Source organism: Clupea harengus, chromosome 7 (assembly GCF_900700415.2).
Source record: "Clupea harengus chromosome 7, Ch_v2.0.2, whole genome shotgun sequence".
In the NCBI taxonomy this organism is placed as follows: Eukaryota; Metazoa; Chordata; class Actinopteri; order Clupeiformes; family Clupeidae; genus Clupea; species Clupea harengus.
The window spans coordinates 10,085,053-10,373,410 of NC_045158.1; the positions used below are offsets into that span (position 1 = coordinate 10,085,053).

A 288,358-nucleotide genomic window follows, 5' to 3' on the forward strand; every position below is an offset into this window, starting at 1 on the left:
CCCCACACTGGGACTGCCCAGCAGCAGACGCAGCGGCTGCAGCAGCAGAAGAAGAAAACGCAAGCTGGACCTTTGGTTGACATGGAACACGCACTCAATCCATGGGGTCGTGTATCCATCTTCCATCTCCCACTACACTCTATGTTGGCCCAAAGCTGACTGAAGACTGCTTTTAATTTGCCCTGACCCCTGTTGCCTTTCCCTCGGCGAGAGAGATGTGGTTAGTGCAATCCTGTCAGAGGCACAGTGCTGCTCTCCTATGACCAGTTTCATCACACATCACTGCATTCTTTTTGATGAGACCCTGGGAAAACAAATTTGATAAAAAGCAACTGCAAAAGAATCAGCTTTTTAAATTATTATTTAATTATTATTTTTTCTTATTGGCTTATATGTCTTGTCTTTACTGTTTGAACTGATATTGCAGTGTTTACAGTATATCAAACCTTCAAACAGTGAATTTTCAAAAAGAAGACAGAAAATCTGGAATTCAGTTTGATGCAAAGCAGTCAAACATACAAGCACTTTATGTTTTGCTTTCCTCAAGAGAGTCTTTACTGTATGACTGTGTTAAAATTGAATGGCTCACTGGACTCACTCTATTAGCAAAACATAGATAGATAGATACACAGATAGATAAATAGATAGATAGATACACAGATATATATATATATATATATATATAGATAGATAGATAGATAGATAGATAGATAGATAGATAGATACACAGATAGATAGATAGATCAACAGGTTGGGATGCAGTGCTTCCTCTATCAATGTGCACATTATTACATACTGTTTATTAACAGTGCCTACAAAGGTTAAAAAAAATGGTCAAAAACAGTCAAATAAAAATGACATAGTAGACACCACACATTTTAGTATGCATGTGTTATGAAAATGTACAGACATCAAAGGAAATGTTTTGATCAAATGTTATACCTTTGAGACCATGGTGTAATACATTATTGTGTTTGAGTATGAATCTAACAGGTCCCAACACCATGTCCCACAGAGTAAATGTTTAAGTAATCATATATGTAGTACCATGCATAAGAACATGAGGCATTACATTATTTAAACCGTGCATTCAGTGCTTATAGTGATTTAAACCAAGAACTTTATTGTAGTTAGTGTACACAGAACTGTGAGGTGTATCATGTTTGTTTGACTACCAACACTTTTGAGCAAGATTTCATCTTGACTTCCAGTTTCATTCAACCTGTTTACATAACTCTGTAGAAACAGTTCAAACCTACCTTGATAATTCCTTAATCATTGATAATTTCTAACGTATTTTATGGTAATTTATTTATTTATTCAAACCCTTAGAAAAACACAAATAAAAAAACCCATATATATATTATAATATATATACATTACCTTACCTGAGTTACTTTTTTTTTGGAAACTCATTATTGTTACAAATCACACTCCCTAAATCAGAAAGCTTTAACTAATTGTTATAGATTAATTAATACAATTAACTGTTACAGACAGGACACCGTAACATCAGCACAAAAAAATCCAATATATTAATGTGAGATGTTGACATATCTGGTAATAATTGTATTAAATACTGAAAGTGCATATTTCAGCATTCCTATGTCAAGATGAATACAACTACAAGTCAGTCAGTCTCCACAAAGCAAAACACCTGTGAGGGATGTAAAAGATTGAAGATGTGTGATTAGCAGTACAATTTTGTATCCCCTCGCTGACCACATTCACAGCTAATCCTCTAAAATTCACTTGCAGAAAGCCAAACAAAACATCCGGGATTGATTGGAGGGGATGGGATGTGTTGAAATCCCTCTGTAAATCATTAATTATAACCATTGAGTACATTTTCCTTCTCTGCCTCTCAAATTTCCTCAAGTTTAATCAACTACTCATCACAGATAACAGATACTTTAGAGCGGTAACCTCACACTGGAGGTTCAACATGAGCTCTTGATAAGAACGTATGGAATGACCACAAAAGGAAATTTGATAAACCTGATATGTGGCAAAACTTACAGCCTTTGTTATGTCTATGAAAAAATACATCTGATTTGCATTGTATTGACCCACACTGCAGGATATGAGGATACAAATACAGGCCCTTAATAACTGTGGAAGAACGAAAAAGAAAGTCATATTTCCATTTAATTCCACTAAAAGTTGTGAATTAAACTAATTTCCCAGATTGTTTGCTGCTGACTTGCAAGGTTGCCTCTTCCTCTCCCTGTGCTCCATGATGTTTTTGGATGTGGAGTGAGCTCTCCCCTGTCCCAGTATCACGGGGCTGCTGACATTGGCTCAGAGTTAAAGGATAGAAAGTGACAGGACTTTCTCATGTAACCCGCTCACCCGGCATGTTCTGTCAGGGTAACTGTGTTATGCTGACATGCAGTTCCGCGCTTGAATGACTGATCATTTTCATTAGTGCAAATGTACACCACAGAGTCAAATTCAAAAGCCATACATTCCCCTCTCACCGCAAGACCAGTTAAAAAAGCAAATTGATGATAGGTGAAGACAGAAATATTTTCAGATTTTATTGTTTTATACATGCCTAAATTTTATGATAAGGTATTTGTAAATCAGACTGGTGATTCATTGTGAACTCAAATACGGAGCTAGAGGAAAAGCACCTAGTGTAAAAGGTAATAGTGTAAAAGTTATTTAAATATATATTCACTGAGAGTTTTCAGATTGAAACTGTATTAGGAATCTTGGTTGAAATCAAACAAATATCTGCTGAATATCACAAACACTTGAGCCTTGGACAAAAAATATATTTGGCTCCCAGATATTGAACAGCACCACACACAACGAATCTGACCCTTAGTCAAACTCATCACAAACACTCTGTCCATCACACATTTCCTATAGTCGGGTGTCTTCAGATTTCAGCGTTAATTATAGAACAGGTCAAAGTTCAGCATCCAGAGGGTACGGCCTTGTCATTTTTGAACAAAGAATTACACATGGCCGATGCTATCCTCTTCAATGCCATGTTTATAAAAGGGATGACACGTGTTATAAATCATCTCAATTGCACATCCCTGTTTATTGCACAGCTAGAGCACTGAAGGAGCAGAGTGCACATAGGGATTAATCCCGGCATAGTCCATCTCTGCCAAGCATTTTCTATACATATACATACATAGGCCAGGAATGTAAACAGATGTGGCTGCGAGAGGCTGCTGAGACGGGAGTCTCCTGGACCACAGACACGTTCAAAGGGGTAGAGATGGGTTCTCCATAAATGTTAGAAAAATCCCTGTCTGCCAACAGCACTTGAAGTCACAGAATGACATGGACAAATATGGAGGAGCAGACATCTAGAGGAATGCTGAGTGATTATGCAGTTCTCATTTTATGTTGACCAAATTGAGTATGTGCTAATTTTATGTTGGTGTATTTTACCGGCAAAGGGCCTGCACAGAATAGATTGTCTTTTAAAATAACTGTATTTAAACAAACTGCATTAAAGGTAAAATACCAGACTTCCTACAATGACCTAAAGCTTCTCATATCTGTGCTAGGTTCTGGACTCCCCCTGGATTTTTATCTCTCAATATCTATGTCTATGATACGTATATATGTAGATATAAATAGACAAATACTCTCACACTCCATATGGCTTTTGCCACCTCCCCAAGGAAGAGTTGTATTGCGCTGTCCTACGCTTAGGAAACCTTGCCCTGTTTCTTTCAGAGTTATGGTTGATTACCACACTTTTAACTCTTTGAACAGTCGTTGAACTGTTACCAGTTACCAGCTCTAAAAGTTGGCATTTTTCACAGTATGCAGGTCAGTCCTTTACACACGTGATGTACCGATGTTTTAGGGTTTTGTTAAATGCACTTAAGAGATGAAGCTGTGTGGATAAAACTGTCTAACTTAAACATTAATAATTCATTTGTCTAATTTCTTCTTTTAAATGGCTGACTTTCTTTTCCAATAGAACATCATCAAATATTTGCAATGTGCATGCCAGCCCACTTGGTGGCGCCCTGCAATAGGGCGAGATGGTTCTTGAGGGATCGATTCAGTAACCTGGGGTCAGAAATTCCCTGAATCACACCAAGTTGGTACCTGGGTGGGTAATATTATTGCTACTTATGTACTTAAAAACACATTGTAAGTGTGATGCTCTTCTTCTTAGAGAGACTCTAGGTCTCACACAAGTCGCGAGATCAAACAACCGTGAAATAGCAATGTTCACAAAACACACAATATGCATTGTGATGTATGTATTTATTACAGTTAACAAAATGCACAACGTGGATTTTTACACTCCATTCAAGTAAGCGTAGAACATGGTCATTCAGTTGACAAGTACCCTCAGAAAACAGAGGGGACTGCTTTGGTAGCACCATTAAGAGAGGACACGCTTTCAAGAACACAACAAGACTCCCTGACTTATCAATAAATACCAAAAAAAAATAAAAATGTTTAAGGCAAAATGCTGAAACGATGTTGAAATGTTCATGATGAAATGAGGTGTGTCGTGCAAAGCTACACCACCTTGTGCAAGACCATTAAGACCATTATGACAGGGAGATGTCAAGCCTTGTACGTATATTTAATGTACCTTTAATAGTGATGGATATACTATGATCTGACAGAATTTGAGCTGTCTGATACAGAACAATAGGTCACAGTCACTATGTCAGCATAATTAATATATCCAGATGAAGTTTGATAATACAAATCTCTATGAAATAGTATAAAATCTGTGGATGGATAAGCAAAGAAATGTACCTATATTTCATGTTCAACCCTAAGTGTAGCTATGGCATAAAAATACCATTGTGTTCCAAGTATCTTTGAGAATATCTAAAATGGAAGACTTTACTGCTTAAATGTTTTAATAATCTTTACCAGTGTTTAAATAAATTTGATATATTCATATGAAATGTAAAACAATTTAGATATCTTATTTGCTTTCCCACCTTGAATTTCCCCATTTGAGCTTAACGTACTGCTATTGAACTGAAGCATATTGTAATGGAGCAAAATAGACTCAAACAACATCTAGAGATCTGGTCACAAGTAACAGACAGACCTACAACCGTTTTGTATGAACACAGAGTCCTGATACTATAGGTATGAAGTGATGATGTGTGGATGTGGCCATACTGTCATTTTGACAGGAAAGTAGTAACCATAGTAACCATAATGTCAAGAAATACCTGGTAGCTTTTCAACCTGGGCAAGAAGGAACACTTTTGCCAGTGAAGGCTCGCCATATCTTTCTGTCTCTAGATCTACAACTTCCAACCTCAGTGTTCATACCATGACCAACTGAATGTGAGGTTATATGCAACAGAACTCCATCTCAAATGTGCCCTGTGTAGTGGCTCAACAGTGCAAATCTCAGCAGCAGTGCTGACTGTTCTGGTCTGCTCTCATGGAGTTGCAGAATACTGGCTTCAGAGTGTAAATGGCATTTGTAAAGGCACTGTCGGATAGCGATTTTGCATTTCTACTGGCAGGTAACAATACTTGATCAATATTATAGATATGATGAGCAGTAATAAGACTATTATATTTCCCAACTCACAAAATGACCTGAACCACATGTTCCTTTTAAGTAAACAAAGTGCATCTGAATTCCCTTTCATGTTTGAAGTGAGTGTGCTTCAGAGAAAATCACAGTACATCTCATCTTACAACTATAATTCTAATGATGTATAGTCTTGGCCGCCTTCAACACAGACATGAGAATACCTCTTAATATTGTGTATTCTCCGACACCGAACTGATTGGAGGAAGTTCTTGGTAAGAAATCCCCCCCCCCCCCCCCCCCCCCCCCCCCGTCCAGGGCATGATGTGTGATGAGAAAGCCTATAGCAGCTTATGGATACCGTACCATGAAGTGGATGCTAGTATGAGATGCACGTGTCTCTGAGGAGTTCAGGGTCTGCTCACAAGGAAACACGAGGGCTGTAGTGGTTAGGGGCATTTGGTAGTCTCACAGCTGTGGTGGGTTCCTATTTGCTCCCTCTGTCCTCTCTGATCTCTTCTTTTACCTGTGGGTCACCTGGTTGTTCAGGAGCCCAGGGAAAGTCTCTTCCACCTCGGCACTCATTGAACCACCTTTTGGTTGGTGAGAAAAATAACAATACATTTTCACTCATTCCTGTTAATGATCAATTCTTATTTAATACACATCAATAAATATAAAATAAGATACAAATAAATAAATATATGAATAGGGTTTGATGTAGTTTAGATCAGAGAGAAATTTTCGGCCATTTTCGACCAGGTCAGCTGTAGTGTGGCTGCCTTACCTATGTGACAGCTGTACATCCATATGCGGTGGCCGTCATAGCGGCATCGGCATTTCACCAGATTGTTGGAGAAGTCTGATTCTGGAACGTCAAAGTTGGGGTTGAGAACAACCTAAAGTGAAAGGAAAATATATGAGTGTGATAACAGTTTGGTGTCGCTGGGGGACCATTCATATTTTGGCAGAGAAGCAGTCAGCCCACAATTTTTAAATAAATGTCCACACATTTTTTTTAGCAGATATCATGCAATGTGTTTTGATGATTTTTTTTACAAGCTACGGAATTCAGAGCTGACCATAGTGATTTAAAGTTTGAGAGAGACAAAGTTTGAGAATAATACACATTTGGGATTTGAGGACTGTGCTTTCTCTTAATACCAAAAGAACACACAAGAGGTCTCTCTTTCCTCATAAATTATAGCCAGAGGCAACAAGTTTTGACAGATAGTGGAGAAATTGACTCAAATGGGGAATGTAAACTGAAGTAGCAGTTTTGCAGTCTTTCCACAGAGTCTCTATGTCGGTAACTCTGGGTTCCATGTGAACTATACAGCCAACCCTAAATGTCTATATGTGTAGCTATGTCATCAAAAGAGCTGTACCTTTGTGAATATCTAAAATGGTAGACAGAACTGTTTTAATAAACTTTACCAGTGTTTGAATTAATCGTACAGTGCAGTACATTTGGATGTTTTATAATGGCCTGTGATGTCTATGGTACTTATATTCATTTCACCTTTTGGTGAACAAAGTAATGTAAATTGGAGCTGTAGCTGTAAGGTTAGAACATGCTGAGCTATGGTCTCAGTCAAGGCACTGCAGTCAAGGTTACAGCAAAGAATATGTATTACCTGGAATATATAATCTCCTGGTTTGATATCTGTAATGTCAATCCACTGGCAGTCAATATCATGTCTGTAGGTATCCCAGCAACCCACTGTGATACCCTGGTCACCAAAGTTTGCACACTCATATCTCTTCTCAATGCCTATAAAACAATGTAATCAATGTTATCATGTGCAATTAATATTCTATTCACATCATTACATCCCACCAGTTCTGTACCTTTCAGAGTTGTATTGTATTAATGCATTAATGTTAGTGCATACATTTAATCAAGCAAACATTAAGGCACTTCTTTACAGAAAACGGGCGCCTATATTTGCTGCATATAAAGCATCAACTCATGAAGCCATGTCTTCCATTGCCTTGCTGTCTCTTCATTTGTACCTGTAACCTCTCACAGAAACCTAGAATCTGATCCAGTAAAGTTCCGGAGGGTTCCCTCACCCTCATCGCACTCAGTGTCCTCCAGGCAGAAGCTGGCCTTGTGGCCCTCCGCCACTTTGGTGCCATTAAGGCTCAGAAGGTCGTAGTGAGTAAATACTTCCATGCTGTGGTAATGCCTATGAAAAAAAGGTCACACATACATTTATATGCAGACTTAAAAAACTAGAAAATAAATTGATGTAGACTGTTTCATCTAGCTGGCCAGTTAACACAACATATGATTTCTCCTTTGTAAATGCCAAGTGAATTCTAGAATATCTTAAAATGAATGGTGAACCCCAAATTATCTACTTTTAGCTTTGCTGTATATTATAATCTGCTGTGACCCATGGAAATGTTTGCAGCAGCAACCATAAAGAAGACTACGTCTGTATTGGACTACGTACAGCTGTTGTGCAACAACCACATCTAGAGCTTTTCAATTACAGAGCAAGAAAACAGGAAAAAATGGCATCAGATTAAAGTTATCCTGGACATATATTGTCCCCTTTCTGTTCAAGCCAAACTCTTAATAGATGTTTAGCTTTCATGCATGCCTTTATGCTACTATATGCCTTTCATAACAATATAGTGACAGTTTCACAGACACTCGCCAACAGAACATGCAGCTGTAGTACATATCCACACACACAGTTCTTATAGTATTACTTGAGCTAGCATGCCCTGGTCTTGTCTTGAACTTGCCTGTGGCAGTCGTGCCAGACCCAGGACTCTCGGTTGAGCTTGGGCCGGAAGTCGGACTGGCCGTTGTTGTGGATCTGTGAGGAGAAGCGCAGCAGGCGGCGGAAGGAGTTGGCCGGGGTGGAGCTGGCCGAGGTGGCCAGGCAGTTCTCCTCATAGGCACACTGGAGCATGATCATGGGCCGGTCCTCCAGGTACGTAGTCTCCTCCACCACCTGGGGATTCAGGACCAGGTCTGGGGCCGCTGAGGGGGGTGGGTGGGGGGGGGGGGTCATCTTAACTTGTCTTAACAGAAAATGTCTAAATGGTAAGTGTTTGCATGCATCATACTGAAATAATTATTATATAATAATAATAATATTTTAAAGTGGCATTATGTAGGAATTGTACTTCAGTGTTAGGGTTAGGATTAGGACTAGCAGTTTTACCTTAAAATAACAGCTTGAAAAAAATTGGGGCGCTACAATGACGTTTAATATGGAGGATCGCCTCCGTGCCATTGCCATACCAGGGTCCGTAGGCATATTACTGGGTTTTGTAGGTTTGCCTGAAGCCGCCCGGTTACTACTGTCTGCCGAACTAGTAAGTAGCTTATTTGCCGTCTTGCTTTGTCTTGTGTTGCACTTGCTTGATGTTTGACTGTGTTAGGAAAGTTGTTGACTCAAAGTAAGCAAATTTCAAGAGGTTTCGCTAGGTTTAGCCGCTAGCATCTCGTTAGCGATTAGCAATTCCTACATAATGCCACTTTAATATATAACAGTTCAAATTAAGCTAAGCTGATTTTATCGGGGGCTGCCATAAATTAGTATCTAGTGGCTACATTAAAACTAATAATCAATTAAATTAGGTGGGAAATAATGGCCCCGAAGAGTGCCTTAACAAGTCAACAGCTACTAGAGATGATGTGAAAGACAAGTGGATTGTCCCGCCATAATTTTCTATAACATAGTAGTGTCTGTCACCATTCACAGGTGTATGGTTTTTATGCAGTTTTATAACATAGAACTCACTCTCAGAACAGGAGACACCGGCGGCGAAGCGTCCTCCTCCTCGCGGACAGTGGAGGTACTCTCCGTGATGGAGGCAGTGCGACAGAGACATCTCCGTACCCGAACATCTCACGCCGCTCATCACCACCGCATCAGCACTCACGTGCCCCGGCCAGTACCACGACTCCTGACATCCAAAAAAACAAAGAGGAAGCCTTGAATTAGTCCGATGTAGAACATACAAACCATTCATTTAAGGTGCTTTCTTCTTCTTCTTCTTCTAATTCTTAATTTCAGAGGACCTTTGTCTCAAAGAGGCAAGACGTCAAAAGAGAGGATCAACTTTTGATTTTAACGTGTTTGACCAGAAGAGGGAGCTCTGCTGGTATTTTTCAAAGCAGGCAACACAGCTTGTTTTTTTTTTTTGTTCTGAGAGTATAGCTTTAGTCATAGAGATGGTCCACAGCCCACATCATAAACAGGAAATCGTCAGTATAAAACATTTACTCTAGACTAAAATTGCTAATTGTTTTTGACAAAAACACTAAGTCAATCAACACACCAGCTGTTTTCCACAGAAGCTACAAGTAATGTATTTACAGTCTGAGTGAAGACATGTTTGCAAGCAAGTAAGAAACCAACTGTAATATTGACAACTTCAACCACAATTCACATTCACTGACTCCAACACTAGTAATTACACATCAGTTGTAGCATATCCATCATTAAGTCTAACCGAGGTTGTGTAGCCAACAATCCCCCTGATAATTTCCACTCAGAAAACTCATTTATTTATCCACATCCTCATGTATAGAAATATCCACCCTCTCAGGCTGACAGTCACTGCTATTACAGTTATCCGGCCATCCATTAAACTCCCTATTTGACATAGCATGTAATTATGCCTTTGAATACGAGCACTGTTACCTATAAATACTAAGAAGGTAGAGACATGATGTTTGCAGACCAAAAGGGAGTATTTTGTCACCCCTAGCAACCCCAAGCACACACAAACACACACACACACACACACACACACACACACACACACATACACACACACACACACACACACACACGCACGCACACACATTACCGCTGGAGCTCTAAACGAGGTTGAACCCCTCTGACCTCTGGGAAACAGGCTGTTAACAGCATTGCCCTGAAATATCTTTAAACTGTGTACACTGTGAATGTTTGAAATATGTGAACAGAACTTTGTAAGCCGACAGTCCAGAAAGGTTAACTTTGGATATTTGTGTCTGTTACAACAAAATTCATACCAATCGAATCCACAGAGCGATGTCAAGGCAGCAGTCATATTTTTTTTACTCTCAACACCTGGAAAAATATCCAGTCTTCCTCCCTACACCTCTGATTAGAAAAACAGACTTCCCTCGAGGTGAACCCTGCCCCGGGCATCCACAGTCATGTGTCGATTACACCCAAAATAGCCAGAAGAGTTTGAATGTCCTTTAATCAACAACAGAGGAATCTTTATATAGACGGTAATCAAAGAGGGAAATGATCTGACTTCATGCTGGCACTTGAGGCAACAGTCTGTGAGTTTGTGAGTTTTCCACCGCACAAAGCAGCCAGTTCAACCACCCCCACGACCTTCATCTGTTGGAAAACCACAGCTCATCTGGTAAATTACATCACTGGTAATTTTAGAGAGGTTCAGTGAGCAGCCTCATAACTTTCCTCCACCAAGGAACAGCCTCCCGTTTTTCTTGCAGTAGTCAAATACTAATACGATTAGCGAATCAGAGAGTATGAGTGTTCTAAAGGTTCCAGACGTTTATGCCTCTTTTTATTAACCTTGGTTATTCTACATTTGAATGTAAGACCAATCTCAACAATTTGGCAAAGATAAAGAAAGATAGATTTAAAGATGCATTAAAAGCAGTGAGAGGGGAAAGGGTACAAAATCACCACCCAGTAGAAATGTTTTTCTAGCCACACAGGCAAAGGATTCAAGTCATGGGAGTCTTCACATCGGAACTCAGGGCTGCTCACCTGGAAGGAGCTGCTAGCGAAGCCCAAGCCCAGCTGTCGACACACCACCATGGCCTCCATGGTGCCCCAGCTCTCGCTGCACACCGTGCCCCACACCAAAGTCCCGTTCTTCTCCACCAGGACCTCCACGCGGCCCTCAAACGGGCTCCTTCCACCACCGAGGCGAAGCTATGCAGGGGGCACAGTAAGAGGGTGGTGACCAACTACTTTACTGGGAGCGTCTACAATTTAAAAAATTTCAATTGTAGATTGTAGTTATTTTGACTGTACTTATTCAACTGGAAAACAAGGCTAATGACGTTTAGCATTATTTCAATTTCACTGATATACTCACGATGGTTATTTTGGACGAAAGTGTCTTCTAAGTACGCTATAGTGTCTGCTGCATGGCTTACCCTTTGTTGAAAGCCCATGGCTGGGATATTGCACCGTACACCTGCATCCTCTTCGTGACTGCAGCCGAGCGACTCGTTGTCCATGCTGAAGGAACACTCCGTGATGGACTTCTCAAAGCCTGTGCAGTCCACCTCATTCAAGTGGACAGGGCCCATTCCTGGAGAAGAGCACATTTTAGAAACTAAAAAAGGCATATTATGAATGCACTAGCACAAAAGCCATTTCCACCAGCTGCATTATTTTCTCTTGTGACGAAATGTGACATGGCATAGTATAGCACAAGGGTCGCTGGGACTGAGAGGAGTCATAATTAAATAACAACACACATTCTAACAAATACATTTCAATTATGTGTATGAGCCAAATTCGGATGCAGAAATAACTTTGATAGGTGTCTACTGACACCCATTAATGTTCAGGACCGCATCCAAGAGACATTCATCATCCGAAATAAATCCATAATATCTCAGTCCTTGTCTCCCACATGATATTTCAGTCCTGGTCTCCTTTAGGTCCCAAAAGCCTTTGAGAAAATTATAATTGACAGGTAAGCTCACGATAACAGATGCTGTTGTCATAGCAAGACTGATGCACAGAATATTATTTCATGGCTCCAGCTGACAGCTGTACCACCCTTTTTTACAACAGTGTGAAAGTAAACCAGAGGAAACAATAATCGCCTTTCCCCGAGGACGCATCAGTCTTTCCATATTTTCACCTTCTGTTTGTAAGTGTAGAATTACAGTGGAATTTAAGACCTCTTCAAAAAAAAGGTTTGTCAGCATAACTGCCAATTCTGACAGCATCATCTCACAGTATGCCACTGACCCATATTTCAGTGCTGAGGTGGTGTATTTGTTCACTTTCTATGATAACTGCTAAAAGCTGTGAGGTGGTTCAAGACCCCTGAGGTGATGGACTGACACTTCGTAGAAAATATACTGGAATGCCCACAGCAATGAAGACAGGACCTACACTGGGCACATAGTGTGTGTCTCAGGTTATCTGAGTTTTATTATTTCATAATTAACATACAGCTAATGAATGTGGTTATTTAGATGAAAACAAATAACATATATTATATCATCAACATATCAATGTATGACCATTATTTCAGGCAAAAGTCTTTTTAAAAGCGTTTTCATGTGTGTGCTTGCCTAAGACTTGTAATATGGACTGAGCCACTGGAGCTGGGAACCCTGAGGCTTGGACCACTGTTCTTGTTACAGAATCAACAACAAAGATCTCACAGATGTTTCTTGCTCAGGCTGGCTCTGGTATCTGGCCTGGAATGTGGCCGTTAATAAATCCAGCACAGACTTCTTATCAGATAGACTCACCCTGTCCAAGCCGTCCACCAGATAGGGCTTCTTTGGCACTGCCGAAGCCCAGCTCTCGGCACACCACCGTGGCCGCCATGAGGTTCCAGTTGTCGTCGCAGATGGTGCCCCACTCTCCGTTCTTCAGCACTTCCACACGGCCCTCTCCCACCACTCCACCACCTCTCAGACGCACCAGAGATTGCTATGAGAGAACACATAGGCGACCATCCGGGAAAAAGGTGCATAACAGCCTAATTATTAAGACATTCATAATTATTTGCAGTGTGTAGTTTTACAAAGTTTAAGTCAATGGAAAGGTTACTTTTACATTTTTTACAAGGTTACATTAATTTTATTTATTGGAGTTAAAGAGAGGCTTTGCACTTTCAGTTTCAAGTTCCAGAGATCTAGTGAGCTGAATTTGATGTGCAAATAATGTGCTTCTCATTTGGAAAGAGTAGACAGGTCGTGGCTGCATGTTCCTGACCATGTTCTGCATCCCCTAATAAACTTGACAGCGAGGCAGGCCACGTCATAAACATTTAGTCTCATGGAAAAACCAAGAAAGGTGTTCTCCCTCTCCTCCAGGCAATTACAGGGACCAAGAATGTAACAACACGTAACTGGTGCCGCCAAGGACAAACACTGACATCAGTGTGTAATCACTCGCACCTAAGAGAAAATGTGATGGCTATAAAATGTTTTTAGTTCAGCCTAACTTTCTGCATCGAACAAGTTTTAACCATGGCTTCAGTTCAGCAGCAATGATAAATAAGCAGAGCTGGAGGCACCCGAACCGAATGAGTCAATATGAGAGGAGGCGCCGAGGACGTTTGTCCGCTATTATCAGTTAGCTGGCGTGAAATGGCCATCAGGCTTTCAGCACTGGAACGCATGATTTACACAGGAGAGAGTGAGCTCACCACAAGGGGAAAAACGCTGTCAGTGAGAAGACCCACACACACACAAAAATGTTCTGAGCTATAAACATCTTCATCCCAGCTATCTTGCACAATTTACTCTAAAAGTTCCACAGCTGGGTCCGCAGCTTTGGAGAAAATAGGCATTAATAGGGAAATATGAAACTCATATGCCTTTGTTTGCTGAAACATGACTTCTCTGTTTCTGTATATCTTTGATTCTTCGTTTCTGTATATCTTGATATCTTTGATGAAGTGCTGACGGTTCTAACACATAACTTTATGAGGTTAAAAGTGTACCTTCTGTGTCTGTGTGTAAGCAAGGACTGAGTAGTGAGTTTCTGCCTTGCTGATGCATTATGTTGCAAAAAGCATAGTAAGATTACCTTGGACGTCAGAGACCCACCACGTGGTTATCCCTGCTGACAGAGTCTTTTAGGGTCAGAGAGCGCTAACTTCATTCGATATAAACCTTGTGTGATGTGTTTTATTTTGCTTCTCTCTCATCTGCTGCAGTCAGGGGGTGAGCCCGGGCTCTCTCTTTCTGAGAGTGGGCCCGTACTCTCTCTGGCCTGTCAGGACGTGGGTGAGCCCGACAAGCTTGTTTTTGTTGAATAAATATACTTATATGCAACTCCTGAGGTAACTTGAGTGAATTTTCACCTAACAGGCATGGTGCTTTAAGAAGACATCTAAGGAATGCTGGCATGCCTTTTTGCAAGCCTGGCTAGCCTCTCTGTGCTCAGAAGAGGAGAGCAGAGAGCTGCAGAAGCGGAAAGTGTAATGATATAATTTATTTGTCGTCTCGCCCCCAGGGGGTGGGGGGGGAGGGGGGGAGAGAGAAAGCAGACTAGTTGGAGTAATGAAGTGGCATCGTGCGTGGGATTCCTACCTCGTGCCTGAAGGCTTTCCTGTAGCCCGTCAGGGGAGTCGGGGCGAAGGAGCGGCCAGGGACGCAGCTCACCACCACGGGAAGGCCCTGTCCGCACGTCTTGTTGCCCTTGGTGGTGAGGACCTGGCCCAGTGTGCAGCCTGAGAGGTGGGCCTCGTTTCCAGTGCAGTTGACAGAGTAATCCCAATAAGAGGGCCTCCTTCTGCGGGCAAACATCCTGGGAAAGGACAAGGAAACCCACAGGAAAAACAATATCAGATGAAGCAGTTTCACTCAATTACAACTATGCCGTTTCCGTCAGATTGGTCACATTCATTTATTTTTAATTGTCTCCCTAGGATACAATTTCATCTAAAGAGCACACGACAGACTACTGTGTAATAGAATTGTCAATGTAGCCAATGTTGAGCTGTTCCTGTTCATGTGACCGTGATTTGTGCAGGAAGTTGCCTCGCTCAAATGAGGTACAAGATTTATTTTGATTACGAGGCAGAGTGCCAGTAAGGTTGAGTGCGGTCTTCTGAGACCTCCAGGCGAGATTTTACAGGCAACGTGAGCAGTACAGTGTGTGCTGCAAACAGTCCCGCGTCTGAGGTATAGGGGGAAACGCAGAGTAAAAAGGAAGCCCGCAACATTTGTTTTCAATTTGGAAATTTGGGAGTGAGCTTACGTCTCGTGCTGGCAATCAACCAACCCAACACCCATGTCAAAAACAAACTGCTGAGGGACACAAGCAGGTTCAGAAACATGGCAGGAACAAAGAGTACATTCAAAAACTCTTTCCCCAGTCTTTCCCGATCGCTTGATTTCAGTAACAGATGTTTAACACAGTTTGACCCCAAGCATTCCTAATCTCCAAGAGTATTTCTTCATCACATACCTCGAATAAGGAAAACATATCTTTCAGTGAAAGTAATTGTATTTCCCTGCGATGGAGCAAGTAATATTAAAATCTTTGCCATTCTGAGCATCAATGCTTCCTAAGTTAGTTTCTTAGCATAAACCTGGACCACGACTGCAGGAGGACACTCTTTTGCAATGGTCCAGTTTTTTTGTGCTGCATAAAACAACTGCAGAATCTGGCAGCGAGTCCCGCCTTCACTGAAAGCCAGTTTACAAAACCAGACAGTACACGTTTCATGGGCATAAACGTGTGCGTGGAGGCACGTAGCAGGGGCCTGGCTAAGACTTTAATGACAATCTCACACTCCCTGGCTGCCTCTGGTTGGTTTCAGCCCAGATTTTAATACTTCACACCTTATGACCACCTCCCCGCAGAAAATTCTGCACAGATTTTTTTCATGTACGAGGTAAGACGTTAACTGAAATTTAAGCCGCTTACACACAAGTTATCTACATGTAGCTCTGGAAACAAATTTAACATTCAGAGGTTTTCTTCCCCTGCATAGAACTTCACCTACTGAAAAGGAACACAAATAACACAAAGGAGCAACAACACTTCAAGCTGAGTGACGTGAAACAGCAGGTCTCTTTCCAATGTGGAGGGAATGAATATCGAGCACCTAGTGAGTTAAGCTATGAGGGATGAGTGCCTCCAGATCGGTCTTAGCAGAGTTCGCTCTACAACTTTACCCACTGCTGACTCTGGGGCTTGAGGAGATTTGCTATCCCCGCTTTGCTGCCCGGCTATAGAAGAGTCCTTCAAAAGAGATTTGAAGACCAAGCCAGATGGAGGACTGGATGCAGCACTGAGTATTGGTAGGCTGTGCTCTGGTGAAAACAGGAAGACAGTATTGCTAGGATAAAGCTGATAAAACATTGTTTTAACATTGATAAAACAAAAGCCTCTATCCCCCTGTATTGACAATCAGCTGCCTAAATATGCTCCTTAAACCAGGAGGTAAAGCTAACTGATTAGCGTCTTTCAGGGGATTCTTTGGTGCCGCAAATACATGGCAAGGCTTCCCATCTCTGGGCCTGAACCATGACTTTCTCACCACTTTGGTCTCCAGTCCAGCACTCACTTGTAAACTCTGGTGTTGTATTTCTTCTCCCCGGGGAAGCCGAACATGCCACAGATGACATGGCTGTTCGTCTGTGTCCACTCTTCATCACAGATCTGCCTCCAGCGGCCACCATCTTTAATCTCCACATAGCCCTCCGTCACCGGTGTGCGCTTGCGAAACGAAGAGAGAATTGCACGGATGCGGACGTCCTCCACATGGATGTTTAAACTCTGCGGTCAGAGCAACAAAAATAAACTGCTATGAGTCATTCATGTCAATCTATCCAATGGTTTAAGTAAGAGCATTAAGGACACAATAAGAATCATTAAGCAAATATACACATGCTTTCCTAGGAACATGAATAAATGTGTGTGGATACATGTATGTATGTTTATATATACCTGTACTGGAGTGCTGCAGTATTTTAGACATCTGATTTGATATCACATATAACGTAAAAAGTGAGAATTTCCCTTAACGTGAAAACTGGGCACAGTTTTTGGTCAAATCATAAAAGCAATTGTGATGGGCATATATGCAGAGATGACAAATTTACCAGTTCATCCTAAGGTAAGGAATATGTATGTGGTGCATGAATCCAGGTTTTGACATATTTTGCACATTAAAACCACATGTGTGAGTAGAGCACCATCCAAAAGTATGCAAGCCACAAAAACACATTAGAACAAAGAACTAAACTCTTTGGCTGCTTCTGTGGCAAAAATGACAAGCTAATTTGGAATGTCACCCTCCTCTGCACACTTCAACTGGCCTCCTTAGGCGCAGCCTCGCAAAGACTCTTTGGATTCTGACCGGCCCGAGAGAGCTCAGTGAATAAGGACTTCCCTCTGCGGAGTCTCTGGGTTTACATGAACGACTCCCCCACCCCCAACACAAAAAAGACCCAAAACCGCATTCCTGTGCTACGTGACAGAGTAAGCCATGCTGGAGCAAAGGTCCGTCTCATTGCGATTCGCTAAGCTCAGCAGAAAAATAAACTGGGCCCATAACCATCTCCTCTCGACTCCAGGTCTCCCTGTAACTAAAGAAAGAAAGTCTGTGCCGCTATGTAATTAAATGGATGGTTTTCCTGATGATGGCATTAGCCCAGAGGAATGTGCAGATGCTACCTCGGCAGAGCAGTAACCGATGAGTCCTGCCCTGGCTGCTCCTGACCACACAGACCCAGAGGAGGTCCTGCAGACTGGTGTTTAATAAATGGCATGCAGCGTGTTATAAAAGCAGAAGGACCTCATCCATTTCAAGAAGAACATGGGGTGGGGTGGCAACAGAAGGGAAGAGTCTGGCTGTAGATTCCCTCAGACACAGAGTTACATGTATAGCAATGAACTAGAGTGCCCCCGTTTTAAATTATACATAAATGACCCAAAGTGACTTTAATTCAATCTAAAATGATGGCCAATAGTATGGTTAACATACAACAAACAATTACCAACATTGGCAGATTTGGCTTGTTCATGACTCTGGCAGACATTCTGTCCAACTAAGGACAGAGCACTGGAGTGGACATGCCAGACGAGTAATGTTCAAAAATGCTAAATCTGACTTTGTGGTTGTGTACTGAAAACAAAAATCAACATTTATGGGATGGCCTGTTCTCAGAAGAGGCCTCCTGGAACTGAGAAGAACCTGTGCTGTTTTGTTTATCCAGACGATGTCTAAGTATGGCGCGGACACAGAAACCAGGGAAATCATAGATTTGGAAAAACAGAGGCCTCACAGGTTGTGTATGTCTTGATTATGGGTCGCAGCTTCCTTCACACGTGTCTGGACAGAACAACAGAAGCATGGCAATCGCATCTAAAATATGACTTGCTTCTCCATCAAGGAAAAAGCTTTTTGGCAAGTGGTGGATAATGGGGGGGAGGGGGGTTATAGCAGCTGGAGTATCAATTTGTTAGGGGGAACACTTTTTTTGGGGAAGCAGCGTCACACTGGAAACTTGCAGGAACTCTTGCTAAACAGGGCCCTCCTACAACTTACAAAACACAAGGAGCCATAGGCACAAGTGGAGAATCGACAGACAGCCCATGTCAAAGCTTCACGTGCACTTTTCATCAACATTTACATGCATTTATCATTGTCTATCAACTTTTTGGAATCGTTCAACTTTTTGGAACTGTTAATGGCCTTCATGTTCAAGATGGAGGAGGCCTTCCCATTACTATCCCAAATCCCCTTGCATAATTAGAACAGGGATTTGAGTGTCACAAGAAAATTGGACTTCAGAGGCCACATAAATCACATTATTGCGTATCATAAATTCTTGAAACGTCTTTTACTGACAATTATTTGTCTGTGGGTAGAGGCCTGAATAGTGTAACTGAGGTCCCATATAGGTTATACTAACATAGACCCTCCTCCTTTTCCTCATCTGGCAAGAATGAAAACTTCACAAAGAACACGTCTAATGAATATCCAAGCCAGTGAAAACAATGGTGCATGGATCCAGCAACATATGGTATTGATGAACACACTGACCCTCATAAAATCCCTGAAAAGTGCCCATATTTTCACTTACTTAGACAGTGGACTGGAACTATGTACAGTCCTGAAGATCAATGTACACATTTCAGACTACAGCTACATCATAAACCAATAACAACCAAATGCTAAATGTCTCAAATGTTCCGTAATCTTAACAGTACATGTATTCTCTACTGGTTGCCTGTGCAATCCCTGTGTGCTTATTGTGTACACATGTCTGCTCCTCAGTGTTCAGTGTCAGCGATCTGACTGTGAGTGAAGGCATGAGTATTCAGGCACCACACCCTCGTCTGGTGCCACAGCATGAGTTGGACAAGGCCCAGACCCATGTTGTTGTTCGGTCACCCACAACACAAATGGAGGATTATCTCTTTCCTGAAATAGTCATCTTAATGAAAATAGACCACTCTGAGCAGACTTCTGTTCTCACGCAAATTAAATTAAGAGCAAGGCCTGCGACACAAACAACATTTTCCAAGTTGGGCTCAGGAGAGAAACATCTGAGAGGGACTGTAGAGATTAAGGTGCAGAGACTGTTAGAAGGACATGCCAATTTCATGTAAGTCTGTGTCTGTGGGGTGACAGTGGCACCACATGACAGTTTTGTGAGACATACAACTGCAGAGAAAACTAAGGCCAATCTCAAAAGCACTCAAAAGCAACTTTCCTCTAAAGTCATAATTTTAAAAAGCCTCCTGCTGTTTTATGTGCAATATTATGTCTTGGAAAGATCATGCGTCTTCATTGGTTTCATCAAGACCAGCTGATAGAACTGTGAAGTCATAGAATGCAACAGCACATGCTCCCCTGAACCTGTCACAGCTGGTGTGGCTATGCCCATCAAACTCGCTCCTTGACAGCTGTTTGACATGGTAATTTATGGCACAGCGCTGACCCCTAACACATCAGGACTAACCTTTGACACCATGGCAGAAAGTAATATGGCTTCTTTCATATACACTGAATAACAAGTGTGTCACAAAAAAGAAAACTTCATAAAATTCTCAATTGTTTGTGCAGAATAGAAGGATGGGTCTTCCAAAGTGATGGCAGCTTTTTAAGGGCAGTGAGTTAATCTTTTGTATAGCTTCACCGCTCCTCGATTAACAAGGCATGTCCAAGATCTGTTCTTAGCTACTGACTTTTTTAATCAGGTCAAACTGTTTTAACAGCTCTCTGATGTCTTAACAATGTTTTCTCTCTGTTTATTCTCTTATATGAGTAATGTATTACTGGAGGAAGAAAAAAAGCTGTGGCGTTCCAAGACAAATTGAATGGACTGAACATTATCACAACTCTTGCCATTTAAAAATAAATGCAATCTCCAAAATAGCTTTTTTATAAATGAATCAGACCATTGAATATCTTAAATATGACGGGTTAGCATCCTGGGAGCTGAACACGGCCAACAATTCCCTTCACAAACATGCAGAAAGGGACTAAGACCTGTTTGTTGCTGAGTATTGAGTCTGGTAGAAAAAAGTTATATATTCCCTTGATCACAGGCCAGTCCTTGAAATGCATGTATTGCCACTAAAGCCTTCCGCCCTGGTTCAGAATATACAGTCCATGGGCTACAGTGAGGGCTGTGTGTGGGCTCATCACCATGAGATATACTACAACAAGGCCAGGATTGAAACAAATTAAAGTCATGTTAAGGTAAAAAAAAAAGGGAAAAGATAGAAAGAGCGTACAGTGAAACAGCAATGCAAGTATTGGGATATAAACAAGAGAAACAAAAGCCTTGTTGCGCCTGGTATTGCACTATGTAACTTTGGGGGAAAGGGCACATAACCTCTCGTGACAACTATGTAATTCTTCATGGCACCACTTCACGCAACAACAACTAAATCCATCTGCTAGCTATAAGAGGAAGCTTTTACTTTGACTTTTACTTATTGGCAAGAGCTAAAAGTTACAAAAGGATGCAAGTCAGATGCTGAGCTGGCCTTTTTTCTGTTGGACTAGTCAGTAATAACTTATTAGCTGTCTTGCTATGTCTTGTGTTGCGCTTGCTTGTGTAAGGTGAAAATTCACTCAAGTTACCTCAGGACTCCGGAGTTGCATATAAGTATACTTATTCAACAACAACAAGCTTGTCGGGCTCACCCACGTCCTGGCAAACCAGAGAGAGGCACGGGCCCACTCTCAGAGAGAGAGAGAGCCCGGGCTCACTCCCAGACTGCAGCAGACGAGAGAAAAGCAAAATAAAACACATCACACAAGGTTTATATAGAAAGAAGTTAGCGTTCTGTGTTGCCAAAACACTTTGTCAGCAGGGAGAACCACGTGGTGGGTCTCTGAAGCCTGAGGTAATCTTACAATGCTTTCAGTCATGCAAGGATGTCAGTTTTACACAAGGTCGAAAGAAGCAAAGTTCGACCCTTCTTATCGCCTCTGACCCTAACATGGACAAAAATGTTCTGAAGATCTAGGCTGAGATTTTGTCTTGGGGCGATTCTAGAATTATGGCCAAAGACAGAGAGAAATGGAAAGAAAGAATTCTGGCATTATGTGCCTAAAGGCATGAAAAGAAGAGTGGTTAAAGGCAATCAGATATAGATTTAACAAACACATGCACAATAAGCATATAGGCCAAACCAAGAGGATATAAGATAAAGCTCAATGATTCCTTGCCCAGATGGTCACTCTTTTGAAGGAGAACATTTCTGAAGTATGTCTATACACTTTATGAAGAGTGACTAGAGCAGCAACAACGCACGTTGCTCAGTGACACACACATGGTAGCTTGAACTTCCAGTCTCTTCTGACAGCACTCCCAGCTGACCAACTGAAAAACCACGGAGTTAATCAGAGTGCTGAGGGTAGAAAAGCCTTTCTCTACTCGTCTCTACTTGCTTATCATGTACCTTTAAACACCCACGCAGGCCCATTGTCATTCCCATTCCCCTCCTGTTGCGAGTTACCTCATGAACATTCCCAGATGATGTTCCAGCATTGCTAAGGAGTTTGCTGCATTTTTAGTGCGTATACATGGAGCCCATGTGGGCTAGCGGTGAATGGAAAACCTGAGTCTGGCTTTCTCAGCGGATAGCACAGCTGGAGACAGTACAACAGGAGCTGAGTTGAGACGTCTAGACGCTTTTGGGCCTGCAGCCTTGACTCGTATAATACCAAAACTACTGTTTTTTTTGTCCAAGATCAAGAAGAGCCCATTGAAGAATCAACCATCTTTTTAGTGCTTGGTTTGAGATTATCTCCTTACAAACCGCTATTCTTCTTGCATTCATTTGCAACCTCTCCCAATACATTTGGTGTGAATTCAAGTCCACAAACCTCAACACAGTTTCACTTATCTTTTCTGATTCTGTTCATATGCTTAACTATTCTTTTTCTGATTCTCATTGCCTCGTGTACTGTCAAATCGCTGTGTGACAACCATTATATCTCCTTTGAGAATCCCTCTGCAGGGATTTTTAATAAAGGCCAAAATGACAAATATCCCTGTTTGCTTATGATGGACCCTGTTGTCATGACTGTTTGTTTTATGGTCATTAAGAGAGGGCAGATAAGAACCATGCACAGCCCCAGCTCTCTGACTCCCACTCCCTTTACCCTCCCCAGAGGCAGACACAGTCACTGCTCATAAGAACCAGCTGCGATCTGAACAAAACTGTTTTGAGTTACCAGAACACTTCAGAATATTCAGGCGATAAAACGCCGGAGCAGAACTGCATTCTGCAAGGACTTGGATCAGTATGCATTTCAAAGTGTATTCTTCAATGAACCACGTGTAGGTTAAGTTCTTATTTTGAGCTGCAAATTAGCAATAGCTTTAATGGTAACAGCACACTGTCACAAGAGACCGTGACATCTCTGTCAGATATATGGTGGAATACAGCATTTATGTGCTTTTGGAAAAGATAAAACAACTTTGCTGTTGGTCAGCTAATGTGTGACTCAACAAGAAACAGATGTTGCAGAGTCACAGCTATGCCAAACCATCCCTCAAATGAAACAAATGCTTCCAATGAGAAAAAGGCACCAAGGTATGTCTTACACAAAGAGAAGCAGTAAAAGTCTTACGTCTATATTGTTGGTCATAGTGTTGATAAACTTGAAACCTGGGATCCTCCTGTCACTGCACACGACACCCACGTCCTCAGAGTGCTTGCAATCTGACACCCCGATTCCATTTGAGGGACAAAGAGCCAGGGTCCTCTCCTTCCCAGTGCAGTGGACATTATCAAACCAGATGCGACCTGGAAAACAGACATCATATCAACATACATACAACATATACATGTGTAACTGGACTGGATATAATCAACAGCCCAACAAGGGACTGGCAAAGGATCAAGGGAATAAGTCAACACACTTTTAAGGTTAATCTTTGAAAAGTAGCATACTCAATAATTAAATCAGATCGACACCTTCTAGCTTAAAAAAAACATTTAGTTTCGCATTAAACATATTGATAAACATATCAATTGTAATCACTCCAACACTGAGAGATGGTGTATGTCTACTTACAGAATGGTATGCTCATTTTTTAGCCTATTGTCCAAGATGGCTGCCACAAAATATGTTTGACACAAACTATGACTGTCACAGTTCCATTTGAAGTGGAGCAAAAATGAAAACATCACTATCTAGTGAAACATCTTTATGTGGATTAAGAAAAATAACTTCTTCCACAGAAAGGCTTGTTTTACGATACCCTTCACCTTTCACTTTTGAGCTTCTTTTGCACTACGCAAGTATTTGTCATAGACATTTCTCATTCATTTGGGATATCATCTTCCTGCTGGAACAACTATTGTTATATATCTGTTTTATTATATGATAATAAGAACCTTACCTTCTCCCTTCCCATACTTGGATGATGGGGACCAGGACACAGCTTCCACATAGCCTAGCTCCTTGCACACCACATGTGCATTATGGATGGTGAAGTCATCATCACACACAGTCCCCCACTCGCCTTCATAGTACGCCTCCACACGGCCCTCGTTGTGCTTGCGTTTATCCCCCGCCAGACGTAGCTGTATCCTGGGTGTATCGGCTGGGAGCTCTGGGGCTGTGTACTGCTCAATGGTGGGATCGGGGAAACCCGGTGGGTAGCCCAGGTGCTCGTACTGGGTCTGGCAGAGACTCCATAAACACATGAACTTGGCCAAAAAACAGGGTAGTGACCAGGTAGCCGGCATGGTGGTAGCAACTCAGCAACCTGATGGCTCCTTCTAACTGAAATAGGGTAAGACATGTGCCCTAGGGTTAATAGAGATTACAGGCATCTTCTTACATCCATTTCTTACATCCATCTATGTCTGTCAAAGGGACTCAAGGTAACATTGTCTGGTTTGGCTTAAAAAGACTTATTGTGACAGCTCTCTAACAGCTGTAAATTAACTGAAAAAGGTGCATGTATACTTCAAGCGTAAAAGCAGTCTTTTTCAGTCTAGGGATGAAGTATAGGCCTCAGGAGGGCATTACTCAAAGTTTCCAGTCCTTTCCTAGTACTTAGAAAAGAGTCATGAACTATCTACATCTTCAAAGAACTACCTGGAGCGCTCTGGATAAAGAGTAAATCAGAAATGCAAGAATGCTCTTTTAAGTGTTCTTCAGTCAAATAATGTCTGGGCATGGAAATATGATGGCAACAAAATATATGTAGCCACATATATTGGCTACATCCATGGACATTTTTCATTTTGTAACAGCAGGCCTTTATTTTGCACCATGATGTGGCAGTTGTTACACAAGTTATAAAATGACCATGTTATAAAATGAATCTCTCCAATTGCATGGAGCTCTGAGGCTCCTGTTTCCCCACCCACATTACCAATCAGGATCTTCCTACAGTTGGATTTATCCTTTCTCAATATTTTCCATATTGATGTATATGAACACGGCATGCATATAATACTGAATATATATATCTGTGTGTCCCACTGTTAACGACCACATATAGACCTACTTAAACCTTAGCTGTCTACATTTACTTGAATACTGAGACAGTCCTTCTATTACCTTTGACAATATTAAATTAACCCTAATGTAGCTTGTGAAAAGGCAATCACAGGTCCTGAGAGACTTACAAGCTGTAGCAAACCCACTGGAATTAACACTTCTCGAAAATGTTTTGTTTGTAGCTAAGGCTCATCACAGGTCCAAGGTATACTATGGCCTTCAGAGCGGAAACTTCTTTCTCTCAAATGGTCGCCTACCCTGACCACTTCTAAAGAAAAGACCACTGTCCCTCCACTGGGAATCAGCCTGTTTGTTCCTGCCACATAGTTTCCACTGGCCACCATGAAAGGGGAATCTGGCAGGGCATCAGAGGTCATGTCGTCAGACACGAAGATAATTGCAAATGAGTTATGGTGACCCACAGCAACTTGGACAATTTAGAGGACATGTGTCCTGGTGACACCCACAATGAAAGGAGTTCTCTTCGACAACTAAAAACTTGTATTTTCCTCTAGAGTGCCTGTATTTTTCTGGATTCTAGAATGACTAAAACATAAGATGGTTCTGTCCTCATTTAAATATCTTAATGACAAAGCTGGAGCTGACATAGCATACATTAGGCTTACTTTTTGTATTTTCTACTGTTAACAATTTTTGGGGAAACTGGGTTAACTGGTTCTTTATTAATCCATCATCAAGTCTATTTTGCAATCTATCTGGACCCCTCCCCCTTTATAGCACCCTTCACAACCCTAAGGAAATGAACTCCAGTCATTTGTAAGTGGCTATTATTACTCGGGCTAGTAAAGATGACCAGTGCATCAAACGCCTATAGACAAGTCCACTGTACCAAAACGTTATCTTGCGAAGTTTTGCAAAATTGTAATTGTATCTGAGTAAAATAGCTTATTTTCCTTCCATTTGGGGTGTTTTAAGAATTAAATTGGTATTAACGACGTGCATATAAAAACGGTTGGTACTTACTGTGATTTTCCAGAGAGTTATTCTTACTGGAAAAGAGCTGCGGCGTGGATAACTGTTGGCTATTGTAATCCTTTTCCAACTTTCTCTATACCTCCAGCAATTTGAGAGAAGCCCTAGACAAAGTCACGCCTTGCAGAACTACCCCGTTACGCCCACAATTGAAATGACCTCACTGTTATAGCCTGCATTTCGATTAAAAATAGCTTAAATTCGTTATTTCCAGTTGTCCTGCGAAGACCTGATATTAATCTTGTCGAATTAAAAAGTTCACGCAACTGTTTAGAACACCTTTTCTGTTAATTGAACACAGTTGTGAGTATGACAATTAATGTTTTGCTCCTTTGGGGAGGATTTGGGACTTCACGTTGTTTGAGTGGCCGAATTTTAAACATGTTGATGCAGTTCAGCAGCAAATAGGTGCCGAGGTGGCCTATGATGTGGCATAGGATACCGGCAGGCAACACAAAACAAAAAAGTATCGGTGCATTTTCCGGCAGATACCCTACAAATGAGGAAAACGCTGCCACCCCGTGGAAGCTGGCTGCAGTTAAATTGAAGGTTGTTCAATAACAAGTCGTCAAGCATAGTGCTATTTTAATGAGAGCCAGTCAGTTACAAAATGCATTAACACGAAATGTAAAATTCAAGACATATTAGAAAGGATATGAACTTTAACTTCATTGAGTCATGAACATGTATTGGTTTATGTAAGACCCTTGGTGTTTGCGAAACTGGAGATGTTTTTGACTTTCCTCAAGTCAACTTTTTCGCCTCTTCTTGCCTGTTCTTCATCCTGACTTTTACAGTCCCGTTCTAATTGTTCTGACCATTCAAACAACTCGTATGTCATGTCCAAGTCAAATGACCTTTGACATTGTTGTCTGGTTTTAGTGGAGATTCCACTTAAAATGATGTTGCAGCATGCATCAATTTGTGGTTTTACAGGCAGTAGATGCTCATGAGTTGTATCCCTTTGTGCTTTAGTAATATATTTCAGATAGTGAATTTAGTTGATGAGCTGATGTGTTTCTTTCTTTAATCACAGCAGTTGATTACATATCCCACTGAGTTATCCCATCATTATAAGATGCATGTATGTTCTCACATCAGTGTAAATTGGGACTCCATGGGACCATACAGTATGTCTCTGTAATGAGTATCACTAGAGTTATTAAAACTTTTGTTTTATTTCGTAGTTACATTTTAACCATTCCTATTATAAATTAGGTTCGATACTCATAATAAGAGAGAGACTGGTCACATGAAGCACATTTATTGCAACATTTTATAGAAGAATACAGTTAATCACCAAAAACTGGATCAGAAAAAAACTAGATCCAAGGAGGAAACAAGAAACGCAAAACATTTTCACTGTGCATTTAAAATAAATCTGTTTGTAATTGTCCAAATCAGGTTAACCTGACCTCACAAACCCTCTGTAATATATCAAAACAACATTTCAGTTGCCATCATATGGTGTTAGTTGGTGCTTGAAAACAGCACACCATGATTGGTCTATCCACTGACCAATGAAGGCAAGTGTTTGCATGCATCCAACAGTTACCTAATCAGCTTTCTGACTTCAACAAAGCTAATGTTACCTTGATTCCAATCTATGTTCAAATCCACACGAAGAGGCATTATCTCATGTCTCACCATCAATGTAACTGATGGCTTGAAAGGTTGTAAAAATGATATACTACAGAATGGAGGGTAAATGACAATGTAAAGCTTAGCTTGAAATGTTAGCAAGCTATTTTAAACCTCTTAAGACAATAATGCCTTGAGAAGTCTAAACACTATGGACATTTCCATTCTATAGACAACAGAAAATGGGTAGATTCAAAAGGTGACAGTCATGACAATGCATTCACATGCTGACCTTTTAATAAAGAAAAAATAATTTGCCAAATTCAATTTGTTTCCAGTCAGAGACATTAGAACTATTACTTAAGTGATAAATACACTAGCTACTGTACATAACAATAATAACGGATAAAGGCCTATTCACAATAGCAATGAAATGCCATTTCATAACAGTCCAGTGGTAATGTTTTACTGCTGCATAAATCCCATAAATAACTGTACAAAAATAGAAACCCATGCGTCAACGCACCAGACATGATATAACTCCTGATACAACTCTTTACTTCACTTCTTCTTTACTGGTGCTTTCTTTGCCTTTTCTGCTTTCGGCTTGACTGCTTTGGCCTTCTTAGGACTCTAAGTAACTTTCTTCACTTCAACTTTCTTGGCTTTTTGGGGACTTTTCACTGTTTTTTTGGCAGGTGCTGGCTTCTTGACTTTCTTGGAAGACTTCTTCAGAGCGGGTTTCTTCGCCGCCTTTTTCGGTTTAGGTGCCTTTGAGACAGCTTTCTTAGCACTTGGCTTCTTGACTTTAGCTGTGACTTTTTTTTAGGGCTTTTTGGTTTCTGCCTTTTTGTTCAGTTTGAATGACCCAGACGCGCCAGTGCCTTTGGTCTGCACGAGCGCCCCTTTTTTCACCAAGGACTTCAACGCGAGTTTCACTCTTGAATTGTTCTTTTCAACATCATAGCCTCCTGCAGCCAACGATGTCTTCAAGGCAGCGAGGGAAACTCCTTTGCGCTCATTTGATGTTGCAACCGATTGCAAAATTAGATCCGACACGCTCGGGCCGGACTTTTTAGGTTTTGCTGTGGACTTCCTCTTTGGAGCTTTGGCAGGTACAGCAGGTGGGACAGGTGCAGCTTCTGCCATTCCGTATCAATAAATATAAACAATGCAACGTAAGCCCCTCCTTCGCGTTCCCAAAGTCAATGTTTACGCAACTGCCGGAAAGGCGGAACTTAAATATATGTTGAGGACCATATAGACTCAACCTTTATTCGGTCTCCCAATTCATTGCAGAAAGAGCTTCAGTTGTGTTTTCTCTTGACAAAAAAAAACTCATCTAATTTACATCAACAAAGTAAGTAATACACCTGTAGACCCGCACAGAACGTAGGTGTCTTTCAGCGCCACAAATAGCAAACCTTATACCGGGGTCTATTTTACATAGAAACGCAAAAACTCCAGGTGCCTTCACTTGGCAGTCTTGCCCGTCAGTTTATATGCTAACGTTAATTATTGGTGTAAGGCATACCTAGCTTGGGATGCTATATAGTCACGTCAGTAAACGTTTTTTGGCATCAACATAATTCGTCACATTGTGTAGGCCTACATACCCAATGACTCATCTTTTTTATTCTTCATTTTCTGAGGAATACTTGCTTCTTGCTAAAAGGTTGAACCGTTAAAGAAAACATCACGACAAGCAAGACTTCTTCTTTCGTAACTTTTAAGAAGAAAGCAACAAGATGAAATAAATCATATGTATAAAGGACAAATAAAAATACATACAAATAAGCTACTACTCAAAACCTTAAGAGTTTTGGGAGGGTTGTAGTGTTATCACAATTGCAATTTATTTTAGTGATATTGTTGAATAGTTACTTAGAAGACTGTGAAGGGGTCAATGCGCGAGAGGGTCCACCTGCAATAGTGAAGCAGCAGAAAATCGCCTTCCTACATGGGCCCATGACAGCCGCTGCACTGTGTGCACCGTCGATAGTTATGCCACTGGTCGAGATGGAAGGGGCAAACACCTAATCGAAAAAAAAATTCTAATCGAGAAGAGAAGTCAAATTAGTCAAGTGAGTAGGTCTAACAAGGTCATAACCATAAAAATATACAGCCTCAAATATTCAGTCATAAAATATACAGTAGCTCCAACAGAGCGTTTCAGACACTGGATGAATAGAGACGTACAGTATAAGAAAAATATTCTACTAGACCCCAGAAATAAAATTATGATGTAATTCTGTATGTTCTGTGAATACTCCTTACCTATAAATTGCGCTCTCCACCTATATAGTGGTCCAGGATATAACATTAAATGACAATGAAAAAATGATTCACTTGTTCCCACAGATTATTAACTTGTTCCCACAAGTTATAATTATCTCGTGAGCACCAGATAATAACTTGTCCCACAAGATAAAAATATCACCTTAAAAGACTTTAGGGTCTCTGCTACATCTTGCAGGCTTTGGTCAACAGGCCGGCACTCATTGGTTAATCTAGCCGTTGCAGTTTTAACTCTTCGAAGTAGCCTACTGTATAGGGTTATTCAAGAAGGTCCTGAAGCTAATATGTGTTTTTTTTTTGCCTTTTGGTAGGAGTCCTTGATCCTGGTTAAATGTTGATACTTAATCAAATACATCCCTTCCTTCCTGGGACAACGTTGGTGATTGGCTGGTTACAGGCTACTGGAGTGAATTTTCACCTAACAAATGTACTAATTTATTAGTCATGGCCCTTTGTATGCCAACGTCCTCAGAACATAATCCTGTAGGCTAGTTCTAGAACATTTTGCCTCACATTTGAAGCTTTCAAGACATAAGCCATCAACCACACACTTTTCACCCTGTTGTTTATACAAATAGCCTATTCAGTATGCTGTCATGCAAAGACTACTGGTTGGCTGTTGGATTTTATACTGCTACAAATTTGGTCCCAAGGTAGGCCTACTGCCGATGTATGGCTGTGACGATGTGATCGTCACTACAGATGAGTATGTGCTCTGAATGCCATGCCATCGAGCCTGGCTCTTTGGCGTTGCAGTCAGAGAGCATGTTTGGCACCCTGTAGACCCAGGTTTGAGTCCGGGTGGGGTGACCACGCTCTCCCTTCGCTACAAATGGTGTCAGAAGTGGGATGGCTCGCTGTGAGGTCATCGGAGGCGTGCCCGTAAAACTGTGTGAGGGACCCCCAGGTAAGTTGACCCCTGTGTGAGGGACCCCATAGATGGGTGAAGCACTTGTGTGTGGGGCACTCTGGATGGGAGAAGTACAGTTGGTGGATGCGCGAGGAATGCCTGTGTGCGTGAGGCGCAAGGGTGCGCTCCCCGAAGGTGAGGGCAGTGTGACGATGTGATCGTCACTACAGATGAGTATGGGTTCGAGTCCGGATGGGGTGACCACACTCTCCCTTCGCTACAATGTCCATGTTTAATTTGATGCTCCTAAAATGTCTAAATCGCCTCTTGACAGGCTTGTATTCATCGAGTGAAATGTCGAGATTTACAACAGCAGTAAAAACATGTTTATTCGTTAATCAAATTGCTTTTAATTACAAAAAACGACAACACAAAAGGTATAGATTCTAAATATGTATTCGGAATTTCAGCATTGTGTCTGCAAAAATGAAATAAATTACTTAATATAAAAGTATTGCATACATACACTTGTAGGCCAACATACTGTATACATTCTATCATCTCAGGTGAAGATCTTTGTTGTCTGTTTCCGTTCCTGTGGCAATTGGCCATCAACTTTCTTCATGTTGCAATGGCTGGAGAGATCAAGTTAGGTAAGACAATTGTCAGTGTTTTTCATAGCATAATCATGTTTTAATATATTTTCATATCATGAAAAACCATTATGAAAATGTAACACTGTCAACACCATATTGCACTAAATGACTTGATATCTGTAAGCCTTACCCTATAACCTTCTCCATCATGGTTTGGCTCTGGTCGTTGCCACCCTTGGTTGGAGAGGATGTACAACACAACTAATCCAAACACCACAATAAGGACTCCAAGAGAATTAGCGAAGAGGGCCTCTGATGGAAGCTTGGCATAAGGCTGCGTTCCATTAACATTTCCTTTTCTAGATTTAATTGAAAGTACAATACTTTTAGGAAATACAGACAAATATTCAGGTACAGTAAATACACAGATTGATACATAGACACATGATTGGATATGTGCCATTGTCCTCTCAAAGGAAGATAATTTCTTCTGTATGTGAAGCTGACTACAGTCTGGCATACAAAACAAATAGCATGTACCAACTAACACTGATACTTACAGAGAAAAAAACAACTTCTCATTGATCCCAGATATGCAGGAAATGATGCTCAGAACCAGAATGATGGCTCCCATCCAGACATGAGTAGGTTTGATCAGTTTGCGAAGCTCCACTGGGGACCAGGGAAGTAAGAAGGCAGCAAAACCAACCACCCACTGATAATAAAACCACAGGACATGAAAGAGAGATACAATCAGCTTCCCCTCTTTTTGAAGAAGGTACAACTCAAAGCTCAATTGTTCATTTTGAGCTTATGCATTAACAGAAAAAGGAAGAGAGTTATACACATATAGTGTCCTCTTGTACAGTAATCATTGTTATGCAGTGTAAACACACATTAAAAAATCTCATGTGATTCATATGGTACAGTTATGGTAAATAGGAAACATTGTTCCTGTTGGTTTGTTTTAACCAACCTTTGTGTTTCCACACAGTACCTGAGAGGTGAAGAGAGCCACGGTGCAAATGCCGATCCAGCTATGCAGTGAATATACGTTGGGGGTATTTTGGGCGTTGTGAAAATCAAACACAGCACAAAGTCCCAAAACAGACAGAATCAAAGCCAGGAGCAGTGTCCCAGCATGCACCAGTTTCCATGGTGTCTTATTCTGTCCCCAAGTTAGCGGCACGCGATACAACACAGCCGCTAGAGTTTAGAAAGAGGTAGAGGAAAGGAGAAATATTTTATCATGCATTGTCTAGACAGTAAAGCACATCCACAATAAAATAAGGAAGTATTGGAAGTAACAAAGATGAATTGTCGTCAGGCAAGTGGCTGAAGAAAGCATGTGATATGCAAAGAGAGAGGAGGGAGGAAGTGAGAGACAACCCAAGGGAAATGTAAGACCATGTACATTTATTTCAACTTTATTTTACTCACCATTACCATACAGCACCACCAACCCAGTAACCATAAAAACTGGGTGCCAGTTGAACTGTTTGCCCGTGCCATCCCATGCAAAGCCACCACGCCATTGAGCATTCCAGAAAGAGACAAACACCACACATAGAACTCCCAGGCAAAGACACAGTAAATAAGAGGGATAAAAGGACATAGTGGATCTAATCCTGGTATGACCTGTGCAGAAGATATACAGAGGGTTCCGTCAGACACAGATATCAAGTTATAATCAGATTATTTGAACATGATATTTATGAATAATTAAACTATGTATTGAAATAAAATTTGAGAATGAAATTCCATGAATTCAGACACCAGTAGTAATCATGGCACCCTGTGTATGGTTTATCATATAGGCTATTGTTTAGTGTTCAGTCAGAGATAAATGCTTTTACAAATCCACATGGTGATAAGACCTGGAAATCACAATATTAGCCTATTACAATAAAGTCCTTACAACAATTAATAGTAAACAGTTCATTATAACTGGAATATATTGTAGGTTGTGCTAGTGTGAATTCTAGCAAATGCAGAATATGAAAAATAATCTAGCTCACCTGAGGTATACAGGCTGTGTTCCCTCTCACTTCTCAATCGGAGCAGCTGAAGTTATAAACCCTGACCAAAAGTCAAACTTCTTGTGAAAGTCCAGTTTCATAGTGCCACCCCCTAATGATAGGCATACGTTTACAATAACAGAACTTTTGAAATATCATTTACTTTCAGTTCCCCTTTCCTAGATGGATGTTCCACTTCAGAGTTTTGTTCTTATCCAGGTGCCTCTTTGAATTGCGTCTAGTCATCCTCTTGAAACCTCCTGTTGAAAGAGTGGAAGCTGTAAGTATAAATACATTATGAACCAGTGAATTAAGCTACAGTGTGCGACCGTAACATGGTGGTGATATTATCAGACTGGGAAAACACGGGGAAAGAAAAAGTTCACCTGATAATTTAAGATTTGTGCGCTGACCAGTATATCAGGAAGTGACAGACTTGTACAAAATCTGAAGTCATGTGAGTAATTGGGTTCAAACAAGGTCGAGCAGGTTTGGTAACTTTACCTTTTCTGCGGCGCTGTCCTTGAATCAATCTTGAACTGTGTAAAACCGGTCAATTATTACGTGTGCATAAAGTGCAAGAACTTTTAGCACATAGCTCTCCTCATATGAAGGGTACAGTCGCTAAATTACGCAATTGAGACACAGTAAAATACAGGCTTCTTGGCGTACCCGTAGACTATTTCCTTGTTTATGGCGAAGTGGGCGATGGGAAATGTCGTTTTCTATCGACACCACCAATATAGTTTTCGAGACAAAAGTGGAAAGCAGAGATCAAAGTTCTGCCAGATCTTTCACTAAGCCATTAAGATGTTTTGAGGATTCAGTTGAGTAGTCACTGTGTAGCAATCATTTTCTGAATTAGCTATACACTTTCTGAAAGTGTTTACTTCACAGCGCAAATTCTGCAAAAAGAATGCCTTGTGCTGACATCATGTGGACATTGAAGGGATCCCCCCCCAGTAAAATAGATCTGCCGTCTGTCGGTCGGTCTGTATTTATTTATGTATTTCACTATGGCATGCTATGTGTAACCCTAACAATAATCGAAGACTGAAATTCAAAACGGATTACATCAAATGTGGATGAGCGCATGAAACCTTTTTCCCCGACATAAAGAGAGAAGGGTTTTGCCCTTAAGCTTTGCACATTACAGATGTCCAAGCTTAGAGATGATTGTAAGATTGTTGCCTTTTGCTACTTTATACAATATCACTGTGAGAAAGTCAGAAAAAAAACAGATCTCTCTGACAACCCAGTGGTAAATACAATACAAAATACAATATGGTAAAACATTGTCAACATTGTTCTCTGGATTGAAAGAACATTGTTTTACCCGCCCCCACAATTTCTCAGAATTATTTCAATCCACACTTGCATCTTGTGCCTGTGATTCACATCTTGAACCATCTCGGACCCCCCTCTGTTCAACTCCAGCATGACGGAATCTTCTGTGGAGATGGTACTGCAATGTGGCTACATGTATTGAAACTTCACACAGACCTGTGAAATTCCACTAGAACAGACTACCCTTAAGTGAAAAGATGCAGACTACACGGTAAAAAGTAAAGGCCAAGAGCAAAACCCTACATTCAACTCAACTGACAAGTTTAATGTTCCTTGTGTCCTAGCTGCACGCCAGAGGAGATTGTTGCAGTGGTCTTAAATGGGGGAACATCAGTGACACAGTGCAGGTTAATTGCCTAGAAAATCAGCACCCTGTGATGCACTCTACATGTGGGTTGTCCATACATGATTCCTTTTGAGAAAGCCCTATGGGCCCACCTTTGTAGTAACCCTCTGAGCAGCACACAGTGGGCCCAATAGGCCATGACATATGGCTAGAATCAGATACATTTAGCCTATGCCTTTGTGCTTTGCATGTTCACTTAATCAGAATACCCTCAACAGGGATCACTAAACAGCTAGTAGGCTCTTATCCACTTAGGCTACATACATTTCCAGAGACAAGTAAACCAGTTTTCTCACTGATCACCATTTGAACTGAATTCCAGAGGAAATACTGACATATAGAAATAAATAAGTTCAGATAAAATAACATACAACTGCTCATTCTAAGTTATGTTATCATGCACATTCCCTTACTGTTGACTACAAAGGACTACCGGGTACCCTAAGTGTAAATGTATCATAATGCATGTGATCCAAGTGGTACTACTGGCACAGTAAAACCTCAATTCTCATTTGATCATAAATCATTGAATTCATTTTTATTGCATTTATAGAGAAACACCCCCCCCCCCATATCACAGGGAAATGTATATAATTTAATCTCAGTGTGACAACTTCAGAGGATAAGTAAGTACAAAACACGCCAACAGCAAATACAAAACAAACCATAACACCACAAATAACTGATACAAAAACAGACCTCTTTGTTGCCCTTTTCTTACAACAGAAAGTACAGTGACAGGAAATCATGATCTTGATCACTCATTGTTGACATTCAAAGATCTCCTTAATTATTTAACAGTTGGTTTTTTAGAAGCCCTGAAAATGTATCTGATCACTTGGTCACATTACATGCTTGGAATAGTCTAGAATAGTCTAAGTATTGTTCAGCACTGACTGTTGTAATTATGAGATATGCCAGTTCAATTAATAGTTAATTAATTATTACCAGTGCTTCAGTACAACACATTCAGAATTTCTTTCAGTACCATGGGAACTACACAAGCGTACTGTAATGTACATCTGAAACTAATACTGGATCCCCATCTTCATTGGATCACCATGACAACAATAACACATGCCTCAGGATAAAAAGAAAAAAAACCACTAGATTTCAAACCTCACAAAAGGCAACATGTATTATCAAATAAAATGTTCTTAACTAATATGCACATTCATTTAAAGTTGCATCACATTTAGCTGTGACCACAGAAGACCATCTGTAAACACTGATCTGTGTTTAGTTGTTTCATGCTGGTGTTCTTCCATCTTGTATGAGCAAGCTACATACCTACACTGCCTTTCATTGGGTCGTTTTAGGGAGCTGAGGTTTGACTTATTTCAATCTGACTGAGATGTCCATACAATTATCATAACAGTACTGATTGCTCTAAAAGGGCCTATATCAAGCCAGCTTTAGGAGCAGGAGACAACCTGTAGCAATCTTTTGCCATGAAGAATGAACAGAAGGTCAAAGCTACAGTGCCATTTAATTCTGTGGAAAATATGAAAACTAAAATTAAATTGTAATATTAAATATTGATGACTTTCCCAATTAACTTGTTTACTAAATACTCTGATACTATTTCTCCAGAATTTTCTAAAATAAATAAGACACATTGTACAGAACCTTGTGTATGAGCTCTATTTGTACATTAAACTAATTCAAGCCTGACTTCATGCTCCATTTGATGGACCTTAACTAAACACACACAGATGCCAGTGCAACTGAAAAAAATAAAGACAAAACTTAAAAAATATATACCAGTTCATTTTCAAACAAATATACAAATGGCAGGTCAAGTCAGTCATCAATCAGAGTCTCCTCACACGTATATAAGCCACTTTCTACTGCCTGTGCAATAATGTTTTCAGCTGACAACCTCTGGTCCAGGTAAAGCAAAGCATCTATGAGGTCGTTAAGACAGGCTTTCATTCCTTTCCTCTCCATCCACATTCGGAGGAGGGCGTACATCTTATCATCCGAGCAAGAATGCTCAACGCTTCTTATGTCGTTATCACTGAGTCCTATGTGCCGGAAGAATCTCTTGTGAAACAGAACATCAACTTCCTCAAAAAGGTCAAAACTTTTCTTCAGTGATTCCTCTCCTAAAAAAAAGACAAAATAAACTTAAATGTATGCAATTCCAGATGAAAAAAGTCTTTTGAAACATGAAAATGAACAGAACATTCAGGTTTAATTTATTCTGGATTCTCCCGTTTCATGACTTGATGATTGAACCAAATATGACAAATCATTATTTAATGTCTATGTTAATGTTTTCTTACCATTTACAGGAACGAGTCTTCGAGTGCCTGGGGCATGGTCTATCACCTAAACAGAAAAACAACAATGTTGTTAACACTGAATTAGGTACTGGGATGCGGTAACAGTTAGTTAGCAACAGCAAATTATCTGATGCAATGTCTATATAAAAATCACTGAAGGACTCAATGATATCAATTTCATGATTCCCAATGTCAGAAACTTCTCAATCCCAACGAGTTGTGATGAATTGAATTCTTTCACACAAGAAATATGCACCAAACAATACTCGCCAAATGTTAAAGAAACAAAGCATCAGGGCAGCTGGCAGATGACACGTATGTGGTCTCTGGCCCTGGCACCAATGCAAGGAAAAAGGGCAGCAAGATTCAATCAGAACTGGCTGGGCTATCTTGTCAGCAAAGGCACAGTGTGGCTGCACTTCTTCAATCCAACTGAAGCAGCAGCACACCCATTTCATCAACTGATCTCAATCTCCACACAACTGACCAGCTGCGTGATGCATACACCTGCAATTGTTTGCCCTGGAAACCTCCTCCAGCCACACCAAGCCTTTGTGGACAAGACTGCCTGCCTGTCTGCCTGCCTGCCTGGCCCTTCGGACGACGTGGACAGAAAGCAGAAGCATGCTCAGTGAGAACAATCTCACCCTAATGAGAGGCAGAGTCAGCGGGTTGGGGGGCGCGGAGCTGCTGTTGCCGCTGCTGCTGCAGGAGAGGGGGGTGTGGGAGGAAGGTGTCAGTGCAGACAAACTGGCTTGCGAGGAGCTGGCTGTGTTAGGGAGGCTGTCCCCCAGGCCCGTGTCCTCGTCTTCAGCGGCCCTGGAACCCACCAGCTGCTTCAGGGCGCGGTGCGTCGCCTCCTTCATCACTGGCCTGTCCTCAGTCACCCTGACGTTCTCCTCCTTAGGGCACATTTGAAAAGAATTAAGAATGTCAACACTCGAGTGTGAAACAATGAGTAATGGGAAAAACAACAAAGGATATGCTATATTCTTCAATGAATGTTAGTCCTGTGAGTGGGTTTAAATGAGTGATGAGAAGCCGTCACCATTAATTGTATTTTGAGAATCACATTTGCAAAGGCAATACAGGGAATTCAGTGGGAATCCTGAAAACACTTGAGTTTCAAGGATGTGATAATTGCATGTTGTGGTTAGGAAACTGGTTATGACTGTCAACAGACATAATATTTACCACATTTCTCCGGTGTGGATTATTTCGTCTCATTGCAGCTGTAAGAAAGAAGACATACAAGACATAATTGTTTTCTCTTTAGGAGCAAGATAGCTGCTAGAACACAAATGAAAATATAGGCAAGGTAAGGCAGGTTTTTTTATATAGCTCAATTCATACACATTTAAGAAGGTAAAGTGCATTTAAACAGTTGAAAGAACAGAAAAAAAGTGCATTAGATCAGCTAAAAGAACATAGGGGGAAAAAGTGCATTCGACCAGTTAACAAAAAGCATCTGAGAACAGTTGGGTTTGAAGTTGATTTAGTTTTACAAGGTTTTGTCCTGACAGTAGCTATTACCAACAGATTTCCCTCCAGTGATCTGAGAGGTCTAGCAGGTGTGTACAGCTGAAACATATCTGAGAAGTATTTTGGTCCTGCTCCATTTAGTGATTTTCAGACAATCAGCACTGCTTTGAAGTCAATTCTGTGAATTACCAGAAGCCAGTGTAAGGACTTAAGTATCTGAGAAATGTGGTCATTTAATTATTTTTTTGTTGTAAGAACTCTAGCAGCTGCATTTTGTACAAGCTGAAGTTTGTAGTTCTGACATAAGGTCTATAAGTTTTGCTATGTTTTTGAGAGTAAAAGGCTGACTTAGTCACATGGTTGTTAAAACAGAGAATGCAAACAATTAAACATGAAGGTTTTTAACAGTCCTTTGCTTGAAGTCATTTTGTGTAAAAATGAGTAGCACTCCTAAATCCTCCTCATTTCTATCAGATAAGATTATTTCAGTTTTTGAGGCATCCAGCTGTTAATTTGGTCAATGTATTGACAAAGATTCTAGGGGACCAAAGTCATTAGGTGGGCGGGCTGAGTACGTTTGGGTGCCATCAACTTCGCTATGATAAGAAATCATGTTGTCTTTAATAATTTGTCCAAGCAGGAGCATATAAAAGTTGAATAATAAAGGCCCCGAGATCAACACCACAGGTCAAGGACATTGACATTTCCAATGGCAACAAAGAAGCTCTTGTCTTGTAAGTATGATCTGAGCCACTTGATATCCGTACCTGAAAATCGAAACCCAATGTTCCAGTCTGTATTAGTCCGAAGTTATAATCACTGGCTGCGCTAACAGGACTAACTAGTCCAATAACACTAGGACTGATGCTTTGCTCGTATCGGTATTAAGGTGTGTCATTTAAATCCTAAACCTTCAATGATTCTGCCAACAAATGGTAGATTGGATATGGGCTGGCAATTGTTAAGTATGGAAGCATTTAGATAATTATTTTTGAGCGGAGTTGCCTTAGCTCATCAAGAAAAACTATAGCCAAGTGTTACTAACAAAATATGAGCAGAACACTTAATGAGAGCACATAGTTATTCAAATGATACACAGCCACCAAGAGAAGACTGTTTGCACTGGAGAGATTCTCTGAATAGTGTGGCTATTCCCCCTCCTATTTGGTCTGTTCTGGCAGCACCCATAAAAATGACGTTTGGGGGGGCTGATTCAGTGCGGGTAGTAGCACTGCATGCTTGATCTAACCATGTATCAGCTAAAAGTAGCAAATCAAGTTACTTTTAAAATATTTTAAAAGATATCTGATTTTCAGAAAAAAACGGATTCATGTTGCTATGTAACATATTTTACATTAGAATAGTTAACAACTTTCTCTGAAGAATGCATATTGGTTCTCTTTCTGACTAGGACAGGTATAGCTGAGTATGTGAGCAGACAGTGCCCTGACTTGAACCGAGAGTTTTTATAAATAAGCGCCTCCATATCACGATAGCCTGTCCTCAGCCTTGGGAGGTGAGAATGTCAGCTGCTGCACTCCAATGTTGTCTGTTTCCATGTGCTCACAATCTCCATCTCACCATGAGATCCCAGAGAGTTTGGAGCTACTTGTACAATGTCCTGGTCACAATCTTCACACGCTTCATTCCAGTGGAGGTGGCTGAGCACACCACCTCTGTTTCAGGTTGTGGGGGGGCAGATGTTTTGGCGCCACAGAGTTCTTGTTATGTTCTCCTTGTTCACTCTGTACAGCTCCCGAGTGCGTATCAGGCCCCAAGGACGTTGGGCGATTGAGTGAGAATAGATAGTTGTCTCTTAAAACTTTGGTCCCTATCCAACCGAGTTCGATGCTATTTGGTCTGAAATGTTCTCCGCAATTCCAGAATAGGTTGAAATTGTCTAAGAAGTTCATCTCAGTTGAAAAACTATTTTTTTTGCGAGCCAGGTGTTTAGGCTAAGCAGCATGGTTAAAACAAAACCTCCCTGTGTTGGGAATGAACTACTGATAACAGTTTGCATTCTCAGCTGTTTAGGCCAGAAAATCTTCTTGGAGGTAACACTGTTTCTCTATGAACGTTAACATGCACCAAAATGCACAATAATGTGTTAGTTTTATGTTTTCACAATATTTCTGAAAGTCTGTATTTTGTGTCAGAGATGACTGCTTTTGGAAAGCAGCATGTAATCATCCCTTCATCCCTCCCCTCCATCCACATGTCTGACAACAGATTCACCAAGAATTAGGTTTGTGGGTTGAACTGGTGAACTGGTGCTTATGCCTACCTTTCTGGTTAGCTGACACAACACTACAAATAGAATAAAATAGCTTAAATGAGTCAAAGATGTGGTATGATGATTTGGTTTATGTCCTTACCATTCAATTTATGTGGCCAAGTCTTCCGGAAATAAAAGGCTATGCCTCCAATTAGTAGTGCTGGCAGCACAACGCAGACAAGAACTATAACCACTGCAGAGGAAAGAAAGATAAGCATTAAACATGGATATCTGAAGTGTAAACTTGCAACTTTCATGTAGACCCAACAGAAGCACTCCTGATACAGTAAACTCTCACGAGAAGCCGTGTGTTCCTGTTCACAACATAAAAAAAAATGAATGATAGCATGTGTCCATTAGCATGACTATGGAGCAGCACCTGTGGTATTCGTTGCAGTTTTCTTCTCACAGATGGTGTTGGAGATGGGGGTGCATCGCTTATTTTCGAACTCATCCTCTTTACATCTGGTAATTAAAAAAAATAAAACATCGGAACATTAAATACTGGGACTACACTGGGAACCAAACTGCTCAAAGCCCATTGCCTCATCTTGTGCTTCACTGCAGCCCAACCATTTTACTGCACAACATCTGGTGGCATGCTATATTAAATGGGCATATTCAATCAGCATTTCAAGTCCAAATTCTATTTGATCTATACCACAGCACAGTATGCCATGCAGGAATAAATTCCTTTTGATTTCCTCTTGGTATACTCCTCTTAAGGAATTCTGGTTTTCTCTGATTAATAATACAAGTCCCTACTGTAAAAGTGGGAAACAGCCGCATACTTGGAGCATTTCTTGCACACTTCGCATGCATGGTGAGGAAGACAGAAGTAGCCCTCTTTGCACTGACACTCTGTGTTGCTGGTGCGGGTGCACGTTTTTGAAGGCACCTGATCTGCAAAGAGGACACACACTTCAAGTTAAAACGAAAGACAAGTCTTTGCTCTGGAATCACTTGACCACCAGTTCATTTTGTATATTTCAACAAGCCTTCATTTGCCAACTTTATGAGAATTACAGAGGATGTTGAGGCAAAATGTGGGGTCACAGGGTTAAAAGTAACAGGGACAGCCAGACAGCTTCCAAGATAACTCAACCTGGGGCTTAAATTACGCCATCGAATTACTAATGCTTGAGTTGAGACTCATTCATCTTTGCCACTGGTAAGTCCACCCTAACAATGGCATATTAGTATTTGTTTGGACTACAATGTTTGTATTGGTTATTGACCACCAACAAGCAAAACGAACAAAGAAATGTAACTAAGCGCTGAACGACTGCCAGGGCTAGCCATAGCCAATCATGGAACAAAGCCACTTGGCAGAGGAAGCAAAGCAATTGCCAGGTAAGGTAGCCTCTCTCTGGGCTCACCAAGCTGACACACACACACACACATATATACATCCAAACATTCACACTTTCCAATAAAACAACTCTATGGCATTCAGTACTGTCTCTTTCGTGGAACTTAGGCCTATATCTGTTCATCAGAAATAATGGCTAAAACTATTTATCTCTATGGCAGGTGATTTGCAGTCATCTTTCAAGAACCTGCTGTGTTCATTCCAACCTGTTACTCAGTCCTTTCCAGCTGAACTAGCCCACTTGCAATTCTCATCTATTTTTATTGCCATTAAAATGATGTCAATTTCAGGGTTTATTCACTCTCTGAACCTCCATTTTTAAACACTATTTTCATAACACTTTCTACCAGTGCAACAGTGGTTTCACCAGCACAGTGGAACATCTGCACAGTGCTTCTGAAGCCTATTAAACTGTCTGTCTGTTTGAGCTGGGGCCATCAGGCAGTCTGATGTCTGTTTTAGTGGCAGCCTATTTGCACCAGCTGAAAGAACAATCGTACAGTGACACTGATGCCTGAGCCACAATGACCGTTTACACCATATCTCAGCCAAAAATCTAGCCATTCTGATGCTGTACAGAGTATTTACAGAGACGGTACATTTGAACCAGCTTTATAAACCTTATAAAGTGCAGTGTCGCAATAGTTTAAACTTGCCTCTGCTTACATTCCCCTTTCTTTCAGGTTGTACATTCACCTTATGTTCTTAGGTAGATAATTCCGTAGCTTGTTGATGGACAACTGTAGGACACTCTGATGATAGTTTGTTTGCACTCACAGTAAAGCTGTACAGGAACACTGACGTGTTTTACTACAAATAGTTTATCTATAGAACATTATTATTAGGATTCCTCCGTCAGGAGTTATTGTAGGTTTTCTTATTATTATGTTTGTACCATGGGAGTCAATGGCAGCCCCTAGAACCGTATGGTAACTTTTTCTGAAATTTGGCACACTCATTAAGGACAGTCCCTTCTTTACTCACACCAAGTTTCATGTCTCCCACTAGACCACGCTAGCGCCACCAACGGGTCAAAGTTGGACTTTTGTTAACACACACAACTTTTGAACCGTTTGACCGATTTTCAAAAATGAGGTACCATTGGATTCCTTGGATCAAGACGAATTCGACGTTCAATGGCGCCAATTTTTGGTTGTATAGATTTTCCGCTATTACCGGTTTTATCAAACTGCTTTGAAAGCCTACTCTTCCTACAATTTTTCTCAAATCCCATATGGTAACTTTTTCTGAAATTTGGCACACTCATTAAGGACAGTCCCTTCTTCACTCACACCAAGTTTCATGTCTCCCACTAGACCACACTAGCGCCACCAACGGGTCAAAGTTGGACTTTTGTTAACACTGTAACTTTTGAACCGTTTGACCGATTTTCAAAAATGAGGTACCATTGGATTCCTTGGATCAAGACGAATTCGACGTTCAATGGCGCCAATTTTCGGTTGTACAGATTTTCTGTTATTCCCGGTTTTATCAAAAAACATTTGAAAGCCTACTCCTCCTACAATTTTGGTCAAATCTTCTTCAAAATCACCAGAGATGATCTGCAGACCAAGCTTCACAAAAAACAAAGAATAGAATTTTGATCCTCACAACCGTTTGTCCGGTATAGCCACTCAAATTCAGCAGAAAAGCCGCCAACAAGGAAGTGAAGTAATATGTAAGCAAAACTTTGAGATATAAACCTGGGTTACATTGGTACAGGGGTAGAGAAGTCGTTTAGTACTCAGAAGGTTGTTAGTTCAATTCCCTGTCAAAGCGTCCTTTAGCAAGACACTTCTTTCTTCACTCTTCTTTCCTCTATTCTTTCCTTCTTCCCTTCTTTTACTCTCCTTTCCAAAATTGTAAAGAATATACATTTTCCCCTGGTTTCGCAATCTTAGGAGGAATCCGCATCGCTGCTTGCAGCTATATTTATTATTATTATTATCAAATGTGCTAATTTGCCTAGTATTACTTTTGTCTGACTAGTTCCTCTCTTACCATATCCCTATCTATACAGCGCCATAACGAAGGGCATTTGCTAAACGGCATTCGTTGCAGTTCCTCTACATTTTAACAACAAATGGTTTCAATACAGCCATTCGCTGGGGATTGAATGGACGGAAATATGCATAAACATGTTGCCACTGAACTCATCCATTGGTCATTCCAACAAAGCAATCAATACAACTTGGGAGGTCGACATCAAAACATGGTTTGTTTAGCAGGCTACTGTGATATTCTTGAGGTAAAACACTGAATGTGATGCAACTATGGCTCATGTTGAGACTGAGGCCCCACCATGTCAGTCAATATGTTTGGTGTGTAAGTGTAACCCCGTAGAGTGAAAAAGCAGAATTGTAAATAAGAGCCTACACAAACATAGAATCACACTGGTCTAGGTAATATTTCACTAGCAGTTTGTAATTCCGTGAGAGGACTACAAGTCTAATGTTGATTAATGTATGCATAATGAGTCTTACCTGGAGGACACTTAGTGCATGATAAACACTGATTTAGTCCATTCTCATGTTCAGTGTAAGTATCATAATCACATGCCTCACAGGTCCCATCCTGTAATGTTTCAGTGCAATGTTCCTTGACATAAGTGCCTGATGAGACAAATGGAACACATGAGATGTTACACTTCAGAGAACCAATAAAACAAAAGTAAATACATTTTTGACAGAATAATTTTGGTGCGTAAATGAAAATGATACTGTACAAGCTTTTGGTTGCTTTTCAGAGAGGCAGAACTTAAGTCGTCCTTATGTACTCACCTGCTGGGCATTTTAAACAGCAGATGCCTTCATGTGGATATGCCTCTGCTTTGCAAGAAACCTCTCGTACCGTCCTATTCCTTCTAACACTTAGTTCCCAAAGTCTAGATGTACTAGTAGCGGCCAGGTGAATGAGCCATATCACGAGTATAATCTGTAACAGACCAGAGCAAAATTGACATTTGTATACCACCTCATGTATATGATCAGAAATGGAATCTAAACATTAATAGATAAGATATGTACAATTCCTCATCGTTTAGTAAACTAAATTTAATCCAAGTTCATAATGGTACCGCGCCAGACAGCACTTACTGCTCAAACTTAAAACCAATGACGTGCTTGTCTGATGTCAGTTAACCTGTTGCTGTATTTTACTGGGATATGTCTACTTTAACCTATCACACTTCCGATAAGAACATTAATAGTTTTAAATAGGCCCAGTGACTGATACCAACATATAACGTGAAGTTTTCGTGAAGTCGAGCCTTGAAAGCTCTGATTTCGGTAGCCTACCTGGCCGCTAACTCGCTTCATACTTAATTTCGATGTCGTCCTCTTATTGTCATTGTAGAACGAAAATAATTACTTCTTGACAAGCCTCTAAATGTTTGCAACGATTTTGGACGAATGGACAGTACGTTCCAGCCGGTTCCAGCTCTGGCGCATAGCTTACTGACAATCATAAACTTCCGGAGAAGCTCTGGGACAAGTCAGTGTATCCGCCCCACAAACTTATCAGTACGTCACAGTAGGTGAGGCCAGTTGGAGAGGGAAAATTAAGAAAAAGGAGGATGAGAGGACACTCACATATGCACATAAGCACACTTTAACATATATTAAGTAATTTGTGGGAAGTATATGGAAATAACCTAGTCAGAAGGTTAGCCTTCTGATTAGCAAATTATTACCCAATAAACTATGATTAAGAGTTTAGTATGAACACCTGGATGAAAACAGTGGTGAAGGTTAAATGACCAGAGCTCTTATTTGCAAGATTTTTTTGTTTTCAGTCGTTTTTTTTGTGAGTTTTTTTATAGTTTTTTTTTTTACTTGGCTTGTATTGGTAATCAGCTATTAACACCTTTAACGCTGCAGGCCTAGGGCTACACGCACGAACGTTTGGTTGACATTATCTCAAGAGTAGCAGCCTGGACTGCTGTGATACTCCGCTGACAAGCCACCATCAGCGTTGTTCGCAGGGAAGGAAACGGCTCCACTGGGGAAACATTCACCAAGTCAAAGGGGAATTTCATACCCATGTGAAAGAATGCTAGAAAAAGTGACACTTCATCATTTTGTTTGTTCTGACCACTTTGATGAGGGTAGCGCTAACTCACTCCAACAGTTTACAGACATTTCTGTAGTCATTCACCTTATAAGTTATTTCATTAATTAACATGCTTATATGTGTAGACACCCTTTGTAAACTGTGTGAACTGTGAGCTGTCAGATGGCGTTGACACCTCACAACTGGAATGTGACTCTAACATTGTATATCAGCAAGCACCTAAATCCATTTCACCATTACAAAAAGAATGTTTGAAAAATCTAAATATGATATTTCCTACTGACACACTATGCAGAAGATAGGAAATAACTGCATTGAGAAAAAATTCTGCAAAGTTCTGTGTATGTGTGTGTGTGTGTGTGTGTGTATATATATATAGGCTACCACAAGCAAACACTTTGCCCACATTCTCCAGGTGTGTTTATGTGTTAAAATTTATTTTAAGAGTTGTTTTTCATGCTTACACTTTCTCTACTCTTGCTTCGTTGATTTAAATAAAAAACACATCATGTGCCTCAGACACTGCTACTGGTGTGACAGCAGAGTAAGTCATGACTCACATGATTTTTTTCTTTTTTCTTATCCCTAGCTTAAACTTAATGAAAAATGAATTTAAAAAGAGTTGTGCCATGCTTTTCTTATTTATTTATTTTACTCGTGACCCTTTTTGACAAGATAACAGACGGAGGAGGGGTTTCCCCTACCCCTGCTCATTTAGAGATAACAAGAGGCGAAATAAAATGAAGTCATGTTGTCTGCCTCTGACAAATCCAATGCAAGTTAAACAGTTACCCATGGAAGATTAGACCTCCTCAACAGTTTCCTCCCTTCCTCAACAACTGGATTTATCTTTTCTGTTTTGTTAGTATGTGTTGGCAATGATATCCCCATTTTCCAGTCAATAAAGGTGTCTTGAGACTTCAGTCTTGTCTTCATTCTGTCAAACTATTTTTGGAATAGCAGTTTTAAATCACACAAAATGTGTCTGGTCCCTGGGGTAGATAAACCCTAGTCCTTTTAAACATGTTGAAATGGTGGAGGTTTATAGCATAGGTTGTGTCAGTGTGGAAGCATTTATTGATTTCACTCGCAGAGGTTATTTTCTCGCATACAGTAGCCTGTCTTTTTTTCCCTATGGCCTTTAAACTTTTATATTAACCCAAAGCATTGAGTTCTCCGCTGAAGCCTTGGTACATCTCAAATCCTTGAGGAAATGCCCTGGTGGGATAAATGCCTTATCAAGCTCTTAGCCCAATGTATCTCAGCTGTTAAGCAGACATAGGGGTCATGGAATCTCTTTGGTCATTAAGGTGAGTGTCAGCACTGTCCACCATTCCCACATGATAGGACTTAATTTACGAGTGAGTACAAAGGGTGCAGAAGGAAGCCTGTTAAAGTACTAGGCTGATACTAGCTCTCCTTTTTTTTTACTACCCGAGGATTTACAAGATACCCCGTGCTGTGTGAAGGAAGAGTCTGTGATAAGAAAGGAGGTCTTTGCGATGCTGGATGTAGCAGCTAGACTATTTAAGGGCTTATCTGTGAGGCGAGGCATTTTAAATTCAATATTCAGTAAGCTAAAGTTGTAATAGAAAAGTATGTTCAAATGGCTCAGAGCAAGCAGGAATATGGGCGGATTCCTGAGTTTGTACTTCTAAACAGTATAAGCTCAGAGTGATAGACTAATCTCATTGCATCATACAGAATTACAGTATTCCTGATGTCAGCAGTGTTCCACTGTTTAAATCAAGTAATAGACATATTTCATATACTGATATAAGATGAGTATGTCATCTTCCTGAGAAAACTTTTTTGAAATTATATGATCCTTCTGTGAGACCATGTATGGCAGCAAAAAAAACGTCTGTCTGGTACAACAATGCAGAAAATATACAAGAGTAGCGCAGGAGGATAAAGCCACTAGATGGCGTTGTAGCATAATGCTAATTAGTGAAATGCCACGTGCAGCCTATTGATTGTTCCATGATCAAACCACTATTTTTTTTCAGTGGAAGTGAATCTCAGAGTACATGAAAAATTGTGCCCTTCTCCTCTGAGAAACAATAGAATGATTCAGCCTTGATCAAAAAAGGTGGAATACTGCTTTTCAGCTGTGTCCTTTCCATAAACAAGTTCAACATCCACTTACATGACAAACAAGCTCAATTTCAACTGTACATTTATTTCCAAAAGGCTGCATATACATCTGCAAATTCTACTGTACAGAAAACATCCAAAATGTTCATAATTATAGATACATTATACCACAAGCTGCCCCGGCAATACCAAACATGGATGTTTTGCACTAGAAAAAAAGCTCTTGCTGCCTACCCAATAGTATACTCATATATACCTTTTGATGCAATGAACTATGGTTTTGTTTTTCAGCCCCGCCTGTACTTAACAACATTCACCATTTACAGTAGATAAACAAGGCACAAGAATAGTGGTAATGAAGCTGAAGGCCATGCGTGATATGGACAGAGAGAGAGAGAACTGCCATCCTAAATAAGTGTGGTGACAAGAACCAACCAGAAATTTCCATTCAGTGTCCAAACATATCTGCAAATAAAAATAAAAAGACAAGCTGTCTTTGAAGTGAATCACACATACACGGATATTCATTCACATCTCAGACATACAGACATGAAAACATGATATGTACACACACTAAGCTGAGCTTGGAGAAGCAGATGCTATATGTGGGTTGAGGAGAGAGCAGAGCAACTGAACACGTGCATGTGAGAGAGCAGTTGGACTAGATGTAGGTGGGCTGGAACGCTTGAACCAACAGAGACGTCAGTGAACAGATTTGACCTAGAACATCCAAATGGACCAAATCGATGAAAATGGCCGAGAAATAAGGAAGTACAAAAATAGTTTCTGAATTAGATAAAATAGGAAATTGGAACACCGACCAGTCAGAAAGGTCCCTAAGTGTGTTCCTTTTAAAAAAATCTATTCCAAATCCAGCAAAAGAAGAATGTGAAATTGATCAATACGAACATTTTGATGGAGCGCAACAGACTGGGAAAAGGCAGGCAGATGCCAAATTACTTGCCCGTATCAGACAATTATACTATTAGGTATTAGTGTTTGAAAGTGCATGATGAAATGGCTGTATGACCCCGAAAAAAACAAAAGTATGTTCTTATAATCAGGAATCTCACATTTGCATCCTTTTGTGAAGATGTGATGATGCTTCCAGAGAATGAGATGGCAAGAGCAACTGCAAGGACCACCACATTTCATGCACAGGCCTACTGCAGCAATGACAGCAACACATTTCCAATGAAAAGACAGTGCTTGTTACATTTCTCTCTGTTTCTCTGACAATACTGAATGGAAGTGAAAACCATGTTTAAGCAAGACACAGAAAAAGATTTCACACATTCAACAACAAATGACAAAACAAAAAAACTTAAGAATTAACTAAACTTTGTATCACATAATACAAAACTTTGTATCTGATGAAAAGCAATACTGTATTATTTAAAAAAAAAACTTAGGAGAATTGCAAGATAGAAGCTTGTGGTACTACATGTGTAATATATGACCATTAAAATGCCATTACAAAGCTTGCATTTACAAAATAAATGAAATCAAATGAAACACTAAAATAAGAACCACAAATTAGCCTCAAAGCAAAACATACCTCACCATACTTTAGCCTTTATATACTTTTGTTTTTTATGCAATAGACAACATTTTGCAGACCTCCAATATTTGAATAAATGGATGATAGAATATTTGCAAGACTTAACTTGTTGGCAGAGTGGAAAAAGACTTGTCAGTGGGACATCAAATGGTTTGTTGGTAGAATATGACAGTCACAGTTCAGCAACTGCAGCCATTTTTCCCACAACCTTTTAAATTGTGCCATGCCGTGATAACATCCAGACTCGAAGGGCATGGCTCCGGTTTTATCTCCATTATGGTGATGGCACAGGAGAAAGCTCTGATTACTCTGATGACATGTCTCAGGCTCAAACTGCCCATGTCTAAAGGAACCTTTTTAAATCCCTTTCTCACCACAGTGGTCCTTCACTTCCGCCAGTTAGGACACTGTTTTGGGTGACAGACCCTCTCAATACTTTCATCTGAATGTTGCATATGTTCATCCCCAATTAATATTATTCTTCCAATGAATACCTCTATACAGCTGGCCTTCCACTTTGCCAGGATGTCCATGGTAATAGCTCCTTTGTTGTCTTCCTCCTCACTAACAGTGGAAAACCTGTTTGTTGTATAGTGATTTCACCAAGGCTTTTCTAAATAAGACACCCTCTCTACTCAGTTCCTCCTGCACCCTGCTTGATGTCATGCTTCACCTACTAGTCAGGAACTCTGGGTTGGAACCCCACATGGCCGAGGCGGGGACTGGCTGGCACTTTGATCCTGCTCTGAAGCAGTGCCGAGATTCATGGCATAGCAAAGATCAGCTCGACTGCCAAAGCATATGGTAAGACAACCTAGGCTCGGCGTGGCACAGGACAGAGTCGCATGGCTTGTTCAAGCAAGCTAGGAGGGAAAAACACCATTACAACAAGCCCCTAATCTTTAGTTTTTGTAATAGCAGTCCTCAATCCATGGTCAACATGTTGTTGCAATGTCTCAACAGTATATACAAAGACAGAGCAAATGCTGTTGGGAGCAGTAGACACATAACATTTGAATAAAATGATTTTTTTTTTATAATAGGTGTTTTTTTTTCAGCAAGAGTGGAATATAATGTTGTTATGAGGTTAACGGCAGGCCTATCCTCTGTGACACAGAAAAACATTTGCAGCACACTGTTTGTGGATGTAGTGGTATGTCCAGCAGATGTGCATATTTCTGTAGACCTGCTAACCTTGCATAATGTCTGAACCTGAGCAACATATGTACGTTTAGGTCATAGAAATGTTGAATAAACTAAATCCAACTAACCAAGTTCAAATTAAAGGTAAGTGAAAATATTTGTTGAAAACATTAAATATATCTTCCTAATTTGAGGATTTGTGATATTTGTGATTCAGCAAAAAATAAACATGACCAGTAATTTCTAGTAAATAGTAGATATGCCTTATGAGATACACTTGTGAGAGGAAAAAAGCTGAGCTTCCAGATAGAGTCCCTTCCAAGGGTCTTCTGCTGGTGTGATTATGTGGTGTGATGTACTGATATTTCTGGAGACCTGATATAAGTAAAGGGTGAGCTGATTTTAGTAGGTTCCTTTGCAGCAAGAAACAAAGGACTGTTCTAACGTCAAAACCAGCACTCAGTATATTCCCATCCAATCACAGTTTTGTGTAGATACACTATCCACAGCCCCCTTTTCCTTCACCGTAGTGGTATGTATCTGGATGGAAGGGGGGGGGGGAGAAATCAACACCGTCCCTAGTGTAGCATTTTAAATTCTCCTCTGCTATTTGGTACAAATGTGAAAATGTAAGAGTCAATATATATGCAAATAAGATCAAACACCATAGACCAAAGCTCGGAGAGGAAAGGATTATTACAAACACAGAAATTGTAGTTATCATGGTCAGAGAAAAATGCTACTTTGTGAGTTTGGTACTGTGAGAAAGTGTTTAGTAGGTATAGAGTGAACTGGGAGCTTCTATGTAAGTTCACAGGTTCTTAGGTGTAAACAAAACACAGATAACAACAAAAGAAACAAAAAAACAGACACATCAAATGCAATGCAGTCCTTTTTGAAGGCAGACTTGAATGAAAGGAGTACAAGCAGAGACATAATGCAAAGGTAGATATACACGCATGTGTAGGAGACAGAGATCACGCTTAACAACACATATTGAGAATAAAGCCTCCATACAAAATATGACATGAAGGAGATGACTTGAAAGAAGAAGTTAAACTTTCTTTTGGCTGCAGTAGACTGGTACCAAGTTCCTTTATTCATTCTATGGTAAAAAAGATTACCACCACGCGCACACCCACACATATAGAATACAGTGCCTTTGATCTACAAGCAAGATCTGACAGATGATATTTTGCTCGTACAAAGCACTTGAACAGTTTGCTTTTTAGGGTAATTGACACGTTGCCGCGGACTCACTTTGACCCTACCTCCCCTGTGACTAACCCAGGAGATGCAGGGATTGAGTTTGCATTCTCCGACCACATGGCGATTGCCAAGCATGATTATAATTGACAATTTTTTGTTTGTTTAATTGTGTTTTTTTTGTTGTTGTTATTTCCCCCCCCCCCCTTTACACAGGTTGTTACTTTGCTCCTCATTGGTTACAGTCTTGGGGGTCCTCCGGGCTCTTGAGCTGGTGCTTCGAGTTGATCTTGCCTATCTCCTCCAAGGCGCTGGCTAGTGAGTCAAGGTCACCATTGTCCTGGTTCTGAGCTTCCCACAGGCTCAGGATAACGGCGGAGGGACTCCTCTGCTTCGCAAAATAGGACAGGTTCCTGGCGGCAGAAGGGGGGGGGGGTGTCAATGTATCGCTTGACTATCAAAACGAGTGTGCTTGCATTTAAAACATGGGGCGAAATATTCATCTTGAAAGAGAGTGGGTGCTGGATTAGGAGCATACTGCAAGGCAGGATTTTCCCCCTATCTCCAGCATGTTCATATCAGACCAGAGATCTAACTGCCTAACTGAAGTGTTGCATATGCACAGATCAGCCATACCACATTGCATCTCAGGGAGTAATTTCACAGTATTTTCCATCTTAAAAAAAAACAGGCCTTTTGTAATAGACCCACAATTTTCTGTATTTTTCTAAACTTAAGCTATACTCTCAGGTAAATGAAAATCCACTAGGGGGCAGTGTGTCAACACAGTGACTTATGAACCATTTTGGGCTTCTCACAGCCTTTACATATAGGGGCAGGTGCTCCCCTTTGTACATAAATAGACGATTAAGCTTCAACACCATCTTCAGAAACACTCCCTTTAGCAGATATCATCTAGCCAATCATCTAAATTATCACCAGTGTGAGGGCAAGCTACCCTGGCTACATGAGCCACAGGAAAAAAAAAAACCAGATAAGCGTGGATGACCACAGCTAGGTTTTCAATTAACTCTCTAGCCTTGGATACAGCCAGAGGTGCTTTATCTCCATATGTGCACCACAGACCCTTACCTCTCTATGTGGAGCTTCTGTGCTAAGAGCTGCCAGTCCTTGCCTTTAGCGTTGGCAGTGTCGAAAGTGGCGCAGATCCTCTGTCGGATCGACAGCGGAATTTTGAAGGCTTTGGCCCCTGTGTGCGAGGTGACTGTGCAGTCTGCCTGCATAAAATATGGAACCGTCTGTTTTTCACTCTGAGGAGAAGACAAGCAGAACAGGGGGAAGCACAGAGGAGTCACAACAGTGTCTGACATTTTGGAATGCCTGAAGGACGTGCACTTGAGCCACTTCAGTTGACTGCAACCCCCCAAAGACCTTCCCAGACTATGCTCATCACACAGCATTGCGTAAGCATTCCACTACAGTGTTTATCTATTGATGGTACGGGATGGCTAAAGGCAAGAGTAATGAGGAGCTGGCGGGATTTGTATTGATGCGGTTCTGTACTGACCTCGGCGACAGAAGTGTAGACCTGCAGAATCTGCTCATGGCCCTTGACCTGTCGTACGCTGATCTTGCAGGACAGCTGAGTGGTGGCCGAGCTATATCTCTCCAGTAGGAAGGCACAGTGCAAGGGTTGCTGGTTGCTGCACCACACTTGGGAGAAGGAGAATTCCTGAGGGAAGAGAGAGAGAGAGAGAGAGAGAGAGAGAGAGAGAAAGAAAGAGAGAGAGAGAGAGGTTAAGGGGGAAGGAGGAGAAGGGAAGACTGGGAGGAATGCCTAGACGAGGCCCTCCTGTCTGAAAAGTGTCCTGTTCTCCCTGATAAGATGAGTCAGCCTCTGCCCTTGCAAAGGACCGAGCACGTAGCAAAATAACACATCAACATGAAACGCGCCGGCGGGTCTTTGAAGTGTTCATCAGAGAGAGATAGAGTGTGTGTGTGTGTGTGTGTGTGTGTGTGTGTGTGTGTGTGTGTGTGTGAGAGAGAGAGATAGAGAGAGAGAGAGAGAGAAAGAGAGTGGAGAAAATGTATATAAGATGTATTTGTGAGATGGAGGAATTATCTTAAAGCGGCACACTGAAAAGGCCACCTTTTGAAAAAGATACCTTGGTGGAGTTCCTTCAGTGGCAAGCACAAAAAGAAGTCTGCTTCAATCATAATTCTATTAACGGAACTCCCAACCTGAGAATTGGAAGTGCTGGATGGGGTAGCGGTGGTGGGGGGCTTGGGGGGCAGGTGAAAGTGATGTGGACTTTGATGCATAATTAATTTGCCTGAATGGCACATCTGTGGGCAGCGTCCTTGACCTCCCCTGTGCTCCCCCACCTCTCTTGCTGCATATTAAGATGACCTGCAACCCATTCATTCACGACACCGGGCACAGGGAGAGGAGGCATGAATAAAAGCACAGGGCCCTGGCTTGTCCTCGGAGGACTTAACCCCCCACCCCCCACCCCCCCCCCCAACACACACACACACACACACACACACACACACACACCACACACACACCACAGACACACACACACACACACACACACACACACACACACTCCTTCCACCCCCCCTTGGCTTTGATCCTCCCCAGTGCAGGACACTGCGTGTAATGAAACTATGGGGGGAGAGTTATGGAGCTGGCTGGCCAGATTCTCCTTAGCGGTAAAAGCTGGCTTGATGTATGGAGAGGGCTGGAGCCATTACTCCACACCTGCTCTGTGAGATGGAGAGGTTAAGACAGGCTGTCTCCTCTCACTGCGGCTTATAAATAAAGGTAGAGGGAACAGGAACAGGCCCGGGCCAGGACTCGGGTGTCCAAACCTTTTTTGTCCCCGCCTGCATACACTGACAACACTGGTATGGATATTCTTGAAGAGATGGACATGCACAGAGGATTTGTCATGTAGATTAAACTGAGACACTAGACTGGAAAGGAAATGTTGCTACCCGGCTGCCACATTCTTTTGCAAAACCAGAGATGACACTAAACCCATGTAGAGCAAATTTAGCATTCTGCAGCCATCTAATTATTCTGTAATTAAGCACTCACATTAAATTGCTTTTATGCTCTCCAGTGTGTTGTACAGAGGAACAAGGTGAGCTGACCTGATACTCTTTAGGTGAACTACACAAGGGGCTTCATCAGCCAAAGGTTGAACAAACTGAACGCAAGTTATCATGGCATTTGCATCCTCACAAATTCTATTAGAGGCCAATGATAATTACCTGCTTCGTGACGGCCTAATTTCATTACAGCTTGCCACTAATTGCATCACTGTTGCACAGTCCTGACACAACTCTGGACATTTACCTCAGAAACAGATGAGATGAATATAATACAATGCCATACAGAATCACAGGGAAAAAAACAGTCTGCTTATACCTGACAGGTAGTGAAGGGTTTGATGTTCCATAAAAACTGGGGGAGGTCCTGGATGGACACCTGCAGACTGAGAGTGTTTCCTTTAAAGAGTAAAATCTTGGGCTCCTCCAGAAGCTGTCCACCTTTGCTCGTCTCCGTGGTAACCACACCCTTTGTCATCAAAGACAAAGGGAGACGAAAGGGAGATAAGAGCAGAATGAAGAGAGAGAATGGGAAGGAGATAACACGAAAGATGCAGAGGAGAGAGTAAAAGAGAGAGGGGGAGAGAGAAAGAGGGGAAGATGAAGATAGAGAGAGTGAGAGGAAGAGAGTGGGAGTGAGAAATAAAAGAAGGGTATTTAGTACAGGCTCATGTGTAACAGAAATATGAAACATGCAGCATTCCCTTGAAAGAGAGAGAAAGACAGACATACCGTGTGAGAGAGAGAAAGACAGACAGACAGTGAAAGAGAGAGAAAGACAGACAGACAGTGAAAGAGAGAGAAAGACAGACAGTGGAAGAGAGAGAAAGACAGACAGACAGTGAAAGAGAGAGAAAGACAGACAGTGGAAGAGAGAGAAAGACAGACAGACAGTGAAAGAGAGAGAAAGACAGACAGACAGTGAAAGAGAGAGAACATTCAGAGCAAGAGCATTACAGGGGGAGAAAGAGAGAGAGAGAGAGAGAGAGAGAGGAAAGAGAAAGAGAGAGAGAAAGAGAGAGAGTGCAACCTGAGACGGGGGAAAGAAAATATTAAAGCACATTATTTACACACCTTGCATCTCCATGCAGTGGAATGAAAGACTCAGTCGGACGCATAACTCACACGGCGTGACAAGACAATAGATTGAGACTTTCACAACTCAATAGACCCTGGCACTGCCCCTCTGTTTGAGATGATATATTGACCGAGGCATCAGCCCTTCCACAACCATTCATCAGAAGTCATTTCCATGTACAAAAAAGAAGCCTTCTGATTTCTGACACCATTGCTTTGGTCTATGCCGGCACATTTAAATCAGGAAAAAATCTGCTAGAAACGAATTAAGCAAACAGAAATGGACGCCCAAAAGAGTGACAGTAGATGCTACAGTGACAACTGATTTCTTGCATAATGTTTAGTGTCATCACTGAAGTGAGATTATGGTAGAATCTTGTACTCCTCCCATCACTGCTACTCTCGCAAGGAACAGAGGGTGCTTTTGAAAAATCAAATCACCTGTCAGTCTGTCACCCAAACAAATAAATAAATAAATAAACAGATCACATCAACCGACAAGACAACCATAAAATACAATTACACTGACGACTAAGGCAAGTCTACCTGGCTTAGGCCCTGCGTTTCATCTATGGAACATCTTCTGTTAAAATTCCTCTAACACCATGAAATCGCTTATTTTCTTACCTGAAAGGCATACGGTGTGTCATCCACACAATACACCCGGAGGCTGTAGTCCATGGTGTTTGGCTCGATGCTGCCGAAGATGGCTAGCTTCATCCTCTTCACGGCCTCCTCAGTGAGCGCTTCGCCCACAAGGGCGTATGAGCCAGGCTGGTCCAACAGCACATGACAGCAGTTGGCCTCCATTAGACAGTAACAGGATGTTGACTCATCCTCCACTGACATCACTTCCTGCAACCCGACATTTGGAGGTTATTTAGTGGGTGCATCTATCCAAAACTATTTATGGATTATGTAAGCATACCCCGAAGCAGTATTTGTGATCTTTGGAAATTGAATATTGTTGACATTGATGTTGCTCAGACCTATAGTAGGCATACCATACAAGCTATACATACGATTTTTGTCTTGCCTGGAAAGTATGCATCTCAAGGTGACTGATTAAACAGACACTAGCTGAGTTCAGTAAATGATTCCTGGGGCTAGAGTTCATACACAGAAAATGGGCCTCCTTTTTAATACATATGTATCTATTCATTCAAGTTGTGCAAATGAGATTCACTCATAAATCACTGGAAACATCCTCTGGATCCAGAGAGAGAGAGAGAGAGAGAGAGAGAGAGAGAGAAAGAAAGAGAGCGAGGGAGGTTGAAAAAGAGAGAGCATGTAAAAAAGGCCATTGAGTGGAAAAGACAGGAGTAATTTACTAGAAATTTTCCTGCAATTTGAGTCTACTTAACCAGATAAAAAGATTTTAAAATGATGTAAAGTGTGAAGATGCATGGAGCAAGTTGCGCTAGGAGACAATCTTTATTCCCATTAACTGCACTGGCGAGATAAAACATCTCCTGGGACTGTGCAGCCATTTAATGAAGTTTTATAATTTAAGAAAGTAATACACTTCACAATATACTGAAAATTGAATTTAAATTTCCCATGTGATTAAAAAAAAACATATTTATTGCACTGTGTTCATTTATAGGCTTTCAAACCCAGAATGACGATACAGACATGTTACGGTTGAGCTTAATGAACTGTTTATCATCTAATGAAAGCACATAGCAGGTAAATAAAAGGCTACAGGCTAAGCAATCATATCCCAATGGCATCCTAAACTGGAATCAGACCTCATGAACGAGCTCAGAGAGAGAGAGAGAGGAGAGAGAGAGAGAGAGAGAGAGAGAGAGAGAGACAGAGAGAGAGAGAAAGACAGAGAGAGAGACAGAGAGAGAGAGAGAGATACTAAATCCTCTCCTATTCACATGATCACTGTAGAGCACGTTGCATTAGCTTTGTATAGAATACTCAGTTTGGCAGGCTAGACCATCCAATTCTGCAATCACTTGTTCATGGTGGCAGGACACACATAATCCAAAAACACAAACTCGGCAGATTCCAAAGAAAGAGTGCAAATTACTGCTAATCACAGGGAGAAACTATTCACACAGAATACAATAACTGTGGCCCTGGAAATCCTTTAACAGACGTTCTCGAGTGAAATGTGTATAGAATAGTCAGTCAATAATTTGCAGTGTTGATGTGAGTGAAAACTTTTCATATACCTGGTGGCCAGCAGAACGATCTGCAGTTTCATAGCATGTGCAATTTCATAGCATTATTTGAGGCTTAATGGGTTCTTTGTCCGCCAACTCTTTTCAGCGCATGCATTGACATTTTGTTCAGATTGCATTTCCTTTCAAAAAATCTTTTCCCCTCTCTGCTTGATCATCAGGTAATTTGGCTTTTGAAGAGGGCACCAGCAGGTCTATTACAAATCTAAGCAAATAGCAGACAAGTGCAGACACATTAGCACAAAAACAGATACCCTCATTCCCATCGGGGCTGACCACGTCTTCCAGTCTTCAAAGAGAAGTAAATCTCCCCCAATGACCTCTTTGGCAATGGCAGGACTTGTATGCCGATATGTCCCAGAGTGTGTGTGTAAGATATGGGGGGGGGGGAAAGTGGGAAGAGAAAGTGGAGGGGTGGAGGTGGAAGGAGGAAGAGCAGTGGATTTATTGATAGTAAGGTCAGGGAGTGGCTTTTTAACCAGATAGATTTGTGTCTTTCATTTCTTTCCTGCCCCGGGTTCAGGCCGTGAAACATCCACACAACACAGCACTTTAAAAAATTGCCTTTCTAAGGCCTCCATTACAGCTCAATTTCTTATAACAATGGCATTTAAGACACAGGGTCTGTGGCGGAGCAAACTCAATTATTTTTTTCCCAGTAAGCACTCTTCACAATGGCCCCTAATAATAGCTTTGGGTCCAAATACAATGTACTGACACCCATTTAGTTTAGCCTGGCTTGTGCTATTACATTTTTCCTCTGCAATTATACTGTCTTTCATGACAACAGCATTGCTTAGGTACTCCATTTAAAACACTTTGACGAGTGATGGTGATGATGTTATAAACAAGGGCTCACTGAACAGGCATTACGAATGTTTTTTTTTTTCCCCCTTTGCAGACCTTTTGCCAATTATAAGTATACGCCTACAATTATAAAGCCCTTAAAGGTTTAGTCAGAATTTGTCAGAAGTTAGGTGTTGTCAAACTCAACAGCCTGACAAAAACACCACTTCTCTCCAGTGGCCCTTCCCATGCCCTCACCCACCCCCACACACACCTAACTAAGGAATGCAGGAGAGCACTCATGGTATTCTGGTGTTCAATTCTGACAAACTGGAAATCAAGGAAAAACGTGCAACATATTTCTCTACCAGCCACCAGTTTCAAAAGATTAACCATACACAAGACTTTATACTCATAACCAATAACATAATAATCATACCAGTTATTTGGTGGTGGAAAGAAGTAGTGTCTTGGGGGATCAAAATGTGGAAATTATATCTGCAAATATATATTGCGGCATATAAGTTCGGCAACCCTGGTATAAGTAGGATATAGGACTTCACGGCATTAATAATGATCCTTCAAGGAGGTAATAAGGCCATGACACGAAGCGGATACACCGAAAGTACATTATTTTCTGCTCCCCGAATGCCGTATCGTCCATTATCCCTCACTTATTATTATTATCATACTACTATTATTGTTTTCTTTTTTTCTTCTTGATTTATTATTGGTTTTCATATGCATGTCAACAAGTTTATGTCCTACCTCTATGGGACAACCCCATTGATTAACGAACTACTGTATGTATTACCACTAACAAGGTTATTTAGTCCTCCAAATTAGTCCTTTTAATTAGTCCTCCAAATTAGTCCTAGTAAAACACATGGATGTCAGCTTCTGTCTCTAAGACACATGACTGCATCACAGGTAGAGACGACTCCTTTTACTGATTGGTTGGATCATCTTTCCCCCCCCTCCACTACATTGCCTGCATGCTTTATTGATAGCTGCTGGGCTGTGAGGAGAATTTCACCCAACATTAATAGAAATGGAGTTCTGAACTAAATTCACCGACCCTACCTTGAAGAAATCCTGCCCTCAACATTACCCTCTGTCACTGAAAATTAGCATTTTCATCCGGTCTCAATTTCATGCTGTGTACACACGTGTCCTTAGGAGGAGTAAAAAAAAAAAATAACTGTCCGGAACAGAGAACGACCATTTTCTTTTTTTCTAAAGCACTATCTGCCCTGCTTAAGAAGCCTCCGGAGAGGATCTCCCTGTGAATCTAGCTGCCTGCTCGTTTCACATTCATTGCAAGGCCAGGTCAGCGGTGGGGTCATTTCCCGACACTTCCCCTGATTGCTTAAAGTCGACACCCATTCCGCCACGTCCATCCACCGCAGCCGATCAATACCCCAACACCCCACCCCTCCCCACCCCCTGCCGGCCATCCAGGCGCTGGTTCTGGCGTCCCGACGTTACAACCCCTGTAACTGACAAACGCCATGTCTCTCCCGCGCTGTTACACGCAGTAATTGTTTTCTCCTCTGGCATTTTTATTTTTTATTTTCCGGGAGGGCGTGCTTCCCCCTCTGAGTGTCTGATGTCCTCACTAAAGCTCCCCGCCACGCGACTCTGATCAATCACTAACGCCCCCCCACCCCCCCATCTCACATGTCGATGCCCTTGATCCTTCAGATGTCGCATGCAGGAGTCTTACAGTATTCATGCACTCCATCAAATATTCATAATGAGCTTCAACTAAAAAAAAAAAAAAAGAAAAAAAAAGGGATCGCTGATCAAACCGAACAAATCCATCATGTGTAATGGAAGCAAACGCAAACTGCATGCTGCATTTATCTGCAGTAGAGTCAGACAGTGGAACTTACCTCCCACTTGTTGTCCTTTGCTTGTCTCTTGAGCTGAATGTTCCAGTTTGCGGCGTTGACCTCGGCACAGTGGGCAATTGTCATTGCGACAGGGAAGGAGAGGTCGAGCCCCGGGGGACCGTATGTCACCTCTGGCGCCAGGAGAATTTCATAGCCCTCCGCTGCCTTCACACTAACACAGGAGGAGGAGGAGAGGCACAATAATCCGAGTTTAATGAATAGGGAAGCGTGATCACAACAACAACAACAACATCAACAACAAAAGACCACAGACATTCTAACGTGCTGTGGAACAGATTTGGTATTAAAACAAACGTTTCACGGCGATATGTATGATCAGCAAGACAATGTTCATGAAGACAAAAAAAACGGAGAAACAAATGATTCAATCACTTAACGATGCAGTCCGCAATTCAGACTTGTTTTCACAAAAGGTTGTTGATATTTGAGCTCAACAGACAATGAAATTACACAACTCCTTTCCATACTCCTGAAGCACCACGTTGATTAGCTGGGATTGTTTATGGCTTTGTCCGAGCCTCTATGTTTGTAAATTTTAGAGTTTCTTTAGCACAAAGACTGAACGGACAGCTAGAGGACTGTGAGGAAGCAATTGGCTGAATTTGACAAAACATGTATGGGATTAAAATCGCGGACTACGCCTTTAAAACATGAAACACACATTTTGAAGAAAGGCCTTCGAAATCCCATACATGTCTAATTTTACTCCAAGAAGATACTGCAATAAGATACTTAATGCTTGATTCTCCACACCTCAAGAGAGAATCTCCTACGGCTAAGTTGCTGATTCTCTTCAGTCTGGAAACGGTGTGTCTGCTGTCATTGGCAGCTCTTGCATATTCATCAGCCGCCGCATATAATCTTGAGGCCATTATCTTTTCTTTCAATCGTTGCTTGTGGCCGTGCGGCATGAAATAAAAGCAATTAATGAGGAAAAGCTAATGAAGAGGGACTATGCTGTCATGCAAATTCAAAAACAGCCAAACAGCAGCCTGCAGGTGTTTGCTTCCCACAATCACTGCAGAGTCATAAAGTCAGGATAAAGATTTAAAGGCAAATTGGATTTGGGATCATTAAAAAAAAACAAGGTTGACAATACATAGCATTGCCAGAGGGACGCAACTATGGAGATGTTGGGGGGGGGGGGGGGGGTTGGGCGGGGGGTTGATCAGAAACATGCTATCACTCAGTTCTTTCAACTCTGGAATCGACATTCATCAAGAGACTGAGAGATGCAGCAAAGAGTGGTAGCTGTGGTGCAGCTTTTTTTGGTACCTGGAATATAATGGCTCTAAATATGAGAGCTATTTAGAAATCATTTTCAAACCACTCCACGACGAGAGCAACAGCGACAAAAGATCTCTTTACACTGAGTGTGCCTACTTCATGTTGCCTCTCAGTAACTGCATATTTTACTGATACATTTTTTTTAACCACTAAACTCAATTCCTGAGTGATTAAAGGGATTGTTGAAATCTCAGCGGTCCATGTCCTCCAGGCAGTGTGCGATCTATGCTTTTAGAAAAAACTGCTTTCAAACTGTTGAGAGAGACTCTGTGACAGTGTGATATGTATAGCATTCTTCTTTATGCAGTAAAGTGTGGCTTGCTTACTGTGAAAATTAGTAGCAACAGTAGCAACATCACTGGCTATTTTGGACTAAACTATGGGAGAAATGTACCATAAACATGCTATGTGCTGCATAATGATCTGCATAATGATCTCTGCAGTACAAAGCAGCGCGTTGCCAAAGTAACAGAACAGAGCGACAACTGAAGCAACTGGTTTGAACAACAAACCCTGGCACTGTGCTTCAGAAGCTGAAATCAAATACAACAACATCTAAGGGGACTTTATCTGATAAGTATATCTCTTGATGGACACGTTGCTTATTTAATGACAGGAAGCGATGAGCCAATTTGCCCAGGTTTTTAACTAGCATAACACTACAGAACATGGGCAAGCTCCTTGAGTGCTTCTGCCTCTCAGCGCCTCAACCCACTCCCTCTCTCTCTCTGCCTCAACTCCTCATCATCGCCAAGGGTCCTATCCAGCCGGCTCTCTGCCCTTTAACGAGGTGCATTATTCAAAGTGAATTATGACTCACCCGCATGAGGCTGAGGAATGGGCCGGCGAGGCACGCTAGCGCCACGGTGAGTGGCGAGGCAAACTTAATAAATGCACACATTACCGTGCTCCATTGGCCTTGACTTCCATTTGCTTGTAAGCCTGTTTTCCTCCGCGCAGCTGCTCTGACAGGGGGGGTTGTAGGTGGTTTTATTTCTTTATTATTTATTTATTCGTACATCATGATGCCATGCTGGTCTGTAGCAGCGAGCGCGGGGTGCATGGGTGCTGTCACTGCGAGCCAGCCTGACCCAGGGGTGATGTTTGTTGCGCTGCCACCTCGACAAGTGTTGCAAAAAAACAAGGACCCTGAGGCAACGCTGAACATACGCCGGCCATATGGCCTGCAGCACCTACGCTTTACTCTAATCAAATCTGCACCTTTCTAACTGCAATTGTGGATTAATGCAGCGAGTGCCTGTGGTTGTGATGCAAATAAAAGCTAGTGATTGTAACCTTTTGGGAAATGTCCCCTTTCCTACGTCTCCTCCTTCTCCTCCTCCTGCTTCTCTCTCTCTCTCTCTCTCTCTCTCTCTCTCTCCTTTTCCCCCTTCTTTCAGCAACCTCTCTACTGTGACTCAAAAGCACTTTGTTGAAATTGCAGCCCGAGGCAGGACTTTCCCTCCAGAAAAAAGCTTTCCTGACTCACAAGACTGAATATTACATAGGTACTGCCCTGTGCTTCTTGTGTTTGAAAAAAAGGCTCAGTCTGTGATGTGCACTGATGCTTTCCCAGGGCTAAGAAGCAGCCAGGGCAGCTGCTCTGCCATCAGGCCAGACTCCGGGAGAGGGTGCAAGGGAAAGGGGAACTTTTCCAGCCCCACCTGCTAGCAGATTCAGGTGTGACATCTGACACAAGAACATGGCAATGCACATTTCAGATTCCCAACAGCCAATCTGGGTAATTCATGCTACACGCTGCGTTAGTTATCGAGCCTCTGAAACACAAGAGTTGGCTAGTTTTAAGATGCCATGCGAGAAGAGTTAAACTGCATTCAAGCTTCTCTCCCAGCTAGGGGAGGTGTAGCTCAGGGTCACTGCATTTCCTGAATGTTCAAAACCCCTAATACAAATTCAAGACCCCTCCCCCCCCCAACACCATATGCTTAAATGAAAACCACAACTAATGGATTTTAAATATCTAGGTGATTATTTTTTTTCCAAGGTGCATCCAAGCACCTTCAGGTTGACGGATTGATCGACTTGCGTTTTTGAGACGTAATAGATTTCCATTATAGTGTGGAGAGGAGATTTCAATGTGGTTTGTTTGGCTGAGCGAGAAGAAAGGATTCAATTCTCTGCAGACCCTCTGGCTGCAGAGAATAGACAGTGACTGACAGTTCTCAGGATGACAGCGCAGGAATCCCTTGGGCCAGAGCTTGGCAGTAAACATATTTACTTGCACAGGGGGTGGAGAAGCAGTTCAAAAAAGAAATGGTAAAAAAAAATAGAGGCGTCCCACAAATTGTTTATACCCCAACGATTTCCTGACTCATTTAGCTACACATTTCTTTTGATCTCCCCCATACAAAAGAGAATGTCAGTCAGATTTGCTAATAAATCATAAAGGAACAAAATGTGTAATTCTCCATTGTATGCTATTTATACGACACTGGCATCCGTCCCACATCATAATGCCACGGGGTAACTAATTGGAGATGGTCTGTAATGACTGCTGGAATATTTAATGCTGTGTTCCTTAATCATGAGGTTGAGAATCTGAGGAGCCCGTTTTATGCAGAGTGAGGAAGTCACATCACCCTCAGAGATTGGTCTGGCCAATCTAGGGGTCAATGGGGTCATCGCTGGACATGCATACATAATATATGGTGTCAACATAAAAGACCTTGAAAGATTTACAGACAAATAATAAAGTTTCATGGGGGATTGGAGGAGACATGACCTATTTGCCACAGTATCACTCCTAAAATGATCAGGAAAATGAGAGGCTGACGGAAAACTGAGGGAAACCTTTTAGCTCTGTTTCAAAGGAAATGGGGAACTTTCAGACCAGCTAAGCCAATTAAGTGAAACAGCGAACAGTGACAGTCAGACCTGTCAAAAAAAGAAAGAGCAGAGACATAGAGGAAGAGAGAGAGAGAGACAGGGAGAGGGAGAGAGAAAGAAGAAACGGACCCCTCCTTTTCCCCCTTCCTTGACGCAAAGTAATTTCAGTCAATTAAAGACACCTTGGAAATGAGGTTCTTACGGTTGCTTCGTTAGGACTTATCCTATCGCCTGCACCTGAGAGATCAAGCGTGTAATACCACCCGCCAGGCAGCAGGACGAATGATCACCCCCCTATTTCTGACACTTAAAGGATCCCCACCGAGAGGCAGGATGGGCTGGGGATCTTGCTGGGCCCCATCTGTCTGAGTCGCCGTTAGACCGGGAGTCATTCCATGGCAGTGGGTGGGATGGATACTAGCGCACCGTATGTGTTAATCCAGTGTTTCGAGGGCAGCCAAGGACGTATGACATACGCGCCCGCAACCCGCGCCCGCCATCCACCAGTTTCCCCAGCCGGCATAATCTGTTACTGTGATATTATTCATTTATAACGGGGACGTGTCGCAGAATAAATGAGGAAATAGAGGTTGTAAAAAAAGGGAAAGATAGTGGGTCACATTCTTGTTCTGGTTACGGAACAGTGTTGGCTGAAAAAAAAAGGATGAAAAAGGTGGTTCAAAAAAATAAAGAGCTTTTATCCTAATGTCAAGCTAATAGTTAGCTGTGATGGTAAGACTGCAGTGTTATCAGTCTATAAAATGTTAATCCACTGAATTGTATGGATCCCGTATATATACTTTCAATCTCCTTAAAGTCTGTCCTAATGTTTCCAACATGAGAATGATGTGGGCCAATGCCTCTTGGCTAAAAATCTGCTGCTCTAACACAATTTTAAAACAAATATGCAATCATGAACTCAATCACATAGAAGAGCCTTTACCATGACAATGTAATAACTCCCATGGCTGTACCCGTTTTGAGTAATGCAGTTCAGTAACAAGCGCCGACGCAAATATAGAACAGCATGCACTAATATGTCTTCACTGTATCCATGGAGATGATGATCTCCCACTGCACTTCCCCCGCGTGTGCTCTCTGACTTAATCGCTCCCTTTTCGATGCCAACGGCTGTACTGAGGGCAAGCACCTGGGACAGCACACGCTAAAGTGCCAGTTCAGCACCTGCACAGCATGCTCCTGCGGCCGCATTCGAGCTAAGCTAAGCTAAGCTGCCTGAAAATTGAGCAGGCTCTGGTCTTGCCCACGGCAGAGATGGCAAAAGTACATTTCAAAAGGGCAAAAACAGTTTCAAAAGGGTTTGTAAGTAGAGTAAAAAAAATGGAAGGTGGCAATGGCTAAAATGCGAAGCTAGGTAGGTGTGTCAAGGACATGTAATGAGACCAACAGAGATGTGATAATTAAAGATGACAGAGGTATCTTAAGATTAAATGAAATGGCTGGGAGGTGGATAAGAATGGACTGCTGCACTATCACAGAGATGCAGCCTCAGCCTACCTGGATTCCTTCTGATTTATCACCATATACATTTCCCAAGAGGTGTCCTCAGCTATGGCCCCATGGGATACGAGCAAGCTCACCCCTGCAAAACAGCACACACACACACACACACACACACACACACGCACGAAAACAGGCCTTTTGAAGTCTGCTATGCAGCAACGTGATGAACAAGTTAATCAAAAGCCACAGACAAAAACGTAACACTTTGACCTTGAAAACGTGCATCAGAGGAATTCTGTGATAAACGCTTGCTGTCCTCTACTCCAGCGTTTCAGTCAATTTGTCAGTCAACCCATTGAAGTTCATTTAATAAACACCGACCATTTTGCCTCCATTGAGAGTGAAGCACCACTTAGAACATCAAGAGCTAACAGTCACCCATAGACTCATTATGTTCTGTACCCTAATGCAACACTATGATGAACTCCTTTCAAAACATTTTCATGTATGTGGGTAGTTAGGTGCGCCTACCTATGTATGTGAAGGTAAATGAGAGAGAGAGAGAGAGAGAGAGAGCGAGGGAGGGTTGTGTGTGTGTGTGTGAGCTTATAGATGGTTGAGTATGAGAGAAAGAGAGAGAGGGAGAAAGACAGAGAGGGAGAAAGAGCGAACAAAAGACCCTGGCCTCTGCTTTTATATACTCGACAGAAGAGGCGCCATTTGTGTGCTAACAACTAGTAGCCTTGAACATTCATATTTCAAAATGTTCCACTTGACCACTGAGCTCCTCCACTCCTAACCTCCACCAGCCTGAAGGAGGCTGATTTTCCCAGCATTCTTTGAGAGCCACTTAGTGTCTTTCACACATAAGGGCTCTGGACAGCCATGACAGACTATCAGCTCTGACAAATGTTTGCCCCACACGAGTGCAGTGGTCAACACAGTGCACAGTCTTAATGGTGGCACACACACACACACACACCAAAATAGAAAACTTGGAATGCGTGAGGTGTGAAGTGATTCTGGAGAACATCTTGTGTAAGTGTTAGCAGCAGCTCTGTTTTCATGACTTAACACTGGCCAATATGATGCCAGGGTGCTGCAGAGGAGGAACGCTCTCTCATTAACACCCGCAGCTCAGCCAAGCGTGACAAAGTACTGTGGCAAACAGAACTGTAAAGTGAGATAGCACGGCACATCTTCCCCCCTTGCCCCTACCTCCCTCTCCCTTTCCCTCTCACTCTCTCTCTCTCTCTCTGCCAAAACAGCTCTACTCACACTGTTCCTCTCCATGCTGTTACATTTAATCTCTCAAATCATGTTGTCGCAAAAAAAAAAAAAAAAAAAAAATCCAACTCACCGGTGTTTGGCACGACCAGACGGCCGCCCAGATGCCCAAAGACACCTGTGGTTCTCGGCTGTGATTTGCTGGCCGTGACTGCGCCGGGACGTGAGAGCAGGGTCAGGTTTCTTTTCCGGCCGTCCATGGTGTGGCAGTCTCGGTCCAGGCCGCGGGGAAAGGTCTCGGGGTGGGCTTTGACGTGGTACTCTGCCCGGTCGGCCACACCTAGTGAAACCATAAAGGAGCTCTGAACTTTGACCTTGATGTCGGGCAGCGGGTCAAAGAGCTCTTTGTCTATGGAGTCTTGAAAGCAGATGGGGCTGCTGTAGGTCTGGCCCACTGTTATATCGGGCTGCATTGAGGAATTCAGTAGGAGAGGGTTGCCTACGGAGATAAAAAGACAGGCGACAGTGTAAACATCTACTAATTGGGGCCTATTTACGCTGGCTTTGAGGGAGAGGGAGGGAGAGAAGAGTGAACAGGTTTGAATGGGGGCAAAATGCTTTTGCTTTAGTGTGCTATAAAAATAAGGACACAAAAATAATAGCTTCATGGATCGGGTGAATGATGACATAAAGTAGAGAGAAAAATCACTGGCAGCTGCTTTATAATCGCTGGCTCCAAGAACTGTAGAGAAGGCATACAGTGAGAATAAAAGGATGTGAAAGGGATGTTTGATTCAAAATAAAATTAAAATAAAATCTTCAAAACCCTCCTGCGATGGTCAGACATTTAATTACTCAAGGCGAGCAGCATGATTTCACCACTTCTTCCATCAGAATCAAGTCATTTTCATCCCAGTGCCCTTAAGCCTGATTGAAGGCAGACACAAGAAAAAGTAGCACCCCAGAAAAAATCACTCTTTGGACACCCATTGCAATTCTCAGACTTCTCTCTCTCTCTCTCTCTCTCTCACACACACACACACACACACACACACACACACACACACACACACACACACACACAAACACACACACACACACACACACACTGAGGCTCTTTTGCTGTTTCACTAATCTATCAAATGCACACTCAAACACACACACACACACAAACACACTCACAAACCTCCCTCTCTCTAATCTATCAAACACTCTCTCACACACACACACACACACACACACACACACACACACACACACACACACACACACACACACACACACACACACACACACACACACACACACACACTCTTCCTGACTCTTTCTGTGGGTGGAAACACTTCAGCTGAAGCAGTTTGGGTGACCTTCCTGTAAATGAGGGCCTGGAGTCCTTCAGCTCCCTCTCAACCCCCCCCCCCCCCCCCCCCCCCTCCCTCCCTTCCCCTCCAACCCCCCAGAGCGGACTCAAGGAAAGCCAAGGGCTGAGGGGATCCTCGGCTGCAGCCATCAGGCTCCCAGAGCTGCCAAGTAGGGAGAGAGAAATCCATGCAGTGGCTGGTAGCCTGCCGCTTCCAGACACCCAAGCCCCACGCCGCCGCATGCCAAGGCTGGAGTCGTCGAGTCCTTGCTGCCCAGCTGCCATCCCAGCGTGGGGTGGAAGGTGGGAGGCTAATGTTGTTTTATTTTTAGGGGGGTGGGGTAAACTGTTAATTACCACACAGACCGATCAGCGGCAGATGCTAAGGATCTTCTTGTATACCCTCCTTTTATGTTTTTTCACCCCGCTTCAGAATGTTCTTTGATGAATGTGATTATTTCATCCGACACCATTTACAGATTATGAGATTATGTTTACGCTCATGTTCCTAACCATTCCTAAAGTACGAGGCGGAAATGCACCACATCTGCAGTCATTTGTTGTCTATCAGCTGCCAGGAAAACTTACTTCGGTAGGAAGAATTTTAAAAGCGCTCCTGGACTACAACTTCTTGCAAGTGAACTTTCACTCAGCGGCCCTGCAATTACATTTCCGCCGACATCAGTTTGAGCACTCGCACTGACGCCCAATAAGCTGCCAGACTTTTTATTTCCTCTGCTCCTTCGCAGGGAGAAAATCTGATCACCGTTGGAGTAGAATGTATCTTTGAAATGTTGGAACGCAAAAAAATGGTAATGCCGAAGTGGCACGAACAAAGTTAATAAAATGGACCTCCACCCGCATACCTTGAGGGAAAGCTTGGAATTAAGCTTCTGATTAAAAATCACTCTGAGGCTCAGATTTCACTAGCAGGAGTGCTAATGCAGAGAGACAGGGCAGAGGTCTAAAACCTCTTTAGTGATCTTGGCTTATACCATTATCTGCTGCAGCGAGAGCTTGCTGAAGCATTTAAGGGTTTTCAAATTAATTACATGGAGCGAAGCTGCTACTGATCTTCTATTAGGGAGAACACCGGAAAATCCACACGCTTCCAAGTAAAGCTGGTGATCGTTTGAAACAGGTGAGAAGTTCATCTAAATTAGGGGATAAATATGAGATGCCATTACTTAAGATGATAATTTGGTTTCTGCCAAGGCCATTTCCTCAAATTATGCATACATGCACACACTGTTGTGATTCCCCCACTCCCAATTTACTAAAGCTGAGGAAATAATATAAAAAAGAAATCTAAAGTCAAATAAAAAAAAAAGTCAAATTAAATGAACAAAAAAGTTAGTTGATAAATCGTTGAAAACAAATAATGGTCAACTTAGCAGGGCATCAAAGTTCAACAATGCATGTTATATGAATGTAAACTGACCCCCCTGATCTGAACCCCTGCCTTGTACATCTTCTCTATTTCTTCTATGCACATGATCTGGGCATGTTCGTTTTTTGGACCGGTCTGTGTCAGTGGAACAATTGAAGGGTATGCTAGCTGGAAGATATGGTTGTTGTGTAGTGTTCCTGCTTCAGCTGATTTGCAGACATGTTTGTTATTTTTTTTTTACTTGACTTTTTCTACGTTTTAATCTTTTTATTGTTGCAGTTATTATATAACGTAAACATCCTTTTTCCCAGACATGTTTGTTTTCATTAGTTTTCAATGTACTTTTTTGTCATTTGTCAATTGTTGTTATTGTGGTTGCTACAGCCATCTTTTTCTCAATGTACACCCGTCTGAATGTGAAGTCAGGGCATTGCTGTAAAACATCTGAACGCTCAGAAGATCTTCCAAGAATAAGCAAGGGTTGTTGATGATGAAACATAAAAACACAAGGACAGAGTTACATCACATTTCTGAAGGCTACTGCAGCTCTTTCACAGCAAAGGGGCGACAACCCTATTTTGATGAATCCTTTCAAAAGCAGAGATCGTGATTATCATCAGAGTTGCATAATCTCCTTGAATCAACCTTTTTAGAAGGTTCTTGAGCAACTTCAGTCTTCAAGTATACAGATACAGAAAAACAACAAGGATAAGGATGCTGCACACATTATTCTCTCTCCTGTTCAAAATTCTGTTTTGTCGGTATCAGTCTTTTATCCTCCCACGAATGGCCTGTGGTCAAAACACCAATCATATGCGCAGACACACTCACAAACCAAGACAAAGAATAAAGATACACTCCTAAGACACGATAATATTGCGGTTAGTAATGTATGAACACTGTGATGTATTAAACATCTCCTGTTTGCGACATGTTTGTACATTCTCTTTGATGTGACAACAAGTTTCGCTGAACTGACTTTGTGTAAGCTATGATATGTTTGGCTGTCAAACATTGAATGCCTTCTTCGTGATACAATTATTTGTAGTACAAGGCGTATTTAAATAGCTCCTGTTTGAACAAAACACATTTTTCAGTCACAAACAAAGAGGTTCTCTCCTCACGTGGGTCTGGGCCCCATCTCTCTGTAGGCGGCAAGAAACAAAATCCGCTGTTCCGGCGTCTTATCGGAACCTTCATCTGATCTTCAGAGAAAGGGAGGAATAACCTTTCGCCGCACAAGTGGAGCTCGGAAATGTCATCCGCAAGCAGGAGCGAGGAGGAACCACGTCTGTTTCTCACAGATTCCGCAACACTGATCCACCCCCCTCACCCACCCCCCGTGGCGCTGCCTAACCCTTCCGATGCTAACGGGATGACCCGGGAGATACAGAAACCCAGCACCACTTCCTACTGCACCTGACCTCCCCGACCAGACGGGGTGACTTTGATACACCAAAGTGTCTCCCCTGGAGCTGCACAGATGTCACCCAGCGGGCTGCGCAAGCCCTGGAAGGCACCAGCATCCAATCACTGAAAGCAACCGAGATGCAGCAGCCAGGAGGGGGGTTGGGGTGTGGTGAGCTGGGTGGTTGGGAGGGTGCTTGCTGTAGATTCGCTGACTCACTCGCTCTACTTTGGGAGGCATAAATGTGCTAACAGTTGTACCTTCCGGGGTAACACGTATTGTGTGATATGACCTGTTAGTTGTTGTTTTGTTGTTTTGTTGTTTTTATTTATTTTTTCTTGCATGGGAGAGCTGCAGCTGTCCTAGCCTTATACGATGATTCAACAGTGCTTGACTGTTCAGTCACTGAGGGGGTACTCTTTTTTTGGTCACTTTACCATATTTCGACATGGCTCAAAATGACAACAATTCTCATGCTCATTCTCTATCTTGGTTTTCCTACTTTTCAGTTATGAACCTTTGTCCAATAAAAAAAGGAAAAGCAACAATGAGGAAAGGCGGACGCAGAAGAGATTATAATGGGACGGGACGGAATGGGACAGGATGGAATAATTGCAGGCCAGGGAGGGACTAGCAGGCAGCCCTGAAAAGCTGGCCTATTTATATGAGAATTGATGACCTGACTGGAGCAGCCTGGCTAAGTCCCCTCAAATGCCCCCTCCCACCCGCAAGCACATCGAGTGGGAGGAATGAGTGACTCCCCAGGCCTTGGGAGCCATAAATGGGGGGGATCGGGAGCGGAGGGTGTGTGTGTGTGTGTGTGTGTGTGTGTGTGTGTGTGTGTGTGTGTATGTGCGGTGGGGGGGTGAGTGGGGTTGGGGTAGAGCGAGGCTCCAGCAAAAGCCTTTCACTTTGCTGTCGTGGCCAGCCAGAATGGATCACCCTGGGCCACGATGGCTATCACTTGTGCTGACCCAGAAGTGTCACTGTTAGTAATATGGATAGCTTGTAGCTAGTCTGTCTGGGACACACAATTTTTCGGACAAGTCACCGCTGTGCATAACACCAACAGAACAAGAAGAAACAGACACACATGTGTTGCACATACCTGCACAGTAGTTGAGTATGTTTAGAAGTGCCAAAAAAAGCAACAGTGCTCACACAGCCAAGCGTAGTAGACAAAGCGAGAGAGTTAAAAGCTTGGACTGAATATTGATTACTGCAGCAATATTGGATGTCCTAGCTGGTCAAAACAACAAATTGATCATGCTATTGGGTGGCCAAGCTCAGATGGGTTCCCTCGGTGAGTTAGGAATCTGTAAATGACACATACTGTAGGTCGGGAGTGTGTTTTGCCTCCCGAGTGAAATCAAATAGTTTGTCAAAGAGATGAAATAAGGGCCGTTTGTCAGCGAGAGAGACATCTCTTCGTCCCGGCCTTGTGTGGCTGTATGTCTCCACACACAGAGCCCAGACACTCACCTTGTCTGGTGGTCTTAAAGTTGAAGGATTGAAAGCCTCCGGTGAGCGCCGACGAATCGATGACATCAACTCCATACTCGCTCTGGCTCTTCCTGTATAGCGTGACAGCCACAACAAGGACGGCAACCGCAATGACCCCAGCTGCCAGCCCCGAGTAAAGGGCCACATCATTAGTGCCTTCCATGCCTGGGACACAAAGGCAGAGAGAGAGAGAGAGAGAGAGCAAGAGGGCAGTGAGTTGAGTGCTACAAAAAAAACACAATGACACACAATTCACACACAAGTCATAGTCACAGTACAGGAGAATGAGGGAATGGTCATGTGACATGTGCCCATGGAAACGACGCAGGGTGACTAACAGGCCCGTGACAAATCTGACCTATTACACTCTCTGTTCCAAGCAACAATTAGTTGACGAGAGGAAAATCTCTAAACAGGGTGATGCCAAGGGTGGCAATAAACCCTCATTTTTTATTTTTTTTTTATCTTCCTACAAAGCGTAAACAGTGGTCTATCATAAACGATAATTAATAACTGCTCTCCAAGCCCATCGCAGGTCTCATACTGAGAGCAAAATTCTCTAAAAATGTGGATAAATAAAACACATGCAAGTAATGTACATCTCTGGCCGTGTATTAAGACACGCCCGGCGGTCGGGACCCATCTGGGGAGGCGCTCGGTCCAAAACCCTCACAACTTTAATCACCGGAGCCACGGCATGCCAGCGAAACCACGCCAAGGAACATCTGTTCATCTGGCACCCCGATTCGTTACTCCATTCACCTCTATGATGAGAGAGCGCAGCCGTAGGATGCCTCTGCCAGCTCGCAGAGGACACCAAAGGGCACTTTCCAGAGCAAATTCAAACGGCGTGGGGTCACTACGATGACCCACTTCCCGAAGTGCCGAGGCCTCAACGAACACAAAACATTCTCCCCTGGAAAAAAAAAAAAAAAACGGCCTCTAACCAAAAGTAGCCAGCTCACGCCGTGCACACCGGTTGAGAAAGTTGGCAGGCCAACTTTATGGAGTGTCTTAGCTAGCAAGGTGTGACCACTGAGGTAAGGGCTTAGATTCGATTTGGATCACTTTAAATGTAATCAGCGGTAGCAGCAGCAGCAGCAGCAACAGCAGCAGAGAGCCACTCGCCGCTATGAGGCACATCAGCAGAAAGTGCTAGGCTAATAAAGTCCCAGCAAATGAGCGCTGTGCTAGGGGCTGCTAGCACCTGACTGTCATTTAAAAGTGTCACACCGCCACATCTGAGAGATCCCCGAAATATACTGGGAGGGGAGAAAATAGCAGGACACACATCGCAACTACTTAAATGGGCTAATATGCAATAATTACAACCCATTAATTCAACAAAATGCAGCACATGTTCAGTTGCCACATCCAATCAGTCACCCCACTTAATCTGAGGAGAGACAATCTGCCATGACTGGCATTTCCAGCGAAAGCGGAAAAATCGGGAGTAATTTCTGGGGGAAATATTGGTACCTCCACATCCCATGGAGGGAAGATGAAATGGAATCTGATCCCAAACTGACAGATATTTTAATGACAAATTAAGAAAAGCCTGATACGCTCCAGAGGAAAATGAGCTTGGATCTGTTTGCGACAGGTCTCTCACTCTCTCGTTCTCTCTGCCTCTCTCTGTCTGTCTTTCCTGCATATAATATGATGTAAAGACGGGCCGTCATACAGCGGAACGGGATGCAATCTTCTGAGGGATGGATATGGTGACATTAATATTGCACCATGGAACACAATGCATCAAGAAACACACTCACTTTGAGGTTTTACATCATGCAGCAGCTTTCGATCTGCAGAAACAGAGAGACAGAACAAGACAGAGAGCGATAGAGACAGAGGGACAGAGAGAGCGAGAGAGAGACAGACAGAGATAGAGAAAGAGAGAGAGAGAGAGAGAGAGACAGATGTGATTAAAGTCCATCCCTGTGTCAATTAACCATGGTGTTTTTCTATCCAGATCACACAGTATGGAGATGTCCAGCTGCTGTTTTTGCCAACACAAGCCATGCATAACAGATGTGGCAGGGGGATTGAAGGAGACATCTGAAAGCGATTCCAGGACTAAGGGAGGGGAAAAGGTGACAATGCACAAGGCTTGGATATACAAATAAAAAAAAGGAAATTTCAAAATAAAATAAAACAAAATAACCTGTTTTAGTGCATTTCAATAATTTACCAAAATTTAACTACCAATTGCTACCTCTATCCAACATAGGCAAAAATGTGATCTTGTGCATTCGAATCTGTGCCACTGGGTGTTCAAAACAGGTCAATTGACATCAAGGATAATGATGAAAATGACGAGAGTGAAGCTGACCACAGCAGAGATGGTAAAGACAATGATGATAATGATGATGATGATGATGATGATGGTGGTGGTGATGGCGGAAACGGCGTACAGAGAAGGAGACGCAGACCACGGCAGGAGAAATAAAAAACCCACTCCACTCCACTCACTCTCGGTGCACATGCCTCCCGTGCAGTTCTCCGTGGCCTGGCTCTCGTCCTCGCACATCTTGCCACGGTGGCGGGGCGCGGGCGCCGTGCACTCCCTCGCCCGCTGCCTCTCGCACTGGGCGCTGCACGGGCTCCACTCCCCCCACTCGTCCCAGCCGCCGTCAACTGTGAAGCAGAAACACTGGACCGTTACAGCCTTACTCATCCCCCCATGACCCTCAGACAGCACTCATTCACAGCAACACCCCCCCCCCAACCCCCCCTAAAACAGGACTTTTGGAGGATATGATAAAGACCCTGGTGTGACAATGTGCAATGTAATAACTGAGTTAATGTCATGTATGCGGTTTTATCATGGGAAGAAACTCATCATGCTTCATTTAGTAAAGCTGTCTATGCCACATGGTGTGGGGTAATTTCTTGGCCTATTTTCTGCTGATGTTTGCCAAGACAACATCACATCTAGTATATGTGAGCCCTGGAAGACACAATTTCTTGCTTATTGTTTGATAAATTAAAGGTTCACGCACAGCTAATTTAAATGCAAATTATGGGTTTGGGATATTCGATGTAATAGTGCTTTTGGGTTGATTTTTGTCAGCGTGCGCGCACGCGTGTGTGTGTGTGTGTGTGTGGGGGGGGTATCTTTCTCTTCATTCTTTTTTTCTCACTTCAAATGCAGTCCAAGGTTACTCCCTTTAGAGGTGAAGCTACACATTTCCTGTTTGGGTATGTGTGTATGTGTGTGTGTGTGTGTGTGTGTGTGTGTGTGTGTGTGTGTGTGTGTGTGTGTGTGTGTGTGTGTGTGTGTGTGTGTGTGTGTGTGTGTGTGTGTGTGTGTGGTGTCTTTGTGTGAGTTTGCAATGTCACTGTGAGGCTTTGCAGACAGTTAATTACAGCCACAACATTTGGGGAAAATTGCAGTGAGCATCTAAACAAAATAACAAAACTCCCCCATCATTTGTATCTGTCGTTCAGCGAGGACAGGTCAACGGAAGGCATCTCCACTGCAGGCAGCCAAGGTCAATCAACAAGCATAAGAAAGTGATTCAACGTTCCCCTGCGCCTAGATGCAGTTAGCAGTAAGCGTTTCAAAGAAACCCTGCAGCTGGCTAGACAAAAGCGGACTGGACAGGGGTCACAAAAGTTCCCTAATTAATGCCGGCATAAACAATCAAGCTCAAACTGTTGTCAGAGCTACTCAGAGAAGAACAATAGGAATAACTGTCAGGGAGTGAAGCTGCATTACCCGGTTACCTGCGTATAATGAAGTTAAGAGTGCTATTAATGTGTATGTGCTTCAATGATTCAGAGTCAAAAGGCAATGAAGTAGAGAGTCTTCAGAGTATAATTTGCCTTGAGATGAGTCTTCTTTTGAATTCTGACAGTAAAAAAAAAAAAAAGATTGCCTTGGGATTAATATCCCTTAAAAAAAAATCATACTTATTGTTTACTATATGGTGGCATGAACAATTTGCTTGGGAATAGAATGCATTTCAAGACAGCCAATTAGACAGCATTTTGTTTTTCCTTTACATTCATTTCCTCCTTGATAAATTACATGTTGTATGTGTACGGATGAGAAACACAGTTACAAAACTTCACAAAAAAGCAGCTGACAAATCTGTCATAATTTTTCCTGGTTTGGTTCACTTTTATCATTGATGCACATAGCTAACGTTTGATTTTGTCAAGGCAATCTATTCTTGTTCTTCAGAATAAAACAGAAAATTAGGTGTTCAACCATGTGACAAATAGTATGCAATTAACATGGCAAATGCATTAACGGAATTTACCCATAGGTGAACAGTTCCTATGTTCTAATCCACAATTTAAAATGGTCCATATCCTGATCTGATATGTTCCTGTCCTGAAGGCGGTTGGTCTTACCAGGGCAGAGAGCATTGCAGGTGATCTTTTGTACAGACATGCCCTCGCAAAAAGCACCTCCATTCAGGGGAGCAGGATTGGTGCAGGTGCGGGTGCGCTTCTGAATGCCTCGACCACAATTCACATTACAGGCTGACCACTCAGTCCACAAAGACCATCCACCATTTACTGCAGGGAAGAGGGGAGAGAGAGATAGAGAGAGGGAGAGAGAGAAAGAGAGAGAGAGAGAGAGAGAGAGAGAGAGAGAGAGAGAAAGATTGGGCAAAAAGAAGAACATTTCATACAATGAACAAAATAACTCAGAAGCTTTTATTCAAGCTGTTTTCTATTCAGTTGTAGCCGTATGCTGTGATATGTTGTTCAGTATTCAAAGGTCATCTTGAACAGAAGCTATAACCAAATAATATAACTTGACTACAAACTTCACCTGATCTTTGCTCTGGTTCGAGGGCGTACAGAACGCCCACTTGTTTGGACAGTTCCCATCATCTTTAAAAAACTGTAATTAAATCTTAGTCCAGTAAGTGGTCTTGTAATGTTTCATTTTTTTCATTTTCTTTTCTCTCTCATTGTTTTTATAACATAGTGCATAGAGGGCCATGTAGAAAACTGGTGCAACATGCATCTGAATGTAATAAAGACTTGTATTGTAAGGTTTATTGCTTGAAGGCTTCCCAGCAATGAATTATTAATGGCAAACGCTGTTTTAAATGAGATTAAGACACAGAGGCTTATTCCCTTCTATAAAACACAGGCTGACTTTTAATGAGCGACTCTAATTGAGTCACCATAATGCAACAGGAAGACGAAGAGCTCTTCACGAGAGGAACGGGACAAACATCACAACGCCAGAAAGAATGTTTTGAGTCACAGACGCTGCACGGAGCACTTTGGTAGCTCTTGCACTCAGTGACTCAGAAGGAGATTAAAATGAAACAGAACAACAACAAAAAAAAGAACACTCACAAAACAAAAAAAGGAGAGCGGGACAATGCTTACCAAACACCACAACGGTTGCCGTGGCGCTGCGTCTCTTAGCCACGATGTTGCTAGCCAGGCATGTGTAGTTGGCCGAGTCGGACAGACGGGCCTCGTTGATGATAAGGTTGTGGTCGGCACGTGTGTCGATGTTGTCGTCAGTGATTGAGCTCAACAGCTCCTCATTTTTCAGCCACTCCACCTGTCAACGCCAACAGGAGGGGAAGGGGAAGAAGCAAAGAGCTTAGCACAGGTCACAAATGCAGACATTAGCCTGGGTTGTTCCCAATTACCAGCCATTGAGACAGAGGGAAACTCATTATGAATTGCAAACTTAGTGATGCTTAAGTGCCCCGACTGCCGTTCAAAGAGCTGCATCACTGGCTTTGTAAATTGCAATTCTGCAATCCCTGTTATGGGAAAATGCGTTATGATTTGGACTGAGACTTAGGGGAGAGTGGAATTCCTTTTCGTTGTTTTTTTTATTCTCTCTCTCTCTCCCCCTCTCTCTCTCTCTTCCGTTATCTTTCCCCTCCCCCATCTCTCTCTCTCTCTTTCTGTCTCTCATATACTCACCCACGTCTGTGGACACATAATTGAGACAGTGTATGGATTTTATTTGTCATCCCGCAACCACTTTGCAATGATCACACGAGATGAAAAATGCTTGCATTTTTCTACATTTGCTCTTTTTCCCCATGACAGGCCAATTTCAATCATGTGCTCTTTAATCTCAATCGCCTCACTGTTCTGCATCACATCTCTTTGAGAGACCGTCAATGTTTCATGCCCATCGATCTTGCATCTTGCATGCTTTCATAACAGACCCACACACACACACACACACACACACACACACACACACACACACACACACACACACACACACACACACACACACACACACACACACACACACACAGGGTGCATCAACTGCCTTTGTTCATGTTCGTGACTGCGTGAGAGGTCACTGTGACCATTGCATTGACATGCCGTGGATCATAGTGCTATTTCCCCTTAATACAGCAGAAGATAATCCTGGCATCCAGCAGGAGGCTGTCAGAACTCTCGCATACTGTTTCACACAGGCTTTTAATAAAGTTTCAAAGACAAAAAAGTGGGTTACCCCCCCACACACTCATACAAACACACACACACACATACACATCAACACACAACAACTATCTGACGAGCTACATGATCCAGTGGGGCTAAGTAGTTGGAGCACGAGTGTTTTCCTCTCTTTGTGCATGGCTGTGATTTCATTAGGGAAATTTGATAGTTAAAAAGAAGGCAATTAACGAGCGCGTACAATCAGGCCTCCACGCCGAGCCGCTCAGAACTGCTCTGCATTCCGTGCCCGTCACGGCTCTTCACTGCCATGGCGCGATGATAAAAAGATTCAACGAGTAGAAAAAGGGAAAGAAACAAAGTAAAGAACAAAAGACTAAGGAAGAAGAAGGAGAGGAAGAGAAGAGGAGGGTGAGAAGAGAAGAAAAAAAGACTGGGGACAAATATAAATGAGGCCGGTAAGTGTGTGGCAGCGGATGTGAGGAATGAATTGCCTAATTGGCACATTTGTTTCAATTAGAGTGCGGCCATCAGTGTCAGGCTCGGCGGAGGGCGGCCGGTCCCACGTGAGGATCCTGTGATTTCATTACAGCAACAATGTATGTCATAAAGGCTGCTTCCCAGAGCTGCGTCAGCTGCCAACTGGCACTGCCACAGATCAGTCACACGTGGAGCAGAGCAGAGCAGACCTCCGTTCTGCATCTGAGGGAGATCTACCTGAATGGATGGATGGGGAGGGGGGGGGAGCTTGAGATGCACTTTTCACCTCTTCTCCCAGGTATAAATATGTAATCACAAATTCATCTGGAGCATGAAGAGAGTGAAGATTTTAAACACCTCCCAGAAAGTTTTTCCTTCGTACCCAGACACTCAGTACTGTTTTTCTTTTGCTTCTGGCTCAGGGAAGAGAGAGAGACAGATTTTCAAAATGAAAACTGAAGAAGTGAAAACTCTTTCAGTAACATACTGCTCACTTTCCTCATCACGCACTATGCTTTCGTACACCTCAGTGGTGCTTGCTGGGATCTCAGCTCATAATTATGCCTTCAGCTGTAAGTCCAATTAAGTGCTCTTGGAGTGACCACACTTAGGTGCAGTGAGCAACGGGCTGGAGGTGCAGAGGTGCAGTGAGCAACGGGCTGGAGGGCTGCATATCTTATCGGGGCAATAACAGGGATTAACCAGCGCTGACAGACAGCCTTCAGGGACTTCAGGGAAATGCTGCAGAGACACTTCCCCCAACACACACACATACACACACACACACATTCCCCACCCTGTGCTCTGTGTCCTGACCTGCTCACAAAAAAGATCCACCCGGAGGTTTCTGAGCACTCACACTTTCTGAGTGCTGTTCGCATGTATAGACACACACATACCCTTACACATACACACACACACACACACACACACACACACAACCTCATACTGCCTTATACACACACACACAATCACAGCATCCAAGTGAACCCCATTCTCCTTTGTAATCCGAGGGAGGTCCGTGCCGGCGACCGGCTCCACCGCTGCGGTGTTATCCACTCAGGAGGTTAATACAAACAGATAGCATGACACAAAGCGGCTTGTGTTCCCCACCCGCCTTCCTGTCGCTTGCCTAATGCCCCCTGTCTCCTCCCCTGAGCAAAGTGCCAGCGTATTACTATTCCAACCAGATCTGTCTTATCTTTGAGAAATAAATAGAGAGAGAGAATGCTCCTTCTTTGCTGGCCCGGGCTGGTGGGGAGACTGTAATTGCTTAGCTTGATAATGAAGCTCATCATTTGCTCTCTTGGAAGCTCACTCTGACCTGCGGCGGAGGGGATTGAGGGAGGGGTGGGAAAAAATAGACCACAGGCAGGGATATTGGAAATAAACAGGGTTGAAGCAGATTATGCCACACTTTTTAAGGCCACCTGGCAATGTGGAAATGAAATTGCGGCGTATGCAGTAAGATATGCCGTGAATATTTATGCGCAGGCAAAGAGATAGGCGCGTGCCAATAAAATTCAGTGAGAATTCAAAGCAGACGCACTTTGCATTGACTGTCATATCAGGGGAGTAGAAACAATAACAAAAATAGATTATATTGCGAGATGTAAACACCTTTTTTGCATTAAAATGCTAAATCATGGCATGCATTTCCCTTATACGATGCTTCCTTTGTGAATAAATTGAGGTGGTGCTGTGGCACAGCCAGCAATTTAAGTGTCTCTCCTTTCAAGAAGGTGCAATATATGCAGTTGTAATTGCTGTCCTGTAAGAGGAGATCAGAGGTGTAATTCAATAATTGTGATACTGAAGCAGTGAGAAATTAAGGCCCTGCTATTTATTATGCTGCTCTGAAGCACTGCTATTTATTATGCTGCGCTAAAGCACTGCTATTTATTGCGCCACACCACATATTACATCTTCTTCCAGCAGATTTAAATTGATAGAATATTCACTTCATCAATTCTGAAGTAAGTCTCAACTTTCCATAAAAGCCCTATTCACATAAAGTATGTCAGATTTTATTGGCTGGAGGATGTCTGAGGGGTGTCAAAGCCACCGACTCACTCTGCATTAGACGGACGCCAATGCATCCATCCAGCTGTCAGCAGGAAATGGTGCCCCCAACCTTCACATCGCCACACTTACAGCTGGCATTGCAATATTTTATGCAGAAGGTAAGCTCCGAGCGGACACGGCACTTACAGCGGCGGTGGTGGTGGTGGTGGTGGTGGTGGTGGCGATCTGCCGCTACCGCCACCCAGCCTGCATTATTCAATCCCATCTCTTTTGCCTGAGCTCATTTATGTTGACAAAGAACTTGAGGCAAGATTCTTGTCTTGAGACTTTTTCCTCGGGAATCTCCACTTTCCTTCATGCCCACTGAGCATTCAAGGAGACTGGTATGACACCGCTCTTCCATTTCAACTCTGAATCATTTATAACCGACAGGCTTCCCACAGCCAAATGGCCCTGAAAACCCAGAAGGAAAAAAAATAAAATAAAAAAAACCTGAGCGACTAACGGCACTGTATGGGCCGATGAGTAATAAGACATGGCGAGCCCACGTGCCAAGTTTGGCAAAGCGCCCTGATTTTTTCCTCAGCATTGTTATCTCAATAACTACACCTCAACAGCATGCATCAGTAATGTCCCCACTGTGTCCTCCTGTGTGTGTGTGTGTGTGTGTGTGTGTGTGTGTGTAGGTGGAAACAGATTGACCGACCTCTCAATGTGGTCAGGATTTTTTTCTTTTCGGCCAATTCTGCCGCACAGATTGAGACAGAGAGAGAGAGAGAGAGAGAGAGAGAGAGAGACAGAGAGAGAGAGAGAGAGAGAGCACGCACTGATCTTACCTCAGCCATGGGCACTCCCTCTGGGGGCCGGCAGTGAAGCACGATCATGCCTTTGATTGGCACCTCCTTCCCCTGAGGGTCCTGCTCAAAGTTCTTCCGCAGGTCTGTTCGGGGAGATAAGAGCAGTGTCCAGTCAGAACAGTGAGAGGTGGGGCACGACAGCCTGGGCTGGGGTGGGCTAGGCTAAGCTAAGCTAAGCTAAGGTAGGGAGGCAGGCAGGCAGGCGGGTGGATGAGCGCATGCTAGTCTGTGTGTGGAGTCCTGCTCAGTCCCTATCTATCCATCGCTCATGCCGCTCGCCACTCTCGTTGCCCTTGGCTTTGATTGAGCAACCTTGTGAGTGGAGAGAGAGAGAGGCCACACAGGAGGAACTGTGGGACGGAGGGGGGGGGCTATGGTGCCGGGCACCATCTGCTTTGCTTACACGTGTCAGTGCTTGACGGGTACACATCAGCTTCAATATATTAATTTGTTGACTTTCCCCACAGATATGTGGTTCACGGATGCTGCACATGAGACTGACTCAGAGCGCAGTGACAGATATGCACTCGTGAAGCGGAGTGGGACTCCCCACCCGGGCGTGTGTGCAGCTGACTGATATACTCAGCATGAAGTGGGCCTGAGCTGCGCCGTGCCGGTGGACATTGGCCACTGGTGCACCCTGGTCCACACACAAACAGGTCGTATTACATGGGTCTGTAGTGCGCTCCAATCCAACTGGTTGGTTGAGACATTTGACGGTCAGATATCTCTGAAAACCTCTAATCTGTAGAACTGACTGCTGCCCCGGGGCGATGTGTATTTTCTACATTATGTAACTCCACTGGACACATGGGGAGGCTAGGAGAGTAGAGTACACATGGGGAGGCTAGAACAGTAAGTTACATTCCATATCAAACAAATAATGTCAAATGAATGCCTTTGAAAGAAAGACTGATCTATGACTCATTTCAAACTGTTTTATTCGTTGAGACAGTTAGCAATGAAAGTGAAATTGTAGTAACAGTAAAAAAACAAGCAGAAAAGAGAGCTTACAGGCGATGCGAACGGTGGCTTTGCGGCTCTTGGAGGTACCCAGGTGGCTCCAGGCCACACAGAGACACCAGTAGTCCTCGGGGCCGTGAAAGTCCTCCACCTGCTGTCGTGTCACATTTATCATCACCTCGCGGACCCTCTGGCCTGGAACAAACAGTGACACATATGAATAACCAGCAGGCCCATGGCTAGCACTGTCAATCATTCACACAGTGACATTCAACAAATTGATGTGGTTTCGAGATATGACAAACAGTACTCTGACTCTTGACGCTGCGTTCCACACGAAACATTCCAACATGGCGGAGTTTATTTTTGAAATGGCAAAAAAAAAAAAACGATGACTCTCTCGGCCCTCAAAGCTTCTCAGAGAGTCAGTGTGAAAATTATCTGAGTTTTTAAAATTGGTTACTGCTTGCAATTTTAATCTCAGTTATCAGCTTAGTGCCCGTTACGGGCATTTTCACCCTCCCTTTTTTTTTTGGTTGGGGGGTGGCAGAGGCCCACAGGCCCCATGCTCTCTGGATTAAAGAGATGATGCATGGGACTTGGAACAATAATGAAAGACCAAATAGAGATGCTTTCATCACTTTCCACTCAAGAGTTCTTTGGGTTTTCACAGGCAGTGCGCAGTAATCCGACATGCCACTGAGGTACAAACTGGGAGGCATAAAAAAGGCGGTTAAGACTTGGGAGTAAATACAAAAAAATTAGGCCTATCTTCAAGCGCAGCGGGACCCTGGTCATGGATTAATGTTATTGCTTATAAGAAAATATGGGGGGAAAATAGAGGCACATGAAACCGTGTCCACATTACTTGGTATAAGGAACCATACACATATGAAGACACACACACACACACACACACACACTCACACACACACACACACACACACACATAAAGACACACAAACACACAGACACATATGGAGCTAATTCCAATGAAAACTTAATTAGGACTGGCAGTCATACATGTGAAAAATCAGCCACACTGGATGCTCTATGAATCATTCTGAATCTTTCGGGCGTGCACTTTTAAGTTGACCTTATTTTTCCTTGAATGTGAAAAGTACTGGGGAAATGGGAAAATGCATTTTAATGGAAATAACTTGTTTGCAACAGTCCGTAATCATAATAACATGATTCTGCATGTATTGTTATTGCAGGAACGTTAACAGCAATGATTGATTGTCAGATAAAATAGTTAAATCCTATCATTACTATGCACGGCGGTACTTATTAAGTTAAGATAAAGAGGAGAAATCATTCATGCATAGTAATCACCAATTTTCCATGACTAAATGACACTCAGTGACATTCAGTGGCAAAACTCCTTGATTAGATTCACCCTTTGCTTAAATTGGCAAAAATAAAAGTCAAAACGATAATTAACACAAAGAGCCACAGTTTGCATCAAATTAGACCACACATGCCCTTCCTTAACAAAACACAATAAAATGTTAAATTACAATCATTACTGAGACCTTTCCAGTTGCTCTTCACGTGTACTACACATTAACAAGTGTTTCTTGAAAGCTGAAATGGCACCTTGAGTTAAAAAAAATAATCCAACATATCCATGCCAGTAATGATATTAAAACATGGCATCTCACAGCAACACGAACGTTCTGACTTTGTTTACCAATTATGCCCTCATTACACACTTTGTGACTGACCACGCACGACGGTAGCCTCAGCCACTGAATTGACAGGGTATCTGGCAGCATCATTCAAGGATACGCAAACAAGCTCCGCAGCCACCGCATCACGGCCGCGCTGAGAGACAGAGACATAACTCATAATTCCCCCCACAGATACGTGGCATTGACGCCGAGTACAGGGAAGAGGCAGGGAGCGAAATCATGACTAATGACTGCACATAATCCTCCCAAAATGGAAATATGAGCCATATGTTAACGAGAGATGGTCTTTCTATCTCTGTTTTTTTTTTTTAAGGCCGGGAATACATCCTTGAGGACTAACAGTCTACGACAGGTGGTGTGGCACACAGACAGGCCGGAGCTGTGCCACTTTGTCATCTGTCACCCTTATTTGTTTAGAGGCAGAGCGCCGCTGACGGTGCTTATTATTCAGAATCTTCATGATTCCTTCTTACCACTCCTCTCTCTCTCTCTCTCTCTCTTTCTCTCTCTCTCTCTCTCTCTCTCTTTCTCTCTTTGCACAGGCCTCCGTGTTGCTCGAAATCAGAAAGGCCAAACGACATAGAAGATTTACGGAGAGAATCACCCAATTAAGAAGCGTCTACACACGGACTTAAAAACGCTAAAACCGGAGGCCAAGTTCCTCGGAGCTTGGCTAGGGGGACAATGCATGGCTAATCTGGTCTCCCCCCCATCCCCCCACACCACCCCACCCCCCAACCTCCCAGCTTTGGTCTGTTGCTGTGCCATGACATGGCTTATTAAGCTGGACAGAAATAAGAGCATGTGGGAAGGCTGGAGATACAGGAGCTTTGATCTGCTGAGCAACGGATGTTCCTGCCACACTTCAAGCCAAGGATTATCGGAAATGCAAGTCTGGAAGGACCACTCTAATCCCTGGAGTGCTTATCATCAGCTTGTGCTTTTATTTGTGCTTTTGATTTTTTTTTTGTAAATATATGTATGGCTTTTTCCAGATGGGACAAAACAGCCCTCACGCATAAGAACGGCGCACTGATCAAGACAAATGTCTCCGAGGGGCATGTTCTCGTATGTAGATTATTTCTTTCTGGTAAATGTCTGCATACTAATGTACCATTTAGATCCACCTTGATCCACGTGGATCAGCTTTTCAGTCGATAAAAAGATGCTGACAGAAGGACCCGCAACTCCCGCAAACCTTGACGTATACAACCCTCGGCACTCGTGTCTCCACGGATTTCAAATTGGTAACTGTACCTCACGTTTGAAAGCTTAGGCTACTGAAATGGGTTCCAGGCGTGCTCTTCTCGCTCACAGACACTCACACAAGGGAGGAGTGACATGATCTAAGAGCTGGTCATGGAGAGGAGATCGGGAGAGGAAAGGGGGTGTTGTCGCGGAAGCTGTGAAGTACGTTTTAACGAGGAGGCTCAAGGCGCTAAGCTCTCTCTGAAGACAGGCAGTGGGAAATCAGCAACTCCGCTGGGACTGATACCCACTTCCCCCTCTCCTCCTGCTCAGCACAGCATGCGTTTGTGCCAGGGACATGCTCTTTGTGGCGTGGAAGTTCCTGCAGGTGTGCCTTCTCACAGTGGGATAAAAAAGCAACTGCTAGACCGGCTCTCGAAACCCAACTCTTTTAAAACAGATTCTTGACACTATTTTGTAAGACTCGTCAGAGCCATCTACAGGAGCGTCACACCACGCTGTTCAGACACGAAACGGCAGGCCCCAGACATTTCCCCAGGAAATGCTCATTGTCTTCCGTGTCTGTCTGAGTACCGCAAAGAACAAACATTTCAAGTGGATGTTTTGTTTAGACAACTGTGCATATTATTCCACAGAGTAGGGATGCCAACTATTGACTCAGTTTTCACATTCATGAGTCACAACTAAATAATTTGTCTTCAGACTGCACAGTGTCATCAAGTAATATCAACTGGGCCTAAATGAAGAGAGAAAACATGTCTTGGCCTGATGTACCGCTACCACTATGTGCTACGGATCAGATACGTTTTACTACATTAATGTCAACACTGCCGATATTTCCATCAAAATATGTTGCACTGACTGGTTAACGTTATTTGTGCACTTTCCTCAAAAATTCCCCCTCCATGTTTCAGCAAGGCTTGGCAGACAAGTGCAGCAAGGTGGAAAAGAAACAAAAAACCAATTATATCATACTGCTGGCACACAGTACTCAGCAAAGATCTATACATATACAGAATGGTGAAGTTTTAAAACAAAATTACCCAGTGAGAAAAAATGTTTGTGTGTTTATTAATATCCTTCCTAACCATTAGATGTCAAAGACAAATCTCTTGCCACTTACATTTTTTTGGCTTCAACGCAATTTCCGTGCAAACACACTTTTGATGCCTTCAGTCCACCCCGTGACACACGTCAGCCGTGGCCTCAGAGGAGAGCTGGGGGGAATGCTTTTATGGGATGACTGCAAGGTACAAAATGTCAACTCCATGTGACAAGTTCCCACCGACAGATGTCAAAAACGTCCTTGTTTTGACCAGCTGGGTCTTTTTGATAGAAGAATGGATTGAGTCATCTGACCACAGACTGGCCTCAGACTAATGGACAGCGGGAGTGAGAGAGCAGAACCACAGAGGCCAGCTGAAAAGCCACCAGGCACAAAGAGAAAACACATTTATTTCCGCCAGTCTTCATTTCCTTCTCCTTTCTTGTTCTTGCCTCCTATCCCGCAAGCTGGCCTCCATTAAGTATGCTTTAGGTGGTTTTGTTATATTTATGCAGAGTATTTAATTGGTATTAATAGCACTAATAACATCAGCTCAGGAGCATAATTTGTTGACATTCATTTATGGTGTGTCACGGATGTCAAAATCATATTGTTTTATAATGTATTTAATCCAAATGGCACTTTATTTGATCTTTTGTTTCACCATGTTCAAACAAAAAACTAGCTTGCTAACTGCTCTCCGCGAAGATTACACAGAGACTTCAGCCATACCTTTTCCATTTGCGAGGCACTATGCCACCTTGGGTATGGTGCGTGGCAGCAAACTACTTGGGCTGCAAGAGAATGTCCTGTCCTATCACAGCTCGTTTGTCCCACGTTCAAGTTTGCCCGTCTGGGCGGGGGGGGTGTTGGGTGACGGGGGACCTCCCTGGGCCTCCTGACAGGTGAGCGTGTGAAAACGGTGTTTATCTGCCACGGTCAGGATTTCGGCTCCCCCACAGCTCCGCGGCTCACCGGAACCTGCCACTCTCCATTTGCTTCTAATCTATATGAAGAAGGAGAGGCGCAGGCTTTGTCTGCATGCTGCTCATCCACGATAACATTCAGCGCCGCTCCGACTCTAATGATCAAGGATTTCTGCTCCACTCAGTGGGCATTAGGTTTTAATGAAGTGCACAGAAACTCTGCGGGCTTATTTTTGAGCAGCCACAAAAAGAAGAAGAAGAAGAAGAAAAAGGAGGAGGAAGAGGAGGAAGGAGGATGGGGGGTGAAAGAAGAAGAACAGAAACTTCAGCCCTTAATTTATCAGCGGCAGACAATTAGAGAAATAAAAAGCACATAAGTCAATGTGAGCCCACAGGAGAAAAGGGGCCTGCGGCACATTCCTCCAGGAGAAAGCCATTTCCTCCTATTATGCCGCGGTTCTTTTCGTGAAACCAAACCATGATAAATGGTTTCTTCTTCATACCTGCCTCTCCACAGTAATGTAATGAATTTCTTCTTCGATATTCAGAAAAAGTGTCCTTGCGAGCCCCCCATTCCAGGGTGTGATGGTTCATGAGTCTGAGACATATGGGTGGGTGTGTAAAACAGGGCAGAGACTGCAGCCATCCCTCGGAGAGCACCTGCTGTGAATTTCCAGTTTGTTGAAGCATACGTTGAAAAGGAAATTAGATTAGTATGGTTGTTCCGTATTGGAATGGAAAGCATAAATGCTAAGGGTTAATGTAATACAGTATAGTAAATCAGTATAATCTATCTTAAATGACATCCAATACCCTGCGAAGCCGATCTGTGAACTTGGTGGATGGCAATATGGCCTGCTAATTGGGAGAAGGCAGGATCCTCATGCTGCATAATTGATCATCCATCTTTTCACAGAGCTTGAAAAAATATTACCACTTCTACAATATGAGGAAGGATAAAGTATTTTCACCATTTTCTTTAGCACCATAGGAAACCAGCCAGCATGCTCTATAAAGTTGTTGACAGTGAACACCAGGGAGTTGTCCCAGGGTGTGAACTAGCATTTTCCACCTAAAAAGCTGTGTCACCATATATTGCAATTGCCCAAGCCAGATGCTCTTCCTGTTGAAAATACAACATCTAATCTGAAGAACTTCAGAAGATTTTTACAAAAACAAATAACGGATATCACACACTGACTTTCAGTGCTTTCTCTATTGTACTTGGGTGACCAATCCAACACACGAGGCCCTGAATTATCACTTAACATAGTTACCATAGATCACTTGTGTGCATAGATTTTGGTGGATATTCTTCAGAGTAAATTCATAGGCATATTCATATGATGCCATAAATGACCTTGAGATATACATGCTCTCCCGTGTCATGCTTGCCCTTGTTTTAGCGCCTGCAGTGGTTTCAGTACCCTACTGTTGCAACTTGGCAGTCAGTAAGGCTAGTTCTTCAGTTGCCACAGTGCTTGCAAATGGCTGGCTGCAGAGCAAAGCAAAGGGGTGTAGCTTTGGTTAGGTTCAGAGATGATACAAAGAAAAAATGTTTGATAGGAATGACAGTAGCATTAGGATTCGGTCAGACATCTGGACAGTTGCCAAAAGAATTGCAGAGCCCAGGCCTGCACAATTGTCTGTCGATTATTTAATGGACACTTAATCCCTGGTCTGTTTAATCATAATTCCTTCATAGGGTCATTGTACTTAAGGAGGCTTTAGCCATGTGCAATAATCATAGTATACATGAGCTAATTGATGTTTTCATAATGCATCTTTTGAAGTTTGTAAAAATGAGTACAAAGTATACACAGTGTATAACATTTCTACTGCGTGTGGCATACAGTATATATGCTTATATTACATAATTACACATTTCTTCCTGCTCTGAAGCAGTGCCTGCTTTAAGTGCACTTCACATTCATCCTATTTCTACCAGGGGCATCTCTACATTAGGGGCCGGTGGAGCCTAGCCCCACCATCAGATGGAGCTGTGGAGCAGCGCACTACATACTCAATAATTACATTTCCTGTCTAACGACAAGTAATATATATATTTTTCCTTCGTAACTATTATAACATATGACTACTTCTCCAGTCTTAGAGCACTCTTCCTATGGGGACCATGGGGCCGGCCCCTCAGCCTTTGTTAAACCAAGTCAGCAGGTGAAAACATTGTGCACATGTTCAATAATGAGCTGTGGGGCACGATGATGTAGGGCAATGTTAGTCATCACAGTTATGCTAGCTTCTACTTATACTACCAAGGGAATGTAATGAATCAAGTCGACAATAAAAGTTTAGTAACTTGTTATTAGAGCTAAAATTAGAGATTAAACGTTTGGGACCACACAACCCAGAGGATTTCAACATCATTCAGTCTGGAAAGGACTAAAAACGCTTCTTCAATCTTGAGTGGTTCAAAAGAAAGACATGGCACTGCTAGAGTCACTGTAAAAAACCATAATCACTACACCAATACTGCTCGCTGCTGAGTCAGAGAGCAGCTTCTCAATGCTGTCAAGGACTAATACATTTACACACAATACCATGGAGCAACAGAGATTAAATGCATTTGCTATCCTATCAATTGGAAATTAATTCTTTCCTGGATTGGTGGAATTTAACAGAAAAGATATTGACAAGTTTGCCCAGATGAAAGATGAATGTGCATCTTTTCTTTTCAAGCAATGAATTTCACTGGTGAGTCTATTGCATTATAACATGTTATTCTGCCTGTAGTTTAAGGCCTGGAAAGCAATGTCGTTTTGGATGTGATTGTATACTCTTTCACAACTCCTGCACAGCGTGAAGTTAATGTGTGCATTTGTGATTTCATTGATGACGTGCGTTTGTGCTTGAACACACTGAGTAGGTTTGTGTGTAGTTTCACTGACGAGTCGGATGCTGCCAACACAGAGCTTATAATGGCCAACCAGGATTTCTGTGCCAGAGACACCACTGCTTTCACACCTTTTGATCCTATGTGACCCCTCTCTAAAGTTACCTTTCAATCATTCAGATCACTGAATGACAAGAATTTCTCTCTGATACAGAGTAGCAAAATATCCTCACTGCCTGCTGCTAAAAGGTATAAGGCTTCTACAATCGGATACTTGGCTCAAAGTTTAGAAGTGTCTGACCTCAAAAGGGTTTAGTTCGCTGGTCGTAAAAAAAAACAAGATTCTGTATCAATGCCAGGGGCAAGGCTACTTAATTCATATGCCTTTTAACTTTATGTGATCTAGGCCGTTGAAGGCTAAGACTTGCAGAGTGAAAAATGTTATTATGGCGAGAGGGCAAATTGCTACAACCTAAGTGCTGCTAGTCGATGCACGCGCCCCAAATTGAGATGACATGCTAGTTTTGTTGTGATATGGGTACACAACATGCCTTCCCACAGTCACTTACATCTAATGCCACACCTCCGTTTAATATAATGCCTAACACCTCAAAGATGACATGTCTCATTGTTGTGTTTTGATGTCTTAAGTTTTGTGTCTTACACTTTTTTTCAATTAGTCCTTGCACTTTAGTTTCACACAGATTGTGTTCTTGTTCTTAGCAGATGCTGAAAGCCCTTCTTAACACTGAGATGTTATCGCAGATAAGGGACCCCGAGTTCATTTTAATTGAATCCCTCCATAATGTGGCAAATTGTCTTTAACAGAGAACCAGTTGGGAGAACTGATTACAGCTGAGATTACAACTCACTGTTTGTACAGAATTCACAGCCAACAGTATCTTGGGAAATGTATACTGTATCTTTGTATAAGCAGGGGGATGTTTTCCTACCAGATACAGAACAGAAATAAAATATTTTTATTTTTTTTATTTCGGATATGTTAATCAGCATAATTCACATCCCCTTACTGTTCCAAATGTACATTTACAGATTTAATCTGACATGGCAGGTGCTAGGTTGATCACTCTTGACTTAAAATCTTAACCACAATGTTCCTGAATTACAGAGGAACAACTTTTAGAATTTGTGTACCAGTGTTACTGTGTAGGCAGCAGGCAACTGTTCCCACTGTTGTTGCGTGAAAAGAAAAATCTATTTCAAATACAGCCACTGATATACTTGGGGTGAAAGGTGAACACGAGAGTACGCCTTGCAAGTGGAAGATGCTTTCAATACCCCAGACTGCCATCACGATTACTTCAGAATTGAAAACGAATTACCAGTCCTCCAGAACAATGGTGATACTGTCGGCTAAAATTAGACCTCCCCTCTTACGGTCACTGGTCCTAATTGATTGTAAATCTCTTGTTCAATTATGGATGAATCTATTGACGTATCCTTAAATTAACATTATTGACAGACATGTGATTAAGGCTTATCCCTGAGCTATCTGCTAATCTCCCGGTTATTACCATCGATGGTACCTCTCAGATTTTCAGTCACCAGTGGACCTGAATGTCCAGTGGGAGACAAGATCCCAGATCAAAGCAACATGAATTTCTATGGCTGTGTCAACATTGATTTATTTCGACTAGTGTCAAACACTGGAGCATACTAGCGAATCTAAAACAGCATAGTCCAAAAACATGTGTAAACAAAGACAGAAAAAAAGATGACGCGTGCACAAAAGTCTACCTGTTAATGAACGATCAAACTAATCAAGTAGACCAATGATTAGCAAAACATGACCCTAGCCTAAAAAGAAACAACAACAACAAAAACAAAGCAAGACTGGTGGTCACTGTTGAAGGCCTTTGAATAGACTCCTATCCTCTGTTGACAAATTCAAGGGCATTGCAAAGCTTATCTGTGGATTGTGATTCATCTGCCAGGCCGGTAAATAAGAGATGCTATCAGGTGCTCAGCATGGCATTGAGGGCCAATGTCCTAATCAATAAAATCCAATTCTTCATAGATCCCTGCGCCCGATTAGCCGCCCCTAATCCAATATACAATTCGGCTGTCCATTACTGGCCAACGACAGAGCATAGATTTATCTGTGGTTATGAGTTTGATGCCGATATAAAAACGGTTATACAGCTGGCAAGGTGAGAACACTCTCACAGGCTCTTTTAATTATGCTCGAGGCCTCCAGGTCTTTTCATCGCCTTGGCAACACAACAGGGAGAAAAGGTCCAGCAATCATGAAAGAATATAGTGATGCAAGCCTGATGAGAGACCGAGCCACTGACCAGAACTCCGACGGATGTAAACTAAACGGGCTGTATTTTGAGAGCTGAGGCTGCTGGTGGTAACGGCAGGAGCAATCAGCGAAAACGCCAATTAGAGACACCAAGGTGTGAACAGCATGTGTGGTGCTTAAGAAACTAAGGGTCAGATATACTACCAGTCACTGCCACTACTTCCTGTATTTTGCTGTTGTAAAATACTGACAGGGTGGAGAGACAAGTGAAAACAACTAATCACCACTGGCAGAAGGAAAGGGTGCTTTGCAGCTTACCACTTGTCTAAACTGAGCAACATAGATATCCTGCAACAGTTCCTGCTGCTTGGACAAGTGTCAGATATAGCAGTGAAGGAGGTAGAAAGATCATGCTTAATATGACTGAAATGTGAATTGGGACTTTAAAATGCTACAGTGCTATGATCTATTTTATTTCCCATGTCTAATGAAAACATGCTCCAAACGTTTGAAGTACGACAGCATTTAATTACCACGCCAAACCCTCAAAGTGACTGTTGAATTTACTGAAATTACTATGGCTCTGCTATTTCTAGTTGAAACTTTCATCTCATCTCTCTTGTTCTAATCCACCCAAACCTTGCATCACTGCCTATTTTCTTCCTGTTGTTTGCGATTTGTGATGAGGGATCCATTTTGTTCTGTCCATGGCACTAATTAAGAGACGTTCAACTCACCCATGCTGTTAACATGGTGAGAGAAAAGCAGAGAAACTGGGAGAGTCATTTTTGATACATTCAGTGTGGAGCCAAATAAGGTTATTTTTGCTCCTCCGTGACACTGGCTCACAGCAGGTCATGTGTCTAATGAGATTGGCTGTGAACATGCACTTTAGAGCTAGGCAAGGTCTGCTTTTAAAAATATATTTTTGATGAGATTACAGGTCATTGCTGGTAATCATCAGAAAAACATCTACGCAGTTAGTCACTGGTTGTAATAGAGTTAAAAATAACCAGCAAAAAAAAAATTGGAACTAGTGGGGACAAACAGAACGAAGGCTTCCTCTCTCACACAGTTCTCCCGCACAGTGCCGAAATAATCAAAGTTGTGACTTTTCATTTCCACATTATCAGTCAGAAAACAATTTCACAGCACAGCAATCACAAAATAATGAACTTCCCGAAGCAATTAAGCACCCTTTCCTACCGAGGAGTCTTCCTGAATGCAAGACAGAGCTGCTTTCCTGTGCCGCCTAATCAGAGCACATTTTAGACGAGGTGTTGGATTAGCCTTGTGTGTTTTTTTTCTATTTTTTTTTTCTTCTTCTTCCTGGAAATCCCTACAGGAAATAGGACCCAAATCTTCTAATCAGTGCAGCACTCTCCATGCTTTGACATTCCCTCAACAGGGCTGAATTTGATTAGGCAGGACCACCTTTTGTTCAGGGCTCAGAGAGATAACAATTCATCTGAGACTGTCAATATGGTTTTAATGCACACAAAATCAGCTCAACACACATTGAATTTCTCTGAATTTGCGCGGATCATGCTCAGAATTCAATCCCCAGGTCAGTTGAATCTCGAGCAGGCTGTGTGGTCTATAAAATGTTTGGAAGGGGGGATTTTGGTGGTGTTGCTATGAGCTGAATGAAAATGTTGCTCCTTTTTAAATTCACATCTGCTTGTTCCATGGTATGACCTGAAAGCATCATCAGTTGAGTGTAATACAAAAAGACACAGACACACATTGTCTCTCTCTATGCTAAAGTGCTGCTGGTGTGTGTGTGTGTGTGTGTGTGTGTGTGTGTGTTTGTGTGTGTGTGTGTGTGTGTGTGTGTGTGCATGCACCTGCATGTGATTTTATGCAGCCTCCTACTAACTCTGCATGACAATCCCTCACCTGTGCTCTCGTCCATGTACTCCTGGGATGAGTGCTGGTTCTGATGCACCCACTCCCCATTGCACTTGAAGAAGATCTGCAGGGCGGGCACTGCTCGGCACTTCAGCTTCACCGGGTTGCTCTTGATGATGTAGGCATCCTCGGGCTCTAACAGGAAGTGGGGCAGCGTGCTCTGGGCGTCAGGGCTGGCGTCACCCGAGACCGCTGTAACACAGAAAGCCAGTCAGAACCATCGCACGGCTTGTGAACTTTCAAATGAGATGTTACTGCAATCAACGTTTTGGTAAAGCACCCAGAAGGATCTCAATTACAGTTGTTAGGAGTGAATAGGTAAAGTCATTTCATCATCTGCTGTTGAGAAACGTGGCATAATTTGGAGGCTGCCTATTTTCGCTTATGTGGTTTTCAAACAACATGACACTTTTCTGGAAAATCTTCAGAGAATGAAGAATGAGCCTGGAAGATTACAGTGTTTGTTGTGCACATGGATCAAAATAAATCGGAGTGAACTGCAGATGAATGAAATATGTTAGCTTGAAGTGCCGGTGTCGTGGTGTCTGACTGCACCAACTGAGGCTTTGAATGCATCTCATCTCAGCCGCAATTTAATCCTTTACTCACATCTCGGGGTTGTCAGCACCTTAGGTGCAGACTTTCTCAGCCTAAGTGCAAAAATGAACAGGATTTTTTTTCCCCCACAGTAGTCCTTTACACAGCTGCCAACAACTATGTTGCCTCATTTAGAAAGTAATACCTAGGACATCAGTTGAGGATATATCATTGCTCCTGCTAAATCCATGGGGAAACCACTACGCTCCTCACAGGGTTTCTGATAAATACAGCGGGTGAAGGAGACTACTCCCTTAATTCTGGGGATTCATGCGAGAATAACACCCAGGCCCATAAAGCTTTCTGTAAAGTGTTTGATATGGCTAAGCCACGCAGATCTGCAGAGAAAACCCATGAAAGTCATTATAGCTAACCATCAAATCCAATTTTGTCCACTGCAAATCGAATTGACCAGCTCCTCTCTTCTGCCTCCCACATTTGTGTCATGTTAAATGGGTATAATAATTGGACGAACACGCACGGCGCAGGGGGACACACGCAAAAAAACATGTGGACAACGCATTTTGTTACCTTCGAGGAGATAAGGGACCGGCATTCACACTTGCACTGTGCTTTTAAAAACACATTTACTGAAAACCCGCAACAAAATCTTGAAAATGAAAAAGAAGTCTTCATTTCTCTATAATAAATTGAAATAAGCTGTGCTGTGCAGAGTCACTTTTTAACACAATTAAAAATAATGAAGACTCTAAATTCCTTTGAAACCGAATGACAATATGGTGTTAAATGGCTTTGATTAAATTCACCAATGAATTTGAAGAGAAAACAGGTCTTTTTTTCCGTCTCTTTTTCCACGAATGGCACTATAAAACCAAAGGCCACAAACATTACTCAAAACAAAAACAAAAAAAACCTCAATGGAGCCCTCTTCATAGTGTTTGTCTCCAAGAAGGCCTTGAAGTTCAGTGCATTAGAATGGCACTTCTCACGTGCTAGCAAGCACACTGCAGCATTTAGAAAACCTCACAAGCCTGGCGCACTCCTGCCTAGTCATCCACAATCCGGAAATGAGCCAATGAAACAGTGCCCTTTTTGAGCTGTCAACTCACAATAAATCTGTCAACGTGTCATCCGCCGTAACATTTCATTAAAGAGGGAAGAGCGAGCAGAAATCAGTGGAAAAAAATTAACTGAGAGAAGTGGAGAAGAGACAAAGTTGCGCCGGATAAAGGTGAAAAGGCTTTGCGCGCCAAATATTATTTTCGATACGCACAGGAGATGAAACATCAAAGGTCTGCAACCTGTGGAAATTATTTCAGTTGAAAATTAAGTCAGTTGAAAATTAGGGGGTCATTTTAGCTGCCATATGTCATTGAATTCAGGCACAGGAACACCGTGATCGGTTTAAATATCCTTTTAAGATAGTGTGAACTCCTTGGTAACCACAATGCTGAACTGCGTGAATAAAATGGATCTAACAAAATTTGTATTTCATTGACTTAAGTTTTTCCTGGTGTATGACTGACATTTTTAAGAACACAAAAGCACACACACACACACACACAAAAACAAACACAAAACAAACCTTTGGTACACAAAAGCACAACAGCGCTGAAGCTAACTGCAGTATCCTAACCAATGGCATAATCCAGAGAATGGGTGGTCTTCCACTAATAGACCTGGAGATACTTTTTTGATGAACTGGAGTTCACGTTCTCAAACCGTCACCAACGAGCTCATTAAGGACTATTTCGTAATGCTGATACACTTGATGCAGTCAAAGGTAATGGATAATTGAAACAAGGTGACAATCCACGCTCCATAAACCCTCTCTACACCCCCACCTCTTCTCGGCGCCTCTCATGATAGATGCTCATAAATATGGGTCTTAATGAATCCAATGAACGCACTGCCAATAAGTCACTTAAATTCTCATTACGCCGCCTAATTTTACAAAGCATGTTAATGGTTCTCGCGGCCACGTGTCAAGCCTGTGTGTTGTCCCCCTTAAAAAAGCACTGGGTGAGCAAAGGGTAAAAGATCACAAGAACCTCTGCCCTGCACTTAAGTGGGAGAGTGAGGCCCCCAGGGCAGAGCTCGAATCATCAATCATCTCTTCTTATCTTTTCTGCAGCACAGAACGTGGCACAGTATATCTATATCTGGGGCAAGGAAGGGATATCTGAAATGGCTTTGAACAGCTATTGAAAGAGAGGCTGTGTAGAGCTCGTAGCAAATTGAGTTGTGTAAACATTCAGAAATTCATTGAAATTCTTTTTTTTTGTAGGGAAAGTGTTTTCAGAGGGATGAGCGAGTATTGGGAAAGTTGTCACTTTGGTGCACAGAGGTGTATTTCACGAATCCCTTCATGTGGTGTAGTGACAGATCCTCCGACTGTGATATGCTTTTCTTTTTTGTGAGGGTGCACCACCACCATCTACAGAAGGAGACTGTAGAGGGTTCGCAGACAAGTTTTCAGAGGTTTTACAGTCTGCCTCTTTTGACAGAGTGCCACGGCAACCCTAACTGTCAGCAATACCGTTTTATCAGTTTACCCCAATCAAAGGTAATGGACAGCAACGTAAATGGGCTACTGGGAGAAGATGACACTTAGCTCCTTATCCACAGGCAGCCACTGTCCTTTTTCGGTTACTCGGCACTATTTCACCACGGCTCAAAACACAAAGTCCTTTAAACCGCCTGCTTTATTTTCACACCCATCATATCCCGGGGGCTTTACTTTATTTATATATATTTATTTTTTTCCCTGCTCTTCCTTCCCAAGCTCAGCTTCTGCTCTGAGACAGATGGAGGAGAGGAGAGCGTACAGTGCATGGTGAGAGGGAGAGCGGGGGGCTTTACATGGCGAGCGCCCGTTTGGATTTCATCAGGCCCGGGCTCCGTTTGAAAGCTGCGATGTCAGGAAATGTCAGGCTAATCCCGCCGCTGAGGTGAGAGGACTAGCTGGGAGCCGGGGTGTGCGCTTGAGTTAGTCTGCGCTCTCCATTTCTCTTCAAGACCTCTGCATGAACTCCTCGGGGCAAGACAGCGAGGAGCACTCGCAAGCGTGCAGACTTTTTTTTTCGCATATATACACATACACACACACACACACACACACACATTCACATAACATACATAGACACTCATTCATGCCCACATACACAAAATGCACACAAACCAGGAGGCAGCGACAATATTGTGTCCACATTCATCAAATACAAATGTTGAAGTACGCACACATACACATCAAAGATACTGCAGAAGAATATTGTGCTGTGACTTCTTGACTGATTTGCACCTAACATACATAACTCCACTGGCTGGTAGACACTGGAAGAGGCGTTTCGTGGGTTGTGGAAACCCTGGAACATTTTTCAGAGCAAATGAAATGTGCTATTATTTGCCTCTGAATAATAATCCAGTCCACATCCGCTGTGGGGTGATATTTTCTTAACCACTAAAGCGATAATAGTTTCAAAGCCTACAGGCGCAGCTAGAGGCATTCTCAGTTAATACCAGGCACCAGCAGCTGTCTGGCTTTAAATAAAACAGAAATATGAGGTCATTATTTTCCAAACAAAGGACTGATTGAAAAAAAATCTATCGCTGAGAGTGTTTTATTATTTGACAGCTCTGCCATTTTAACAATAGATGCAAGAAAATATTATTTGGTTTCCTTTAACAATAGAAATATTTCAAAAACAAATCGCCGTTTAGGCATTTTGTGTCGAGATATATATATATACGTATATACTATATCTAGGTACAATTTCTCTAGTGTGCACACACGTAGCTTTCAATCTACCACATGTATTTAAACTAAAAACAAGAGGAGGCAGAGTTCAGAGGCTGCAGGCTGCACCGAACGTTAAGTCGTACCGCACACTTTTTATGATCACATACAGTAGCTGTGGTGGCTCCAAAGCACATCATCCACAGAGCAAAACTATCCCCCCAATTATCCACACACTTTGATTTATTAATAATGTGAGTAAACACCACAAAGGCAGTAAGCCTCATGGCGCCGTTTATGGATACCACAGATTATGTGCCTCTCATTATCGCCATTACAGGCCTTTGGATTGCTACTGTAACATGTGATGTCTCCAGACTCGTCCCCCAATAACACCCAAAAGTCATTGTGTGAGTTTGAAGGGAACGGGCGAAAAGCTGTGCAAGCTTCTTCTTCTGTTCAGATTAGGGCCAAGCTCGCTCTAACCGGTCACACAGTTTTAGAGAGATTTCATTTTCCACACTTCAACCTCTATTGAGTTACACGGTATTGTTGCTGGAAATCAATACAGCAGACGTAGTCCTGCTTTCAGAAAGAAAAGAAAAAAGCGTCCCATCCAAAACCGAATCTACAGATATGGCCAGACCTTGGCGAACACAAAAAAAACATACTTTAGACATGCTGCATTCAATTTAGAGATGCTGCCACCTGAAGTGGTGTAAGAACCACAATCCCCTTCCTCCACCAAGCCTCTTCACACAGAGGTTTATCTCCACGGAGCCACCCAATTACATGGCAGATGGATCCAAGCTCGGCAAACCTGTAAAACTCCTAGTCGGAGACCAGGTTTTCAGAATAATTACAGCCTATAGATCAGGTGCCTTGTCAGTTACGCGGGCGTGCTGTCGAGTCTGCACTTTACTCAAGAGGCCATAAGCAGCTACAGTGCCGGCTGATTGACACAGACAGGCTTTGTCGGTTATTGACATACTACCTCTGTGCTCTTCCCGGAGGGGATTGAAATTCTTCCATTAGACTCCGGCCAGGAAGCTGCCAGCACTGAGTGATCTACTCCCGTTCCCCGTGTAGGTTCTTTTCTAAAGCCATCTTAAGCCTCCCATTGTCCTTGCCCCAAAAGTCCTAGAAGCTTTTTTTGGGTTGTGTTGGGTGGAGTAGTGGTGGTGGTGGGGGTGGTTGGGGTGGAGGACTGAGAGTGAGAGAGGAAGGGTTTCAACAATCGAAGCCGACATGCAGCGGTAAGCTCTGGAGAGAGGAGGGCTTCGGCTACACTTCCAGCCAGCTCAGCACCTGGAACCAGCCAGTTCCTCAGCTCTGATGTCTCCACACTCTCTCTCTCTGTCTCACACACACACACAATCATGCCCACACACACTCTCTCACACATACACTCTCAAACTCTCTCACGCACCCACTCTCACACACATACTTGCACACGTACTCACACACACACGCACACACACTCACGCACACAAGGCATGCCCCTGGAAGCTTGGCTTTCATTATGGGTGTCTTTTCCTCTTATCAGCAGCATTAGTCCTCAGACTCCTGTGACAGCTGGAGGGGGACTTCATTTTTTTTTTTTTCTGTCTCTCTCTCTCCCTCCTCCCTGATTTATCCTAGATGGCTCATGCAACTATCTTGACAGTCCTTTCGGAATGGCTACAGACAGCAATCAGTCAGCGGAGTGCCACTGATACGGCCTAACGACCGAGGGATTGGCCAACTTCGCAGTGTCATCAGAAACAGCCCATTGTTTATTCTGTTTTTATTAAATACATCAAGGCATAGCCCACACGTCACTGCATAGCTGTGAAACTTAACACCCGGCCCTCTCATTCAGACCACTGCAAACTAATGATCATTTCAGTATTTCTCAGCATATGGTACCAGCAATTACACAAACAGATGGATACATATATTCACTGTGGGACACAGTGCATAGATCTCTTAACACCCAAGCTACAATGCATCTAATAAACTGACAGGGCTTGCATCTCAATGGATTGAGCTTGTGATTACAGTCAAGCTATACCACAAAACAATATACTGAGGGACATCTGTCTTGTTGTCTTTGCTATCTAAACAGAAGACCAAAGCAAAACCCAAAAGCTATGTTCCACAAAAAGCTATTTTAACAGTGAGTAATGTGAAATGTGTTACTGTAAAATAGCACTGCTGAGGATTAAAGTAAAGCAGCCATGACTGACAGAAGTCGTTTCTGATGCAAATTTCTGTAATGAGACTGAATCCTCGCTGAACCTCATTACACAATTCATTTCTTTCTCCTACGAGAACGTCTCTGTCTCCTGTGAGATCATTTAACTTTTCCCCGCCGCACCACAGTTGCACACTCACAAGACGGTTGAAACAATCAGACCTTTCTGCACTTCCCTCATCAGATGTGTTATACATCTGATGGAATAGCATGCTGTTTTTTCCTATTGATCGCCCCTCCCTTTCGGATGAGTGGAGGTTCAGCATGTCTCGGGCTTTGTCTTTGTCATGTGATGTGCTCTTCTACTCCCAGCAGCATAGAGCTGCTGAGGAAAGAAACAGGAATACAGTTGTTAAGAGATAGGCTGCAAAATACCACACAGACGGCACCCAATGTCCTTTTTCTATGAGCCTCATGTTCATTTCAATGCCGTTTCTTTTGCAAACAGCCTACAAGGACACAGCACTCTGACTCACACTACCTTTTGAATTGATATCTATTTTATGTGTTCAAAAGGAATCTTTACAGTTCAACACCACATGAAAGCAATTTTGTCCTTAAGGCTGACATGCTGGCCAGGGGCATTGCTGCATCACTCCTATCCCCCCCCCCCAACTCCCTTTCCAACACACTACTCCAGCCCAGAGGAAGTCATTTCCAACTCCTTGGCACCACCCTGTTCGGGTAGCGGTGGCCAGTAGGTTCAGCTGCAGTCCATGTAGCAAGAACAGGGGGCAGCGGTGTCCAATGGGAAATGTCACTTTATTATTTACCGACCACAGTCTTCATATTACAGCCTGTATTAAATGGGGGGAACTTTGAGCACTGAGCTATGGTGGCTTTTTTTGGCAATGGCACTGGCACAAGCATTATTATTGTTGTAGCTGATGTTTTTTTTATTTCCTGACTTAAAAACTGGCAGATTTGCCCCTAGGTTAGGCTTTGGTTGATCTAGTGAAAGTAAATAAGATTTTTTTTTTTTCCCACTCATTTGTATTCCTTCGTTCGTGATACACATGCCTTGGGGCTGCGTTTCCAAATGGCAGCGTACAAGGCATTACTGGTTGGCTGCAGCAGGTTGACACAGCAACGATGGCACTGAGAAGTGCATACATATCCAGTGGCTCCACTATGTATTCATCGCCACAAAGAGGAAATCAGTCTTAGTGAGGGAAACTAAGCCCTTTCCCAAACAATACGGATTATTCAGGTTTTCTGTACATAAAAACACAGGAAAGACAAACTGGGCCTTGGCAGCCTAACTCAACCAGCAGCTTCATCCACTCGCATCTCAATCACACACACAAACACACACACACACACACACACACACACTTCCGTGCCATTGGAACGCCCACTCACTCCAATGGGGGCAAAAAAAAAAAACACAGCACAAACTTAAATGCCCCCCACTCTTCACTATGTTTATGACTCTTATATATACTGCATGCCAGCCGTTTACTAGTGAGAAAAAGGGGGAAATAGTCCACCCTGGGCCAGTGATTGCAGGGTAAATAAAGTCTATAAAGACAAAGAGCCTTGTCACTGAAGCTGGTATATTTACAAGTGGGGAGAGGAGGGATATGGAAGGGGCAGGGTGATATTCCAGGCAAATGACCCATCAACTCGGGGCATACATGGATAAATCTAGTTTAATGGCCAACTGCAAGGTATCTAGCCTGCTAGAGTGTATGTGAGTTCAAATAGTTGTTGAAGTAGCAAGAATTACCAGTTTTTTTGTGGGGGGTTGGGAACTCTTAAAATATTAGTTATGGGCCCCCACAGTAATATGAAAATAAAGACTAAAAATCTAATATTTTATTCCGTAACCCAATTACAGTGTTTTAATGCTTTCCTCAAAGGAAATCTAGAGCAGCAAAGTGCAGAGTTTTCCTCACATATTAAATGCCATTATATGGCAAAAGGAACCTTGTGTTGACTCTGACTGTGAGTGGAATACAAAGAAGCTTTGCCATTTATTTCCCCTTTCTTTTCTTTCCGTAATGAAAAGGAAACAGGAAACAGGAGGATTTTTGCGGCACAGGCACTCTCGTAGCCCTCGCTGCTGTAAATCCACTAAAGCGTGACAAAATCAAACACGCTGGCTCGGGCCCGTGAAAAGGGTTAGCGCTGAATTAATTCACATCTGGCCACCCAAAGTTGAGGTGTTTTTGTATGTCAATTAAAATCTTATTCCAAACATTGCTTTAGAGCTGTTAAGTTCAATAACCGATTTAATCAATAACAGTGGAAATGTTTGTGTTAAATAATGTTAAAGTATTACAGTGCTAAACGTGACTAGCAGGGAACCTGTTAACATTTCAGTAAAGTGTAAGGTTCCATTCCCCTTCACAGCCATCCAATCATCTGCTGCCATTTTGGCTCTCGGTCGTCCCGACCTCCCCCCAAAGAGGCAATGTTAACATGTAATTTGGGTCTTAGCTGTGATACTTTGAGAGAGAAGGGGAAGGCAAGAGAACGGCTGCTCCCCTGTGATCTCATTAAACGCTCCACGACAACAGTGTTCTCCTCAGGCAGGGCCTGTGTGAGATGGACACACAAAACAAACAGAGACCACCAGACAGCAGCAAAAAAAAGACATATTTTTAGAACATGTAATGCTACACCTTTGGGTCAAACGGGCGTAAGACAATTATTTTCCCCATAAAGCATGAAAACATCGAAAACCACAACCAGAGAACCTTTGGCTGCAAGTTCCATTAGGGACACTGCCTTAAAACACCAGCAGTGTTAAGCGAAAAATATAAATATATAAATATAGGGTTAAGCGAAGCACACTAGTTTTTTATCTGAAATCATAGGCGTAACTTTGTATAATTGTACAATGACATATTCTGCAACACATCTGAAGACACCCGACTTTGTGAAAATCCTCTTGGACAAGCTGCTGTCTAGTTCTGTGCACTGATGACCGCAGATGAAGAGGCACCCCCCATATGTACTAATTTGCAAAATGGTGGCGCAAATAAAGATGAAAGTGATGGAAATGATAATCCTAAACACGCGGGACTGGAAACTCGGCATCTGCTATCTGCTGAGCAAAAAAAGCTGACACCAATCCCAATTCAGTGCTGAATTTCCGAAATCCTTAATTATCCAAGAGTCCTTTGTAAGTTTATTAGATTCTGTGGACGCCGCCCGAGAAGTATCTCACAGTGGTGAACGAGTAGAGAGTGTGGCACAAGCAAAGGTCAGTGTCTTAATACAGGAAGAGCAAGGCAAGTGATACCAAATACCAACACCATCAATCCCCTGCAGAAAAGTGAGCATCTCTTCCATGGCTATGTTGGATGCAAAGCATGTTTTTGAAACAAAGAGATGAACCCAATCACTACATGGTTCAGCTGCATCGTGAGTCTAGTCCAGTCATCCATTATAACAGCTTGTAATGTGAGGAGGCAAAAACGCCTATGATTAACGAGAGGGTCTGGGTGTAAAAGAGTGAGGTATTGAAACACAGCAACACATCTGAAAATGGCACCAAACAACTGTTTGTTCAATTAATTATGCAATTCATTAGTTTGAATATTAAACACAGTAAATAATGTATATGGAACATTTTTATATACACTGACATGCTTTCAGTCAAGATGTTTCCATTCCACCTCAAGAGAAAGAGCTAACCACTGTTGTTTATGTTTTGCCACTATGAAAACAGCCTCTAGCTTCCATCACGTCTTACTATCTTTATTGAGTTATTCACAAGCATTGAAGTTCACACTCACCTGAGCAATCAGGTCCTCCATATTTGAGGGAGTCACATATCACAGTGCCCCAGAGCACAAGAGGGTTGCTTTATGAAATATTACCGTGTGGTGACAGTTCGGAATACATTAAAACTGACAGACAGATTTTCTTTTGTGGTGATAGTGTGCAGTCATTACAGTGTTTTGAGGCAAAATGACATCTGCAACATTTAACAGATGGGGAATGTGAGACTAGTGACTGTGGGGGAGGATTTTTGCTGCTGTTTTGAGAAGAACTGTGGGCAGTCTTGAGTGTGCAGCTCGAGTGTGTGTTTTGGTGGGGGCGATTTTTAAAGGGATAACAAATGTTCTCTGCGATCGATCGTCGACACGGGTTTGTTTCATCTCTCATATTCTTCAGAAAGCACATACGGCTACGGCGGAGCAGAGGTGGGAGCAGGAAAAGGTAACAATCGAACAGATACCATCTGCTCGGTTAGATCATGATGTACTGGGTGCACAGTCCAAGAGCACAGAGCCCAGAGTGCATCTCAGATGCTGGGCTGCAAGAGTTGCATCTTTACATACTGTGCTCCTATCGATTCAAACCGAAATCTAGATGGATGTCAGTAAGACATTCGATTAAATGGATTAGAACACCCAACCAAGCATCCAGAGTCAATTATGGCACCACTCTTGAATGATGAACTCATTTTCTTATTTTAAATTTTTTTCTTGCAAAACTGAGACCCAAGGAGCAGGCTGTATGCAGGTGGTAGAAGGAAGGAAACTAGGCTCTTTCTGTACAGGCTGATGTCCATAGGTGGCTATGAGAGAAGGGGCAGAAACTGAATGAGTACTAATGATAATAATTGAAATAACTAAGCTGTTGGTGCTCATTCAGGGAACTATTCAATGAGATGATGAATAGTCAAACCTCATGACACATTTCCCCTCTGCAACACTTGCCAGCTAGCAATGAGCAATTTAGTAACGTCAACACATGCTACTAATGTGTATGTCTTACCGAGATAAACAGGAAACAGCATGAACAAACTTTTGTCATGAAGAATGGCTCAAGGCAGGCATTCAAGTCTTGTGTTTGCACCAATCTATTCATGTGTGTAGTCAATGCTCATGCCCCCCCCCCCCTCTCCTCAAAGCCACCACTCTAATTAGTCACATTCACTCCCACCCCACCTCTTTTTTACAACCAAATTACAAGCTGAGTGGAGCGCCCAACCATTATTTCTTCATTCTTTTTGTAGCACTTGCACACCCACATACATGCACACAGTGCACCTGCAATGCACAACAATTCTCAAACTATACCATATGTTCCTGCATTTTTCACAATACCTTCATTGCTTTTGAAATTTCTCGAATAAATAATGTTTGTGAAATGGTACATGTTCCATAATTGTGAAGGAAGACGGCTCAACACATATTGTGAGATGACATACAAATAGCTGTGAAACCTTTAGGTTGACATGGTCTACATGGTTTACGTCTATATAACCTCATGACCTACATAATGGTAATTAGACATTTGACATATGTGCTATTTGTGACTTACACCTTGAATGTTTTCTGCTATGACAACACTACTGTCAAGTGGAAATAACCAACTAATCAAAAATGAAAATGAGCAATGACTTGTGATCTACACCCTGCCATATTGTGGACTGTTTCAATTAATTAATACATTAATAAATGTGTTATTTTAGTATTAGTCCTGAAATATAAATTCCAATCTAAACGCTTGGTGCATTATATGGTAAAGCTTTAGAACCTTGCACTTAAGAGTATATGTACACTGTTTCAACAACTATAGACATTTTGCAGACTGTCATCATATCACAGATTATGGCACTGAATTGTCTTGAACCCTATCACCTTCCCTGCAGCTAATGGCAAATAATCATTGATAATTGGCAGCCAGCAGCCTTTTACAAAACGAGAAGTGATTAATGCTAATTAGGACCGGATGGAAAGTGTGCGCATTCATGCGATTGACCTTCCCTTGTCTTCTAACCTCCCTCTCCCACCCCATCTAAACCCGACCTCCTCCCTGCCCCCACATCCACCAATGCCCAGAGCAACGTGAGACACACACGCATGCGGAAGTGCTCCCTCCCCACAGCTTTGCCCCTGGCCCCGGCTTTACAGATGCAATCGAATATGCTCTTTCAAAAAGAGAGCTGGCTGGCTGGCTGGCTGGCTGACTGGCTAGCTGCTGCCACCCGAAAAGACGCACACTCGGTGAGTTTGGAAAGAAAAAGAGAAAGAAGAGAGCAAGAGAGAAAGAGACGAAAAAGCTGACGAGAGGTGCTAGCCACAAAGCCTCTTTCTCACAAGGCTCATGATCTCTTCACATTTATATCTCGCCACTCCTCCCTCTCTCTCTGTTCTGTGGAGGGAAGTGTGGAGTCAGCACCCCCCTAAGGGTGGGAGAGAGAGATGGGCACCGCGGTGGTAAGACATGCCAAGACCATTTCAAGGCTGGACAACGGACTGCTTATTAAGCAGTTATTGTTTTATAATGATGTTCAAAATCCATGATAAATAACTCACACTGTAGAAAGTTTAGTTTATATTCGGAGTTTAGTGAAGTAGCTAAAACGCACGTTGTGATAATTTCATAAGTTCGCCTGCTCATTGAGCTGGACATAGTTACACTTAAAAGGAAAAGAGCCTTCTATTCATCAAAAAAATATAGAACTCTGAAATAAAAGCTACAGTCCACAAGCAGCACAGATTCTTAGGGTGAACAGTTTCGGGAAACGACATCTATTCAAGTCAGCACAGGGGTTCAAGCTGGCCTTGAGATAAAGAAAGGAAACAAAAAGAGACAAAAAAAAAGAGATCTGTCTCCTTATCAGTAAAAAAAATTCAGCGTAAACCTTCTGATTGTCAGACACCGAGATGCATCCAACTCGTCCTTGACCTTCATGCTTTTCACTGAATTTGTGATGACTGCTTTTCAAAGCAACAGCTTTTCAGACATGGCATCGTAAAATCTTGTATCTCTCTTTATCCGAAGTATCTTACATACTAGCCCACCAACCACAGCTCTGACAGATCGGAACATCACAGCAGTTTAGCCTGATGTAACACTGGTCAACTCAGCCACACAGTAGCCCTAGCTCACCCTCAAAAAAGAGACAGCCCTGGGTCTGCTAACTCCTCCAATTACAACATCTGAATTTCCTCATCTATCACCAACTTCTATTTGCACACCAAAAACAAAAGCAACTTGTTTTGTCAATTCGTCTGTAATGTGGAAAAGTAAAGGGTAAAGCACAGGAAGGTAGACTGTTAATTTACACTTTAAGGGGGACCCTTAGACGAAAACTAATGATTTTCAATGGCAGTCTCATCAGGCTACCCACAAGAAAGGCTTGAGCCCAGCATGTTTGGCTCACTCACTCTCTATATATCACAGCGGCCTTCTTTGTCTGATGGGAATTAATTACACACTCTCTCTCTCTCATAGCAAAACACAATGAAATAAGCACAAGCAAACTCCAGTCAGCATCTACACAAATGAATAAAACAATATGCTGTTATCTCCTTTTTGTCTGAGATGTTCCACTTTATGGCGAATATGCTGACTCCTTCAAATATGTGGGTTCAAGACTGGTGAAAAGGCGTTCACTTTCGTCGGCAGTCAAAGTCCCACAACAATATTCTGGAAATTCATGAAGATGAATTTCCCGTAATGCATCCTGACAACTACTAATGAATAAAAAAAACGCACGCGCACACACACACACACACACACAAGAGTGAGTCGGCAAGAGTGAGATTTTTTCATCTCACAAAAATATCACAGCAATGCACGAGTATATTATTCTGAACCACGAGCCATTATTTGGTGCAGTGCTTGAATGAATCAATCCATGGTGTTATCAATTTTTCAAAAATCCATTCATGTCTTCCAGCGGGTAGTGGTAATTATGATGAAATGCACACACTATTGCCCGCTTTGTAATGTGGGTCAGTCTCACCTTGTGCTCTTTGTCCAAGGACAGTGCTAGGACATACACGTCAGAGAAAGCCTTCTTTGGGACACAGATCTTGCCCATGCTGCACTTTAGAGCACAAATCAATGCTGATTGGAAGGGACAGACTGCTTGACGCTGTCAATAGTTGTCTCAGGGTGCAGCGTTTCGCCACATCTCCCCTCTCTGCCGGAGACACGCGTCTGCAGGGGGACAGATTGGCAGCCGAGGGGCACTCTTCACAAACAACCAGGCCGGCATCTCGACAAGAGGATTGAGGAGTCAGGGCATATTAGTGCTCGGGGAACATCCCTGCAAAACCAACAACACGGAGAAGAAAAAGCCCTACACACAGTGAGAAGAAAAAGGCCTACACACAGTGAGGCACTGTCTTCGCCACGCCAGTTTCTTTCTGTTTTCGACCTAAACCAAACTACGTTTCCTGTTGCTGATTTCGCTGTCAAATTTACATATGACAGAGACGAAATTCCATTATTGCACTGCAGTCGTCTGCGTAGCCAGCAGTTGAAGTGACACAGTGAAGATCACGGTCAAAAACGGAGGTTTGACATAGCAGGCCCTTTTGAAGCCAAAACAGCGTAACAACGTAACGGCGTAACGGCGTAACGGCGTTGAAAAAAACCCAGGCATCTGGTTAGCGAGAAGTGGTGAGGACCTGCGGAGCAGAGTACATTATTAAATGTAATGAATGTCAGCGCATTCTGTCACCTGATACATCTGGTGCCAATTATATTGACAGACCGAGACTCTCCCAGTACTCAATGCACTGAGGAGAGCTTCCTTCAGCCCTCCTGACATCTGCCTCATTATCCGCCAGAAAAAGGAGACACAAAAAAAGAGAGTGAGAGAGAGAGAGAAAAAAAAACGTGAAAAGCAGGTTAGCAGACGTGTACATGCCCTGGGCCTTTCGCCTTTTCCAGAGGTTTCCAGGGAAGAGCTGGGACAGCGCTCATTTCTGCAAATCTCTGCTCACCTCTCTCACCCTTAAGCTATTATTGATGATGTGGAGGCCGAGCAGAATGTAAATATCAGGTCCAAGGGAATGGACATTTAAAAGTCATATTTAATTACACGTTATACAATTGGTATGCAACAGGCATCTCTCGTCAGCCTTTTTTCTTTGTCCTTCGTTGCAATTTCGTACATGGCAAATGCCTTGAGAGAAATATTTATCTTAAATGAATAGGACTGATTTTAAGAGCCGTTCGTGAAGAATGTTCACATATCGCTGCTAAAAAAGACCCAAATCATTTAAATAGTTAATGAAGCCGGAGGCCACTGTGAGGGGAAAAGATTTGGACAATAATGAATACTATATTGAATAATGTAAAAAGTGAAGAGAGTGGAGAAAAATATTTCATCTTTTTTTTTTTTTGTTCTGCGCCTATAAGGTCTCATAATGATGGACAGAATTGCCATGCATAATTTAACTAATTTTAAAGGGCAGACATCCCTTTGACAATTTGTGGACTGTACCGGGTGTCATCAGTGCCCTATCTTTGAAGATCACTAAAGCAGTGCAGCTTTCCAGGTTCTTAAGCCCTGATACCGTACTTAAGGGCGATAGCATCTCATAGTCATTGATTTAATGTCATTTAAGCACAAGGCTGATTTATGTATAGGTTAAGAGAATTTCAGTGGAATTGGGAGCATAGATGAGGCTATCTCATCCAAGACTTTTAAAATGACCCCGCCTGACTGCAGTGAAACAATGATGGTGATTCAAAAAACGCAGCTGCCTGGGTTTCGTTATAATTTCTGTTAGTGCCTATGTAGTGTTAGTGCCTATGTAGTGTTAGTGCATTCAGCATATCTGGGGCATCTAACATTCACCTGACACAGAGCTTAGTTGAATTCACAAGCTTGCAAGTTTATTGAGCACTTCAATTTAGAGCTAACCCAACCAGCTGCACATCACAACCTAGTCACTAGTTCCCTCCAAAGTATCTACCTCACCAAAGGTCGATCTCTCTTCTTCTCTGCGTCATTTCAATCTGTTTAAAAATAAAAGTCCCTTCACACTTCATGTGCTACACATATAACAAATATGCTTTTCAAGCTGACAGTCAGTTTCGATAGAATTGATGGTTTTATTGGAAATCTGTAGTTCATAGGAGTGAATCTGTGTTAAAAATTTTAAAGATGCTATTAAACAATAGTATTTTAATTTAAATATACTCCCTTTCTGCTGATTCTACCTTCATTCTGTGATTTTACATTTAACTATCCATTATTGCAAGTCAGAAACAGAACAGGAAAAAAAGCGTTTAATCAAATTGTGCCATAACTTAGTTAACTTTTCATAATTGATTGATAGCACTACACATTTCTTACAATTATACACTGGAGGCTTTCAATTCAGGACGCTTTCAATTCAGGGCCATACATTTAGAATTCAATTTTCTAATGATTAATTTAACAATGCCCATTTAACAACTGGAATCATATTCACAGGAAAAGTGTGAATCATGCATTTTCTCACACTATTCAACAGTGAGATATCAATATCAGTACAAGGAAAACAAACTATGAGGATGCAGTGGTGCTATTGATATTATACCACTGCTGTTTTTCCAGCAGAATGGTAATATTACATTTATAGTATCTGGCCTGTGGCAATGCTCAAAATTGTTGAGAAAACTGCAGTCGGATCACAACCTGCCATTTGAATCTAAGCATACAGCACATTGGGGGAATATCCTCATTCAACAATCTTACAGATTGCCATTGGCAAACATCATCTTGTAAGAAAATCAGGTAAAATCTGTTCCAGAAATAGCAAGATGCCTTCTCTGGTTTGGATGCTACCACAACATCAGTGAGGGATGACATGCTTAAATGATTATTGGCAATGTTACATTATTATTATTATTATAATGTAGAAAAGTGTTTATAAGGTAACCAAAGTTACCTGCTCTTTTACTCCATGGTAGCTTTCAAATACCCCACTGTCTAGGGATACAAGGCCAGTCCATCTTCTACATTACCACAGGAGCCTCCCCATTGCTGCTACCCCACAGTCATGTGTTGCCAACCAACCAAGGCTAGATGGACAACTGAGTTGACTGAGCCTGAGAGTTATGTGAAGTAGTAGCATGCCCTGGTTATTGTTGACCAGTCGCTGGTGACACATATGGCCTTTTCATACAGATTTGGCAGCAGAATGTGAACATGTACACATTCAATGAAGACAATGCTAATATGTCTGTCTGTGTGTGTGTGTGTGTGTGTGTGTGTGTGTGTGTGTGTGTGTGTGTGTGTGTGTGTGTGTGTGTGTGTGTGTGTGTGTGTGTGTGTGTGTGTGTGTGTGTGTGCTTGTGTGTGTAAACATTATTATGAATACAAATGTAATACTCACCTACAAAATGAAACATGTCCATGTCAATGAAAGAAAGAAAAAGGAACCGTTAGTGGAGTATAACGTAGAGTCAGTACATGCACATTCATACAATTGTGAACATGGAAGCACTAACAAGGCTAGAGTATAAACAGGATCAAAACAGCTCTGTTGTACTTATATGCACAATTCTGTGATACCAGCAGTACCACTATTTTAAACTTCTCAGATAATCAATCAATGTCAGCACTGGAGAGCATTGTCAAAGCTTGACAGCCCAGTCCCTGGATGCTGAGATCCCAGCTGACTTTGAATCCAGATTTCAGGGCATTGTGCACAGTGGGTGGACAGATATATTGTGACAAGATTGCATCACAAACTGTTGCAGTGCATTACAGTATACGGAATGGCCGTGGAGACTAACCGAGAATGCCACTACAAGGTGAAATGATGAGGAGGGAGTTCTGGTTCGGGGGCTTCATTATGGCAGCAGGACCCCCAGTGTCTCCAACAAGGTTCTGCCAGCCTCATCATCTGCCATGAAGGGATGTTGTTCCTGTTGGTTGTCCCCTGTCCAGGTACAACAAGATGCTCTTTGGCACCACTGTGGCGACTGGTGTAAGATGGGGGGGGGGGCGCCTCTGTGGCTGCTTCTGCCTTTGCTGCAGGAGCATCCCAATTAAGCGGTTTCACCTGCTCCCCAGGGGAAGGAGGCAGACTCCCATCTGTCAGAGTTACGGTCTGCCTGTCAAGTCAGCTGCCACAGATGACATGTGGGAAGACCTCTTAGAGCCTCCTAAAAGGCTTGTGTTTCAATAAACATTACAATTTTCAAATACACACGTTCCACTGACAGCATTTAGATGAAAAAAGAAAAGGAAAAATGAGGGGGGGGGGGGGTGACAGAAAGACAGGAAGGGGAAGGACTGTCCTGTTCTGTCAACATCAGATGGAAAAAACTAAATGTGTCTGTAGGATCTCTTTTCATTACTGTACCAGTGATGGTGATGGTGAAACTCTGTGCCATTCAGTCAAAGCATGGTGGCACTTGAAACAGAATTGTATGGGAGCAATTTAGATGGAACACCATTTAACAATGCCTTATTGTTCTGGAAAGAAAGACAAATGGGATGTTTTTTTTGTGCTTTTTTTCGACGAAAAAATCAAAAAGCACACCCTTCAAATTCTGAGTAAATCTTGCTGGAAAACAAACCCCTTTCCCAAAGCACTAATGCTACATTGTGTTCATGTGACACAAGACAATTATATTTAAAGACAATGTCAAAAGAAAAGTTTCAATACAAATAAGAAACTAAATAACACAAACACAGCAGACATTATTGTTTTGTACAGCAGTTCCCAATGCCAGGCCATGTATGTTGTTACTACACATCAACTGTGTATAAAAATGAGTGAAACAAATCTGTGTCCAGGTTCATGGGTTTTTAAAATAGTTCTCAGGTAGGGCTGGAGACATGACATTACTGGCATGAGGCCGGTCCCAAGGGGTTGTCCAACAAATCTGTTCGGTGGCACAATGATGTATGAGTTCCCATTTTGCTCCCTTTCCTTGCAGCGCTTAGGAGCAGGTGTGCTGATCAGTGCCACTTGATCTGTCAGTTAGATGGGTAAAAATAGCCCCAAAGATTGAGAGGAGAGAGCAGGGCTCCCAAGACTGGGCTTCTGAAATTAAACTGACATTGAAAGCAGCCTTAATGGATTTTGACCTCAGTAATTAGCTTCTTCAAGCTTCACTTCTTCAAGGTCAACAGAACACAGGTAGACCTTCAGCCCTCCAACAATTCTAGAACGTCTGACTGAAAATGGAAGGCACTCACTCAGGCGAGAACCACCTCAGACATCGAAGAAGGACACTTACTTGGATAATCCACTTATTTCTTCGCATTTAGAGTATCCTTAGACTTTATTTGCTACTTCATACATGTTAGGACCTACAACTTTCACCTGCATTTGATGTTGATCTTCCATTTCAACTTCCAGTACACGCAGGGAGAGTCTACTTTTATTGCCAGAGCAGAATGAGATACTAAAGTGAGACATATGTTTTATTAGGTAAATGGTAATGTTGGTCCCTTGGCTACAATTTCCAACATCTGAGGTGTTACTATTTATTATTCATTCCCATGGCCCATCATTGTAAGCGCCGCTGCAGAAACAATGGCCCACAATGGTCCTCTTCAAGGAAAACACCTGGGGATGCGACAAATGTGGCCCTGGAGATACGTGAAGTCTCGGGTAGAGGCAGCGAGAGATGAAGAGTGGAGTCACAGAGACCACACCGCTGACTTCTTCCTCCCCAGCCAAGCGGGTCACACAAAGGGCTTCATATCAGCACTCCGGACGGATGCTCCGGTCCACTGGGCAATTACAACTCAACCAAGTCTCATCCTGATACCTATTCACCACTGTTTTCTTCATAGCTATAAGTGATGAAGGGTAGAGTGAGATCTGCCCATGGACAAAAAAATATATGCTGTACAGGTAAAGAGAGGGAGAGGAGAAATTGTGTGAAGTAAAGGTGGCAAAAGCACCTCACATAGCTGGTCTTTTCCCCCCTCATCACGCATGCAATACAGGGAAAACATTGCTATTGTTATTGGAAGCTCATGATACTTAAGTGTGAATGAAATTTCACAGTCATATTCCATACCTTGCATACCTTTTTCATTTTAAAAAGACTTACGAACGGGGGCTTATGGTGGAGAGTCAACGAGTTGTGTTGATCGGGTTTGTCAAAATAATGATGCCCCTTGTTACCACACTGTAGAGGACAAGGGCCCCATAACCCTTCAGTCCTATCACTGAGCCTTGTCTCTTGGCAACAAGTCACGAGACTGTGACAAACAATGCCCAGCTCCTCACCTCATCTTGACAGAGCTAAAAAACAATGTTGCCCACACACAAAAGTCAGCATGCTAGTCCTGCTGGCCTGGCACCATTTTATGGAATATTTTACACACGTCACCAGAATGGGAGAGTTGGCTTGTGAAGTCTCAGCAGGAAATGAGTAAACCGGCCCTGGGCATATAATTGGTCCCCCTACCCCTGCATGGCTCAGGCCCTGCTACAGATCTGTAAGGAGAGTGGAGGGGAACTGAGAAAAGCCCTGCTGGAGTCTTTGATTTGGCTCGAATGGACAGACATGGACAACACGGACAAGACTGTGTAATAGTGACTGAGTTGCAGTTACATATCTACTGCAAAACACTGTGGCTCTTCGCTTTCTCAAAGACAAGAGACCTGTCAAATATCCCTTACACATCAGATTTAGAGTTTGAGTTACCACAACAATGTGTCGCCTGTACAAACTTTCTGTGCAGATGGAAAGTCCCAGAATTATCTTCTTTGTGTATCCCCATGATGTATGTTCGATTCTAGTCCTGAATGGGATAACTGCCATTGGTGAGGGAAAGAATCTGACATTACCACAGCTAATGAGATTAAACCTAAAGTGTACTTAATATAGTCAAAGGTTAATTAAGAGAACCCTGGGTGTTTCTCATTCCTCCTTTTTCATTAGCTGCTCCTCTGTTTGGTATGCAACTCAACATCCAATATCTCACTATTAATCATCTAATACATTTTCATCCTCCTTTCTTCTAAATACAATGGAGACAAGATAATAAACAAATGTCTCTCTCTCTCTCTCTTGAGATGCTGTGTTCAACAGCAAAGCTCAGAATCAACACAATGGTTTAAAGATATGTTAACAGAACAGATGAGGCTGTGTGTATTCCTACGCGGTGATACAAATTTTTCATCGGCTGAATAATAAATGAAGGGGATTGTTCGGTAACTGAATAATAAAAGAAGGAAGTAAATCTGTTGAGTAACGTTGATATACACGGCAAATCTAGGAAGGTTATTTGAACAGCAATATATAAATACAAATGAAAAGCACTGTTGAAAATACGAAAAATACCATTTTAAATCCTCCCCACTGGGTCAGTTCAATGTAAATGTGACTCACCAAATGCCTTGGTGCTAAATGTGTCATCAGATGTCATTACAATCACAAGGACTAATTGGCGTGGCCATGTGTTATTGTCAACAACTCAATGGTTGAGATTAGAGGGAAAAACTGCCTGTTTTTTAGCTGGACAGAGACTTTCGTTCAGCCCTAATGATAGCCATTCAGTGCATTTCAGATAACTGCCAGTACGATGCTGGTCTGGATGAGTACATGAGGTATAAGGCATTACAGGTGGTTTCTGGGTTGCATTGTGTTGGACTGCAATATGAGTAACCCCCTCAAGCCCGAAGCCGATTTTTACTTTTAAAAGATGTTTGCAGCAGAGGTGGTGATCACTATTTTTAAAAGTAACACATTCATTACCATTGACAGATGAAACGTAATCATGACTCATCATGTTGTTGTGTTCAAAAACGTTGGGATACAGAGCAATAACTGAAAATGGATTGCAGATTATAAGTGTTGAGGATGGGTAATATTCAATTTAAGATGCTATTTGAAGAAAAACTAAAAATCTGACATCAGTCAATAGTGGAAAATTAAATGCAAAAACGTTTCCTTTGAGTGTATGGTTGAGTGTAGACCCTTACTTCAAACAGCCGTTTGACACCATAACACGTTTACTTGTCATGCATTCATTCAAACCCTGTTGGACATGCCACGCTCACCAATCACCACTAATTAATCTAAATCCTACATGCCCAACTCGTTCGTTATTAGATCTACAGGGCAGGTTTTTATTGAATAGATCATATGCGACAGCGTATGTCTGTCTGGAGCGATGATATGTCCATTTTGCTTTCCATCGTAGTAGCAAGCATGCAGAGCAGCTATCATGGGATATGCATTACTAGTAGTGCTCCTTGCTATACATCAAGTGTGTACTGTAGTACAACCAGCATATTGTTAAAAAAGCATGTCACTGTAAGCCATAAATAAATGAAGTCTTTTCATACAGTGAGCACTAAATCTGTTTATCTTAATGGTGGTGCTTAATTGTACTAGCAGCCGTTGTCAGGCAATCTAATGTGTGGACAATGTCAACACATTCTGGTGCATAATTGATTGGCAAACGCCCACCCCCAAACACACCCAGTTTTAACAGTGCTTATAAATGTGCAAAAGCAAGATGTGGGGAGCGTGGCACAGATGCAAGTACTATAGCTCGACGTCTCAGTTAAAAAAAAAAAAAAAACAAGGAAGAAGAAAAAACACTTCACTTCCAGAGGGCAAAACAATCCTCTGAGTATAATTTCAACCCGCAGTCCCAAAACGAGTTAGCAAGAGACCAGGCCACACACTGCACATCAAGGATGAGCAGCAGACACCAGGAAGACACAACCAGAAAAGACGAATGCAAGAAAGCATCCAGCAACTCTGAATGGAGATGAGCCAATACAGACAAGAACAGTTGGACAACAGAGAAGAGGAACCCACAAAAAATGTATTGGGGTACTAAAACCCACTTTAAGTGGGAATAGGTTCTGGGATATTACATTAAACCCAGCAGAGAGGAGACGGTTCCTAAAAGGTGCATAGTTGCGTGCCAGAACAGCATATGATAGAAGCATTAAGGATGTGTTTGTTGGTGCGTATTGGTATTGGGTGTTTTTCCCACTGGCTGCTGTAAGTGGTGGTGTAAGTGGTTAAGAGACCGTCTTAAAAGTGAAGGCAGGCGATACAAGCAGAAGTAAGCCGTTTTGAAAACCAGCAGCAGAAAACAAATACATCCTCTCCATTCGGTGCTCTCCCCAAGGCCCCCCCCTCCCCCCCTCCCTGCTCACGCACTGCAGCGCTGTCTTGGCTTAGACACATGACTGACAGCCAGATCATTGTCCTTACTGGCTTAGTCTTAGGAGGCTTTCTGTGTTTGTGTATATGTTTTATTGTTTTGTATATCCCCACTATGATCCCTGAGGACAGAGTATGGGGCAGTCACAAAGAGTGAGGGCAATTTTCGCTAAATATCACAGAAAACATGTTCTAAATTAGCACCGCTGACTCTACCTTTAAAACATGCTAAAATCAGCAGGGTGCAAAAATGGCCTTGCAGGATTTTGTAGCACATAGAACCTGAATAGAGATAAAAAATAATGGATACTATACCCTACATAATTTTAAAGAAGCAAGGTTTCACACTCTCTGGCTCACTGAAATGGCACATCAGCTGAAAAGTCTATCTGGTGCAGTGATGTCAAGTGATTCACGCCTCTTGAAACATTACAGTGGCTAAATTTCAAGGTTATAGTCTAAATGCTCTGCAATGTGTCAGAACATGTTATGTCCAGAGGCCTGAGAAAGTGAGTTGGACAAAGACAAGCGCACCATTTTCAGTCAGTGTTTTCTTCCAACCCAGTGCGTGATAAGTATTAGACATCTATTATGTAATATCTTGATTGTAAATATTTCTCCAGTCACCAAACATCAACATCACCATCCAGATGTGAATCCTCCCCTTGGCCAACATGACAAAGGACAATATCTCAGATCGTACTGAAATATAAAAAAAACACAACCTTAAGCACACAGTGAATAGACCTTGAAGCTACCCCATCCCTTGAGTCTTCCATAATAGAAAAGCCTAAAGTTATTGTGACAGAACACATTTAGGATTTGTAGAGTCACATTTGCATAAGCAACTTCTCTGTGATTTGAAGAGACCATGGCATAACATGCACGGCCCCCTTTTGCTTTTCTGCCCACACGAACAACCCAAGCATATACTCTTAGATTTCCTCCTGATCCGGACCAACAAAGACTGGAGCGCTCAGGAGAGGAGAGAGTGTTACACACTTTAACTGCTGCCAACTGACAGTGGGCATCCCCACAGAGTAGCGGGAGGGAGAAACAAAACAGCCCTGGCTGTCTAACACCTGAGAAAATGAAGCAAATAGCCGAAACTGCAAGTTACACAGCAGGGATTTGCACCCAGATTCCTCTGAACCATGGTGAAGGCTAACAATGCCTCTTGGTGATTAACCACAGGGAGCTTATGGCTCCCCTATTTACTGCCAGCTCAGAGGAAAACTGAGAAAATGAAAAAAAAAAAGTATGCTATGGCGTATGCGCTATATTTCGCCCATATAAATTACATCATGCTTGATGGGTTTGCAATGTGGTCATTCTATGAAATTGATTTAATGAAGAAAGACAAGATCGAGGAGGAAGTGAAGAAGGCAACTAGCCACAAAAATGTTGTTGGAATTTGAGATGGAATTTGGCAAAAGCTGACTGACCGTCATTCAAGCCGTACTATTCTTTCTCTGACAAGCAGGGAAACAGTGGGCCAGAAACAGTGAATGTGAAATATAACCAATATTTCCAAGGACACAACCCACACACACCCAGAGTTAGACCACTGAAGAACATTTTAACAGAACATTAAAAAAAAAAAAAAAAACATTAATCCAAAAGAAAAGTAACAGGGTAAAAAAAGTTTGAAATAAGCTCTGGCGAGGTGAGAAGTGACTGGTGAGAATGGCTCGCGAGAGTGAAACTTTAATTATGTTGACGCATCCCTTCTCCTGACGGTTCCTCCTGCACGCCAAGCTCTCCTACCCCCAGGGGGAGTGCCGCAGGCAGGGGCAGGTTAATAGGGGTGTGCGTGTGTGTGTCATTGCATGGCACCTCCACCAGGCTACCCCCTCAATGTACCCCACTAACATTGGCAAGATTAGGAATGAGAGACAGGTATGTTATTCATTTCTTTTTTTGGCGAAGCAAAATCTAAACATAGATTCCTGACATTTCAGACATAATTGCGTATAGATTATGATAGCATATCCAGCTGTCACGCAATTTGACAAATGCCAGAGAGAGCAATGGAACCGGGGATATTGGAAAAGCCATATAGTGGAAATTATGTGAGTTTAATTATCGAAGGTAAAATATGCCCATAAAGCGAACCAACATGGACACCGGGTGCAGAGATGTAAACACAATAAGCACTATATTACTGGGGGAATAAAGCAGGCACAGCTGAGAATGTCCAATAAAATATATGTACTGTGACTGTGACTCATTTGTTACGCAACATATTGAGTCCTGGGGTTTTACTAATGACTTGCATTACATGGAACAACTTCAGTTGTCTAAGCACCGTCATTAAGGTTATGAATATGCTTTGCAGTCTCTCAATCACGGTGCTTACTGCTGGAGGCATTGTTAATTCAGTCTTATCACTCGGCATGCTTTATCACAGAAGACATGCCAAACAAAAGCACGCTCAAAGCTAATTAAGGTCGCCGAGAAATAGTCAGTAATCCGAGAGACTGGAAACACAACGAGTTGAGACAATTACCTGAAACACAGATGAAAGACGTATCGTCTGTGATTCACTTGAGAGGAACACAACACACAGATAATGAACGGTGCATCCATAACAACTTTGGTAAAGGCGAAGTTTGAAGATGATTGTCATGTTAAGGGCGGGAGTTAATATGCTATAGCGGCCAGGGTACAAAACGTTTCTTTTTTTCTGACTGCTTTGATCATTTCATTACAACAGTGTTCATTGTTGGCTCGTAGGCCATAATATAACTCTGGCAGTTTTCCAGCCACACTTTTTTCCTTGATTTATGAAGACCGAAAAAAAGACCAGGTGCACAGCTTCAATCATCGATACAATTTGCAAGCAAAAAAAGCAGAGCTAATATTTGCAGAATTAAATGAATAGGTGACGAGAGTTAATTGCATTTTAAATGAACAATACCGAACAAAACTTTACACAAAAACCTAATGAGACTTGGATGTATGATATAATTGCCGAGATCCAATTACAGTGTCAAAAATTTTAGATGTGGCCCAGGCGGTAAAAAGCCTACTAATTGGCCAATAAGAGTCACTTTGGAGAATGACAGGAGTTAAAACACTTGGGCCAGTTAGCCATGTTCCTTTCAAAAGGCTGTCAGAGATTTATAGTGGTGAACTTTTTTGCCCTCTCCCTTTGGGGCATGTCACCATCAAGCCAATATCAATAATTCATTCAGCTGCTCTCCATCCTACAACTTTTATTTGTACTGCACTCAATGCCACGAGTGAGAGAAAAGCACTCATCTCAGTTGCGTGTGCGTGTGCAAAGTGCTTTAGAGAGGATAGAGTTTGGGGGGGTGGAGGAGCGAATGTTAGCTCATCATCAACCCCAAGGGAGAGGACATCTGACAGGTTTTCTTCAACATCCGCTGGGAAACCTTCCACTCTTACTGTATGTCACTAGCATATTCTCCATATGCTCATGCTTTGTATCTGCATACCCAATCTCCTCAATATTCAAACAGGCTCCAGCTGTCAGTGTTACGGGGGAGACAGTTCAGGGCAGAGAACCAGAACGACTTGTGCAGAGTGATGGTCTGATGAATGCTGGGAGATTTCTTCTCCCCAGACTACTCAGACTGAAGAAAATCCTCTGTGGACATTTCATGTCAGTCCCTGGGATCGTACACATACTTTATTTTTCATCAGATGGTAGGATTTCACAGGTCAAAGTCATTTCCCCACTTGAAATAGGTAAGTACTGGCTGTCTATTCTCCACATTGCCATTTCGAATACACAGGAGATGTTAAAACCACCACATTCTAACATGTAGGGGCTAAACATGAAAATGCAGCTCATCTATCCTGAACAAAGCAAACCAGCTATACCATATGGGCCTCAGTGATGACTAAAGCTATGGCAAACCCCAGTGGGCCGGCTGTAATATGGGCCTTAGTGATGACTAAAGCTATGGCTCACCCCAGTGGAACAGTATGGCTAACCCCAGTGGAACAGTTGTTAGACGGTCAGATTCATGATCTATCATTGCCGCTACTCGACTGTTTCAATGAGCCTCCCTGATTGTGATAATTGAGAATTACTGTATATTTAGTACAAATAATGTAGTATTATCACAGAGAAATATAGCATGAAATGTACTTAAGGCGTTAACTTGATAAAAATCCAAAGATATCATTTTGTATGCCTTTCAAAGACTGAGAAGGCATACACATACAGATAAGAGTAATTATCAAGCTGCAATTACCAGCCCCTATCTCAATAATTAAAAACAAAATCATAATAGCTGAACTTGTGAGTAATTTGTGGTAAAGAAAGTTGCACAATGGCAATCGGATGGGGGGACGGCGGGTTTGATAACCTTGAAAAGGAGTTAAATCCTAAAGTTAACAGTTTCTAATATTAGCTTGTCAATTAAGTCTATGGGAGCAATACTTACAAAGGCAATCATTTGGAGGGCTAACTGCCCATAACTAATTATGACTTGGTAAAAAAAAAAAACAACAAACAAATTACAGTTTCAGTTTCTCTCTATTTCCCTCCTTTGGGATTGTTTATAAATTACTTTAATAATACAAGATCACAAAGAATTTTTACAAACTACTAAAATGCAAAAAAATAATACACACATAATACACGAAACACATACAATAATAGTTTTTGCCACTGTTATATTGACAATACATGGATATTGGTAACACTTTACTTGAACTTACAGACCCATATCATACACGTCAATGTCCGGTGTCATGTTTCAATTACTGCTAACTGTCATGGCAGCCCTCACAGTATTTTCTGAGAACTAGCATGACAATTGCTGATAATGGGAGGGTGTCACAAGCACACTATTGAACTTCAGCTGTCATGATGACTAATGACAGAACGTGTTTATAACATGGTTATGTCAACCTTATAACAGAAGCTTCAAGTGAAGTGTTAATATCCAAATGCAGCAAAGGTCTAAAACACATGCAGAATCCAAATGAATCGTTCTGAAAATAACAATTGAAGTATATTGATTTTGGAATGCCTTGATTGATCACAAGATGATTTTACAACATTTTTTAACACAAAACTCTACTCTCATTTAACACTACCTCCCATACATGTTATAAAGCAGCACAGTCTACTGCAATGCTTTTATTTAGGGGCTAGACACGAGAGCATGCGTGTTATTATGAGTATTATTTCAACTTATTGTAAAAAAAGAAAGTGTCCAAAAATGGAATAGGAATAATGATGGATTATTGTCATTGACATTAACGACATCATATCGCCGAGACTATATGTTAAATGTGTAGCACATGATCATTTTGTGGAAAATGTCACTATACTAGAATGCTAATCACGTTCTGTTTCCAGGCCAGATCAATGGGACTCATTAGAAACAGTGGGAGGCAACCATGCTCTTTACTGAACCCTACCTGGGGGGGGGGGGGCTCAGTTTAGTGCCTATTGGAGACCTTCCATATTGGGTCACTCCTGGATCGTTGTTGCAGTAAATGCTGCTGAGATCACAAATAAATGGCTGCCTCTGTTGGGGATTTGCAACTGGCAAACCATGGAGCACAACTGCAATATGCTCACGAGGCTCTTTTCAGGGGTGGCAGACTAAGTCATGACACGGCAAGAACCACACACAATTTTCAGACAGCAAAAAAAACCATGATTGCTCTGTGGCGTTGGTGTCTCTGATCAAGTTGTTATTCAAGATGTGCCAGATTGCAGAACGCTATTTCAATCCGCACGAGGCTTCACGGAATGCTGGTTTGAGTTGTTCGTCTGTTGGACCCTGTTGAAGTGGCTCATTTTCATTTGTCTGCTTAATGCTGTTTGTCCACATAAGTAGGCACCGACTGGAACATGCATGCATCCATATTCTATTTCCCTAATTTACTTGTTCATTAGCCATGGGGTACTTAGTTATGGGCAATCGGCTCAGGAGGTAAGGCAGAGGTAAAAAGCGGAATGTTCATCAGGTAATTTGTGCTGGTCCATTAGTATGAGTTGGTTGTTTTTTTTTTCTTTTCTTTTTTCTGTGTGTTGTTGGCTTCCAGTACAATGCAGTCTACGCTCCCTATCAAACAGTGACTTAAGTTGCCCCAGCGGCCATAGAGCATTCCTCAGTCAATCATGACTAATCATGTTCATAGTCAATGGAACATCCTGAGTCAAACAGGTTTGTGCTCTCTCACTCGAAATGAAATGTCCTCTGAAATTAAGGCAAACTTTTAGTCAAAGCCAGAAGTATCCAAATTCTCTCTTGTAACCAGATAACAGTGAAGGAAATAAGTACTAAAAAGTAATAATGATTCTTTCTGTGGAAAGTGACCAAAGCGCTGAATTCTTTTTTTTTCTAACTCTGTTCAGTATTGGTTGCAACGCTGTTTAAACCAACACATTTGACAATAGATGTTAAGAATGATAAATTAGGCTGGCAGTGTGCAATCTAAAGAAAAAAATGGCAAACAACAAAATGTGCCAGCGTTCATAGAAAAAGACATTATTATTTCTCATTTAGTCCCAGACACCCCCCCATCTGCAGTGGACCTTTGGCAGGCTTCATTTTGACTCATCAGTGAGAGAGAATTTCCAACAAGTTCCAAGAAACTGAAGGCTAAGACATTCATCACCTTCAGCTGTTGAAAAGCTGACATCAAAAGTAACCTTTCAGATTGATCGCTCCTATCATATAATTAATTTTTCCACCGTGAGACTAACATGCTTGCCCAATAGGAGGACTGTCAGTCAGGCTCCGAAAGTAAAGTTCTCTGTACTCTGCCAGTGCATGTCCCATCCAATAGGCAGCTCCACTCACATGGACTCTAGCTAAACGCATACAGAAATAAATGGACTTCAGGTAAACTTAAACAGAAAATCCCACAAGTATAGGAGCTGTGTAAAGCCGCTCAATATCCTCCCACTTACGTGGGCTCCAAAAGGTTTCTCTTGAGGCCATGAGCCTGCACCTGGCTATATCAATACAATACTGTACAGGGTACTGTTCTGTAATGTACTTGGCTAAGCACACGTAGGACCAACATTCACACTACTAGAGAATAAGGTAATTTCTTAGTAAATACAATATTTATGAGATTAAAATGTTATACTGTCATACCTTTGAATACGGTTTGAATTGTCCCCATCTTCCGATAATCTACCATCCTGATAGGGTATACTTGGTGTATTTAAATATCTTAGATTTGCATATCTAATTGCAACAGGTCTTTACATGATTTACTCACCAGATGTTAAATAGAAAATACAGCAATTTGCAGGCAAATTTAATTTAACACAGTATTAAGGTGTATATTGTACAGTCAATACAGTTTTACAGCAGTGGATAATGTGCCATTTCATGAATCATTTTAGATATTTACTTAATCCATTGTGAATTAATGTATTCACTTTAAGAAGGTGACCTCTGGATTTGTATATACACTAAAGTGACTTATATCTTCACTTTGAAATTTTAAGTAGCCTAATTTTAAGAATTAAAAATGCCCAAAAATAAGTGCTGCACCATGCAAAAGAGAAAGTCCAAGCTCAACATAAAGCTAACCATCACGCATGCTATATGCATATATGCACTACCACCACACGGCTCATCCAACAGGTAGTAGCTTTTCATTCAACCAGACATTTTAATTTTCAAAAGTATTGGCTGAGACTGCATTCTGTTCACATCTTGTCAAGAGACAAGATTTACTGCTCTAAGACTGCATAAAACAGGGGTGTCCAAAGTCTGGCCCGGGGGCAGCTCTTAAACGGCCTGTGGCCTCTCCCAAAATATACTGCGAGTGGCCAGGCACAGTGCCAGCCCTACAGCACCACCTTATGCTATGTGGTGAAGATGTGCAGGGTGATATTCAAAAGCCTTTAGAATGCAGAAAGTAAAATTAAAAACAAAGAGTTGGCCCTCAGGTATTTTTACCAGATCTAATCTGGCCCCCGTTGAAAAAGGTTTTGACTCTCCAGGTATAAAAGAAAACACGGAACTTGCATTAAGTGTAAATATTACTGTTCACACATTACCCATCAGCCCCTCTTTATACACCAGCACCACACAGCTGGTTTTGGAATAACACAGGGCTGATGCCATAATACTGCTCTGGGAACCACAGCAACCAGATCTACCACTTCAAACTAAAATGTACAGAGTCACGCATGAGAGCAATCTTTCTTCTCTCTTTTTTTTCTCACCAGCACTTTCCTGAGGGAGCCTTTTTAGATGGGACTCTGACAAGGTTCCTCAAGGAATTGCGACTGGGCTGTAGATGGAGATCAATCAACTAGCCGAGGCACAGAGGAGAGAAAGAGAGAGAGAGGGAGGCAGCTCGGCCAGCGCAGGTCGTATGGCCTGTGGCGGCGCGAGTCAGGTCTGAGATATAGAGCCACGTCATCGCTGCTCACTCATCGAAAAACTGTGCCTGACCCCATTGATTGCTCGCAGCTAAATGGAGGGGGCAGGACAGATGGCACTTGTAGCCGTGTCCCCCATCCGTCAGCGTGGCCAGGACTGACCTTGATGTGGCAGCGCAGGGGTCTGTCTCTCCAACCTTGAGATGAATGGGTGCTCGTTCGGCAAACCCCTTCAAAAATTCGGGAGCTTCTTGGCACGCTGACATGCTCTGCCTTATCACGCACCTCTACTGTCAATGTGTCGAGACGAAAGCGTATCAGACAGCCGCTTGACACTACCATCCATCAAAACTTTTCATCATGAGATACAAGAAACGAAGAGGTTGGGTCTCCAAAGGCAAACTCTTGTGTAGTTCACTTTAATAGTTTACTTTTGATCCTGACTTGCTTACTGTACATCTTAGTTGACCATGTCAGCTTGCTGGGGAGATAGAAGCCTATGAACCATATCTTTCTGGTTTACACTGTCAGACAAAATACTAACCAAAAGCCTTATAATGCACTCTGGCCATGATGGAGACACCTCACCCAACATATAACGTCCAACCATTTCAATTGGTCCATTGTTTTTAATGAGGCTGCACACATCGCCTGCACCAAGCTATGCCTTTCAGCACCACTGCACTGAGCACTATTAATCACATTTCCAACCGCTGCTTATACTAAACAAAGAAGAGTCCACAAAAATTGCGTACTTTGAATTTACACCGTGAACAGTAAACATACAAGGCCAACAGTTTCTAAAAATAACCTTAGTCATACTTCCTGAGCGCTCTGTGCCACCACTTTGTCTTAGCTGTTACCTGACACAGCACGATGCTTCTCTTCTCTTCTTGTGGACGGAAGCCATGAGAGGCACCTCACGTCACCATCAGACTGCCAAAAGTGAAATTCCAAACACCTGTTTTATCTGATTAGCTGAGTAAGGCTTGTGTGGGTGGTCAGATTTTGACTTCAATCCAATTCAATTTCTCTCCTACTGACCTTGGTTACTGTGCAACTGTTGACCCACTGTAGTCACTTAACATTTGGCCATACCTAATGGCCAGGCTTTTAAAGTGGGTCACACAGTGTGGAGGGACGGAAACATGGATGAAAAGTGTCAGGTCCTAAACACACCTGCCCTTGCTGAAGGAAATACAACTAACAGCTCTTGAGTGCAAAAATATTAGCAATATAACATCGAAAAAAGCAATCACTAGAGCCTCTATTTGTCTACCACAGCCTTCAGCGCAAACAATCTGTTTTTGCCAGTCTCTGGATTCTATTAAATAAATAAATGTTCAGATACATGATAAATGTCTGTGATTTTCCCATCCTTCATTTGCTGTGGGCTGTCTAAGTGTATTGTACCCTGACCTACCCCCATTACAAATTCGCAAATCTGATGTGCCAGTTCTTGGATGCACGGTGACCCTGTGGTTAAGTGCTGTGGCACATCATATGGATACAAGTCAAGTAGTGTGGAGCCATAATGATACATCACCGTATAACTTCTCCCATGGTGTTCCATGGGGGTCTCTTTTCAGGCTGCATTAGAGGACTGGGGATGTCTCAGAGCTCACAAAAAAAGCTTTGATGTTTCATGTGAGAGGACTAAGAGTGTAGGGGACACCCCTGTGGAGAAAATTATGTTAATCTGAACAATGTTAATTAAGCCCAGAGGGTTAATTTCGAGTTCCTTTATCAGCGTCTTACTTTAATCTGTCGCTGGCATTGAAAATGTAGGACTTGTATGCCAAGCAATGGCGCTTAGGCTTAGGGGAAAAAACAACATTTTACTTGGGAAAATTAAACGTCTGCTTCAGTAATTAAAAGATGTATTAATCCTCTCACTTCTGGAAAGCAATTGTTTCAAAGTACATCAAGCCAAGGAGAGAAAAACTAAAGAATAAGTCACAGACTGGAAAAAGAGAGCAAAAAGTTCATCAAAAATGAGACATGAAAGCAAAAAGTTCAATGAAAGTGAAACTCACAATGTTGCGTGCACCATCCATCAATGAGTGCTTCGAGTGAAGGGCATTTCAAAAAGGCACACAATACACACTGACATGCGCTCACCTTTTACTCTCACTTCCGTTGCCAGGGGAAGGCAGGGTACACTCAAGGTTTTGCACATGGTAACGGCAAAAGCTTTGTAGTAGTCACTCTACTTTGATTGTCAAGTGAATGTATAGGAAGAGCAAGGCACTTGACCCCACTCTGCCAGATGCACCACTTGTGTGTCCAAGCCATTTCTTCCTTCTTCCTATTTGTAAATACTAAGCGGCCTACTTCCTTGAGGATCGGAATAAATCTAACAATAGTGACCCATATGATTCACCACTACTGTGGTTAGCTACATTCAATCCACTCATAAAGTAAAGGTAATACTCTTGAGTATATTTTGCTAGCAGTTTACATAAATTCTAAATGTATACATTATATGTAATAGATTCACACATCAATAAATTCATATAGATGTTCCAAATGTTGTTCCTTATTCCTTTTATAATTACTAGATTATTATTATTATATTATTTTTATGAATGTGGATGTCTTCTCCAATAAATGACATTCCTCTGTGATAGAAACTTACTGAAAAAAACAGACTTATCAGTGACTACTAGGGCTTCACCTAGCTTTTCAAGGAAAGCAGTGTGCCATCTGTGCCATCTGCAACACAAGGCGAACGTAAGGGCTTTTTAGAGAGGGGAACTGTGAACATTGTCATGGCAGAGAGCGTGAGGTGTGGACACAAACTCACACAGCCTTATATCAATGCATATAATCACGATATTTTTTTCACACATCACTGTTAGCAGATAATCTTTCCAACACATGAAGTGTTGACACGTATGAATCGGCTTGTTAACAGTACTCAACCATCAAACCTTTCCTGATAATTTGCAAAATATGTCCCTATCAAAGCATCTGTGTCCCCCTCCCCTCTGAGTCCATTAGTCACATGACAAAGTGATAATGGACAGTAAAAGTAAATAAAAAGTAAAGTGATGAGAGTGTAATAACTCTGTGGGAATGCCAGATAAAATGAACACCAAAATGAACAACATCATCAAAATGGACTGCGAAGAAATATGATGAACGGTGCCTGAGAACGGGAGTAGCCTGTTAATTAGGTTTTGAGTGGTTTTGATGATTTAGAAAAGGTGTATTGGTTTCCTTTCATCAGAGAGGCTTTCTTAAACATGCTCCTGGGGTGTCAAACTGTAAAAGTGGTGTGGCCTATTATTTGCTACATTTGATGATGTCTCTATTGCCAGCCTATACATCTTTACCATCATCTCACCAATTTAGTATCTTTTAGGTAGTCAGAGACACACTTCATTTCATTGGTATCTATTATTTTTCAAAGTAATAAAAGCACATAAAACTTGTGAGTGTTATTATTTCCTTCTTCCGCTTCTGCTGCCAGTGCTTTTGAGATGTCGACACCGCTCCATTTTTGCAATGCCCCCAGTCGTTCTTTTGTTTTTCTCGATTTTCTTCTCCTTTTCATCTGCTATAATTTGGAAATAGATACCACTATATCAATAAGTATAGTATATATAAAATAAGATACCACCTCCAATGCGGATCAATTAATCGTGGATTATTTACAGCCTACATTCCAGCTGATGTTTTGCTTGTGTAAATTCATAGTGAAAGGTAATGTTTACGATAACAAACCACTCGTTAAGTAGCTAGCATAGCTAGTAGGCATGGCAACGTTAGTTTGTGTCCACATATCTGCTCATTCATTACCTATTTCACACTATAGCACAGGTCAGTTATGAAATGTCTGCAGCTGTAATAATCAGACAAAGATGACCAAGGATTAATTAAGTAGAGGTTTCAGCTGATGTTTCGCTTGTGTTAACATAAAGTAAGGTAGGCTAACATTATTTTGACAAGCTCTGCCACCCTTACTCATAGCTTCATGTTATTCGCAGACAGCTCATTCTACCCATATTTAGCATAATCGATGACAGCAAGCAAGCTATGATTTAATTTCTCTTTGGTTTGTAATCAGTCGCATATGACACCATTTTAAAAAATCAGTTTATTCAAGCAAACTATGCGTTGTGTTTTGTGTCTACACTGAGCTGTAGCCAAACAAAACTTTCCATTGCTATGCTAGCTCTCTACTTTGTGTGTTACTAACACATGCCATTTAGCTTGCTAGGAGTGAGAAACAAATTCAGAATATTGTCATTTGTTTTTACTGTTGTTACCTCCCAGCTGCAAGCTTAAAAATGGCACTTGATTACACACAAACAGCCATTCATATAACACTAGTACGGGTGGTTCATATGAAATTAGTCACGGATGAGGGAGACAAAATATAACTGAACTCCAACTCCAGTGACAACAAACTCAATTGACAACAACCATAGGTAGGCTTATTGGAACCTATGTAGCCCCAAATACAACAGATACGTAGTCTACTGCAGTGTAAGTGTATAGAGGTAAAATTATGAACTTCAAGGGAGCAAAGGGAGATGGTTTTAAGCCAAAATCAGTTTTGAACTTGCTATGCTGTTCATTAATGTTAGTCAGCTCACATCTCAATTCTATTCAACTGACAGACTCACCGTGTTTACATGGATTCGAATTACTGGCTTATTTGGACTGAAATAGAATTATCCCTTTCTTGTAAACACCTTTGTTCGAATAATTGCGGTTCGACTACGATCCAATCGACACCCCGAGATAACTCGGTCCGAGTCGGTTGATACTTCGGACATCGCATGCTTGTAAAGGGTGAATTGGGCTATGACCTGGACTCTGCGTCTTTGCACATGCTTGAGATCCCGCCCCCCTTCCCCTCCCTCCCTCCCAGGTCGTGACCCGGAAGTCGAAAGAGACGATAAGTTGTCGCTGCCGGGAGCCGGTGTCGCTACACAATGGTAGTCCTTTGGGGGATCGTAGTCCCTCACATTGCGCATGCTCAGTCACAAACGGTTTACGGCATAAGGCTCAACATCAACATATCTGGCTTGTCTTAACGCATAATGTAGGTTTATTTAACATAATATTTAATAATGTTGTAAACGGTTTAAACGTCAACATATGGGGCTTGTCTTAACGCATAATGTGGGTATATTTAATGTTATATTTAATTATGTTGTAAACGGCTAACAGCATAAGGCTCTACGTCAACATATGAAACGAAACTGGGGAGAGACTTTTTGATCCTCCACCTCATCTATTTTGTCCACTGTGACATCTTCTTTGTTTTTAAATAAATGGTCATGTTTTCAAAAAACTGGCTTTCGTCGCTTTTCTCCATGATTGAAAACGGATCTGTCGTTGTGACGCATGCGCGCGCGGCTTCGCTGTCGACAGCAGTCGACAGTGTCGCAAAATAAGGCATGCGCAATGTGAGGGACTACGATCCCCCAAAGGACTACCATCGTGTAGCGACAGCCGGCCCGGCAGAAACAAACAACCAATAGCGCCGTTTGCATTCGCAGTACTCCTATTGTCATCATGCACGAAATGTAGAGGGACGTAGCTTCACCTTGCTCTCCATTCGCCATCTTTCTCGAAATGTTGATGTTGTTGTTGTTGGTAGTGGTGAAGAGGTCAAGCGGAAATGGCTGTATCACCACTACTTATAATGAAAACAGTGCCACGTATCGTACTGGGATATGACATGCTTTCGGCCAATGATTCGCTTTATTCACTGCCATATATATTAGGATAATAGCAGTTGCCCCCAAAAATAGCATTGTCCGAATAAAGCTAGATTCGAATTGATACCATCATGTAAACTTACTGACTGTTGCCCTGTAATATTGCGGTCATTTTCATCTATCTACAGAATACACACATGCATACACAAAGTCACCGAGAATACTCCAACAGATATCCCTCAGCCCCCAATAAAATATATGTACTATTTAACTAATATCAGCTGTGCTCGAGACACAAAGGATGGTAATGGTTATCGTATTTAGCAGGCACTTTTGTCCAAAGTGACCTACAAAATCTATAATAAAAAAACAATATCAACAACAACCAAAGCACTGCACAATACAGCAATATGCTTATAACAATTTTGTGTCATAGTGACATTAACAATAATAATAACTACAATAACTAATTCAATCAATCGATTCAATTGATCGCACAATTTGGTGCGATTAATCACAATTAATCTATTTTTGAAAACTGAAACTTGTAATGATGGATATATTTAGAATTAATACAAACTAAAAGTATTTTTAACGCTTTCGTGACAGGGTATTTTCAGACACTCTGATGATTTTGACATGCTCTGCTATTTTTTTTTTTTTTAAGTCCCAAAGTATGTATTAATGTATATACTTTATAGAAAACAAACTGTTTTGGTTGCTTGAGGTGATTCTCTATGGTCTTGGCCTTGGGCATGCTATAAGCATAACAGGTCCACTCTATTCATATGAACAAATAAATGGCTTTCTAACATGTATGACATTCCATCAAAAGGTGTCAATGGCCTTGAATCCTGTATATGCAGAGGGGTGCTGTTAACACCCCTCCCCATCACACATCAACACAAAACCATGACAACAGACAAAGCCAAGGGAATGTCTTTAGGAGAGAAGACTACCATTTTACAGAAATCTCCATAAACTTATCCATATACACTATATACCTAGACTTTTAACTTATTTTAGGTCCTTTTAAAGAGATCACTTTATTTATCAGTGAATTAACCAGAAGGGAAAGGCTTTGAGGTTTATGTCAATACTATTATCACATCTGTCAACCCCAGGGGGGTTCAATTCAAATAATATTGTTTAATAGCATCTTTTTATCTTTGATTACAGATTTTCTCCTATGAACTACAGATTTCCAATGAAACAACCAAGGCCATCAAATTGACTGTCAACTTGAAAGGCATATTTGTTATATGTGCGTAAAGTGTGAAGGGATTTCTTAGTTTGAAATTGGGATTGAGATTAATACGTGGATAAAGAGGGAAGAAGAGTTAAAGCGTTAAATATTTCAAATAAATCGTTAAAACACATTCATTTTGACAGCCCGAATCGTAATATAAAATTAGAATGACAGATCAGCTGAGTCTTTAAACGCTGTGTGATACTCTTTGAATGTACCATAGCTGTCACTTGATCAAATAGCACTAGGTAGGGCATTCCACCACCGAGCTGCCACTAATGAAAATAGTCTTGATTGCCATCTCTTACTGTGGAGAAGACAAGAGACATTCTACGGAGGAAAATGTGTTCTTCCTAGATCTCAATAAGGTGCATTGCACACAATGAATGGAGACCACCTCCTCATTTTGAACATTGACTGATTAATATTTTAATAGCACAGTGTATGTTGTCTGCGTATGTGTGCCAGAATGTCAGTGTGTCATTGGTGTTACAGAATCACTGCCTTGTTAGATGATAATTACTGCTCATCCAACAGGGGATAGGAGCGTCAAAACTAGAGCAAAGTGTTAGCATCTAATTGCATAGGTGACAGTATGCAATCGCCGACTGCTGCTGTGCTGCAATCACACTCACATTGTACCCAGCAAACTTGAGGAAATGCATCTCTAGGGTATGTTTGGTGCTTTACTAACTCATGGTTATGTTATGTGCCTCACTAACTCATGGTTATGGTCATATTGTAACATTTATTTGAGTACAGGGTGGCACTATTTGCATGTTTTTCAAACTCTAATCACATCATTGCCATTCTGTATGAGGAAAAAGCCATAATGGTTACATTGAAGGAGAAAAACATTCCCTTCATGTCCTCCTTCCGAGATGGCAATTCAAGAATAATGTCTTATTACAAAAAGAAAGAAACTCATCTTAACATCATGGTCAGTAATTGCTGTGTGGATTTTTTTGTTTCAGAAAACATTTTTGGGGCTGTAGGGGACTTGACATGAAGTATTCCTTGATTAGTTAATTGATTAAAGTCTAATTTCTTGCTACAGTACTTTTATTGATTAGCAAATCAAATTGAGATGCTTCATTCAGCTGGATAATTCATAAAGACAACAGTGAAAGGTCGACTTCAATAGAATCAGCCACGGGTGTATGTGAAATTATATGCTGAGAAAGAGTAAAGCTAATGAATATGTTCCGAAAACATGTCCGTCAAATAACTGTGCCAGCATTACGAGAACAACAGCAGTGCTGTTCCCCACATGCTATCAGTTTCATGCTGTACACTTAATAACTGGTTTTTCGGTTTAAACAAACAGGCCCTACAAAAGAGCTGCCACACACATTGGCGCCCACTTAAAGCCACTTTATGAGAAACTTAATTACACAGAGTGGGAGAGGTCTGTTGACAGCCTGAGGACTGGGCCTTTTTTTCCCAGCTTTTTGGATGCCTCTCTACCTCCCTCTGGACTAGCTATGTAAACCACCCTCGCTAACCCAATGACCCCCCCACACACACACACACACACATACACACACAAACACACATCTACCACATTTGATCAATACTTACTGTATGTTTTTATTTTTACTTGAGAGGGAACATGTTACTCTTTGTAATGAGAATTGATGAACAGGTTCTCCCACACGTCCATGTAACCTTTATGCAAACCACACGTAGACTTATTACTGACATCAATCACTTGCTTCCTACATAGGGAGGTAAGCTTTAATGAATTCTGTGATATGCTTTATAATCAATGACAGCTAATGATGGCGGATGGAAATCACCTTTATTAAACTGGTTACATTTCTAACGTCGAACACTTTTATTGAATTTATTTTCAACCGTTTTAATGATCATAATTTATTATTCTCTCCTGTAACTGACAGTTGCTCAAAACTGCGGTATCCCTACATGTGCATAACGTTTTGTTCATCAGCTTCCTGTTTCTAAATTATTAGGAAAAGTTCAGATACATTTTGTTCCTTGTTCAACCTCATGACCTCTGCTTTCCCATTTAAATAACACTTTTAGCGATTAAAGTAATTATGTGATCAGTAAAGGCTACATTGTTTGATTGACTACAGGCATAATGCAAGCTAACAGCTGGCTCTTGGACCACTGAGATGTCCTGTATTCACAGCACTGATTTCCAGGCTAATTGTTCCCCCACTGATGTCAGATTTCTACAATGTATCATCATTTGTTCAAGAACTATCAGGAACTGAGTTCTCTTGGCACAGAACTGTAAATGGTTCTTATCATTATGATTAACAGGGAGGCATTTAAGCAGTTATTTATTTTATTCTGTTCAATGGGATGAAAAGCAATGTTATGACATGTCTCCATATATGTATTTATATTTAGGTCAATATTCATCTCTAAATTTGTACCCGAATGAAACCTTAGTTCTATTTGTATCAAAGTATATGGATGATTGCCACCAGTATATCTCCATCGCTTTTACCCCATTTTGTTAACGTGAAAGAGCACATAGTGGTCTGGATTTGTCATAACAGTTCTGTACAGGTGCCATTTTCTCTTTCTTCCTGCCTTTTTTCTCTTGTTATTCTACCATCAAGTCAGAGGAAAAATATAATCTCCAAAGGCCACGTAACCCCCACCCCCCCCCCCCCCCCCCCCCCCACACACACACACACACACACACCACCACCACTTTTTTTGGCTGTTTAGTGTAAGCAAGCGTCTCTGGATGTATTCTCCCCTCTCCGTGCTGTAATCACAAAGTCCCATGTTTTGCTTCTTTCTAGGACATTTGCAATCCCTTTGTGCGAGGGACCTCCGTCTCTGCTCTAAAGCTGCAACAATTTCCGTGCGAAAGTATTGAAATTGGCAGGTGCCACGACTTTCCTTTTGTTCGGCTACATCAGCCTCTCGGCGAGATTAAGGTGTACCTCCAACACCAAGAGGTCGTAATCACCCGGCATGATGGATACGGCGTGTTGTAAACTGTGCTGTGTTTCTCTAGAGAGTGATGACAGCCAAGATGCATATTCCCCCCTGCCCTCTTCACGAGCCTACAGCAGATCCACGAGGCTCACAGGCTCAATTTCAGAATGTTATATTGCATTTCTGGGAGAGAAAGAGAGAGACCAGCCAACCCTGAAGTACATGGCCCTGACTTTTAGCTTCCATATACAGTATACTAAACAAACAACCGAGAAAGAAAGAGGGAAGGAAATGAAGACAACAGAAAGTGACAGGGAGGGAGAAAAGAGAAAGAGAGGGAAAGAAGGAGGAGTAGAGAGAGTAAGAATACTGTAAAGTTATCAGTATGCAACCTTTGCTCAATTTGCATTGCAAAATAGAATCTACCCACATTTTATTGAGCACTTATTAGGCAACCTAGACAGAATAGATTTCCATTATGTTGATGACAGCCCTCAAACATCTCAGACCCGTTTGATTACTTTCAAAGCTGCACATCTGGGTGATGTAATGTCTCCATCAGACTTCATCATAACTTCTGTTTTATTCAACAGCACCGCACAACACATCGCATCACCTCCCATCACATCAGACACCACACACCACATTGGAAAAAGAAATGTGAATGGAAAGAAAATCACAGCAGATGTCTCGGAGGATGTCCATGAAGAGGGCTGTTTCTCCGACGTGCCCGGAATAACATGCAGTGGCCTCCCGCTAAAACCGAAAGCACAGCAAATACGTTCCCCCAGCGCTTCAGTAATAGGTCACTTGAAATAAATGTAATCACCACACTTTGTTCTCCCCTGTGATACCACTTTTTTTTTCCCTTATTACTTTTCAACCCCACAGCTTCTGACTGAGATCAGAATCTCATTTGATTGCATTTACATTTGCTTTGGGCTCGGCGCGCCTCTCATGCAAAGAAGCAATTAGTGGTTAAAGTCGAATTCTACCTAAAAAAAGACACGCAGGCCTCTCTTTATAAGGCCGTACAGAACACATAAGATCAGCGCTGACATTTATACTTGCTTTTTTTCCCTCCTCCTCCCCTGTTTTATTCAATAACTACAGCAGGTTTAGTCTCATCAAAAAGGAAGCACAGATGATGACAAAGCTGGCCTTTAAGGGAGGCCTTTGACTGAAGGCAACCCAAGGAAAGTAACATTTATCAAAGTCCAATAGCAGGGGTGCAGAAGCAATGTGAAATGTCATTCATCAAATTAAACCACAACTGCACACTTTGGTGGTAAAGCTACAATTCATCAAACTTTGTACCTTCACTGTTAACTTGAGCACATTAACGCGCTTAGTAATTTCCATATATTAGGCCTTGGAGCTCTCCAGTAACCTGAATCATAAGGCTTGTATAATGATACAGTTTTTAATGCATCAGATCGGTAAATGCATTTATTTTATTCTGTTGTAACAGTCGACACATAGTACAGCATTCCCCAGTGGCTCATACTGAGGTGTTTGGGACTCAGTAGCTAAAAATGGGTAGTAATGCATAGTATTTCTCCAGACAGATACCTTTAATAGGGAAGTGCCACATCATGGCTTGACTCCAATATAACACCTCCTGTATATCTTAAGCCCCTACATTAATAGGCTTATAGGGAATTACCTTTTGATGACTCACAGCAATCTCGAGTTGTGTGCATTGACTCACATATAAGAAGAAAACGACAATTTATTTATATCCTTTGAAGAAGGCAGAAGCACCATTCTGCGTTCTGGTGAGTGCAGCACCCATAGCAATCATCCAACAGAGTTTAGTGTTTGGGGTGGTGCCACTGCGCCTTCTTAGTGTCCTGTATGAGGGGGCCAGTCATGGATGCACAGAAGGTAAAAATACTATTGTGTTCATTTAGGAGTTCATGTGCATAATCCCCAAGACAACAGACTAGGTTGACGGGTTCACAAAAGCATTTCAGTTTATGTTACCCTGTTGGGACTAGGAACTATTTTAGTCCCTGCATATAACCACTAAGAAGAAAAACAAGAACAAATCTGTTAATGATGCCAAGACAAATAATAAAGAACATGATGAATTTGAGAAGCATAGAGTAGCCAGAAAGGACTGAATTTAACAAGTAACACCAATGAGTAAGAAATCCTTTCCATTAATATGCCCCAATGATATAAAAAAACAAGTACAGCAAAGAAGTCATCCAGCTTCCAGTCATGTACAAACAACAACAATACAGTGCATTTAACTACTAAATTAATGGCTTTAAAACGGGCCACTCTTTTAATTCCAACGGCACAAGCAGCAACCAGCTATGGTGATGGATGGGGCATGGCAAGCACAGCTATAAAAATCTTAAATTAGTTGGTTATAATGAGGTTGAGAAAATTTTCCCCTCAGCCATTTAATGCACTCGGGCCCTTAGAGGAAACATTTGCAGCTGCAGCAGCCAAAAAAATGGAAGGCACCAAGCCCCCCCCCCCCCCCCCCCCAAAAAAAAAGAAAATCGTGATGTTACCACAAGCACAATAGTTGTATTTCAATACAACTTGAGCCCATCTTGTTTATGGTAATCCTGCCATACTGTGCCAAGACCAACAAACCACTCTCATCAAAAAGTAATCGTGTTGCTGCCACTTACTTAATTTGAGACCCAAATCTATTCCCTTACTGGGTTCTTAAGCTACTTCCAGTGACCTAGTTCATCTTGTGCGTTTAACAGGGACATTGTTGTTAAAGGTGCATTTGTCCACTCCAACTCACTGTATGTCACCATATTGTTTTCCATCCATTACCACCCCATTGCCTATAGCGGCCTGCATTTAATCAGTGCGGGAAAACAAAGAGAAACTGTACAATTGGTCACATTTAGAACGCATTGTCAGCAGTGAATTAAGTTAACTGTTTCCTCTGAGTCGTTCCCTTTCCTTTCCTTCTTCTACTTCAACATATTTTCCCACACAAAGATGATGAATGATAAATGAAGCCTGCCTGACAGATGGGCACATACTCATGTCGTTGTATTTTCAATTACCACGTTCATCAGACATTTTCGGGAAATAAACGCAGTCTCTGTGCTAAGTCTCCATGCAGCTGCACTGTGTGCTAGATGAGAGATATGTTGTCATCTTCCCGGGAGAACAACACTGCAGGAAATATAATAAAAGGAAAAAGGAATCTGACTTTATTCAAATGGTTGTTTTCTTCTAATGGCTCAGCCCACACAGCCCTGCAGTGTGCCTGGAATAAAAGGGATAATATATGGCCAACAGAGTTAACTAGTAAACTTCCAGTCATTAAAGAAGAAATTTGAAGAAAATTCCAGTCATTAAAGGTTGGGACTATGGCGAGTTCCTTCAAAAGATATGCCATAGAGCCTTTTGACAATGATAATCATTAAGGGTGCAATTTACCCCTGCACGTAAGTAAGAAACAAGTGCGCAGCTACAGGCTTTTCAGCCTACGCGTATTCTCCCCTTCACTTAATTGTATGATTTGTGCACCATGAAGGCAGTTATGCGCTTCGGGCGGAACAAGCCCAAAATCTGGCCATTTCTTATGTAAACACCATTTATGCATATTCTCTCCTTGACTTATGGGCTTTTCAGCTATGCGTCTCTGAGCGCTATAGTAAGTCAAGCGCCACTGCAAGGGGAAACACCATATTGCGTTTAAAGTCGACAGTAGGCATATTTCTAACATTATTTTACATGTACCTTACAAAATAACAGTGTTTGAGTGTCAATGTGTAGCGAAGAGAGAGCGTAATCACCCCACCCGGACTCGAACCCGGGTCTATAAGGTGTCAAACATGCACTCTGACCGCAACGCCAAAGAGCCAAAAGAGGCTTGATGGCATGGCAGTCAGAGCACATACTCATGTGTAGTGACGTCACATCGTCACACGATGTTTGAAACTACTGAAATAACATTACATTTTTTTCCTCTACAATGTAATGTAAGTCATATTACGTTATGTTATACTAGGCAACATTATTAAACAGAAGAAAAAAACTTTCAAGCCACAGTGATCATTTACAATCTCTGCCAGTCCTCATCAAAATCGTTTCAGGGGATGGCTGGTGTGATGCACATATCCCAGTCATCAAGGTGTGTGATTACTTGATTAATGTTGAGCATTTAATAATAGGCTATATAACATGAGCTTAAGCTGGGACATTGGAACATGCATTTTGAAGTACCTTTTCCTCAACAGTGCATGCTTTTTAAATCACAAATCTCCACACCTCCAACATGTCTTTATAAATAGATCTAGCACATGTGTTGTTTTGTTCATTTGATTTATTGCAGAGTGTACAGTATGTAATACATGATTTCATTAACACAAATGTGATGTGATATCTGTGATACATAAATGTTTTCATATGAGGCTATTTGTAATGCAGTTCTTCCTTTTCTTTTCCAAAATGTGTTTATGTTTTCCATGGATTTTAAATGACATTTCCACATAAACCGGTTTTCTTCTATTTGAAATAAATCACACTCTTTTGTGAGTCCGCCTTTGTTCTGAGGTTAAGCACAGTGGGCGTGATCTTAGAGTGTGGGGGAGAATACGCGTAACTGAAATGTGTGAAATGTGAAATACAGCCCTTAATGACATCCTGACTGGAGCATTGGTTGATTTAATGTAATGTATCCTTTTGACTTTACAGTGACTGGCCACAAAAGTACCCAGAATGTGACAAACATTATATATAATAACATCTGAATTACAGCGGCATTCCACCACTGGAAACTGTGTTATAACTTCATGTAATTCCCACTAACTGAATCAAAGAAAGTGCTTGAAGCATACTAGATAGATAGATAGATAGATGGATACTTTATTAATCCCGAGGGAAATTTAGGGCATTCAACTATTCAACTATTCAACAACCAAACAAGTAAGTATCGTTGTGCTACTGTAATCACACCACCATTTCACGTAATATACATGTTAACTGTGATTACAATTTTTTTTTTCAATATTTAATGAGAGGCTCAAGCTAACATTTCAGAATGGCTGCTTTGAACAGACCTGTTAATCTCAGCAGTGTAAATATTTCAAAGCGCTACATTAATTATTTGAACTGTGAATGCACAATCAATGTGTTTGCATTAATTATACTCTATTCAAAATTAATATGTGCATGCCAATGTATTGATATATTTATACGATAAATTACACTGGGTAAGAGGCACACCTGAATTATTGATGCCGCAGGTTTCATGTTCCCCAGATAAACTAGCTCTGTCATTGGTGTTGCTATTTATGCTTGATATGGATACAGATTTACAGCCACTGCTATGCTACCTGCATGACAGACTACACTTCTACAGGAAAGGGATGATGATAAAATGTTTTTTATACTCTGTTATGAGCTGACATCCGAGCCTCCTCCAAGACGAGTGACTTAATGACAGAGATGTCCTGGATGTCAAATGTGCCAGAGAGGAGCCGTAAGACAGGAAGACCACCATAAAATGAAAGCAGGCCTGTCCCTGAGTGTGTCTTTCAGCAGGTGATCCCATAGTGAGCCTCTGTAATAGCCAGATGAAAGATGTGTGCTTGACATGGCTGTCAGAATATACAGCTATACTGCAAATGTATTTTTTCAATGACCAGCATTAACCAAAATATTAAATGATCTGTATCTGTATTGATTATTTTACCTTAATATGGAGTGCACTTATGATTTAAAATATAAAATGATCTGTATCTGTATTGATTACTTTACCTTAATATGAAGTGCACTTATGATTTAAATTATGAAATGATCAGTATCTGTATTGATTACTTTACCTTAATATGGAGTGCACTTTTGATAGATGACACACTTGATGATTTGTGCATCAAGAACAGCATCCCAAATCAAATTTGCATCCAAATGTTTGTTGTTGGTTTAAGAGCTTATGCCCATCGTCCTTAGGCATGTGTATATACACGCCTCATTAGTTTTCATTATACATCCATGACCAATGAAAACGTCAGAAGGAGAGCCACACGAATTAATCAGATTGCTCATAATAAGCCGGAGAGATTGTGCAACTTCTCATTTCGTTCTCTTTTGTTACTCACTTCAATCTCTGACTTCTAGAATAAAGTCTCAAACAAAAGATATTGGCTTGACCTGTACAGTAGGTGTTGGGTAAATCAACAAAGATGCACTCTGGTACCCTGGAGGCAGAGATGAAAACGGCATGATTTCGGTGCGGGGCTAAGAGAGCCCACAGCGGAGTTGACACGCGATCCCTGACACCGGTTCAACAGCAAAGGGTACTTCGCACCAAAACTTGGACCGAGAAGAAAGCAACTGAAGTCTATCCTCAGGACATCCCCATAGGATACACACAGAGCCAAAACAGTTATTATATCACCCCACCACACAGAATACAGTTCTTTTTTTTTGTGCAGCATTTTATAAATGCAAGGTAAGGTCAAAGGGGCCACTCGTGAGACTACATGAGTCAGGAAAAAAATCAATGAACAACAACACAAGGCATGAAAAGTTTCGCATCTCTCCGCATAGCTACCACCTCTGTTATCCACCCCTGCAGTCCAAACTACAGGTCGTTCCAAACTCAAAACGGATGATTAGGACTCTCTGCAACAAACTTCTTAGGGCTATAAAGTGTCACACATACGGCAACAATAAAAAACTCAACTGGTGTTGTAAATTGAGAATATTCCCCTTTTTGTGGAAGACAGACCTATTTCGATATACCACTTTCCACACAAATCTTTCAGTCTATTTCATCTTTAAAAAGGAAATATGTATATGACAGATCAGGGGACCTAGATGATGAGACTCATCATTATTGTTTCGTTTATATATCAATTTAATCACAGATATTTCTCCTAAACAAAGGAGAAACAGTTTAAGACAAAAATGAGAGGAGGCACTTGTAAAAGTCTGTCCAGTATGTTGGCTATTCCTTTCCACAACATGTTTGAACAGTCTTCTTGATATATGAAAATCTGTGCCCCATTCCCAAATACCAAAGTTGTCTTGATAAACAGGGGAGGTAATATTGAGATGTTTAGACATTTAGTAAAAACTGAGTATGATTTGTGACCCTGTTGAGATCTTTTCTTTAACTCCACATAATTAATTTGGTCCGTATAGCAATCTGAGAAGCAGGAGATTTAAAACTAAATCCCACTTTTAGTTCTATTTAATTTCATCTGTGTCTTGGAGAAACTAAGGCGATAATAAGGAAATCTCTTTTTAGACCTGTGAGAACTGCAGACCTTGTGATGTTGCAACCTCTGTGTCGATGCAAAAGAGCATGAACTTCCATATCTCTTTATTAATGTGTGAATGTACCCAAACATTATTATCAGACAGAAGACATGAACTCTACTTCCTTTCCAAGCAACGCACTTCTGTAGTTAACTCATGCAATGTACCACAGGCTGAAATAATTACTGGGGAAACTATTAATCAAACACAATGTCCTACTGTGAGCACAAATTCAACCACGCATTTGCCATTTTCGTACTGGCTTGACCAATGCATTGGCCATATTTATGCTCCATGTATACCCATCCACAACTTAAATCAGTTTACATCTGCGTACATGTGACTGACTACCATTGAAAATCAATGTCTGCAATAAAGCATGAGCTCTCATTAATGCTAGCATGCCCATCTTGCTGTGCAGGTCCATCACAGGGGTGGGTGTGTAGCATTTACAGAATTCCTCAACAGAGTTTATAGACTGTTCAAGCACCCTCGAAGAGGTTATCCTAGTCCTACTCGGAACTCCTTTGAGGCCATATGCTGTTAAGATGGCTCTGGACAGTAATGATCTTCCTAATGTAGATTTTGTCCTTGCGAGTCAGCCATTGTGATTGCACAATCGAGTGCACACAACTGTTAATCATGTGTGTCACTGTGCTGGCCCTGAAGGGACTTGATACTTCCTCACATTAAGTAATATGCTTAATGGTGCTTGGGAATGCATTGACCCTCTGGTCTGCCCCGACCCCCATCAGTTAAAAAGTCTGTTGTGTTTTTAAAGACAAACACCACTATCGTATCTGCTTGTGCTAGTTTCATGCCTGACTCCAGAGCTGGTGCATTGGAAACCACAGTGTCCTGAAACCTTTACCCTCAACCCTATATATTACAGGCAAAAATACCTCAGAAATGCTTAAACAGCAGAACAGAAGTGCGTTTTAGGTGAATTGAGATGCTGGAACAATCGTAAGGGATGGAAAAAAAACAACATTTAGGCTAAAACAAACATATTCAGTGTGGCAAACCATCTAATATCCACTTCCTTGGCTGGAGTGTTCCAAGTAAAGCCACAAAAGACCTCTTGAAGTCCGAATGAAAATGCATTGGATGAATGAATGCATAAACACACAGTGAACATTCACACATATACACACACACACACACACACACACACCCATGCACTGATATACACACATAGCCCATGATTGCATAACAGCTTATTTATGCATGAAATGGAGTCAAATTATTCATTACTCTTTCTAGTTAAGTACTCTCATTTGCTCAATATCTCAGGAATTCCAAACTGTTTCCATTTTACATGGGAACTGGAACTGATTCTCTTTGAGGCCCCCACCACCTTCCCCCCCAACATATCCACCCCTCGCTCTCTCACACACATTCTCTCTCTCTCTCTCTCTCTCTCTCTGCCTCTCTCTCTCTCTTTCTTTCTCTCTCTCTCTCTCTCTCTCTCTCTCTCCTCTTCTAGTGGGTCTCCCTCCCCTTTTCTTAGCGAGACCTGCACGACACTGTAAATTGAGGTAGTATTGCCTGCTTGCTTTCATTATTTTAACACGAGTAAAACTTGCCGGCCAGCCCGCGACTCCGCAGCCCCATTCATCATGCCGTGTCCTTCAGCGCTGTTCTATCCCAGCGGAGTTGTGATGTGGTCCTACGGAAGACCTGTGTGTACGGCTTACGACCCCAGGGCCACAGGGAGAAAAAAAAAGACTAAAAGTCACGATTGACTATCGGCTCCGCTGACCGTGACAAGGACCGGAGAGCACAAATGCATTAGGTGCTCAGGCCTGGTTAAAAAAACAAAGAAGTGATTTGGAGACACTGGTTATTAGGTCTCACAGAGAATTTGTGTCTGCGAGAGGTAAGAGGAAGGGAGTTCACCTTGCGATCTTTTTTCTGCCCTGTAATCATTGCACATCGTTACTGCGCAGGGTATTGCATGGGGTGCTGTTCATGTAATACTGCATTGGATGCGCTGGTTGTGGACATGAACTGCAGACATTCTTTGCTTGTTCCATCAGGACGCAGCAGGGTCGATTACATAATAATTCCAATGTTTCCTCACATGAACAGAATATGAACCATATTTCATTCCATTTTGGGAACGTTTTCTTGGGATTTTACATTCTATTGGAAAGCTAACAGCAACATATATTCATTCATTATGAAATGCTATGAGATGGTCAGCCTGACTGCTCCAAACAGTTTTTGCAACCGTCTACAAAACAATATTTAATTCAAGAATCATTTTAATGTGATTCTATAAACAGGGAAAATGAAATGAAAATAAACCTAAATGTGAGCTCATAATGCATACTCTCCCAATGTGATTTAGTATGTAGACCCACTCAGTCAAAAGCCCATTTGTTTGAGATTGTCATCTATAGATTTTAGACTTGCGCCATAAATCAACATGACACTAAGGATTTTCAGTAATAATGCCAGTGAATTCAAAAGATTAGGATGAATGTACTCATCCTGGCAGGGCAGAATTTGAACACAATGAAATGTCTTCCAACTTTTCACAAATTAAGCCCAAGTCAAAGAGGAGACTGGGCAGGCCTTGTTTACACAGTGGTAAACCTAAGATCACCCTGGATTTTCACAGTTAATAAAACCGTAAACGTGTAAACAAAGGCGTTTGCTGGTAGTCACGATGGTTACGTAAATCAACATGAGGTTGATAGTCATGTAAACACTCTTGAAGTGTTTGAGGGGGTTGCAATAAAGCAGCTCTATAAAAAGCTCATCTGCTGTGAGCCATCTGTAAACAAATAATAGGAAATTAAGCCAAACCTTTGGTAGGTTTGATTTATATTAACGCAGCCATATCGTTGTAAAAGCAAGCACATGTTTGGGGGGGGTTACGATATACCATATGAGGTGTTTCCATTTGGTTTCCCACATGCTAACCTTTTCCACACAGACACACGTTCTATTACATGAATGAAGATAATTCCCCAAACTGCTGTTTGACAAGTGAAGGTCACCGCCATTTTCTTTTTGGCTACCCAGGTGAATACTGCAATGACTTTCTGGCTGTGAATGTACTCCACATATTTCATTATCTCGCTCCCTGGGCCTGCACTGAACAAACCGTGTGAGTGACCTTTTCACCTCAGTCATGGCTTAACTCTAAAGCTGTTAAACACACACACACAGACACACACACACACACACACACACACACACACACACACACACACACACACACACACACACACACACACACACACACACACACACACACACACACACACACACACACACACACACACATACATACAATCAAGCATACACTCTCATTCACACACACTCACATTCTCACTCACACACACCCATACACTTTATTCCTGTCACGCGTTTGTGAAGAAGAGGTTGAACGAAGATTCACAAGGTGAGCTTGGCTTCCTGAGGTCTGGGCCACTCTTTAGTATTCAGTGATATTATTTAACACTTGACAGTGTGATTGCTCGTAACAAGGGCACGTGTTTTAGCAAGTCCATTTAACACAGCCTGAAACATTGAATTTATGTCCATCATATCTCTCAACATGCTCATTAGGATGCCAATTACTTTGGCCCTCACAAAAGGGGTGAAGGGCATTATTCAGGAACAGGCAACATAAACGTCAATTAACCAGCTCTCCTTCAGCCACTGTTATGCATTTCCATGCTCTCCATATAATTCCAGCTTATCAACGTTACTCAAGTCAGGAGCAGGAAGGAACAAAGGTACACCATGGGCAGAGGCAGTACTTTCATACAAATAAATGTAAGTGCAGCCTTGTACCAACCTTTAAGCTACACAGCTTCCTGTGTGTTGACAGCATGAGCCAGAGCGAAATCACATTTGATGGGAATATCACCGTTTGCTTATCCCTGCGTAGGTGGATGACTGCATTCTTGGCACATCTGCGTGTTGAAGGTGTCGCTGCTTAAAACCACGAAATTAGCCGATTGTAGCATAGCATTTTTTAACGGCTTGCATGCCCTTTTCATATGGTGCAGCCATTTTAACCTATTTTCGCACAATCGAATTCCCAAGCATCTTTAGCAGGAAGCCTGCCAGGTTGTTGCTAAGAGGCACTAATTACAGTTAATAGGCACATATATTAACTTTAACAATTACAGCTTAATTGAAGTGCTCCTTGGGTACACATTTCTTGAAATGTTGGAGATTTAAGGGAATCAGCTTTGCTTAACTTGCAATGAAGTGTGCTATTTTTAATGCAATACATTCAGCAGAGTACCACCAAATGTGATTTTTAGCACTGCAGCTAGAAATATAAATTTTTTCCGTGGAGAATAACTGGTTTACCTTTGGAGGAAAGCTCCTCAGGGTCTTGATAATGGAGAAGTATACATGCATGAAAGTGCAAGTATACATGGTTGAGCTGAAACCATTTGCAACACAAGCCATCAATTGATGACTAATGGCAATGTGTTTTTTCTGAATGTCAAATTATGGTGAACCGCTAAACTTATACACTTGCACTGTGTTTCAATGATTACAGATCAGGCACAGTTCTATGATCTTCATTTCATCCTTGACTAACAGGAACATTTTAGCCTTTTCTTCTGTGATTCATAAAGGGCATCTGTGTTTTTTCCATACATAAACCTCTGGAATAAAGGCATGCTTTTATGCGAACACCTCAAATTGACACTGCAGTCGGAGATGGATGAACTCTCATTCAATGCACTGTACATGATTTAGCACAGAGACTGGGAAAGGCCACTTCACCATGCCCTGATTGTTCCACTCTTAGGAGGAAAAAAGTTAATGAAACCCAGAGTTGTCTACCGTAGATGGATTAGCCTATCTTGTCTTTGGCCTTGTGTAATGAAATTCAAAATAATGTTTTGTCTTCCTTGAGGCAATGCCGATACTGATGAAAAAATACAAACAAAGGAAACCAACGTCTTAAAATCACTGTTGTTTTCTTGTTTGTCCTTGCAAACTAGACAACACTGCAGCCTCCTCAGTCTTCAACCACTTGCCACCAGAGAGATCTCAAGCACAAGAAGCCTTTATATTATTGGCATTTCACCTCAGGACACAACAAGGAAACACCAACGAGGATGCTTATTCATTGCCGTCATTACCGTTACAAGCCAGGTGCTCGTCGGCACACTTGTGCAGGTCAAAACATTTTGTGCATGTCAAAAACCATTTCATGAATGTGAAATGTGCGCATTGCCTATCCAGTATGGAGGTCTTTTATAATGTAGTGGAACACATAATTCATAAATTACCTGCAAAAAGGCCCCGTAGCAGCCTAGATGACAGCAATTCCAGGTGGAATGTCTTTCCTCAGAACAAGGGGGCTGCGGCTTTATTGCCACTATCATTACTATATTTCATTTCTGAATGTTCAGTCATTTGATTTCATTTAAATGTAAATCTGGCCACTGAACTGCAGTACATTGACACCCCCGGCAGACTAAATCTGATGATTCATTCGGTAATGATGGAGAAAATCATAGAGCCCCATCTCTTCTCTCGGCTGAAAATAACCGGAGTGACCTTCCGGTGTAACAATGCCGATTGTGCCCGGGAAGCTTTGCATGTTAGCGTGATAGACACTTAAACATAGCACGAAAAACACATTGCGCCACAATCTCGTTCATACCACGCCTCAGAACATGCATCAGTAGGAACACCATGACTGCTGCCCTACTCTGTTTATTTAATGATTGGCTTTATGCAGCGGGTCCAAGTCTTAGCCTTCTCTTCACTCGCCGCCGATAAGCTATCACAGGAAGTGTGTTATGAGGCACAAGAGAACTGTCCACAAACAAAATGAGCTATAAATAACTCAAGATTGGCCAAAACACTCATATCCAAAGCCCACTGGTCTATTTTCAATCTTAAATGTGAAAGGACATAGAGAGAGAGAGTCTACTGCACATTAGATATTTTCAAGGTGCTGTAGGTTAGGTAAGGTAATGAGCAGGAATAGCTGCATATCTTTTTGTGAAAGTGATATGATTAATTCCAAGATGACCTTCGCTATAAATTACTGAGAGATATTTATCAAAATGTGGTTTGTATTACCAAGCCAACGGTTCTCATCTAGCGAGACGGGAGAAGTGATCCTCTTGCCCTACACAGTGTTCTATTTTCTGCCTCAATTCTAAACATTGCTGAGGGAGCAACTCTGAATGGCGGTGGGATTTTGGTCCTGAGCCCATGGACTTGGCTTGGATCGGCAAGTTGTTTTTCCCCTCTGTTTAAAAAAAAAAAATGAAATCCACTTTTTTCCCAGAATGATAAAGTAATATCCATGGCTACCATACATACAATGTCCTGTGACAAACCCAATTAGGATTCATTTTGCAGTATAATGTATACCCTCATACTGCTAAAAATATTTAAAGAGCTCAAAAGCAGCTGCTGGAGCATTTATATAGGGTGCATTTACATGCTTTCTCATATAAATGGAAATGCACCAAACCCAGTTCTGTGAGTGAGTAGCATCTGGGAGGCAGCTTCTTCAAGCACATCCTTTATGAACAGCTTTGGAGGGGAATTGCAGGCCACGCTCCAGTATCTTCTCTTATCTACTGCAGGTTTCTGCAGCCATGTCAGCCGCCATGGTTGTGGATACTCAACTCGGATAACTGTTTCCTAAAAGGGCACAGTTACTCAAACAACTGGAGGTAACTGTTACCTTTCCTCAGAGTGTTAAGTATTTCTTAAATTAGTTTTCTAGTTAGTTTGATTGATTGTTTTTGTGTTCCAACATTGTAAAGTTTCTGGTGAAAGAAATTATCACTTGTTTTTCACACTCTTAAACTGGCAGCTAATTAGTTGCATGTTTAATTATAACAAAGGCTGGCCTGAAATCTAGTGCTATGTGAAGACTTGGTTTCCTTACTAGTATATAAATTAACAAATACAATGCCTTTGACACTTTTTTACACATTATGCACCGCATAATTGTAATTATGAGGTCTCCTGGTTGAACACCTGACAGACATCAGATGCTTAGTGGGCCTGAAACTGGCATGTTTTTCTCTGTAAAGCTTGGCTTGCTCTTGGCACCATTTCAAAACAAATAAGTGCTCTAAAGACGACATCTTATATTGACAGAGACAGACTTGATTGTGATCTTTTTTGAGAGCACCATATGCGCTGATCCAACTTTAAAATAACTTGATGAATACCATTAGGACAATGTATATTGTAGAATCGGTAGCAGAGTACCTTCCCTGGTCCAAACCGGCTTTTGCTAGATTGTTAAAGATGTGGTATCAAGTGTTGGAGTGCATCTATTTTAGTATATATAAAAGGGGGATTAATAGATGGATGGGCATATTGATAATCTGTCATATGAGAAACACAAAGATATTTACATTAGTCTAAATGTCAGCAGAAGTTCTAAAAATTCTGGATGGTACATAATTGTTCTCCCCTCATATTTGGATGTTTGTTCACTTTTAATGCAACCTCCTCCCCATGTGCTCAATTAGCAAGGGTACATGGAGAGTATGATTTATCTATTGATGACTCATATTTAATGGATTTCAGGACACTGAAGGCTATTACCAGGGATGCATTTACTCTGCGATTTCCAAACTTCCAATTTCCACACACTGAAATCAGTCTTCCTGTTCCCCACATCACATTACTCTACGTGCGTGTATTTGTTCATAGAACGGTTACACCTGTTCATGTAGAAAATGTCATGCTTGTCAACTTTAATAGACCTTGCATTTGATAAGATGAATCATGTTAATCACCTTACCACTACAAACGCTCATGTCAACCCACCTAACACAATTACCCATGCAGGCAACTCACTAAATCCAGGTGCCCAGGCCACAAAGGCAGTGACTGTTCATGACAACTTCAAATTTTAGAGAGTGCTGCTAAAAGATGGTGGCAAGAATTGTCACAGTTATCTCCATTAAGGCCTATGAACATACACGGCATGTTGCAGGTGGTTCATGGACAGCACCAAAGTGGCTCTCCTCACTTGAGAAGAAGAGTAACTATCCAAATGAAGTGAATGTTTCTTGTACATGACAAGATCGCATGACAAAAATATATTCAAGGGGTGCATAAATTAGAATACAACCTCTGTGAAATACAGCAAATAAGACAAGCTCATAAAAGACTATTCTTCTGCTAAGACTTTTAAATATTCTTACATTTCTTTATTTCATTTTTGCCCTACAATATTTTTCAGTGGCTTAGAATTATTAATTGATGATCAGCTATTCATAACACATTCATGTCAGTCAAGCTTGAAGATTGAAATGGTGTGTTTTTATTTGGGGTTTTATGTTACCTGCTTTATTCATGAGAAAATGAAATGGAAAGATTTAAACTGTTCATCTACTTTAATGCATTTGGCTGAACCAGTTCCTCACACACACACACAATCAGTGGCAAACAGCCTGTGCATCCTGTCTGAATCTGAGTGTGCAGTGCAGAGTGTAATTATATAGACATTAAACAACAATTAGCTCCCGCAATATTTCGCCCCTAAAGCTCTGATGTCATGTGACTAATACACAAGTAACTTGCTGCATGGTCCTGGGGACTCTAATATCATCTCTGGAGTCACCCCATCTCCACCTTTTACTTCGACAAACCTTCACAGGCCTATGCTAGCAGGTTGCTAATTCTCCAGCTAATATACATCAATCCCCACCCTGTCTGAACTGCTGCATGTTCATCTAAATTGAACAGTTACCTAAACAAATCTGTAGTTGAAATATGAGGAAATCTCTTTACAAACCTCATAATCTGTTTCCATTTCCTATTGTACCATTTCTGTTTCCATTCAGGCCATGTGACCTATGTGACCTATGTGGTTAGAGGCATTAACCTTGACAGCTATTGATTATTCAGTTAACAGCAATGATCATCTATCTAAATAAATTGCAAACAAGCACCCCTAACCAACAGTTTAAACTCATTTTGAATGATGGCACTTACCATCCCCACACATTCACAGAAAACCCACCAACAATCTGATTTGGGTGTCATAGACACATAATTACAAGGAAATATTCAAATATCATTATGACTAGGTTGGAGGTGGATGCAGATTTGTGATACTAGCTCACTTCTACTGTGCCACATACATCTATATCAGTGTTGGATAACGAAAACACTCAATACATTTTCTTTTCAAAATACATACAATTTAAAACTTACCTGAAGACTGTGATAATGGTGTTTCTATGATTAGATGAATTCTATGATAATCACATACATTTTGTGTTACAATAGAAAATCACTGTCTTTGAGTATTCATAACACTCCATTAATCAGTTTATATGCTTAAATAACAATGTTCTTATCTGGGGGAAAGCTTAATGCATAAAAGATGGCATACATATTTCTCTCCCAGCCTTCAACTGAGAAAGAGAGAACACCAGCCATTGCGTGCTGCGGAAAGGCTAGATTGAAGCTGCAAAAACACCCACCACTGTGAACACACTGAAAAGCCTTTTAAAGTTTCACGGAGGCCCCAATGGGCTTGCTAAGAGCAGGGCTGCACCTCAGTTCCTTACATCGTATGTGATTTTTCTCTCTCTCTCTCTCTTTCTGTACACAGGCCATGCACACTCTTAGTGATCTTAGAGCCGTGCTTCAATGCAGAGTAAAGACATATGCTATCAGAGTGAGAGGCTTACTAGTGTTTAAACAACAGCTGCCTTTGGCCAATATGAAATGCAGATATTCGTAACTATATTACTGAGTATAAATACACATGTTTGTGGCAGTGTGTGATTCTGATGTTGTGAGGGGCACCTATTGGTGATTATAACTGCACAGAGAATAGAAAACCAAAACCCCTACAGGTCGACTTGACCAGACAATTTCTTAGCAGCACTCATGCTGTTCAATTTTTCAAATTGTAGGTGAATGCAATGTCACAAGGAAATTGTTATTGATTTTTCTTCCAAATAATTAGCAACAATAAAAACGGTGCAATCTGTAGTTTGATGATAATGCAAAATCATGCTCGTAGTTGCCCACAAGTCCAGAGGGATACAATGTCATTCAAAAACACAAAATGAATAAGCTTTTCACTTCATCAGGCACACGCTGAAAGCAATAATGTTCCAAGCTCAATATCTCCAAGTTATGGCTTGCTCCTCATTAGTCATTGCTTTCAATAAGTCGAGGGTTATTAATGTGTAGTCATTGATAAGATCTGATTCTTTCCTTACGCCTAATATGAATTAACTGCAATGCATTCTATTCGTGGCCAAAGTAAAATGGTTGTGCCACAGTATTCTCGCTACTTCTGTAGCACTGTTTTTCTAACCCAAATCCACCTCGAACCTATCTTTGTTTTTATAGTGAGGAGGAAAATGGCTCAGCTGCTCCGAAGACCTGTTTAGGACAGGCTACTCCATCTGTCTGCGATGCAATTGCAGCACCCGGGCTTCCCAATAACGAAGAACGAGTTTGTGCGCGAGTGGTAGGGGAAAACATTTTAAAAAGAGACCAAAATAATAAAAACAATTAACAAGCGAGGTATCGCTAACAGCCGAAGAGATGACAAATCTGAATTATGTGTGTGCGCCTGTTGCACACGGGCAATACTGATACGGCGATGTTTTAATGTGGGTTGGGTTACTTTTAGTGTTTGCAACATGAAGAAAAAAGGTGTCGAAAATTTCGAAAATTCTTCAACTGAAATTTATGAAAAGGCGCTAGATATGGATAACTGCAGCCGAATCCACCAGTCATTTAGGCACCGGATGACAACATAAAACGCAATGTACCAATATACCGCTTCATCAACTCATACGGATGCTGTTGTGAGTTTACACGGTAGCCTCTGATACAATAAAACATTGCAAGCAAGCTTATGGCAGCACGCACACACGTCGCTGATAGTGAAAAAAGGCGCAACATAAACTTCTCAGTGATGAAAACTGCCGGCCACATATCACTGTGAGCCAGTAACCTATGTTCAACGTGCAGTCTCTTCACAAAGTATACACCTCTTGCATAGGATACATGATTCATGTGAAAATTAAGTGTGCCTTTTCCACATAGCTTACCTTTACTTGATGTACGCGTAAAGCAGAGCACGGGGAGCATAAGCATGCCCAAAGAGACGAGCAATCTTCTTTCAAGCATTCCCATGACTCTTTCTCTTGCCTCTTCTTGCGTATGAAACGAGGCAAAATCCTCGTATTTCAGTCGTAGGACATTTTCGGCGCCTTTACAGCAAGTTCCTCTGCGTTTAGTGCACACAGCAAAGGAACACGACAAGGGACTTTGACTTTCTTGGCAAAACCTAATGCTGAATCAAAGACAGGCAGCATTCCGTTCCTCCTAAGTTGAGTCACCATAACTACGGGTTAGAATCTCATCCCAAGTCGAATGTCTTTCTCCAGTGCCTGAACACTTTGCAATGTCATACATTTACAAGCACATGGAGCCAATGGGAACAAGGAACCATCGCAGTGGGCGGAGAGAGGAGATTCAGTTTTCAGCATCTCTCTCACACATATACTTCATCACAGCAGCACAACGGTAGGCTGTAGGTACAGGGTTCGATAGATGTCCATCAGGCATCTTACATCTTGTACCTATCTTGACTAATGGAACAGTGTTTTCAAATACAAGCTTTGAAAAAGATTTGCTACACAACTATACTCTGAATGACTAACTCATGTATTATACGGTATCCATTAGGATCAATTCAACATGTTTATGTCTTTCCTGATTAGTACTTTAACAGTCTTGCTAGGACTAATCTATAAGGTTATCATAAATAAATCTTCAGTCTGTCATATGCCGTAGTTCAGAATATATTAAAGATGTAGGGGGAAAAAAAACACATTTCATTATTATGGAAAATAAGTGTGCTCTTTAGACGTCTATTACTTAAATATAGGGCATGTTTGATGCCCTTGCAAGATACTCATGAATTCATCTTATATTGGCTGACATTATGATTATTAATTGGAATCTGACTAACAGTATCCTTGTTCTGCTGCTGGCTGTAAGCACTGGAAGAGGTCACTGTTGCATTCATGTTTTTTATTAGATTTGTTAGAAAAGTAGTTACGAGCCGGAACAGGTTTTACCATATAACTGAGATTAATGTGCAACATGCTATAACATACAAGCATGCCCCCATACCTGTGCATCTTATATCGCACAATCATCTATCATTTTCAGACTCTTTTGTCTGGAAATATTTTCACTCGAGCCACCTTTTTGGTTGAAATTGTTTTCTCTCAGGAGCTCAAAAAAAAAAAGAGAAAGATCCAAAAGAGGACAAGTGACAGGCAGCTAGAGCAGGCCTTGGACCCCGCTGCCTGAAGGCTCGCTCTATCTGCAGATTACTGTAGCCCCCATGAGGCCAGGTGTAACAGATGATGTGGTGATCACTCGCATACAGATGTGGCATTACTCGTTAGGCAGTAATTCACAGGGAATCATGCAAATGTCTGTAATGCGATTCTCCCCAGGGTTACACTGACCATCAGGTGGTTCTGCCTCCTCGTCGATCTGTGGGATGCATGCTAGTCTCATAATCCACAATTGAATTCAGCAGAGGAAATATTACCTCTCCTTGAGGTTAATATCCTGTTTGAGAAAGAAATTCAAATGGTGCAGTTCATCGGAGTACGTTATTTTAAAGAAGGCTTGTTAAGAGGCACACTGAGCAATTGTTTTGCCATAAACCCAATTATGCAAAGAAGGGTACATCAGGCACTGTTTTGTTTTTATTGCATGGAAACAAAAAAAAATAGCAACACACGATATGACTACCACTTCAAGGGTACGAAATACTAATTCTCCAGAAAGAACTCATGTTTTTCTATTTAATATTTTAGTATAATGTATTATCTAGAGGCTGGAGAAGATATAGTCTTTAAATTGCTCAGCCAAGCAACTAAAACTCAATGTATTGTACAAGGAAAAAGTGTAACACCATATCTTAGATTAGATCATTTGGCTAAAATATTGTAAGGAACTACAGCATATTATGCTTTTCAGTGTTGGCTTGTAGTTCCTATGCAAATTGCATGTGGTAATGTAATTACAGCAGAAAAGTTAAACATGTAAAAATAAATCAACATAGGCTTAGTTAGTCTGGGGGAAATGTTGGCATGACTAGATCTGCATGGATTTGCAAGCGTGACCAGTGTTATGTGTGTCAGTTTGTGTTAGACTGTAATGCATCCATCCTGTCCATATGTTGTTTGTGTTTTTCATTCAGACCATAACCACCACATGTGGTAACATTTGGCGCTATAGGAGGTACACATACAGAATGTGTCAAATAAACAAAACACACAAGTGGAACTGTCTGGGATTTTTGATGCTTTCAATCCTACACAGTTAATAAAATTAAATATAATATGCAGTCATCAAACTGAATTGAGAAACAAATAAAGAAAGGAAAATGAAATAAATGGAGTTGATGCATAGATAACTTCTATGCATGCAATGAAGTTCTTAGACAATATGTAAGGACAAGTGGCATTTTAAAATAATGAGGTCATTCTGTATTTGAACGTTATGTCTCAGTCCTCTGGGTGGCCTGAGGCCTTGGTTTTCAAGTTGTACTCTTCAAGGCAGAGAGCTTAAAAGTGGAACTGGAATCAAGACAAGAAAGCAAGTGTTTGTTTTCCTTGAAGCAACTAAAAAAGTGTTCAGATGAAGATGTGCTACTTAGTTGGAATTCTGGATGCAATTTCCTGCGCAATTTTATGTAAATGTTCAAAATCCCCAAAAGCACTGACAAGGATTTGTTGTTCACAATCACTGCAGAACTATTATACATTTCTATATTATATTTAATAGAGTCCTTGTTCTGTTATCCCCATTACAAATGAACAGAAAATAAATGAACAATTACTATGGACATTAATGATATGCAATGAACAAACTTTACATATTTTGCCATACAGGATACTATTAATACCTGCATTATGTAGACTCAATACAAAGAAAATTGCTTTCACTTTATCTTTGATTCCCCCACATAGAAATGTAGTACATGGGTGCCTCATCATTGAGCACTAATGTGTGTTAGAAGTATGAACAAGACTATGCATGACTAAGTATGAACAAGACTATGTATGACTAAGTATGAACAAGACTTGTACAATTAATAGTGAGGTGAGGATTGAACATTCCAGTAATGTCTGTACACATTCTGACCAGGCATTAATAAAAAAAACATGTAGTTCTTTCCCCACGAAATAACATCATCAAAGTCATTCTGATGGGACAGAGTCCTGCCCAAGGGAGACAGAGAGGCTGAGAATGACACTGTTCTGGCTAGTTACCCAGAGGGATTTCACTTTGTAATTCTCTCTGCAGTATATGAAAAACCACCCAAACATGTAAGAATTGGTTTCTGGCACTGAGAAAATGTATCATCAAAACAATAAATCTGTAATAGGCTCTGTGTACTTATGTTTGATATCTTATCTTACATTTTATCTGTCACTATTCTGTTACTGGGTTTTAGATGTGTTTTTTTTCCACTAACTTAGCTGTAGATGGCAATTAGCATGGCCACTGTCAAGAGCTTACATTGTTCCCTGTAGTACTATTGTTGTCAAAATAAAGTATTGTTATCCAGTGGTGTGTTTAACTGCATGTTGTTATGCTATGTATGGTCAGAATAACTGGACGTAAATACGGTTTAACTGATTTGATTAAGACGGGGCATAGCAGTGACAGATGTCTGTAGCATTCTCTTAATCGTTTCCTCTATCACTAGTAGTTTCACATACATGAATACATTATCGACACCCACTGCCACATGCTTAGGACAAAACATATTCCCCCTTTATGTGCGATATTACTAACAAGGATGATGTATGTAACAGAACAAAGCATAGCTAGAGATGGAAATTACACTTAAAAACAGTGCATAATGTTTAACACTCTTATGTATCAATAACAATTCACACAATAACAATGTTCCAGCAACAAAATGAACAGTGTGTGCGTGTAAGTAATATTAGTGTAACTTATCATGTGATTGTGTCACATAGTCCTCAAGCCAACTAGGGGGTCGTCTCACATGAGCAGGGGGGGCAGGGTGAATGTTCACAAGGTCAGTGTTGGGGGAAATCATGCTCAGGAACTGGAAGGCAATAGCTCGCTAAATCCCCTGACAAAAGCGTCAGGTGAAACGGGATACGTTCCATTTCTTGCCGCTGGCCAACTGGTAAAGAAGGCAGCAAATTCCGCAGACAAGAATTGAGATCCATTATCTGACACTATTGTACGTGGATCACCAAAATCTACTAAAAATCTGACTTTAAGAAACTAATGACATTCGCAGTGGTAGTAGGGTGAAAGCTACTTCAGGCAACTTACTGTGATAATCAGTATCAGGGCAAAGTGGCAATCCCAAGCAGCAGTCTGAAAAGGGCCAACCACGTCAATGCCTAACTCTTCCCATGGCTCTGATGGAAACTGCATGGGTTGCAGTGTCACAGCGGAGGGAACATGTGACATCTCTTTACCTGAGCATTCATCAGGTCATCCGTACCTGGCCACCAGTAGATTTCACAATGGTGTTGTTTTCTTCTCACTATGCCTTGTTGGCCTTCATGAGCCAGTCTAACCAAGGTGTGGTGCAGTGAGGCTGGAACTGGAGTCAGAAGCCTTGGAACACATAATCAGTTAATCACGAGGCCGGAAGTATGGGTTTAGGACAGCATTGATAGCGGTGGCAACCATCTGTGATCTGTCTGCACAATGATCTCCGGTTCAGCTTCCGCCATCTCATCGGTAGCAGTAGGCAGAGTCAGGTGGGAAAGACAGTCAGCTGTGTTATTTTCTTACCCAGGCAAGTGGGCAACCTCATAATCAAAACAGAGCAATCATGCTGCCAAGTGTGCAATACACATGCCAGCACGATCAGATCCTTCCCTTCGTCAGGAGGGTGCTCAAAGCCTGGTGATCTGTGCAAAGTGTAAATCTTCAGACCAACAAGTAAGGGGTCAGTCAGAGGGGTCACTAGGGGTCAGATGCGAATGCAACAATGTGCTAGATGTGGTCCAGATGAATCTGAGCGAGCACACAACCAAGGCCATGATCAGTGTCGGTTGAAACCATTGTAGGGAGTTCATGATCAAACAATGCCAGAGCTGGACTGCCGACTGCTGGTCCGACAGGACCCAGCAGGCCGGGCCGGGTTCGGCCAAATATTTAGAAATTATACTCGGGCTCGGACACATTAGTGCGATAAGGCATTGAACATTCCATATTTTAAATATCAGAATCAGGTTTTTTTTTATTGGCCAAGTAAGTTTGCACAAACAAGGAATTTGACTTGGTAAAGTGACTCTCAGTGTGCTTACACCAAATATACAACACAATACAATACAATACAATACAATACAAACAAACAAACAGTGCAACAGTGCAATGGACTAAGGAGTTTAAGAAAGTATGTACAATGGCTATATACAGTAGCTGTGAAATGTTGCACAACAGTAGTGCAAAGAAGGAGAGTGCGAGAAGTGCAGGGATAAATATATAAATATAAATATATATGCTACAGTGGGTTATTCAGTAGTGAGACGGCGAGGGGGAAGAAACTGTTTTTGTGTCTGGAGGTTTGGCGAACAGTGATCTGTAGCGTCTACCAGAGGGGAGGAGTTTGAATAATTTGTGTCCAGGGTGTGAGGGGTCTGCAGTGATTTTTCCTGCCCGTTTCCTGACTCTGGAGGTGTACAGGTCTTGGATGGTGGGCAGGTTGGCACCGATGATCTTTTCTGCAGACCTGACTGTCCGTTGGAGTCTGTTCTTGTCCAGTTTGGTGGCCGATCCAAACCAGACAGTGATTGAAGTGCACAGAACAGACTCTATGACTGCGGTGTAGAACATGATCAGCAGATCCTGAGGCAGGTTGTACTTCCTAAGCTGGCGCAGGAAGTACATCCTCTGCTGGGCCTTCTTGATGATGGTGTTGATGTTGGGTTCCCACTTCAGATTCCGGGAGATTGTGGATCCCAGAAACCTGAAGGATTCCACGGCCAACACAGTACTGTTGTGTATGATGAGGGGGGGCAGTGCTGGGGGGCTCCTCCTGAAGTCCACTGTCATCTCCACGGTTTTAAGCGTGTTCAGCTCTAGGTTGTTGCGACCGCACCACAGGACCAGCTGTTCAACTTCCCGCCTATATGCAGACTCATCATCATCACGGATGAGGCCGATGACTGATGTGTCTTCTGCAAATTTTAGGAGTTTAACAGATGTTAATATCTTAATAAGTAGGGCACATGATGCAGAAGTTCGTTTTTGAGAATAAAATAAATCACATTTAGGATAACAGACTTCTTCCTGTGTGCGGGAATTTGTTTATGTCCTAGCTTTGACAATGCCATTACAGGCGGCAAACTGGCATCATGGAAGAAGTTAAAAAGAATCTGGAGAGTTTAAAACAATGCAAAACAAAGGGAAATCTACTGCACGTAGATATTTCTGCTTAGTAGTCAATGCGGATTCTAATGAGGCTGTTGGATATGTCCAATGTAAGAAGTGTAAAGTTGTAATGAAATATGTTGGATTCTTTTCTATATTTAGGCTACTATACTTAATTCTAAAGGGTGGTTTAGTTGTTTGTCTCAATCAAGGAAGCTGGAGCGGTTCGGATCAGAGCCAAGATATTTATTGTAGCAGACAAGAACTATCAATAAGTACTTTTCTGAGTCTAAGTCTTTTCTAAGTGGAGCAGAGCTCTGAGAGTCGCCGCGTGTTGGGGTCTTCAGGAGATGGTCGTCCTTCCTCTCTGCGAGCTGGTCTGACCCCCGTCGCTCCGATCTGATCCCCTGAGCCTCGGGCACAGGCGAATTTAACTGGTGGCATTACGCAAACCGAATGGAATGCATAACAATCTCTAACACACACACATACACTACGTAAACCGACTGAAATGCATAACAATCTCTAACACACACACATACACTATGACAGTCCATCAATGTCCTTCAGCCTAAGAACCCAGGCGCCAGGAGGACTCTAACCTTACTGGAATTTGGGCCTACGGGCCTGGTAGGGTGGAGGGGCATACACAAGCTATATGGACATGGGAAATATCACTGGAATCTAACATTCCTCCCTTTTGATCATTCTTAAACATAGTTTAAAACATCAACAACAACAGTGTATTTCTGGAAAACCTAAACAATAAACATTTTTCATGGCTCTGACATTTTTGTATGATTATATGGAAAGAAAACACAAAACAGGGAAGGGGGGTGAGGAATTGGAAAATAAAGGACAGGAAATAATAAAACAAGGATACTTTGTCATACACTGGAAATCCAGTGTAGGTTCTTGGGTCACTCAGGGAAACCCTACTGAAAGTTGGGGGGAGAGGGGAAGGGAAGGTAAAGTAAAAAGAAGCGTAAAGCAGGGTTATCCTAGTCTAAACAATTCTGGGGAGATGGGTCGGGGAATGGGGAGTTCCATTCTCCGGTATGGCCTTCAGGGCGGCCAACTTGGGAGTGGGGGAAGTACAGGCATGGAGCACAGAGAGGGACACTCTGATGGCGATATAGATCAGGACGATAGGGATGAGTACGGGTAGAGCCATCTGGATGATCTTGGAAAACAGAGACCCACCCAGATCACTCAATCCCTTTCCCAAGGAAAGGTCTCAACAGTCAACCTCGCAACGTTAGTATGAATATCTTTTACATAGCCGGTGACGTTAGCGGACAGATCAGGGACATAGGTACAACAACGTTGGTGCAAGTGTTGTTTAATGAAAAAACAATACCCTCCCAAGCGGACTGCTAAAAAGTCAAGGAGGTATTGATGCTGGAAAACCATTGTCCTGAGTCCATACAATTCATGACTAAGGTCGCTGAGTCCACTGGCGGAATCGTTAGCGATTTCGTCCAGAGTGTTAACTAGGATTCTAATCTCATCGAGGGCCACAGTGGCACCATACCCAGGGATGATAGCAGCGAAAAATCTCTGAGTTGGGGTAGCAATGGGGGAATTATTACCAAACAGATCACGCTTGGATCTGCTCTGACCAGTGGCATCACCTTTGATATGCTTTTCATCTTCAATTCCTAGAGCAGGGACCACGTAGGCCATATAGCAGGAACCCGACCAGGAGACAGGGAGGTAAGAGTAAGCAGTGGACCCACACACAAACATGGACCCATTTAATGCAAGCATGGTGTCAGTGTCTTTCATACGATGGTCTGCGGCCACCCTCGTAGGGAGGGGGACTTCAATCGTGACACCATCTTGCTCGATCTGAATACCAGGGTTACCTACGTCAGTAGTGTAGGTACATGTACTATTACCCATTACCTGTCCATTGCCGGAGTTAACCCAACAAATAATTCCTACGGGGGCGTAGCTCAATCTAATCTGAGTGGGGGGACCTATGTCCATGGGCACCGTGTAAAAGGGGGCATCTATGGAGGGTGTTCCATAGGCAGCAGTGTATTCAGGGATTGTGAAGGGGACAGCAATGTAAGGGGGTACCTGTGAGGAGGTTTGCATTAACCCACAAACCCAACAAGCTTGCACTCCTTTGGCCTTCGCCAAACCGTGCGCAGCCTGCAAGAAGGTGTTATCTCTGTGAACCTCATAATGGCTGTCAATGTCACAATTTCCTTTTATACACAAATAACATATCAACAGGGCATACAACACATGGCATTTCATTTTGGAACAGTCGTTTCAAGAGTCTTCTCCTGGGACGGCTGATGGAGAGGGTAACAGTTCGTGGTCGGGAAAATTCAGAAGATGGCAACACAGTTCAGATGGTGCAGATAGCCAAGCTATCTCAGGATCTCGGTCGTGATGACGATCTCCAGGTTTCCAGCCACGGAGTACATAGGATTTAAAGAACAAGAGCAGTATCAATTGGGGGGGAAGCAGTGTTAATCTAACACAGTTATGGCATGCTTTAATGCTAAGCAACTAAACATTATCTTGATTAAAGTAACCACTATTATAGCAATAAGCAAGTGTGATTCTAATCTAAGAAGTTGTACCACCAAAAACCTATACCAACATCTCACCTGGACTGGTTCGAGAGGACAGAGGAGAAACCTGCACTTTAATTCCCTAATCTTCCTTTTGTTGCTAATCCCTCCGTAAAAATACGGAATATGATATTAGGAATTCCGCCCTGCAGCGCCATGTGGATAGAGTCTGCAAGATGACTGGTGGGCTTTTGCAACCTGTTTTGCAACCGGTGGGCTTTTGCAACTCTGTCCGTTCAGTTTACCAGGAACTACGTGAGTGCACTCGTCGATGCCTGGTTTAATAGAGGCAGGCTATTCATAAAAAACGTACGTAAATGTGTCATTACTATGAACACTTGAGACATTGACTCCGTCGGGCTCAGACACAATTTTGTAATGGCTCGGGCCGGGCTCGGGAATCGCAACATCACCACAACATTTAGCTCTAACAGTAGTTTTAAGTTTGTTAACAAGTGTGTATTTTTATGATACCAAACTTGTTTTGACGGTTTTGTTCATGATTTCGAATTCTTTTTATGTTTTACATAGATATCAAAACAATTTAGCTGTGGCATCTGATGCTCATTATAAACACATTTCTAAACCCTCAGCAATGAAATAGGTCCACCCTGTTGTTGTAATACACACAAAATGTTTCAAAACTATTGCCATTGCATGTGTACTATTCTAATTAGTACAGGGACTTACCACAAGAAATATGGCTCATCAGCAAGGCTTTATTGTATTTTGCCAACCTCTTGAAGCTGCCCCCTGCTAACATTGTTCTCTAATTAGAGAAAGATGAACATAACATTTATATATGAATTAGAAATGCCAGTCATAGTTGCTAATGCAATGTTTTAATTCAATTTTAATTCATTAAGCAAATATTCACATGAGATAAAGCTTGGGTCTAAAATGAAAACATTCCAATTGGGTGTTGTGGGGGAAAGTGTCATCACCAGATTAGAGCCCTGATGTTATCAGCTATTTTCTGAAGCAATATGATGAATTTCAGAAAGATGGAGAGATCATGTTGCATTTGTGTTTGTGCGGACACTGACAAAATACTCATAATGCTCAATACTCAGAACAGTCATATCATGCATTTATGTTAAAGGTATATCAACATGGTAAAACATGCATCTCTGGGAAATACAACAGATATTCATCTGTATCCCCCAAGCATGGGGCATGTAACCAGTGCAAAAAGAGTAAAGGGCTTAAAAACATTTTGTCACCTGAAACGACTTTGAATACTGACAGAGGGCAGACCCTCATCGGTCTCTAATGGCATCGGAGGACTGCAATACCACAGGCCGACATTCCTCCACTAATGATTCAGGTGAAAAGGGCCCTGTCTAGCCAACAATGTGGTCATTTCAGGGAGCGCATAGGGCATGTCTCTCCACCTGTCAGGTTTCTTATCACCATATGGGTACACTCATTAAAATCCCCCAATTTGCCATCCGAAATGCAAAGAGTTAACGGGGTATATGACTTGGCAGCCATCCCATAAACTATGGGGGCAATCAAGTGCATCGCTACAGCCATAAAGGCTCCATCTGCAGATGAAACCGTCTGCAGAAACAGGGAGAAACGGCACAGCGTGAACATACAGATGGTGTTTGAGCGTGTGCCACATTTTCTAGCCTCGGTGCATGTCGCGTATATTTTTGCGCGCCTCCAGAGTGCACCAGAAAATCCCCAGTGCTCATCATCCATCTTTGCTCCCCCATAGGTCAGTGCTGAAACATATTCATCTTTCCGGTTGTTTGGTTTTGCCCTTTGCCTTTAATTTTTGCCTATAGTAACCCTTATCCTTAGACACACACACACATACATTTCTGCACACACATACATATATGCAAACACAAACATTCTATGCACATCTGCTAAATTATACCTCTTGTGTAGTTTGTACCCTATTCGCCCCTGCTAGGAGAATTACATTACTGCTCACAGCGTCACCAGCAGTATTGTGGGGAGCATGTTCAATATTTTAAAGAGCCATTTTGGATGTTTTGATGTTTCTTGCAGAGCCATGCTGTTGACACCTGGCCATGCTTGCTGTGAGACCACCGCACACTGTACACTGGAATATGCGGAACCCTGATGTGATTTTTTTTATTCCAGGATAGTGGGGAAGAAATGTAAGAAATGATGAAGGTTAAGCATAAGCCATTAGCTGATATTATTGTACTTTTCCAGCATTTCCATCACATCTCCCAGTCACTCATCTTCCAAAAGATAAATCCATCTAAATATCCGTGCACTTCATTCACTTGTTGCTGCCTCCTACTGTCTCTAATCAGAGGCTGCTGACCTTGGATTTGGCACTTGGAAGTCCCCCCAACCCCGGCCGCTATTAAATCAAAGGTATTTGCAGTTATGTGTCTTTGTTTCTGCCTGCTGTTGCCATGTCCTCCCCCCCCCCCATACAGTTGCCATGTCTTGCGCAGCCACTGTGAAGCAAACAAGCAAGGCTGTTTTTGTCATCGCGATTGCGCCTCAAGTATTTTGGTCTCAGTAAGCCTTCAACAATGACATTCAGCTGTCAAGTGAAGTCATTATGATAATCATGAAATGTGACACAGCAGCGATGCACAGGACGTCTAAAGGTTTCTCTGGGGTTTGCTCTTTTTATGGAGCGCCCGTTGTGGGAACACCTTGCCACTAGGCTATTAGACTCTAACAATTGTTTCAGCATCTGGGCCACATGACTAATGGACATTTGACATTGTTCTCAGCGTCAAAGTTTAACTGCTGCCTTGTTAATGAAAACCTCAGTAGGAATCTGAAAGGTGTTTGATATTGGATGCAAAATGTGTGCTGTGTGCAGATAAAATTGTTAAAAAAGCTATTCAACACACTTGAGTTGCACCATACAAAAGGTCTGACCACATTTCTTAGTCATGAATTGGACGCATGCAGTGGTACCTACAACTAGGCTATTGTGGTATTGAAAGAGGGTTTGGGGGACTGATTATCAGCCTCACCTCTAGGTTCCTGTCTTGATGCTGCAAAGAGTGACTCTGTCTCAGATAACAGGTTCTGAGTGATAAAAATATCCTAAAATGGGGAAAAAATGTGCCCAACAATAGAATAATATACATCCCCTGAATTAAACATACAGAGTACACCAGGAACAGTCTTTACATTATTCATTGGATTTTCAGAGAATAAAAGCAAGAGCAGTATAAAGCCTACCTCTTGCGACCCACTTATAGTAGATTGGATTTTGGAGGACTGTCTTTGTGGAGTATTCTGTGAGGAAGAATCAATCAGAGTGAAGAACAATGGCGTGCCCTGAGCCCTCCGATTGGTCTGATGAACAGTATTAGGGCTGCCTGGACAGTGCTACATCCCCAGCCAATTTAATCATCTGACTTTGAGAGAGTATTTCTCTTTCTCTTTCCCTTTTTTTCTCCCCCCACCCCTCTCTGATCCCAGACACAGATTACAAGAATTCTATTGCTCCTATACGTGGCCTCTGAGGAATAGCTCCTCGAAATCAATTACATGCTCGTTTAAAATCTGAGGTAAAACATCAGTAAGGTCTCTCCGCGAGCGTGTGTTTGAGCACACAGAGTGCTGCTGAGTGAAAGCGACTAAGTCGACACTTTTTACATGTACCGTCTTACTCTGACGGTGCAGGAAAATGACGAATTTGCCCCCGGTCGACGAGGTGTTGGGAGTGAGGCAGTGCAGTTACCTCAGCCAAGACAGGTTCCATTTTAGCTAAGAGATTGTCTCTGTCGTCGGCCATAGCCGCCGCAGTACAGGGGGATGGATCCCCACAGTGAATTGCTCTGTTGGACGGGCTCCAAATCTCGGCGTTCAAAATACAAACAGTGGCATTCATAACAGATTTGGCATAAGGGATGCTGACATGCTCAATCACAGTAAAGAGGCACTCTTACAGCTCAAGATGGTGTGCACAGATTGCCAGGTCAAAATCAAATTAACCCTAGTGGTGGGAAAAAACAAACATTTTGACTGTTTGAATAAACCTTGCTTCATCCAATATTTAGATCATTCAATGAAGCAGCGTACCGCTATAGTCTGCTGTAGTGCAATGCTGTTATTAGAGTACAATCAATAATATATTTAGTTCAGAGATGCCATATATTGACTTTATTTTCAGATGATTACAGGCAGCAGCTGATAAATAGGAAACAAATGAATATTATACCTTTTAAATTGCCTGAAAGCATTATATCTGAATTATTAAAAACATTTAATCATTTTCAGGCTTGAAAATTCATTGTATTTGCTGTGTGTTTAATCACTAGTTCAAACAAAGTAGAAAAAATCAAACCCATGGCGGCTCAGATGTCTTTGTCATTATTAATTTATTAGTCAGATTTTTGAAAACTGAAATGTAACACTATATTGCTGGAGATTTCTGTGCAAACACAATAATGGTCATCCCACCTTGCAGAAATTGAGTGTGAACATCTGCCTATGAATTGTGATAAGCCAGCCTCGAATATGAGCCCGCTTTATCTGAATAATGAAACATTTGCAATCAAAACAGCTTTCACTGCCTTGCATGTTCATAATCTGCATGTCTGACAGTCTTTTCAAAGGAAATGGAACTTCCCTTTTAGCCTGCTATGCATTACCTGTTGCCAGGCAACATGCAGTAAGTGTGGCGCAAAGACTACAATTTTGACCATTTCTGTATTGGCTGAAACCATTTCATAGACGGAACGAGCACAGTGTATAACCCAAAGCAGAGAAAGGTCACATGATCATTCAAATAATGACTCATATGATGACTCATATGATCATTAAAGTATCACAGAAAAGATCAACTAGAATTCTGATCAACTTTGCCAACTGTTGCCATCTAACTTTTCTATTTAATTGTGTGTAATACAGACTATTTTGTGCCTTAAGTTAATTCTCTTGTGTAAAATGGCTGGCAGCTGCAGGTTCCTCTTGTTTCAGCTGGCTTTCACAATGAATAATGGCTTAATGATGATGATGATCACAGATCTGTCCCCAAAGAATTACTGCTTTGGTCCTGAAAACTTTTCTTTGAAATCACAGATCAATGATTTGCAGCTTAATGGAATTTGGGGAGAATTCTTTTTTCAATATTGCTGATTTACAGATGGGAGAACTGAGTGATTTGCACAAGGGCAGTGGTTCAAATGGTGGCCATGAGTTTAAGCAGGCTATAAGTTCTACACTATGGCCCCTAAGCTCTCTGTTGCGTAGCCACTCTCAGCATAATCTTTCTCATAATGTCTTGGAAACCGTCCAACCGTTTTAGACCATACGTTAATGAACCGGTATATAATTGCCGTAATCTGCGCAGAGGGACAGTTATAGAGTATAACTTTGTCACACCGTGTAACTCTCAGGGTTGTGGATGAGAGCATCGTGGTTAGAATTTTAATGAAAAGATCTGTGAATTTCACAGATAAACATCTGTGTGCATTTATATGTATCGTCAGTGTGTTATAGGCATGTGTCACAGTGCATGATTAATGAAGTTGGTGTAAATATCCAGTAAATATACAATAATGGCACTTTGAAAAAAGTGCTATACAAATCATAAATCATGTCATAAATAGACTGTTTTGACAAGTAGTTCTGAGCTCATGATTGCAGCTTGTTGTTTGCCGGGTTCTTGAGAGTCTGAAGATGTTTCTGAGAAAACTTTGCAGGTTTAATGTAACATAGCCTTATTGTGAAGTGTTATTTCAATTTTATCTTTGTTTCTTCATGTCAGACTTTTTCAGTGCAGGTTTTTTTTTACGCTGCAAGTCTTTGTTTAATGTCAGTGCTTTTCAGCGTCAACTTACGGTCTCTGTTTTGGCATGGAAGGGGAGGACTTTGATAGGAGGGACAAGAAATATATTATTTGCATAGATCCAGTGAGCAACGCATCTCTGAACGTGGCCGTGAGAGTGGCCTGACGTATGGGGATTGTATGAAGACAAAGAGAAAATCCCAAATAAACCCTTTCAATGGCACTTCTAATCCACAAAGAAGAATTTCATCGATAAATTAACACTTGATGAGAAACTATGATACCTAGACAAATTGGATACTTTCGGGATGAATTATAGTCCATACATTGTGTATCCTTGGTGAAAAAATGCCATAATTTCATCCTTAGTACCCCCTCTGTCCAGCTGGCTAATTTTATGATAGTAGACTGATTTTTAGCTTTAGCTTTTTAGAGTCTGGGCTTGTTTACTGGGGGGTTTCAGATATGGTGCCTGATTAGCTGCAACAGCATCTCCCCTGCTTGATTTCACAAGACATTTGGTGATATACATTCAAGGAATACATTTTATTATATATTCTTAACATTGCGCTATAGTGCCTACATATGTGTGGTTTGGGAATTCCATAGACAGACACTGTCCTGTTTAATCTGGCGATGCATAATTCACATCAGATGATAATTCAGATTCAGATTTCCTTGCAAATACAGTTGGCAAGCAATAGAGAAGCCTAAGTTTAGAACTTAGTTTTAATGGGGCAACACCCACATATCAATGGAAAGGCTAAAACAAATCCCGCACTAACACTCTTGATCACACTAACACTCTTGATCTCACTAACGCTAGCACTCTCAGTCACCACACACTGTTTCGTCATATTGCCACTTCTATTTGAGAGTATGCTTGATAAGAAGGTGCAAATGGAACGGATGTTGTCAGCCCTTGGTCTTTCTGTTGTGGTAAGTAAGAGGCAGAGAGAAACTAAATGGGTGCAATCATGGATAGGCCGACTACAGTGACAGGCTCAAGGGGCTTTCCCGAACCTGTGTCAAAAGCTGGAGATAATGAAACCTCTGATTTTTTTTATTTCACTGAACAGCTAATCAGAGTGATCTCTCTCACCAATAGGCTTCGCCGCTGATTCAACATACTCAATCGGCCTGAAAAGACTACTGACAGGGGGTCCGACTAATGCCAACTAGTGCCATCTCAGCAGAGTGTTATCTGCCACTGATCCATTATTTTGTGGTTTAATGAAGCATTGTCAGGCTTGCCAATACATTTTATCCCCTATGCATTTACATTAACATGAGTATAATAGAGTATTTCATTAAGAGTGTATTGAAGGGAGAATATAATTAGAAGACTGCTGCATAATTGCACATAACTTTTAATCATTCATGTCAGTGCTGCCAATTTATCTATGTCTCTGCTAATATGGTAATTTATTAATATTATACTTCATATAAGGATTTTCTGAAACATGGGAAAATGAGGGGGAGGGTGGCAAACAGCAAAGTTGGACCCAGGCTGAATTTTGTGAAGGCTTTATAAGACTAATGCCCCTGAATGCTATCAAGCGTATAAATCATGAGGGTTACTAACGATTGCATATCAGCGAGAATTATACCATGATGATGTGCCCATGTCACTGAGATGGATATCATCTTTCACAAAGTCCTATTCAGTGTCAATAAATCTCCATCTCTACGGCTTAGTTGAACCACAAACCCAAAGCAATTTGTTCTCACCAACAACTGCTTGAAAGACTGGAAGGGTGATTAGATTGCCCATTTAGAGGGAACTATCTCTGATAAATGCCTGATTAAAAGATAATCTCCCCCAACTGCATGGGAATTCTTTTTATCAAATCACGTCCTCCATACCTTTCCTTTGTGATATAATCACATATATTTGAAAAGTCCTGCAGGAAATCTCTCACATTTATGTCTTTAATGTGAAAAAAAAATTCAATAAAAAGCTGGAAGGAACAAGTCATTTTTCACAGGGAGGTTTAATTTTACTCATAAATTCCCAAGAACTTTCATCCAATCCAAGCTACTGCCCCCGTTCCCTTTTGAAAAAAAGACTGGATCATATATGATGCACTTCCAGGCTGTATGACACGTTCTGGCAGTAATGCTGGACAATCATGTCACACGTTGTGTTGCGTCTCAAGAACAGTGCACTCACCTACTAAGCCAAAGGCATTGGGCTGTTAACTCCAGAGCCCACAGTGCTATTCACAGAGTCTCAGCCAGTGATATCACAAGCAGCAGCCTACACATTCAAGCCACAGCTGAGTGAGGCCAGATGTATGGTGCACTGCAGGTTCCAAATACCACATTCAACTGTGGGCAGTCTCCAGCAGGCAGGGTAACATTTCCAAGCCTACCCCCTGAGGAAACTTAATGGCTCTTATATCTTACTGTGGAGGAAGGGGAGCACAGTAGTTCGGGGGGAAAGAACAGGAAAGGGTCCAAGGGTAAAATTAGATTCTAAGAAACAGTGATTTCATTTGTGTAGTCTTAAAGGGTGTTTAGTGGCGTTTTAAAGGGGTGACAAATATTTTAATGAGCGTTAATTTGCCTGACTGAAAAATGATTGATTGTGAGCACTGGCAGAAGACCTAGAGGGAGAGAGCTGACAACATGAAAATAAATCCAAATGCGTGAATTAACAAAACACAATTAACAGGACAATAAATAGGCCCACCGCAAAAAATTTCACACAAAGCATAATTTTGTGCAGGCGTGCTCTAAACCGAAATAAACAAGCATTACACCAAAGTAAAATAGTAATTAAGTTAATGAAGTGTTATGTGGTGCACAGCTGTAGCACATCATCAAAACAGTAGGGCAGATTGAATATATTTTCCCATCAAATGAACTATTGGTTGCTTGGTTTTGTGGTCCACTGCAGTGTACATAGAGGTTTGTTAAATAGCAACTGTCAGAGCGCACACCCATCTTTTTGTAATTGTGTTTGCTTAGGCCTTAGCATTGACATCGGCCCTGTGAATTTAATGATGTCCTATGTTTGTAAATCCAGCGTCCCTAAGTCATAGCAGTGCTAGCCAGCAATTAACTCCCACTTTCAAGGTCATTGGCCTGGTTAAGTAATCAGTGCCACAGGCATAGCAGCCTCTTGAAATCTTAGGTTGAAACTAACCAGACGACATTAGCTAATTGTGTGAGCTGTCTTATTTCACATTCTGGCTGCTGTTATAAATATTCTGAGTGCTACTTTATCTTACAGCTCTATTGTAAATGTTATTGAAAAGGACAATTAGAGAACAGAGAAGCAGCTCTTAAACTGTCTTTAGCTATGAAGATTTCTGGCCATTGCTAAACCACCTGGAATCCAAAATGAGGAAACCTCTTGGCATCCTTGGCCATTACTGAGATGCCATGCAAGAAGCTTCAAGAAAGGAATCACTAAACAGTACAACCAGACGTATGTCTGCCATTCTGTTTCTTTCCTAGCTACGGTTTTGAGGCTTCCTTCTTTAGTGCACTTTTCAGGTTTTTTCTTCCTTCCATAAAGGGTGTTATCAAACTGTCAATTCTAGAATGAGAAGCGCCAAAGCAATGCAGGTAATTTCATTCTGTTCAAAGCAGAATTCAGCACAGACATGCCAGAACACTCACTATGAACTTCAGAGCTGACAAACCAGTCAGCCAGATCATATTGCACTGCTTTGATGAAATCTACTCTCAGGCAAAGCACAAAAAATGATATAAGGAAATAGGTAATAACGGCGCTATTGAGAGTGAATTTATCATTACATCCTATCTGCCTGAGTAAATAGAAAGTTCCTATCTTACCTTTTTCACACAGCAGTTCATGACAATCTTCAATAATGAACACTGACAGATTTCATCAGTGGTATAAGGAGGCGTGATGGAATGAAAAGGTGGTATAATATTTGTTTACCCAGCTACAGTTCCATTGGGACTTCATTATACCCTTAGTCAATTACTTATCCCAGAGTGTGCCCACTGCACCTTCAGTCAAGTGGAAAAGTACAGGTTTCTACACTCAACACAAGTCACTTTGGTGCAAAAGCGCAAAATGCTATTGACCATTCAAATCACAGGATTTGTGCAAACACCATAAAGTCCTGTCCAAATACTAAAATACACTGTTGCTTGATGACACAGTTGTAAACTCAGTTTACTACAGATATAAGCAGACTTCCCGCTTATTTGACACCACTTATTTTTATATCTTGGAAGATCCTTGTGGGCCAAAATGTGCTTTGCAATACCTTATATTCATGACACAGGAGCTGATTGGTGACTGACTGATGTGAGTACACTACAGTGTACAGTGTACAATTCGTTGCCCATTCTTTTAAAGGGCGGCTGCGTGTACACTACTACACCACTTGAATCACAGAAATAGTGTTCAAGTGTGTCTTTTGCTCACTACACCCTAAATTACATTCCATCTGGCAGCTATGGATGTCCAGTATTAGTGTTTCCAGATGTACGGTATATGCGAAATACCCCCCACCCCCCACCCCCATTAAAAATTGCTTTCCTTTTGCTAGATATGCTTTTCTCTTTCAGTTTATTGTTGGATCACATTTACATAGAACTGGACAAGTAAAAGACACCAGTTGCTTTCATTTGAAAAAAAAAAATGTCTATCAATTTCTAACATTATTATTCTAATATCATTATCATTTTTTAAATCAGACTGACAGACTGTTTTCTCCTCTCTGTCTTCAAAGCAGATGTCTCCTGTTGCGTCATCAAAGAAACAGGAGCCGTATGTTGATATGTGAACAGTAAATATATCATTTTTACCTTTGCATCTGAAGTAGGCCCTTTTGTATTGCCATGTCCTGGTCTGGGTCTTCATCTTATACATCTATGTGTTTAACAGTGGGCGGATTCTGAGAATGTCTGCTGTGAACATAAGAGGCGGTAGTTAATTATGTAAGGTGTCTCACTGAGGGTAGCTTGCAATGCACAGTGAGGATCTCCTTACCAGTCGCTTGACTAAATTGTTCAAAATTTTTGCTTCAAAATCTATGGCTTTGATATACTTTAATATACGCTTTTGTACAGTATATGTCCTGTCTCCTCCTAACTTAATTGTATGTGTCCGTCGTTGACAGTAACCCCTTAATTAGGCAATACCAGAACATTTCCACAGACCACAATCCCACAAAATGTCTGACAACATGCTTCTCGAGTAGCACAAGCAGAAATGCATAGCATAGGGTCAAAAAGGGTACAACAAAATCATTTATGGTAGCAGACATTTTCCCAAAAATGGACCAATCTCGCTGACCTATGACTCAGAGCAAGTCCATTCATTAAATGAGAAACTTTGTAAAAGAAAACTTGGGAAAGCTGACTAAAAGCCCACATATCTAAGCTGAGACACACCGGCGCCTGTGTTACAGCAGTTTCTCCAATTTTACAGGCACAGACAGAATTCCATAATCAGGCTCTGACCCTTTGTCTTAGATGGAGAAGTCATTACAGGTATAGTCTCAGAGAGGGTCAGGGATCCAACATTAATTGCCCTTCTAGTTGAAAGACATCTTTCTGATGCCAAATATTGCAGCTGTAGAGTGCAACCACTGGACGACAAGGATTAGAGTTAATTGGCACTCAGCCAGTGAATCTAATGCCCCTTAATGCACCAGCTGTACAAAGTAGGTGGAGGAATAGGTGGATATGTGAAAGCATCTCTGTCATGCCAACCTGTAATAATGGGAAAAAGGGAAGGTGGGAAGAAAGATCCCTGAAATTACAGCAAAAAATGTGCATGCTTGTGACTGAGTGTGTATGTGCTGTATTTCTATATAAGGCACACATACTTTGAACGGCAATAGAGGGAATATTATATCGGGTGCAGTCAGTGGACACTGGCACTGCATAATGGCATATAAGATGATGTGTGTGGGAGAAGGGTGCACAATGACACGGGTAACAGAGGAATTATGCATACAATACAAGACCGCTGTACATCAGCCTGAAGCATTTTGTTGGAATGCAAAACCGAGCACAATACATCATTTACTTTAAAAATAGTGTTAATTTGCTCTGTGGAAACAACAAAAAAAAGAAATAGATATGAAGTAGATATGAACCCACTGGATGGAAGGCAACCACCGTTATATAAAGGCTGAAGAACAATCCAGCACATCTGCAGCGGTGGCTCTATTGAAGCGCATGGATTCATTGATTGATTCAGTGTTGTGGAGAGAGACCTTGATTGGTGGATAGGATAAGTGAAAGCCCATAACCCCATGGAAAGCCTTGCCCTTGATTTAGACAAATTTATATCTGGAGAGCCATAACTCTTTGTGGCTACCTGAAGCACTCGTCTGGAGAGTGTGTGGTGGGGCTGTGATGCTATGCAACACCAGCGTTAATGTACAGTGCAGCCATGATGGATGCCATTTTAAAAAGGCTCTGAAAACCTTTCTTTGTTTATTTATTGTACGTCCTCATTCAGTATAGAGTTTATGACTGGTTTGCTCAGGACAGTGTAAACAGAATAATGTTATACAATTGTATGGCCCAGGGTAATTTTGGCCGCTACAAATTAATACTTGAGTATTTGTGTCTACTCTGATGACAAAATAGATTTGATGGTGGATCACCGTCACAGTAAATCAACACTGATGGTTTAAAACGTGCTAATTAGTAGCAGGCAATAGCCCTCCCATTTTCTTTTGCTTCCTTCAGTGATTCCTATGCTATTCAGAATAATGAATTTGAATGAAGAAGGCAAATAGATACAAACATGTAGACTGAAATTTACAAACATGTAGTCAAACTTTCTGACCAGCTGCCGCTGGGTTCTTTCATTGGAAATAATATAGGCATATGGTAATGAGTTGATGGTAACTGCACAACTCATACGGCCAGGCTGTAATATAAAGTGTTGCAGGAGGGGCAGGTTGTTTTTCAGATTCAAACAGTCAAATGGTCTGTGCCGAATGGACTATGATTAAAAAAGATTGGCGCTTTTTTTAAAAATTGGATGGAAATTCCAGCCTGCCTTTATCAGAGGTGATTTTGGTATGCTCGTAGTGGCTTTCAGTCAAGACCTCAAGGGCTCCTCTGTCATCAGCTGCCCTCCCAGTTGTGCCTCCGTTGGCTTCTCACTTTAAGGGTCACTTGAAAGGAACACAGGCTGTATTGATGGGGAGTTCACACTGTGAAGTGCTGCCTGTATGACCAGTCCAAAGCTGGCTCATCTACCAGATCTAAAGCCTCCAGCTGTGGATGTGCTCGCGTCGCTGATGGGATGTACTTCTGGGTTGGGTTGCCCCTGGTTGAATGCTCACAATATTCATTGTTTCGCTCGCGGTAGTGTCATGACTTGTTCACATGAGTCTGTTCACACACAGCATGTTTTAGTGGAGCTTATTTCAAGACATCTTGTAAATTCTTCCCCATGCTGTTCATAAATTAGCATGCATTTGAAGCCTTTGTAGTTTCAGAACATACACATGTTGCAAACTCATTAAAGACAATTACAAGCTCCTTGCATGTGTGGCTACATCCAACACCACCATGGTGAAGACAAATTTCACATGAAAGCTTTAAGAATATCTTCAATTACTTTCCACCAGTTGCATGACAGCCAAGCATCCCTCAAACGGTTCAGACAGTTCCTTCCGCTAATTGACTTTGGCTTTCTCGTGTTGAGGCAAATCTAGAGTTCCATTCTCTCTGGAGCTGGGGAGAAACAGCATGTGTCGCACAATCTCTCTTTTTTCAGTAAGCCGGAGGTACGTCGCAGATATGACACTCACATTCGACTGAACGCTCTAGCCATTCACAAAACAGACAGGTGCAGAGAATCACAGGATTAGGGGAGCTCCTCAGGTGTTCACAGAATACCTAGCCATAAAAGAGAGAGAGAGAGAGAGAGAGAGAGAGAGAGAATTTCAAAGGTAGGCAGGTGCTCTGCTGAATGCAATAAATAATAAGCTTCTTAGATTTACAAAAGCAGACTCCCCCCCCCCCCCTTCTTTTTTAAAGAAAGCACTGTAAGCAGTCGATTATTGGTAAATGGCCTACGTCTGTCACTCCACGACCATCAAAATTGAATCTTTATATTTTCACTTTGTTTTCATTTCAAGGACTGATTTTTTCATGATGGAGGTTATGGCATTATCATGGCAAGGTTACATTAAGCTATTAGTCCTCATTTATATCTGTTTGAATGTGTTCTTTATTTCTTAAAATCAGATTGGTAGATGAGAGGCGGTGCAAATTCAAACAAGAGAACCACTAAAACAATGCTAAAAATTGTAATGAATGTAGCCTGTCTAGATGGCAAAAAGATGCAAAGCAATAGAATGAATGTTATATTCCAAATGGAAGCTTTAAAGCTTTTTACCAAAAAGAATATATTTGGATGTAATCCCTCTGTGGCGTTAGATTCATTACGTATTTGCTCTCTTTGTGGATCTGTGCTTCAAATGACTGATTTGAAAAATGGTTAGCAGTTTACCATTTGTTTAAGGTAGGCACAGCCCATGTTCTCTCATGTGTACCAGGCTGGTTACACAGCTCATGGCAGTGTATGTTGTGGATTTTAAGGACATGCTTGACATCCCCATTTGCCTATAAAGAAATTGGTTACCTGCCAAAGCCAAATTGGTAAAATATATTATCAGTCCCTACAATGCTACAAAATGGTAGCTACACCATCCTTTCATTCAGATGAGTCTGTAACAAGAGGCCAGCGCATAAATGATGGATGGGAGCTGAGAATAACCTTATCGCAAAAGATAGCCCAGGCCTGGTGCTTTCATTTATCACATGGGCACCAAATACACTGGTTCTGCCTCCCCCTACCATGGTGGCCTTTGATGAATATGTCTCTTACGGGTTACTATCAGAGGCAGATGTATGGAGGCAGCAGAGGCCATTGATAAAGCGAGAGGGCCACATCAAAGAATTAATCCCCCACGTAATGGCTGAGCATTCCAACGGGCAAGCTCATTATGCAACATTTTCTGTGAGGCATTATGCTTGTCATCAGCCAAGAGTGGTAAAGAGGCAGCATTTCGGTCACGCCTCTCGTATAGTGAAAAAAGTCTGGAAAAACACACCGCATACAGACATGTGTAATCATTGGTGTTCCATTGCCTCCACAGCCTAAGGCTGTTCAGTAATACTGCGACTATTCCACCAGATTCTTTGGTCAAGGCCTGGTCATGACTTTGGTCAGACATTTCCTTCTATTAGTGTGTGTCTGGCTCTGGATAAATGCCGCAGGGTAGGGGTAGTGGTGAGGGGGTCAGACGTTCTGTGAGCAGCACCTGCTTGTGTTTTTGTTTTCAGTCTGCAGAATAAAGTTATGATCCATCTCGACCCTGTGTTGCCCTCTCTTTCTGACCTGCGACTGCTCAGGTACGGCTCATGGTCTCATTGCAGCAAATAAGAGTTGTACATTTCACCATACATAAACTTGCATGGGGTCATTCTAGCATTGTTCCTCACAAATGACAAAAATATACTCTCCCGGACTAACTCATATAATATCTCGTGGACTGTCGGTAATTGAGCTTACCGTGCACTCACAGGGCAGGGGTAATATGGCAGTCATGGCCAGTAACGCCCTGGCAGGCTGTTTCCTCTAGATACACAGCAGCAGTATCGCCATGTCCAATTACTGGTAAGATGCTCACATTTTATAAGTCTGTGGGCCTGCAGTGGGTGTTTGTGGGTGGTGTAGGGATGTCAGCAGTGTTCATGTCAAGTCTGAATACAACCACGTATTAGTGCACTAATCTTCCAACCATAACTGTCAGATTATTCTACAAATAGTCAAGTTAATCTATCCATTCCAAAGTTGAGGTGCATTTAAGAGCAAATCCAGGTGCAAATTCACAGGTCCAACTTGAATATCAATTCCTTGGCACAGGAAGACACCCATTTGTTTGGGTTCGCAGAGAAGTGTGTCATTTATTCTGTTGTGAACATGAATAATGTTGGAAATGAGTAAATGTGAAATGATTGGAAGCTTACCCAACAATGAATATGACTTGAGGTGATGGGTGAGTGAGGCATTCTGAGACTGCTATGAAAAAAGTTCTGTTGGTTCTCTTGAGGTCTGTTCCCCAAGTTCCCTACACCACCTCCAGTACTCCCTAAACCAAGGGGAGCAGTGATTAAAGAAGTCTGGGCCACTGAGCTACACAAATTGGAGTAATGCCTATGGGCAAATCTGTAGACTTGACTTCAATCCAACTTTAATCTCCCTGCTATTAACTGTTCTGTTGTGATGTTGCCTGTGGCCAAGGATACCTCAACTGGACCGTACAGACACAATGTGGACCTGTTGTGACAGGTCGATGCTGACCACATTTGCCGGATCCACCTGGCGTTACCGCTCAGCAACAGAAACTATGGACGGTGAGTTTATGAGATTAATCAAATTTCAGACGAGGGAGGTGGCTGTCAATACATGTTTACCTTTTCATAATGTCATGATACATATAAGGTCCCTTCACGAATGACTCCTAGGCAGTCTTGGTGGCGTGATCACACAGGCACATGAAGGTGACATATTCTTTTGCTTGTGAAGATCAAGGGATGGCTTCGGATCCTTTTAAGTTCAGGCATGTGTGCTGGTGACTGAACAGAAGGCCAGGCCTTGATGTGCAGACTCTGGTGCAGCTCATGCAGAAGAATTCTGATTCTGTGGTTCTGGAGGGGGGAGAGGTGAGTGTTTGTGTGGTGGTGAGGGTGGGGGGGGGGGTGGGGTGGTCACAGGACTGTGTGCAGCTCTTTGTTGCTGTATCCTGGAGTCAGTACTTGAAGCAGGCAGGTAGGCAATGTTTGAAACTGGTGTTTAAAGGACGTTTTTGGTCCATTTGTGTCCCGCTGGCTGCTACATTTGGCAGACGAGGATTACCTCAGGCTCTGTGGTGTCCTTTATTTTGAGAAACATTTTTATTTTGCTGTCCATCTGAACTGGTTCAATTGGTTTGTGAGGAAAATTAAACATTAGAACAGTTATGTTTGCGATATTGGTTGGGAAATTTGATGTTAAAAGGTGTAATGTAAAAAAGGCACATACAAACACCCATGCATGCGCACACACACACACAGACACACACACTGACATACTCAAAGCTATAGTCTGATGTCTAGAAGCATTGCTTATAAACACAAACACACACTCACACAGGTACACACACACACACATACAAACACTAACTTGATATTGTTGCCGACTGACAGGTTGTCCGCTCAATAGTATGAAGCTTGTGAACTTCGATCTTAGGTACGGAGAGATATACTCTTATAAGGTTAGTGAGATATATAATTCCACATGGATTACATGATATTGCACTACACCAAGGTTCATGAAACTTTGTGTTGGCTAGACAGGGGAAACTTGTTTCCCACGAGTTTGCCATCATGATCTAAACAGCTGTACCAAGAAATAGATAAATAAAAACATTGTTTTTGCCATATCCTGCACTAGTCAGTGTCAAACTCGTATTTAATTGATACAAGCCCAAAATACAACAGGTAGGCCTGGTAGTTTGTGCAAAATTCTTTCCCAAGCTGCGGACGGTGTTTTTTATTTACCTGGAGGTGGAAGTACATCTTTGCACTACTCACCATGAAACAGCGTCAATAAAATAAACACTAACCTCGTTTGTGAATGAGTGTTTTTTTCATCACCATTATTTTGTCGAGAGCACCGAAGGACCTTTCCCCAGCACTACAATGATTGCTGTGTTCTTTATGTAGGCAACAGCCAAAGGAGTGCAGTTTTGTGTTGGTGGACACGCAGCTCCATGGTCTTTTCTGTGCAATAATAAATGACTCTTCGGTGCAGATGTTTCTCCACACACATTTATTGCAAGATCAATAAGAGTGCCAGTGCAGCTCCAGTGGTGCGAAGGCAGGCTCTGTTTACTGGAACACGGTGGGCAACACATACAAGCAAGCGCTAGGCAGAGGCAGAGATGAAGTGGATGAATGTTGGATTGTCCTTGAGGCTTGGGTAAAAACAGGTAAAAGGAATAGCCATACTTGGTACACACTTTTATGTATCAGTGCAAATGTGCCCCTTTGTTGGTGTTGAAGTGACGCATAATGAGGCTGTTTGGGTAGAGAAACAGCTATGCTATTTCATCTACAGGAGTAAATGCTGGCATCTACAATCATAAAAGCCCCATAGTTCTTCTGAATATTTGACATTCTGTGGCAGAATTTATGAGCACAGCTTTCAATAACTCAAACACTCTGCACTGACGATGGAAAATGTTTTTGTTTCACTATTAATGCTGCAGATGTGCTCTATTACTAAACAGCCATCCGATTTCTAGCACCTACCATTGAAAGCAATGCAAACCTGTGTTCTGATATTTTATGACAGACCTTCACTAAAGTAAGTTAGAGCCAGTGGGGAATGTAAAAGCTTTTTTTCCCCCTCAGGCACAACACCCTTGGACACGGGGTGTCTATAAACAAATAAACAGGACTTTTATTGTGGAAATCCGTATTGTGCAAACAACAGGGAGCATGAACTGTAAGGGAGTCTATGTAGTCCACCAATATAAAGAGTCAGCCTTTCAGAGTCAGCCTTCGCACTAGCCTCTCTCCTTTCACTCTCAAAAGGACAGTTTCGTAATGGAAACACGGGCCAGTGGCTTTTCAGGCGTGCATGCCGCATACAGACTGACCGTGTCTCAGGCTTACAGCAACCTGCAACTCTAACTAAAGGCTTTGATGCACGCACACACACACACACACACACACACACACACACACACACACACACAGACACAGACGTTTACCATTAACTATAAGATTACTCCCCAGACCTACCAATCACTGTGATGCAGTACCAATCCCCCCACTCCCACACACATGCTGATGCATTGAGGATTCCTTTGTGCCTGAATCCCTCAAAATCTGGAAAGCATACTAAAAGATGGTTTTGTGAGATTTAACGTACACATTCACAACAACGTTCACCTGTGGTCCCATGAAAAGGTCTTGAATTTGTAGTAGGTAAGAACAGCATGGCATATGATCTGTAGGGAGACTGTCTATACTGCAATGCTTTACAGTCACTTAATAATGATTCAGGCACAGATTGCAAAAGCTGACATCCACACAGACTGCTGATCACCAGAGATGATCCTTTGCATAATGAACTGTTGACGAGATGTTGGCAAAGTCAGTTATAGTCAGAATAAACCATAAACTGAGCGCACATGCGACGGGGGAAATGGGCTTTTTATCTGCTGAACAGACCTCATACACACAGTAGCTCACAATTCACTGACAGGTCCAACCTGATTGTCCCATTCAGTGACCAACAAGAGATGAAGCCTGTGAATGTAATTCCTCTATGGCACTACCGGGTATGCAGTATCCGAGGCAGAAAGGGGGGTGACCATACAGTATCCTATCATATGTTTTCCTGGACACAGGCAGAGGAAAGCCACCACGGCGAGAGAGAGAGAGAGGGCGAGGGGAAGGCGTCTCGGCACGCTGCCTAGGAATGCAGTCAGCATGTTTCATCAGGACGACTGCTCAATGAATCATGCATTGTGCAGCCAGTTAGGTGATAAATACACAAGCAAGAGGGCTAACATACCAGATAGGACTCATTGTTGGAGAAACCTGGCCTGTATTTCAAAGTGGAGGCGATTTTGATGATGGATTGGCCAGACCAGAGCAATATTTCTCTCTGCCTCTTTTGCCAGGCATTCTGTTGAGACGGGAGAGTTGGGTCCAGCTGGGAGGTAAACTAAAGGCAGGGGCGTGGTGGTGGCTGCTCTCTAATGTGAGGGGAATTGCTTTTGTTGAATCTACAGCTGTGTGGGGACATTTGTTTTCCTGATTCAAGTGCAAAAACCTGTATTTATCTACCAAAATGAGTCACTTAATTAGATGGAATGTAGATGGAATGTTTTTAAAGGTGCAATGTGTAGGATTTAGTGGCATCTAGTGGCAAGGGGGCAGAACAGATTGCAACCAACTGAATAGCCCTCTGTCACCCTTCCCTTTCCAATAGTGAAGGATACCTACGGTGGCAATCAGTTGCCATAAAAACGTGAAAGGCCCTCTCTAGATGCTAGTGTTATGGTTTGTCTGTTCTGGGCTAGCCTTGCCGCGAACAGTGGTTCCCAAACGTTTTTATAGCAGGCCCCCTTTGATAATGAAAAATGATTTACCAATTTTCCTTTATTTGATCAGAGTTCTTGTTTATAACATTTCAACATTTTTAACTTCTCACTGGGTGACCAGTCCATACTATGTTAGGCGCATGTCCATTGTATTAATAAGATTACAGTTATATTACAGTACAAAGCAGGCTATACACTCATCATCAAAGTTATAGGCTACTATGCTGTAAGAGCACTGCCATACTTAATTTGACCAGTAGTTGGTTGTTTTTCCATTCTCAACCGACGGCCTGCTTGCTGTAACTCTGAGCCCCACAGTTTGGGAGCCACTGCATTAGAAACCTCTGCAGGGTTTTGCACTGTTTGTGTTTATGGCATAATTCATAGTGTTGGTGGAAACAGTGGTGGCCTGCAGTGATTGGGATGACGACTGAGAGTAAATGGACTGAGACTGGTGTGGATATCAGTCATACTGTGCATTTGCAGGGCATGATTTAAAGATTTTTTAGTAGTAGTAAAACATTTTTAATTAAATAATTGTCACACAGACACTAATTTACAGAGTATAAGGTCTGCCGTTGTACAGGAGAATCTCACACCACAACACTTTTTTTTAAAGCCATCTTGTCAACATAGGGCCACATAAGGCTCCATTTAGCAGAGTCACACATAGGTTTTCCACAATCTGTGAAGCTGCTAGAAAGACTAGGAAGTAGCTGATGAATACCACAGTGAAAACAGCAAATACTGGATTTGAATTTCGAGTTTGAGGTCTTTGCTTATTTTTAGACTATACTATTGTTTTGTCTCCTCTTTTTTCTGGTTGACCTTACAACCTTTCAGCATGCACTGGAAGACACCAGACACCAGATAAGGCAGCCAATCAGTGAGCACCTACATTATTATGGGAACTACTGTATATGTAAGCCTGACAAGCTGTCGGCTAGTGAGCGAAATTATTTCATACTCTCCACCCCAAGCAGATTGGGGGCAGTCTATAACAATGTTTGCACACATCTCCTTTCCGTTCGCAGGAAAGTAAACAAAAGGTTTGTCCAAGGTGCAGAGGCTGCAGAGGCTGAAGGCCTTTGGTTGAGACCCTGAGCCTGAAGGTCTTCATTTAAGCACTCAAGGTTGAGTCTAACCTTAACATGATTAGCCTGCTACTGAGCTACTTGTTGATACTAACTACAGGATAGCCATGCTTACTTGGGTCAGGATTCAATTTCTCAACGAATTAACAAACTTGACTGTCCATTACCTGTCGTTATTTTAGCCTCTGAAATTTGATTTTAGCGTTTAAAGGTACAATGTGTAGAATTTAGGGGATCTATTAGCAGAAATGTAATATAGTATTCATAATTATGTTTTCATTAGTGTATTCTCACTTCGTGTTTTCATTAGCTTAGGATGAGCCCTTCATATCTATATAAGGAGCAGGTCCTCTTTGTGAGGTCCACTGCCATGTTTCTTCAGTAGCCCAGAGCAGACAAACCATAACACTAGCCCCAAAGGGGGCCTTTGATGTTTTTACGGCAACTGACGGCCACCGTAGTTATCCTTCACACTTGGAAAAGGAGAGGTGACAGAGGGGTATTCAGTTGTTTGCAATCTGAACCCTTGCCGTTAGATGCCACTAAATCATACACAATACACCTTTAAAAAGCACCATTCCTGATAATGTGGGTTCCTTATCGCAGTTCACTGCGATTTAACAGTATGGTACATGACACTAGTCATGAGCCTAAATCGAAGCATTTATCCATTCACGCCTGAAAGGCCGCGAGATCTGTCAGCGCGCACTCCTGAGCCCGCCCCCTCAGGAGTCTATATCTTGAATCGCGCACCGGATCTCTGTCTCTTTGAAAACTTCGCAAGAACGAAGTGCCAGCTCCGAGTAATATCCTCTACGCTACCAGAAGTCAAAGAGTTTTGTGTGCTTTTGCTCTCTACGGGTTGGTGAGTTATTCGGGTTCCTTAACCCTCACTAGCTCAGGGCGCTGCAAAATTCGTTGGCTCAACTTAATTTTGGAAGTAGTAGCTGCTATCCTAGCTGCCTAGCTGGCTAAGTTTCTGACTAGCCTGCTAGCTTGCTAACAACGTGTTCGTTGCTGATAGTGTGCTTGTGTATTAATACTCTTCTCTACTTTCAGATTAATAAGATGTCCAGACATTACCCCGACTGCGGTGACCGCCACCTTCGGTGCGTGACCTGCCTCGGCAGGAACCAGCAAGGACGCCGAGGGGGCTGCACCGGTTCCATCTGGGGCTAACGCCCCTGTAGGACCGAGTGCGCCTCCAGCCGTGGGCTCTGTGAGTGGAAGCAGCCGCTTTGCAGCCGCAGCTCCATTCCTTGGCCTCTCCCCGTCACCGCCACCTGCTAGCCCAAGGGCAGCAGACAGCGAGGCGGAGGAGCTACCACTGGGCGGTGTCCTGCCCGAACTGGAACTGGACATCGGCCTAGATGATGATAGTCTGCTGGACTACTCCGATGAGCACAGCTCACTCGCAGAGGCAATGCAGACTAGCCAGGACGTCATGCCGCGGGTGGAGACACCCCCGACCTCGTCACGGATCCTGGGCCAGCAACTCCACGAGGTTGCGCTGAGAGCAGCCAGCTGCCTCGGGCTCCCTCTCCCTCCCCCTCCCAGTGTGCGGTCCTCGCTGCTGGACGGGGAGTTTTATGCTGGCCCCGCCGCTCCAGTTCCCAGCTGCATCCCCTTCTTTGAGGGGGTGCACGAGGAACTGCAGGCAACATGGGCGACCCCCTACTCGGGCCGAGCCCCGGTGCCGGGGTTCGCTCCCTACATGCAGCTCCACAGGGCTAGTGAGAGGGGCTACCTCTCCTTCCCTCAGGTGGAGGATGCAGTAGCGGGCTACCTCTCGCCCGCCTCCCCCACGTTGCGCCTTGACCAGAAGCCTCTCCTGCCTACGCGGGTGGCCAGGCACCAGGCTCAGCTGGCAGAGAAAGCCTACTTGGCTGCAGGGCAGGCTGCCTGCACAACCAACACGGCTGCGCTGCTGCAGAGATACCAGGCGAAGCTCTTGACTGAGTTAGCCAGTGACCACACAGGGGGGAGCGGTGGAGCCCACACCGCCTCAACAGAAATCAGCCCGTCGCTCACATGTGAAAATCATGTCCAGCACGGTAAGCAGGTTCTCACAAGCACCACATTCATATGTCCTAACTCCTGTCCCAGATGGCGCAGTGCCCAGACATGCTTGTGCGACTCCCCCCGCAATGCACACAGTGCAATCGCACCCCCCAATTTTTTTCAAAACCATGAGGGGGCAACCCCAGATCTCGTCCCCCTCCCTAGGCGGAGTGGGTGCAGATCTAGGTTTAGACTCATTGACCATGAGCGGGTTAGTTCCCGACAAATTCAACTCAAAGCACAACCTGGCTGGTTGTGCGGCGAGTTGGCGCGCATGCGCAGTCTCACCATGGGTGCTAAGAACGATCACAAAGGGTTACGTGCTGCAATTCGCCCGTCCCCCTTCGCCATTCAGCGGAGTGTTCCAATCTGTGGTGCAGCGAGAACAGTCGCACTTCCTACGGGAAGAGATCTCCCTGCTCAGAAAAGAAGCGATAAGCATAGTTCCTCCCGAGGAGGAAGCTTCAGGCTTCTACAGCCGTTATTTCCTGGTCCCCAAAAAGGATGGGAATTATCGGCCGATATTAGATCTACGTGTGTTAAACAAAGCACTCATGCCGCTGCGGTTCAGAATGCTGACCCCACGCCGGCTTGTGCAGTTTATAAGGCCAAACGATTGGTTTATCACGATAGACTTAAAAGACGCATATTTCCACGTTCCGATCCACTACAGACATCGGAGATATCTGAGGTTTGCATTCGGAGGAATAGCGTACCAATTCAACGCACTCCCATTCGGCCTAGCTCTGGCGCCGAGGGTATTCACAAAGTGCGTAGAAGCAGCCATCGCCCCATTACGTCTACGCGGCTTACGCGTATACAATTATTTGGACGACTGGTTAATAGCTGCTCATTCAGAGGCTGCGGTGGTGCAGGACGGCCATCTAGTGGTGGCTCACCTGTATCGACTGAGCTTTGTGATAAACAGGGAAAAAAGCGTTCTATGCCCAAAGCAAATTACGCATTTCTTAGGCATGGTTCTAGACTCCACCTCCATGGAGGTCAGGCTGTCTCAAAAACGAATAAATGCCATCAAAACATGCGTGCGCCAGTTCCGACTGGGACAGTCAGTCTCGTCGTCAGTCAGTTGTGTGCTTTGGTGCACGTGCAAAAGGCAGACCTCTATCAAAACCGAGCCTTTCCTGTTGGATAGTAGAGGCTATCGTGTTGTCTTATAAGAGCTTGTCTTTAGATCCCCCAGAGAAGTTGCATGTGCACTCTACGCGGGGGGTCTCGTCTTCCTGGGCCTTTCTAAAGGGCGTTTCAGTGGAAGACATTTGCAAAGCTGCAAGCTGGAGTTCTCGCCACACTTTCATTAGATTCTATTTGTTAGATGTGGCTGAACCAAGTTTTCTTCATGGTGTTCTGCAGGCAAGCGATCTCTGAATCCCCTGGCCTGAGAACGGTATATATGATAAGTGTGTTCATTGGTGTCTACATGTTATGTTGCACATGAAACATTCCAGGGTGTTTCCTACAGGCGCAGGATCACGGATCCATGCCGCCTATGATAAAGGTTGCCCTGTTATTATGTTCACCGCCAGCGGCCGTATGAACCTCTATGAGGGCAAAGGCTTATTAAAGCTGGTGTGTGTGATTGGCTGCCACTGTATTATCACGCGGGAATGTATAGGGCCCCATACTGTTATATCGCAGTGAACTGCGATAAGGAACGTCTCGGTTACTTACGTACCTTAAGCAGGAACCAGATATGACAAAGTTGGCGTGTACAGTGTTTCCTTGGTTTGATATTCTTGCTCAGTTTTCATTCCAAGACAGAGATCCGGTGCGCAATTCAAGATATAGACTCCTGAGGGGGCGGGCTCAGGAGTGCGCGCTGACAGATCTCGCGGCCTTTCAGGCGTGAATGGATAAATGCTTCGATTTAGGCTCATGACTAGTGTCATGTACCATACTGTTATATCTGGTTCCTGCTTAAGGAACCGAGGTTACGTAAGTAACCGAGACGTTTATGCTAGTGACGCCATCCTTGCTTTAACTTGCTGTTTTTGCTACATAGACTCCCTAGCGCCTGTCGAGGTACAAAGTCTTATTATGAGGGAGAAGGGGCCAGGGCTAGTTGGTTAACAAGCTAACTTTGGTGGATATCTGGGCAACACAGACCATAGGCATTTTTGACATTATGTCAAAATGGTTATTTCTTCACATGCTGTTGCTATTTCTAGTTCATTTTTGAATATTTTAAACAGAAATTCTAACATATAGCATCTGTACTTCCTCACACCTGCAAGGCTGTGCTGCACTGACCACTGATTTTCTAACTGTGCCAACAAAACAGTGCTGGGAGCTGTTTGTAATCGCTCGGTGCAAAATTGTGTCAACAAGAAAATGCATTCGGAATGGTGGAAGGGCGCCAGTGAACTGAAGATTTGGTAGATGCAGTATTCACATTCAGGTCCAGATTTCATCTAACCTATGTGAAATTCTCCACCCAGACATACTGCATTCCCACTTATAAGCTAAAATTCAACCTGTTTTGAATATGAGACAGAGAGACAGAGAGAGAGCGAGAGAGAGAGAGAGAGAGAGAGAGAGAGAGAGATGGGGGGGAGCAACAGAGGAAAAACATTGGAGGCAATTTTGCAGAGGGATGTTCTTTTTGACAAAGCTGCGCTGGACCTGATATGGAGTCAGGGGAGGCAAATGAGCACATCCCAAAACACAGTCAAGTCACCAGTCCTGACTATCTTTATCTATAGACACAGCTTCAGGCCATTCATTCTGTGCATGCCAATAAAGTAGAGATTTTCACTTGTATAGACAGACTCTGGGCATACAATGATATTCTGGAAACTACTAAGTAGTCATAATAGATTGCCAGGCCAGTTGAGCACTCTCTCTCGTTTGGCTCAACAATGTCACTGCTTTAACATATTCACTGTATGTATCTCAATAAAATCTTTTGTTTTTCAGTTGCATGGACAGAGTCTGGGCATGCAATGTTATTCCACTACGCAATCACACTAAATTACCAAGCCAGTTGATCACCCCCTCTTTTACTCTATAAAGAACTTAAACAGATAATCAAGAACAGTGTCTTCTCGTGTACGTTGTAAAGATGGTCTGTATTGGGTGGCACAGATTTGTTTTCAGTACCACGGACAGCACCCTTATGCTGCTCTATGCTGCTCTTTGTCAGTGAAGGAATATGGGCATGTTGTGACGAATAATGCACAAACTATGCATTTTCTTTTTCCATCATTCAATTCATTTACTTATAATTTCACACAGCAGTGTGTCGACCTCGGGTGACTTTCCTGATTCTGGTGTGTCCTCAGAATCCACAACCATCCTCCCATACTGTTTGGACACTTTGTGTTGCATTTTTATTTTCTCTGGTGCTTTTACAAAGTATATATTCAAGACGCACTCTCAAGATGAGCGAGTAACTGAGACCTGACAGATGAAAATAAGAGGAAATATGATTCACACAGAAGAAAGCCTCTCATATTGATGAGATAACAGTGACATTCCCCGCACCACAGAATGATTCTCATATCAGAGTATTTGGAGTTTTTCTCTCATTTGCTTGTCATGTGAAAACCTGACTGACATGAAATAGAACCGAGGCAGCAAGAAAGAAAAATGCAAAACCACGTCAAGACAAAAAATTAAAGCTACATATACTTGGTGATTTAAGTGCATAGTGCCTTTGTGAAACTAGTAAAATATGTGTACTACTCTCTCCGTTTTTCAAAATGTGTTTTCCTATTACTGTTGTACAAATAAACTGCATGTGGACAGGTGTAACGCAGATCCCATGGGGTTTTCTCTTTTCCAATCTAGCTGACAGAGGATTTGAAGAGGCTCGTTGATTAGTCAACACACATCACAATGTTCACTCTTTCCATTAAATTAAATCATGTCTTACCCCTGCATCTCATTAAAGGCCATGAATTAACACACAGCTCAATTATTCAATCCCACTGAGGTGAACACCACGAACTTCGGCAAGGGCCAGCATAATCCCACCAGCTGCACGGAACTAGACTGCTGTCTGCATATTCACCTTTGTGATGAGGGCATAGTTCCACTCACTGGTTCTTTTCAGGTCTCCATCTACTGGGGACAGTGAGGCGTCATCTAGGAAAAAGTGTGTAGAGATTATCATGTCACTGCCAAGGTGCTCCAGTGTTCATGCCTAGTCGTACTGTGGCCCTGAATATGACATGACATCCTCCGGGGCACTGTCTCCCCTGATTTAGGTGAAAATCCTTCATGGAGCTGCCATTTTATCCATGTCACCCAGCCATCCATCTATCCATCCATCCATTCATCCATCGGAGAGATTAACAGCCACTGTCTGTGGCAGGGCTGAGGTTGCCTTTTACTGTAGTGCATCTCAAGAGACAGCTGAGATTTTGCAACTTTTCCAGCGTCGTCTTGAGTCTGAGCCTCCGCCACTTTTTTGGAAAAGATTTTTAATATCAGTTTTACAACTCATTTGTTAGTACAAAGCATCATTGCTTCATAGATTACACAGTAGTTAATAATATAGTTACAAGGTAACTAGGAGTGTGCACTAAAAAAGACATACCCAACAGTTTATCTAGGAGTAACAATGGTTGGCGTATATTTAAACTTTGTTTCCCTTCCTGATAGTTTGAGGAGTTTTTATGTAAAAGTAGCATAGGTGTGTCATTTTCTACCTATCTTAGCCATTTCAGGCTTGTGAAATCATAGGGATTCAAAATAGCCTCAGAGTGAATTATCATCCCTTAAGACAAATGTTAAATAAAATGCGGACATTGTAACATTACACAATTTTAGTCTCTAAGATTAACTGTTATAGAGAGAACACAGACAAGTGTAGTTTCCTTTGACTTGATGAAAAGCCAGGTTAATGTTCTGTGCAAGTCACCAAAGGATGTGTAAAAAAGCCGAATAAAAACAGAATACTCTCCTGAGACTGACAAAACACAAAATGGAGAACGAACAGACTATCAGCACAATTGAAAAGAACCAAGAAAAGCTTTTGTGGTGCGCCAGTTATATACATCTGATATGGATATCAGCTGCGTGTTCTACATGTTGGGGTCTGATCTCGGGAGGGCGACCTCTTTGTCCTCCCTCGGATCCTTTCCTGGGCCAGGCCAGATTACCTGTGCGAGGGAGTCACTGCAGTTTAAACCCTTTCGCCTGGTAGGTTCTCTCATGATGGAATAGACCAGATTGTGATGGATGGCCGAGTCCCGCAGTCATTTCTCAGTGGCTTCAACCAGCTGTGCTACCTATGGTAATGGCCTCCACAGGACACAGCCCCGCAATGCAATTTTTCTTCTTAAATACACAAAAAGTCATCATGTTTGTGCCAAAGACCAGATTTAAACCCTCCCCCGGGCTCGGAGTAATTAAATGAATTTATCACAATTGCCAATCAAACTGCTCCAGGGACATGGTGGCGTTCTCATTACACATAATTTTTGCCAGCAGCTATTACGATTTGTTGTTCAGATATTAATCCTAGGCAAATATGTGCTGTCTGCCTGTGCATTGTGTATTACATGGTTTAAGTCATTTTAAATGAATTTCGAAACCAAGGTCATGGCAATGTGGCTGTTGCATTAGGATGGGGGGGTGTGGGGGTCACTGCAGAAATCGCTGAGGGTCACAGATCTGAATAGCGGGGAGACAATGAATGAGTAGTCTGTCACACAATGGTAAACATTTCAAGGACCCACATTATGTTAGGCGCTCGTGCATTTGTATGGTAACTACAACAGCAAAACCGCAACATTATTCCTCCGGGAGAGCATGCTGGCCTGCTGTTGCTCAACAAGGTCACAGCTTGTGTAATTACATTCATGTACCTTAAAAAATGTTTGGTACACATGGAAAACAAAAAGAAAGAAATCCACCGCTTCCGTCATCACCTCTAGTTAGAGGAAAACATGTGACAATGACATGTTTATCATCAACAGCACCTCCTTATGCGCAAGCTGAAATCTCACCTCCCTGAAATCCCTCAAATTCAGAAGACACATATGGTGGGTGTGTGACGTTCTGTCAGCAACAAGTAGGCTTGATCTATGGATGTTTAGTCAGAGTGGCTCTCGGTATGGTGCCTGTGCATGCTTGCTTTTGAGGATGCCTTGTCTTTGCTTTTTAGCCTTAGAAGGCCGTCGTCGTGTTTTCCGATATTGGATGTGACGCATGCAAAAGCTTTTAGATGTGCCACAAGCGCAAGCCAACAAGCCAGTTTTGATCATCCGCCAATATGCCTCTTCTGTGTAAAAATGACGGTTGCTCAAATGCAAGCAGAGACTCTATATTGAATCCCTGAATGTTGTAAAAGGCAGTGGACTTTTGAGCCTCTTATCTTGTGTAACATATGACAGGAAGAAACCCTGTGAAATTCCAGGAGAATGTCTTGTTTTAATTGCTTTTCTAAAGGCTGAGTAATTTCTCAGTGAGATTTGCCCTCCTCCCTCCCCACCACCCCGTCCCCACAAGTCCCCTCCCTCCAACACATGCACACACACACACACACACACACACACACACACACACACACACACACACACACACACACACACACACACACACACATGCACACACAATGAAACTGCCTGTGTTGCTGAGGAACAGTGGAGCCCACTTGTAATGCTCATCGGGTGGTTGTTAATGCGCACACAGATGCTTTGCGACTCCATAGGACTCCAGGAAGCGTTCTCCCACCCACACCCAACAGTATGGCTCACAAACACTTTCTAATGACACTGGGCTGTAAACCCATCTGAGAGAAGCACTTGAAATCTGACTGGGGAACTGTTCATGTTGAGCAAGTAGATTAAATGTCAGCCTTAATCGGCCTAAAATGTTGACCAGAATTACTGTTAGTATTACTATTTCTACATATTAAGTCCATATGTTATTTGCTGTCACAAGTTACTCTGATTTAGGACAAATTAAAGGAATTATGGTGTGGAGTGCTAACTTCTCCAGAACTCAACATTGACGATGAACATACGGAACAAGAGAAAATTCTAGAATTTTCAGTAGTGGGACTGATACATCACCTGTTATTAAAAAACAAGCCCTCTAAGACCAAGTCCAGTTACGGATACCTTTGCAATTGTGTTATGCTTCTTTTTCACTTATGTAATTCAAACCTCTCACCATTTTGCTGAGATGAATAGTCTATCTGAATACCTTTTAAAGTGAGAGGAGCATGAAAAACAGTGGTGGGTGTAAATTAGGTGAGTAAGATGAGCTGTATGTGTCATGGTGCTGTGCTGGCTTATTGCGCCTTGTCTGAGCTACTCTTGTTGTGGGGAGATCATTTTGCCTCTGGGAGTATACTTCAATTAAAAGCCAGATGTCTTATCGCTGTATGCGTGCCCAATATCTTGTCATTAAATTTGTACAACTGTCTTCTTTTCCAGGGTTGATTGAAGCAGTGTATTTGTGAATCTGTCTCATGTGTAAATGTAAAAAAAAGAAGAAGATTACTTTCATTGTTTAGTCATGCATGGAGTTTGTACACAATGTCATAATGTTTGAGCGATGTAGGACAAACCTATAAAAACAAAAAGGACAAGAGCATACATAGTACCGCTGGCGTGGTGCTGCGTGTTGGTGACCGTGACAGGATTATGTGCCATCCAAATCCGCCACACATGCAGTTGATACATAAATGATCACTGATGCAGACTCTCAAGTAATAATGAGTTTATGTGCCTGCAAGGAGGAACAGTCATCAATATGAAAATGTATCTGTGACATTGCATTCCCCAAACGATTATGATGTAATATGATTAGTGTCACATCAGATGTGTTTCTTCTGACTCGAAAAAAAAATTAATAACATCATCTCACTCTGACAGGAGTAATTCCACCAGGCTCAACATCGATGGAGCTGTGAATTGTAAGGCACAAAAAATAAATAAAAATAAAGTTGACGCCGTTGAGGTGAGAGTGTGTTTGAGCCGCCATGAAAGCCGCCAGGTGTGTTTTCAACAGGCACAGATTGATTCCGATCTCTTTTTAAACTCCAACCCAAAAAACGGCTGTCCATCATGGGCGGACACCCGATGCGTGCACAGCTGGTTTTACGAGCCGATGTGAAATGAACAATCAAGCAAAGGTCGCGATGGGGGTTGAGCTTCTTATTTCAATTCCTTTCTCCCCAAATGTCACACCAAACACATTCGTCGCATAAATCAAGCAATCATTTCCATGTGACTGTCTGTCGTTTCACAGCCACCTCCACGTAATTCAGCGGCACCTGTGCCCTGTGCTTCTGGGAAGTGTATGATTCTGATTGGAAGGAGGTGCATCATAGCACTTCCTAACAGAAAACAGACATATGTGATATAACACATTCAGTATCTGATAGACTTTGATATCTATCCAACATTTCATGCCATCAATACACAGGTGTATAACGAAAATCTATATTTATATATATTTCTACTGTCATTTGCGGGGCTCAAAGGCCAATGTCTGATATTTGCATGATTTCTTTTAAAAACAATTGTGAATAATCTGCCACCCTGGCTGTAAAAGCAACGGACACAAATTCACATTCTAGTGTTTCTGCTCTATGCTGTGGGCCTGAATAAACAGCTTTTTTTCTCCACATGTACAATTAACCTGTGTGCTCTCTGTTCATTTGTCATGCTTTCTCCCCAAGCTTTGCTTTAAGTTATAGGCTACTTATCTCTGGAAAGCCAAGCTGACAAAAAAAAGTTAAAATAAAATAAACCAATTAGGGCTTAATTCATCCGTTCTCGTGCTCATTCTTCCCTTAATGAGACAGCATCACGGAAACTATCAAAACAATTACCCCAAAAAAGAAGAACATTTAGTCTCATTAGCCTTGAGGAGAAAAAAACTGTCCATTTGCACTTCCTTGCACCGATGCAGTATAGAAATACACCGTCATTTCATCATGTGCAGGATTTTATTTTCCTTTATTTTCATCCTAAGATCAAAACCAGTTTGACTTATTTGAAGTTAGTCACAGCATTCACACAATTCCTCCACATAGTTTAAGTAATTTAAACGTTAAAGCTGCTAGAGACGGGCATTTCAAGCAAAAATGCTTTAAATAATCACTTGGAACTATTAGACTACTATTCAGAATTCCTACACCCCCGTCAAACACACACACACCGATTCATGCTCTAGCTGTCAGAGTTTGCACTGCACCTCGTTTACGTTTATTTCCACACAGAACTTTGGCTTTGCACGTTTCTGCTGCATCTAGTCTCACAGTGCCACAAGTGTTCTGTCGGTGCCTGGTAGTAACGCATTCTTCTTCTTCTGTTGTTTAATGTTGGTTGGCAAACAGCTTTTAGGTGCATTACAGCCACCTTCTGGTAGTAGTTACATTACTTTACGGTACTTACTAGCAGGTGCTGGTGAAAATAAGGGAAAATAATGTTTTTAAGACAACACGATAATTGCATAAACTAGTAGATTATATAATTTAACAGCCACAGCTATTGACCTACGTACCATGACCACAAAGAGTAAGAAAATCCACCCAAATGCATAGGAAAAATATTATCACTATTAGTTGTGAACATAAAAGGAACAATGTGTTGACATGAAGAAGAAGGGATCTGCCTGTAACGTGCATGTGGTATTACAGTTCAAATGTAACTGGTTGCTAACCTGCATCCCCCTCTGTGCTTTGACTTCGACTTCTTTCGTTGTGCTTTACTCGTTTGGTAAAACCAAACATGGTTAAGTCCATTCTTTGACGTTTTTATTTACTTCCTTATTCTGTTGTTAACAATTGAGCATCTAAAGCTTGGTATTGGGGCAGGCGACTCACATCAGTTTGTTATTGGATTTTTTTTTATTGTTAGCCAGTAGCTTGTAGCTAGTAGCTCTGCTACCATCAGAGAGTAGTTGCTGAGCAGAAACAGTGCTCCTTGCAGTGTGACTGAAAATTACACCCAATGAATGAAATTGCTCACACCAGTTATAGGAAGTTACAAAAATGAGGAAAGAATGGAACTAAGGATGCTCTGGCCAGAAGGGGCTGGGCCATCACGGGCCTCAGTATAATTCAAACTCTGAATATGTCCCAATTATCATTAGAAACTGATCTCACCTTGCTATAGATGCTATATTATCATACTGATCACACTCAAGCCAAGTTGTGTTTGAACCTGGACTTTTCCTGTCTGGACTCTGTCTTGTCTTGAGGTGTTTTTTTTTCACTCCTCCCTGGTTTAGCTGAGTAAGGTGCTATTTTTGGTGTCTCTATTAGACTTTTCGCAGTTTTTTGACCCGTGGCAGTATCTGTTTTTCTACCACCTGCCTATTCCTCTGTGCCTCTGCATGTGTCATGTCTGCCTGTTGATGCCCATTGCCTGCCCTTTGACTACTGTTTCATGGATTTGCCCTGTCTGCCTATTTGCTTGGTGTTTGACTGCACTGCCTGAAGATTACCAGTCTGCCCCCGTGTCTTTGTCTTTTACCTGGTTCATTAAAGAACTATTTTACTCCTCACTCTTTTTCTCACTCTGCATCTGGGCCCTATTTACACCACGCCCTGACAGCAATAACAGCTCCTGCAAACTGTAAACTGGGTTCCATAAAACACTCTGTATATGTAGAGCTCAGGCTGTATGTGCACATTTAGGCAAGCGCTGTGGATAACAGGTCAGAGATGGTGCCACTGATTGATGGCTATGTTTCACCTCTAACCCCACCGTAGTCCAGCAGAGATATAAATCACAGTACTGTGCTTGCCTGGCAATCAGTGGCCACAGAAATGCCCACAGTCTCCCTGATTGAGGCTTCCGTTCTGCTCCTCCCACACACAAGGCCACCCTCAAAGCCCAGCCGAAGTGACTGCATTAAAATTAACCGAGCAAGATATTGCACTTTTCGGAATAGAAAAAAGAACAGATCATGTGGTTTTTTTTTCACACAAAGTGAAAAGGGGACAGGGACAGGGACAGAAATTGATTGACCAAGAAAATCAATTTCACCACAGAATTTGACAGAAATTGTATTATTGTGTGAAAAGAACCATTTAAACAGTCACTTTGAAACTGTGGAGCTGTCATGGCTGGGTGTTACTAACATAAAGTAAATGCTCTTAAATAAATACATTTTCTTCAAAATCATCATTCTATATTGACCATGAATCCTGTGGAGTCCAGTGGGAGTCAAAGCTAATCAACTAAATATATGCTTGTGCTCAGTTATTTACCTAACTGCGATGGTATTCAGTGTGACCTCTGACAACTGAAAAATGCCTAAGGTGAAATTCAGTAAATATTTACATTTGGAAGTCTAAAGGATTGGGAGAGAGTTCATTCAATTAAGGGGGCTTTCTCATTCCCAGTCCTGGCCATTCTCGACCAAAGGGAGAGCACTTCCCTGAAAATTCAATAGGCGATGCCCAGGTTGCTAGACACGTTCATGTTCATGTTCAGGTTCAGGTTCATGTTGATGGAGAACTGCCAGCGGCAATATTAGGATGTGGTTGGGTTTTTTTGGTTGTTTTTTTCATTTCATTTTTTGGTTGTTTTTTTTATAATGCAGCTATATAATCAGATAACCCTGTTTCCCATTTTCAATGACTACACTCCATCACACTCCATCAGTCATATTTACTTTCTTTCAAATGACAAATACAAACAGACAAATACACTGTAATAATATGCAAGTGGCTTGTTGGGGAAAAGGTACTTGTAAGAGGTGTGTGTGCATGTGTGTTCATGCATGCAGGTGTGTTTGCAAATGCGCATTTTATGCCGTAGAGGATTATTTTGATTGGGTCTGCGATGGCATTGGCTGTATACACAAGACTTTCAAAAATTAAATGCCTGCAATGAGAAAAATGCAATTAAGTAGAAAACATGAAAAATACGAGGGACAGAAGGATTTATTTACCAAGCGTCAACAGATTTTTTAAATGAATTTAGAATTCTACTTGCGGTAAATCATAATATCCTTGAGAGCATACCAAGCTTTCAAAAAAACACCCATAGACACGCAATACTCAGGACAAAGCACACAGGACAGAAAAAAACAATGTGTGGGGAGTGTGCCTGAATGTGTGTGTGTGTACGTGTGTTTGTTTGTGGGAGAGAGGGGGGTGGGGGGGTGGAGAGTGAGAGGGAGAGTGTGAAAATGTATCCTCTGAATCCCCTCACCTGAATGTATAATCTCTGCTCTCTAAGAGAATGCAAAATGAGATTGCTCTGAGACTTCTGAAAAGAAAAATGGCAGTCACATTTACAAGTTTCACGGTGTTAGGCCCGAGATAAACTATTTCACTTTATATAGTACCTGGGCCATAAATCTTCGCAGGCCCGCATAGACAGTACCGCTCTCCTCCATCCTATGAATCAGTGCCCCATTCAACCAGACATTGCTCCATATATTTTAACCCTTTTGTTGCCTCAGTTGTACCATCTGTTCAGTTCGATCAAGGCAACACCGAGGGACATGAATCCAGGCCCTTCAACTCCATATCAGATGAGTGTATAGAAGTGTGTTGTGTGTTTCAACTCAGAATTAGAAGTAATTAGACCAATGTGCATTTTAGGGAGTATAATGCCTGAGCAAATGCCATAGTTATTAAATATGTCACCTTTAACTTGAGATTGTAAGGCTGCTGCTTAAATTAGAGATGTTTCAATCTTCCTTGTGGCTTTGCTGAAAGTCAGCCAAAAAGAGAGCTTTGGCTCTGAAATAAATTAATATTCCATATTAGCCAGTTCTGTTGATGTGTTGAAACATGAGTTTTTAGAAATGATGAGTCATTGCTCCAGAGACAAAATGAAGGTGCTGAAACAACAAAACCAGTCTCACTCAGACTTTTAAAATCTCCTTTAATTAGCTTGTTTATCACCCGGCAGCTAATATTCATGATAAAATTCTCATTTATTGATAAGAGGCTTATTACAAGTTAAAGACTCATGCAGACAGGTTAATGTCACAGTAGTCGGATACAAAGTAAAGCTACCTAGGTCATTGAAAGGTTTTGGGAAACAAGGCTGAATAACCAGAAAAAATACAATATGGATCTCTAGTAAACACTGGCAGTCTGTTATACCTATAAAATGCTCATACATGTAATTCTATTATTAAAATATGACTATGCATAGCTCATCTGACAGAAGTTGCATAGTAAAAATGTTTTATATACCTAATAACAATACTGTAATGATTAGTGAGAATCCAGATATAACAATGTAAATTTTACAAGTAGCATTCTGTATTACTTTCCCCAAATGAAATGACACAAATGTCAGCCTATTGGGACTAGGTGAATGGTTTAGTGTGTATCTAGCTTGCTGTGATTATTGTGTGTTGTGCCTTTTTGAGTGCTGTGCTTATGAAATGTATCACCCTTTTATATTCACTGTGTGTACTGCGTGATCTTACATTAATGTGCACCGTGTGAAATTGCATAGAACACTGTTCACCACACAGACTTCCCCTTGGGGCACACTGATTGCTTCATTGCTTGAACCTGGACACATACCTGGACCATTAGTAACCTACCTATCGATGGGAGCGAGGGCAAGGAGGTGGGGTATATAAACAGGGAGCTGTTGGATTACTGGAGGCCCGGCGGGGAGAGCGAAACCGTGACGAACGAACGGACGGACGGACGGTCGGTCGGTCGGTCGGTAGGTAGGTAGGTAGGTAGGTAGGTAGGTAGGTAGGTAGGTAGGTATTGGGCTGCAACGGATGGAAGCAGCCCAGAACACGCTATCGTCACGGAGAGCTGTATTTGAATAATCAATGCTCACAATTCCCGAGCAAAGGAACGTAAGCTTTGCCTCCTACTTTTATATGTCATTATTACTGTGTACGTGGCCTGCGGTACGTTGATCCTTTGCCTGACTATCCGAGGTCTGCTGGTGGCCATTTCCGGGTTGGGACCGAAAGGATTCCAATGACAGAAGTCGGAACCAAGAGAAGCCAACGTGGCGAATATTACAACGCTCACGATACCCAGCGTGAAGGGAAGTATTTGTTCCATCTAAACCCCATTGCGCTGTTTATTGCATTGGCTGAGTTTAACTATTTATTTTACTGTGGTGCATGGACTGCTTGCTTCGAGAGGCCGTGACTGACGTCATTGGAAATCCCCGGAGAAGCCCGTCATCTGAGGGGGGCGTCACCCATGACGGCCCAACAAGCGATCCACACTGGACCATATAAACAGCCTTTATCAACCTTTATTTAACTGCAATTGGACCCCAGTTGTCTGCCAGCTCGCTACTGGGTTTCCCTTGTGGACATTTAATTTATTGAAAGACTGCTTTTAAAGATATAAATATCTTCAACCTTTTATACAAATAAAACTATTTTTTATAATTAAATACTGTTGGTACTTCTGTGTCCTGGGCATTCGTAAATTTAAGGAGGCAGCCATACGGCTGACACAAACACATATGCAAATTATATTTAGTCTTGAGATGCATTCCACATTTAGGTCACAGTGACACTCCTACCAAAAAGCACTCTTACATGATTGAGGTGTTTCACACATTTGGAGGTAGAAAGGTTACATTACATTAAATAGTGAACTTCACTTAAAACGTTTACCAAAATCTCACAAATGTGATTGGCATAATGGGAGGGGGTATCAGAACTAGAATGGACACGGATAGCAGAGTTGGCATTGAATATGGTGACAGTTAAATCAGAGTACAAATATACTAATATTCATGTTCCCTGTAAGGGCTTCGAGACCAAGCTCCTTCTGGCTTAAAGAACACAAAAGGCATTGGATTGACTTGGAAACAACCTTGACGGAGTATTCCATGTGATTGTCATGTAGCGACCCGATATACTTCTACACAACAGGGAACTGACCTTCAGCAAATGTAAGAGCGGACTTGAGATTTGTGTCAACCTGTGGAACTCTTCCCCTTGGCATTTATAAAATATCAGAGATTGAGGTGTTCACCGCCATCCTCTCCTTCCTGCTACTTGAAGGCCAAGCCATAACACTCACCCCTCCATTCTATAAGACTTGTTCTATTATTAATCCCTAGTTTTTTCTTCTTCTTCTCTCTTCAGTAGCTATCTCTCTGGGTTGCTCTAGGATTCTGTATTCAGTGACTCACTGTGAGATTTTGAAGGGCGCACTCATGATGTTGATTTTACTAGGGGTGACCTTATTAAATTGTGACCTTTGACTGGGGAATATATGGACTGTTTTTGTTGGGCCAGTAAAACCCATTATATATATTGTCCTGTATCTCTGGTCCTCAAAAGGCCACAATCTGTTGTTGTAAATCAAAGCGACCGCAACAGAGGTTCCAATGGTTGTGTGGCGTCAGTGTCCCCTGGTTCTGCTGCTGGCTGTGCATTGGTAGCGAATTGATTGACTGATTGATTTATGCAGGAACTAGGAATAAAACAGACATCAGGTTCGGCGACTGGTTGTATCTGGATAACTGATTGATTGATTTAGTTGTACAGGAATGAGGAATGGAATAGACATCACAAAGTGTTTTCATCCCACAAACAACAGTATCGGCACATCCAGTTTTTTTGTTAGAACTGGATGTCCATGTCCAGGAAATGATAATAAAAAATGCCATGTCATTTTGAATCTCCCTGGAACCACTTCAATTAGATGCATCTTATAATTGACAATAGTTGTTGTAAGGGGGTTAAGGCCACCTACAGTAGAGTGGCTGTGTGTAACATTTAGGTTTTGTGTAAATACGTTAAATTATGTAACTTGTTTGAAAAAAAATAGAAACCAGCAAAAAAAAAAAGTCAACCGTTGTTGGTAAACATGATGTTTATGTTTAGCATGGAAGCTCACTGATGAGAGAACATATGCTAGATAACAATGCTCTCACAACCTGCTTGGTTTACCTTAGTCTGTGTAATGTGGTCATTACATTTGAGTTGGACATATCCCAATGTCACAGGTGTTGGAGTCCCAAGGGACTTCATACTGTTTGATGACATTACACCGTTTATTTGGAGCTGCTGCCGAGTCAGCAGACAGCTGAATGTAAACCTCCGTGGAAATGAAAGTGGTAAATTCGACAAGCAGATAAAAAGGTGAAAATTTAGTATCCAAGCAGACGGCAGAACAAGTTCTCATAACATATACATCAGAAACTCAGAGGTGCTAAACTCATGCCAGTTAAACCTACATTTAGGTCTATATTTACCTTGTCTTTTCATCTGGCAAACCATATACAGTACATGCTGCATGCCAGCATCCTATGAACCTACATACATCTTGCTGTAAAACACAAATGAATAATTTTCTCTTCCTTGTACAGAAAGACAGATTTGTAAGCTTGTATTTCAAGGATGCATGACTTACTTGCTAACTTTTCTTTCTAAAAAACAATTAATTACATTTGCCGCACAGGAAAGTAACATTTGCGGACAGTAGAAACTAGAAAGACAAACAACTGAAATATACATGCAGAACGTGTAATAACGTTTTTTTTTTTTTTTTAAAGGATAGATTTGGTGTGGTAAATACTATAACAGTGAATGTTAATGTATAATACATAGATTATTTTTTTCACAAATATTTTTTCTGGATTACAGAACTAGACTAGAGCAAGACAAGCATACTTGAAAATTACGCTTTTAACACATGGAGAGTCATGATTCCATTCATTTCCTTGGACCAAGTGCTGTGGCACAATCTCTGATATTCATGCTGTTATCTTATTTGTCCAGGCATTTTGTGCAGTGTTTGCACGATTGGGTGATTTGGCCCTTTTCAAATTAAGAAGGGAGATAGTGTAGTTTTATCATCAGTCTCAGGGAGTCTGGGCCACCCAGTTTGAAAGTAGAACATTCGGCTTGGAACACATCATGACAACATCAAATAGTACTCCCACATGCACGCAGATTTTCTCCTCCTATGAAAAATTCATAGCGTCGCTGTGCAGTTTGTTTAGCTCATCGCCACAACTGTCAGAATTGCTTCAGCATGTAAGCTTCTTACTTGGCATGTGCTCCTCTTGTTTAACAAGGACGTGTCAGAAGAGACTTATCTTTGACCCTGGATTTTCAGCTGTCGGCACAGATTTTACCAAATGTCTCAAGCGTCTTCACCAAAAAAGCCTGATGACTATTCCAGCTGCCCTGAGAAATTGTACATCCCTATTCAAGAAAATGGACATGAGAATTTCCAGAGGCTGATGGTCTGGCCCACTGTAGGTGAGTGTGTGTGTGTGGGGGGGGGGGGGAGTACAGAGAGAGAAAGAGCGTGGATGTGTATGAGGGACAGAGAGAGTGTGTGTGTGTGTGTCTTTGTACATTTGGCTTTGACCCCACACTCCACGGCTATCAGGGTGTGTAGTGTAATAACTGGAGCATCACTGAGGGTCTTCATAATAAACTGCTCAATGTGACTGTCCTGAAGTAACATGCACAATAGTCTGGGCTGGGTGAAGGTGCCCTCTTAGCTGAAAGTCAATGTTCATCCAAGTGGATGAAACAAATACGACCTGATAAAAACCCAGGCCAAGGGCACTTTGGGGAGAAGGTACCTGGTGAATGATCACTCTATCACAGATTGCTATTCTAGCCCTGCAATGCCAGGCTGTGTCAAGTGTGGAATGGCTGCACAGTTTTTCATGCCGTCCCTTGAAAACATTTTAGGTGTAATGACAACTGCTCATCTACACTGCAACCATCGCTAATGTTAGCAATTGAGAGTGCAACGCATTTAAACCCCACCAGAACACCTTACACATTTATCATTTTAAGTCAAGATTAACCCAAATTCAGTGACATCTATTAAAGTTTGGACATCCGTCTAGACGAACTCTGTGCTGTTTATTGAATCGACTTGAGGGGAGATGCTGTATGGAACACAAAAGTACACAAACATATTAGAACACCCAGACCCATAAAATGAGGATTATCCAAGCAGAGACATAAAACCTGTTTTTCTATATTAAAGTCCTCTCTCGGAGATGCTTCTTTTCACCACCCTATTCTTTCTGCAGGTCTTTCTCGCCACACACAAAGCGATGAAGTGAAATAAAAAGGCATTTACTGGGAACACAATGTTTCACACCATAGGTTACAGGTAACTGGAATTTGTTAATCTTCAAATAATGTTCTCTCTCTCACACATTCACACACACACACTCACACTCACACACACACTGCTGTGTGTGATTTTAGCCATAACTCAACCAAATCCGTGACCAACCAAACACATACTGATATAGTCACTTGGGCCACCACGTAATCTAATAATCTGGACCGCTGAAGAATTGCTCAGAAAAGCCACACTTGGTTAGGCTCAGAAATTGATACCAGTTGTTCTTGTGAATTCAAAAACCAGCATTGTCATGAACTATATAGCCTTCTCATTTTTGACACCAAAATGACAATGAGCATCTGGAACAGGACTGTCAGATTTGCTGTGTGCAAAGCTGAAATAGCCTCACATTACCTTACACGTCAGCATTTCCTTAATAATACATGTGGTCAGTGTTGGCATGGGAATGTAAATGTTAAATATAGCTTAAGGTTAAACTCCCAGCTTCCCAAGGGGTAGTGAATCCTATGTGGTTGCCCTGGCAACCTCATATTTGTGTTCCCATAGATAGGCATTTGTTTTGTTCTGGTTTCTTGCACTCAATAGCATGTCTCGGTTCTCAAGCATGGTGTAATTGAATCTTAACTTCATCCATCCAGCTTGCCCGGAGCAGCCCTCCCCTTGCTCGACATGTTTTGTGATTAATCAAAGTCTAGCACTCACATTGGGGTCTTGGCACACTGCCCTGGGGACTTCACCATACATACTGAAGAGACCTAGGTGGTGTGGAAGGTGACTATGGTACAAGCTAAAAATGTCCCTATGTGTTTGTTGGCTAACGGAGAAGCGCCAAAACGAAGAGGACGTCAGTCTGCTGACATGTCTTTGTCTCATAAATCCTCATGTTGTTGAATTTATGTCATTTACAAAGAGAAAGTCATGACCTTTTCATGCATTTTTAGTGCTTTTCAGTGAAAGTGATACATATAAAGTAGAAACTAGAGTGTACTGCTCTGAATCAGTAACTATATCATTAAAAACATTAAGGCCTTTTGTAGCTTCATAGGCCTAAAAAGATCTTTAATGGCTTTCATTTATTACCATTCTCCCCAAGTACATCACCTTTCTTTCTTTTTTACATTTTTTATTTTGCTAATTTGAGTCTGCAAGTACTTTCAATTATAGATGTTGAAAATGACAAAATACCTTTTCCATGATATGTGCTTTAATGGTAAAGGCATCCACAAACAGATGTGTCATATTGTTGTGTTATGACTGGAGAAACCTGTGAAAGCTCTTACAGATGGCTATAACATTGGCCCATATGACAGGCTAAGTTATGAGCATTGTTAAATCAATGTCTAGACAGTTTTATTATTTCCCCTCTCTTCTGTCAGCTAAAATTAGTTAAGGGCCAGCCGGCCAACCCTCTCAGATTGATACAGAGCCTTCAGAAGTGACGCAGGGAGTTTCAGCTTCATTTTCTGTGTTAAACATTAATATTTATTCTGAGCTCAGGGCTCAGATTAGACTACGCATTAGCTCCAGACTCAGATAGCGACTGCATTACAGATACCAGCTGGTTAGATATCAAATGTTCCTTCTAAAAGCATTGCAAAATATTTCATATTAAGTGTCCTTGGATACTGGAGTTGGGATTAGGATTAGGTTTAGGTAACATGTCAAACTGTAGCATGTAATATTATGTAATACTTAATATAATATGTAGCTTTTGAAACGGCTCCTCAACACAAATATCAAATAAACAATGATTTTGGTGCATGAAATGCATACATTCAAATATGAAGAGCACTTTACAACCATCTGCTATCAGTCAGCAGGATTAACTAAATCAGTGGTCAGAATACCAGAGCACAGTGAGACATTCTGATCCCACTGTTAGGCTTACTGAAATACTGCATGTGTGAGTGTTACTTTACAGGTGCACTGTACAGTTACATATTAATGGACCTGTACAACTTTCACAAATTTTACTGAGAACTTGGGGAGCAAAATGCCATATCCCATGTATTGCCTATCATGTAAATTTGAATGTGTCATATTAGTTTAAAAAAGAGAATATTTGCCTGGAATATTTTCCACAACGTTCCCTAACGTCACAAGGTGCCAATGAGAATCACGCTCCATGAATTTTAATAGATAAAAGGGCCATAGATAAAAGGGCTCGGTTTTTGAATGTTTTGAATTTGAATTAGTGTGATTTCTCAATCACACAGCATTCAGAAGCAATCCTCTTCTAAAGTTTTATCTTATTCCTGGTGGTTTTGAGATATCGACACCGCTCCAACTCTTGACACGTCCGCCCTGATCCCCTGTCGTGCACTTGTAAAAATGGTTGCAATGACCCCTGTCGTTCTTTTGTCATCGTCATTTCGTATCCTTTTACTTCCACGTCGAAGTGAAACGTTTGCCTATTGTGAGGTCACTCGCTCTGCCAGCTGTAGGCTACAGTAGGTAGACCAATGGTAGCTGCCAGAGCTGGAGAACAAAGATTATAGATCTATAATCAGTCATTTCAAACCACGCCATTACGTTTATATATCTAGCTGCTTATCAGAGATTTTTGGATATGTGACGTGTCATGGTAATACGGTACTGATGGAAGCAGCTTTCCAAGCAGTAGACCTGGGTTCGATTCCTGGCAAAAGAAGAAGTCATGTTGGACGAAAGCGTTTGTGAAATATGGGGCATGAGTGTGATAGAACTTATTTTGTATACAAAGCTCATTCTGTGCTATTATTTATTATGAAACCATGTAACACAATAATGCCTTTTGCCAACGCAGACACAATGTGCACTAATTTGTTTTGTAACCTCTTCGAAGGTTCAAGCAGGCTTTGCTTTTATGGACAAAATTCCTTCTGTAATTTGCTGACTCACAGAATGAATTGGACGAAAGTCCCTTCATGCACATCATAGTTTCCCTATTATGTCACTGTTACGTATGTGGACATAATTAACTATTGATGGCCTAGGATATATTTTACCAGGGGTAGAATTCTTTTTGACTATAAAATGACAAGTGCATTAAGCCTACAGTCAATTCAGTACACAATGCTCTCTTCAAATTTCAGGACAGGTGTGCTTTTACCTAGTTAGTGACATCACTGAAGCTCCACCTGTCAGTCAATGTGTACCCTACCATGTAGCCTTAGTTCAGGCAGGCCATGGAAGTCTGCCTACTGCCTAGCTTATCAACTAATGCTCAGCTGATTCACCAGCACCAACCACCGTCGCTCTCTGAATTAAGCCGGTCCATTTAAGACAGTCCTCTCATTCCCATTCGCCTGCTGAGCACCACCATCCCAACTCCACCTCTTTTCTGTCATTCAATTATTTTTTTGTCATATTTTACTGCATTTATAAATATGCATTTTACTTTGCCCTATAATTGTGTGTACTTTTCTGTTGTATTGATGATGTTTGTATTATTCTTAAGTAGTTTTGTATTTACTGTTGTATTATTTGTGTTTTGATATATTATTATGATATTCTTTGAAACGATATCTTGTATGATACACATATACTTACCACTATGATGAGTTGAAGCCCCTAAAGATAACTGTTGTATGATTCTAAATACTTTAATAACTTGTAAATTGTTACTACATGAGAGTGGTCCTGACTGAAATGAAGGCAGAAATAATAGCAAAGACATTAGTTAAAGTGCATAGCACAGAACATTTTAATCAAGAGGAAAAAATGCAAGATACCAGATTGCTTTACAGAATAATGATGATGAGGATGGAGATGAATACATTGTTTTCAAAAACTGAATTTAATAATGCATTAAGGAAATTAGGACAGTCAACTTCAGGGAAGTATTATGTTTGCTACTCTATGTTGGAGAATCTTAAAGGGAAGGGTGTATTGTTCAATTAATATAATAAGATATAGGAAGATGGGATAATTCCAAGAGCATGGAAAGAGTCTGTAATCATTTCTATTCGAAAACCTGAAAAAAAGACCCTAAATTAGCAGGAAGCTATAGACCAATTCATTTGACCTCTCAGGAAAGACTATGGAAAGAATGATACATGATAGACTTGTGTATTATTTGGAAAAAAGAGGAATAATACAGAAGTATTAGAATGGATTTAGAGGAGGAAGAGGAACTATGGATCCTACAGTGTGTCTGGAAGATGTCATGAGGAATGGCCAGAAAAACAAGGACATTTAATTTGAAAGGCACACGACATTATGTGGAAGGAAAGACTTCTTATGAAACTGAATCAGATGGGAGTAAAGGGACAAGTATTTCATGGGTGAAATAGTTTTTATCGCAAAGGAAAATAGCAGTTAAAATAAACAGAGTATTAAGCGAATGCTACAAAGTAGAGAGTGACACTCCTCAAGGGAGTAGTATCAGTCCACTGTAATTTTCAATGATAAATTATGTGTTTAAAAGTGTAGAAAGCTCTACTGGCGTAGCATTGTTTGCAGATGATGAGGCCATCTGGAAGAAATGGCAAGGAAGTAGGGAACATGAAGAAACATAGAGCACGTTGTAGTAGCAAGATGCAGTACAGAAATGTGCACTCTTACGATTGTTAGATTTAGGCGTTTTCATAACTTCACATAACATAACTACATCTCAACAAACCCCCTGCAAATTAGTTTGCATAGCACCAGACTAGTGCCATCGAGTGGCCCCTGGCCTTTTGTCTATGTTGATGAGCCATCAGACATGGTTCCTGACTTTTGTGTGTCTTGGAGCCACAGCTATTAGACTCTGATAGTTGGCTTTTGTCTACAACCACCACAAGTTGGTTGAGACCAAAAGGCATTAGCATCTATATGGCCATACCTGGCTACAGCGCAATCTTTCAATATAAATAAAATTTATCAGGATTTAAAACTTAAAATATATGGAAATAGATTTTTTACATATCTAGAATTACCGTGCACATTATGAAAAGTGTAAGTAAATGTAAAGAGCTGTTTTTAGGTGAGGTGTGGAACGGGGAAAGCAATTTATACAGGGTTAATAAGATCAGTGTTTGATTATGGATGTCTTGTGTATGGGTCTCCTGCTAGGACTAAGTAAACTGGATGTAATACAATATCAAGCCCCGAGACTATGCTGTGGGGCCAATAAGACCACCCCAGTGGCCACAACTCAAGCTGAGATGAGTGAGAACAGTTGGCTCTAGTGTACCAGGCAAATCTAAAGGGTCGTAAAGAGGATCACCCAAGCCAGATGGTCTTGATTTCAAGAGAGAGGGAATAAGCCGACTTTAAGTTTTGGGTGGATCATAAAGAAGAATGCAATTAAATTGAATATAAGTCCATATACTGTAGTGTATTCAGAATATGGTGGAGCTGTTCATGAAGAAAAAAATATGGAGACAGTATTCATGTGTACCATGCGTCATAAACAATTGATATGAGAGTGGGAGTTGCACATACCATCCCAGAGCTAAAATTAGTGACAGCTAAACGAATTAGTGATGATTGAGCTGTTTATACAGCAGAATTAATTGCTACACGGTTGGCTTTTTTGTAGGTAGAGAAATACAGACATAAAAGTACTGTAAATGGATCAGACTCCAGCTCTGCTCTACTAAGCCTGAAGAACATCCAGGCAAGATCCAGGTATCAGATATAGTGCCATGGTAAAAAATCTGCATAAATCAGGAATCTGAATTAGGTTTGTGTGGGTTCCAGCTCATGTAGGTGTAAAAGGAAAAGAGTTAGCAGATAGGAATTCTTAAACATTGTCATCCTAGCAGGATCTCACAGGGGTTGGTTGTGATAGTTGCAGCCAAAAGTAACTGAATTTGCTGTGGGAATTCTCAAAAATGGTGGTTAAAATTGCAGTGATCAATCACAGATAATGCAGAAATTCCATGACTTTGCATTTCTTGCAGAAATATTGAGGTAATAAGAGAAGATTGCAACCCACAGCAGCGCAGCCTAATATGGGCTTTGATGTTATGTATAGGAAAGATGAATTTAAAAGTTTGATCAAAGCTAAAATAAAGGTGAAATTCCAATATCTATGGGATAATGAACAGACTGGAAGACGAAGTTTTATAGTATTCAAAGAAAAGTGGGTCAGAGCAAGAGCATCAATTGAAGCAAGCAAGAAGAAGACAGTATTTCAAGAATGAGTTATGGACAGACAGATTTAAATAGTACACTGTTTTTAATTGGGGGGGGGGGGGGGGGGGGGTAAACATGCTGATGGTAGATGTGGTTACTGTAGAAATCAAGAAAGTATATAATATGACACTGTTCAAAGTATCACCAAGACAAAGGCTTACAACTTGAAGAAAAGATTGAACTTAAAGTAAATTGTGTTTTAAAAGCATTTTTGACTTTCTAATGGCAACAGGTTTAATTAAAAATGATTTAAATAACTGTAGTAAAGGTACAGTAAGTCACCCAGGCCCACACTCCTTTTTTTCAGAAGGTGCGAACCACCATGTAACAAAGAAGAAGAAGAAGAGACAAAGCCATCCAAACATATTACTGCTCATCGGCTGTAATTTTCAAATTAATGAAGATACCACCTCCAATGCAGATTATAACAGTATATATTTCAGTTGATGTTCTGCTCGTGTTAATTCAAAGTGACAAGGTAACTGAAAGCGGACCTATTATACTATTCCGGTTTCCCCCTTTCCTTTAGTGTGTTGTATAGCCTTTTGTGTAAACAGTTACAAAAGCCAAAGAACATGCCAGTGAGAGTAGCTATCTCCAATGGAAAAATTACAAGATGACGCAATTTCGTAACATAATGCTTATTGCCCACCTAGCTGGTTTATCAGATTACACAGGGCTCATTGGGAAGGGGGTCTCATAGACACAGGAGCTCTAATAGAGCGTTTCAGACAGAGGGTGGATATAGATAGAGTGAGAGAAATAGAGTACAGTATGAGGAAAATATGTGTTTTAGGAACATTGAAGCATATAAATATCCTAGTAAACCCCAAACATCAACAAGCTCTAGCCAACAGCTAATGGGGTAACATAACTTGACCAATAACAACATAGACAGTCCCTGCAGGATTCCATATTTTTTGGTGGTGACTTCTAGAAATTTGCAAGAAACGTTTCTATTTAAACTCCACTTAAAGCAGATTTATGGAGTTTGGGTCTAAAACAAGCAAGTTACAGTACCTACCTTAAAAAAAAAAGCAATAATATTGCAAACACCATCAAGAGTCCAGTTGGCACTGTCACAAAAAAAGACATGCATAGTGCATAGGACATTAATATTAATGTTTACAACTTAAATTGTGCATTTGAACATTTTAACTCACTTCATGGATACTCATCTGGTGTATTTTTTTTTAAATACATGAAAAAAACATTTGAGTTTTAACAGCCTACATTCAAGGTCATGTTTTACTTGTGTACCATTAAATTCAAAGTGACAAAGTAATGTCTGCGATAACAAACCACTCGTCAGTACTCGTCAGCATAGCCAGTACTCAGTGCCAGCCAACAGCTAATGTTAGCTAACCCAGCCAATAACAAATCACGATAGGGCACTCATTTTTGTTATGTGTCCACATATCTGCTCATGCATTGCCTTTAACACACTACAGGTGAATTATTTAAAATTTTGATTAAAAATTATTTTTTAAATTTTAATTTAAACATGTCTGCCATTATCATTTTGATTGGTAATCAACTGACAGCCCATACATAGTCACACAGCAAGTGTCATAGCTGGCAAGCTACTAGCATAATGCTAACCAATGTTGGAAATCAGCATACAGTTTACTCTGTGTATTAGCCCAGCATATTGGGTGAATACTACCCAACTACAGGTAATGTTAGGGCTGGATAATCTCTCTTTTGCTGAGCATGTACTGGAGATCTTCTGCTGCTGTTGAGCACTTGCTTGTGGAACTGCATCTCTAGTTTCTTCATTTGTTTAGACAACAGTGATTCAACAGACAGCTTCCCTGAAAACATGTTCCATACTTTGAAAGCTGAAGCATTGTAAATATAGGTACGACTGTCGTAGCAGAAGCAAACACACCTGGCTGCAACGATGCCTTTGCGGCACACTGTGGGATGTTGACCTATAAAAGCATGCAGTCTCTATCAAATGCAAGGGTGATGAATTGAAGAAGATATGGGCAACAATGAACGATCCATCTTGCCACTGTTTCAGCTGTACGCCACTGCTGCGGCAGACTGCAGAGGATTTATTGGCATTACTGATACAATCAGCAACAGTCAGCTGATGAATCAGAGGTTTGAATCAAGGCAGCGCAGTTGATGCTAATGGCATTAGAACCGAGCTTTGGGGTTTATTGAATCGGTTGTATATGGACAGCTACACTGTGACATGTCAACACTGTGAAAATGAGTCAAGAGGATTTTGTTCTGTATGTTGCGACATTGAAAGAGATTTCCTCAGAGAATAGGCCAGCCAACCAGATGCACACACCCATTTGAGGACTTGTGATAAACTCAAAGTGTTGTAAACAAACATGCTGTAGAAAGGAAGAAAAGTTGGAAGGATAGAAGGATCCTTGGTTTTCTCACAGTGCTGCTGTGCACAGTGTGGACAATGCTGACAGCTCTCCTCTCAGTGAGTGTTCATGGGGAGTGAAGAGATGGCTCTGGCATGTGCTGTGGTGTCCTTGCGTAAACATCTGCAGCGTCAGCGCTGGATGGCAGGCTTTTCTAGAAACTACCACAAAAACAGTTTAAGAGTTGACAAGCACCTAAGTGGTTCAAACAGTACAAGCAATGCCCATAAGTGTCTTAGTCTTGGAAAGTAAGAATGACTACAAGCTTACCAGGAGAAAAAAATATTTTGAGCCACACAGCTTAGATGTACCTCATCTGGAACACGTGTATTTTTTCACCCCAATACATTTCCAAATGCAAGTTTGCAGTTTGCCTCACAGGTTTTTTTTTATTGTAATTTTTTTGCAGATTGGACCTTAAAACATTGAAGCTTATTTAGAGTGGCCCTGGCATCTCTGCTGGAAGATATCTGGGTTCATGATTAGACTACTCAATATGAAGAAATGATTCCATCTTTCTCTATTCAGAATGGCCTCCAGTAGTATTCTTGTGGAATGCTGAAGGCCCATGTGTTCTAATTGGGCTTGAAGAACTCCAGAGACATCACTCCAGAAGAGTGTTCAAAGGTAATTTGAGGCTGCTTTGAATTAATATGGCTTTAACTTCACTGTACATATGAGACAGAGAGAGAGAGAGCGAGAATACTTGCATGTGCATTTGCTCTTTCAGTCTGAGCGCTTTCCTCATTAAATAAACACACCCTAAAAACAGATTAAGCATCTGTAGCTCAGGGCTTTTTAATATATGTGTGTTTATTGTCAATTGCTGTCCGTACTTGAAGGAGACAAAGTCAATATCAAATCACGGTGTATTTTATTAGTGTAATAAAACCCTTTGCCATCAAAGAGGGATATTTAAGATTTCTATTCACATGCCCAGTAACACACTGAAGGTTATGCATATAAAAAGTCAAGGAGATTAGGCGATGTAGACAATAGGAGGTAGCCATGCTACACGGGTTGAGTGTGCAGCAGCAGCACAACTCCCACTTGACAGAGTAACTATACAAAACTGGGAAAATGCCATAGTTCTATGATGTATAGAGTGGTGCATTGCACCATCAAGCCAGCACAGGCTATCGGGCAGACAAACGCCATTAAGGTCTGTCAAGGTTGATGGCGCCACGGACCTCACCCTGGGTGACAATCAAACTCATGGCCATGGCTCCTACTGTCACCGCTTGCATGCCTGTGGGGAATTCTGCTCTGAGGGCGACTGAAGCATTCGCTCAGATTAGCCTAGCTCCACTCCACTTGCTTCTCCAAAACCTGAGTTATTGGCACCCAGAACCACATATGTGGGTGTCCTATGCTTGGTCCAAGATGGTCATCGCCCCTGGCTCATTCAGTCAGTCACACTGAAAGCTTGCAAGGGGAAATAAAGTTGTGTTGTTGCGATGGAGAGGTGTTATTTACAACCGTAAAAAAGAGGAGCGTTGAGGATATTGTGTTGGTGATCAACACAACAGTTATGAGGCTGTGCGGGATATTACAGAGGAAATGCTTTTTAAAGTGGGTGTTTTTACTTTCTTTAACTCGAGGACTATCATTGTAATGTACATCAATGGCTGTCTCAGGCCACCATCTCCGATCAACATATTTATTGTTTTGCATGCCATTATGACAGGAGAATGGGGGAAATGCTTATGTTAGACGTAATGGATTTAGGCTGTTAAAATGAAAACAAATTATATTTTTTATTACAAGATAAGATCTCGTTTTGACATACCCATTATAGCATTTTGATACAATTTGGTCTCGCCTGCCATATCAATTAAGGAGAGAGAGGAAAATGTAACATGAAAAGAAATGTATTAAAAGCCCCTTTTGTATGTTCAATAAAGGGGCTGGTCAAAACACAGTTAGAAAGCAAGTATGACTTCCAGCTGTCTAGATGACTATTGAGAAACACGCTCACAGGAAATTGAAATCAGAACAGCCTCTTTGAGACCCTTCAGATGCTCAAATCGCTACAAAACAGAACAGTTCCAGGCATGCAAAATGAATAAAAAAGTAGTTTCTCAGAGGGACCATTTAAATGCATTACACAAAACATTGCAGACTTTTTTTTTCTCCAAAGCACAATACACAATGGATATATCGGGTGCCTAGTGGGCACTAAACGTCAGTGTAACAATTAGCTTAGTGCCACACCATTTGAACCACCAGAAGCCATGCTCTGCCTGGTCATGCTGCAAATGGGCCTTCTCCACTCCCAAGGTCAAACGATTCAATCCCACTGTATGAATAACTCCTCTGAGACAGGCAATTACCCACCATTGTGGATAGAGGGGGTTTGGGGGATGGGGTTGCAGGGCAAGTCTGGGTTGAAGACTGCTGTAGCCCATGGAACTGCAATGAGACTACAGGCCAGGAAAGTGATGCCATGAATGAGAGGGATTTTCATTGGATTATTTCATTGTCTCCTTTTTTGGGGTGAAGCATGTTTGCTGAACCTGTCTTGATTTGCCATCAGCTAGGAATAATGTGTATTAACCACAACATTTTGTTGATTATTGAAATGTCAATTTGGCATAGTCTATATCTGAACCCTGATCATCTCAACTACACTATGATAGCAATATGACACAACCAAAGCTTTCAGTAGATCCAGGGCATCGCCGGACATACAGGTTTCACTCAATGTAGTGTATTTTCAAGGAAAGCATTATAAATAGTGAAATTATTCGAGAGAGGACATTGAATAATGAAGATGTAATATATTCATAAACTATGTTAGCAAAGGGCCCAAAACTTCTGAAACAGAATCCTTGGAACTGTAGATCTGAATGCTTTTTAGGAAGATAGATAGAGACCCCTGGCTTTCCTAAGTGACTAACTTAAGATAGTGACCATTAAGTAGAGTAAAAGCGGTAGTGTAAATCCTGGACTTAATTAAAAGAATTCCAATTTACTGCCATTATCTTTGGCAATCATGTTAACAAATAAAAGGGGCTAAAACTCATTAAGAGTATGGATTTTAATTAGCATGCTTGAACATACCAGATAAATCACTGACACTACCCACAGTGGCGAGAGAGAGGGACAGGGAGAGGAATGGCGGAGAAGAGCAGACACAGGAGCACATGCTACAGGAGAAATGATTTACACGGGCCCACTAATAGAGCTAGACTACAACATATTTTAGGTCAGCGTTCATATTCTATTCCATTACTAATATGTGGATATATGCCATTTTCCAAAATGGGATGTAATTCTCTTCCGCACTATACATCCATGAATAATGTCCACCAACAGAGAAGTAGTCCATTAACATCTGCCAGTGGCGTCAAACAGTAGATCAATACGTTATCTCTTATTTGCATATTTTTGTATTTCCCATAAAGCAATGAAATTTTAGTTAATGCAGTTAATAACTCAGTTGCTTAAAGCAATAAATATCAAAGCATGTTATTGGCTTTGTGGTTTGGATGGGTGTATGTGGTTAGTTATTGCCCAAATGCATCCTCACTCCTAAAGAGAAACCATTTTGTCTGAAAGCCACAGTCTGGAAAGCCCAGCCCTGGTGCTTTTGTAGCATCCTTGCACTCCTGTAATTGGTGAGAAAGGGTTTTGTGTCTTTCAGAGCAATATTGCAGCGCTTTGGCTTGACTGAAGGACGGGGCTTCTATCCATTTTTGTTTTTGTTATTTCCTTGCCCTCTAGCCCCAGTAGTTGTGGGTCTGTTGCCGGGGGGAAAAGCAGAGTGCACATTCCAAAACAGCGACAAAGTCGACAACGACATGTTTCAACAGTATCTTAAATGCTCTGCTTTGATGTTATTGTCAAGTATCCTGTGTCCACATCAAGACAACCCTTGAGGGACAGCCACTCACTTTAAGACATTTCTGACCTCCACACTTTTCACAAGGAATGTAGTTGTAAAGTTATTGCAGAAATGCAGAACTATAGCAACACTAAGCAGTATATTCCAAATATAGGCTTACACTATACATTATATTCCAAGCAAAGTCTTATAGTCCTTTTGAAGTAATCTTGGGATTGCCTATTTCTGTTTTGCCATTAGTAATAACTAAAAACATAAGCAGGTGTAACAGCAGCATATTGCTATGTTCTTATTGGATGAAAACAAAACCTGAAAATCATGTACTTTCATTGAAAATGTATCGAATAATGTCAAAGTACTGATCCAGCTAGATGTGATTGTACAGCATCTTCTGATTTCAACCAGTTCGTTTTGTTGATATATTTGCATTTTCACACAGTTAGTTCAAATACTTGTCATCATGTGCCAAACTACTCAGAAATCTAAGACTGGCTAGTGGCAATGCCCTCACAAGTGGTTATTGAATTAATTATTTTACTTTAATTCATTTTCATATTCATTCATTTCTTACATGCTTTTGTCCAAACAGGCGTACAAGTGTAGAGCGGAACAACAGAAGCATTTAAAAACTGAATGCAACCTATTTTTCGGGGTTAACTGTAATCACGAAATTGGTGCTTTTGAAGTAGGCCTACTGGCCCCATTATCGCCCTTTTTTCTACATAAGGACAATTATACACTGCAGGAAGATGAAGTTTCTTCAAAACAAGGCATTCCAGCAGAGGTGGCTTAATGGGCAAGTTTGGTTGAAAACAGCAAGAGAAGCAGAGGGTCGTGTCTCCCCTACTGTCGGCTGTTATTATGCAGCCCTCCCTCCTTCCCTGTGGCCAGCCCCCAGCCGTGGCTTCTGGAGGAAATGCTTTTAAATGGACCCCCGTGCCCCTGAAGAGATGCTAAGCTTTTTGCCACGGAATTGAAACATAACACATAAAACTGGATGTGTTTTCAAGGCTGGGGCTTTTACAAAAACATTGCAGAATGTTCCAATACGTGTTGACACACTGAGCCACCATATCATTGCTCCAGTCAGGCAGTGTTCAAGGTAGCTACCTATGAAGTGACTTTTGTATTTAGTTGAATCAGCATGCCCACCAGGTCGATTCTGCTGATTCTGCTCTGTAAAAAAAAAAAGAGATGTGATGGCCAAGTATTCACGCATCAAAAGGACTTCTACAGTAGATGTCAATCGCTTGGACTGACCTGGGGACTGCGCCTGTGTGCCAAGAACAGCATGCTCATTGTCTTTGTCCTTCAGGTAGCATGAAGTATTCCATTGACCTTCTTATCATGGCTCTATAGAAGCCGTGTATGGTGCAACAGCAGTGAATTGACCTGAGTGCAATGACATGGAACTGGTAGCTCTGACATAACTTCAAATGAATGGCACACACACTGGAAAGGTGCAGCATTTCTAAAAAATCTTTCTCTCCTATTTCTGAATCCAGGACTAGATCAGGGCTGCAGTATTACTATGATGGCCATGAATTACTCAGATTAAATAACATTACATGGCCCCTTTCATAATGCCGACAACATTTATCATGTGCTCATAATGTTATTAGTGACAATTATCTTTGCTTCCTTCTGGAGTGCTAAATTTCATTCAAGGTGCACATATCACGAGAGCTACCTATAAATCACTGGAATGAACTTAACAACTGGGATGCAACTGAATAAAGCAGCATATTATGGTGACTTGCTGAAAGGTATCAGGGCAGTACACATACATACATTTGCACAGACATGCCTTAACACATGTAACTGTACCATATGAAACTGTATCAGTTTACATAACAGTACTTTGTTACATTTGAATGATAACATTAGAGTGTGATATAGTAAAAGGCAGTGTTTCAAAGCAAAAGCATATTGCTTCTACATACTTCCATATAGTCTTGTAGGACTTCTGCTTTCTTCCCTTTAGGATATACACAATACAGGATGAAGATGTATATGTGAATACAAAGCAGTACAATCATTGTTCATTGTACTCATCAGTATTTTACGTTGTACAGCAATGCACATAAAAGCAGAGTGATGCTGTACCAATTAGGACACGGTGACCAATGAAACCTCCTAGATCTGTATGATGTCTGTAACTTATTTCAATGTGGAGCCACAGCTGCCTCTACTATTCAAAATAATTGACACAAAAATTAATGATTATTTAATGAAAAATGTGAATGAGAGATCTGGGTTTCAATTTGATTTGATTTCACAGGAACAATAATTGCATTTTGTGTGATCTGGTTTGCTTAATGAGACCAATTAAATTGTCATAAAAGTTCAACTAATTCGAGCAGTCAGTGTTCTCCGAGCAGTTATTGATAATTAGGCTTCATAAGGTAATATGTGGCATAACCAAAAGGAGAATTTCCCCCCCATACTCAAAGATAGCATACCATCAAAGAACTGTCTATGACTCCCACTTCAACTCATCTGCTCTATATTCTCTTTATTAGACGGCCAACATGCACTTTCAAAGTTACTGGGAATAGGCTATGCATAGCAATACACTTTTGCTTAGTGATAGCACTGATCCTGAGGACCCAAATATACTGTACATTGATATAAACACAGCTTCTGGCACAGTGAAATAAATAATAATCACATGTATATAGCACAAGTCTATGTGCCATAACCATCTAAGACATACAACAGGGAATGTTAGAGAAAGCAGCTAATGTTAGCTTCTTAAGGGGAAATAGTTGTACTTCAAATCAAACTTTTTTGTACGGCGCATTTCATACCAGGAGGTAACACAATGCGCCTCACAGAAGGAAAATGGGGGGGGGGTTTACAAACACTTGTAAAGAGACACAGATATTCCAGAGATACAAAACAGGAAATTACGTACTAACCACACTGGCCCCTTACTTCCAGAGATACAAAACAGGAAATTACGTACTAACCACACTGGCCCCTTACTTCCAGAGATACAAAACAGGAAATTACGTACTAACCACACTGGCCCCTGCTGGGGGGGTGGTGTTACAAACACTTGTAAAGAGACACAGATTAATGTTACATCATCTAATATAAATTTCGTCATCAGGACACTCCATACTGTCCGTACAGCACCAAAATGTTGTGTCTGTACAGACTTTTTCTCGTTGACTGCGCATGTGTACGCAAATTGTACAGCACTGGCTCAGGGTCAAGAGAAAACAAAATACATTTACCCCATTTTTTCATTTAGCAGATGCTTCTATCCAAAACGACTTACAGTACAGATGCACATTTGTATTAGTATGTTTGCTCCTTGGGAATAAAACTACTTTAGACTCACTGATAAAATGAGAGTTGCGAATCATAGCTGATTAGATTGTCAGCAACGTTTTTTTAGGTAGCTATCACTGTTTAGATAAAGGAGTAAATGGTTATGAAGGGACAGAGAAATCTATAGACCTATGAATAATAAGTCTTTACTTACTTTGCTTATGTCACACAACATAAAGATAGTATTTCGAACACTGTGATTGAGTGTGACACTTCTGCAACAGCAGAAGTCGAGTATACTTTGGAGACACCCATGTGCACATCCATGTTGGCATTCCGTGAAGTAGTGTCTGCATAACTATACTTTCGCCCTTAGGCTGCAACAGACATGAGGCTATAGCTTTGGCTGTGTTCTAACTTGTTAACTGGGGACACCGGCTAATATTACATACACCTCATTGTGGATGTGACAGAAACCCTCTAGCCACATGGAGTTATCTCACAACATGTGTTAGTAGCCTAGCCTACTTGTTTAGGAAGGTGTAGGCAATGACGCACACCTCTACAGACCAACCACCACACAGCAAATCATAGATTCGTATCATCCTGTCACTCTGCAAACCCTTCAAAATGTCTTCAGGGGAAGTGATTACATGCATAACAATGGACTGTTTTGACTTGCTTTAGCTTTCGCAGAGTAGAAACACTAATCTATAGTTTAGTAGTAATTTTGTTTTCAGTGTTAGAAGGGCTTTGCAAAGTCTATGAATTGACAGGGACTGAAGGGCTGAGACTTGTTTTTTTTATATATTTCTTCTAACTAACTGCCAAAGTGACGCACCTGAGCATGGGTGTGTGCAGAGATGGGCAGTATTTCAATTACTTGTATTTGAAATACATATTTCAACTGCTTTGAGTATTTTGTAATTTGTATTTGATAGGGCCGATAAAAAATCTAACGTAATTTGTATCAAAATACTTTAGAGTAGAGTCATTTTGTATTTAAAATACTCAAAATACTTTCTCCATTGTTAAGGCAGAAGGAGATTTTTTTTCTGTCAGATTCTACCACTAGACCATCTGATCTGCCTTTGAATGTCATTGTCGAATCAGGCAACAGTCAGGCAAAAGTGGTGCTTCAAATGACCCCGCCCCTTTTTGGGGCGAAATGGAAATCGCCCAGATCTCTCTCATTGACTCTCACGTTAAATCAATTTTTTTCACAAAACAGGGCTGTGTTCGAAAACTTAGATAGCTGTCTTGATCCTTGTCAATTTATCTTCATTAGTACGCCGACTTAAAGGAGGTTCTTTCAAAGAGAGAATCGAGTTGTTGCACCGAACTTTAGCCATCTTGACAGAATGTGGCTGTGGCTATTACGGCACACTTTACAAAGTACTCTGCAATACAGTGCACTGCAATACAGTGCACTTACATATGTAGTTTATTCTGTCGCTGATTAGTGTTGTCTGAAATGGAACACTGAGAGACACAAATGTGGGAGCCTTTACCCGTAAATCTGTGCTCCGGCCAACTGGAAATTTGGCGAAAAACAAAGATGGCGGACCAAAACTCTGCTGACAGCCGTGTTTTGTATACAAATGTACATCTTTTAGCGTTTTCTCGCTTAGATTTTTTTAAAGTTACAGAGAAATAGATACTGTACTATCAGATAACACAGTTATTGTAACCAGCAATAATGGTTGAAGTGATTTGCGAAGCGTCAGTCAGCCAACTTTCCAAACTGAAAAGCTTCCGAAAGGGCTCCTCCTCTTCCGCTACGTAGCCGAGATGGCGCCCGTTTAGAGTGAGTAATGTCCATTATTTCACACTGCATTTTTTGACAGTTTGCAGTGCGCCATCCAGGTACTTTCAGTGCCCTGAATTCTGCTGGTTCTGTCAGTGTGAACGCCCTAAGCACTGAAAGTCAGTGTTTGAAGTGTGCAACTGTGCGGTAATAGACACGGCCTGTGACTTGATCAAAGCCGTATGACGTCCTTATACACAATTACGTATGACAAAAGCATGGTTGGACGAGCCCTCCCGGAAGCCATAGAGATTGCATTGAGATCCCTGTTTTGTGAAAACATGAGTCACACAGCTGCTGCCTGCAAATATATATATATATATACATAATCAATCAAGTTGTTGTCTTTTAATAGCTTTGCTTAGTTACACTGATATTCTGTGACTGTTTTTCCTATTTGTGGGGTTCCCCAGAGCTTTGTGTACATTATATAGCCCAAACCTGAATGCTCTGCTATACCAAACTGTGAGAAAACGGAAAATCCAGAAAAAGTATTTCCTATATTTTAAATTCAAAATACATGTATTGTATTTTGTTACATTTTCTGGCACCAGTATTTTGTATTTTATTTTGATACATTTATTTGAGGGGTATTTTGTATTTTGTATCAAAATACATTTTGATGTATTTTTGCCCATCTCTGGGTGTGTGAGACAGATTTCATGTCAAGAAGTTTGTTCATGCAGTAAGTATGTTTATTTGAAGGTAAACAATGCAACTTTTTTAGGATTGGCCTATTTTAATTTATAATAGAAAATGAATATCTTCATTGGGGAAATGTTAAGAACTGTATCAGATCATTTCACATGGCATCAAATTGCACCGTATTGTTCCATATTAAAACGTCCCTGAATCGTATCGTAGCCATATATCTAGATATGTATCGGACTGTCTTGTAAGGGAGAGATGCACACTTCTACCCGTCTGAGAGGCATTGAAATGAGTCTACATTATGTTTAATAACAGCATCCACTGCAAATGGCAGCTTGAGCGAACAAGACTGCCCATTAGTACTGTTAGATATATCAATCATGTACAACCTCTCAAGAGTTGATGGCATAGCAATTGTTTATAGCAAAGAACAAAACAGAATCATACTCTTTTTACACATTAAAAAATGAAATTTGATGGTGCATGACATCACCATGGACACATTTTATTTAATTTTAAATCAATTTGATCTAAGGTTCCAGTTACATCTCAATTATGAGCTGGCAGTCACTCTAATTTATGAGCACATCCTGAGGAAAATATACTGATTTCAATTGCCTGTAATTCCCCGACTCAGGACTCATAAAGGCACTCTCATTTCTCTCCGTAACAGACATCATTAAAGAAGACAAACACATTTTTTGTTTAGTTTTTTTCATTGTCTTTTATCATGCACTTTCACATAGACAGAATTCGAAAAACATAAATGATATGATTTAAATGAATATTGACAATCAGTGGAGGAAAGAGCACAGCTTGCCTCGAGGGAGCTTCTGTATTGCTTCACATAATATGCTAATGCATAATACAAGGATACTCAGACACAAACTTAAAACCGAATGGACCTTACCATCTAGTTCAGAGGTTTTCAATCTTTTTGGGACTTCAAAAATATCAATGATCAAACCAGACCGTTAAGGAACACCAACTTAAAGTAGGTTATCGATTATGAAGAATGCACGCACATTATGAAAGACTATAATGTCATTAGTGAGATGATACACTCAGGTTGGGGGCCAAAGGCGAGGAAACTGTCATTGTACTATCTGTTTTACGGTCTCTTTTTTTTTATCTGTCTGTGGACCATCTACCTGTTCTTTTGCGGTTTGGGGTAGCTGTGAAAGATATCTTTCCCTTCTGTCAACTCAAAATGCAAAAGCAATGAACAACAATTTAAGCTTAAACACTAACAGTCCCATGAGCTTTTGCGCTCACAATGTGGAACTGATAACAGTCGCTACAATAATAATAATTAAATAATAATAATACATTTATTTTCAAACTGAGAATGGGACTAAAGGCCATTTAGATAAAATTATAATTGTAAAAGTTGCAAATAAGTGACTACCTACAATGGTTATTAATTAAGAAGCAGTGCCATTGGTGCATTTAAAAATACCATTTCATGAGCTTGTATAAAAAAAGCATTGGGCTCCTCAACATTCCACTGCACACTTCACATTGCCTCACGGCACACCAGTGTGCCACGGCACATCGGTTGAGAACCATTGATCTTGTGCATTCAGACGTAGAGAAGGATAAAAAAAAAAAACACTCAAACGTAACAAGTAATCAGAAGATTCGCAATATGCCTTTCTTTTCATGGTGGCCATTGTTAATCTAAATGACATGTCAACAACAAGGTGAGAGGAGATGGCTGATACAGGCTCTTCCCTTAGTCACAATGGCAGAGCCTTGCGTCGCATGATAATGGCTGCATGTTGTGCTCGGGTGCCTGCTGACTCTGCTGCTCCAACCAAAAAGCCACAACAGAAAATATGTGCATTTATTCACGGAGTGAATTGTGGGGAAATTATCACTGACTGTGTCAATACTTCATCTCCTGGCCGGGTCAATATTGCATCTGCCCCAAAAGCATTTCACCAAAGTGCGTATAAATGCTACAGCTACACAATGGAAAAACACTAACTTACAAAAACTCTTTCTCTCCCTTTCTCTCTCTGCAGTGCGCACGTTACACACACACACACGCACGTGCACACACACACACACACACACACACACACACACAAACACACATACGCGTAGACACACTGCCTGTCCTTCTTATTCTCTTATTTCTCTGTCTTAGCAACATGACCTCTGTCGGTTTTGTACTGTAGAGTACAATATTGCACTGCATGCTGCTTTGTCTGAGATGACTTAAAGCTAATAATCCAGTAAAAGGAAAAAGTGGATGGAATAAGGAAAAAGAGGGATTAGTTATTTTTCCATTTATGTCTTGAGAGAACAATCTGAAGGTGATATTTCAGATATTGTCATGTTATTACCTTGAGTATAGATATATTGCCTTGCAAGACCTGTGTTCAATGAGGTTGTTCAGTAACACTTAATCTGTAGAGTCCATGTCTGACACTCAGCCAACTGTCTGTACCTATTTAACAAATATTCAAAAAATGTCAATATTTCAAAAGTATTTTGACACAATATGTGTCAGTTAAGCCTAACTCTCAACTACCTGGCATCTACCTGTCATATAACCCAAACCACAACCTTGCCCCAACCCTAACCCCAATTAAAGTCCATGTTTAATTCTCATTGTCAACAGAATGCCAACAGATACTTTGCTGAGTTTTTACAGTACATCCAAATTAAGTGGGCTAGTGGTTCAAGGTAACATTACAGTGAAATGATGGGAATAACTGAACGACATTAACAGCATGACCATGACCATGGTGGACCAGGAGGCTGCCCCAGTCAGCAGGAATACTGGTCACTATGGCATCAATCATTGTGTCTACCGGTGAGGAACACTGAATTGTAAAGCCGGAAGATTGACATCATGATTTGTCAAATGTCCTAAGATAAATGAATGGAAGATACAGGGGAGGCTGAGTGGTTGATGAGGAAACAGTGGGAATAGGAAGAGGAAGGCTGCAACACGATAAGAAAGCCAAGACAAAATGAAACTACAAGTTGGGAATCAAAGCTATTGAGGAGAGATTTCAATTATTTACTTCAGGTCCCCACCAGTCACCAGGATTGGAGCAAGGCTTTACCCACAGAACCAAACACAGACTTCTCCAGTTTACTGAAGGCAAAATCCTGCAGGAAGTCGGTGATTCTGGCAGATATACAACTCTCCCACTCACTTGTAATCCTTTGAGATCGGAAGAACTGTCAGTGTCCTTGACAGAAACTGGCAGATTTCTCCATAGGAGAGGAACTTGATAGGACTGGCCCTGCCACCTGCAGTACTTTTGTCTATTCTTAGAATAATGCAATATGGTGGTTTGTCAGTGTTTTGAGATGGATTTAAAGGTGCAGCAAGATATTCTAATCCAATACACTTTTTGTCAAATTCCTCAAATATCTCCACACGGTCCGCTATCGGTCTGTTCTGTGTGTGGGCTGAAAAAAAATCTGATGTTCGTACACAGTCCTGGCTCTGTAGGTGGGAAACAAACCAAGTGGTGCAGACCATACCACACAAAACTATTCCAATCAATCAACAGCAGGGGGCGTTCATGCTTGTGCACAGGGGGGGGGGGGGGGCAGTGGGAGCAAGAGGAGCTATATATCCACGCAATGGCAAGAAGAATATTATAATGTTTGTTTTGCTTCAACTATGAAAAAGAGACACTTCCATGCCCGCCGTATTAAGCTGGAAGGTAGACCATCTCCACCGTCCATGTGTTGGTCCTTATGCAGCAGATGCTCTGGATTCCGCTATCATTTGTCATTTGGTCAGCTAGCCAGTTGTTAGTGCCGCTGCCTTGGAAATGTGCATCTATGAACTTGGGGGGGGGGGGGGGGTGTATGGAGCTAAAACTGAAACTTTAAAAACTAAAACTGCATTGATTTAAAAAAAAAAAAAAAAACTAAACTGAACTGAAGAATAGAACATTGGCATTGAAACACTCATACTGAAATTAACTTTGGGCACTGAAAAGATGTTTTGATGTTTTTAATGTGTGTTTCTTCTTATGTGGTTTTTCAATGACAATCTTTTTTTTGTTTCTTCATGTCAGCCTTTTTCAGTGCAAGTATTTTTTTTTATGCTGTAGCCTAAGTCTTTTTTCGATGTCAGTACTTTTTAATGTCAACTCTCTCTCTGTTTTGGCGTGGTAGGGGTGGGGTTGGATGGGAGGGACAAGAAATACATTATTTGCATAGATCCAGTGGCCAACGCATCAATGAATGTGGGCATGGCCGGACCGGACGTATAGGGATTGTAAGCCCATTCAATGGCACTTCTTATCCACAATTATTCATCAATAATTTGACACTTGAAACTACGATACCTAGCCAAATTGAATACACTTTACCCCTCTATCCAGCTAGCTAATGTTATTCAGATACTGTATCCTTGCAAATACATTGGCAAGCAATAGAGTTGTCCGAGTTTAGAATTTTAGAATTTTCTTCTTAACGAGGCAACACCCACTGGCAGCGTCTGACCTGCGTCAACGCCAAAGTTTGAGAGTCAGGTCCAGTGTTGCCAGGTCCGCGGTTTTCCCGCGGAATTGGGCTACTTTTGAAGTGTTGCCGCGGGTTGAATTTTTTGTCCGCTGGTTCGGGTAGACCTATTTTGCATGCAAATTACATGAATATTGTTGTGTTGTCCAATACAGAAACTGGTTGTCATTAACTTCTTTTATTGTCAACTATGTTCGTCTAACATACATGTGACCTATCTCTGTACTTTCGCGGTCTCCTCTCCTGGCTTCCGTAGTTCGCGTTTCCTTAACTACACTACATATTCCACCCTTTGTAGATTTATTCTATCTTTATCAAATACATTTTAAATCTATCCTGGTATAACATAACATTTCAACATGTAGACCTAGTCTCCAATTCTTAAAGTAAAGTAGATCTCATATTCTTAATTTCAAAGTTTTAAATCAAACAGTTCCTTAACTCTAACAAAGTATTCTGTTCCACAAAATTAAACATAAGACATTTCTTTCAAAAGAGTACATTCTTTGTCTTTTTAAAAAAAAAAAATCATGTTCTGAAACGGGCTGGTTTCTTGATAGCCCTCCCTGATCTGGTGGTTACTTCTGGTGGTTTAGGTTCTGGCACATTGACAGTCTCTTGAGGGGTTTCTACAGCAGGCTGATGCTGTGGATGTGGTGTATCCTCAGGTACTCTCATGTCCATGTTCGGTGTCGCTGGTTCGGGAATGTTAAACTCCAATGGGAAAGGTGCATGTCGGAGGTGTTTGCCATTCCTTATCACCAGAGTTCCATTTTCTGTATTGACCAGTTCAAAAGAAGTGTCAGAAGTGCTTCTTAATATGACATAACGAATGTCCTTGTATTTTGTATCTAATTTGCTGTTTTCCAGATTTGCAATGTATACAATGTCTCCAATTTTGAAAGTGTCTTCTTTTGCTCCATGTTTCTTATCTGCATACTCTTTCATTTTGTTTTTGTATTCGTCATGATATTTTCTGATCCCGCATTCTTCTTCTTCTTCCTTCTCCAAGTTTGGTAGTTTTGTGCGCATATCTCTTCCAAAGATAAGGTAGGCTGGAGTTTCACCTGATGCTCTGTGAGGGGTGGTACGGTATGCCATGAGAATCTTTGGCAATTCCGCCGTCCAGTTGTTTCCTTCACATTTGGCTGATCTGAAGGCCTTTTTCAGATAACGATGGAAACGTTCTATCTTACCATTACTCTTGGGGTAATAGGGTGACGCCCTAATGTGCTTGATTCCACAAGTTTTGAGAAAATCTTCGAAGAGATGAGCTACAAATTGTCTGCCATTATCAGTCACTACCTCTAGGGGGTATCCAAAGCGTGCAAAGATTTTCATCAGTTCTCCACTCAGTTCTATCAACACTGACTGTGATGATATATCTGATAACACTATAGCTTCTGGGTAAGACGTGTAGTAATCAATGACTGTCAGTATGTGTAGATTTCCTATTGGACCAACTAAATCTATGCCTAACTTTGTCCATGGCCTTGGAGGTAACTCTAGTGGTTGGAGTGGCTGATCTTCATGTAGTGGTTGGTTCAGAACGCAAGCATTGCAGTTCCTAATCATTCTCTCAATATCAATGTCCATATTAGGCCAATAAAACTTATTTCTCAAAAATTGTTTTGTTCTCACTACTCCTTGATGTGTTTCATGTGCTATATGCATTGCTTGTCTGATTTTACCTTTTGGCAGCACGATCCGGTGCGCTCTCAGGATCAATCCAGTGTGCGTTGATAATTCATCTGCGCATCTTTTATATGGTTGCATTTCGTAGTCGGAGTAGTCTGTGCGTCAAGCTTGAAGTATGCCAGACATGGTTGGCTTACCATTGCTCTTTTCATGTCACTAAATGACTTTTCAGTCTCACTGTTCCATTGCCATTCTTGACCTTTTCTTGTCAATCTTCTTAGTGGCTCTGATATGTTCATCCATCCATCCATCCATCCATGTTGGCGTAGTTTGGAATGAACTTCATCAAAAATCCACATGTGCCTAAGAAAGAACGGAGTAATGTCACATTCTCAGGTCTTGGTGCTTTGTTTATGGCTTCAACTTTCTTTGGGTCAGGCTTTATTCCTTCTCCTGAGATCACATGTCCAAGTATTTCAATTTGTTTTAGTCCCAGCACACATTTGTCTTTGTTAAGTGTTAATCCTCTTTCTTGAAATCTCTTAAACACTTTCCTCAGCCTTTCTTCCAGCTGGTCTTCATCATCTGCATACAGCACCATATCATCCATGTAGCATACAATTCCAGGCATTCCACTTATCAATAAATCCATAGCCTTCTGGTAGGCCTCAGGTGCTGATGATAATCCAAACGGGACTTTTTTGTATCTGTAGCAGCCTCTGTGTGATATAAATGTTGTCAATTTCCTTGATTCTGGGTCTAATTCAATTTGCCAAAAGCCTTTCCTGGCATCGAGTTTTGCATAGACTTTAGAACCCTGAACTGCTTGCAATATACTATCAACAGTTGGTACAGGATGCCTTTCTCTGATGACAGCTTTGTTCGCTTCTCTGAGGTCTACGAATAGTCTCATCTCAGCTGTATCTTTCTTCGGTGTGAGCAGTAAGTTTGACACCCATTCAGATCCTTCATTGACTTCCTCTATGATACCCTGCTCAAGCATTTTGTCTAATTCCTGATTCACTGCTTCCTTCATGTGCAATGGAATTTGTCTCAGTTTCTGTGCTACTGGTGGTACTGATGGATCTACTGTCACTTTGTGCGTGTAGCCGTTCACTTTTCCTAGTCCTTTGAAAAGTTCTGCATATTCTTCAAACAAGTTCTGAAATCTTTCTGCTGAATGTTGTTGATAGGTGAGACAAACAACAATTGCAATCGGGCTCACTCCCAGCACAAGGCTGAAAGTGAAGCAATGATAAACACATTGCACAAGGTTTATATAGACAGAAGTTTAGCGTTCAGCAGAGATAACCACGTGGTGGATTTCTGACGTCCTAGGCAAGGATGGAAGTTTTGCAAGGTCGGAAGAAGCATAGTTCGAACCTTCTTATCACTTCTGGTCTAAACATGCTCTTGTACAAATGCAGACTAAGTGGCGCCTAATATTCTAAGTTACACACACGCAGAAACACAGAAAAGCCATGTTCCTGCTTACATAAGTACATGATTCATATAAGGTAATTAATAATACAAGGCACTTGATTATTATATTCTTAAGTCATTAACAGTGTTTGGTAATTATCTCCATCAGTTGTACTGTGTTGATTGTCTCTTTCTTGTTCAGAATTTTCATCGAGAAGCTAGATGTTCTTCCTAACAGTGCTTCAACATCTCCTCTGATAACATAGACATCATCCTTTATCTTACTGTCCTTCCAGCAAAGCTCAGCTTCAAAAAATCCAACGCACGGCAAAGGTGTTTTCTGTCCATATGCATAAAACTTCTTGGTTGTCTGCAGTGCCGCCGCTCCCATAACGCGCACTACGCGCTGTGCGTAGGGCACCAACTCCTGTGGGGGCACCAAAAAATAGGCAACTGAAAAATCATCATAGTTATAATAATTATAATGCCGATATTATTTCATATAGAAATATTAGGCACCGTTTAGGCATGTATATCACAAAACAGGCTGAACAAGAGATATATTTAATTGCTCAAAAAAAGTTACGCTGGTGCCCCCCCCCTAAAAAAAAATACACACTCAACGTCCCAAGCTGTGGGTGCCATAGACATGGTGCCCTTTCCTATCTCAGTGGCCTGACGAACTTTGACAGTAGGCTAGGTCAACTTTTCGAAAATGGCCTCAAAAAGACAACAGGAGTCAGGGGCAGACAAAAGAAAGAAAGAAACTGCGAGATGATGCCCGTCCATCACTTCCAGGTAAGTCCATGTGTAATTATTGTTAAATACGGGAAATGTGGTGCTAATTTAATGGTTAGCCTATGCATACAGCTCAAACTAGCTGACGTTATTGCTAATGTTAGCACACTCAAATATGGTATAACTTAGGTGCAAGTAGGGTTGCCAACCGTCCCGAATTGTCCGGGACATCCCGAAATATTATGGGTGATTTTTGATTTGTCCCGTCAGGGACAGCTCCAGTCCCGTATTCCAATCACAGCCTTTTTATTTGTATCCGTGAAAAGAGAAAAATATAACAGTTAAGTGTAATCTGTGCCCTGGAGACAAGCGCCTCTCAACTGCACTTGACTCCACAAGCATTTGTTACGCCAACACGAACAGGTGAAAGTTGTAGCGAGAGATCATAATGCCTCGACTGAAGGACAGACTTCCCCAACTCAAATAGAGTATCTTAAATCACGATTAAATTGGAAGCTTGCACATTGACTACTGGTTGTTTTCATATTTCATATCAGCATTCTTTACACATAATGAACTGGTGTTAATATGTGTTAATATGAACTCATGAATTCATAAAGGAGTTATTCTTAGGGCACCAAAATGGCTAGCAGCGGCACTGGTTGTCTGTCTCAACTTTGTATTTCTTTTCAACAGTCTATTGTAAAGACCATCTCCTATGAAGTTTCTGCTGCTTCCTGTATCAATTACCATCTTCACTTTTTGTGCATTCATTTGGATTGTTTCTTTGCCTTCTGGATCTACTGAATAAACAAATTCATCATAATCATCTGAATTCTGCTCATTTACAATCCTAATAGGCTTTTCTGATTTTCTTTGTTTTGAATCATTTTTTCCTTTGATTTCTATTTCTCCTGTCGAGCTGTTCTTTTCCCTACAAACTCGAGCATAATGACCCACTTTCTTACAGTAGAGGCATTTAGCAGTTGTAGCTCCGCAGTCATCTGCTGGGTGGTTAGACATTCCACATCTATGACACGCAGTACCGTTGTCATGATCGTCTCTGTCTTTTCTGAATCCTTTCGATCTTTTCTCGTGCCCTGCGCTTGCTCTGTGTCCACTCCTATTGAAGTTCACATGGCTATCTTTCTGATTACTGTCGTCCGACAGTGCTCTTGCTTCAGCCTGTGCAGCTTCAAAAACTCTTGATACTCTTAATGTTCTTTCCAATGTGAGCCCTTCCTCTTGCAGCAATTTGTCACGTAGTCTTTTGTTCACGCATTTCTCCACAATCTGATCTCTTATCATGTCCGATTCGAGTGTTCCGAAGTCACACGATCTAGCTAGTTCTCTGAGTGCATTCACAAACGCATCAATAGTCTCGTCTTGAGTCTGAGTTCTTTGTCTGAATGTATGCCTTTCTAGAACAACATTTCTCCGAGGTGTAAAGTAGGTAGTCAGAGCAGTTTTAGCTTCTTCAAACGTTACTTTCAGACCAGGCAGATTAGCAAAAATTCGTCACACTGGTGTGCCTATACAGTGTAGCAAAGTAGCTCTTCTCACCTCATCTGGATTGTGTATGGATCCACTGGCTATCTCAAAAATGTTATAAGACTCCATCCAAAGTGTATATTCCGTATAAAAGTCTGAAGCTCCCATGTTCAAAGGGTTTGGAGGTGATATCTGTGCCATAGCATATCCGACAGCAGCAGGTGTTCCGCGGTCCTCCATCTCAATGCACTAGCCTAGCTAACGCGTTCAACTAGCAGACTTCACTGTCGGTTTTGAACGTTGAATCCGTGTCGTTCTTCAGTGAATTTGGATGAATCTTGCATTTTCAATCTTGAGTCCTTTTCAACTATCCTCGTCGCCATAAATGTTGTGTTGTCCAATAAAGAAACTGGTTGTCATTAACTTCTTTTATTGTCAACTCTGTTCGTCTAACATACATGTGACCTATCTCTGTACTTTCGCGGTCTCCTCTCCTGGCTTCCGTAGTTCGCGTTTCCTTAACTACACTACAAATATCTTTAAATAAAAATCCATATTTTAAATGAAATAATTAATTTATACCCAAATCCTACCAAACTGACTTCAGATCAGCACGTACACACATGGACATGGGACACGCCCACATACACACACGCACTGTGCGTGTGCACTCGTGCCTAATGCTCTCAGTCTCCCGCCGCTCGATCCCAACTCTATCTAATTACACAAGGCCATTTTAGGACCTAGGTGAAAGAACTGTTTAGGGAAAACTGCTTTTAATGCTGGCATACTAAACATTTGGTGTTACTTTGTAGATATTACAATACATTTGGCAATGATAGCAATGCTGTTGGACTTTAAAAGCAGTGTATATGGTTTGGCAGGGGCATATTTTGAGTTCTGATATTGGGCTGGTTTTGTGCTGGTTTTGTGCTGGTTTTGATTGGCCATTGGGCTGGTTTTGTCACACAGACGGACCTGGCAACCCTGGTCAGGTCCATAGAAATGGCTTGGTTCTCAATTGCATCTGTATGGTACTGTGGGTTAAAAGCACAACTTTTCTATTGCTTGGCAGCTGTTGCCACCGACATTACCCAGCTTAGCAAGTAGTTAGCTAGCTAGCTAATAAAAATGACGACTTAATGGAATAGTTATATCGATCTAGCCATTGTAAATTTAAAGTGCAACTGAAACACAGTGTTTCTGTCATTGATATGCTTTAAACTATCCTTACATAATCTCTTGTTTTCACCATTTTGACCTGACCAGGTACGATGCCAGAAATGTACTCCAGCTAAGGTTTTTCCTTCTAATGTTAGCTAGTCCATAACAGGCTAACATTGGCTGACACTAGATAGAAGAGTAGAGGGCAATTAGCGTAACATTAAGGATATCTTTCACCAAGTATACACATTGGGCCTCATTCTCGAACGCAGTTAAGAAGAATTTAAGAGGAATTTCTTCTGAATTGGATTTAGGACAACATTTGGCATTCATGAAAGTTTTCTCATCTGGGATTTGCTCTGAACTTCAGAAGACTTTCCGAACTCGAAATAGCAGTCGTAACTCGGCCAGAGTTTTCTCAAATGCGATTCCTTAAAAAACCACAAGATGGCCCCGTGGGCCATCTTGTGGTTTTTTGAGGAATCGCATTTAAGAAAACTCTCCGTGTTAATGAATTTGTGAGAAATCGTTGGTGATTGCGTTCACATCAACTCTACAGATCCTCGGATTAAAGTATCATTAACAATTACGTTTCACATGTAGGCCTATAGTCATGATTCTACGAGGCACCGTGATGTCATAAAATAAATAAAAGCACTACACCGGAATGCTGCGCTCGTCTAGTGAGCGTCGTTTGGCACTGCCGTCTGTGCAAGTACGGCAATCCAGAATTTTCAAGTAGTTCCACGTTGGTGGAACGAACTGCCTAGCACTACCAGAGCAGGCGCGTCCCATTCTACCTTTAAGAAGCTTTTGAAGACCCAACTCTTCAGAGAGCACCTCCCTTCCTAACTGGCACTTCGACTAGTGCTTAACTTGCACTTACAGCAGTTACATTCCTGCACTTCGTTTTTATTTCCTATTTCGTTTTTCTATTTCTTATGTAAAGTAGTATTTATTGTTACACTAGGTCTCTATTGCTCGTAGCTTGACTGTTCTATCCCTTGTACGTCGCTTTGGACAAAAATGTCTGCTAAATGACTAAATGTAATGTACACGAACACTGCTGTTGCTTTCGTGTAGATTCGGTCGATTCCGACTGCACACGTCACTACGGTTGTGTGCCCTTATAAGGAGCTGGCAGGGCGTGTATGTATGCAAATTCAGGAGCACGAGAACGCGCTTTCAAGAAAACTCTTCCGGGGGAGCACAGCCCAGAAAACTTCTGCTGCGTAGGACCACATTTTCAAGCGTGCATGAATTTGGCAGATGTCTTTTGCTTACGTTGTTTTTCCGAAGCCCGTAAGAAACATTTCAGAAGAAACTTCAGAAAATGTTCGAGAATGAGGGCCATTGTCGGGACACTAATCCATACTTAAAGTGTCCAGTTTAGCTAGATATGGTAGTTTCTAATCAGGTGTTATATTACGTTATTATGATACATATTCTTTATGGAAGCTACAGGGCCTAGAAGACTGTAGCCTATGTGTAAGTATATTTTCTGCTTTGCTACTTAGATTCTTTTAGGTTCACTCTGAATCTGCACTATCTTGGTACAGCCATTGTGCCAAGCTGGTTTCAGTCAAGGGCAGAGGGTTTGACTCCAAGCCACTCCCCAAACAATCAGGGCCTCTTTGTCTAAGCAGATCTGGGTGTGCCTTCAGCCAGGTGCAATCAGTACAAATGCGAGAACAGCCGCGTTCAATCAGTGAGCATGCTATTTCCATAGGGCCTCGTGTTCAGCCCTTTTCGGGTAAAGACCGGCAAGTGTGTCATGTGTCACTACCGCATCGCTGTTGTCACCGCTATGCAGATGATCCCCAACTGTATCTATCTTTCCCGCCTGACGACACCACTGTCTCTGCGCGGATCTCGGATTGTCTCTCTGTTACATCCACATGGATGAAGGATCACCATCTTCAACTTAATCTGGCTAAAACTACTGGTCTAACCAGCCAAACAGGCCAAACAGGCTGCATTCGTCTAATGAGCGTCGTTTAGCACTGCCGTCTGTGCAATACGGCAATCTAGACTATTCTCATTCGTAGTTGCACGTTGGTGGAACGAGCTGCCTAGCACTACCAGAGCAGGGGCGTTCCTCTCTACCTTTAAAAAGCTCTTGAAGACCCAACTCTTCAGAGAGCACCTCCTTTCCTAACTTGCACTTCCTCTCCCTTCCTCTACCTCTCCTTATCTTTCCTCTAATGTTATCTCCTCTAACTAGTACTTAACTCGCACTTACAGTAGTTACATTCCTGCACTTTTATTTCTTATGTAAAGTAGCATTTATTGTTACACACAGTCTCTATTGCTCGTAGCTTGATTGTTCTCTCCTTTGTACATCTCTTTGGAAACGCCCCTTGTTCAGAGATGCATTACCCACAGGATTCATGCAAATAATGTATTTCTTGCCCCTCCAATCATACCCCGCCCCTTCCATGCAGAAACAGAAACAGAGACAGAGTTAACATTGAAAAGTACTGAAATAAAAAAATCCAGCACTGAAAAAGGCTGACATGAAGAAATAAAGAAAAGATTGTCATTGAAAAAGCACATCAGAAAAAAAAAAAAAACTTCAAAACATCTTTTCAGTGCTTCAATGCCAAATGTTTTTCAGTTTTTTTTTTCTTTATCATCAATGCAGAAACTGTTCTTTTCAATGCCAGACTTAAAGTCTCTGTTTTTAGCTCCATAGGAAGGAGTACTGAAGGGAGGGGAGCATTTGTTTTCAACTACCTTTCTCCAGTATTCTTTACCCTACCTTTAAGATAGAGAGAAGATGTGACGAAGTGGTACAAACTGCTCTCAAGCCTTACAGGCAGGAAAGTGAACTGTAAAGGCCTGACTTCAATTGAATGTAAACTACAGCTGTTGGGCATCAGAACAGACAGTTACTTAGCCTAGAAAACATCCAAGTGACAGAAGTGACTGATCTTTTCTGAATTAAGAAACACTGTTGGGAAATACAGTGGTTGCATTCAAGATCTGGTTTACTGAATACAACAAGATTTTGGGGCACAGTACTTGAAGTAGTGGAGATGCTGTTTGTGTTTCCTATCAAATCTAACAACTAACACACTACCTCAGAGGGGAAGGGACAGTCTTATCAAGTGCTCAGCAGAAATGGACTGTGGGTTGGTGGTTCTGGGCATACTGTAATTATATAACTACGGGGTTTTGAACAGATTATCTGCAGTCAGCCATGAGTTTGAAAAACTGCTTCACCTTGCTATAACATTGCCTCTATGATCTGTTTGCGCTAACCCTTCATTTAAAACTATAAATCAGAATATAATGAGCTTTAAGATATCTTTGAATTGCATAATTAAGACATTACCACCTCCTGCTTGGTTAGGCAATTACCGGAAGGAACGGGCAGGTTGTTATCAGCAGCTGCAGGAGCTGTCTAATGCTCTATCTCTGGGGCAAATTAGAAAAACAAGAGGGATGAATTCCCTTACTTAATCTCTGCATTTGCCTGTTTTCCCTGCTGTTTCATGTTTTTCATCACGCAACTGACTTTCAAAGAGATGAGCGACACAAGAAGCTTTCACTCAGGCCAGTCGAAAAGTTACTTTGGAGCAAGTCAGTTTTCAACAAACAAAGGAAAGCAAACTGAACAGTTTGTGCCCAATGCCGCAGGAAGCCCCGGTGCACTCGATAGCTAACAGTTTTTCCCCAATTAAAGATGGTTCCTACAGATCTAACATTGTTTTGAAATCTGTTGGTGTCCTGTCCTTGAAAAATCTATGCAGCCAGAGTAGACCTGACCTCGATGGCATAGTACTTGTTAGAGAGAAAAACTGAACCAAAACATTGAGATTCTGAAAGAATAAATTTTTCCGATGTGAAATACTTTTCCAACAGACACTTCAACTGTTGCACACTTCAACACTTTTTTCTCCCATTTTTCACTCTGAAATGGAGTGTAAGGTTAAATATAAGAGGCATGCTGTGTGGTTATTGTTTGTTTCTGGTCTGATTTTGTTTGTGCAGTATGCTGAAATTACTTTATTATATTACTGTATTTAGACAGAAACAACAAGTAGGTTGCGTGATCCAAAATGGTCCAGCAAAATACAATGCAACAATTGATACATCTAGCAACTAACCATTACCCATCCGAGCCCTTCTATAGTTACCTCTAAATTAATTTCATCTGTCTCATCCCATCAATAAAACCAAACCACTTTTATGAATTTCTGGGGTGTTGCTAGACCCCTTTTATTGGGACACGATGTACTCCAGTATTTTGTGGTCTAGGTCCTATACTGTGGCGTGCACATTACTGTCATTAGTGCACTGTGCATTACTGTCATTCTCTATGCATGCCGAAGTTACATCACGTTTTTTGTTAAAATCGAACGTATGTTTATTGGTAAACGTAAGCCAACTCTAAATTGTATTCAAAAGAGCCACTTTGGTCTAGTGCCGATTTCTTTAAGACTACATGGGAAGCACGGCTTCCCCTTAAATTTGTGTCTGTGGAATACGTCAGTAAAATAAGTATTTATATGTCAATACAACAATATAACATAGATGTTGGTTTAAATTCATATATTTTGATAATAGGTAAGTTCAATAACTGTCAGGACTGCCTTACTGTTGTTTGACCTAATTTACTTTCGCACACCCCATAGGATCCATTTACGGCGAGCACCAGTGGGATCCAATGGCAGCTCGAAGTACACTAAATGCAGAAAGAATCAACAGACAATTGGCTTTGAACTCGTCCTTTTGGGACAGGCCCGGACCCACGGCTTCACTGAGAGTCTGTGGCCCAATACCAACGTCCACACTTACAGACTCATAGACTTTGGAATGCATTGACACTAAATCCATCACGGCTTAGGGCTGTCCCGCTGTCAAATCGTGAGGGCTGCATGACGGCTGTCACACAGACATTTTGAGCCCTGTATGTACACTTTCCATAAGTCTACATTTCTGCAGACTTTGCCTGAGGGAATTTCCTACAGTTCTTAGCATTGTGGGAAAAAAACTGAAAACAACTGCCATGGTGCAACACACTGTCCCATTCCTATTTAAACCATTTTGAGCCCTTGCAGCCTCTCACACTTAAGTCTGTGAGGGTTCAGGGCTTAGGCACTGGGGGGGGACATTGGGATTGGGCCTCTGAGAGTGGGTTCTGAATGCATTTTGTAACTGTGAAAATGTCTCAAGGTTGATTGGACAGCAGTCTTTCATAAATTAGTTTTTGACAAACAGCACAGCATCTCTGAATGGCGATTGGAAGATTTTACAACAGGACTGGACTAAGTATCATGGCAGGTTTCAGCTTTCAAACTGTTTATAAGTGTCAAATATGGAGGTAGCACAGCAGTGCTAGTGCATCATGCTAGTTTTGTTGAGTTGGCTGATAACATCAGTCATTTTGCTGTTAGCATTAGCTCAACTGTGCTTCCCCTGTGTTTAAAATCACCAGCCGCTAGTGCTTGGTTCCCATTTGCAAAACCCTTTTGGCTGAAAGGCTGAAAAGAAAACTTTCCTCTGCAAAGGTTAGTTGTTCAACTGACTATCTCACCAAAATGTCTGGGCAGCATCAGTAATAAGTGTTGCATATTCCTTAACCCCAACTTTGTTGCTGAAAAAAAAACTGTAGCCTAATGGTATCTTTTATCTATCATCTTATATCTTATTTAGTATTTATATATAAAACAAAACAATGTTGGATAATATAATCAAAGATTATCAACTACTACTAAAACTGACATACTGTAGTATCTTAGACGATCTGTAATTCTCTAATAGTTTATTTAAATGTTCAAAATGTGTGCAGAATTGGTGTAACATAGGTATAAGAGACCATAGCATAGACCATATGAGAAGAGTGTGGTTTTCAGTTTTTTTTTTTTCTTTTAGTGAAAGCAGGGCTTAAAGGAGGCTATCTACAAACACTTGGAGGGTATAGCCTACTAAAGATGTTTCCTAAACCATCTCTTAAGAGTTCCCTGAAGAGAAACCTTACATATATCTTAAGAGGCTGAATCCATGTTTCTGGAATCAATTGTTGTCATGCACGGTTTGAGCATGTTTGAGATGAGTGTTAGATGATAATTAGAAAGAACAACAAGAAATACTATACAAGTGAACATTCCCAAATAAGGATGGTTGTAGTCGAGAAGTTACTCATAGATACGTATGTATTTGCAAGGGATTCAAAATGACCAGTTAATTAATTTTATACAGATTTATTTTTTATTTAAAGAAGCAGACAATGTAATGCAAAACATATCTTGGTCCTACATCGCAACACAATGAATACATCCAGGCACAACAATGTTAGGCTCCAAAATGTTTACTTTATCTGAAAACTGTGTTAAGGTATAGCTAAGAGTGGTCCAGACCAACCTTACGGAAGTTTCTCTTAGAGAAGGTATACTTAGCTATTGATGCTCTGGGAGAACATCTCAACAAAGTAAGGTACATCTTTCTAATGATAAAACTTAAAAAAAGGCTCTGGGAAACCCTCCCCTGTAGACATAGCCTTGTCAGTGGTTGTTTTCAATACACTTCCAGACCGCAAAAACTATTTATTTTCAGACTGGGAACTCTCGATGAAGTCACGTTGCCCCACAAGACTAACTGTTATGTGAGAAAGACATGTTAATAATAACGATACAAATTACCTTGGTATGTAAGAAAGCCAGGTCAGTTGAATGACACTGCTGCTCCTACTTTCATGATAATCATTGTTAAGAGACTGCTACTGCTCCTAATCGATGCTGATCTAGGCATGTGAAAGTAGGAAAGGTGGATACATTTGAAGAAAGAAAAAAAAAGGTACTCAAATGACTGGGAAGGATCATCTTGTCAGTGGAATAGTTGAGTTAGATGTTTGTAGTGTGTGTTAACTAAATGGTTCAAGAAATATTGTGAATATGCACTATTAGATACATTTTTTTAAGTTGATCCCTTCAGCAGGCTTACCAGGATGAACAACAGCACCAAGACAAACACAAAGTATCAGCATTATATTGCCATGTCTGGGAGCAGATAAGTAATATTTTGCAATGTATTTCTGCAATAAGGTAGCGTGTATCCAGTGAACAACTGGCAAAATAACTGATCTGACACACTGATGTTTGTCTGTGTGTGAGCGTGTGGGTGAGAGTGAAAGAAAGAGAGAGCAGAGTGTGTAACAACTACTTGGACGGTGATAAATTGCTGTAATCAAACAGAGGGTCTATTATTTACATATCCATGATTTCACTTTGTCCTGCCACCCCTGCAGGATTAAATGTGCTCCCTTTATCAACTGTTGTCTGTGTAGGGAGGTCTGATAAAATAATGTGGCTGTGGGATGCTTTTTCACATAAATGTAATAGCTCCTCTGTGAGTGCATTATTTATGCCTGGGCATTATGTTAAATATATATTTGCTTACAGATTACTATTATAAGGTAGCGGGCAAAAAGTATAGCAGGTACATTGAGTGGGTTTAAGCATACCCATTTTTAAAACAGTCTTTTGAAAAAGCTTCTGAGGTGGGCGGTTCGACCTCTAACCTGTTTATTCATAGGGTTGTTTTGGAAGACACTGGAAACAGGTTTTGATTAGTATGTCAGGTGCTGTCCTAATTGATTAACTAACTAACCAATTATATATTGGAGTGAAATTCCATTTTGCAGTATCACAACATCACGGTTATTTAAGATGTTAAGGTGTCTTAACAAACAGACAACATAAACAAAACCCTGTGATTTCTTACTAGAGCTTCGAGTTGTGATGTAAACATTACCATAACAAGGCATGACAACTCTGATGGCATCAGTGCATAATTACCATTAAGACAGTCCGATAACTGTTTGTGATCAGTGTTAAATGTGATTAAGCCAAGCACATGTTTGTTCGTGTGAGGCTTTTCATGTCCTACTTTTGGACTTCAGAGAATTTTTTGAGAGTCTTTGATTTTTTTTCCCAGATGCACACACTTGGCATGTTCCTCATTAAGAAAACTCACCGGTCTCAGTATGTGGCTGAAGTAACAAGCTAATAGGCTTTGAACACGTAAATTAACTTTGTGGACTCAGTGTCCATGTGACAGAAATTTGGGCCGATTTTCAGTAATGGGCAAACAGGGCATGGTCCCCGACCACTGAAGACTGAGGAGAACACGAGAAAATACCTGGAACTGAATGGTAATGCGCCTGGCTGCAGTCCTATATCAGCATGTTTCTCCGCATTCATTATCATATTTATTTTTAAATTGCCACTCTGGAGTCCCTGGTTTACAAGGCTACTGTACTTTGCTGACTTGTGACTAAAGGCAGCTTCTCGGTCTCTCCCTCAGGGGATATGGATTGCTGTTTGCCACTGGTGAAGAACTGGCCCGTTAGTGGTGCCTCAAGTCTTCAACATCACTTGATGTTAAAATGGTGTTTTCAGCATCACAACATCAAAGGGTCTTATAGCTGGCAACCTTTCCAGTTATCGGCGTGCACACAGCCAGTGGTGTAGCATCCTTGACTAAAGAACTGCTGGGCTACTTTGGAGGTATGATATAACAAAGACATTCAAAGCATGTGCACCAATTACTGTTTTCACAATGAAACCAGTGAAGGTAGAGTGTTTTTTTTTTTCAAAACGTGTGTATGATATATGAGCCATTCTACCGAATTGGTGCAAAGTCAGGTTGGAAATATTTTGAAAATTTGTATGTTTTATTCCCAAAACTTTGCCTGTATATAAAACTCCTCAAAAAAAGTTCGGAAACGTTATTTCGGTCGATTATTCCTCCCCTTTTATAATACCAATTGGTATTGTATTTTATATCGTTGGAAAGCCTGATTAGTCACCTTTACAACGAGGTACAACTTGTAAGGATCGTGCATTCGTTGGACTGAGCAACACAGCTAACCGTGTGGGTAGCGGCCCAAAAAAATGTGCCAAAATCCCCTGCAATACTCTTCTGTTGGTATTCAGTGAGATATCGGAATGAGATTCTGGAGCCAGTGGCGATCCCATATCTCCAGAATCTGGGACCTAACTCCATCCTCCATGATGACAACGCTCGCCCCCACAGAGGCAGGATCATCACGAAGTACCTCCAGAATTTGGGAGTGGAGAGGATGGAATGGCCTGCCTTGAGTCCAGACCTCAACCCAATTGAATACTTGTGAGATCAGCTTGGGCGTGCTGTACGTGCCAGAGTGACCAACGCAACCATGTTGGCTGACTTGCGACAAATCCTGGTTGAGGAATGGGATGCTATCCCACAGCAGTGTGTGATGGAGATAATTTCCAAACACTGTTAATTACTTAAGAATATAATAATCAAGTGCCTTGTATTATTAATTACCTTATATGAATCATGTACTTATGTAAGCAGGAACATGGCTTTTCTGTGTTTCTGCGTGTGTGTAACTTAGAATATTAGGTGCCACTTAGTCTGCATATGTACAAGAGCATGTTTAGACCAGAAGTGATAAGAAGGGTCGAACTGTGCTTCTTCCAACCTTGCAAAACTTCCATCCTTGCCTCGGACATGAGAAATCCACCACGTGGTTTTCTCTGCTGAACGCTCAACTTCTGTCTATATAAACCTTGTGTGATGTGTTTATCATTGCTTCACTTTCAGCCTTGTGCTGGGAGTGAGCCCGATTGCAATTGTTGTTTGTCTAATAAATGTACTTATATGCAGCTCCGGAGTCCTGAGGTAACTAGGGTGAATTTTCACCTAACAGTGTGTGACCAGGCTGGTGACCAGCATGAGGAGGAGGTGCCAAGCTGTTGTGGCTGCATAAGGATCTTCCACGCTACTGAGGTCCCTGACAGTGTAAAATCAATAAAGTGTAAAAATGGCCAATATGTGTTGTTTTTTTCTTATTACTGTGGGAGAGTGCAATCATCCAATCCACCAAGCAACTCAAAACAAGAGTGAATACCAACAGAAGAATATTGCAGGGGATTTTTCGCACATTTATTTGGGCCGCTACCCACACGGTTAGCTGTGTTGCTCATTCCACGAATGCACGATCCTTACAAGTTGTACCTCGTTGTAAAGGTGACTAATCAGGCTTTCCAACGATATAAAATACAATACCAATTGGTATTATTAAAGGGGAGGAATAATCGACCGAAATAGCGTTTCCAAACTTTTTTTGAGGAGTTTATATTGTACCATATCTAAAGTACACATATCTAGTAAATGAACCGTCAATTTTTATATTGTATTTTCAGAATGTGTTGGAATGTTTTTCCTCTCCCTAAAATTGTCACTACCGAAACATAGTAATAAACTATAGTAAAAACGTATTATTATTAACCTGTTCAGATTGTGTTTCCTTCCCTTCTCTGAAGAGTATTTTTACAAATATTTCTTGAAGGTTTTCACAATGAAATCAATAAAAATGAAATTTTTACCAAATTTCAAAGTTCAATTTATACAAGTCATCAAAATCTAAGTGCAATATTTCTTTGTAAAATGCAAAATACTGATCATATTGATTCCAGAGTTGATGATTGATGAAATTGAACATACATTAAACCAATCAGTATCATAACATTTTAGTTGATAACTCAATATACTTTATTTTTTACAAAACATACAGTGTTTCGGTAGTGACTGCACTGTTTCGATAGTGACAGCACTGTTTCGGTAGTGACCACAGTATTTTGTTTGCAAGGTTGTATCATATTTCCTCAACCTTATTGCTTAATCTTAACTCATACTTTAGGTTGGGAATATTAAAAACACAAATGTTTTGTGCTTTTGCTGTCTTTTCCTCCATGATTTTCTGACCTTCTTTTGCTCCCTGTTGGATAAATCACTGATACATTTCAACTTTCCTTCTTCCTTTCGTTTCTTATTTCTTTCTCTTTCCTTCCTTAAATATTCTTGGTGTTTCACTGGGTCATCCCTCACTCTTTGTCGGTATTCTCTCAGCCTCTCTGCTCCACTTTTTCCTTTTGGCATTTTGGATTCTTTCTCTCCTGAACAATTTCAGATAGAAACAGCATTATCTACATCTTTACCATTTAGTCCACATACCACATTTATTTCAAAATGATGGGATTGAACTACTTACCATTCCATTTTGTCACTACCGAAACGATCATGTCACTACCGAAACGATCATGTCACTACCGAAACTTTACCATATGTTTTGGTAGTGACTGTTTCGGTAGTGACTGTTTCGGTAGTGACAATTCTAGCTAAATTTGAGCATAAATAAATAATTCTAGCAAGCACATGGCTAGCAAACAAATCTTTGAAGAAGTGTACACACAAACAAACATAATACTTTGCATAAAACCCCAAAAAGTTTACTTAATTGAAGAAAAAAAGGTGTTCGGTAGTGACAATTCTTAAGGTTACACACTGATTTTCAGACTTTGGAACACATTTATATCAAAAGTATGGGATCTAGCTACTTACCATTCAGCCATGAGGGACAGGGATGCAGTATCACTGCCTGGTTATAAATGCAGGGGTGTGGCTAAAAAACAGGCTCAGCCAACGGACTAAAACTCCTGTGTTTCGGTAGTGACATGAAAACTATGAACATGATTTTTTGAGTATATATATATATTTTTTTAAATTAAACCCACAATAAATCTAAATCTTCCAAATTCTGTCTACACTTGATCATAAAGATCTTTGAAATTAGATCATTGAAAAAAATCAAAAAAATTTAAAAAGTGTTATTTTTGATAACTGAAATTTAGATGTCAGGGTTGGGGACAGCTACTTCCCAATAGAAAGTACCCTATAAATGATGATTTTGTATATATTTAGCTTATCCCTATCTCATTTAATGTCTTGGGTTTAAATAGACCATAACATGTTCTTAGTAAATATCTATGTCTGAATACTTAATTGTTTTGTAAATAGTTTTTCTTGTTGTGGGACCACACTTTGCACCAATTCGGTAGAATGGCCCATATACCCTAAATAATGTGTTACTCTGTGTAACTAGGTATATGTATACAATTTCATTTTCTAGTGAAATACATTTGCTTTAATGAAATATCAGTGCTAGCCCTTCTATGTTAAAATGCCTCTGAGGTGTGCAAAGTATGTTCAGAGTGTGCAGGTTGTGGTCCCTGCATCACCACAAAACCTATATGGAGGTGATGGTATAAATATTGAGGTAGCAATCAATACAAATGAAAACAAATCTAACACGCCCCAAAACATTTCTCAGTTCTGATAAATTGAGCAATTCATCATGGAATTTCCTTTTTCCCCACCATGAGCATTGCATAGGGAAAGAGAGCCATCGTCTGTTTAAAGGCCCCTTAATATGTAGTGCGGCATACACAGCTGACACAATATTGAACGTCGAATGGAGTAGTACCACAGAGGTTAGTGGGAGGATGCCGTATTGATCACTTTTAAATCGGCAAACTTTTTCTAACAATCATGGACTTAATTTTTCACTGAAGCGCTCAAAATATCCGCAGAATAACCTACCGCACTACAAGCTGTTCCTCTTTGTGAAGTTTAAAGGGAAATTACCTATGCACCAACACAGGGAAAAACAGATGCTGAAATTGTCCTGAAGATCAAGAGCAGACTCCTTTGCAATGTGTCCATGTGGCCTGGGTGACACATCATGCAAATCCAAATAGATGCATACTTTGTTGAGGAGAAAAAAAGATTGTGAATGCATTGCACTTTGAAGGGACCCCTCAAAAACACCACATGGCACCATATGCTAGACTGCACAGAGCCAAGATGATATTTCAGACAAGGACACCACCAGAAATACCGCACAAGAAGTGAAATCGTGTTTCATTAACAGCAGTGAATTGCGAGAGTGAGATGCTTCTTAATTAAATCAACTAAAAGGATGGCAGTGGGTTTCAGATTATTTTTCTTCCAAGTCTGCTACTTGTTAAGGGGTAGGCCTTATTGCTTGATTCAATTTGCAAACACAAAACACAACTGAACGGCTTTCCTTCAAAGTATAGATGTACTCTGTACACTAATAAGGCCCTGAACGTTAAGAAGGAGTGGGAAAAAATACAAGTTGAAAGCTGGAGGACAAAGAGAGAGAAAACTTACATCAAAGCCCGAGTCCCAGCAACCACACTTTCCGCAAATGAGTGACAAACCAGCATTAACAATCCTGAAGCCTTGGCACGATAAAAATCTATCAGGGACATTTTATACTCTTGATTTGATTCTCCCCGGAACTAGTTTTACAGCAGTGATTGCTCACTGTAGAGGCTTCTCACCTCAAGACATATTTGACATGGCTGACTAATCCCCAGAAACCATTTTTTTATGTCACCTCTAATTCCAAAGGTCTACAAACTTGGTATTTTTATTGTGTTGCTGTAAGCCGGGCTGCCCTTCTTTAAGCTCTGTAAATTCCACAATAATATATCACTCCCATGGCTTCATAAACGTAAAGCAGAAGAAGGAATGAGGAAAAAACAAGCAATATCTGGAGGAGGAGGAGGGGGGGGGGGGGGGGCGGCTCTTCAGAGGACATATTGTAAAGGGTCCTTGAGAAGGATTTTTTTTTTTCCTATTGATATAATGGTGAATGCTACGCTAGGCCAGCAGCAAGTTTGCTTTTGTGTGCACCTAAATCACTCTGCTCGCAAATACTAATGTTTTTATGCACTTTGTTGCCCTTATGCAATTAACGGTGTTTAATGTAATTCGATTACCCCATGGAGTACAGTCCATCAGCGCAGTTCCGCAGTCTGTTTGTTGTGATTTGGAGAAAACTCATTAAGTCCATCAACAAGCAGCAGCCATGCACTGTCAGTCCATGGCTCAATCAATAAAGAATATGAAAAATACGAGAAGGTTTTTTCCCCCACGTCACATGAAAATTAGAAGGGCAAAAAAGCCTGCCGATGAGTCATTTGTTCCACATACAATGTAAATTCATAAAAATAAGCGAGGAACGATGCTTTTGAACAGGCACACTTGAGAATTCATTTTTTAAGCAACAAGGGCCAGACCCACTCCCAGTGATTTGACAATGGAGGCAGAAAGCACTGGCAAATACTGAGCCAAGATGCCTGCAATTATGCTGTGTAAACCACTTGTGCCTCCCTAATTATAAAACCCTGGTAAATAATCACAGCCCAGCGCAATTAATGGTCTGTTTCTTCATCTGAGCGCGGGTTTTTCCGCAGTGGCCGTGACTGAAATGCACCGCAGCCTGATGAGGCAGCTTGGTGCACTATTTTCTCAACCGATGAATTAATGACGCTGAGGTGCATTTAAAGGATTGAAGAGACTCTGTGAATAATCCCGCTCTTTCATCCACAGACAGACAAAGATCCACTCTGTTGCAAGGATAAGAGTATGTTGCGGTTTTGATACAATCAGGCCAAAATACAGTCATATTGATCATGCAGTTTACTCAGTTCACAGTAGATTGACTCTCTTAAGCCTGGCATATTTTGTTGTTCTGTTTCCTGAGTGTTTTTGTGTGTGTGTACTTAAGATTTTATATAGCCCTCAGTGAAGGACTTGTTTTGAAATTTTGCAGTGCTTTCATCTCTGGACCCTCATAAACAGGACTTAAGCATGTGATGGGGCCTAGATGGCTCATTTCAAAATATACATCCAAACAAAACAGGCCCGGGAAAAGGTTACACATTTTGCTCATTACACCCATGACCATAATGAGATGATAAGCGTGCGCGAGAGTGAGAGTGCATGGAGTGTGAGTGCATTCATGTGTGCTCTCTCACTTTCTAATTAGAATTTGTGCTCCAGTGGACGATGACCTGAAACGGAGGTTCTTCCGCCACATAACCACTCACTGACCTCAGGAATGAGCTTCTTCTTTTTTTTTCCCGCCATTGCTGTTGTTGTTGTTGTTGTTGTCCTCCTCCACTGTTTGGCCAGGTGAGTCGGTTGGCATCATCTTCTTTACCCTGTTTACTTGTTTCACCAAGCTGCCGTGAGCTCAAGGTTATGCAGCCCCCTGTAATCACAGCTTTAAAAGCAGCAGCCAGGATTAAACTCAATTATATCAATTATCCATTAGCGGGGCCCCAAGTAATCGAACCTATGAGGAGAAGATAAGTATAAAAACAAATTCCTACCGCAGTGGTCTGGAGATAGATGTTTACTCACATAACTGTGGGGCATTGGGTTCAGTGTCATTGGAGTTAGATTTGTTGTACTATACTTCACTTGAGTATCCATTCGGTTACATTACTCATTTTAACCCCAAATGGAGGCCTAGGCCTAATTACATCTAAAACTCGTATTTCTAATTAGTACACTGGATTAAATGCATATTACCTAGGGCTACTTAAAAATGAAGTGGGGTCAGGCAGAATTGATGAAGAAATATAGGGAGTAACTGACTGGGAAGTGCTTATTATTAAAATTCCAGTGCTTTGGTACTCCAAACACAGTGTTGTAAAGACAATAACATCATATTTCCCGATTGGAGCAGCCCTTCTTTTAACATCCATTCTCCTGTTCTGTTCCATTTGATTAAAGTGATGCTTGTAGACAGTTCGAAGAGACTGAAGGACAATTGATTTGATCAGGTATTCAACATTCCCTCAGCACCTAATAGTGATTTCAAATAACAAAGCAAAGGGAACAAAGAAAGTTTGTGCCGACAGACATGAACAGCACTCAGGAGAATAGGTCAAACGTGACTGCAATTCATTGCACGGCTGCATCACTTTTGTTCTGATATTGGTGTTTCAATTACATTTAGGTTGCCTTGTGCCTCCATACTCTCTCCCACCCCTCCTGTTGATAGCACTATAGCGGCTGCAGGAGGTAAGATTCCTCTTTGAAGTGTATATATATTCTATCGGCTCTGGGCACTGCCAAGGCTTCTGTCGGACTCTAAAGCATTCTGGGTCATCACGGTGAAGAGCTAATCAAACTGCCTACGGTCTGAGAGCCTTCATTTTGACACTTCAAGGCGAGATGCGCATCACATCAAGTCCAATTTTTGGAGTGTCTGACGCATTCGCTCATCTTACTCCCATGCATTATTTTCAGGCTAACAACAGTGACATACTGATGTCAGGGTGGTTAGCCCCAAGCCGAAGCCCTGTGATCATTTTAACAAGCTTGAGGAAAAGTCTGACGGTAGATCATTGTGCAACTCGGCAGACGGTAAAGGGGATTTTTGATGTTGTGTTGCCTTTGTTTCTCAAAGTACCATGCATCATGCCTTCAAAAAGTCACAGTTGTTACACACCCAGACGACTGACATTTGATATACAGCCTCACTCAAAGAGGAAAGTGTGTAAAAAAAAAAGATTTTTATATACTTTTTGAAGTACATACATCTTGGTTGACAGTGGGTGAACTTCAGAGTTCTGCACAAACTTGAGAGTTGATTTAAAAAAAAAAAGGTTTAACGCTTCAGTAACACTTCATTTGAATACCATCTTTGAAATGCACTATGCACAAACTTGATGATATTCCATGCATTGAACATTGTTATGTGCGTCTTCGATATATATAATGCACTGAAACAAATGGTTATAGTAATCCTACAATAGGACTAAAGGGCTTAAAATCTGAAGAAATGCATGTCACAGAATCTAGGGGTGTTGGAGATCATGGTGTTCCTTACAGATGAGTTGCATGGAGAAGGCGTCCACTGAGAAATATAAAGACAGTAGCCAAATGACAATTTGTGTGACTGACCGTGTAGCCTTCAGCTCTCTATTCACTAGCGGATGGGCTTTCCTCTCCTTTCATGAATAAAACGATGTCTTCACAGCTAGGCAACTGGGAAGAAGCACCCGTACCACAGCAGTTATTTGGGAGTTATTTGTATTGTTATACATTTCCCTATTAGCATCTTCACATGTTGAAAAGTAGCCTTTTGAAGTTGGCAAGGAAGAAGAACCTACTAGACCCACAAAAGACACTTGAAGGCATTGTATAAATATATATTAAATAATTTAGCTCGTCATTATGATATTTCCTAGTTGTATACATTTTGGCAATATGGCAGTGCCATTAACATGGCAGGTTAATTAAACTGCTGTACCCTATGCATGTATACTGCATATGGCCTCTGATAGATTCTTTTTGTCTGTTTTTCTGTTTTATTTAATCAAACATCAATCAAAGATTCGTTTTAAAAACTACATCACGTCATAGTATCGTCAAAAGTATTTTGTTTTTGTTTGTTATATTTATTATTGAGGAAAAGTCTGATCCATTCATAACTCTCCCCTTTCTCCTGGGCTGACTTGTGACCACTCTTAGTCATACGTATAAGACATGTATATTTGGTAACAGGGACATTGTGGATATAAGCCATAGAATGAACTGCACTGTACTGGGTAGAAAGAACCACCTCAGGAAAGCCTTCAATATCAGTGTTATCAGTATGGGGAGGTCTTGACCTTACAAATATATGATAGCATTGAAATGCTGTCCTGTGTCCTCTCTGAATACAGGTGTATTGTGGAGCTGTGTGTATTCTGGAGTCAGTATATCAGCATGCTGTACTTCTACTGTGAGGCTCTTTACAATAACAAATATTTCCAAATACTTAGAGTTCTATAATATTATCATTTTCCTGGCAACTCAAGTTGTTACTAGCAATGGTATATTCATGCATCTCTTTTTCCATCAGAGTTACACTTTCACACTAACTGTTCAAATGGGTGGGGGTGATTCATCTTAGAGTTATAACAGCAATTTTCTTTCACAATCGACAGCATGACAGCTTGCGACCCAACTTGCCAAGTGCAGTGGGACTGTTCATTGTGTTCTCATTATTGTATGCAAAGTCACAGCCATACGTGGTGAGGGCTAGCCAGACCAACATGGAAACCAGATTTCCTTTGATTTGCAACAGTGTGACTTTCAGTCACCTCATTACTCTCTTTTCGCTAACATATTCAGACAAATCACTTGAGATGGAATGGAACATGAAGCATATCAGAAGGTATTTTAGTCTGAGATGGAAAGACTGGGGTTTGAATAGAACATTAGTTTGACCGTTAGTCTTACCTGTCACTTAACAGCACCCATTGGCCAGAGCAGATTTTTTTTATCTGGCACAATTTTCAAAAATGACCAAAAAAGCCTAAATTCAGTGAAATCATGTAGTAGGTCAGTGACATTGTATTAAGGCAACTTTATTTCACTGAAATCCAACACCATTTACTTGTTTGATAACAAACATTTTTTTGTTATGTTTTAATTAGGTGACATTAGCCCACAATAAGTGTTCCACCCTTCTAAATCACATTGGTAACCCCTTTAAGGCTTTTCCTCACACATCATAATAATAAGGGTTTTTCATTTGTTTTGCAGCCAATTCATTTCTACGCATATAGGGCACATGGGCCAGAAGGCAGTCCCTATTAAAACCATATTCATTGTCTGTGTTATCATTAAGGCTGGATTTGTTTTAGGTGCTGCAAAGTCAAAAGTCCTATTATTAGCAATAGCACATTTACTGGATTTCTGTTTGGTATTTTGCTGATATTTATGTCCATTCTTTATGTCCTTTCCATTTCTTTATGTCCATTTCTGGTGTCAGATCTAGGGTTATCCAAAGTACAGTGAATAAACCAAATTGTTAAAAAAAAATTGAAATGTAAGAAGAGGCTTTAAAACATTATGAAATACAGTTATTGAAGCATCACTACTGGTGGTCCAAACAAAGGCTGAATGGAGCTACTAGACGGTCACCCAGCCTCCCAACTCACTCTCCTCTCAGGTTTCTTTTTTTCTTGTACGCCTAAATTATGGACCGAGTATTACACCCATCTGTCGCATGTCAGTCACTGAGCCTTGCCTGTATCAGAAGATTTGCTGTCAAAAAATCCCTGCGGAACTCAACAGCGTTTGGTAGGCTGATTAAATTCTTCGCCTTAGTGTACTCATCTTTACATGTCACATCGGCCCCGGGGGACCTGGCTTCAAACAGGCCTCTACTCGGACCACTCACTGTGAAGGCCCCTCTCCCCTGAATTAACCATCAGCGAGACCATCCCCACACTGGCAGCACATAAATCACTGCCTGCTCAATGCACCCTCCCCATGGGGAGATACTGTTGTGGTCTCCTCCTGTAGTCCCAACTATGAATGCACCCCTTTTTAAACATGATTAGTTTGATCAACTGGACTTTCATTTTCTTGTCATACTTAATGGAAATTGAAGGGAATAAGGAGTTTGGAATGACCACTAAACTGGCGCTTAATTTTGTTGCATGTGCATTTATTAACACACTGCAATGAATTTTCAAGTACAGTAAAACTTTTGATATTTTGATCATGATTATTTAATTCGAAAATCATGTGGTTTTGATGATGAATTCTTTCTATAGTATACCGTCATCGCTTTAGAAATGTAGCTCTGACAGAATACTCTGTTGTGGCAGTTCATATGAAGAATGCATTTACAGTATAGTGAACCACTCAAATCCTCCACATAAATGCACATGGAAGATGTTTGTATTCTAAGATGATGGGCATAAAATACTTCTCAGGATTCACACAGTCCTCTGTAAAGCCGGGGCACATACCGACAGAGTCATAACCCCGGCCCAGAATGGGAATAATGCATGCCTTTGTTCCAATCTTCTTGTCTTGCAAGGGAATACATAATGTCAGGCAGGATTCTACTCGACGGACCAAATGACTCTGGCAGTATTGCAAGCAGCGGGAGGCCATTCCTGCCTCACAAACAAACAAACAAACAATACAGAGATCACTGCCTGAGATCACAGTGTGGCAGTGCCAGATACAAGGTTCCAATTCAGGGACAAATAAAATGTTTGCTTTTCTCTGAGACAGACTGGGGAGGTTTGCATCTGATCATATCATAATTAAGTCAAAATGCACTTATAGCCAATGTACGGGTTCCATTCAGCGATAAGCTTTTGTGTCTATAATGGAGCATAGCCCAGAACACAATTAATTTCTACATTGCCAGTGCGTATATATTCAGATTGAATCTGTGTAGTCTAGAAGGTGGCAGAACGTGCTGCCTGTTCATGTGATAGAAGAATCACCAAACCTCCATTTGTATGGCCCACACAGCAATAGGTGTTATTTGTGTGAAGCATCAAAAAGCCTAACATGTCACTTCCTTCATTCACCCCTCTCACTGAGAGCGAGGTACCAAAGCTCCTGTCTTGTAGCCATCGTACTACATGTCTGCTTAGAGTGAGCAGATGAAAACAGACCAAATGTGGGATGAGTATTAAGTTTGTGTCGGAAACAATGTGGGATGTGTTAGCAACGCTGAGAGGTAACCTAAAACCTTGATATAACGTTTATCTAACTGAATAAGGAACATCTGAATTCTGTCATTCAGCTCGTGAACACCTATACCTTGTCCTCTAGTCAATGTCGCCTAGTAGCTTTTATCTTATCTCACTAAGTTTGTGTATGTTTGGATTTTGTGACATAGTAGAGGAGTTCACCGGCCCCATGTCTGCATAGTTTGATTGACAGCCATCACAGCCTCCTGATGACTGCCTTCCAGGGGCGGCTTGTCCATAAGGGCGATTGGGGCGACACACTGCCTAGGGAAAAAAAGAAAAAGAAAAAAAAACCTCCTGATGTATAAACGCAATATCCTTGTAAGTCGCGTAAATTACATGTAAATTTAAATGTAATAATTTTTTTTCTGTCGGATTCTACCACTAGACTAGCTGATCTGCCTCTGTATGTCATTGTCGAATCAGGTAACAGTCGTTCAGTCAGCCTAAAGTCGTGCTTCAAATCTTAAAATGGCCACGCCCCTTCTGGGGCGATTTGGGGCGAAATGAAAATCGCCCCAGACCTCTCCCATTGACTCCCATGTTAAATCCATTTTTTCACAAAACAGAGCTCTCAATGCATTCTCTATGGCTTCCGGGAGGGCTCGCCCCTCCATGTCGTGTCATAAGCAGTGGACGTAAAAGCCTATACGAACGTCATACAGCTTCGACGGAGGCATATTCTGTCAAGATGGCTGCCCTGTTCAGTGCAATAACTCGATTCGCTCTTTGACAGAAACTCCTTTTTAGTCGGCGTACTAATGAAGATAAATTGACAACAAAACAATTAGGACTTCCTAGACCAAATGTATCCATTCAACAGGTTTCTACAAAGGGAGGGAAATCCTACATCCAAGAATTGGAACAAAAGAAAATCGCGGTCGTGGCTAACGCGGTCTGTATTTCATATACCACTGTCACTTTTCATAGGTTTCACAGTGTGTTTCATAGTTCGCTTCTTGCACTAACACTGAATAATTTTTTATGTGATGACTTATTTTGCTTTTGTAAGCCAATACTTTCAAGATCAGTCAATAAATATTGTTGGTTTTGACTTATTTTACCCCTTCTTTATGATGTTAGTGGACATATCATGTGTCCTGTTAAGCTATGTTACATCATACAACATTTGACACACGTGGATAATGAAAAAGTGGGATAATTTAATGTGGAGCCACATCATGTTTGCTTATGAAGGCTCCTGGATGCAACTTTCTTCCATAGCTTTCCACCTGTAACTTGCTACTCTAGCTATGTAGCAAGAGGGGACATATTAGTGTTGTGTGCTGCCAATAGTGGACAAAAAGTTATTGCTGTATGAGTTAATCAGCTAACCTAATGTACCTACTGAATGGGTCGCCTTAACCCCTGAGAATTTTTTCAGGAGCCGCCACTGCTGCCTTCACTGCTCTCTTCTCATCCACTGGATGAAAGCCAGGCTTGTAGAAAGACTCGGCTATGTTGCATTTGTATGTGCCGGGTTGCTGCGTTTGATGTAGCGCTATTAAATAGAGTAGCAAATAGAGTGGCATGGGCCGGGCAGGTCAAAGAATGTATCCATTAAATGCGGGAAGAGAGCACCTCCCTTCCTAACTTGCACTTCTACTAGTACTTAACTTGCAGTTACATTCATGCACTTTTTTTCTATTTCTTATGTAAAATAGTATTTATTGTTACACTAGGTCTATACCAAGCTAAATGACTAAATGTAAATGTAAATTTAATAAAGGGTCTAAATGCTGTGCAGTACAATGCCAAGCCAGACACCTGGTTATCCTATGTCCACTGGACTACACTCCTAACAACCTCCTCCAACCCATATCTCCTAGCATTGGGACAGAAATCACACATGTGATAAATGTTTCACCTGGCTTCTGAAACGTTTCCAACCGCATTCAAACAGACATGGGTAACAACCCTCCTCAGCCTTCACTCAACCCTGCTCAACTTGAGAGCTATCGGCCAGTCTTGTTACGTCCATTCATATCTAAGGCTATGGAAAGGGCACTTTTCAAACAGGTCTCAGAATTCCTCTAATGGAATCACCTCCTTGATCCAAATCAGTCTGGCTTTAATAATGCCAACTCCACTGAAACAGATCTGTTGTCTGTGACAGAATCCCTAAGGGAAGCTAGAGCTGCAGCTCAGTCCTCGATTCTTATCTTGCTGGACCTATCAGCAGCCTTTGACTCAGTAAACAACCAAATCCTGCAATCCGCACTCTCTGATGTGGGCAAAGAGAATTCCTGGTTTGAATCCTACCTCACTGGACGTTCTTTCAATGTGTCATGTTTCAATGTGACAAACATCCACATCCCAACGCCTCTGCACAGGGGTGTCGCAAGGCTCAATGCTGGGGCCCCTTCTCTATGCAATATACAACATGTCCATATCACTGCTATGCAGACAATACCCAACTATATCTGTCACTCCTGCCAGATGACCCCACATCTCTGCACTCTTTATCTCTCACCCCAACCAAGTTTGCGAGAAACCTGGGTGTCATGATTGATGACCAGCTATCCTTCTCTGACCATGTTGTGTCTGTCTCCCAGTCATGTTGCTTTGCACTCAGTATGCCACCAAACTCTTGGTTATCTCTCGCCTCGGCTACTGCAATTCTAGCGGGTATCCCAGCATGCAATTTTACAAATGGTCCAGAATGCGGCAGCACATCTGGGTTTTGACCAACTCAAAAGGGCACTTCACTCCACTGCTCATTGAGCTCCACTTGCTGCCCATGGCTGCCTGAATCATGTAAATTCTAATGCTTGTCTACAGAGTGGCTTCTGGGTCGGCACCCATTTACTTGAACTGAACTATACAGGCTTATGGTCCTTCTCGGCCACTGTGTTCCTCCAAGGAATGCTGTCTGGCATTGGCATCCCTTCACACAAGGCAATCTCAGTTCTCGTTTTGCAATTCCCCGAAGGCAGAACTAGCTTCCAAATGCTATCAGAGCATGGGTCTCTTGAAGATTTCTTCGAAGAACACCTCCTCTCCTAACACATCTAAAGCCCTGTTCACACCTGGCATTAACATGCGTCTTGGGTGATCTGATCACAAGTGGACAGCTCTATGTACAGGTGTGAATGCACCCAAGTTGCATTGAAGGCATATTAAGATCTGACTGCTCAGACCATATTCTGAGGTGGTGTGGGCCGCATATGGCCATATTCTTGTAGCAGTCTGTGCGCAAATGTGTCTTATCCACCTTAAAGGCCCCGTCACACCATGACGTTCTGGTCAACGTTCTATGATGTTAGAGGAAACGTTGGTAATCGTCCATGGTCGCTGGAATTGCGCCAGAAGAGCTTTGTGTGAAAGCTGGTGAACGCTGTAATCGTCGGTAATCGTCGGTGATCGGAGGAGAACGCTGGTCCAAAAAAAAAGTTTTGAACATGCACAAAAGTTCTCATGGAGATCAGCGTTCTTCAACGTTTCTGTAACGGTGCGGCTGCCCGTTACCACAGCGGTAATGCATTCCACGGTGAAAACAAACACACTAGACAACACAGCTACGAGCACACAGTTTATTTACACACGAACACAACACGCAGATTTCCCCGCGATTAGGACGGCATCCGTGAAGACACACACCGCAGACATACGGTGTTTGAAGAGCAGTCCCTTCGGCGCGTGGCAGGCGTTGTACGGGGCTGGACAGTAACGGAGTGCGTTCTCTGCGGTGGATCATTGACTTCCTTAGGCAGGACACAAAGGGACGACCCGATCGGAAGTCAGGAAGGACCTTTCAACTCTAGGGCCGTCAGACGTGCCCACGCCAAGGGAGTGGGATAAGAGGGGTGTGTGTAATGTGTGATAACTATTGCGGTAAATAGTGTGCTATGTGTTTATATAATATGATTGTCTATGGGGTAACCCGGCTATGTATGTGATTGAGAGTAAGTCGGAATATGGATATGGTTTAGTAATTGATTTCCGTGATATGTGCAATGGTTCAGGCCGGCTAAATAAAATGCCAGCGCAGAACAGGTGTCGAGAGATGAGTCTGAGGGGAAACAACTTCCCACCCCTTTTTGATGTCGAAGGTAACTGGTTTAGTTTGGAGAGCGACCAAGTGCTAAAGTTGACTCACGATTGTTGAGAGTTACTATGCAGGTTTGGAGCTGAATTGTTAGGGACCTATTTATTTGTTAAGAATTATTGTGTGGAGTTTTTGTTTCTTTTGTTTTTCTCCATTCTGGCGTGTTTGCCTATACTACCGGACATTAAACATTGGCCATTGGTCTGCAAACCATCCGAGACACTGCCTCCACTTCTTTTCCATCGCCGCGAGGCCATCCCGGCTACATTTGGTGTCAGAAGTGGGATTTACGCTGGAGAACTTTCGTGGAACGTTTTATTAACTTTGCACGCGTTTGGCTATCATAGTCAGTCGTTGGGTAGGGTAGACTGAGTACAGTTGATGCACCCGAAATAACTTATGTGTGCAGCAATCCTGAGACGTGATTTTTAGTTTGGACATGCCTACTAACGTCCTCTTTGATCCAGGGAAATTTGAGCACCTAACCCATCTCTCGTAGGAAGATATCGGCGAAAGTTTTTTCACCAAGGGAAGATCTTGATTTTATCATGTCCCTTCTACAATTAATATGTTATTAACCATACGTGATCAACAAACGCAACTTACATCATTGCAAACGTTATTCTGTGCACTATAAATCTACATATTCCATGCTATCATGTCATGCAAGGTCATTGCATAATCTAGCGAAAAGCGGAGTGGAGGGTATATATGCTTGCTTGAGCCCAGCATGAAGTAGATGTACTGAACTTGAACATAGCTGAGCACTGTTATAGCTGGTGCTGTTCCATGGCAGATGGATATGATATGAAGACTCTTGTGACATGGACAATGTGTGTGGATGTGTTGATGTTTTCTAATAATAAACATTGAGAAACACAAATTCAGTGTCAAATTTAAATCATTTATTTTAATAACATAAAACCCCAGGAATAACGCCCGTTATTTCGTAAATCACAGTAATAATAACAGTAAATCTTCGTCCGAAGACATTGCTAGTGAAAGAGGCTTTGTATTCTTCTTACTTTCAGAAGGATTTATCATCTTCTTACATGCAGCAGCGCTAGTAGCAGACACGTCAGCACACGTTTGTCGCGCACAAGTGACACGTCACAAGTCGCGGTTACATGCTCCTCATGCGTGAGTCCCACGTTAGTAGTCATGCGTCAGTCCTACGCTATTCTTTCGTTAAGTCACACGCCAGATGTGTCCACATCGCCCTAGAACGCTCGAAATTGAACGATTAGAAAGTTCAGAGAACGTTGACCAGAACGTCATGGTGTGACGGGGCCTTAAGGTGGTGCTGCTCTCCTGTGCTTTCTAGTTGCCAATAGGGTAGAACTGTCAGAGTATCAACCGGGATTCTCTGTGTTAGCCACCTTGGTGGCCATTTTGTTACTTTGTCTGGTGTTCTGTGGTTCCATGTGCTCTGTGTGTACATTTTAATATGCGATTTAGTTTATTTTGGTGTCCATGTGTATGTTGCTCCACCCCTACTTCCTGCCTTTGTTCTGTTTTCCGCAAATTTTGATGCTCACCTGTTTTCCATTGTGTTTCTCGTTGTGCGTTATTGGTCTATGTATTTATACTCTATACGTGGTTATTGACAGTGGTGAGTAACATATACCATATTTTCCCTACTATTAACCGCACCGTATATATAAACCGCATTACAGTATTTTATGTCATTTTATAAAACTAACCCAATGCAATGTATTGACCGAACCTGTGTATTAACCACAGTTTATTCAATGTTATGTCATAACATGTAGTTGTGATGCCATCGCTAGCCATTTAAAAGGTGTATGAAGTAGGGACGGGCATTACAAGCAAAAATACTACACCTACGTGTGAATGAAAATATGTTATCTATCCGATGTTGTTTGTCAAATTAATGGTATTCGAATGTGAAGGAGGAAGAGAGAGAGACCCATTCATGCTTTACCTGGCAGAGTTACTGTGAGCGTTACTAACTACCAGGTAGGAAAAAAATGCATTCCTGTGTATAGGATGCACCCAAGTATTAACAGAAATTTTGCAGAAATTCAGCAAAATAGACAGCGGTCTGCAAATTATAGTATACAGTTTATAATGTATAGGTATAATATGTTAAATATGTTATACAGTACATAGAGGTGAAATGGAAAGAGTTGGAAAGGGAAGTGTATATGTAAGGACTGCATGTACAGTATAGTCAAAAAATGTACAGTTGGTTGAATGAATTATACAAAAATAGTAGTTATCTGAAAACGGTGAGAGGTTCAGCCTGTGCAGGAATGAGCAGTGCAAATATAAAAGCACAGAGACAGTGCAGTAATGAGTGCAATAATGCTGAGCGCTGTGGGTGTGGAGTTCAGTAGTCACAGCCTCAGGGGAGAAGCTCTTCTTGAGCGTCCTGGTGCAGAAGCGAAGGCTCCTGTAACACCTGCCAGATGGGACGAGAGTAAAACGTCCATGGTTAGGGATTATTATTATTATTATTATTAGGCTTACCACTAATGTGCTTTTCCCCCAGCTTTTTAGTCGATCTTCAAGTTTTGTTGTGTTATGATAATATTTCTTCCATATCATTATGAGAATTATTTGAGTTTTATTTTGAAAAGTGAGGTGGCACAATGAATTCAATTGAATTAACTTTTATTTATATAGCGCCAAAACAATAGAATTAAGACGCTTTAATTAATGAACTGGGGGGGTCACTTACCCCTGGTGGCCCCTTATGCATTTGGTCTTTGCAAACGGAAATTATGTACATTTATTTATTTGCATATAGAGCAGGTAGGTGAGATCTGATCACAAGTGGTCACTAACCCTAAATGTCGTACTTAGGGCTTTTCACTTATGATCAGATCACCCGAGACGCATGTTAATGCCAAGTGTAAACAGGGCCTAACACCGTAATGCCACACTTACTATGCACTTCTCTACCTGATCTCCTTGCACATTGTCTTATTGAATAGATTTAGAACATAGTGCTTATTCCAAGGTTTCCTACTGTAGTGAAGCTTGATTGTTGTTCCTCACTTGTAAGTCACTTTGGATAAAAGCGTTTGCCAAAAGAGTAAATGTAAATGTGATTTTAAATCAGTTTCCAGACATCTATACAGTCATTTGCTGGTGTTATGGGGTGTACAAGCTTATTAACCACATTAGATATTGCCACAGATGAGAGGGGGTGCAAGCAGAATAACCCTTCCCTTAGAACCCTTCTTAAAATGACTTTCTTTCAAAGAGCTTTATGTTTTCAAATGTCACAAGAAACTCTCACAAACAAATTGTTAAAGTCGCTGAATTCCAATATCAGAGTAAACCAGAATGATATGAAATTACTGCATGTTGATGCTAAAACTACAAATGTAATAATTAAATCATTAAATGTTTGTACACAAACCTCAAGGATAGATATTTGCAGTACCACCCTCTCTCTTTCACTCATTTAACACTCTAAATGTTCCAGTTTTCCAGAAGGCACACTTCCCCGCCGATATCCTGGAGACGAGCAGAGTGGTGATCTAAGCTGAATTGTTGCACACTTAGCCACAGCATTTATGCTGCCGAGTGCCAACCTGTCGCTCTGTTTCCACTGTCACAGCTGTTCTGAGGAACAAGGAGACAGGCTGCCTGACACACACAAGTAATTACAGGACGGAGCAGTCCCAGTGATAAGGCTAATCAAGATGGCTTGATCTCCTCCACATCTTATCTGCTCTGGCAGTTCAATCTCAGAGTTCCGTTTGAAGTGCATTGTGCTGCACTAATGGCAAAGTAATTTTTGTTGCCCAAAGCTTGAAAGGAGCTTTATTTTTATTTTTTCCCCCGCTGTATCCTTTCATCAAACAGAGGTGGCGGTGCTGGCAGAGAGGACCTGAGGTGACGCCCCTTCTTTTTGAGCCCTGGTGTGCCAAGCCGCCGAGATTACCATCGTATGTGTTTAATCAGCAGAGTCTTATTTCCAAGTATTGTACGGGATTAAAACAGGAGATAAGAATACTTAAGTGTTTTTTTAGGTCTAGCAGACATGGAAGAGGGTCTAGTTCCATGGAATGAATGAGCAAGCAGCAACATACTCCTGCATGTTATACTTACAGTATGTTGTTTTCACAAATCTATGATGCCTTTACACACCTCACTGGATAAGTAATGCTAGCATACAATATGTGCTTCTAGAGATCCAGTACATGTGCAGTGTTGGGTTAGGGTTCGGAATGCAGTCTTTTACCTTGATGTTGGTATTTTCTTCTTTTAGCTGGATCATATAAAATCAGTTGAACTCTGTCAGTTATAATGGTGTTCACGGTTCTCCACCACACAGTTGTACTGACCTCAGAGAATCGAATGTTTGATGCTGGTGCTTGGAAAAACTGGACTGCCAATAGCATGAAATACTGTCAATAGCCTGAGCATAGGCCAAGGATTTTCAACCCTTAATCTTCATCTGTTTTTTAATTTTTATATTTGTTGAATTGTTCAGCAAATGGACTGTTTGCTGTGTGTTTTAAGCCAAGTTTGACAACATGTATTTTCATTAAGCTATCACATCAATGCTACTAATTTAAAAAGGATATTTCCCCTCTTTTTTGGTGCTACCTTGGAAGTGCAGCCAGTAGCTAATCAAATGATTATTGCTTATGCTTATGAAATAGCATAATTATCCTTACGGTGCAAACCCATGACAGCGACGCGATACGCTTCCATCGCTTTGAGTGGGCGTGTTGTAGCGTGTGGAAATAGCATAACAGACTGGACTAGTGAGCTAGTTAGCAGGCTAGCCAGTTAGTAGGCTATCTAGTCACTTGTCTTTATATCAAAACTGTCATTCTGTTCAAATAAGCCCAGGATTAAATATATAACATATCAGGAACAACAAGCCCTTACAAGGCCATCCAAGCCTTTCTTTTTAGCAAATTAAACGACCAAACGACGGCACAGTCCTGCAATTTTCAAACCGTCAGAGACGACACCAAACAATCTGATTGGCCGCTGCCGGGAAAAAACGCTCTTCATTTGCATAGGATTAAACTTTTTCCAACTTTTATCGGTCGCGTCGCCCATAAGGGTGGTCTACGTCACAATGGATTGGCTCCCGTTGAAATGCATGGGATTTAGAATATCGCGTCACTCGTAACGGTGTCATGGGTTTGCACCGTTATGCTATTTCATTCAAAGGTGGTCAAATAACAAGTTATTTTAACAGTGTATGACACAGAAAATGTAATTATTTTCCCAACAACTTGGAGAAGCAACATCATAAATCTACCAACACCTGGTCCCAGTCTCTGCCTTTAAGTATGGAAATCACAACAATTGCTTAAACGACAGGAAAAAGCAGTAATGCAGCCATCGCCTGTCAATGAAAATCAATCTACGTTTGCCTTCTGTTTTGCCTGGTTGACTTCACATTCCTAATCTGTTGGCACAAGCTCTGTAAAGAGTCTTGCAGACAAAGCAACAGTTTTCAAACACATAAACACCTCAGTAAACAGACTTCTGGCACACAACAGACTCACAGGACCACAAAAACCTGCCAAAGTCCCATGATTCACAGCAAGACGAGCTACTCTCTTTGAAAAAAAAATTTCCATCCCTGTTTCAATTTCCCCATCTATTGTCTTGAATCTCCTAATGGACTATTTTGTCTTTGGGAATGATTAACTGTAGCTACGGCCGGTGCTAGATTAAACGCTGGCATGGTTGCTTTGATTGAGCTGTGCTTTTGAATAGAGTCTATTTATCTGTGATGATGCAATTAAAATCTGGTTAATGTACAGCTGCTGTAAGTGATTACCCACAGATCCCACTCTTGCAGTGAAAAAAGAATGAAATTGTTGACCAATATTATCTTCGCATTGTATCCATGCACAGTTGATATAACAGACAGCTGTATTCATTGTCTTCTGAACCACATGGATATATTCAGAGAAATACTTTCTAGCCTCATTAATTGGGTGACTGTTGATGAAATGGCTTTTTTCACTTGAGAAATGTTTTGATAATGGATAGGTCTTGCGAGATGCAAAATCCATTAAAAAATCATTGACTGCAGTGGGCCCTGAATTAGGAAAATGCGAATGAGGATAATTCTTCATTTACTTTAATGATGTCGTGGAGTGTCTCTGTTGGATTTGAACTTTCAGCCCATTCTCAATTCTGAGAGGAATCAATTTCCTTGAAGGATTAAAGAAGGAGTGAATTCCTTATATTCTGAACCTGAACAGGTAAGCCTGAACCTGTACGCTCTCTGTGTTGGGATGAGGTAGACTGAGCTGTGGAGAGAAGAAACCAAATCACCTAGGACAGGGGTTTTCAACAGGGGGTCCGTGGCCCCCTGGTGGTCCGCGGCGGCATTGCAGGGGGTCCGCGACATGAGCCTATATTGATCAGTTCACCATTAATTTTTTTTATTTTTATAAATACGCTTTGATATTTCAACACATTTCCCGATTACTCTTGAATATCGTGAAAATATCGTCTTATAGGCAGAATATCTGTGCAGGGGGAGGGGGCGTGGTGGCGGCTAGCGATGTACCCTGATAATTTCACATATTTAAGTGTTATAGGCAAAATATCTGTGCGGGGGAGGGGGCGTGGCAGCGGCGGTTACAAACACGCACGCGCGTGCAGGCACATCAGTGGGCCGCGAATTACTTTTTAGTCAGAATGGTGGTCCCTGGGACAAAACCAGTTGAAAACCCCTGACCTAGGACACTCACGCAAAATATCCCAAATACCCGAAATAAGTAATGTTTTATGAAAGCTCTACAAAAGCTTACCCAAGTATATAATTGTTGTACAGTCAAGACAACAATGAAACAATAAATCAGAATAATTGTACATGTGCTGTATGGACTGAATACATAAAAAATCCAAATATATCCTAGTATTTATACCATACATTCATACATCAACTGGTAAGTAAAACAGATGGATTGACATCTAGCAGTAAAGTTTCATCAGCTTTATTGCGCTTGGCTGGGGAGCTCCCCGTGTACTCATGTGGTGGACTAACTACAGCTAACAGCACAGCAGAGACAAAACATTAATATACACATAAATGAGGATTTATATTGTGTGGTGTTTTGCCATGGCAATTATGCCCATGCAGTGCAGACCAACTGATTCACTAGAATGCATGAGTCGCTGCTGTAAACAGCACTCAATGAATCTGAAGAGCAGTTAGCCACAGCGCTTACAGCATGACGTCGTACATAATGCATAGCATGCTATTCTTAGGGACTCGCATGAGTGTTAACAACCTGACCCGAGTTCAAGCTTGGAGCAAGTCAAAGCAAGACCATGTCACTTACTCTCTCACAGCTTCTAACGACCGAGCCTCGAGCACAGTGGTTGCCAAAGCCGATGTAGTCATGTAGTCAACAACTCAGTATGGGAGCAGTCAAATGGAAGGATTAACCAGCAATGACATGACGCCCCATATTGTGTCATCAGGCAGGCAGATGCATTCTGAAAAGCTACATTCCTCTTTGTTTTTTTTTGTTTTTTTTGCGTGTTTCTTAGCCAAAAGTGGATTTGCCGTGTTGGTTGAAATACAGAACATTTTCACACGCCTCAGGACTGCACTGCCATGGGGAGCTGTGAGCCCGGCTATATGCGCCTCACTTCTCAGTGTTTACTGTTGTGTTAATGTATGCAGCGCAAACATCGAAATGCTGACAGTGGAGTCACCCTTGCTCCCAGTAAAAGCAGCATTACCATTTACTTGAATGTCGCATGACTTGACTTCAAACAGGCCGTGTCGGAGCTGATCAAGGCTAGGGGAGAGGTAGAGAAGCAGAGGTATTGCAGCGAGCTAAACATCATGTTTACCAACATTTTTTTTCCCCTCTACCTCACTCGCATATGGTGCAGTGCCGTAAGAGAAAAATAGATCTGTTTAGCACATGGCAGGTGGCATCAATCACAGGCGAACCTGTAAGGAGAGACGCGTACGGGATCAAACAGCCGGCATCTGTCCCCTCTGCACCAGGATCACTCTGCCTCCCCTGTCTGATGGCATCATCTGCCGACACCTGACAGACTATCACTCAGAACGGGAGCCGCAGAATTCAACAGGGCTAAAAGAGTGGGAACATCATAATTAGGGAGAGAAATGAGGGAGGGGACGAAGAGAGTAGGACCGAGGATTGAATGAAAACCACGATATCTTTTTTTGACTGCCATCAGATGGCTAATTGACTAAATCAAATGATGCAAGATGTTTTGAGGCCGCTCAAAGGCATCAGATGGCCCTTTGTGAGCGCCCTGAGCAATTGAGGTGGAGTTGCTATCACCACCTCCTGCCTGACACTTAATTATGAAGTTTGGGTGCAGCGACAAATGTATCTTTAGAGTGCCGCGCTTGATTGACAGGTCTGACTGACGGCTGAAATGGATGTTGACAGGTTGCAGGCACTGGAGCTTATCGTGGATTTCTGCGCTGCATCCTCTGTCATATAAACATGCCAACAGCCACATGTTTGAGCCGAGTGCATTTGAGACGCGAGCTTGGCAGCTGCGAAACAGATTTTTGGAACAGCGTCCGTGGAAAATGGCCAATTGCGTCGCAGTTTACAAATGGTTTGTTCTGAGCGGATTTGTTCCTGGACAAATTCTGGGTGCCAGCCTCCAGGCTCTGCGTGGCTGACGTCACCAAGCAGGAATTAGACAGAGGAACACGTGAAGTTTCCTCTCCTGATGCAGCTGGCCTTCACATGTTGTTTTTATCTCCACCATGCAGCACTATCTTAAAGGAAGCAAATACCCCCAGTCACTGCCCAGGCTTATGTATTGACTTGACAGGTGTTCATTGTCATTATAAGGGATATCAGAAATGTTTTGTTTGCTTTCTTTGTTTATTCAGCCCGGTGTATTAGTGCCACAATGTCTGTCTGTATTTATTCAATTACCCTCTTTAAATACTGGCTTGCATTTATCTTTATGCTCTCATTTTCTATAATATAATTCTAACTCTGAGCACATTGTATTGTATCTCATATGACCTGTATATCATTCTATAGAGTATGAAAATACATTTTTATCAAACCAATATACCAATGCTAATATTTAGTCACAATGGACCTTTGTACTGCCTGATTCATCCCCTGGACACATTTCCCCTGTTTTATGAGACGTCTCCACTCTGCTATTATCCTATCCAGAGGAAGCGTCGCTAATGTCTAGAAGTCAATCCTTCTTCACTCTGTGGAATCCATCCCGAGGGACGTCTGGATTACAGCCCTCCATTTTATGTGCTCCATGGCCCTCAACATCAACTCAGACAGTGGGGCAAAGTGTCATGCATGTGCCCAACTTTGATCCATAAAGCTAATCTCTGCCTGAACGCAAGAGGACAATTCAAGCACGGCTCTGAATGCTAATTCGAATGCAAGGCCCTTGTCTTGTTCAATGGCTGCTAGAGTCTGCAACCTGCCAAGCCATCACAAATTGGATGAGAATCAATGGTGGTTTTCTTCCTTCTGGCGATGCCTGGAGCATCTTCTCTGAGTGAAATGGATGTCAGTTAGAGTTGAGAGCAGGAAAGACCACATCTGGAGGGGGATTTTGTTCTTGCTTTTAACTGCAAATGCCTTGTTTTCCTCCATGCCACCCAACTATTGGAGTGCATTATTTTAACGCCCCATGATAAATCCACAGACTATGGGCATTGCGCCCCAGCTGATCTGGGCGGGTGCTTTGCTTTCCATGCACATTCGCACTGATACCGTGGTAAAATACTGAGATACATTTTCTATTGCTTTTGTCTGTCTCCAGACTAGGCAAAGATAATAGCAGCATTCAAATGTCTGTTGTGTAATATCATGGGTAATGCTGGAACAGATAGCTAGCCCAGTTGCATACAAAATACTACAGGCAGAAGAATAAGATCAACACCACTATGCAAAACTTGATTTACTGCTTTTAATAGCCCTAATAAATAGATAAGGCAATAGGTAAGGCAATAACTTGCTTCTTAGAAAACTTAATAACTGAGTTTAAATCACTGGATGTGAAGATATTAAAATACACTTCACAGACAAAAAACGAATCTTAATATATCTATATATATATATAATATGAACATCAAGTAGCTTACACTGTGCCATCATTGTTCATTTATGATTTAAAATCATCTAGAATTATGGTTATTCATACATACAAATCTTTGGACAATGCCGGCACTGATGTGTTTTTTCTTTCTTTTCTTACCAGATATGTCGCAGAGGTGCACGCTTTTATCTGTGTCAACACATTTAAATCACACAGCTTAAAACCTTAGCATCATTGTAGCAGCAACCGTGTGAAAGCAACAAAAACAAAATGGATCCTTCCTAAGTCAGAGTCTTGTGTGCATCAGAGGCAAGGCAAGGCATGAAGGATTGTATTGCTTTGTTTTTACAATACGTGTGCCCTTCAAAGGAAACTGTGTTGGTGTGGAGTCACTTCCACTCAGTGAAACATATTGCATGGTTCAATAATGCAAATGTCAGTGCTTTGAACCTCTCATTCTGTGACAAAAAAACTGTGAAACTGCTACTTTAGCATATACCTTCAGAGCTCCAAATGAAAACGTTTTTATTTTTGTTTAAAAAAAAAAGAAAAAGATTACAAAAGAAAAACACGTTGGCGAAAAGGCAATATGACTCTGGGAGTGAACCCAGACCCAGCCCGGCGATGGGGAGAGAGTCACATGCTGGCACGAAGATAACAGAACGCAATATATCCACCCTCCTCCCTTGCCCTCCCCTGGGGAAATACAAACAGCCCTCTGGTTGAGACAAGGTTGCAAAATACTGTTTAAAAACTGCATCCTCATGTTGCAGCCTACAAATAAGGATTGCAGGGATAACACAGACATTTTCTTACAAAAAAAGGAGGTCGCCACACAGTGCACAATCTTAGCACAAGGTTAGCAATACTCACGTCTCACTAAGGGCCTAATGACGTGTTTATAGAGCATAGAAAAAAAATCAGACAGATGCTGCAGATACAACACCCTGCTTTAAAACAGGCTCTTTTAATAGGTCACATTCACTGCTGAAACACGTGAAGGTGGGGAAACACAACCCCAATGGAAACACTTTCATCTACTTTAACAATAGCTCAGCACATTGGTAAAACTATTCATGGCAGTTGGATGTGCTATAATTTTTCTAATAACACCTGGTGTTACATTATGAACCTTTATCATGTTCGCTTTGCCCTGTTGCAACCATATCACGTTAAAGAGAGCGTTTGAAAAATAGGATAAAATAAAAAACCTGGTTATTTTTGTCATGCAGTCTATTTCTTTTAACAGGCATATTTACATCACAAAGAGGGAGTCCACCTTCGCAAACCCCTAGGCAAGCACCACTAACCTCCTCTTCACCAGAAACCCTTGTGTCATGTGAATGTTTAAATTACTCACTCTTTTATAAGCTTTGTTTTGTGTCATAATCGAATGCATGAAATACCTGCTGTGATATGCTAAACAGCATGGGAAGCCAGTCATCTGTGGCACTCCCTAAAAAGCAAAGAGAGACAGAGACGGAGACATCCCTGCGGAAGGCTGCGAGCGTGGCGTTGTTGTGGTGGTACATGAGAGGCGAATCTGCTCCCATCGAGTGCCCCCGACAGGTGATTTGTTGGTGACGTGCTGATAGGATGGCTGAGCAGCGGGGCGCTGTTGACAGACTGGGGTGGCGATGAAGCAGCCCATGCAGAAGGAGAACAAGTAGCCACGGTAACACGCATGCAGTGAGTGTCTCATCAGAAAACCACAGTGGAGTAACAAATGTCTTCATTTAGTGTAATTTTTTGACATGCATATAAGTCCCCCCCCCCCAAGCAAGATATGAATTGAAATAAATGCCAGTGAAATATGGGTCCTACGCAATAAACAATTTAGATAATGCTCTTTAAGTCCATGAGAGGAACCATTTGGTGCTAAATTGACAGTCATTTGATTTGTCAGAGGGCACCTGTCGATATCTACTGCAGGCTAGGAGATTCCAAGATATCAAAATGTATGTGTCAAAGGCTACTTGCATAAAGGAATGAAATACCCTACACCACCCACGCATGCATATATTAAGCTTCTGGAGGACTATGGTTTTTGATTACGCCATCTGACTTAAAGGCCTGATCTCTGATGAAATGTGTTGAGTAATCTCTAGCAGGCCCCTGTGAACACAGACTACTTTTCAAGAGTTGATGCTTGGGTTTTCTGTTTTTACCATAATTTGACTTACACGGCATCAGAGCAGTGGATATAGGCTATTTAAATGTGCATAGCACATGAATGAATTGCTTGTGCCAGCTGTTTTTGGATTCAAACATGGGAAAGAATGTAATTGCTCTTTCAACTAGATGCTATAGTTAATGAAACGCATTTGTCGACCATGCTTTGCACATTGCAGCAGCAGGGAGTCTGCAACATTTACACTTTCCGTCATGCAAGGTAACAGCTTTCTTTTTTGGCACAACTCATTTCTTCGCAAAGGGGAGCTTATCGTTGCAAAGTCCTTGATCTAATCCAGTTCTAAAGCTGGATATTGAAAGGAAGAATTCTGACCTCAGTTTGAGAAGCAAATGGGTTTTGGCAGGGAAGCTTCAGTGGAAGCATGTTGTTAAAAATCAAGCTTTGTGATCCCTCTAATGTAACATCTTTGGATGCTTCTTCAGCTTCCTGTCATATCCACAGTTCAATCTCAAGTCAGACATGTTTTATCATCAAAACAGCCGCAACACCTCAAGCCACAATCTATTGTGAGAATATGCCATGGCACAAAGGCAAGTTTTGTATGTGTTATTTTACATGGAAACTGTAATTCTCATAGCAGGTGACATTTCAAAAAGCTATCTCCCCCAGAGTTCTAAGTTCAGCTATCAAGCATTGCCCTTATGCTGTGAGCCTGTGTGACAATTAGTTGAAAATGTCACCTAGTCCTCACAGTATGAGCTGTGTATACTTATCTTTATATTCCTTTGAGGTTATCATGCTCCTGTCTTCAGTAAACGATAAGACAGTTTCTAAATTTAACTGCAGTTCATTTCAAACTGTTTTGAACTTTCTAACAGCAGTCCATAGAACCTTGGCAATATGCTAGCAACACGTGTGCAATTTGTTCAATGTATTCTAATGGTTTTGGCTCTCAATGCTCTAAAATGTTGCTTTGGAACGTATAATCACGTCCAATTCTTGCACAGTGGAATAATATTCAACAGCCGCAAATCATTTCTTTAAAAAACATGTTAACTGACTTCAAAATCCTGTGGTAAACAGAAGAAGCGGATGTAGAAAGCTGAAATTTTTCCCATGGGCTCCCACGGCTTCCTGAGTGAAAAATGAAAATCACTCTGTTGACTCTAAATTACAAATTATAGAGTATTATTCGTTGTGTTGTTATACTGCTGGGAGCGTAGAAAATGGTGAAAGGAGGCTGGATTCATGGATGTAGTTTTGCACGCATACCACCTGGGAATGGTGACTGGTATACCCTGCACTGCTGACGTGATGTAGCCTACTTCATGAAATAATCCTCATATCGTATGTTTTATGTTTCCCCAGGTGTCGGGGAAATTTCCAAATAGAACAAGGATGGCATCAACAAGTCCATACAATAAAGCATTTAAATCAGGTTTTCTGTTGGTCTTCAGTTGACCCAAAGCCATTTGTTCTCTCTCTCTTTCTCACTCTCTCTCTCTCTCTCTCTCTCTTCTGTGCCAGAGTGCTTTAAAACGCAAAAGTAATGCATTTCCTGTTTTCCCTTTCTTGTTTCTTTATTTATATAACCCTCTGGGGAGACTGGCAACACAGATTACATTTATGAATGGCGGTCCAAGTAAAAAACACATCCATGCATAACTTGGGGGGTCCTGGTAAATGTGCCCACGGCAAAGGTTGTGGGCTTCTTTAATAAAAAGGCAGGAATGTTCCACCCTGTTTGCTTTACAGATTGCATTCTGAAATATGACGCAGCAGAGCATAACAGAGTACACAAAGGTGATATGCACAAATGTATTTATTTATTTTCTCTCCCTTGTTTTTTAAAACTAAAAAATGTGCCACTTAAATGCTTGACAGGGATCATCTGTTATGGGGATGTGTCGAGATAAGATTGAAGTATGAACTATAAGGACTTATTTAGCTATGCAATTTTCCTCCAGTAATCTTCAAACAGCTATGCATCATCACTAACAGGCCTCTAATACCTGTTTTCTAGCAACTGTATGGAAGAGTATCTCTTAAAAATAATTGGTTTGGCTTCAAACAGATTCAATGGGGTGAATACATCAGGCTTTGTGACCTCAAGTGCATTCTTCTTTCCCTGCATAATGGCATACAGAGACCTCTGCTTCAGGTAGAAGTGGGTAGCTCAGGTAAGAGACTGGTGAAGCTGTCCTGTGGGAGGAGGAGAGAGCACTGCTTTTACTTGACTTCATTCAAAAGTTTGTGTCTTGTGCACTTTGAGAAACCAAAAGAATGTGTCTTGTGTATCAGTGGTAATGATCAGTGGCAATTTCAATGCAGTCACCAAATGAATGGGATTAAATGGAAGTGAAAAGGTTTACGATAAGTATATAACTGACTAGAAAGGAAACTGTGAGTGATACAAAAGCAGTTGATTTAATATTGGCTACCACCACTACCTTGACTAAACTGAAGAGTGAAAACAACTGAATATTTCTGCAGAGGGCATGAGTGGAATGGATACACTTCCCATGGAAGATTGCATTAACAGTTCACTGAAACGCCATCATACATTTATGAGCACAGTAAAGTTAACATCATCACTGATATTAAACTTCAAAAGAACAAGTTTTATTGGAAACCCTATATCAGCAAAAACATAACACGACTCTGTGAAGATGACAGTGGTGGGAGATCAAAGGCTACTTCTACGGCAATCAATTTAAAAAAAAAGAGATAGATAAACCCCATCCTATCAAGTTATCCATTAATGTGATATGACAGAGAGTCTGTGTTGTCTCTCTTTGAATGGGCTGATGATTTAGACCCATCGAGAGGGCGTTACTTCTATTTTTCTTACATATATAATATTGTATAAGCAGAACTAGGCTGTATTCTCTCCATGTCGGGTACCTGACGTACCTGTGGGAGCAAGAAGCATGTGGTGAAATCCAGCGCGATCATCACTTCCGAGAGCAAACAGTGTCAAATGGTTCAACCCCTTGATTGGGGAAGACACCTTAAGCAGAAGTCAACTCAGGGGACGCTCAACAGGAGCACAGGGCAGCAGAAGAGTGCTTGAAAAGGAAAGAAGGAGGGACAGCATTGGAGATGATAAGGTCTATTTATTGAGACATCAGGGCCCGTATTCACAACGCACTTTATCTTACCACCAAGAGTACTCTTAAGTTGCACTAAAAGTCTCACACAAAAAGTCTCACACTAAAAGTCTCTCACTGTAAGTCTCGCACTAAAAGTCTCACACTAAAAGTCTCACACTAAAAGTTTTCTTGTAAATCCTATTCACATAGCTGCATAAACCAACTTTTACTAAGGAAAAGCGAGAACTCCTAAGCTAAGAGAAATACTTTGTTGCTATGGCTGACGTCAAGTTCTGTGCATGAGCTTGCTTGAAATGACCTCAGTGATTGGTTGATGACTGACAGGTCTGTGCCAGTGAATAGGCATGCGCCTACCGCAAAGAAAAATATAAATAAGTAAATATTTTATATAGGCTACAAATTAAATTATAATGGAATGTGCTGCCCCACGGGCCATGTATCTTCGCACAGTTTTCAAAATGCATCTGTATGATGACACATTTGTGTAGACAGGAGCTAGTTTATTTGTACTATCAAACACTACATTCAACTCCATTTCAGCTAAGTGGGTTGTTTTGGTTGGTTGGTGACATATTGCATCCCTTACAAGCAATTATCCCCTCGTGCATACTGTATGCATTCAAAACCATTGTTACATGGAATGATAGAGTCAGCCATTTTCCCTTCATTTGGGAGTTGGTCTTGGTGAGTTAGGAGTCCTCTCAACTATTTCTTAGTTCTCCCAGACCTAGGTGCTACTTTTAGCGCTCAGGGCCTTTGTAAATTACTCCTAGTAAAAAACTCCTAGACCCAACATTAGGACTGACACACCCCGTTTTTTTCCAGGAGTTTTTCCTAAATCGGCAAGTTAAGAACTACCTTAAAATGCTTTGTGAATATGGGCCCCGGACCGTGAGTGAAAAATAGAAAACTAAACATACTGAGGCCATGGACGGATTAAGAAACCACGGGCCCCTGGGCCTGGACATGTTAAAGCCCCCCCCCCCCCCTCGCGAAAAAAATTGTGCACTCGCAAAACACGCACGCACACACAAACACCATTAGGCGTATATATATATTTTACCAACAATGTGTTGGATTTAACGGTCAAATTAGATACTTAGGCTATTGTATTGGGAAAGTAAACAGGTCAAAGTGTATTCCGTAACATCCACCTTCGGTGCACTGCCCTGCTATGGTTTCTGACATTACATGTGACAGGGCAACAGCCGAGTGATTCTTTTCCAAATTGAAACTGATTAAGACCTACCTGAACAGCATGGGGCAGTAGAGGCTGAATGGGCTGGTTATCCTGTCCATTGAAAGAGCAAATCATGCATCACCATTTTTATGTTTGAAAGGCGTCGTTTGGCAAGTGTACTGTGCCTCTGCTCAGTCAGCTTGTAGGTCTTGACGTTCAGATTATGCGCCTAAACTAGCTATATCGTATCGTCTCGTCACATGATCAAATAGAGACTTGACATTGGCGAAACAAGATACATATTATCCAGCAATCATCATTGCATATCTGTACATGACAAAAATAACAAATTAAATAAGAAATTATTAATTTAATTGAATCGGCTTTTTAATAGTTTCTATAGTGTATGTACGATAAGCATATAATTGTGTTATAGATTGCTACTGACGATTTCCCCCTAAAAATTATGCATACCATGATAGTGTCCTTTTTTATGCTGTGGTGTGCTGGGGAGGCAGCATGAAGAAGAGGGATGCAGGGCGACTAGACAGGCTGGTGAGAAGGGCAGGAGCTGTTGTTGGCATGGAACTGGACTGCCTAACATCAGTGGCGGAGAAAAGGACATTGAGTAGGCTGCTGACCATCTTGGACAATGACCACCACCCACTTCACAGTACTATTAACGGACAGAGGAGCATTTTCAGTGGCAGACTCCTGTCACTGTCATGCTCATCGGACAGGCTGAGAAAGTCCTTTGTCCCCAGGGCCATCCAGCTTTTTAATGCCACACAGAAGGGGAGGGGGAGGGAGATGGACTTCTCTGCATGAGTCTTCCTCAGTCTCCCCTCCTCTTCTCAGCTCTTAATTTTTCCATCCCACTGTCCATCTTTTTATCTTTTTACTCTTTTACTGGCTATACTAGCCCATTGCACAGTCTTTACTATTTATATCACTTTGCACTATCCTCACACACACAAGCACAAGTACTCTATCTTTGCACTATCCACACAAGCACATGAACACTATCTCTCTGCACTCTTTGCACTACTTTCCTTGTGGACATCAACACTGACACAATCAATGCACACTGTAATATCTGTATAATATCTGTATACACCCCACTCCCTGTGAACATGTTTTTCCCTATGTGTATTGTTTTTCTACTGTGATTTGTGTATGTATGTTTGTGAGTTAAGTTAAGTGTATAAGCTACTGGATGACCTAAATTTCCTTCGGGATTAATAAAGTATCCATCTATCTATCTATCTATCTAGAGACAGGTTTGCTATTTTGAGGAAATATAGAGCATAAGGTATCTAGGTCAATATATATTAAATCATCCTTGATCACTTTCGCATTGAACTAGCAACATGCTGACATCCATATGTTCGAAAATTCTTAGACCGCAGGGTCTGCTTTGCCAATGAACTTTCCGCGCTGGATGCATTGTCTATAGTTACGCCCCTGGCTCACATGCACATTTTCTAACACAGCACAGGTACACTCTATTAAAGCCATTAGCAAATTAACAAAATACACCTTTTTCAACCACAAATAAGAGATACATAGCAGCGACTTCACGCAGAAGCTCTGGCTTAGGGGCCCCTTGAGCTCATGGGCCCCCTGAGCTCATGGGCCCCTGGGCCTGGGCCCGGCAGGCCCGTTCGTTAATCCATCCCTGACTGAGGCCAGTGGTGGCTGTATGTGATTGACTGATGTATAGTTTGCTTATATGCTAAGGGCCACATTCACATCTCCTCTAATACATCATGAATACTGATTTGTGTTGCACTGCATTGCAGATACAGTTTGTCACTGTCTGTAAGTGTACTTGCCCTCTGATAATATTTCACGGTTTGAGGTGAGTCATTTAGATTGTACCATGTCAGCCAAAAGCAAAAGGTTGTAGATATGTCCAGGTTACAGGTCCGGCATAGCAAATATCATGCTAAAGTACACAGAGAAGAGTTACAAATATGAATGTATTCCTTGGTATTTATTAGAAATACTGGTATGGCTTCCAACCTGTTTAATATTTTGTTTCCCAGAATCAGGAGCATGTCCTGTTATCTTGTCTTTGAGCCACTGGATAAGTAGCGCATAAAGGAAGGTATGCACTATCTCTTTTGTTAAATGACAGAGATCACAATCATATACTGTATATTGCTTTGTAATCCTCATTTCTTTGCCCCAGGCCCAAAAATGTGGACAACGTTTAGAAACCTTGAAAGTCATAAAAAGGTTTGGCAGAAAAGCAATTTCATACAATACATATTGTTATATTTATTAATCACAAATCTAAATTCTGTGTCATGCTTACTGCATCTAAATCATTTTTCAATGTTTTAAACTAAAGCTGTTCTTTTCTTGTGAATCAGATTCATGCAGTATAACATGTAAAACATACAGGTTTCATTTTGTATTCACTGTTGCTGACAGTACCTTCACATATATGCATTACATACCTGCCATTCTAGCTATGGCTATATTTTATCATGGATTTGAATATGTGCAGACATGTTGGCAGCGTAAAACAGGTCATGGTAGTTCTTTATGCTGATGACGAACTTTCAATTTATGCTGACTAAGTACCTCACACTCTACATGGTAATGCCTTTAGGCTTACAGTGGTAACATCTCCCCAAGTGTTTGGCACCCTCTACAAAAGTAAAACTTGTAAATATCTCTTCAACGTAGCACTTCAACAATGAACGATGATTTTCCACTTTGATGAATACATTACTAGGTTGACAGAGCAGAGCTTAATACTCTTTTAAGTGACTGTGTGAAAGCCTTTCAGATTAGCAACAATACATCTTCCTTTTCAGTGTCTTTGTGTGCAGACCTGATGCCACTAGTGAGCGGACACCTCAGCTGCAGTAGGAGGAACAAAGTCTGGGTACAAGGTCGACGGAACTTCACAGAAACAAGATTAGAATATGATCCGTATTTGCTTGATGACTGAGTGTGAGGAGAGTGGCTTTGGACCATGACCACCCATGATGTTTCCTTCTGTTGGATTTTGTCTTGTTGAATCAGTGTCCAAGGTTGGATGTGACATGAATTAATTCACTTCATTATAGATATGGCGCTCTAAGCCTTTACTCAAGAAATGTCTACTTTGCTAACACTGTCACTGATAAATATTGGCATTAGTCCTGACACCACCATCAGTTTGGCATCTGGAATATTTGTGTAAGAATTCTTTTGAGGTGATTACACACCAAGGGATGAGAAGAATTTGAGAGAGCTTAATTGATATGGATCATATTCTGGCCAGTAACTCATGTATTAAATACCAACAGAAAAGGAAGTGTACAGCATATGTACAACAAAAAAATGCTTTATGATCCCAACTGTGAATCATTCCAAGAAGTTTTCAATCAGTGCAACTGTAATCATAATGAAAGAATGGCATAATGGTTTCCTGCTTGTTGTCCATTAAGATGCATTTCTATTGAATGACAGAATGTGATAAACCTTTTTCCACTACAATAAAAAATTATTTAGGAAAATAGTTGTTATTGTGGTCCCATTTCTAAGACGTCTGATTGTTTGTAAGGATCTTGCACAGGAAGACAGATCATCTATCAGCGGCTGTAGGGGGAGGGTTTGTGATTTTTTACAGGCAATTTATCTGAATTCATTCAAGTCCGTTGGTTCCAGATCTCACTGACTGTGCCGAGGAGTTCTAAAGAGCATCAACAATGGCTCACTGCCACTACAATAACAAACAAAAAACCTCCCTTTATGGGTTAAAGCCAGACTCCTATTTTTTTTAGGCCAACTGTCCCCCTCCAGAAGGATCTTTATTACCAGAGTTAAAGACCTTAGGTAAATAGGTCACTTGTCAATGGGAAAAGAGAGCAATGCTCAATCACAACAGCACCAATAATCTTGGGCAAGCTATAATGAGTTACCATCATCCTTTAAATAACCCCTGTCCTTAATGAGACCTCCAGATTTCATCACCATTCTAGGTTGCTTCATATCTGTCCTGGAAGTGCCAGGGGACGAAGCCATAGCATATTTTTCCAGCTATGTCTCTGAAGCCTCCATAAAAATATAAGGGATTTATTTTTCTGTCAGAAAAGAGAGTGGTGAAACCATACATTTCTATATATTGGCTTGACAACCACTTATTTACAGAACTTATGTACGACTTTAATCTAAATTGCATTTTTTGACATCCACTAAGGGGAATAACAAGTGTGCATAAAGCCACAGATACATTCTGATGAATCCTGGTCCAATCTTAAATGCAGAAACTTCAACTTAACCTTTTTAAAATTAAACCAGTTGTAGGGTGTTTTTTCCTTGTCCTCTGCCAAACACGAGCAGTTTTCCCCATTTACATATTGATTTATGTCTGGGGTGAGCAGGTTAATTAAATGTGAATTGTAAGCCAGAAACAAAATATTGAGCGTGCAGGACAGGGGAGAGAAGTCAGTCCTTTAGATGTTAAAACAGCAATCAATACAGCATAACCAGGGAATATCTGTCAACACTCGGCAAACGGATGGGATTGAGAATGATCTGCAGCAGGATTAAGTAGCTGGCTTTAGACACCAGGGCTCAATTTGAGGTTTTGTTGAGCATTTGTAATGAGACGGAGGTGCTCGTGAACTTGAAAGGGTGAAATCTAGAGGCTGTTGTTCAGCCCTGGTTCATTCCGGTTTAGTGGAGCACAGCCATTGTGGGCCGACGCGTCTGGGCTGGAAAATAATGTTACGCGTTGTTTACTATCTCCGGATTTTACTCACAGGGAAAATTGATGCTACTTTTGATGCAAACTGCCAAGGCCAGGGTAAGGGACTATTAACTCAAAGGGTGTGACAACGCAGTGGAGCTCCAAAGATCTTGTGGCAGGACGGGGGTGAAAGAGAAAGCCTCATCTAATGCTATTCAGAAATTCTGAGGGATTTTATTTCCTCATTGAGCTGTCCGACAACTGGAAATATTGAAAAGAAGGGGGAATCTTTGAATGCCTAATCTGCAGCCCTTAAAGCCTGACATCTTGGAAGTAGAAGCTATTTGTGGCGTTTAATAACAGTGGTAAGACGAGCTATTTGAGACATTTAATAACACTAATGAAGCGTGCTGTTTGTGGCTTAATCACAGCCTTCCTTTACACAGATCAAGCAAAGTCAGCAGATGTCCTCAACATCAAGAGGAGGAACTGATCTGTTTTGAGGCTTAGCATTCTGTTGGTGTCAAATTCAAGACATTTGGTCATTACTACAGCTAGCTTATACTTGAAAATAAACATGAAAGCCACACTCTTTTGTTGCATTGATCTTCATCTGTCCTCAAATATGAGAAATAAGTCATTCAATGCCATGCTATCCCATAAAACTGAAACAAAAAGAGAGTTGAATCCCTATATGGTGCGATTATCCTGTTCCATTGCTTTCTCTGGTGCCTTAACAAGCTACACACTTGGGAATTTATAAATAATACTGATTAATGTCATGTAGTTCTTTATGTAGGGGACATTGTCAAACATATGTATACTGACGGTCAATTTCATACACTGCGAATTTTCCCTCTATCCTTTGCATACAACAATCAAATATATGCTTAAATGCACAATAATTTAAAAAAAAGCAAACATTAATTTCTTTGAATCTCATATGCATGCAAGGATGGTTTATGCCCATAATTGAATGTGCACCACACTGATTAATGAGGGGTTCAGATATATAAGATTACCACTGAAGAAAATCCACTTACTGAGGAGTATCTGAAATATTGCCTGCCAGTTTCATGCCTGTGATGTGTTTTAAGTCGCAAATCACACAGCTGAAATATATGATTGCTCTACGTGAACCCATGATATGGAGACCTCATGTCTTCATGGTCCACGACTCACAGTGTACATCGGGTGTATGACACTACTGCTTCACCTCCAGGAGACGAGCCAACGGTCCCAAGGTCTCCAAAAAAAGAGCACTTCCTGCGCGTGCAACGGCTTCAGGAGACGCGGCGGCCGCCATGCTGAGCCGGGTAATACATCCGTAAGCGAAGCTGATTCACCTGAGAAGATTCACTGGCTGCCAGTATCGATCCAAAGTCTGGGCTTGTGCCCAAGAATATCATTCACTCCATCAGGAGACAGCGGGACAACACGGAGGAGGCCCATCCACCTAGCAGGAGGAACATTTTGATTACTAAACAACTAAAAGAAGGTGAAGAAGAAAACAGGAAGTTTTGTTAGGATTTGCTTCAGACAGCACATCAACACGTCTTTTTTTGGGGCTAAAGACAAAAATCTATGGTACACATAGTTTCTTTTAAAAGCACAGCCATAAAATATTTGCCATTGAAGAGGTTGTGTCTTCGACAGTAATGATGTGATATAGTGCAGAACACTCATCTTAATTTTCAATGCGTTCCCATGACGATGTCTGAGTGCTGAAAAACAGAGACGAAATCATCTCGGATTGCAGATCACAAACAATTAAGCCATTTTACTGTGAGCGGCGAAGAACAAAGGAGAGGGGAGACAAGAACTCCAAAGCGTGTGTGCTTACTTTGCCGGGAGAATGAAAAATATGCTAATGAGAAAAAATTAAATTATGAGGTAGAAGCCTGTCCTTGGGCTTTGGGTCCACATTGGATGATGTGTTAGAACAATGGCAAGACAGTCCTTAGGCCTCCTGTTTTAATTAATGACTAGCCAAACAGGAAGACCTTTGAAATATATTCATCTGTGTGGGGTAAATTAAATGTGAAATTTGACAAACAATTGTGTTTTGCCGGAATACACTTTTTTTTTAGTGTAGCTCCAGCACGTCAATCAATTTCCATCGAGTGGGGGGAAAAACTGACCTGCTTCTTTTTCAAAAGTTATTTAATATTTATTTTTGTCTGAGAACGATAACAGCAAGCACTGCTGTTAGAAAGCTGTCTGATGCTCTCATGTCCTGGTGGTTTCTAAGTGAAACTAGGAAGGCAAGTGAACTCATAATGCAGCAAACAGCGTGAGATAGAGATGGAAACATCTGATGCTCTTCTACAAGCCAGGACTGGCTGGGGAATATGAAGAAATGCAATGCCATATGTCTGACAGCTGAGAGAGCACCACAAAGTAATACATTCAGCTGCATCAATAATGTATCGGATCCGCCAATTACTATTCAAAAGGTATGTGTCTCTCCCCCCTCGAGGATAAAAAAGAGCATGTATTTTACAACAAACTGTTTTATGAGTGTGTATGCAAAACTTAAAAAAGGCTGAGTGTTGATGTGGGGTGGAAAATTAAATAATCCATTTCCGTTAAGCAGGTTTAATAATAAATCTAAGCTCCACATCTGACAATGTGCCAACTAGTGGGAATAAATCTCTCACTTATACAGAGCAAAAGAATATTATTTGGTATTGAATATGTCTGCTATGACTAAATCAGTCCGAACAGAATCATTGCCTGCTGTAATGGTTTTTGACATGTTCGGCCATTAGGCCACAATAGCAACCAAGTTGACCTTCAAGTTCAACAAGGCACAAATGTTACGTGTCCTATTACTGTCTGTGATGTCTTTATTGCAACGTGAAGTATCAGAAATATTGCACGTCAAGGACAAAGTGGAGGAACCCTCGCCACCGGTGATAAGTCATCACTTAAGTGCACTTGGATAAGGATGCTAAGGGTCCTCTCAAGGATTAAGACACTGGCCTGCTAGCCCTCATTACAAGCGCTAATGCCGTCAAGCATCGACTCGCTCAGAAATAACATGGTTGACCTCCCGCTCTTAATCCCAAATAACGGAGAGACTGGGGGATATTGCTCCATGGCGTCTGACCTGATGATAACCCCCATCCCAGCTTAACCCCTCTGCAGAGGTGACATATCAGCTAAACTTGCTTTAAAATGTATGGATGTGTGTGTTTGTGTATGTGTCTATGTAAGTGTGCGTGCGTGTTTGTGTATGTGTCTATGTGAGTGTGTGTGTGTGTGTGTGTGTGTGTGTGTTTGTATGTGTAGTTCGATCAGGGAGAGACGGTGAATGAAAACACTGACCCAGCTAAAAATATTTTGCTTGGGTTTGTTGTCACTGCTCATTTGCATAGCTCTGTTCATGTCAGCATCCTTCAAAAGTAAGCTTGAGGCCTTGGAGTTGGTGGCCTCTGGTAAATATGTTGTCTCTAAAATTAACATAACTTCTAAAATTCGAATTAAAAAAAACTCAGCCCTTGGTGTGGATAAACCAAACTGATCCGCTGATCCACTTAAAATTCCACTGTATACCTACGTATATACTCCATATATACTGAACTTTTTCCTGACGCCTCAACTGTAGTTGTGGGTGACTGCAAGTATACCTCTTTGATCTTGAAAACATTTCCTTTGTTGAGAAAAATGGTTATAGCTCAAACTGTATGTTTCTGTGGCCTGTATTGATTGAGCGTTCCCATGGCTTTGCAGGGAATGTGCTTTCTTGGAATTGGACTCCTCATTGCAATTTCCTAACAGAAGATAAAATACATCACAACAAAGCCCAAATATGAATTACCCTGGTCTAGAAGTTCAGTAAGAGGTTCAGTGAAAATTGTGTCTCTTGATTAAATAACTGACACCCTCCGTGCAAACCCCCACATCTTTGAAAGCACATACGCACCACCACCCTCAGCCGGTCTGATTATTCCCTTTCATACTCCTTAAATGCATTTTTGAAAACCTATAGGAGCACAGAAATGTGTAAGGGAAAAGGGAAAGACTTCCAGAATATCTGCTTCCTGACTCTGAAGTAGGTGTGCTCTGTAACTGTTCTTCCTCTCCCAAACGATATGAAAAAGCATGGAGGTAGCAAATAGGAACTCAACAATTCTGTAAATTCTTGGTGCTCCAAATGACTTCTTAGACTATCTTGACCCAAACCATATGTGTTTACATTGCTTTATTGTCATATGAGAGACGTTTACCGTAAGACAAAGCTAGGTGTGAGGAAAGGCATGGAAACATGGAGTAAAAGGATATGTATTCCATTTTTCATTTGAAATAGGCATTGCTTTTGTTGTAAAGATGATGATGATGATGATGATGATGATGATGATGATGATAATGATGCAATCTTCGACAGGAGTGTTGATCTGACTTCAGTAGTAGAAATATAAGTGTAAGATAATGGAGAGCAGGTGTAGGGGTAAAATAAAGGCAGGGTTAGTGCTTTTCTAGGTGATGAGATGGAAAGCCAGTAATATTGAATAAAAACAAAGGAGCTGTGGGCAGACTTTCTAGTACACATGAGTAACCAGGAAGTATCTTTTTGGGAACACTGGAGTTTTTTGAGGTTTTTGAGGTAGAGACCAAGAAAACTAAATTGTAGTCATCAAGAGATTAAGCAAAGTATGCATCAGTCAGTGTGTCTAAGTCATAAAAGCCGGAAAAGATTGATGACAAGCAATGATGCTGCATAATCATGTAAAAGCTTGCAAAGGTGAAATCTTAATATACCAGCTATGAAAAGGATGACTGAAGGGTCCACGATTCTAATCCAATACACCTTTTGTCAAATTCAGTTCATTGCTCCGCACAGTCCTCTAGCTGTCTGTTTAGTTTGTGCACTCAAAAAACTCTGATGTTCAAGCACAGTTCTGGCTCTTTCGATGGTAAACAACCATTGTGGGTCCGACCGAGCCATAAACAATTCCAGTCAATCAGCATGTGGCTTCAGGAGCATGGAAGACACAAGCAAAAAAAGGTCCTCTCCTTCATCGAGGGGTGTCATAGTGGGTAAGGGTAGGCAAAAACAACTCAGATAGTACTGTGCCAGGGCCATACATGTAGTGCTGTCTTGACTATAACATCACCTTTATCTAAAAAGTGTTTTTCATACCACACGTAGACATTTACAGTGCAAGGGAATAACAGTGTGTCTTTCCCATGCTGCTAACATCTGTCTCATCAGCATCAGCATCATGCTGTTCTCAGAAGAAGCAAGACATGAGCAAAGGTCTTTTCACCCCACTGGTAATATGAAAATGAGCTGTATACATATTTTTACTGCATACCCCATTAGTGTGCCCCAACCACAAGCACAATGTCCTGTGAAACTCATGCTGATTAGCTCCCCTCTAAGTAAATCTGCCCCCAAGTGATTTTCTGATTATTCAGCAGACAATCGCTTGATTCCACACAACTTCCCACATCCTGCCGTCCAGAACACAATATAGATCACTCTCCAGTGCATTAGCATGTCTTTCCCACACACAGGTTCTGAGCCAGTCTTAAGGTAGCTGCAGATTCCATATCATAACATAACATAACTGCAGATATGAAACATCACAGGCTAACATTTTATGGCAGGAGCCATATTTTGTTGGATTTAGTCTAGTTTCTACTGGAGATCAGCACTCCCAAGCAGCAAATGTAGTGTTTTGTTCTGTTTTGAAAATGTTTTATGACTATGTCATGCGGCTCTAAAGTGGATATGACATAAGATTGATCTGAAACTAGCATATGTTGTGTGTGAACAGGACTATGCGTAGACCAACCTTACCAGGTAAGGTGATGTCCAAGGAAACAGCACAAAAATGGATCAAGACAAGTCAATGAACAAACCATCAGGGATAGCTTCACATTAGTTCTCTACTTGCTCTTGCCACCACTCCATTTGCTTGTATGAAGCAACAGTATGCATGAATTCATTAGCTTTTGTGGTATGTTTTTTGTGATCTGCAACAACAAATTGACTTAATGAACTACAATTGACTATAGTTGGCCACTAATGTAATAGTTGATTAGTTGCTTATGTCATTAATCGCGTTGTTGCATGCATTAACTAGCTCATTAGATACGTCACTTTGATGTAATGAGAGACAAGAAAACTCAAAACACAAAACAAATCTAAAAATCACGGGGCAACATCAGCATGACTGAAAACATTCAAATCTACTAGCATTTCAACAAACCCTGCCCTCTGCTAAGAAAACTGTTAACTGCATTGCAATGATACACAGTTGACCAGCCCGGGAGTAGGCTACATCTGCTACATAGTTCAAAAACCAATTAAGAACGATTAGCGACACAATGAGCTTCGACTGCTTGCATGATATCCTAAAATTAGTGAATTTCCACCAAAATGATGATATTCAAATTTGGTGTCAGTATCCATATCCACATCTCTTTTGTCACTACATGGCCATAAAGTATGCCCTTGTGAGGCACGGGGGCCCACAGTCCAAACGGGCTTTCCACCTGTCTGGCAAACTAATGTTTCAAATAAGTACCCTCACTATGAAAGACATTTTTACATTTGCCTGCTCTGTGCTGCAGGAGAGGGTATAGGCATAATTTATGCTAGGGCCATGTCCCTACCACTTTTAGCAATAACTAATTTCGTCCCCACCGCTTTTGACAACCGAAACTAAAATCTCCCTACAGTGAATAGAAAACTTCTCAAACAAAGTTCTTTATCACCAGTTGAAAGCAGTCGGACGCAATCATCTTTGTTCCAGTGCATTATGTTAAGACGTTTGGTGGTGGACACATTGCTGGACGAGAGTGACATTGTCTGCCTTCAAGAAACCTGGATGGCCAAGCAAGATCTGGACAAATTGAACACCCTACACAAGAACTTTCATGGTGCTGGAGAGTCCACTACCGATCTCAGCATGAGAATCGTTCGTGGGAGGATAGCTGGGGGTGTAGCTATACTGTGGAACATAAAATATGACCCAATGGTGAAGGTGGTGCGTCTTAATGTTGACTGGGCTATAGGGTTGGAGTTTAATTATAATGAAAAGAAATGTACTATTTTAAATGTGTACACACCATATGAATCCTATGACTATGAGGATGAATTTCTGAACAGGTT

General features: G+C 41.5%; 5 protein-coding genes across 9 annotated transcripts; all 5 read right to left on the minus strand.

Moving 5' to 3' along the window:
• Positions 1-5,818: 5,818 nt before the first annotated feature.
• Positions 5,819-26,747, minus strand: loxl2b (lysyl oxidase-like 2b). Its single transcript, XM_012815869.3, has 14 exons — positions 26,189-26,747; positions 24,093-24,478; positions 23,318-23,493; positions 16,781-16,992; positions 14,796-15,012; positions 13,002-13,185; positions 11,661-11,818; positions 11,266-11,433; positions 9,268-9,433; positions 8,261-8,501; positions 7,577-7,692; positions 7,138-7,274; positions 6,288-6,399; positions 5,819-6,093 (listed from the first exon to the last, which is right to left on the minus strand). The coding sequence occupies exons 2-14, from the start codon at positions 24,439-24,441 to the stop codon at positions 6,023-6,025; spliced, it is 2,307 nt and encodes a 768-aa protein (XP_012671323.2). The 5' UTR covers positions 24,442-24,478; positions 26,189-26,747; the 3' UTR covers positions 5,819-6,022.
• Positions 26,748-28,057: 1,310 nt separating this feature from the next.
• Positions 28,058-29,503, minus strand: LOC105889959 (histone H1). The gene is given in 1 exon segment (XM_042708146.1): positions 28,058-29,503. A coding segment is annotated over 1 exon segment (588 nt). The 5' UTR covers positions 28,928-29,503; the 3' UTR covers positions 28,058-28,339.
• A 1,813-nt stretch (positions 29,504-31,316) lies between these two features.
• Positions 31,317-34,267, minus strand: LOC105889945 (lysosomal membrane ascorbate-dependent ferrireductase CYB561A3). Of its 2 annotated transcripts, none has more exons than XM_012815880.3 (8): positions 34,045-34,267; positions 33,704-33,800; positions 33,541-33,601; positions 32,963-33,160; positions 32,520-32,728; positions 32,083-32,237; positions 31,713-31,881; positions 31,317-31,561 (listed from the first exon to the last, which is right to left on the minus strand). In XM_012815880.3, the coding sequence occupies exons 4-8, from the start codon at positions 33,135-33,137 to the stop codon at positions 31,538-31,540; spliced, it is 732 nt and encodes a 243-aa protein (XP_012671334.1). In that variant the 5' UTR covers positions 33,138-33,160; positions 33,541-33,601; positions 33,704-33,800; positions 34,045-34,267; the 3' UTR covers positions 31,317-31,537. The 2 variants fall into 2 exon arrangements, with proteins under 2 accessions (XP_012671334.1, XP_042564174.1); XM_042708240.1 differs by lacking the exon at positions 34,045-34,267 and adding an exon at positions 33,927-34,028.
• Positions 34,268-35,738: 1,471 nt separating this feature from the next.
• On the minus strand, positions 35,739-46,135 carry hdr (hematopoietic death receptor). Of its 2 annotated transcripts, none has more exons than XM_031570443.2 (10): positions 45,947-46,135; positions 45,431-45,584; positions 45,134-45,262; positions 42,070-42,181; positions 41,658-41,743; positions 41,379-41,471; positions 38,716-38,753; positions 38,352-38,423; positions 37,522-37,567; positions 35,739-37,341 (listed from the first exon to the last, which is right to left on the minus strand). In XM_031570443.2, exons 1-10 carry the CDS (start codon positions 45,965-45,967, stop codon positions 37,037-37,039), a joined length of 1,056 nt encoding a protein of 351 aa, XP_031426303.1. In that variant the 5' UTR covers positions 45,968-46,135; the 3' UTR covers positions 35,739-37,036. The 2 variants fall into 2 exon arrangements, with proteins under 2 accessions (XP_031426303.1, XP_012671347.1); XM_012815893.3 differs by having other exon boundaries at positions 38,169-38,423.
• Positions 46,136-48,883: 2,748 nt separating this feature from the next.
• Positions 48,884-157,214, minus strand: unc5db (unc-5 netrin receptor Db). 3 transcript variants are annotated; one of them, XM_031570448.2, is made up of 17 exons: positions 156,793-157,214; positions 96,896-97,099; positions 85,057-85,200; positions 84,022-84,125; positions 79,631-79,811; positions 78,632-78,799; positions 76,742-76,906; positions 76,042-76,074; positions 74,249-74,434; positions 68,742-68,948; positions 67,436-67,520; positions 61,763-61,934; positions 57,514-57,741; positions 56,129-56,278; positions 54,257-54,421; positions 53,821-53,999; positions 48,884-53,141 (listed from the first exon to the last, which is right to left on the minus strand). In XM_031570448.2, the coding sequence occupies exons 1-17, from the start codon at positions 156,875-156,877 to the stop codon at positions 52,961-52,963; spliced, it is 2,637 nt and encodes an 878-aa protein (XP_031426308.1). In that variant the 5' UTR covers positions 156,878-157,214; the 3' UTR covers positions 48,884-52,960. The 3 variants fall into 3 exon arrangements, with proteins under 3 accessions (XP_031426308.1, XP_031426306.1, XP_031426307.1); XM_031570446.2 differs by having other exon boundaries at positions 68,742-69,107; positions 156,793-157,211; XM_031570447.2 differs by lacking the exon at positions 76,042-76,074 and having other exon boundaries at positions 68,742-69,107; positions 156,793-157,211.
• Between the last annotated feature and the right edge of the window lie 131,144 nt (positions 157,215-288,358).

Coding starts and splice junctions, on each gene's coding strand:
- loxl2b (XM_012815869.3), bottom strand. CDS start 24,441: ATGCCGGCTACCTGGTCACTACCCTGTTTTTTGGCCAAGTTCATGTGT. Junction 15,013..16,780: donor TACAACACCAGAGTTTACAA/GTGAGTGCTGGA, acceptor GTCCTTTCCCAG/GATGTTTGCCCGCAGAAGGA. Junction 9,434..11,265: donor TCGCTAGCAGCTCCTTCCAG/GTGAGCAGCCCT, acceptor TTTGGATGTCAG/GAGTCGTGGTACTGGCCGGG.
- LOC105889945 (XM_012815880.3), bottom strand. CDS start 33,137: ATGTCCTTTTATCCCTCTTATTTACTGTGTCTTTGCCTGGGAGTTCTA. Junction 32,238..32,519: donor TGGCTCTCTTCACCTCTCAG/GTACTGTGTGGA, acceptor TTTTATTATCAG/TGGGTGGTTGGTTTTGCTGC. Junction 31,562..31,712: donor ATGATGGAGAAGGTTATAGG/GTAAGGCTTACA, acceptor TGATCTCTCCAG/CCATTGCAACATGAAGAAAG.
- hdr (XM_012815893.3), bottom strand. CDS start 45,967: ATGAAGCGAGTTAGCGGCCAG. Junction 45,263..45,430: donor CTGTTTAAAATGCCCAGCAG/GTGAGTACATAA, acceptor TTGTCTCATCAG/GCACTTATGTCAAGGAACAT. Junction 37,342..37,521: donor AAGACTCGTTCCTGTAAATG/GTAAGAAAACAT, acceptor TCTTTTTTTTAG/GAGAGGAATCACTGAAGAAA.
- unc5db (XM_031570446.2), bottom strand. CDS start 156,877: ATGGGAATGCTTGAAAGAAGATTGCTCGTCTCTTTGGGCATGCTTATG. Junction 57,742..61,762: donor CAAAGGACAACAAGTGGGAG/GTAAGTTCCACT, acceptor GTCGGGTTGCAG/GAAGTGATGTCAGTGGAGGA. Junction 54,000..54,256: donor TCTACACTTCTGTCGCCGAG/GTCAGTACAGAA, acceptor TCTTCTCCTCAG/AGTGAAAAACAGACGGTTCC.